This window comes from Ornithodoros turicata, chromosome 7 (assembly GCF_037126465.1).
Source record: "Ornithodoros turicata isolate Travis chromosome 7, ASM3712646v1, whole genome shotgun sequence".
Taxonomy (NCBI): domain Eukaryota; kingdom Metazoa; phylum Arthropoda; class Arachnida; order Ixodida; family Argasidae; genus Ornithodoros; species Ornithodoros turicata.
In genome coordinates, this window is record NC_088207.1 from 34,601,282 (window position 1) to 34,855,155 (window position 253,874).

At 46.6% G+C, this 253,874-nt stretch overlaps 5 protein-coding genes, 2 long non-coding RNA genes and 1 other non-coding gene across 9 annotated transcripts in view; 3 read left to right on the forward strand and 5 right to left on the reverse strand.

The window, feature by feature from the left end:
• The first annotated feature begins 67,683 nt into the window (after positions 1–67,683).
• LOC135400906 (U8-agatoxin-Ao1a-like) lies at positions 67,684–174,835 on the forward strand. 2 transcript variants are annotated; one of them, XM_064632911.1, is made up of 5 exons: positions 67,684–67,824; positions 159,395–159,535; positions 160,782–160,859; positions 171,522–171,582; positions 173,481–174,835. In XM_064632911.1, the coding sequence occupies exons 2-5, from the start codon at positions 159,454–159,456 to the stop codon at positions 173,620–173,622; spliced, it is 363 nt and encodes a 120-aa protein (XP_064488981.1). In that variant the 5' UTR covers positions 67,684–67,824; positions 159,395–159,453; the 3' UTR covers positions 173,623–174,835. The 2 variants fall into 2 exon arrangements, with proteins under 2 accessions (XP_064488981.1, XP_064488982.1); XM_064632912.1 differs by lacking the exon at positions 160,782–160,859.
• Positions 108,335–108,407, reverse strand: Trnaa-ggc (transfer RNA alanine (anticodon GGC)). The gene has a single exon. It is a non-coding gene; the product is annotated as a tRNA-Ala (tRNA).
• LOC135399821 (uncharacterized) lies at positions 129,258–134,604 on the reverse strand. The gene is made up of 3 exons (XR_010424418.1): positions 134,564–134,604; positions 129,387–129,526; positions 129,258–129,319 (listed from the first exon to the last, which is right to left on the reverse strand). It is a non-coding gene; the product is annotated as an uncharacterized LOC135399821 (long non-coding RNA).
• A 9,278-nt stretch (positions 174,836–184,113) lies between the features above and the next one.
• Positions 184,114–209,816, forward strand: LOC135400907 (uncharacterized). Its single transcript, XM_064632913.1, has 9 exons — positions 184,114–184,260; positions 195,835–195,874; positions 197,680–197,979; positions 201,555–201,875; positions 203,587–203,883; positions 205,386–205,688; positions 207,687–207,932; positions 208,036–208,159; positions 209,685–209,816. The coding sequence occupies exons 1-9, from the start codon at positions 184,180–184,182 to the stop codon at positions 209,782–209,784; spliced, it is 1,812 nt and encodes a 603-aa protein (XP_064488983.1). The 5' UTR covers positions 184,114–184,179; the 3' UTR covers positions 209,785–209,816.
• On the reverse strand, positions 190,911–197,345 carry LOC135400910 (uncharacterized). Its single transcript, XR_010424676.1, has 4 exons — positions 197,232–197,345; positions 194,194–194,736; positions 191,244–191,362; positions 190,911–191,156 (listed from the first exon to the last, which is right to left on the reverse strand). It is a non-coding gene; the product is annotated as an uncharacterized LOC135400910 (long non-coding RNA).
• A 2,743-nt stretch (positions 209,817–212,559) lies between the features above and the next one.
• LOC135400909 (uncharacterized) lies at positions 212,560–239,714 on the reverse strand. Its single transcript, XM_064632914.1, has 9 exons — positions 239,684–239,714; positions 234,064–234,234; positions 232,765–232,865; positions 232,600–232,687; positions 231,398–231,556; positions 230,353–230,491; positions 214,365–214,579; positions 212,875–213,161; positions 212,560–212,810 (listed from the first exon to the last, which is right to left on the reverse strand). Exons 2-9 carry the CDS (start codon positions 234,130–234,132, stop codon positions 212,591–212,593), a joined length of 1,278 nt encoding a protein of 425 aa, XP_064488984.1. The 5' UTR covers positions 234,133–234,234; positions 239,684–239,714; the 3' UTR covers positions 212,560–212,590.
• On the forward strand, positions 236,794–238,635 carry LOC135400582 (uncharacterized). Its single transcript, XM_064632417.1, has one exon. It carries the CDS (start codon positions 236,794–236,796, stop codon positions 238,633–238,635), a length of 1,842 nt encoding a protein of 613 aa, XP_064488487.1.
• Positions 239,715–246,366: 6,652 nt separating the features above from the next.
• The window catches only part of LOC135400583 (probable glutamate receptor), an 8,705-nt gene continuing 1,197 nt past the window's right edge, over positions 246,367–253,874 (reverse strand). The window contains exons 2-7 of the mRNA XM_064632418.1: positions 253,403–253,490; positions 252,165–252,323; positions 251,937–252,087; positions 249,497–249,714; positions 248,677–248,960; positions 246,367–246,869 (exon numbers count right to left, since the gene is read on the reverse strand). Of these exons, the coding sequence (XP_064488488.1) occupies positions 246,584–246,869; positions 248,677–248,960; positions 249,497–249,714; positions 251,937–252,087; positions 252,165–252,323; positions 253,403–253,490 (1,186 nt within the window). The 3' untranslated portion in view covers positions 246,367–246,583. The remainder of the gene's footprint in view (positions 246,870–248,676; positions 248,961–249,496; positions 249,715–251,936; positions 252,088–252,164; positions 252,324–253,402; positions 253,491–253,874) is intronic.

Here is a 253,874-nt window from a genome sequence, read left to right on the forward strand (position 1 = left end):
AGTCGTTAACGTCGTTAAGACGCAACGTCATAAAAGAACTACATTGTGGAGTCATCAGAACTAAGCAGAAAAAGAAAAAGAAAAGGAATGTTGGGGTAGGCAACCCCCATACCTGAAGAAATTCATTGGAACAGGACATAGTACTGCAGCACATTTAATCGTCCATTTCGGTAGCATTGTAAGATAGGCATGCTTCCATTTCCTTACTTCTTCGCGACGATGTTGTACATTTTTTTCTTATCGCCTAATGATTAGGGTTCGGGGTTTCGATTTATCCGAAAAAATCCGGAACCGATACATCCGTACAATTTAAATGAATTCCGTTCCATCTGAAAACCTCTGTCATTAGGTTACGAGTAACGTAGACCTCAGCAAGAAAAGCCATGCCTTGACGAATAGCTGACGAGGTTCGTTTTCTTCTTATGTCGGGAGAGGCTTCGCATCGCGGGTTATTATAGCCCTCGCGACAAGGAAGATGTTGATGTTGATGTTGATGAAGAAAAAATAATAGGGACCGATTGAATTCGTTACACGACAAATTCGGCTACTCCCATGAACAGACCCCCCCCCCAAAAAAAAGGGGAAAAAATAGACAAGAGAAACCCCCCTCCTTTGCGATAACGATCGGCCAAATCACTGGTTAACGTAGCGCACAATTAATCACACTGTCCTAATAGACTGACTCAAACGCACCACCTCTGAATAAATGGCACAAGAGCTGACAAGGCAGCATCCCTCTTGTCAGGTGGCCAAGGACCCAGCACTTTTACGAGGTCAAAGGTGCGGTTGTCCAGTCGGTCGAGAGCAGATCTCGTGGTAGCCCTTTGAGGTGCGTATCTAGAACAGTGCACGAGAACGTGCTCAGTGTCCTCCACGGTTCCACGAAGTGTACAGTCCGCTGAGTTAGCCTTCCCAATTTTATGGAGGAATTGGCGCCCGTATGGCACGTTCAGACGGAACGGAAGAGCGTCTGAATAGACCGAGGTAACGTGGACGGAACTCTAAATTTCAAATCCGGGTCAACTGGATGGAGCAACCAGGAGTTCCCGTCGCCTTGTAGCCATTGCTGTCTAGTCATAGTCTGTGTAAGAGACCTCAATATGTCTTGCACATCGGCTTTGGCGCACGGCACTAGATGTTTTGGTCAGGACAGATGTGTTAGATCCGCTACTTCATCAGCCGCTTCATTCCCCCATATGCCTGCATGTCCAGGAATCCATTGAAATATGATGTCATGGCCTGTGGTGAATGAGCCCGTTCACCTCGCGGTGAGCTGGCCTACACCTGGTGTGGGGAGCATAGTGGGAAACATCGAGACACAGGCACAACAGAGGGTTTCAAACGTGATTTTACTCCCTTGGAGGTATTGGCTGCCAGGGATGTCGTCGGACCTGCCCGGGATGATGGAGAACCCTCGTACGACGTGACGGTGAGGCGGCAGCTGGGATAGAGTGGGAAGTGCAGTGTAGGTTGTAGTCCACCAAGGGCCGGTGTCTGCCAGGTCTGCGGTTCGAGCCAGAAGTTTCGGTCCAGTTCTTTTCCAGCGAAGCCAGTCTGCACCCTCTCTCGAGCTGCACCTGCAAGGAACTGGACCGAAACTTCTGGCCAGCATCCCTGTATTGCATGTACACTATCAGCATGTCGAGGACTATGGGTACCATACACCCATTACGCAGGAACGATATTATAGCTTGTAGCGCAGCCTTCGAATCGCTATATATGATCCATTGCGCTGCAGACGGGCATGCAACCAGGTATTGAAGAGCGAGTAGTATGGCGACTAGTTCTGCTGTTGTTGAGGATGATCTGTGGGATAGACGTGTCATTTCTTCCCTGTTGTGCTCGGGGACAACAAAGCCAGACGCAGACCAAGCCATCGGTGAAAATAGCTGTCCTGTTGTGGTTATTTTCTATCATGGATAGACAGTACTGTCTCAGCCCAGCGGATGGCAGAGCTGACCTTCTGTGCACACCGGGCACAGTTACACATATTTCAGGTACCATAATTCTCCAAGGGGGATGCTGGGTCGATTGTGGAGGGATTGCTTTTGGCAAAGCTCTATTATGTGGAGCAATCGCTATGAGAAAACGGGAGTTTCGACGCATAACTTTGCGTGCTAATGGATGTCTGTGATGCCGCGTGCAGAGAACGAGAGAACGGATGTAGTGTCGCACTGTTTCTTGCGCACGCAAAATGCCTATTGGAAGTTCTCTGGCCTCTACAATTACTAGTACATTAGCGGTGGCAGGAGGCACGCCTAGGCATACCTTGAGGCTTTTGGCTAAGGTGCTTTGCAGCATCGTCTCAGATGAGTCGCATATCCCATGTAAGACGGGTAGAAGTAAGGCCACGGAAGAGTGCCTCCTCATGAGCCAAATACGCTCTACAACACGCTTTTACTTAACAATTCGCAGGGCATCCGGGTGATGACGGCGAACCCTATCCTTGTCTATAGGGGCACCTCGTTTAGTGACTATATTTAGTGACACCTATTTAGTGGTTCTACTTGACATGAGGGCATTTTCAGTTCGTTTCCACCATTTTCCAGGTCTACCTGGAAAACATCCAACGCCCAAGGTTATTTCTTCTTTTTCTCTGAACCGTGCATATCCCTCAACAACTCGTACTCCTTGCATCTGATGTGAGGGGTCCGACCATGGCCGCTTTTCAAGCTGCAGCGTGGACATATAATAACAGATAATTATCATAAGTTAGCGGTCTATTGCTTGGTATCGTCTGCAACATAGTAGCAAAAACTGAGGGCAAGTGGGACAGAATCCATGTCTATCCGAACAAACGCAAGCTAAAAACAGCTAAGAAAGAAAAACGACCTTTCAATACTCCAAAAAATTTTCAGCCCCATAAAAAATAATTTTTACACAGTTTCCGGAGTGTCTTGGGTTGCGGCCCACTCCAGGGCGTCCTTACGTCATGCAGTTTTTTTTTATATATATACGTCTGGCCTAAATGTCTCATTGTGACCCCAACAGCGCTCTCGGACATTCCCACCATCACGATCAGGATCGCCACCGCCGTTCCGATCATCACCGTCATCCCTCAGTCATCATCCTCGTCGCTCATCATCGTCATCACTCATCATTGTCACCGCTCATCATTGTCACCACTCATCTTAGACCCCCTAGTACGGGCTAGCGTTCCATTCATAGAGTGGAAAACCTCCCCACTTCATATTCAGAATATCTATTGTTGTTGGTGATGGAACTGTGTAAGAGGTGTGAAACAGTTGGGTTTGCCCTCAAGCCTACTCAGTGAAACTCTAGAAATGTGCTCGTGGAAAGACTTTGCAAAGAACTTCAACCTGGAAGAATACACGACGTCTGCGTATAGTCAAAAATACCGCCAATAAAACGGCTTCCAATTCGAAAACCAGGAAGATAGAGAGGAAGCAGGTTGACGCGGGGTAGGTGTCGCCATCACGAAGAAGCTTTCGGAAGCACGCTGCTGTGGCGGTCGATATCAAACGCGACATAATGCCTGGTCCCCAAATCTACGTCACTCTTACGTGGATCCGACACATTTGACACGCCGTGATCAAGAAAGACGAAAAACAAAAGAAAAGACACGCAAGTCGTGCCGTATCAAAGTCGATATGCATGACGACGTCGTATTATATGTCATGCTTGTTTGTTGAGCTTTCGTTTCTAGTGTACTCTCTGTCCTGCTCACACCATACTTTCTCTAACGCTCGTCACCAATGGCGTCCATAGCGTTGGTTGTCGCTTCTTAATGCCGCCAGTTCTGCTGCTGCTGCTGCTGGTGTCACTGTTGAGATCGCGTGCTGAAGTGGGGCTCACGCTTATGGGCGACGTCACCACTTGCGCGAAGATGATGTTTGTAAAGAATGAAGATGATGTAACTGAGAATCGCTGTGACGTAGTTGTGACGGATGTAGGACGGGTGTAGACATCAAGTTCTTTGTCTAGTACGCACACCAAAGCGTGGTAAAACTTGCGAACTGCGCTTTTCATTCATCATGGTTTCATTACCAATGCTGGTACATTATCTCGGAATTTTGTGTAAATTTTGTATTGTTCAGTATTCCGGGCTCTGCTCATCACATTGGCAAGCATTTTTGTGGGATCACGAACTATAAGGAACATTTTGGCAGACGTAAGGCGGGTCATGACGTCACAAAGAACGTCACATGACGTCGCTGTTGCACACAAGCCGACGAACACAACCAGATGCCGTTGCCTCATCTGGGGTTGTATGTGCGTGTGCATGAGGAAAACATGGAGGAGAGAACGTGGAGAGAGTGAGTGTGTGTTGCTTTCGTTGAAGGAGGCCCGTTGGCAAGTCCTTGGAAAGCCGATGCCAGCGAGCGCGTAGTGAATCGACCGGCACTCGACCGGCAATCAAGAGGTGCCTGGTTCGATTCCCACAGCTGTCTGGCTTTTTCATCGACTCCCACATTTCACGCAACGTAACCCATAAAGGCACATAGCCTTTTCTGGAGCCAAGAAGCATGATCCTGAATGTGCCTTCAAAACTGTCATATCGGCTTCTGTAAGAAACGTTAGCATAACAAACAGTTACCCTTTCCCCATACCACGTAACCATGGAACTGTTGCGATAAAGCTCGGATAGCTTATAAAGCGAACACTTATGCCGTCTCCCTCCGGCACAATAGTTTTCCTAGCGAACCACACGTAATGATGAAAAGGAGGCCGGAAGCCGCTACCATCTCTTCTCCTGGAACTTCCACTTAATATCGTACGTGTTCGCAGAGTGATGTGTCGCAGCTATTTCCGGAAGACCCAACTTTACTGTTTTGGTACAGGGGACATATAACGAAACAGGCAAGTTAGGATATCGCAAAGCGTCTCTTTATCTGCGAGGCACGTTTAGTAACGACATCCTCCGAGCCATCAAGCGCAGCAGGTAGCATGGCTCTTTCCACGGTGCCGGTGACTAGACTGGGAAATGTCTTTCCGCAAGGAAGGACATTCTCTTAGCCGATTAAAGCGGTACTGCAATGCACTGCAATGAAATGTGTGTGACGTACAGAGTACATCTTACATCTTGTATTGTCTTTGTGATGGCAATGCTGTGGCTCTGTTATCTTAACCTTCCAAGGCAGGACCATGAAACGTTCAAAGCATTTTTGTTTCAGACACATCTGAGGCGGGACCCACATGGACGTTTTTCTTGTCTGTGTGCTACCTGTCCCTGCTCTTTCAGTGGCCAGCATACGGACCTAGTAAAGTCTACGGGGATGTTCACACATTCGTTTTTTGTTGTTGTTGTTGTTTTTGTACGGACCGTATGTCTGCCCCCGAGAAACTGAGCGCTTGACCCCTTTCTGAGGAAAAGACATGCTGTTGGACTGGTGCAAACGAATTGTAAACGGACGCTCATGCACATGAATGTGACGGTCTTCACGTCCGTATATCACGGACGCAAAACACGTCACGTTCGTGTGAGTCCAGACTTAGGCCGGATTCACACGACCGTTCGCTGTCCGTGTGCTTCAAAAACACAACGTAATGGCATTCGAGCCCCGATAGGTTCCAATGGGCCCGTTTTGCCTCCGTTAAAAACACGGACGCGTTGGAACCTATGGGGATCGACTGCCCAGAGGTTCTGTTTTTGAAGCACACGGACGACGAACGGTCGTGTGAAACGGTCGTGTGAAACAGGCCTAAGGCTGGTTTCACATAAACGTTTTTCTCGGCCGTGTTTTTAACGGAGCCAAAATGACTCATTGGTAACTACGGAGATCGATTGCCTTTAGGTTCTATTTTTGAAGCATACTGTCGAGACAAACGTTCGTGTGAAACCGGCCTTCGCCTGTATTGACGACGATAAGGTCGAGCATCTGCCATCTGAAGTTCTTACAAGTATTTTGTTTGTAATGCACATTTGAAATCGATTGGTCGAAACTGATTGCGCCTTGAAAGCAGCGCTGTATGTGAAATAGGTGCCTATGTCTGAGCTTTGACCTGAGGCATACTGTCTGACTATAGCGTGGCTGCTAGACGAGTGATCTGTCTGTCTTTCTCAGAGCGCTGGAAGATATACAAGGTGTTTCACCTAACGTGATAAAAAATTCTAACTGGCGATGTACACGCCGGAGGACTGTAGGACTTTCGGCAATTCTGGAAACTTTTGGTACCATTGAAGAAGGCTTTGGACAATTTTTAATTGCGTGAAATTTATTTTTCTCGATTGAACTTTGAAAATTACCAAGCGAACCTCACATTTTTTACAGAAATATGAAGTCCTTCACGGATAACAACAGATCCAACAAAAACTATGCCAGTAATGCGACAGACGTAGTCGAAAAAAAATAGTAAAACCTACGCTTTAGCCCCGCCTGCTCGATTGTCGCAAAGAAGAGCGCACGGAAGATGCGGGGAGAGGAGGAGGTGTTCCCGCCTCTTGTTTTACATATTTTTCCCCCGCTTCGACCTTGATGCTGGTGACAACCGTCTTTCACAAAGTAGGCAAAACAAGTGAAGGTGGGGACACTTCCTCCTCTAGACGCACATTTCGTGCGCGTTTCCTTGCGAAAATCAAGCAGGCAGGGCTAAAGCGTAATTTTTACTTTTTCTTTCGACTATTTCTGTTGCGATACTGTGCATAGTTTTTGTTGGGCCTGCGGTTATCCGTGGACGACTTCATATTTCTGTAAAAAAACAAAACAAAAAAAAAACGTGAGGAACTTTCCCGCAATTAATAATTGTCTAAAGCCTTCCTAAATGGTGGCAAAAGTTTCCAGAAGGTAATTGCTGAAAGTCTCACAATCCTCCGGCGAGTATGTCGCTAGTTAGAATTTTTTATCACTTTAGGTGAAACACCCAGTATAGGTGAAAGTCACTGAAAAGGTTAGCCAGCTGTAGGGATCGAACCCACATCTTCTGGATTACAGGTCCAGGGCTGTACCAATTGAGTACACCCAGTACACCCAGTATAGGCCCCAGGTATAGGAACAGGTATCGCCCCTTTATGAATCAAAAATTATTCATATATAGTCCCGCTTCTTGCTGGAGCGTATCCTTATCTCTGTTCTACAGAAATCTGCCCGGCATGAGCGCTCCTTACTCCGCAGATGCTTTTGTGCAACCCGTCTCTCCCACATCGTCACCTCGTTGTCATTTTACATCTCACGCAGTCCCGTCGGCGTTGGGCTGTATAGTGGTCCACAACTCAGGCGGCGAATTTCCTCATTCATCACCATCATCAGTGTATTTGTAGTTATTATTTACATGTGGTCCGAGGTTCCGAACTAGGTTATCGACGTCATTTTTATGTTCATTCAGAGAGGTGTTGACACACCCCCGGACTGGCCAACGTAAGATTTTCCGCAGCAGAGATGGGGGTGGGGTGGGGGGGATATATTGGCAGAAAAAAAGGAAAAGGAAAGATAAAAGGGAAAGGTCAGGCATGCAGCACGCAGGCTTGCTATTCCTTTAAAAATAAAAATAAATAAAATCAAAAATAAAATAAATGAACAATAAATAAATGAAAATGCTGAGAGGGATTTCATAAAGAATTCCTGTTTTAGCATGCGGCGGCCACGTCCTCATGATTAATACTACACTAACCTTAGCTGATTCTGTCTTATTAACCTTTTGTAGCATGGACGATAATTTCCTATTTTCGCTGCAGACGTTCTGACTTGGAACTTTCTTACCATCTTCACGAGATGGTAGGTGATGCCGTGAACATACTGAACAGCCAATGATGTCAACAAAGAAGGAACCGTGGCTTTCTTGTATGTATAAATACCCGAGGTCCTGTCATTAAAGGTGTTGTGCAAAGTAGCGTTTTATGTCTCTCGTCTCTTCAGTGTTCGACCGTGTCTTTTAGCGCCTTCCAATGGTCAATTAATTCATATCAGATCCGACAGGAAGGGCGAGAGGGAAGCCCCCATCGACGCGTTAGACTTCTATTGTTGTTATGTATGCGGAAGCATCACTATTCGAAATATCGGCGCAAGTGTATAGCGAAATATAGACCTTTAGTCCTTTGCTTCAATATGCTTCATCACAACGCTCGATTTTTCACTTTTCTTCTATGAACTAGTACGCAACCCTATTGTAAGCTTCAATTGTAGGATGGCATATTTGAAGAAAAGGCACTAGCCTTAATTCAGTTGAAGTTCGCAAGTGGCCGTTGTGCGGCTTGTTTTGTGTTTGTCCGTCTGTGCTTAACTGCCTCAACCACTACAACGTCCTACTCATACATACTTGATGAAACACATCACAGGTAAGCTACCTGTGATGTGACATACACCATCATCTCGAGATTCTCTCGTAGTCCTGGCGCATTAGGGTGATGGTGGTAGGTGGTGGTGCTGAAAGGGCTCGCCGTTGTCGGCCTCACATAGGTGGGCAACGTCACGACTGACGCCCTGGGGGAATGTGCGTCCTTGGCCGACTTCTATGGGAACTGTGCCGACATATGTCTGAAAGCGTCTGAGGAAAACCCAGGAAAAACCCCAAACAGCACAGCCGGCACCGGGATTCGAACCCGGGTACCTCCCAGTCTCGACGTAAGATGGCCAGCACGGTAACCGCTGAGCCACGGGAGCTCTAGGCGCAATAGGACCTCCGATGCGCCATTAAACACAAAACACCAACTACAACGTCCTATTGTAAGGCTTGGTACAACAGCAACAACAACTTTATTGCGCGATGATGAATGGGGAGTTTCATCGCCAGGGGCGATACTCTACCCCATTGCAGGGGGTGATGCGGGGAATGAAATAATGAGCCCCTTCACAACAAGGATCGAAGTCCTATGGTATCCACCGAAGAGTGCACCGGTAACATACTAAATCAGGAAAAAACTTGCGTCCACGTTCAGTGTTGTTTCAAATGCAACGGTTTGCTATGATTGGATCTGGTCCATTTTGCTGAAATTAGCATCACCTGAAAAGGCTTTGGGAGTTTTTAATTTCGTAAATATTTGATGCGTGTACGGGAGCCGCAAAATTTAAGTGGAACACTGTTTTGTTGGGGGTCATGTACACTTGCATAAATATTTACTACCTGGAAGCATGCACAGCGCCTGGGAGCACGCCAAAATCTCGCTGAATGTCGCATGTCGAATGCTCGCAAAAATGTGTGGTGTTTATTACACAACAACAACAATGTTTGAGTTAACAACAAACACATGAAATTACGACCAATTAGTAAATTTCCCACCTAATTTGTGGCTCGGTAACGCGGTGCTCACTGATCAGCCTGTGGATGAGATGATGCGTGAATAATGTTGCAAGCCAAGCCAAGAATGATAAAGTTTCGTACACCGCATATAGCACCTCACTAACTCAACAGTCAAGAGCATGATCCCCTCATGACCGCGAACTGTCATTGCGCGAGGCATAAATGTTACAAACCAAGCAGCAAAATATCTTGGCGCAATATTGGCAGGACATTCGCTATAGTGGTTCAATGTTCGTCCAGTATTGGATCAGTATTGCCGATATTTAGCCAACATTGGGTCAGGATATTGTGCTGCCCGGTTTGGGAATATTAATTCACTTCAGCTAAAGCGTGTACAGAAGAACGGTGTCCAGAAACTCCAGTGTTTGATATAGAAGCAGTATGGGTGGTTTTCAAGTCGAGAAATGGCGCTACGCATGCTGGGTCTTCGAACTTCCGGTCCGAAATTGCGCTCAATTGGTCCAACGAGAAACTTTATAAGATCTGGCTTAAAGGACAACCAAGATGAGTTCGCCTGTGAACGCCTGCCCCCAAAGAAGTATATAAGGCACTTTATCAAATACTTCGCACGTACTTTTCTTCTGACAAAGATAAGATTTCGTGACACACCGTGCATGTTTCGGTTTCGTTTGGCGTACGCTTTAAAATCGCGATCTTTTGCCGTGGGAAATGTTCTGTTACAACGCGGTCAATTTGACGCTTCAAATAACAAAGGCAACGAGCAACATTTCAGATGTGGCACAACAAAGTGTACAGGTAGTATTTTACGCAGCAATCTTCGGCACTCTGACGATGTACGCATGTAATCCTTTCCTTTTAGTTTGGGACGAAGCTGTGCCTTTAGTGATATTCTATTAACATTATGAGTTGATAATGTTATCACAGCCATGCACAATGCAACATGATAAGTACACATCACGGAATTTGCTGCCAAGTGCCTACACAGTTCAATTTGCGTTTTTCGTGCAATTTCGTTACCAGGGTTATGATGACACTACACATAAAGTGACCAAAAGATTGCACAGGTATTCTGTAATCAAATGTCTATAGAAAGTTGAGGGCCATAAGTCAACAAGAAGTAAACACATGATGTCAACATGAAGCAACGCAAACTTTGATGAATGTTTGTTTTCCAGGTTGACCTTGGTCTGTAGAAAGTAAACAAACTAAACCCCTATTTTCATAAGGGCTATTCATGTGAGGAGTGTTCCCAAGCAGCACAATGTACTGAAAGTCGAGTGCAATAGGGGTGGACGGTATGTGTCTTATCATTGTTCTTTAGTTTCACGAGTCTGTTCAAGGCCTTCCACCTACCCGTCCACCCCTATTGCACTCGACTTTCAGTACATTTTGCTGCTTGGGTTGGCAGATGCAATATCTTTTCTACACCGGTTCGTGATCGGGAGAAAATGAACCGGCACGAAAGGAACACGAATGGACACGAAAATGAACAAAAACACACACGGGCAATTCAGGAACTCAGCAAAGTTCCACGTGCACAGTTCCTGTGACCACCACGTGGTGGCAGCACTAATGGCGTCGCCCATAGTTTGAATCGCGTATTTATTTATACGACTCCAGCAGAACTTCGGACCGGAAGCGTAAGTCCACGTGACATTGCAATTTCCCTTACGTCGTTTTGACAGAAAGTTGCAAACCACCCACTGAGACATTAAAAGACCTGTACGCGAAAAAAAAAAAAACAAGAAAATTGATAAAACAGAGCACGTGTATTGGTCTGCGCGTCATTCCCGCGTGTGGTAGGAAGCATCTGCCTTTATCACGTTCTGGCGCTCAAAATTTTCCACCAGAAACATATTCGTGGCAGTCAACCAGCCTGCCATAGCTTATCAGAAACCATGCCTGGGGACTGTAGGAACTCGAGGTGTTTGGCTTTTTATTTGGGCCATACGCGCAGCGTCGTTTTCCGCCCGGTTACTCCGACTGCCGATAGCGGTGAAAAACAATGCACGGGAAACTCTTCCTTTGTGATAGTGCCATATTCCTCCTGAGCATGTTATTGAACGAGAAACAAAACTCAGCTATCAGGCGGGGGTTGTGGATCATCATAAGGGAAATAAATTAACTAAAGAAATCCTTCACCGATATAACGAATGTAAAGCCGTTCTTGTTCGGTCCAGCTTCTCTTGCAAACTAGGATGTTTTGATTACCTGCTAAACCAGAACGTCAGAAACATTATCGCGTGTGCAACAAATAATTCATATTGTTGATGGTAGCGACAAGGTTAAAATAATAAGGAAAAAAAAAACATGATTATGTTAAACCCAATGCGGTCAAAACAAAAAAGATCTAAATATGGAACATGGAATATCCCAAGCAGCAATATGTACTGAAAGTCGAGTGCAATAGGGGAGGACGGGTAGGCGGAAGGCCTTGAACAGACTCCTGAAACTAAAGAACATTGATAATACACATACCGTCCACCCCTGTTGCACTCGACTTTCAGTACATTGTGCTGCTTGGGATGGCGCTCGGGAACCTGCCTAACGCGCCCATTGGGCGCGTTATGCAGGTTCCCGAGCGCAGTATCCCGGGTTCTCAGGGGAACGTACCATTGGTGTCTCCACTTAATGGCGCTTGTGAGCCTGTCCGGAAGCCGAGCGCCAGAGCCGCTGAGCGCGCGCCGCCTATCGAGCTTTCTTTTGTCGTCTGCTTTTAAGTAAACATAGCAGTAGACCATAGCAGTCCTCTACAATCGTATAATTATTTACCGCCAACATCCGATGATTCCGGAAACACAAAGAGCATGGGCGGTTCCAACGTGTTCCAACGGTTGCACCATTTCGAAAGGCAGTACACCGGAACATGCGTCACGCTCCGGAACTAGGCTCGCTCTTCCCCAGCGTTCTCCGGCTCCCCGGCTCCGAAGAAGGGGTGCGCAGGATGCCCCGGGAACGTGCACCGTCACTTTTGAGGTGTTAAAGGGACTCTGACCAGAAGTTCAACAAATCTTTCGTTTGCATCTATTACGAAGGTATAATATGCCTCCAAGCCACACGCGAAATACTTTGGCTGTGCGCGGCGGCAAAGTTTGCCAAACCGGGAGCTGAAAACCAACTTGGCTTTTCCTCCTCAACTCGCGCAATCGGCGCCGAAATCTAGCCTCTTTGTAGTGGATATCCGCCAATTTCCGTGTGCGTGACGAAGACATGAGGTTCATGTTTCATTGGGCATCCGGACCGGAAGTTCTGTTGTTAGTGAGTTTGTGAGAGCGGCGGCATCCGGAAAGCGATCCTCAATGTGGACGTCGAAGCAAGAAATGCGGTGACTTCGAGCCCGGAACTTTTTTCTGACCTTTCTACGATCAAGAAGGAAAGCCTGCGTACCTGTGCTGTGTGTGTGTGCTTGTGTATTGTGTTTTTGCCTAGCGCGTTCTATTGATGTTGTCTCACTGACTCCACTGACTATCGACCTCTATTCAGCTTCGTTCATCATCGCATCATCAGGTCACATCTCATCCTGCCCATTTTGCCTTGGGGGTAGTGAGCCGCACGTCATGTGGCGAATTTCTCCATTCATCATCATGAATTTGTCTGTTGTTGTTGGGTGGAACCAAAGTGACTGCGGTGGAAACCTACGGATTTAGTGCCCCACTGCCGTGCCAACAATGTCTGATCATTCCTACGATAGGAGTACTCCGATTGCACTCTCATGCAGAAAATACAGAATGCGCATGGCTAGATGCCACGCGCTGATCTGGTCAACATTCCGGGGGGGGGGGGGGGGTAATGGCAGGACCACTCGCAGTTGTTGGCCACACAGAAGTGGGCGTCGTCACGACTACAGCCAAAATGAAAAAACAAAACAAAAAAAAAGAAGAAGAAGAAGACGGATTGAGGATGAAGGGCCAATACGATGGTGGTGGTTGTGGTGATCATGAAAGGGCTCGCCGACGATTTGCCTACCTGACAAAGGCTCCACCGTTTGTAGCGTGAACTGATGACGATGTTGCACTGTTCGACGGACAGAGTTACAGTTTCGCTTTTCTAAGGGTCCCGAATGAGGCAGATATCGGCAATGTAACACTCTGCCCCATGCCTCCCTGTGCCTCACATTTCCCCAACTACCACCACCATCCTAGTAAAATACGCATTAATTGCAAAACCCAATATTATTGCATGCCACTACTTGCGACGCAATTGTCTCAGCTCTTCATTCGAAGGTACAGCCGTCCGTATTAGTTTGGCCGCCCCCGAAGGAGCTGTACGAAGATTGTGTTTGGGTATGCCGTACCATTATTGTGTACCGTTATTGGGTGGTGGGTTATTGTGTTTGAGTATGCCGTACGAGTCTATTACTACGAAGAAACAATGTTGCAACACCTGGAGATTTAAGACAGGACAAACGGCGAGCTGTCGATTTCAGACAAGTGTGGGACAAGCAGTATACATAAAATGTGAGCATACATACGTTTCTCAACATTATTCATACATCCACCCATCCGTACTCTAATTCCCACAAAAACAATGGAAACAATGTCCGCGTATACGTGTGTGGGGGTGGGGGTGGGGGGATATTTGTCAGCGCGTACACGTGTGATTTGTGGAACATGCTGGGTCAGTTTATGGCGGGCTAGACCGCCATAGTTAGTTGTCAGGTGGTTATGCTGTATACAATAATAATCATCACTGCCATCATCATCCTCTTCATCGTCGTCGGGAAAAGCCAACAAAAATCATCAGCAGCAGCACCAGCACCAGCATCATCATTCCAGGTGTTTTCCAGCAATGTATCTGCTGCAAGTGATGTGGAGTTGCGGGTCTCACACTAGTGAAGCCAAAATCTCCATTTTATTTTTTCTTTAAATCAATCAATCAATCTCCATGCAATATATCGTAGCGCTGTTGTAGGAAGGCGCTAGTTTCCGCTTACGGCTTAAGACAATGTTTTATGTAACTTTCTGCATTCGGAAAATCTTACTTTAAAATCGCAATGGGAAAATTTGCAAACGGGGATACTCTGGAGACTACCTCCCAACTAACCAACAATAGGGATTTTCGCAAACAAAGGCTCGACACACAAGATACGGAAATAGCGCAATAGTGAAAATGCAGACACAAAAAGGTCAGTGCAAGTTAACACGCATTATTTACATCTTGTTTTCATCCCACGCCATTTCTCCCAAATAACCCACACAGTACTTGCAGAACACATTTTCGAGTACAGTGATTTGAGTCGTTAGTGGGTTGCATAACATCCTGTTGCGGACCAATTCTTCTTTGTTTTTCTGTCTTATCTATGCACAAGACAATCTGTTTCACGAAACAATCGATTTGACCAGCCGACACTTCAGATTAGCGTTCCCTCGCGAATGCCCAGGCGGAGCAAGTCCCGTTTGGAACGAATCCGCATACAGTAATGCGAGAGCGAGAATTAACACGAGTAATACGCGGCACTTTTTATGGTGGCAATTATGTAAATGGTCAAAGTAGAAGTTCTACTTGATCCGGAGACCCTAACTCATCCAAATGACCCCCTCTCGGAAGCCGTAATGACGGTCCTCAAAGAACCCGTCATTTATGGTGTGCAGTTCTGCCATCATGGCGTTATGTTTAACCTCAAACGCGGGCAAACGCTCATGAGATGATTTATTAGAGGCAATGAATCGTCACCCCTGAACGGGAAGTACGCTTGAAGAACGGAACTCCGGCACCACATGACACGTTCAGAGCAAGAACGATGTCGGTCACTGGACTGATTTGTTGAGAAAGGGCGGCGTACGCCTTTTTGTGGCGATTTGTACAGCGTTAATAAAAAAAAACAACAACAACAAAGGCGTATGCAGCGCTCTCTTCTAAAATTGATTGGCTCCGAATGTGTTATGTGAGTGAAGTCGCATTCACCCCGTTCAGCAGGAGAAAAGCAGGCGACATTACTTCTTGTCCCTCTGGTGAATCTTTTGCGAATGTATTGCACGCCATTTTAGCTCACTGGATGAATCTCGCTTGCTGACAGTTACCTGAGGTAACAAGATAAAGTTGTTTCACACGATATGCCATAAAATTGCAGATTTCACTATGCTACGACAACACGAGGTGCTTATTCTTTCACTAGAGAGTTCGTCGCTTTAGTTTATATGTATTATATTTACCTTTGTCTCTCAAATACGCGTTCCGTATAACTTAATTCATTAGTTGATCTCGCTTATGATTCGTCAACTTTTTTTTTTTTTTTTTTCACGCGCAACGGCTTTGTGTCTGATTCTTACAAAAAGAATTAGGAAAAAAGAGATAGATCTTATCAGACACGCCATCAGCGACGAAAGGAGACTGGAACAATAGAGCGAACTGTTCCTAACCGCTATCGGCTTAAATATTTTCGTTCAAACTGCTTTTGTCTTTCGACTTCTGGGCTCTCGAAGTTCCAGAAAGTTTTGCGTGAACGCTTGCCGCTGCCTATGACGAAGTCTCTTAGTTAGAGAAAGCTTCTTTTAGGCACTTACGCACGCTCAGGCATACAAGGCCTGGAACGAATGTTGATGTTGACGAAAAATAATAATAATGGGGAGAGATTGAATTCGTCGCACAACAAATTCGGCTATTCCCAAAAGCAGCCCCCCCCCCCTCCCACGCACACCAAAGGTTTAAAGAAACACACAAAAGGATACAGCGAATGAAACCGGTTACCTATAACCGGTTGCCGTCTTGCGCTTCTATCTAATTAATTAACAGATATTAATTTCAGAGGCGTATTTTCGAAATAGCAGTTTTACAGAGCCACACTGACAATTGCACGAAGAGCACCTGATTCCGTTACATAGTAATCAAGTGGAACTCCTTACTTGGCAACCCCTTTTTTGTAGACTCCACATAAAGTCCGCTAACTTGGAGAACAAGAGACAGAGAGTGAGAGAGAAAGCGATGTTACTCTTCGCCTGCGTACCTGGATTGTATCGCTCTCAAACGTGTCCTGAATTGAGCGAGGTCTGCTCCTTCATTCCACTTTCAGGAAGATGCCGAGTCAGCCTAATAGGGGGCCTTCTTCGTTCGGTATACGCCTTGAAAGCTCTACAATTCAGGCACGCAGGTGGGTATCTATGCGAGAAATGTTTTTCCTTTCTTTTTTCTTTTTTCTGGGGGTTTGTTTAGAGCTTGAAACACGAAAAAGGGAACACGTAAGATGTGCTTCTTTAGTCTATTTTGTCCTATATAGTTTGGGAAGTACAGGTTCCATTTTCTGTAACCTCTCTGTGAACAGAGTAGAAGCCTCCCAAATAACAAATTAATCACAAGCCACGATTCACAGTGCCTTGACTGTAAACAAATGAATCCTTAGTTTCTGTAGACGCTCTACAACTTCCTGTTTGACAGTCGAGCTTTGGATGCTCGAAAAGTTTATAAGTTTATTTATTTATTTATTTTAACAATACAGTTGGTCCACGTCATTGTGGGTCGTTACAGGAAGGGGCCAGCATCAAATATAAGTAACCTCTTTTTAACGAAAGTATTGATATTTTGTTCTGCTACGATGGCGACTGGGAGACCATTCCAGTCCTCAACTGTACGTGGAAGGATTGAGGATTTAAAAATGTCTGTGCGAGCTAAAAAGAGTTTGAACGTGATATTTATGTCTTTACTTCAAGGCATCATCAACCAAGAAAGGATAATGAGAATGAAATAAGTGAAACAGCTGTTTTAGACGGAGGACCTTAAAATGTTCTTCGATTGGGAGCAACTTGATACTGTGACACAAACTGGTTGCAGATGTTGTTGTACGAAAGACTTTGCATATGAATCGAGCTGCTTTTCTCCGCATGCTCTGGAATCGTTTTTTTTTTTATGACAAATGATGCACGGGTCCCAAACTATACAACCGTAATCCAGCATGGGTAGGATAAGTGTTTTATATGCTGCGAACCTAACATCATATGTGGAGTCCCAGAATTTTCGCTTCAGCTGGAATAGTCTCCGCATCGCTTTCTGACAAACACAGTCAACATGCATATTCCATGAAAGGTTTGCCTGAAAGTACACACCTAGGCATTTAAAAGAACTGACTCCGGTTAATGCATTGTCATTACTGAAATAATTATGCAATAGGACATTCTCTTTGTGACGTGCATAAATACAGTTTTCGTTACATTCGTCCTTAACTGCGAAGTATCGCACCAGCGCCTTCGACAAAGCAAGTTGGTCATGAACGCAAGGTATTCTACGATAAAGCACAGTGTTGTCTGCATAAGGACGTAAAGAGACACCAAGATCACAAACGTCAGGAATGCGTCATTAATATATAAATTAAATAATAAAGGTCCTAAGACAGATTCCTGAGGCACTCCCGACGTTACATCAAGTAAGCCGGAATAAGAGCCCCCTATTTCTACAAACTGTTTTCTACATAATAAGCATGACTGCAACCACTTTAGAATCTTCTAGTTTTTGAGGATGGCGCACTTAGTTTGATCAACGGTTTCTTGTGTGGAATTGTATCAAAACCCTTTGCGAAGTCTATAAAAATGACATCTATCTGAACACCTTCATCCATTCCTTTGGCTATAAATCATAGTGAAAAAAGACGACGACGACGTTGATCTGTACAGACGTTCGCTCATTCTGCTCCTGCTGCTATACTAAGCCTAACTTCGCTTGCCTGGGGTTTGACTTCTCGTAGTCCACCCCAGGGTTCTTCACGATGTCCGCCGCACTGTCCTGCGCGCTAAGCACCGTAAGGCCCCCAAAGGACCATGCTTTCAACTTCACCGTGCCCGACGAGGCTTCCGTAGATGGCGTCATGGATGCCGTCTGTGACCTGGTAGGTCACGACAATGTACACTCCATTCAACACCAGGGTGGTCTGTCTTTCCAAGTTCTTGCCAAAAATAGGCGAGCCCGTGATACACTTCTCGAAGCCGCAAAGGTGGTGTATGAAGACAAGGAAGTCTCTCATGACCCAGTTTCAAGCTCAAGGATCACGTATTTGACAGTCAAAAGGTTACCAGAATACGTGTCGGATGACGCACTTGTGCGGGCCCTTGCACCGTATGGAATAGTGAAGGATCTTTCGTTCCCGGTCTACAAAGACCGCCCAACTATACGCAACGGAATCCGAGTAGTCAAGTTCGATATGAGGAAGCCGGTCCCAAACTTCCTTCTGGTTGGGTTGGACCGTGCTATGGTAGACTACAAAGGGTTAAAGAAAGTGTGCGGTAGGTGTGGCTCGGAAGGCCACTTCCGAGGCGACTGTAAGGTATCACGCTGTGAGAGATGCGGAGTCTTTGGTCATCCAACTGTGGGCTGCCGAGCCCCCTGTCTTCGATGTGGTCAGAGCCATGCCACAGTCGACTGCGTTCTGCGTCGGTCCTATTCCTCAGCAGCGAAAGGGGAACACTCAAGGCCCAAGACCCCGTCTCCCGATAATAGAGGTCGTGCCCGTGCTCTTGTGGACAGTGTTGCTGGCTTCCCAGTTTTGGAACCGGCAGTGCCTGATACCGGAGATCATGCCCACGATACTGCTGCTACAGCTACCCCTACTTTTGTGGATAGCGTTTCCGACTTCCCGGCTTTGGCATCGGCGGCTGGGGTGACGGACAATGCTGTTTCTCCTAAGTCGGTACCTGATTCTGTGGGCTTGGACACGTCATGCACTCACAAGCTGCCCGACATCACAGTGCCAGTAATTGCGGCTGGCGGTCTTCCCCAGCTCAGTGGCTCTGAAGCAGGCACGGAAGAAAACTGCAATCTGTTGGGCCCAGAGGCCTGGCCAGTGCTTGATGATGACGGGATGGATGATTCTTCAACGTCCCTCTACTCCATCGCGAGTTCGGACGTCGATGAGAACTCCTCTGAGCCTCGAGCCGCAAAACATCAGCATTTGTCTTCGTCTGGGGACGCGGCTGCTGCTCCCATGCCGAAGCGTAAGAAGTGTGGTCGGATGAAGTCACGTACGGGCTCCCCGCCTAGCGTCCACATGCCGCCTGCGTCTGACGGCGAATCATGATGAGTGTATCCAGCTCTTTCATCCTCACTGTTATGGCTCTCCGCGTCATGTCCTTAAATGTCCAAGGGTTCCGGTCGCCCGCCAAACAGGTCTCCGTTATTCAGTTCGCTCGCAGCCTGAGCTGCGATCTACTTTTCTTGCAAGAAACGCACTTCACAAGGTATGCTGACGTCTTTGGCTTTACTGCGAGGTGCAACGTCCGCGCGTTTTTCAGCTTCGGGACTGTACATCGGAGTGGTGTGGGCGTTGTGGTTCTCAACCCGAGCCTAGAATCTCATTGCTTTGCGAGGCATGATGCGGAAGGTCGCGCCCTGCGCTTCGACTTCATTATCCAGGGGAAGAAGCTATCGTTCATCACCGTGTATGCTCCATCCCGCACAAGTGACACCAACACCTTCTTTTATCACCTCCGTACGAGTTTCATACCACCTAGTGGTGCCGTCCTGTGTGGTGACTTTAACTGTGTGGTGGATTCTGACTGTGACGTTCGTGGCCCCGGGCGCGGACGCCCAACTTGGAACGCGCGTGAGCTCCGTCGGTTGCTGCAAGAGCACCGTCTGCGCGACGCCTGGACGATGGTGCATGGGGATACATTCGTGGCAACGTGGTCACGTGCAGGCTCTGCGTCCCGTCTGGACCGTTTCTACATACCTGGGGACCTTCAGCCGTACGTTACTGGCTGCAGCGTAATCAGCACTGCCCAGCTCGGCGCTCATGTTAGTGATCATCATGCTGTGATCTTGATTCTAGATGTTTCACAGCTTCCCGGTAGCACTGGGCATGCAGTGCGTTGGCGTCTCGACTCTTCGCTTCTCCATGACGACTATGTTGTTTCGGAGATCAAGGGTAAAATCGCAGAGTACCTAGCAAGTCGGTCGCCAACTCCAGCAGAGTGGGATGAGTTCAAAGTCTGGGTGCGCGACCTCTTTCAGACGTGGGGACGCCGGAAAGCGCGGGCGCGAACAGCCGTGCTTGCGCGTTTAGCTGCCAAAATACGTATTGTGAGCAGAGGAGCGCCGTTGACACCCATGATGGAGGAGTATCTCGCGGCGCTGCAGCACCGCTACCGTCTACTGCTTCAAGATTCTTCTGGACGGGCGCGACAAAATTACTTCAGGTCTCAGGCGCTTGCTGGCCCTGGCGTGGTCCGGTACCTGGATTCCGTGCGCCGCACCGAACAGCGTGAGCTTCCTCGTTTCCGAAGACCAGACGGCAGTGTGACTGAAGACCCCGGGGAGGTGCTCGCCGGCTTTGAAAACTTTTTTCGGAACTTGTACACTGACGAGTCTGTCAGCAGTTCGCGAAGCTCATTCTTCGAGGGCCTTCCGGTCCTTCCCCGGATCGACCACGACGCTTTAGAACATCCTCTGCGTTTGGAAGAGCTGGACATGGCGGTCCGATGTGCGGCAGTTGGCAAGAGTCCAGGACCTGATGGGCTTTCTTCCGAATTCTATGCTACGTTTTGGCCTTGCATTCGGGAGTTCCTCTTCGACGTTGTTCGAAGGGCTTTCGAAGGTGCCGACTTCCCGGAGTCGTTTGGTTATGGACATATAGTCTTGCTCCCGAAGACAAGCGGCGACCTTGGTAGTCCCGAACACTGGAGGCCAATAACGCTGCTGAACAGCGATTACAAGATAGTGACTCCCGTATTGACCAATAGAATCCAAAATGCTCTCCCGGCAGTAATCCACCATTCTCAGACTTGTTCAGTGCCAGGCCGCACGATGTACACCGCGCTGTCAGGGCTGAGAGACGCACTGAGCTACGCCACTCCACGTGTACCGGATGGTTGCTTACTTTCACTTGACCAGAAGAAAGCATTCGACCGTGTGGTGCATAGTTACATGTTCGCTGTCCTCAGAGAGTACGGGTTCCCTGGATGGCTCATCAGTGCCATCGCCAAGCTGTACCGCAATCATCGCAGCAGCCTGTACATGATGCAGCAGTTGTCTAGGGAGTTCCCAGTCTCCAGGGGCGTACGGCAAGGCTGCCCACTCTCTCCAGCTCTGTTCACCTTGGCAATTGATCCCCTGTTATGGAACATTGAGACCAACCCGTGCATTCGCGGTTTTCCGCTTCCCAGATCCGGGGAATGGAAGGTCAGTGCGTACGCTGATGACATCACGGTTCTTCTGCGGGATGCAAGCTCTGCGTCTGAGGTCCTTCGAGTCTACGAGTCCTATGCTGCACTTTCCGGTGGGATGCTCAACTTCACCAAGACCAAGTTGATGCCACTCGGGAGCTTTTCTCCGTATTCATCACTGCCTTTCCAGTTCAGCGCGTCACTAAAAATACTGGGCATTGTGTTCGACTGCCGCGGCCCAAAGGTCGATAACTGGTTCAGGGCGCTGGAGGAGCTCCAGACGAAGTGTGATGCGACACAGGCATTTGACCTGTCGTACTGTGAAAGATAGTTCCTCGCACGTACTGTCTTACCGGGACGCTTGTGGCATCTTAGTCACGTTTCTATTGCCCCACGTGCAGTCGTCGTTCGGGTGCACTCTTGCCTCTTGTCATTGTTCTGGAGAAAGCGGAGAGGCCCTGTCCTACGGACCATGCTGGCATTTACGAATTCTAAGGGCGGGATGAGCCTTCCAGATATCGGGCTTATGAATCGGGGCATCGCTCTCAGCACCACGTTGCGAATTGTGCACGCTGAGGAAGACTCGCCGGCGAAAGTGCTGCTCACCTACTGGGTGGAACTCCTCGGGCCAAACCCTGTCAGTGGTTCACGGGCGGTAGCACCATTGGGGTTTCACGCCGCGGTTCATACGTACTACCAACAGCTCTCGCCCCTTGTTCCTGATGGCAGCCTCGTTGCGGCTTCCCCCTCTTCGATGGCTGGTGCGCTGTTGCTGGACTCCGTGTCAGCGAGCGAGAGCCTTCGAGTGCGTGTTGAGCAGGCGTCAAACATAGCATGGACGGTGTTTACATGGCTCCCTGGATTTCTGCGGGACACCATGTGGTCTTTCGCGTGGGGCGTGCAACCCACACGGGACCGCCTGTACTCGTGGCATGTAACAGCGACAGATTTGTGCCCTTACTGCAGTGAACGTGAGACAAACATGCACGTGTTGTTTGCCTGCCGCATTGCTCGCGTCTTTTGGAACCTTGTCCGACGAAGCACGAACATAGTATGCCCAGTGCGCTTTAACCAACGTCACCCACACCGCCTTAGTGTACTTCTCACAGCTTGCGGCGCGGTTGTGCTTTGGGAGGCTCGTTGTAAGGCAGTCGCGCAACGTCGTCGAGATGTGCCCATTTTTTGCTTGGTGCGGAGAGCGCGCATACTGCTCACTACTGAGTTGCAGCGGGAACTGTTCGCTATTGGAGATGACAGGTTTCTTCGTCGATGGCGCTTCCATCCGTCGCTTTCAGCCCGAGGTGGCTGCGTTACGATCAAGGGCACGCCGCCGTGAACTATATCATATTTCATCGATCACCATGTTGTAAATAACCATTTTACATAATCGTTGCGTCATCCTGCAGCCCCTGAACATGTGACCATACCTGTCTCATACCTGTCTCATTAAATTTTCCTATAACAATCATAGTGAAACTCCATGAGCTGCGTGACTGTTGAAAAACCTGGCCTGAAACCATGCTGTCGTGTGCTAAGTAATGTTATGTTCCTTTATGTATGACATAATGTGTTTATAGAAAGAATATGCTCCATTATTTTACAACTAATGCACGTTAAAGCTATAGCCCTATAATTAGAGGGCAAAAGAGAATCTCCTGCTTTGTATATTGGGACTACCATACTTAGCTTCCACTCAGCGGGAAGGGCTCCTGCTTCAAATGACCTTACAAATATCAGTCACAAAAACAATGCACAAATAAAAATAATAAAAAGCGTAATAAAAATTCATTCGGAATGCTATCAGGTCCACAGCTCTTTTTCGTCTCAATGTTTACCAAAAGGTTCCAAATGCCCTCGAGGGAGAACACGGGATCATCAATGGCACTTTGCAAACGACATGAAGGAACGCATTCTTGGCTTTCTTTAGTGAAGCCACTGCGAAAACAATTGTTAAACATACAAGCAACAATATGTGGGTCCTCAGTTATAGCGCCGTTGATACGGAGCTTAATCTCCTTTTTATTTTTCGACGCCAAATATCGCCAAAACTGAGCTGGGTCGTTTTTCATAAAATTTGACAGAGTAGTATTGAAGAAAAACAATCTCGACTTTCTAACTTCAGTTTTTAATCTCTCCTTTAAATTACGTAGCCGTGAGTTCAGGTTAACCCAGGGATCCGATTTCACGTACGACAGCGAGCAATTTGTCGTTTTATGTGAGCGATAGTTCTATAGTTACCCACACGGACTGTGTTTAGCAATACCCTCGCGACGTTAATTAAGTTTGGGCGTAAGGGAAAATGCCTTCAATTGCGCAAGACCACCAATGATATACAGGTGGATTCATTTGCATGTGATGTAATTTTCTTTCGTTGAGGCTACCAGGTGCACCCCGCATGAAGATACAGATGTGCTAAAGTTGGCGTCGCAGGGAAAATCGTTTATCCGAGAAAAGCTCGCGTGGAATCCTCCCGTGTTCCGCGTGACTGCAAAGAAGTCGCGCCAACGTCGCGCAGGATGGAATATAATTCGCCGCAGTGCCTCTAGGACAGGCTGCTTCGTATATCTTGGTGCTTCAGCGTGAACGTTGTAGAACAAGAGCGGAAAAGAAATATGTCGTTTTTGCGATATTCGTGTTGGCTCTGTAAAGCAGCGAAGCGAGATGAAAAAAAGGGGGAAAAAATGAGAAAATGAAATAAAATATTTGTTTGTTATTGGTGAAACATCATTCGACTGCTCAACAGCGTGATGGATGTTTGTGGTGTCGCTATTGTTCTTGTCGATAAAGGTTCGCAATATTAAGCTTGCGTACGGCGCTGTGACGCAATTCGCGAAGACGACGGTGTAAAATGTTTTGGCGCTAAATAAATATAATATTGACAACCAGGCCAGGGGAACGTGGGAAGCGAAGATGATGTTTTGTTCGGTCAGGGTACGGAAGTCCAGCAGCTTGTAACACACCCACACGGGCAGCCTTCAATGATAATTGGAAGCAATGGCCATTGAGTACTGTGTGACGTCACAAAGCGTGTAACGTGTCAACTTGTCAGAGAGCATTTGATACAAGAGAAGTTGAGAAATTGACGCGTCACACGCTTGGTGGCACTAGGCTCATGTTCAATGGCCATTGATTTCAATGATCATTGAAGACTGCTTGTGTGACAGGGGGTGTAACATGGCGCCTCTTCTTGCCGACGCTGAGTTATTCCTTTGTCACACTCTTAAAACATATCTAACATATCTCTCTTGCACGGGCAGTCTTTAATGATCATTATAAAGCCAACTGACATTGAACGTGCAGCGCCACCAAGCGTTTGACGTGTCAACCTGTCAGAGGCGCTCGTGATCACAGTTGTCTCGCGACGTAAAGCCCCGAATTATTTATTCAAATATATTATCTATGCATTTAGCTTCAAACAGTTCTGCTAAGTCGTAAAGAGCACAAACAAACGGTCATCGTGCCCGTACTCAACACAACATATTCTTTTCCTAATGTTGCCTTCGCTGCTCTTCCTCTGAAAAATATATAAATTAGTTTACTTTTCTTTTTTTTTCGAACAGTGTTGCTTATAATCGTAAAAGTTTTCACTAGTTGAGATGTTGACATCGGAATGATGTTCGGGAATACGTTTATCAGACAGAGCCCATGTTTCATACTTTGCCAACTCACTTCTAAATCAAATGTAATAAACAGAGTAGTGCGGGTAGCGTAATGTATAAGAGATGTCTGTTCGCTTCCCAATTACACCAAGCTGCATACACCGAGTAATTTATTGCAAAGCGGTGTTTCGACACGCACGTTACGATGTCTTTAGCAGAGATGGAGTACGGACTGCGATACATTTAGGAAAATATTGTATTTGATCTGGATTTGCTACGTTCAACATCCCAAAGTGCTCGATCTATAGAAAATACTGTAGACGTCAAACTTTCAATAAATTTAGAAGTATATATCCAAGTGAAAGACGTGCCGTGTGCTTCCTGCTAATTTTGCCCCCCTCTCGTGCGGCTTCATGCGTGGGATTACATAGGTACATCAGGGGCTCCATACGTAGAAAGAGCCAGGGAAGAGGATTACACTAACAATGGACAATCACTGGCGAGTTTCGGTATGCCGACTATAGATGCTGGCATATGCTGTCCGTTAGTAGGTTGCGACCCGCTGTCCTGTCATGACTCACGCGTACGTAGTTTTAGTAATTGCGGAGCGCATACTCACGCAGACCATCGTGGCACAGACCTGCCACGCTAAAAAGAAACAAAGGAAGAAAGAAAATTATGTAATGCTCCTGCTACTTTGTAAATGACGCACTGGGATGAGAGTGATTAAGACTTCAGACTGATGAAATGCTGTGAGTATGCTGAAGCATTCGCCGAAAGACGAATATACGTCATATATACAACATGCAGATATGCCTTTCCATCGTTCCTTGACATCGTGAATGTGTAGAACTCTGGAACGATAACATTCTCGCAGTCGGTTTGAATGGCAATTCTTTGTCCATAGCTGCCTCTCCAGCACCCTATAGAGTAGCGTGCCAATATTTCCATCCTTATATATAGTTCGGGCGTATATATTGTTGACGCCTGTGACACACGCGCCGGAGCCCCATGCATTGCTTTGCTCTTTTAAGGGTAGAGTCACTAAGTAATACCTCTGTCACACGGGACGATTTAGTGTCATTTTCGTGTAGTACACTCCAACCAGCGAATGTCACTTTCACTACGTGCTTGCTACACGGCTTAAGTAAGTGTCACTTATGGCAGCGATGGCAATTGCGATAGACAAGAATAAACGGCGGCGAAATATTTAGGCGCGCTCCACAATACCTTCCTCAAAATGTTTTTTTCTTTCATTTAGAAACACCTCCTGTTAATCTTCTTCCAACATTAAACAAATTGGCCTCAAACATATTCCACAACAAAAATGGCCGCCGCCGGATCGCGAAGACCGCGAAGTTGTCATAGGCTGTTAACGAGAGTAATGACATGTTTTTTGGCACTTTGGCACCATCTCGTACTGTACTTAAATAAAATAAACACGCTGTTCAAAATACTCGTTTAAAAATATTGTGGTGTCGGGACCCCTCACTTTTTCTCAATATTTTTACCTATGCCACAAAACCTACCGTCGAGGCTACACACTTTGTCAGCCGAAGGGAAGTGAAGTGTGTTTGGGGAACCCACTAAATCGTTAGTGCACTTTCTGCCGAGTGTCACTAAAAGATGTCGTGCGACAGCACACAAATGACACTAAGTGCAAGTGTCACTCACTGAAAGTGACACTAAATTAGTCCGTCTGACAGGGGTATTAGCTTCGCTTCAGAGTAGCGACACTGAGCTCCAAGAACGAGCAGGAGACAAGGAGAGGTCATTTTGTGTACGCGCCACACTAGAGTCACCTAACGGCGCTCACGATGCCATCTATCGAGCACGCTGCGAAATGCTGTTCTTGCTGTGAGCAGCTTACTGCAGTAGATACCTTGACAGTTGTTAGCTCACCTTGAGCTCCTCTGCAAGCTTCTTTTGGACAATACATACGCACGACAATCACGCTTGCTTCCGAATCCCATGGCATCCAAGAAGAGCATTGTTATGTTAGCTGCCTCTGCTTGGCACTTGGCGGAGCGGAAACAAGATGGCTTCTCTGCTTGCCTGTGGAACTCATTGTCGCTACTCTGAATCGAAGCTTATTGAGTCATTCTATTTAAGGGGGATATGTTTATTGAAAAAAGAAGATTGAAAAAAGGTTAGTCAGGCTACCAGCTTAGTCGAGCTGCTTGTACAGAGGCGTGCACGTGACCAACAGTAGAAAGGAGAAGAAACAAGTGACCGGAGGTGTCGGTGTCTTAGTACATCTTGCCCAGCGGCACCGTGGCGATATCATCAACACGTGAATTCCTGGCTACCGTGGATTCACCTTTAACGAGACGGCTGACACGCTCGCTAAAATGTCCCTCTCTGGCGATATATTTGATCTTCTCTCTGCTCTTGGGCGTAATTTCATTGCCAGGTATAGATGGCTCACAAGCCTGTCCCGAGCTTCCCCCCACGACCCTCTTATGAACATCTTCTCTTCTCGTGGAACCCTAGCCACTGCAGCTCAAGACAGACCACCTCCACCATGCTGAGCACTCTTTGCCTCCTGTATGTTTCCACTGTGGCCAGGATGGCCCAACGGCCGAACACTTCCTGCTCATCTGCCCTCATTACGACCAACTCCGGCAGAGGTATATACGTACGCCATTGTATTTATTGGGAGCCCCCGTCTGCTCAGCTTCACTGCTATCCCTCCTATCCCTCGGCAAATTACTGGAAACTTCCTCTACGGAAATATCCCACAAACATCTCCTTGAAAATAACGTGAACCAGCCGATAAACTGGAGTTACGAAAGCCAGTTTTGCTTCAGCATTAAGCAGCCGGGCGCATTCTCTTCTTATTGCTTAGCAGGTCATGCAGTTTTGGAAGTCGAGGCTTGGTATCATCTTTGGTGCCAGTCTGCAATAAATCGATGGGCGCTTTCTGAACAAACTGCCAATTATAAAATGAAGCCCCCTAGTGGAGAACGTAAAATGCAAAGTTTTTCGACAAAAAGCGTCGCATATTAGAAAAGAATGGAAACCAATTAAGCCACGAGGAATCCTTCGATGACATTTAGAGTCGGGGCACCGAGGAGGGACGCGCAAAACGCACCCAAAAATAATCAGAGTTATTACTGAAAAACTGCATATGAGCGCTGTGTCGGTTCTATATCTAAATCCTGGAACCGCGTCCCGGGAATCGTCCGGAAGAACCCTTAAATCCCGAACTGTAATGATGGCCCAAGACGGCCCGGTAAAGCTGGCCAACGCTACTGACATCACGAGAACGAAAGCGCTGGCTCTAAGATACAGTTATCAATCATTGGCTGCGAAGTTCATTTAAATATTTCGCACAGTGACTCTGCGAGCCAATATGCTATGCAAGTAGGTCAGTCGTTCGCGCAACCCCTCAGCTTTTCCCTTTCCCCTCGTGAACGTAGAACGGTCCCTGGCCCAATGGCTTGTTCCCTGGCCCACTCCAGCCCAGCAACGCTCTGCGCACAAAGCTCTTCTGACATTTCTGGACACCATCGGACTTCGATCGTTATTGTGAAGGGGCTCGTTATTTTATTCCCCCCATTCCATCCAGCAATGGGGTAGAGTATCGCCTGTGGCGATGAAACTCCCCACTCTCCAAGGTCGAAAATAAAGTTGTTGTTGTTAGAACGGTCTGATTGGATCACTCTCAAATGAGGTACCACAACAACTGCACTTTAGATCGAGACTGGGAGGTATCCGGGTTCGAATCCCGGTGCAGGCTGTGCTGTCTGTGGTTTTTCCTGGGTTTTTCTCAGACGCTTTCAGACATATGTCGGCACAGTTCCCTTAGAAGTCGGCCCAGGACACGCATTCTCCCCAGGACGCCAGTCACGACCTTGCCCACCTCTGTGTGGCCGGCAGCGGCGAGCCCTTTCACAACCACCACCACCACCACGTTGCTTCATCCTTGTCACCATAGTGTTGTGGCCCATCTGCGAACGCCCCCTTATTGCTGCTTTCTGAGTGGACAGACGCTAGACGTCTATATGCTGCCTTCGAAATATTCTGTCTGTTCCTTTTCTTTGTTCTACCCGTCCAACAGCGTACCTAGAGGGAGGTAGAAGATATTGCAGGGTGTGTACCATTGAAATCTGCTACTGAATAAAGAGCAAATAACAAGCAAGAACAGATAGCACGTACTGGCGTCTATGCAATGGCGTCCTCACTGCATAATTCGTCCGCTAAGAAAGCGTCCAAAACTCAGCGCGTCATACTAGACCACACGTTCGCTCCCCGTGGGAAGCCAATATCCCTTCTGACAACGTCGCGTTGTATACCGCTATTACGATGGATCACCGCTTTGTTGACGCGCATGCAACATTGCTGGAGCTTAAGGCGTCTTCATATCTCAGCTACTTATTAAGAGGCAGCTAGCCAACACTGTGCGCCATCTATTCGGGCAACGTCCCTGCCGTAATCCTGGAGTGTCGACGGTAACATCCGGGAGCTAACGGATATTTGTTTCGCGATGCTTCCTGGCAAAGCGAGTGCTCAGCGGAGACTCCGTATTCTCTGATCGCTGCGTTGTAGTCACTCGTGGAAAATGTTGCTTTGAAAAGTGGTTAAACGGGCGCTAAAGTGCAAAATTTTCACCTCGCAGGATGAAAGACGCTGTTCCTTTGACACCAACACCAACGTAACAGAGTTAGTTCGTTGTGTCATTCGTGATTTTATAGACCTCTCCATGTTTGTGAACAAATGACGTCATAGTGTTGGACAGCGCCACCGATTTGGTAGAGTTGAACTACGCCCGAAGCTAGGGACGAACAAGGCCGCGCTCGAAAGCCACGGTCTTCAGGGGATTACGGTGGTCCCTGAGAGGGACGCGACCTTCGGTCCTACTTTTCTTTCAATACGAGGCAGCGAACAAGTGCTCATTCGTGGAACCTAGCCCTCGCCTTCCGATTTGTTTCGGTTTCAGTCTGTCTACCAATGTCATGATGACGTTTCTCGGACAGAGGTCAATAGGCGAAAGAAACCGCAATTTACCGCTTTCCCTCTCGGCCCTTTAGTTCTGGAAAAGGCTGGCAATGCGGAAGGGGCTCTCATTGGTCTCCTCAAACGATTTGTCCAATCATCGCGGGAGATCGTTCGAGAGGACCAATCGAAGGCCTCTCCGCATTGGCGCGCTTCTTGAGGAGGTGAGGGAGAGGGTGAAGCGCAACTTGCGGTTTCTGTCGCGTGTACATCACGAACGATGCTACAGATGGCTCCTGCTCCTTTTGTGTGTCAAGGTAACGGCAGCTTTCACTCCGCAAGAAGAAAAATAATTTGGTGTCCTTTTAAGTTACAGCTGTGATTACTATACATGTACACGAACAAGCATCTAGGTTACAGGCAAGGTTACTCTGCGCAGATAGTAAATAATTCAGTCACAATTATTACAAGTAGCCCAATTACTTCACAAAATAAGTGGAAAGGGCCAACGGTCTGGTGAAGGTAGATGGAAACAAAAGGTTTAGGTCGGGAGAGGGTGATATTTCGAATCGACCCCAGTAGCACGTCATATGACACTGGTCCAGCAGAGGACAGCTCAGCCGTAACGTAAACGGCTTGTACATAGCTCATTTAGCTTATATGGCTATATTTTTCCTTACATCAAACCAACCAACTTCGTCCTCATATATCCGATCTGATGTTACGCATGTAATGGGCAGAGTACTGCTCTCCAGCAGTGATTCATCCCATATCATATAGCTAAGACTTATCTGTTGCCGTTGTTGGTCCAATTGGACTACTCCTGACATGTCTAGCAATTATTGGGCTGGTCCAGCATTGAGCAATATACTATTCCAATATTGGGCCAGTATTGCCAATATCTAGACAATGGTGGACCGGGATGTTGTACGGATTCGGGAGACTGTCCTCCCGCTGAGCAGTAGACTGAGAGTCTCTGAACTCAACAGTCTCAGTTCGAAATGTCGGCGTCTCCCAACATTTAAAGCTTCCTCAAACTCAATGAATATTCCGCTCCTCCTTGCAGCTGATCTCATCCCTTCCGCTACCCAGGTCGAGGCCCAACATTGAGTACCACGTGGAATGCCCGTATTATGTCCGGACATGTCAAGCTGTCGAAAAAAAGTCTCTTGCATCTGCACCGCAAGTGAACGAGAAATAAAATTCTGTCTAGTTAATGCTTACCAAAGATTTTAGGTATCACAGTAAAATGTAGAGCATGTACTATACTGCGGCATTGAGAGTAAAAGAAATGAAATGGGTACTTTGCTTCGACTACTTTCCTTACACCTTTCAAATTCTTCGCTCGCTACGTCAAGGTTTTCGAAAGCAAAATAGTTATTGTCGCATCACGCCCACAGGCGGTTGTTTCTGCGAACAGTCGTGATAACTCCATCATTTCAAATCTGTTCTTGCAGGACTACAGTTACCGGTCGGCAACATAGGTGAGAGAAGAAAAAATCGATACTGGGACAAGCCGAGAGGCACGGAACAGTGCAGACAGTCTCGCAAACAGTTCATCAGCGAAGAAGAATAACGGGGGAATATCACTAAGGGAGCCCATAGAAAAAAGCAAGTCACAGGGAACTGTGTATGCAAACACTCCCCTAGGATATATTTGGACATGTAGTTATAGTTGTTGGGCATGAAGTTGTTTTTACTATGATGTAGGTGTAGGTTTTGCAAAGTAAACGTTGCTGTGTCTGTGAAATTGTTTAGTTTGGTGTCTTCACTGTTCAGTGTGATGTGACGTGACATAGAAAGAAAAACAATTTGGATTGAAGTCTCAACAAAGTCAGACTGGCTACCCCAGACCATTTAGCCGCAGTGGGGGGGGGGGGGGGGACAAGCTTTGCGTACTTTCCCATGTGAAGGTATAAAGGGTTTCCGAAATTGCAAGCTATATAAATAGAATCTGAGACAGCAGAACGTTGTCTGACTCAATAGGCGGCTAGCCCGAGTAGAGCAGACACAGTCTGGAGCAGATGACGCCTCACACGCTGCTGAACGTCCCTCACAGTCACAACACCACCACCACCAACAACAGATAATTTGATGATGATGAATGGGGAAATTCGCCACATGAGGTGCGCGGCCCACTACCCCAAGGCACGATGGACGGAATGAGATTCGACATGATGACGAGACGATGAACGACGCTGAAGTGAGTGGTCAACTGTCATCGGAGTCGGTAGGTCGACAAGTATAACAGTCACAAGACGCAACGAGCCCACACGCAAAGTACAGCCCCTCATAGCCAAAGACATGTCATACTATAAAAGAAATTTGGTTAGTTACTATAAATAGTTACCGCCGAGACAAGTTAACAGTAGCCCTCTGAGGAATAGTTAAAGCTACTACTTATGTGTACTTTCTCAATAACTAGTTAGTATATCTAGTTACTTGTCGTTAAGTTAACCCCAAGTCTGGTGATAGTGTTGTGCGCCTTAATCTTTCAAGGCCGAAAAAAGAAGAAAAAATCTAAACGAAGAACAAAGCACAGGAATTAACATTGGAACCTGGCAACGTGCGGCAGCTCTAACTAGCCTGACGGCAATTACCAAGGAAAGAGAACTTCGTACTCGCGAACATCCACTCGAAGTGAAGAAATGACTGTTCGCAATACGACTGGTCGCTCACGTTCGTGGCTGCATCCGTCGACCAGCCGGTTGTCACTTAACCCTTCAACGGACGACAACGACTTGCTCTGCATTTGTTTGCCTTTAGGCGTTGGCTAAAACCAAAAGACGGACTGTCACTCTGTCACACACGTTGACGAATGTTCTCCACGAAGACCTGCCATAAGCTCTGAAATGTGTCATAAGTGCAGGTCCGAAAGTATATATATATAAACCATTCAGTGTAATGAGGTCGAGGGCAGGGGAAGGATAAAAAATGAAGCTCTTTTTTTTTATCTGCATCTATTGGATGTGGGTAGCAGGAAGTACCTAGTCATGTAGATTGGTAGAAGTGTGCAAGTAATGTAATGTGAATGTAGTACATATATGCTTCCAGCTCTGCATAGCCGTACTCTACAGCTGTGAACACTTTGATTTCATTCAGTTTCTTCATTTCCCTGTGTGTGTGCGTGTGTGTGTGTGTGTGTGTGCGTGTGCGTGTGTGTGTGTGTGGTTTGTTCTTTTTTTTGGTCCGGGTGAACTTTTTCTTTTTTTTTTCAAGAGTTGCAAGCCAAATATTGGCTGACCTCTCTCAACACTTAAAAACAACAACAGTTTGGAAGTAAGAGAAACTTCATGTAATGAAAAAAGAAGGGGGAAGGGGGATTTGTCCTTCACATGTTTTTCTTCTTCTTTTCCATTCGAATCAAGCGAGCTTTGTGTGGGGGTGACGCAATATGAAAAACTTATCCTGGCCCAGGACAACTCGTTTCAAATGAATGAGAGGGGATGCGAGAGCAATTTGTGGCATAAAGGGCCGTAAGCCACGGTGTGAATCGTACCTCCTGCGTGGTTGCGCTCATGGATGCGGGGCAAAGCAAAACAGCATTATAAAATGCTATTTTTGCGACGTGTCATATACGCACTAATTCATAACGATTCACATAGTAATGAAACGTGCATTGTAGTTTATCTCCTCACAGTAGTTCAGATGAACCGTAGCTTAATTTCGATGGTGCACGGTTAATTCAAATGACTCCTGAATTAAATTATATGGCCGGCCCTTGGGACACCGCGGCCGACTCCAGGACGGGTTTACGTCACGTGGTTGACTTCTTTGAGGCGACAGGCCTAAAGGACTCACTATGACCCCAGCAGCGCCCTCGGACACTCCCACCACCACGATCACGTCAAGCATCGTCATCGCCACTTCGATCATTCCCGTCATCTCTCATCGTCATCACTGATCATTGTCACCACTCATATTAGACCCCTAGCTATGGGGTAGCATTCCACTCCTAGAGTGGAAAACCTCCCCACTTCATCATCACAATATATATGTTGTTGTTGTTATATGGCACGGGAATTACGTCTGCTGGAACATGAGGGGGAAAATACGTAACCGACCTAGGAATATCCAACAACAGAAAACAAGGAGCGCTTCCGTGAGCAACCTTCTGCAAACATGAAGTTACCGTATGTATATAGTTCTCTGAAGTGGGGTAGGGTCCTGTGGTTACCACGGCGAAACATCCTGCGTCATGGTCACTTTTCCATCATTTATTATTGTTGTTGTTGTTGTTGTCGGCCGTAATTTTGATGAAAGATGTACGTTATATTTTGGCGACACCGGCTCAAGTTTGGTATCGCTAGAGCGAATAGCCTATATTATCGGCAAAGTCAAAAACATAAACACGTATAAACCATTTAAAACTGAAGGCAAATACAACAAGTATCACAGTTACAAAATTGCGGCAGCAAACGTATAATACGATTTATAAACCTAATTCATAACGTTGCTATGAGTAGTATATTCCGTACTTTCGTATTTACCCGAAAAATCCGAAAACATACATCGGTAAAATTTGAAACAATTTGGATTTATCCGAAAAATCCTCTTTTGGAAGTTGCAATTACCGAGAGCTTATAGGAAGAAAGGCCATACCCTGACGGGGTCCACTTGCTTGTGTGTCGAGGTTGCCTCGAATCGTTTACTCTACACGGCAAGGTTATTCCGGCCGTTTTCTAGGTCTACATGAAAAACATTTAGGGTCTGGGCCAGACGTATACGTAATTTCATACCCTGCCGAAATTACTATATTTTAAATACATTTTGATAACTTGGTATGTATAGCAAATACTTAAATCAGTATTTAGTATAACTTAAATACTTCTATACTTATATTAAATACGTTTTATAAGTAAGTTGTACTCATGAAAAGCTTCTTGAAGATGACAAACTCCACGAAACATCCTTTCGAATATGTAAAAAAAAAAAAAAAAAAATAAGCTCCGAAAAGCCGAAACCCCACCGACGACATGTACTCAGCATGGAATTCACGGAAACACGAAGCTCAGGCACTTCAGAAACGCATGCAGGCGCGGGAATTGGGGATGTCCTGTCGGACTCCTGCGGCTGAACGTCATCGTATATTGTAAGTACCCTAACACACGTCATGCATTCAAGTAGGCGTCACAAATAACACAACTGTATACAACAAAATATACCTACGCCGAATCGCCAGGATGACTATTCGTAGAACAACCTCGCACAGAGTAATCGACGTCCAAGTTAATTAAAACCCATTGTTTTGCTTCTAGCTAACGCTTGTACGCAACGAAAGAAGTGTTATCGCACGGACCTTATCTCAAAATGAAGAGAAAATATTTCATGCCAACCTATTAAGTCTGGATGAGAGCTTTTATCGCAACAAGTAAATTGGATGGCGCTGCTATGAAAAAAAAAAAAAAAAGAAAGGCAGCAAAAATTACGCGTAGCCCGAACACGATATTACGCTGTTGCCGCATCTGCGCGCCCCATATTTTCTCTTACTTTTCCCTTCGCACCTAAAAAGTATATTACAAACAAAAAAGAAGGAACAGTTTCACGAGAAAGCAGGAACAACGTAAGATTGTAGGTCACCGAGTTGGGTTAGTTAATTATTGCTCTCGCTACAAAAAGGTGAACTATACAGGGTGTTCAAAATTAAGCTTTCACTAGCACTTTATAAATAGGCGAACAAAAGAAAACTGGTGCAACTTTTTCGGTTCCTTGAGTAAGAAACAGGTGCACATAATTAGCAGCACCTGTTTCTTACACAAGTAGCGTAAAGTTATCATCCGGTTTCCTGTCATCGCTGTGTTTGCGTAGCGCTCCTGAAAGCTTAATTTTGAACACCCTGTATATATATATATATATATTTTTTTTTTCGCACACTCTCGAAGGGCGATCGGTTATGAGAGAAGCGACAGAGCTGTCGAACGTACGTGCACAGTGAAGACTTCCGTATTTCTTAAGTATACTAACGTATTTCTTAAGTATACTAACGTATTTCTTAAGTATACTTACAAATGTAAGCTGTACAAGTTTGAACTCGCCTTCATCGGGTACATCGTCCAACTATGTTATTGCATTCGGAAGTTTCTTGGATAATTGAGTATGGGGAAAGATTTGAGAATATAAACGAACTCCCTTTCATCTGTGAGAGTATACACGCATTGTAAAAAAAATAAAAAATCAAGTATTATATATCATCGTTCCGTTTGTGGATCGTAATCGACAGCCGAGATATACCCGACAGATATTTGCGCTCGGTATCTACAAGTTTGCATAGACTAATTGAACTTCATGAAACACAGCTTGCAGATGGTATTTCGCTTGCTGTGTCTCGCTTCTTTTTAAGGCGATAACTTTGTAGGGTCCGCAAGGTCCACAGCCAATTTCCTATTTAATTATTTTCGCGATAAGACACAATGGAAACAGCGGGAATGCCGTTACATCCACAGACCCTCAACACAGCACTACTTTTTTTTTTTTCATGCTCATTGTAACCCTGTGCATCCGACAACACATTAAAATGTCCCCACAATTTGCCAATTTCCTGACCGATTCTAGGAGGAGACTTAATATACGTGGTAGGCTCAACTAGAACCGCCACTAAATTATATTATATATGGATTACGTTACATAAGCGCTGGAAATACTGATTGGTTGGTTGGTTTTAAGGAAAAAATAAAGTGGAGATTTTGGCTAAACTAATGTGAGGCCCGCAACTCCACTGGAAATACACTGTGCAGGGTCCAAATGGAATTATAGCATTTCGAGTAATTTTCTATAATAGAGGCAAAGCATTTGAAAGAAGGTGTTGGTAAACTTGTTGGTAAACGACCCTGACTTGATTTGATTGTCTACCAGATACTGTACGCGTAATCACATTAAAACTCGTACTCTGTCTGTATCGTCTGCAGCGCAGTGCAGCGGGGTAATAAGTGAGTGGAAAGGCTTTGCAAAGTGGGCATGCATGAAAGTAAATACGTGCTGCATTTCAGCTGAAGTTAAGTAGCAAGATTTCCTTTATCCCTTTCGTCAACATAACAGGGATCATAGGCGCAGCCAGGCAAACAATGTAGCGTCTCTTACAGCTCAAAAAAGTGCCGTACCAACATATATGCACGAAGAGGTCTTAAGGCAAGAACCCCAAGTTGCTGAAACGATTTAGACGGTATTAGCACCCCCAAAGAAAGACCCTCGTGCTCATTGTGGTCTCTTGTCTGCCGTGGCATGCACAATGCATAAGCTAACTCTCGTTCCAATTTGGACGCCAGATATCCCTCGAGCTTGCACATTTGTATTGATGATGATGATGATGATGATGGTGGTGGTGGTGGTGGGAGAAAAACTATGGAGATGTAGTATTATATCCCCTTGCGTACGTACAGTTGTGCACTGCTGTAATCTCTGTATTTATATAAGCATTTATGCATATCGGCATGACTGCATTTTGTGCGTTTCGTGTGCACGTAACGTACGGGCCAGCGTTTTGCCGCGAATGTATTTGGGTGAACGGCGTTTACCGCCATTCTTGAAATGAAACAAAAGAAGGAAGAGACAACGAACACGGGGGCAATAGGGGTGGGGAATGTATTTATTAGGAAAGCAAATGAAAGCGAAAGAAAAGCGGAAAGGTCAGTCTAACGGTGTGTCGACCCGCTATTCCGCAAGATTATAAGTAGAAAATAAAGTAACCAAAACTAACTAAATAGGGGCAACAAAGATCTGTGAGCTTTGAGGTTCTGGAGTGAGGATAATTTACGTTCCAGAACAAAACTGCGCCTAATAAACTCCAAAGTTCCAAATTATAGCCATTCAAGGGTACCGAAGTGTAACGATGAATTATATTAAGGAAGTACTGAGTATCAGCGACAAGGACTCTGGATGGTTCGACGCAGGAATTTTCGTAGTCTGCGGACCACGTCTTTTGACCTCTACACTTCAGAAAAGGGGAGATATTTCACACCATGGAAGAGCGATCTCTGCAAAGAAGACTTAACACTGAATTATCATGGCATGCGTCGGTCCCCGTTCTTAGTTTTCTTCGATACTTAGACGACTGTGGTCGAGTGATTGTCGAAAAATGTGACGTACGGTTCTCTCTCCGCACGTCAGCAGAGTAATTTTCGGCGGTGGAAGAATCGTGTGATCAACAAAGACTTTACGCTGCCACAATGATTGAACGAGTTATTTTTCTTTCTAGCTGCATGATACAAAAGTATAGTATACAAAAACACACGCTCTACTTTCTCGCGGAGAAGACATTCCAGTTTAAAGAAGAAGCTCCATTTCAATTCTCCTATTCCCTCGGGGCATACCAGTTCGTGTGGGCCGACGTCAAACGTCCTTTGAACAAATGAGGCGCAGGCGGGATTTTCGGCCAACATTCCAAAAAGAGCACTATTTTTCGCAGATATTTTGCGAGCACAAGGGACTCACTCACCGGAGAGTTGGCAAGGAAAGGGTCCGTGCGAAACCGAGCGTGGCGCTAGAAATGTAACGCTAAATAGAAGGACACAGATTGATCGGCATCTTCACGGTTCCTCACACTGTAAAGAAATGATGAACGTTGGCTGGGAAATTCCTCCTTCTTCTATTAATATGAAGTCGCCACATGTTTGCTTTCAGAATCGATATCATATACGTCTAGCGTGGCTGTCAGATTTTGCGATACTACAATCAGCAGCGTACGTGGACGGACACCGTATCTGCTCTTACGTACGGATGTGTCATTGCTGTGACGAGTTTGGCTGTTGACAAACACGTGGTTCTTTATACGGGGATTCTTTCGCGTTTGCAGAACAACAACAACAATAAATGACGGAGAAGTGACGATGACATGAGATGTTTCTCCGTGGTAGCCACAGGACCCTGCCCCACTTCACAGCGGTTAATATGAGAGGATGAATTTTGGTGAACACGAAGCGACAACAGGTCGGAGTTCTGTTTAGAGCTCTTCGAGGAGTCCAGTGGCTCGCATGAAAGCAAAAAGGGAGCGAAGAGCCCGGCACTGATGGGCAGGGGAGCTCCATGGACCAAGTACTTTGGACAAGTTGAATGGTCTATGGCCAAGGAGCTCAAGTTGGCGTCGAAACACGCGGCGTTCACACGTGTACCGGTCACAGTCCTCGATGATATGGAGGATCGTAGCTGGGGTGTGGCAAGCGGGGCACAGCGCCGTGTTGCTGTAACCCAGCTTAACCCGAAACACAGGGTGAAGGCGACGTTCAGTCGTAGTCACCGCAGAAGTGACGTAAAGCTGCGAGAGAAGCCATCTGGCGTCTGCAGGGATGATGACAGTGACTGCAGTAAACAGACTGTACGACGCGTCCATGAAATATTTCAGAAAGGGTCACGTCCACGTTTTAGAGCGGTGCCTTTTGTGTGTTTCACGTAACTAAGACAGTGTGCTACATTGTGTAAGCTGATTAAAGGGGCACTAAACTGATGATCGTACCTTGTCTAAAAAACTGCACAGAGTGAAAGCAGGCGTTTCACCTTACCTGATTATGTGGAAGACTTTGTGTAACTCAAGCGCTTTCACTATTTAAAAATCAGATAAAAGAGCGAGATCAGCGCAACTAACGTCACTCGGCTGCAGTAAACGGGGCAGACTCATCCCCGAATGACATTTTGCGTCGTCAACCAATCCCGAATTCCCACAAGATCAGCCGCGGGGGAGAACCTGCCGAACCTGTTTGCTGTCGCATTGTTGCGGCTCCACGGCTGCGGAGTGGTTTCTCTACCAAGAATAAGTCCGACTTATAAAGTAATCTCGTTTTCGTTAGTGAAGGCAACAGGATAGGATGTACAAATAATACGTTGTGGAAGGAGATTCCTAGTGAATGTAGTCTAGTTGACCACAAAAAAAAAAAGAGAAAGGAAACAAGGAACAATTATTTAAAAATGCAGCAACATAAGTGGTGACCCGCACGAAACGTCAAAATGACGTCGCTGCTATAGTTCTGAAAACTTGGAGGGCGGAGAAAGTTCAAGATATACCGCGCGACACGTGTTGTAATTACTGCGCTACTGTGTCGTTGCCGACCTTCGCAGTTTAAGCAAATAATTTTCAGAGTAAACTGAACATACTCCAACTGACACATCATTGCTCTTATATCGGTTTAGTGCCCCTTTAATGCATCCGCATGCAGGAACGGATCACTAGAGGCCACCAAATATTCGTATAATTTTGCGTTAATGTTATGCTGTCTCGAATAGTAAAATGATAATGAAAGAAAATTAAGGAAGCGCTCATACCCGGGGATTGAGCGAATGCAGCGACACGCGTTGTACATATGCGTGTCAGGAATTAATGTATGTGTATGTATGGCTTTTTTTATATTCCGTGTTAGCGCCGCGAAGCAACTGTGGCTATGAGCGGCGTACAGACGTGGAGAGATATAGAGGAGGACAGCAGGAAGGAGTCGAGGACACGGGGGTTAGTATGCGTCCTGGGCCGACTTCAGGGGGAACTGTGCCGACATTCGTCTGGAAAGTCATCGGAAAACCTCAGACAGCACAGCCGGTGACAGGATTCGAACCCGTGTCACCTCCCAATCTCGGCGTGGAAAGCGATCACCCTAACCACTATGCCACGGGAGCTGGCATGTATGTATGAGTATGTATGTATGTATGTATGTATGTGCGTGCGTGCGTAACATTTGCTTGCATTCTAAGTTGACAGACTGCAAGCGATGCTTCTGTAATCATAGTTCATCGCAGCGTGCTCAGCTCGTCGTTTTTCGGCAGGCGGCTACTGGTGAGATACACCAGTAACACCAGGAGTGAGGCCTTAACAGCTGTCGCTGTAAAACTTTTCACTATGCCAACAGTAATTTTGAAACTGAAGAGAATACGAAGCTGATTTTCAGAAAACAACGACATAAAACAACGACATACGACAACGTAAATACAGCAACACACAACATAAATGCGTGACATCTGCACACACATTTTCGTATGAACCAAAAGTCCAAAGAAGATGAAGAATCCCGTCAACATCCACGGAAGGCACAAACAGTGCAAAAAATGCAACACTGAAGCTTTCAACTTATTTGGTGACAAGCTTTTCTCTACAGCTCACTACATTTCTGAATCAGCCACTTTGCTTCACACCCACTCTTCCGGCCCCCGTTTTGGGGCTTACGATAGGTAAATACGGGCTTAATATGGCATTCCATATTCAATTCGGAATTCGAGTCGAATACGTATAAAATCCTTCGCTTCAGTGTTCGAAAAATTCTCATGTCCATACAACACAGGAGCCTATGCCATGGAAGCTGATCTTAAATGATGTGTTTGTCAAAGCAGTTTGTTCGGCTTCCGCAATTCACGTTACGTCGCTGACGTCAACCACGCTTAAGGATTACATGCGTCGGCTTACGATGAGTATTGTGAAAGAATTACTGTAATGAGTGCAGGAGATTTCACAGTGCGGAACAGATCAGAGACGTCTCTCTCTCTCTCCCTCGCGCGCGCGCGCGCTCTGCGACACGAGTACGATAATTGTTCTTGTGCAAGAAAGCACAGAGGTGGCGTTCACTGCTTCTTTAGGTCCTCTGAGCGTGTGAGCTTTTGAAGGACCCGTTCATACCCTTGGAATTTACAGTTTATTGGATTACCGTGTGCAATAGAGAATGCGTGCCATGCTTTCTCAACAGACAACAGCATGATTGACAGATACGTGCACACCGTATTGTAGTGTGCACGCGTGGTGATATGTTTCTTCTTTTTCTTCTTCATTTTTTTTTTTACAACGTTCGCCCCTACCCCCTTCCCCCACCCCCTTTCATGCCTTCGCCGAGCAACGTGCCGCCAATCTAGGCAGGCAGACCGCTCGAATACCCACGTCAATCCCCTCCACACCCACACACACACCCACACACACCTTGTGTATTACGTCCGTAGTAAATTTTCCCATAACAACAGGAGGCGACATGACTTAACATGAGTTAACGTTCGCTTTTGAAAATGATTAACGCTCCGTCCTATTGTCCCTCGAAGAAGTGACGCGATATTAACCGGGTCGACGTTGAAGCACCAGTTGTGTAAGACACCCACACTCGCACACGTGTCCACGAACAGAACGGCTCAAGGCGGCCTCCTATACTATTTCGGTCGCCTTTCCCCGATCTCTTCTCGTAACTATAAGAGCGCCTACGACTTGTACTAAAACGGACTGAGATTATTGATGAAAGGTTGGATGCAGCTTCCAAAGGAATCTATTAGCGGCTGAAAGGAAAACAGGAAATTCAAGTGTCAGGTGGCAATACCAAGTGGAAGGAAAGTGCCAGGTGGTAATACCATCACAAAACCTCTCACAGAATAAGCAAAGTGACCAGGAGTTCAACATTGCAGTGTTCACTTGCTGAATAATGGAAAGTGCACATAGTGAAGGACGACTGCCTCAAAAATATCCCATCCGATGTCTCGTTTGCGACCATAATATCGTCTATGGGTTGTCCCTCGCTTCCAATAAGAGATAGGAGAAATAGGACACTGTGCCGAGATAAAGCCTGTGAACGTCATCACTCTTATATCATTGTACAATCGACACGCACCACAACAGAAGGGACAGAGACATTCAAGAAGCGCTGCACCGAAGAATGTCGCGAGATAAATGCCGTCCGTCCTCTGATCACTTCCGCTGATCCACAAATAACTTCGCTTTCTACCGCAGAAATAAACTAGTTGTGAGATTCGTATGTCCTGTCACATGTTCTATTCCTTTAGCGTCTTTTTACGTGTTTTACTACTTCTTGAATGTGTGGTTCTTTGCACGTTGGGATGTCCATTGGTCTCATAGCGTCATACTGCGGAATTTGTAGGTTCTTCTTAACAGCATGGTGCAATCACAATATACGGGGTCTGTACGAGGTTGCCAATATTCTGTTTTATGTGATGCATGTTGGATGTGGACAGATTGGCCATCCCGGGTATGCATTGTTTGTAGACGGCTTCATCTGGCGACCACTAAAATGGAGCGTTATGGGTGCAAGGATATCAATGCCTCGCTATAAGTGCGGAACATTTGGAATGTACAGTCGTCGTTAGACATAACCAGAACGGAAGACCGCTACCTCGTGTTATGTCACTTGCCACTGTTTTCGGCTGCGCACTTACGTTTGCCGCAGTCAGTGCAGCGTGCGCGCTGGGACCTCATCCAGAATCCCGCGGCCATCGTTCCGCCATGTTGGTGACTCCGTCGAGGCCACGCGCTAGCGCGTTACGGTGAAGTCTGTCGGTGGCTGTACCCAGTGTACTTACGTTTGCACCTACGTTCGCCGTAGGCAGTGCAGCGTGCGCGCTGGGACCTTATCCCGAATCCGCGGCCAACGTTCCGTAATGCTGGTGACTCCGCCGCGGCCACGTGCTAGCGCGTTACGGTGAAGTCTGTCGGTGGCTGTACCCAGTGTACTTACGTTTGCACCTACGTTCGCCGCAGGCAGTGCAGCGTGCGCGCTGGGACCTTATCCCGAATCCGCGGCCAACGTTCCGTAATGCTGGTGACTCCGCCGCGGCCACGTGCTAGCGCGTTACGGTGAAGTCTGTCGGTGGCTGTACCCAGTGTACTTACGTTTGCACCTACGTTCGCCGCAGGCAGTGCAGCGTGCGCGCTGGGACCTTATCCCGAATCCGCGGCCAACGTTCCGTAATGCTGGTGACTCCGCCGCGGCCACGTGCTAGCGCGTTACGGTGAAGTCTGTCGGTGGCTGTACCCAGTGTACTTACGTTTGCACCTACGTTCGCCGCAGGCAGTGCAGCGTGCGCGCTGGGACCTTATCCCGAATCCCGCGGCCAACGTTCCGTAATGCTGGTGACTCCGCCGCGGCCACGTGCTAGCGCGTTACGGTGAAGTCTGAGGGTGGCTGTACCCAGTGTACTTACGTTTGCACCTACGTTCGCCGCAGGCAGTGCAGCGTGCGCGCTGGGACCTTATCCCGAATCCGCGGCCAACGTTCCGTAATGCTGGTGACTCCGCCGCGGCCACGTGCTAGCGCGTTACGGTGAAGTCTGTCGGTGGCTGTACCCAGTGTACTTACGTTTGCACCTACGTTCGCCGCAGGCAGTGCAGCGTGCGCGCTGGGACCTTATCCCGAATCCCGCGGCCAACGTTCCGTAATGCTGCTGACTCCGCCGCGGCCACGCGCTAGCGCGTTACGGTTAAGTCTGTAGGTGGCTCTACCCAGTACACTCTGTAGCTTGGCTTGCCATGTGGGCTGTTGTTTTTCCGATGACCAGATTCACTCGTCGTCAGCGCAGTGGCTAATGCAAGAAGGCTGGTGTTTCTCAGCTTGTGGAAATGAAAGCCCCCCTGGCAGCGATGAAGCACTTTATCACTGAGTAAGGATGAGTACGGCGAGACAATGACCGCTTTTACACGATGTCGTGCTGCATACATCGCCATTCCACGTTTCTCATTTTATCTCATCTTATATATATATATATATATATATATATATATGTATGTATATATATACAGGGTGTCCCAGCTGGGTGCGAACAGATTTCTTAAATATATATATATACATAATGAGGGGAAAAAAGCCATTAAAGAAACAAGTAAATGACACTAGACGTGTTTGAAATTCAAAATTACAGATTAAGATGGCTTCTATGGCTGCACGCAGAGAAACAGATACTCATGGAACGATGCGACAGCACCAGAGGAAACGTGTTTCGCCGTGTTTGCGGCTAGTCTGCTCTGGGTAGCTGCGCATCGTTCGGAATTGGCAAACCAGGGGTCGCTCAGCGAGCGATCTTCCAAATACGTCTAGTGTCATTTACTTGTTTCTTTAATGGCTTTTTGTCCCTCATTATAATTCACTGGCTTGCACTCTGGCATTGAGGAGTGCTCAGTTACCCTCACAGGCGTATACCACTCGCTGAGCGGTCCCCTGCGACTCGCTGAGCGGTCGCAGGGGACCGCTCAGCGAGTGGTATACGCCTGTGAGGGTAACTGAGCACTCCTCAATGCCAGAGTGCAAGCCAGTGAATTATAATGAGGGACAAAAAGCCATTAAAGAAACAAGTAAATGACACTAGACGTATTTGAAAGATCGCTCGCTGAGCGACCCCTGGTTTGCCAATTCCGAACGATGCGCAGCTACCCAGAGCAGACTAGCCGCAAACACGGCGAAACACGTTTCCTCTGGTGCTGTCGCATCGTTCCATGAGTATCTGTTTCTCTGCGTGCAGCCATAGAAGCCATCTTAATCTGTAATTTTGAATTTCAAACACGTCTAGTGTCATTTACTTGTTTCTTTAATGGCTTTTTTCCCCTCATTATGTATATATATATATTTAAGAAATCTGTTCGCACCCAGCTGGGACACCCTGTATATATATATATATATATATATATATATATATATATAAGATGAGATAAAATGAGAAGCGTGGAATGGCGATGTATGCAGCACGACATCGTGTAAAAGCGGTCATTGTCTCGCCGTACTCATCCTTACTCAGTGATAAAGTGTTTCATCGCTGCCAGGGGGGGCTTTCATTTCCACAAGCTGAGAACACCAGTCTTCTTGCATTAGCCACTGCGCTGACTACGAGTGAATCTGGTCATCGGAAAAACAACAGCCCACATGGCAAGCCAAGCTACAGAGTGTACTGGGTAGAGCCACCTACAGACTTAACCGTAACGCGCTAGCGCGTGGCCGCGGCGGAGTCACCAGCATTACGGAACGTTGGCCGCGGGATTCGGGATAAGGTCCCAGCGCGCACGCTGCACTGCCTGCGGCGAACGTAGGTGCAAACGTAAGTACACTGGGTACAGCCACCGACAGACTTAACCGTAACGCGCTAGCGCGTGGCCTCGACGGAGTCACCAACATGACGGAACGATGGCCGCGGGATTCGGGATAAGGTCCCAACGCGTACGCTATTCCGAACGCAATTCCGAACGATGCGCAGCTACCCAGAGCTGACGAGCCGCAAACACGGCGAAACACGTGTCCTCTGGTGCTGTCGCATCGTTCCATGAGTATCTGTTTCTCTGCGTGCAGCCATAGAAGCCATCTTAATCTGTAATTTTGAATTTCAAACACGTCTAGTGTCATTTACTTGTCTCTCTAATGCCTTTTTTGTCGCTGGTTATATATATCGACCCCGTTTCTCATTCAACTTTTAATTTCTGCCCATTAAATGAACTAGTGTTTCTAACTTCCCTAAAATCTGTTGTCCGCGTCTTTTTCCTTCCACAACTGTAAAACTTCGTGGCCCTTTGACTTTTGTAATTCCGTCGACCTATATATATATATATATATATATATACATCTTATCCCTTATGTTGTCTTGTTTGCGTTGCGTTAGAGGTTTGTATGTGATTCCTGCAAAAATTTAGTAGTACTGTACTTCAATACATATTTGAAGAACGCCACTAGGCACATTAATTGCCAATCACGGAGACAGCGCGTACCCTGCTACCTTCGTTAAATATGTATGTCTATTATCAACATGTCCTCCTAGTAGTATTATGATCGCAAAGCTTAATTTTGTTCAATTCCTTCGCTCCATTTGTTTATTAATACATGACATGCAGAATTCAACGTTTGCACTTTTCATATTGATGCTTCTTTTTTTCGCGTTTTTTCGTCTCCGCTCCGCCAACTATATATTGTAAACGTACGTTGCCCATATGAGATGCCCTCGGGGTCTTTAGGAATATTGAATAGTCTAGTGCGCGATGATGCATTAACGTCCGGAGAATGGTTAGCACTGGGCCTACTATGAGAAATGATTTCCTCTCGTCTGTGTACCCAGCGTGCTGTACGGTTCCAAGCACATGTAATATAATACGTTCAAAGCAATTGGCTGCTTCGGTGAAATGTTCGTAGAATGTTTCGACAGCGGTGTGTCGAGACGTTGACCAAGGCAGGCGATTTAAGAGAATTTCTAGACAGACGAATCTGATCAGTACGCGAGAGTTTACGGTCATTTAACTTATGATTTGTTGTAGTCGTCGTATGCGTAGGTGCAACATACGTAGGACCACTCTACAGGAGCACGAGTGCGCGTGCGCTTCTGGTGGAGTTATTATAGCCTTCTCCCCTGCTAGTCGCATGTGTGCGCCGGCAGTGACACAGACGCAACATATCAGCGGCAGAGAATCGGAGAAATAACTATATAGTTCCGGGTTTTCAGTGTCTGCTTTACGGCATAGTATTAGGTGTTTTTTTTTTCCCTCGGAGTTCAATATGTTTCGAAAATGCTGAGTTTTTCGTCGTTTATTTGTACAACTGAGTTATTATCTGAAATTCGGAGAGAAAGCGATGGCTGTGAAACGACGTACTCACAAAAACGATGAGAAGCTGATTTGCGAAAACTCTTGCTGTTATGCCACAGAACTTGGTGACAACGAAATCCGTATCACGACCGCCTGGCGACGTGAACATCTCGAAGTCCGGATATTCCGTGACGTAATCGGAACGTTCGTTTGCGTCCCATCTCGCTGTCCGCGTTGCAACATAATGTCTGGTTCACACTGCAACTTCTCTTTGTTGCGGCTACGGTACGGTTCCAGTGCGGAGGCAGTTGCCGTACGACACGCTGTTCAGACACACGTCTTCTTGATGCGAAAAACGCCATGTTTGACCAACCACGCCACCACTCCACCACGCCTCCATTCCACAGACAGCCATGAACCAACACCAGGCAACACTGATGTGGTCGGCGAAACTTCGAGTTGTATTGAAGTGTATCTGCGGCATACGGAGCAGCTAGAGCTTCTTGTTTCGCCAACGTGCTTTCAACGGAGGCAGCCATGTCGGAAAAGCAACGGCGACAGGAGAACAGGGATGCGCTTGCGCGATGCGCCTTCGCTCAACTGGTAAGCCGCATAGCCGGAGATAACCCGCACCGCATGGAGTTCGGTCGAGCTGAACTCTTGCTACAGTTACTAGAAGGGGAATAGAAACTAATGTGGCCAGATTATAAATATATCATCCTTGTAGCGTTTGTAAAGTGCCGGCTTTTTCGTTCGTGGAGGGACGTGAGAAAAAGCCAGCAGTCTTTTTTTTTTTTTTTTTGGAATAGCACGCCGACACCCTGTCTGGCTGACCTTTCCCTCGTTCCTCTTCTTTGTTATCATTAAACATATCCCCCCCCCCAGCACTTTGCACACGCTACCTGGATGATATATTTATAATTTGGCCGCATTCAGAAAGAGGCCTCATTGAATTCATCAACGATCTCCACCACTTTCATCCCACTATTAAGTTCATCCACACTTGAACACACATCCACACACTTCAGTGGCGATGATGATCAGCCACAACTGTCATCTTCCTGGATGTTCCATTACGCGATTACGCGACGGTGTTCTACGCACCGACCTGTTCCGCAAGCCCACTGACTCCCAGCAGTATTTCTCTTTTTAATATCTGCCACCCACGGCATACAAAACTTGCCATCCCTTACAGGCAAACCCTTCGGTATAGCAAAATCTGCTCGAACGATGATGACCTTGACAGGAATCTAAATCAGTTACGACAGACATTCGTTGACCGCTATTTTCCACCGGACCTTGTGAAAGACGCTCTAAACAGGGCCTGAAAAATAGAGCGCCAGTCCCTATTCGGTACACGAAAAAAATGCGTCAAAGAGTCTAATTAGTCTAATCGCCGTTAGTCTAATCGTTACTTTTGCTGGAAATGTTCCAATCAATAAGGGTATACCGAATCGACACCATAGCATGCTTCAGCAATCCAAGCGCACAAAGGAAATTTTCCCGCAGCCTCCTGGTGTCACCTACAGGCGCGCACGCAGTCTGCATGATAGCTTGGTTTATTCTAAAGTCAACCAACCAAATGATTCACCAGCGGGTTGGCGCCTATGTGAAGGTCACAGATGTCAAATATGCAAATGAATGCAAAGTACCACCATAGCCGAAAGTACTAGTTTTCACTTCAGAGTGACAATTAGAGCAAACCTAGACTGTAGCTCGTCCAGCGTTATCTTCAATCACCGATCGGACGTGACGAGAAAAGTGAATCTCCCAGTTTCACGCCCTTTTAGCCAGTCAAGTCATTCAATTAACAATGTTTAAATTTTCCTTCTTCAAACAGTTCAAACTTCAGTTCGGACCTGTGCGGAGAACAGGGCGAATCTTACCTTATCTACAAATTCCAACTGTCAACTGGTGTACTGCCAACACTGAGAGACTTATCTACTTAGTGTACTGCTTCTTGTTCCTTTTTTCTTTACAGGTCGACAGTTCACAGCCCTTGAATTCCATCCTACCTCCAGGACGATGACCCCACCACCGGGAATGACTAAACCACTTCCTTGTACATGACCTACCGACGACCGCCAGGTGGCGGGACCTCCCGATTCTGGCGTCATTGTAACATTGTATAAAACTCCAAGCGTCATTTATTATTCTTCAGCCCTGACGGAGGCGGAGCCTCCGCCGCAACGTTGACGTGTCCCTTAACTTTCCACACGTAAATAAATAACTCCCCCCCCCCTTTTTTCTTATTTCCTATACCTTCGTTGTCTGCCTCTCGTTTTTTTCTAGTACCTATTTCACTGCGCGGTCGCCCGAACCCATTTCTATATATGTTTATAATTTGATCGTGCCCAGCCAAGGACAGCTATTTCACTCTACTTGGAGCTCGTCAGCACGGCGCAGGGAAGTGACACGATCTTGGGTCGGCGCCAACAGTGTGTCTCGGCGAGACATCAGTGTTCTACAGTGACGGCGCCACCTGTGGAGGCCGCTGTGCAAGCCAGCGAGTATACAAAGGAAAAATACCCGAAGCTCGGCTTTTTGAGCTTCGGCTATTTTTGATGGGAGTCATACTAAGGCGTGACAAGACATATCCGATTCGAACGGCGCAACTTGAGACCGCAGAATCTTACGATCTGCGAAAAACTCAGCTAAGTGAATAGACGAGCTACGAAAGCATGCAGCCGGGAAGGCTAATTATGACAAAGAAGTCTCCTGCTGTGTTTGCAATTAGCAGGAGTCGCCTTGCATCCACGACTTATTTGTATTCCCCCGCGCTCAGCGCTAAAGTCATCTGATCTTGTCTCGTCGTTCACGTGGAGATTACCGTGATGGATGCGATTATACAAGTTGCATTTGTTAAAGTAAAGCATCGTTAAAGTTGTTGCTGAAGTTAAGAAGTATTGTAATAGTTTAAGCTATAAAATACTAATACTAATCAAGGTGAAGTTCTCGAACCTACAGTTGATTGTTAACATTGATAAAATGGTTTTATGCAAGCTACTACTCGTGGAGCAGCTGCACACTAGGAAAAGGTTGCGCAGTGGCGCACGAAAAACTATAGTAAAACACACACACACAAACTGGAATCACTCACATAACATTCTTTTTTGTAAGGGAATATATGTGCAAAATTGGAAGAAGCACGCGTACCATTCTCTCGTCTCGAGTCTGATAACGAGACTTCCATAGCTCTCAGGCGGGAGGCTGTAAATAACTCAGTTTTCTTGAGTGTTTGAAGGGAGGTAGTGTAACACCGTCCGGAACGAAGCTAATGCCCGGATGTCTTTACGGTCATAACCTTCAAGGTCGTAAATGTAAGCGTTTCAGACGGGTATTAAGCCTCTCATGATGCCCTGTACTTTCCTGTAGCGATACATTGTTCGTGAAGATGATTGGTAAATGGACACATAAAAAAACTAAGAAGTTCAAACTACGACATATGAACACCCCGCTTTCGCGATAAATATCGGCCAAAGGCAAAATCACCTGTTACCGTAGCGCACCATGGATGACAGGGTCCTAATAGACTGACTTCAATGCACACCTCTGAATAAATGTCACAAGCGCTGACAAGGCAGCATTCCTCTTTTCAGGTGACCAAGGACACAGCACTTTTACGAGGTATGATTGCGGTTGTCCAGTCGGTCGAGAGCAGATTTCATGGTAACCCTTTGACGTGCGTATCTAGAACAGTGCACGAGAACGTGCTTAGTGTCCTCCATGGTTGCACAAAGTGTACAGTTCGCTCAATCAGCCTTCCCAATTTTATGGAGGAATTGGCGCCCGTATGGCACGTTCAGACGGAACTGTGCAAGAGCGTCTGGATAGACCAAGGTAACGTGGATGGAACTCTAAATTTCAAATCCGGGCCAACTTAGATGGAGCAAGGAGGAGTTCCCGTCGTCTTGTAGCCATTGCTGTCTAGTCATAGTCTGTAAGAGACCTTGTCTTGCACATCGGCTTTGGCGTACGGCACTAGATGTTTTGATGAGGACAGATGTGTTAGATCCGCTACTTCATCCGCCGCTTCATTCCCCCATATGCCTGAGTGTCCAGGAATCAATTGAAGTATGATGTAATGGCCAGCATCCCTGGATTGCATGTACACTGTCAGAATGTCGCCCATTACGCAGGAATTATATTATAGCTTGTAGTGCAGCCTTTGAAACGCTATATATGATCCATTGCGCTGCAGACGGGTATGCAACCACATATTGAAGAAGGAGTAGTATGGCGACTAGTTCTGCTGTTGTTGAGAATGATCAATGGGATAGACGTGTCATTCCTTCCCTGTTGTGTTCGGGGACAACAGCGCCCGACGCAGACCCAGCTGCAGTCGTCGATCCAGCGGTGAAAATAGCTGTCCAGTTGAGGTTATTTTCCATCACGGATATATACTATAGATAGTCTCAACGCAGCGGATGGTAAAGCTGACCTTCGGTGTACACCGGACACAGTTACACATACAGGGTGTTACCCTATAAAAGTCTACCCGCGTCGGCATGCCGTGCTCGCCAATTACTCAATGCAGGCGGTACAATGTGTTATCTACGTATAAACCTCATAAGGACATTCATCCACGGCAAATATCGAAGTGATTGAGCACTGTTATGCAAAGTTATAGCGCAAAACGTGAGGTTCCCGTAGTCAAAACAGCCAAGATGGCGGTGTTGTGAATCACAGTTGTGACACAGCTCCCCAGACGGCAACGTGTCGCTCTGGCGATCAATCCATCCGTCCATCCAGGCAGAGACGTCCCCGCGTTATGTTATTTCACTGCCTTTCAGTAAGCAGACGCCATACCTTTTGGGTGTCGTCTGCTGAGTACGGCGGCATTTTTCGTACCTCACGTTGCTTACTTCTGAGCAAAATACGACAGTTACACGAAAGCGAAATGAAAACTGCAGTTCCATCCGGCTGGAAGGATATGCGACACGTCGTCGTCTGGGGAGCAGCATGGCAAGTGCTCTTCTCAGCGCTGCCATCTTGATTGTTTTGACAACGGGAATTTCACGTTTCGAGTTGTAACTTCGTGTTGCGGCGCTTAATCACTTCGAAATTCACCAAGATTAAATGTTCTTATGAGCTTTATATGAAGATCGCACAATGTGCCACCTGCATTGAATAATTGGTGAGTACGGCATGGCGGCACGGGTAGACTTTTATAGGGTAACACCCTGTATTTTAGGTATCATAAATGTCCAAGGGGGATACTGGGTCGATTGTGGAGGGATTGCTTTTGGCAAAGCTCTATGATGTGGGGCAATTGTGAGGAAACAAGACTTTCAACGCATAACTTTGGGTGCTAGGTGATGTCTGATGCTGCGTACAAAGGAGACGGATATAATGCCGCACTCTTTCTTGCGTTCGCACGATATCTATTGGGAGTGCTCTGACCTCAGCAGTAATTATTACATTGGAGGCGGCACGAGGTACCCCTAGGCATACTTTGAGGCTTTTGGCTAAGATGCAAACTTCGCGTTGATATTCTAAGGTGCCTCAATTGTGCAGTTTGCGTGATTTTTTTTTTAAATTACGTGTTAGCGCCGCTAAGCAACTGTGGCTATGAGCGGCGTACAGATGTGTACGGATGGAGAGAGGACAGTAAGAAGGAGTGTGTACAGCGGGTTTAGTATGCGTCCTGGGTCTACTTCAGAGGGTACTGTGCCGACATTCGTCTGGAAAGCCTTCGGAAAACCCAGGGAAAAACCTCAGACAGCACAGCCGGTGGCAGGATTGGAACCCACCACCTCCCAGTCTTCAGCACGAGCTTGGCTACCACGTGACGCCGCGTGATGTCATGTGATAGAAGGCAGTGAGTGAGTGGCAGTTTGCGTGAGTTCACATTTCTTAGAACAATTCATTAGAATATCCCGAAACTATTCCTGAGTGGATTCACAAGTACGCCACACACTTCAGTTCAAGACCGCTCTATCGCAGAAGCGTGTGCTAGAGGACATACTCCCAGGCCGCAAGCTACTGTCGTGACGCTACCCGCGCGTTATGGCCGATTGTCCGCAACAAAGGCAAACTCGCCGAACTGCCACCATCACCGTCACGGCAACCACCACAAGTTGTAAGGAGCTAACCGCCACATGAGGACAAATCGAGGCGCTCGATATGAATAATCAAACCGTTCTGATAGGATTGGTAAAAAGCAGAGGTGAAAAGAATTAGTTGATTTCTCAAGAGAAAGGGGTCGAGAATTGTTAGTCAATTCGTGGGCTACGCGCACTGCCACAGCGCTAAATCTCTTTCGTGACCAAATGTACGGCACTTTATGCGAAGTTTAGAGACTATACCTGAAGCGTTTGAGGAGGAAATCTCATGCTCGGGGATTAAAATAGGGAGTAACTGCAATCTGGGGGACTAGAAGCTGCAAAATATTTACTGCTTCCCAATATGCAAAATTACTTTCACGTCGGGCAACACTGGTTAGGACCTTTTGGTCGGTCATCTTGGCGGAGTCGGGATTCGGGAGCCGTTGTGAATGGGAAGCCGTTCGGTTCAGCTGGCGGTCGAAATGACTGAACTGCGACATTTTCCTACGTATGATGGCAACATGTGGAAAAACCACTTAGGCGCTCTATCACACCTGCCAGACGATACGTTAGAGTTTTTGTGCTCTTTTGGCACCGTCATCACGGCAGCAAAAGAAGTCCTACGCCTTCGCCGTGGGAGCGTACACACTGCCTTCTTTACTGCTCACAAACAACTGTGACTCGAGGTACGTGAACTGCTGTTTTGTAGTGGGACACCACGGCCACAATATTGACTAGCACGCGCAATCGAGCTCGAGCAGCCGCACGGCGTTCGGTCGTTTTAGTGCATGCGCCGTTGACGTGCATTCGAAGTGACGGCAGTTTTCCTTCTTCACCACTACAGTAAAACGTGCGTCCGCTGAAGTTTCTGGTCACATTTTTGCGTACGTACGCTATACGTAAGTGCTCTTTCTATGACGTTCCGAGTTAAAATGAAGAGAAAAGCAAAATAAACACACTGCTATCAGCGCAAGGATGTGAAGAGTGTACGTGTTGGTTGAAGTTACACATGGCTATTAACGAAAAAGACAGAGGTGGGCACGGATAGCCCGTGTCCGTCTGTCTTTTTCTGTCATCGCCACATGTATGCTATGAAATTCATGTGACTAAGTTACGTCTCGCTTGATGGCAATAATCGACTTCTTGTGTAATGTCTCATCATCTGGAAAACGGTGAAAGGACATCTACAAAAGACAGAACACTGTTAGCATGTAACATGTTTTCCGTGCCAACAGGGCTCGAGGAGAACAACAATTTTATTTATTATTTCATTCTGAATAAGCTGCCCTTGTGGAAGCCATGTTTGCTCAGGTCATGCGGGATCCATCCACAACGAGGTCCGCACATGAATGGCTTAGCTAACATAGCATCGCAACATTGCGCGATCGCAAAATTCCCCTCCTATGCAACACCTATCTTTTCATTCGCGTGCGTCACGCGATACGTCACCATAGGTGAAACACCCTGTATATTGTGTGGTGGTTACAACAACTTTGCTGTTGTATCTTCTTTATTTTTTTGTATATTCCATTGCTAAACATTGCAAAATATTTCGCTGGAAGAAATATGTGTACACTTTCTCTAGGCAACTACTGAAACTATACATCCTTTATACTGCTATACTATACTATACTATACTGAAACTATACTGAAACAAACTATACATCCATTATATCGGATGTGTGACCTCGTCAAGTCACACGCAGTGGCTTTTTGTCACTGGCCCAAATCACTTTTGTGGTTAAATAAATTATTATTATCATGTCATGCTTTGTTTAGTCGCCACACAACAACAGCAATAACAATTGAATAATTAATGGTGATGCGCATTCCAGGAAGCAGTGGAGCACAAAAAAGGCAGCAAAGAAAAAAGTAGAGGAAACCAAGTGTTTCGAAAAAGGGGCGAAGATCTCCTGTTCTTTTTCCTTCCTTTTCTTTTCTTTCGAAACGTTCTTCCACTCTGAACCTCAGGTCAAGAAATCGTCCCTAGTGAGACCGTCTCAGAAGTGTTTTCGGCGATTAATTTATTTTCTCTTCCAGGGCGGTTGAACTACACCTCTGGGCGCAATTACGAGCTCCGCGGCTCCGCAAAGACAATGCCAAGGGCACAGACATGTGTGTCTTGCGGAACGATTTTGTTACAAATGCTTTGCCCGTAGTACGCTACTGAGACGAGAGTCCGCCCTTAGAAAAGGGTGGAAGCGCCCTAATTACACATTATGAAGACACGGCCAGTTACTCCAGGGATAATTGCCCGGTTTTATACGTAGTCTGCGTAGTTCTTGCTTTATATATATATATATATATATATACACGTATATATATTAATTTTGGTCATTCGCCCGGGCCATCTGTACTCCTACTATTATGCATAGCCTTGTAGTAGAAATTATGAGAAAGTAGCACAGATTGAAGATCTCCCTCTCTACAAGTTAAAAAGTTCGATGGGTTCGGCTGAAAACTCGAAAAAAGAAGGCGACGAGGCAGTCAGTTCGAGAACAAAAATGTAACTAAGTTTATTTACAGAGAAACCGGGAAAAAGCGGGAAAGCGTCGCCGTAGCTCACAGTGGGGTTCCTTGAAAGGGATCGTCCACTCAACATGCATGGCTTTTTGGCCATCTGCACTTGTTTTCTCAATATCCTGAGTTGCTTATGCGCCATTAAAATTGAATCATCATCACCTACCGTTATGCGAAAAGCGGAAGTAGCATGGCGAAGTACTCTGGAAAATACATTCCTACCACTATGTACCACGCTGAAACTACTTTCAATTCCAATCGACGAAGAGATAGGCTAGTATACAGAGTAATAGTGAGTGACAAAGAACAACTTTGCGCGTGGTTCTAAGAGCTGTCCGAGCTTTTCAAATTATGTCAGCATATAGCGGACCCTTTCGTGAACTAAATGGAACGAGTTTGAGTAGGCGTAGAACTCGAATAGTTCGGCCAAAGTGCAATTGAAGATTTCAGTTAAGATCTTTGTCTGAAGGCAGTATCTATCCGGACGCCAATCGGCGCAAATAGAGCACGACGGACGCACATGAAGAGTTACTGCGAAACAGGCGTCATTAGTCCGCGGAAATGAATGTGCTACTTGTTCTTTTTTTGGCTGAGTGGTTAGAGTGCTGGCTATGTCACGCCGAGACTGGGAGGTACCCCGTTTCGAATCCCGGTGTCGGCTGTGCTGCCTGGTGTTTTTCCCGGGTTTTCCTCAGACGCCTGTCAGACATATGTCGGCAGAGTTCGCTTAGAAGTCGGCCCAGGACGCACATTCTCCCAGAACGTAGATGGGTAGAAATCCAGCGAACCGGTAGAGATGTAGGAAGGGAGTTGCCTCAGGACAGAAGCCGCCGATATTTCGAACAGAGACTGTTCTTCTTCTGGGCCCAGACGTTAGTCGTGACGTTAACCACTTCTGTGATGCCGACAGCGCGGCGAGCTCTTCTATTAGCACCACCACCACCTCCGTTCCATTTCCAATGCATTTGGTACACAGGACCTTTGTTACGTGTGTCATACAAACATCTACAGGTACACCTACATCATCTACGTCGAGCACCGTCGAAAACAATACAAGTTGTGGTGGTGATGCTGGTGAAAGGGCTCGCCGTTGTCGGCCTCACAGAGATGGGCAACGTCACGACTGACGCCCTGGGGGAATGTGCGTCCTGGGCCGACTTCTAATGGAACTGTGCCGACATATGTCAGAAAGCGTCTGAGGAAAACCCAGGAAAAACCCCAGACAGCACCCGGTCAGCACAGCAGTCGGCACCGAGATTTGAACCCGGGGACCTCCCAGTCTCGACGTGACATGGCCAGCACGCTAAAAGTGAATGGAGGAAGACTGTTTGAAATCCCATCCTGTCGCTGCCTGCCGAAGACGCCAGTGACACGAAAGGAAGGTCGCCAAGTAAAAGACACAGATTTCGTACACGGTAGGGATACGGCTTGTTATACGGTATGTTGTTTACGTGTTTCAGTGTACGTTTTACTAAGACTGACGGGAAGTTGGCTGATGGAATGCTTATGAATGATGGAATAATGCCCTGTACGGAGGGATGTGCAGGACGTCTTACCCTAGGTCCCAGGCGAAATATCCCGAGCTTTTGCATTGGGCGCGACAGAAGTGACACCTCCCCACGGGCCTCAAATATCTCCTTTGGGATTCAAACGTCTCCTGAAATGTCTCCTTGTCCTCCCCTCAAATGGGGCGGTAGTGATGTTTAATGTCCGCACCAACACCAGAAAGATAACGGATGTGGTACCGCCGATCACACGGCATGTCTGGCAGCGCGCGGTGGCGCCAGCCGTCAGCAAGACAAACTAGGCCGGTCGAAGCGTGGCAAGCATGTTTCAAGAATGAACTGGAACAGCGCCTCGTTACGATCGTCAGCACCATCGTCATCCGGCACGAAATGGTCTGAAGGGACAAAACAACTCCACGACAACACTATGGCGGGCTAGCCCGCCATAACAACACGACAGCTCCACGTGTCCATTACCGTTTCCATTAGCTCCGCGTGGCATCGATTCTTTTGTATGCTGGCGCTGACGTTCCCCGCCGTCACGTTCATCCATCGTCATCGCGTCATTTATCAGTATTAAAAGTCCAGAGGACCGTTTCTGTTAAACAAAACCGAGATGAGAACTATCTTGTGGCGAGCTCGTGCTCCGATGAGTAAAGTCTCAGTCTTGAGGCAGAGACGATTGCCTAAACAACCTTGAGACCGTTTTCGTCTCATACTCAAGTGAGACCGAACTTGAGATCGGCAGCACGGCAACTGGCGAGCGGAAATTACGTCATGCGCTCAATCGTACAATGCCACGAAGGATAGAGGTGCTCCGTACAACTCGGATGTCGGAGCGGGCTGCTTCTACGACACTCGAAGATTGTTTGCTTCTCGTGGTCGTCGTCTTGTGCCTCTTGTCAGTCGCGTCAAACTATAGGAGGTAGGGCCAAATATTACTGTATCGCGAGTCTGTGCAGTGCAATATGTTCGCGTAGCATCATTTGATCAGGGAAAGCATATATACAGCTCTGCTTTTCAAAAGGTGACATATTCTGTCGTCTGCGTTTTATTCAGTGCGCAAGTTGATACAACAGGGTGAAGGCTTGCACACAGATATTTCAGTAACTTCACCAGATTGTATAGTACTTCTGTTCAATAAAATGGACACCAAGCTTCGTGTGCTCTGTTGTTTTGCATGCTGGAGACGACCCCATGTCGTCTGTGTTTCGTCGCTGTCTCTCAGCGGTTGAACGGCGGTGAAATGGAACCCAAATTAGACAGAAGGGAGGTTACAACTGGCACGTGAAGTTGAAAAACGAATGGATGTCATTGGGTGAAATATTTCCAGTTTGACAACAAACGCAGCGAAACACAATGCACCAGTCCATTACAAAGCAACTAGCTACATGCGAGTGCCAGATCAAGAAGCTATACCGTCTGTATCCAAAGCAGAGCAGCCATTCTCAAGTTGAGAACGCATTTGAGCGTGGTAGCTACCTGTCTCAAAATCTGAGAACGCCACACGAGAAAGTGCTCAGGCGCGATCTCAACTTTGCTCTCAAATTTGCTCTACGCAACCGGCTCTGACGCTGAGTACGAGCTTGAGATCGAACTCAGGTGCGAGATCGACCTCAAACCGCTTTATGAAAAAGGTCCCTGGTATTCAGCCATCGCCTCGTCGTTACTCTACGAGGGAATTGCAACAACGTGCTCCTGGGCGGCGCGCTAGAGAGTTTGTCTCAATATACAAGTGCCGGAGAAGGCTTTCACGTACGGCAGAAAGTGAGTGCGAGATCTATGTTTGATCCTCCAGCGTACCCTTGGCGGAATAGAGCTGCCGTTGGCACGACATGCACACCCTGTAAGTCAATGCCAATTAGGATGTAAGTAATAAGGAAAAGTCAATGTCAATGTCTGCCTAGGAGATACTGTTGTTCCACATCGTCACTGCTTAACAAGCTCTGGAGGGCCAAACGACAGCTTCTCAACAGTGGCATCAGTTCCGAGAGCAGATATAAGCCCTGAATGCTAGCCCTAGCGCGTGGTACTAGTGGCCCGCCTTCGTCCTTGTTCACGGGCCACGACAATACAAACGCGAATGACTCTTCTTTAGAAGGCATGCTTGTCAAGTGGATGATCATGACTGCATATGCCTTTGGATAGCATGTGTTTGTTAGCATATGTCCTGGCTGCACCTCCTGGCCGGATAAAGTTGTAGCTGGCTACATGTCTGCTCGCGGTGTGCCCACAGTGCGTGCTCATAATATCTCCCAAACCCAATATCACCCAAATGTATGTTCACAATATGAATCGGGACTGAATATTCACACACGAGGGCTGAGAGCTATTGGCGCCGAGAAGTTTGGGAGTCGCCCCCTGGTGTTCACTGAACGAACCGTGTCGTGCGGGTGTTCCCGGGCAGTATCCGCACATTGCATTGTGTATCAAGGCATTGTACGTGTAACAGGATGTCCAGCGTTGATATTTCCTGGTAATGCATGGATGGCGAAAACACAATATGTGTTCCAAGTAAGTCGAATATGATAGTTTTTACTGCATGTAAGAGAAACGAAACCGAAACAAGGATCCCCACTGGCGGCACAGTGGCGCCTCTAGTGACGGGTCTCACTGCCATGTGCCTTCTGCGTTCAAACACTTTCAATCTGCAACACTTTACATTTTAACCACGAAAGCATGGTAGCGATGAGTCTATGAGCTGTAAGGATGACATCCAGATTGCGAGCAGTCGACCGGCACATCTACAAATCGAGTTTGAAGAACTGGAGTTGCCTGTCCCGACTCTGTCGTGTCTCACATCCAGGGTGTCGAACCGGAACGTTTTCGTTCCGGTTTTTGCTTTGCTTCAAAGGAAACGGTTCAGTTCCGGTTCAGCTCCACGGTGTTAGAAAATAACGGTTCGAAACCGGTTCAGTTTCACATGATGTAAGGAGAACTGACTGCAGCGAAAATAGTTCCGTTTATTGTCTCCAAGATGTCAAACAGAGGGACAAAAAAAGAGAGCGAGGTTACAAGGTCCCACCAAGTGGCTAAAAAAAACGAACCCGTTTGTTCGTTTGTTTGTGTGTGTGTGTAAGGGAAAAAAAAATAGGAGAAATTGAACTCGTCTCCCGACACTATCCTACTCCTAACATAAATTCCCGCCCCCACCCCCTAAAAAAATCTGTTCAGGAGCCCGTCTTGCGCCCTCGCACATTGTCCTGATGTGTGGTTCGTGCACAGATAACCACAATGTAGAGTTAAGTAACAGCAAGTCAATAAATTTCAGAGATTCCTACCTAAACACCGGTGGATGCCATAAATTGTGCACTCAGCTATTGCGGCATGTGCTCTTGATTTCAATTTCCCACTTGAACCGAAAACAAGTTTTTTCGGTTTCCCTGCGGAGCCAACTTTTAAAAATATATATTTTTTTATGGTTTTCGTTCCGTTCCGGTTCGCCCAAAATAACACTTTTTATCAGTTTTCGGTTGCGGTTTCCGTTTAACTCCGGAACCCTGATCTCATCTCCATATTTTTCTGTTTCAATCAATCATAGGCTAATGGACGGCATCCGTTATCGGCATGGTTATACTAAAGCTTCTATGTTAAACACTATGTTGAACAAGAGAACGAGATGTAAGAAGATGATGATGTAAGGAGGACAAAGCTGAACTGCCGTTTCAGAATGGAAGAGAGGGAAGAAGAGATGCGAAGCGCGTTGCAAAAAAATGTGGCTCCTTTGTGGCTAATGGCAAGTCTACATGGGGCAGAAGAAGAAGAAGAGGAAGAATTGTGGCAACTATGCGCCCGGTTTCCCAGTGAGGTACGCTGACAAGTTCGGCATGGAAATTTCCTTTGTGTAAGGCTCAATCAGCGTCTGTTGGTGCACCTCCACTTTTTCTTTTCCCCCTTGTACCTGAAAATATTACTTTTCCGCAAGAAGCGTGACATAACGTGGCAGTAAAGTGTTAACAACTTACCCTGATATCCCCCATTTAAATTTCTATTCCCGAGAGCCACAGGCTGTGTATGCCATGATATGGATCCTTCTCATTCAAATTTCCTCGCGAAATTTCGAGGTAAAAGACGGCTAAAACCTTTTCATCCCAAAAAACAATAGAAAGCAGGCCTGTATTGAGCTCTTTTGAACTTCAATGACGAGTTGCCGAGACAATACCTCTGCTGAGGCTGAAATGATGACGGCATGCAATAAAACGAAAATGGATTATGTAAATATACCGAAGGGTTCATTCGAAGAGAAAGTAGCTTTCATTCATCCTTTTTCACGGATCGCTGCACCGGGTAGTGGGGCAATATCCACCGCTGATCGACCATGCAACCCCAAAGCAACGGTGTGGGACCTGTCGAGTGGGGAGGATGACAAATTGTGGCCAATAAGGATAGGAGCCTCGCGGACTATGGTGCCTGGAATGAAGGCGATCCTTGTGGCTTACACTCTTCCCTTTTGTTCCTTTTTGTCAAGCTACTTTATTGTATGTATACTTAGGTCATCCGTTTCAGTAAAGTAATTACTAACTTGTGCGGTCCATCGAACTACGAGGGTGGATCAAATATAAACGAGACTTTCATTTTATTATTTTTTTATTTGTAGTAAGAAATAAATAGTGTGCATTATTATTCTGCATTGTCTCCCGGTGTGGAGATCGTTAGCTTGATCCCCTCTGTATAAGAAGAAGAAGCAAGTTGCGCACAAACTCCTCCACTGCGTCATCGTTGTCGAATCGTTGGCCTCCTAGAGCTTCCTTGAGTGGACCAAACGGGTGGAAGTCACAAGGCTATAAGTCGGGGTTAAAGGGAGGGTGTTCCAGTGGCGTGCAGCCCATTTCCCTTAATTTTGCACATGTGACGGCTGCAGTGTGGGGTCTGGCGTTGTCATGTAGGAGAATCACTTTACGTGTTGGTTGGTAACACTGTTTACTGCGATAAGCAAGTTTAACCTTATTCAAAGTTCACAGTAATATGCAGCGTTGATGGTACCACGATCGTGAAGGAAATCAATGTGCAAACTGCCGCGCTCGTCCCAAAAAACAGTTGCAAGCACCTTGACATCTGACAGCCGACTCTTGGCTTTGACAAGGGCTTTCGTTTTCAACCTCGTCACGTCCTTCCACTAATTCCTTATGATAGGCAAACACACGTGGCCCCGACAGTGTTTGACCCCGTGCCGTCAAGCTGCGCAGAAATTCGGTCGGTTTACAGTACACCCTCACGAGCAAGAAACTTTATAATAATACGTTGCGCAATCGACGGGTGTACCTCTTTTTCAGATATCGTATGACAGGCTACTGAAGAAACGTAACGAGACCGGCCGGCTTCTCACGTGACTAAAGACCCACCTACCGAGCTCGCGCACAAGCGGCAGCTGACAGAACGCGCTCTACAACAAAAGTCTCGTTTATATTTGACCCACCCCCGTATCTTACTGCATGTGCTCAGTTTGTCCTTCTTCCGAATTTGCGCCTCTTCTATCGCTTACGTGGCTGACATTTAGGAAGTTTCATGTAACCTTCTGACGTTACGGAACCTAGCGTGTCCGAGAGCATAGAGCCAGAAAGTCGGCAGAGGAGCCTTCCACCACGTCTACCACCAATTTTGATACTACGCTCGCAAACACGCTCGATTATCGAGCAACTCGCCGTTAACGCCGGGATGTCCTTCAGTTGTTTCAGAACTGTAGACTATAGTGGTACAAACTTACCAGTCAATGCTCCAAACCCATTAACAAAATTAACATCACGAAAGTCACCGAAGTAAATTTTTCGTAAGAAAACACCGCCAACCTCTTCATCCGAGCGAGGCCTGTCCAATTTTCATCATGGAGTGTGCTCTGCAGGTCGACTTCGTTTTTCTTTCTCTTTTTTCTTTTTTGTCTACAAAGTTATGTAACTCCCTTTAGACAAAAGGGTATACTGCGATAACTTTTATTTTATTCTCTTCTGCCAGACTATGCATTTCAGCCTGGGGCCGTCTCATGGAGACCATAGTGGAGCGGCAACGCAGGTGTCACCCGCACGGGTCTTTTACGCATTGTCGCGCCTCTTTGTCGCGTTGCGTCATGCTGATATGTCGCCCTTTCGACACTTCAGCGGTTCTGCGACACGATGGTGATGTTGTCAGAGTTTCACAGTCATGCTTCTTTTCATCAGTGCTTAGGCCTCTTACTTGCTGCAAGTATACGCTGTTGCTGTTATAGTAGTATTAGGACGAAAACAACTAAGATCTCGTGTTGTCTTGGTTCCTATGTTCGCTGCATCGACGGACAATGAAGATAAGCCGATCGTTAGGCTGTCTCGGAACGCTCAAAATAACGTTGTTCATTCGTAAGCTATAATGCCAGTGATTTCAGGAAGCATTTTATGGTTGCACCATATGGGTAAGTGACACCGATGCAGGCGGCCAATACCGGACACCTTTGTCGTGTTGAAAGGCGTGCCTTCAGAGTGCCCTGAGGATGCCGACAAGATTTGCGTATCGTGTGCTATGTCTTCGGCACTTCCTCTCGCGAAGCAGCTGGCTACGTCTATAGCACAAGCAACTTCACTAGAAACGTATGGCATTAGGGCAGATGGCATGCCCATATGCCCATGTTGGCATAAGGACAGTTGGCATAAGGCACGTTTAGTCACATACCCCTGCCGCCCTGGGGCTCTCAGCCATATTTGAGAAAACTGTAGCTGAGTAATTTCAACTATACTGTTAAAATCATTTACGCAGAACAAACCCATGTCATTTGATAGCAGTCTACCTAATGAGTAAAAAAGACATACTGGTAAACGAATGTCAGCTGTATAGATGTAGTGAAATTGAGAAAAAAATTCCAAATAGACAGCCTATAAATAGGTTTTCTTTAACTACCTTGTATTCGGTTGCAGTCGGATCGGTGTCTCCGCACGCGTTATAATTGCGGTGTTCGATTTCAGAGAAATTGCGGACAAATACGTCCGTAGCACTGGCAGAATCAGAAACAACGTATTTCGTTTACGCAACTCCCTGCGCCGTCGTACGCCCTGTCGCATATGGGAAATTGAATGTCAATGTCATTTTCAGATAATGAGATGTACTGCTTGCGACAATGTTGCCTGAATTCAGCACCAGCTGGTTTATCCCATCTCAAATCTCGAGGTGTTGCAAGATCATTTGTTTTGACTACGAACCACGTTTAGCATACGGCTCACCTTTAAGTACAATATTGAAACATCGCATTCAAGGAAATATGGGCTGTAACTAAATAATAATAATAATAGAAATAAAGTAATAAAGAAAGTAATAAAACTATAACTAAGACGCTATGACAGTAGGCCAGCCTTTCGCGCAGGCCCTCAGCTTTTGCCTTTCCCCTCGTGCACTGCGATCGGTCTCATTGGATTGCTGTGAAATAAGGTACCATAACTGCACGTGAGGCCGGCGTGGTGCTGGCCATGTGACGTTGAGACTAGGAGGTAGCCGGGTTCGAATCCCGGTGCCGCCTGTGCTGTCTTGGGTTTCCTCAGACGCTTTCAGATATATGTCGGCACATATACAACGGCAAGCCCTTTCACCACCACCGCCACCACCACCACCACGTTGCCTCATGTTTTTCACCATAGTGTTGTGGCCCGTTCGCGAGTTCCCCCTCATTGCTGCTTTGGACAGACGCTTTGTCACCGTGCTTTCTCCAACCTTTTCTTTCTCTCATGCGCAGAGACGTACTGTCGTAACGTATAATAGTAAGGTGTCGCAACCCCCCATTATATTTGCGAATAATGCGCGCCCCAGGAAGAAGGCCTGCAGGTAGGCTGTGTACCGAACAAGCGCATTTGGGGTTATGCAGGCGGCGTTCGGAAACCTGCGTCAGAAACCGTGATACAGTGCTGGACAAAAGTTTACGGTACACGCGCTTCGGCGCATTCCTTCCTTAGAATGACACGGCTGGCTCAACAAGCTCAAACGCTCAAAGTATATGCATGAACAACTGGGTTGTCTACCGGAAGCCGCTCGTCCTGGATGGCGGAACAAGTCAGTTCGAAATTAAACCCCGACTACTGCAGAGGTTAAAAAAAAAAAAACTCTTTCGAGTAGTAACATGCACGTGTAATGCCAGAAAAGTGTGCGTACCCGTGCATGCAAAAAAGTTTGCGTACTTTTTCAGAATATAATGTGTACTTGCACTTTGGAAATGTAAAATAGACGCATCGTACAATAGCGGAGATAAGTAAGCCGGTTGGAAGTGAGAATAGTTACAGGTCAAGTGACTTGCTTTTTACAGTGTGCGGCGTAGTATGTTGTAGCGCCATAACGGCGGAGAATGACCCACAACATCATCATCCCATGTGTGTGTGTATGTGTTTGTGTCTACGAAGTAAAGAAGAGAGTAAGCTAATACTTAGATAATTTATGTACCTGAGTATCATTCTTAATCTGAGGACGAGGATGACTAAACGAGTCCTCTCTCGAATGTCGCTGTCGCTTACAGATTATATCCCTAATGCCGATTCAACCCCGATGTGGATTTTAGACTTACAGGAACGAGAGCACGAACTGGAATGAATGAGGGCAGTTATATAGTCTGTTTACAGAGCCGGCTCCTTTTTGTGTTTGTGGTAGACGGATGCACAGTATGTACATTTTGTACTACTGTAGTGTACTTTGTTAGTATTTATAATAATTAAAGATTGGATTTTTAGGCACTATAACAGGGAGCGCTCTTCAACGCATAAAACGCTCAATAGGCCACGCAACGTTCAGAATAATATCATTTTATCTTCCGATTGGAAGGAAAGTTGATACGCAAGCGGTTGTCGGCCTCTTCCTCAAGTGGGAGCGGTATCACACGGGATGCTGATTGTCATACAGTGTGCTTTGCGGTCAAGAGCGCCCCCCCCCCCTTGTTAGTGCCTAAAAATACGGTCTCTAGTAATAATAGAGAGTTTTAGTACATCGTACGCTATCGCCTTTGCGCACGTAAGGGATAGCGTTGGTGGTTCTGCGCGAAGCTCTCTTTCTGTACTAAGCTGTCTTTCTGTTATGTGTGTGCGCAGAAGCATCAACGCTATCCCTTACGTGCGCAAAGGCGATAGCGTACGATTTACTAAAACTCACTACTGCATAAAAGTTCGCGATCCTTTAACGCTTTGAACTTCGGTAGAAACATACAAAGTGTGCGTGGAGACAGCTCTGCACAGCTTCTGGAATACCATATCCATCCGTTGTCCAAATTACGAGTAGATCCACTTGCTCTCCCTGAGATGTTGCATGGCGTAGGCAACATGGCTTGGGCGTTTGGAGAGAATGGGGTACACACGCTCTTCACCTCCTTCTCAAGGAGGCCGACAGTGCGGAGCAAGCTCTGATTGTTCTCCTCCCGAGGTTTGTCCAATCGGTGGTGGTGGTGGTGGTGCTGGTGGAAGGGCTCGTCGTTGTCGGCCCCACAGAGGTGGGCAACGTGACGACTGACGCCCCGGGGGAATGTGCGTCCTGGGCCGACTTCTACGCGAATATATGTGCCGACATATGTCTTAAAGCGTCTGAGGAGAACCCAGGAAAAACCCCAGACAGCACAGCCGGCACCGCGATTCGAACCCTGGTACCTCCCAGTTCATCATTGCGGGGGATCGTTTGAGGAAACCAATCAGAGGCCTCTCCGCATGGCCGCACGTTTTGAGAAGGAGAGGGGGAGAGAGAAAGCTTAAACTGCGCCTTGTTTCGCGATAGATCACTCACACCTATCCCGCACTCCTTCCTGAGCACTGTCCTCTCTCCATCTGTCCACGCCGGTACGCCACTCATAGCCCACAGTTGCTTCGCGGCGCTAACATGGAGTAAGAAAAATAAGAAATCACAAACGATGCAACCGACGAAGCCGTTATTTATGTGCTTGTGTCAAGATAACTGCATACTATTTCATAGACCTGTTCCAGAGGGCCAGGTGGCGCGACTGAGCAGTAACATCAGGGCCCCAAAATATGTAACGCGCGGCACTTTCGAATACATGGCGTCAAGTTGCTCGCACTTGGCAAGATGCACCGCTTTTTCTGTTAATTTTCTACAGGTTTTGTAGCACCACACCGCTTGAAACACCATGCAGGACCCGCTGATGAAACTACCCACTGTTGTATCCGTGGCCGCTTGGGCCTGAGATGGCACTGCGCTTGACTTGGCAAACTTCGCTGCAACGGCACTATTCCGCAAGAAGAAATTTTGGCACTTTAGTGTCCTTTTAAGAAAGAAGTGTAAAAGGGGAGTAAAAGTCGAGGCTCCGCTGTATTTGCTCTGTTGCCCTCGGCGTCTAAAAACCGCTCTACAACACCGAAAATTCTCCAGGAAGAACGTATTCTCAAACGGGACGTACTGTTCCCAAATATCCTCGCACCGCCTCCCCCTTTTTTTTTCCTTCTTTTTCTGAGCAGCTCTTAACACTTCCCTTACTCACTACGCGCGTGCTCCGTGGGACTTGTCCTTTCCTACCCCGAGAAGTGGCCTCTGTTGCTCCCTACCACCCACGCCAACATCGATTGCCTCCTTCACTCCCGTCGTTCCCCATTCTCTGCTTTCCTCAACGAATGCGTCTGCGCGCGCCCTTTTCTCCTTCCCGCACTGGAGAGCGGTATATAAAGCGGAGTGGTCGGCTCGGGGCTTTCCCACCTTACGCTGCCTGCAGCTCCGAGATCACTTCTTCGCGTCCAAGTTCGAAAGAGCACACGTGATCAGCATCCAGACTTGCCGGCCGCTGTTGGTGACCTTTACGCTGTCGTCTTGCAGCTCAAAGTTGTGAGTACGGCACGTTGGCAGATATATGTTCAAGTGAACAAGTGTCATCCCATTGTGTAAATTGTCTATATGTGGGTTATGGGATTCCTAATGTAGCGTGCAACTAACAAAAAAAAAAAAACTTCAAACTGAACAGAAGTTTCAAAACCAGGCCGCTATTCGCGCTGGTCTTCCTGCTGAGCAGCATTCAGCCAGCCCTGGAAGGGAAACCGCTCTATTACTCGGCGTTCATCACACCCATCTCATTACTACTTATGCATAAACGAATTGTTTTGAGCAGCAAACGTGTACGTACTTTTCACGGCGCAGCGTTTCTCGTTTGTCCTGCACATTGCCCTGCTCGACATGTTAGATCACTGATAAACATGAGTGTCCGTTATGCGGAACCTGCGATTGCCACATCGATAGTCATCCGGAAAGAAAGACATGACAATGGTAATTCCATAATGGTAACAAAGACGGGCGTTCGCACAGATGAGGTCTTGATGAACAGGCAGCCGTAGTTCTGCTCTAATAGTTTTGTGTGAGCACGAAACGAAGACAGAGCGCAGAACGAACGGACCACATCTAGTGGCCGATAGAGATGCACTGCATAACTGGGAAAGAAGAAAACAGAGAAGAAAAACCGTTTCTTTAGCACGGGGGCTCACCCGGTTTGTGGTGACAGCCTTGCCACTTCTTATTACGGCCATCTCAATCTCAATGCGCTTACTCTTGCTGAGGCTATATCCGCGCGACATGCCCCAGAATACTGCAGTGGAAGATGCGACAAACGTCATGACTTTCTGCTGTCATGCTCAACGTCGTGTCTTCACGTACACTGCTGACCGTGGGGAATATCCTGCTACACAGCCACAAGATATTCCGTAAAAGATGACAGGGCGCTGACAGTGTTATCTGCTAAGTGTCGTCTGCCAAGTGCGCACTACGCCACTTCCGATATGCACCGGCACCGCATGAACGCTGAACATGACTCGGTACGGAACTTCCGTGAGCACTGTTTTCGCTTTTTCTTCAACTAGAATATTCCGTGAGGATGTCGCTCGTGTGTGTTTCATGTTCACATCATTGGTTCGCGTTATTTGCGCGGGCCGTGTCGAAAGTCATAAGCAAGATACTAGGAAAAGTTTTGAAAATGCAATCTGCTTTCATGCACCACGTTTTTTGTGATAAGATGGTCGACATTTGAGGTACTGACTAGTAATACATTGATTTAACGGCTTGTTCTATATTGCCTGTGTATCGATCGAACATGCAAGTTAATTTTTGTACGATACTATTTGTGCAGAAAATTGTTCTGTGCCATGCGAAATGCCTCTGATCCGATATTATTAAAATTGTACTAGGGTGCCCCTTCTGTATTTTTTCCCTGTCTGTCATTCTGTCTCCCCCGACTGCTGCCGAAGACAGAAAAGCACAAGCTAAGCGCAGCTTCTTGCAACTTTAAGTCTAAAGGAAATAAATTCGTGTTGTTGCCGATGAGACCCTCCCCATCCCAACGAGCGATGCAGTGGCGTATCCGGAGAGTTGGGTTCGGGGATTCAAGCTAAAGCTAGGATTTAGCTTTTTGCTCTAGGCTCCACTACTTGTATGGAAATAAATACACAAACCCCCTCTCCTCGAACACGTACATTTCGTAGTGCATTTGGGAGAGGAAAAACGGGCGTGAAATTCTCATCCCCATGTAAAGTCGCCATGGAACCCCCTCCCAAAACATTATTCAGGCTACGATACTGCGTGCAGGGAAGCACATTCGTCGTCGTAAGCGTTTCAGAGCGCTTCAGATCGCTTAAAGACGGTTTTGTGGGCAACATGTCCATTTCCTTCGCCGGGGATTTCGAAGAAACTCGTCACATCGCCGCGGGATCAGGCAGCCGCCTAACAAAGACATCCCCGACACAGATATACCTCTTGTCAATCTTGTTAGCAGCACGATTGCCGGGGCCATACGAGGCCAAACGCACGTACTTTCGTACGCACATAATCAAAACATGCGTTGCTATCCCGATAGATTTGTGTTGGCATGCCGTCCTCATAGCGTCATCCCTTGAGACTTCCATGGTTGTACAGGTGAAGAGGTTTTCGACATACGCCGAGTCATGGCACTTGGATGCTATAGTATACGGGCCTTCAGAATGTTATGTAATTTCTGAGGAAACTCGGACGTGAGTGATGACGGTAATCTACATGGACCTCCGAGATTGCTAGCTCTACCATTGTTGAAATTTTACAGAGTTCCGTCCGGTGGAGCGGATGGATAGCAGACACTCGCATAAACATCACAAAAAAAACGCAACGTAATTATCTCCCTTGGATACCAAATGCAATATGAAGGCTGTAGTCTTAAGAAAAATACAAAGCGGTGCTCAACTGTATTACCCCAGTAACTTGGAATTTCAACATGATATTGCGCTATTGAAACGTACGTTCCGACGATTTTGCGCATACACATACTGTACAGTTTCTTTACAGTACTGCTAAGTCCTGCGTTAAAAGGTTGCCTTCTCAGGTCCTTGTATAGCGCAGTCAATATATTGGCAATCAAATCATTTCGCGGGTGACCAAGAGCTCACCAGCTCCCGTGGCTACGATGGAAGGCATAATTAAAGCCGATAAAAACCCCGCAGTGCGGGAATAAATACGAATGACGTACACAAATAAGATTACGACAACAGCACTGACCCCCTTTTTCCTTCACTGACCCAAAGCACACTTCGTAAGAGACTGTTCGTAGCGCAGGTTAACCTTTCCCTCCTTTTTTTTTTTCTTCAAATAAACATATATCCTCCCCCCGCTTTTTTTTTTTTTTTTCACTTGATGATAGCATTCTACGCCCGGACTGGACGCTGACCCGGGTTGGAATCTGGGCGCCCGCTGTGCTGTCTGGCTGTTTTTTGCCTAGGTTTTCCTCATACGCTTTCAGACAAATGTCGGCTGTGAGGTCGGCCAGGGCGCATTATCCCCTGAGCAACATGACGTCACCCCGGCAGGCAGAGTGCTCGGAAATAGCAGGCCACCACCACTAAGAGCTCTATGTTCTTAAACAAAAACGGAACAAGGAGAGGATAAGAGGTTGAGCGTTTGTCTCTTCTGTCTTTCGCCCATTGCTCAGGCACCTTCAGTACGGAGAACAGGAGTGAAACTTTCCACCTACGCTGACCAGGCAAACCTCACCCCTTTTCTTATTGAACGTCGTTCCCCTTACCCCTTTATTTCCTCGCTGTAGCGATCTGAACGATGTCGGAAGCAGCTTGTAAACGTGGGACGGTGCTCGATGCGTTAGCAGCGTTAACCCAAAACATTTTTCTCGGTGCCAGACATGATGGATAACGTTGCGCTAATATGCGAAACCTGCCGTACCGACTGCCTCATATCACACTTCTTTCACATAACTTCATAGGCTTGCTGTGACTGCTTCTCAACGTTATTACGCTGCAGCTCAGCTTTGTTCTTTTGAATGCTTTTGGCAGCTGACGGAGCAATTGCCGACGTGCTGACAGGAACACTTATTGACAGTTTCGAGATGTGATGGCGTCTCTCTTGGAAGCTCTTTTGAAAACTGAGCTATGGAACATGTGCAAGGGCACGTGCGCGATAACTGACTGGGCATTCATTGGTGCATATTCAACATGCTGTAACATGATTGACTACCAGGAAGCCTTCTGGACTCATATTGAAGAGATGTCACAATGTCAGTGTCTGTTTTTCCTTTTCGGAATGAGGCAGCTCAACCAGTGTGCCTGGAACGTACAGCTCGCGTCAAATTTAACTTGAACAACCTGCGAAGTAGGAAGAGAGCCACCCTGGCAGCGCCTAGCAGAGAACAACGCCTTCATAGCGTTGGTCACTCTCTCAAACTGGAATGAGATCGCCCAAACACCGCCTTCCGCCGTTATTTCTTCTAAGCACCAGCAGGGACCACATGGAAGTAATGGCGTTCAAGTTAACTCTGATACAAGCTGTACATACATGCATGCATGCAACGTCATCGTCTCGCCTATGGTTCGGCAACCTTCACGCGAAGGCCTGTTGTGTCGTTCAACGCTTATTCGGCACATTCTCGCGAATGCGCATTAGGGTGGAACAACAACGGGTAATGCGTCCAACCTTTTCTGTCGTGCCATCTAACGCTCTTATCACTAAAATTGGTTGGCGTGGCGTGCTTCCTTCTCAAAACTATTGTCATATTTATGAGTCACTTCTCAGGCATGGATACGGTAGTTCCAGGAAACCTTGTATCTGAGTCTGCTAGAAATGAGTCGGGTCGCATGAAACAATGCGAAAAGTTGAGTGGCCGACCTTATATTTTATTTATGAGTAAAGCGAACGTATAGAGGCAACAGCCATTCGAGAAGTAACAGCCTGCGAGTCTGATTCAAAGTCCTCAATGTTTCATGCCGCAATAATCGGCTTCCTTTAGAGTCGGCGCATAGATATACGTCTCGTCTTGCCATTTTGTCGTTCTATGCTGGCAGCGCGACTTTTCTTGGTGACTCGGAGAGGCTCGGTGACTTTTTGATGGCGCATTTGTTTCGAGAGAGTTATGCTGACGCCATCGTAACACAGATGAGTATGCTCCTTGAAGCCCACGGAGAAATAAACAGAGATACGTTTGAATATTCTAAGCGCCTATTCGAGCGCGGTGTTCTAACCGCTACTCCTCCCGAATGCATCTACGCATCTGCACCATTCACCCACCTTCCTCCATCCGTTTCTTTCTGTCTTTTTCTTTTTTTCCTATAGTCGTGACGATGCCCACTTCTGTGTGGCCAGCAACGGCGAGCCGATTACGACGTTACCCCCCTTGCCCCCCCCCCCCCCCCCAATCTCGAATGCAGCGTAATACCAGCGCCGACACAAATTTCGGAAAGTAACGTGATACCGTAGGCTCCACGGAATAAAAGTAGCGCGATACATTTCGGTTAGTTTTCTGCTTCCGACTGACTATATCTGTTAACTTCTTTCATATATCCGACTTCAATTTGCATTTATAGTTAGCATGTTCCCTCAACTTACCAGCATCCAGTTCAAGATAGAAGTTTTGTATTATTATTCCGTGTTAGAGCCGCGAAGCAACTGTGGCAGTGAGCGGAGTATAGATGTGGACAGACGGAGAGAGGACAGTAGGAAGGAGTGGGGGACAGGGGGGGGGTGTATGCGTCCTGGGCCGACTTCAGGGTGAACCGTGCAGACATTCGTCTAGAAAGTCTTCGGAAAACCCAGGGAAAACCTCAGACAGCGCAGCCGGTGTAGAACTCACCAGCTCCCAGTCTTCAGCAAGTTGGGAGCCGGTGCTGTTTCAAAGGGAATCAGTTATTCTACGGGCACAGTTCGAAACATCGTCTGCTCGCAACCCGGGGCTTTTCCCTCTGCTTTCTGTCACCCGATGGCTCAGGCTTTGTATTCCTTAACCATTCCCTCTAAAATATCGATGAACCTCGCCTTACGAGGTTTTTCTTTCGCATCACGACTTCAAGGACTGGCCGCGTTAGATTGTTCACTGTGCTGGAACGGTAGCAGACTACGTGACCTTTTGTGGATACCCAGCGCTCTCGCAGCAGGCGCCGTCTAATGCCCAGTTCGAATTACGTCACGTCCTAGGCGACGTCGCTGGCGGGAAAGCAGAAGTAGGCACTCATGCCTAGCGTTCTTACCAAGAGGGCAAAATAATACACAGTCCAGCTTGTTGAAATGTCGTCAAGAAAAATAACAACGAAAGCACGAAGTATAGTAACTATTTAATACGTGAACTTTCGGGCAGAGCCTGCCCTTCGTTACAAGAGAAACGTGGGGGGAAAAATATAATATGCCAAATATTCCTTCACGGCCGTCGCGAGGGTTGTGGTGGAGATACCGGCTTGCCGACAAGGGCTTGCGGCGCCGGCGTTCTCTGGACCATTGAGCCATTGAGGTGACAGTACCCAAAACACGCCTTCATATTTTCCCTCTGGTACTGTTTGCCTTTGTCGCTGCTGCTTCTCAGAGATTTCTTGATTCCATGGCGCCGGGGATATTAAAGGGACCGTGAAATTTCCCTGGCATCCCACAAAATGCTTGCTCAAAACGGTTCTTCCTGTCGAAAATCTGGTACACCTTTTCCCTATTAAAGGAGCACTGACCAGGCGTACAGGGCACATGTTTGTTTCTTGCACTGTGCGTTGCTGACGATGAACGTTTTCCAAAAATTACTGGCGCACTGAAGTACATGGTGCTACCAAAGCGATACAATATTCACTGCACCCTTTCGTGCCCATGCCCAACGCTGTGACGCCCTGCTGACAATAGCCGCATTTTGACGTAGCGCCCAATGAGCCAGTCAAAGTACAGGACACTTATGAATGAGCTTATTGCAGTATTGTGCAATGATGTGATGTGATGAAAACCCTCATGATTGCAAGTGTAAATCGCACCAAAAGTCCGAAATGGTTTACTTCATGTGCGCACTATGTTTGCAGAGCTGTATTGCTCAGCGATGTTCCCACAACTGGTGTACCTCACCCTCTGCAACTTTTCTCAACGGGGCCTAACAGTGACTAGGAGCAGTAGAGGATCGGGGAGAGGGGGGTGATCGTCCCCTCCCTCAAAGCATTAGTCTTCCCTCCCCAACTGTGCGCTTCGTCAAAGAATCCGCACCCTGTCAACTAGGGTCTTTCCAGGTCACTCAAGCAACCTTACTTCTAGTCCTTCCAGGGGCAGGTCTCGAGTCCTTACACAACCAGTAGTCGAACGTCATATCACATCTGGGTCATCCTGTTCGAAACCCCCCCCCCCCCAAACGGACCTTCGTAATTAAATCTTCATCCGCCATTGAAAACTCGCTTTGTATACAGGCGAACCAAGATCGCCTCCCCATCGAATGATTCAGCAGCGTCAAATCAAATCTGGCGCCGCACCGTAAACAAGCTCGACAGGGCCAAGTGGTCTGGATCCGATTGCAAACGAATATGAAAGTCGCTTCCTTCGAAAGAAGGCCGTGCGTAAGAGGACCGAGCATGGCATGGCTTCTTTGAAGTCTGAAGTGGCCACTCTCTGAAGTCTCCTACATGCAGCCCGACCTATAAAACGCCGTTGGACGTCATGAGCCTGATATTCCATGAAAATTATTCTTCCGTCTGGGTATGAAAAAAATTCCGCCCCAACAAACTTTGTGTGTTGCATACTGGCGCGGTATTAATCTCACTGTAACATAATTATCTCAGGCTATGAACAAACGTATGACGACGCATATTTTCTGCCTTCTTCTCCAACGCTTTCGTCGTCGTTGTTATACCCCTAGGGCACTTATTGGTTTGTTTGTTTGCTTGTTTTACGTCACGTTTGCTTGTTGTTACGTACGTTTGCTTGTTGTTACGTACGTTTGCTTGGTACGTCACGGCAACTTCAGGCACATAATTTAATTCAGTCACTTTTTTTTTCAACGCTGAAAAACACCCACTGCCTCCGACATGTTTTGAGAGGCGCACATGACTTCAGTTGGCAATCGCACTTATACAGGATCCTCTAACTCGCGTGCGGCATGGCACACCTTGCGTTCCGGCAACTGGAGAGATTCGGTGGAGCATGTCGATATATATCCTAAAATACATTATAAGTATTTCTGTTCGTGCAACTGCGGCGACGATATTCCTCACATCAACAAGACGAGCGAATACCTAAACACTTACACTGGCCAATTTCTTACTACAAGGCGTCCACCGATGCTGTCAATGAGTTCTGAAGCCGCTGTCCTCCATGTATTGATCTCCTCCACCCGTGAACGTGCAAGTTTCGCCTTATCCAAATATTTGCTCTTGGCAGCTAGCCGATATCGTACCTCCTTGGACATGTCAGCCCGAAGATCGAGGCCCCAAGCATTCGTCTCGCGAGGAGGCGGCGGCATGCATAATGAATTTGTTTTTCTGATTAGACATGGGCCCGCTATACTATCGGGCTCTGGAGCACTTCATCACGAACAGGTGGCGAGGGTCATTACTGGGTTGTTGTAATGTAATATAATATAATATAACGGTAAGAGAGAAAGGTTAGGGCGTGAAAACTAGGGAAAAGAAGAAACTCGAGAACACTCCGCCTAAGGACACTGGGAGCCCTGGGTGACAATTACCGTCAATGAACTTCTTGGCTGAACTGGGCCCGCTTGCACGAACGTTGCAAGAAATTTTACAATGGTGTCCTCAGTAGCTTCGGTAGCGCTTCGGGCACGTGGTACTGTCCTTAACGTTGCTCATGCGTAGATCAGTGGCAAAGCTACTGAGGAAGGCACCGAGGGGCTTCCTCAACGTTCGTGCTTTGTAGGCCTTGAACTGCTGTGTCTAGGTGGTCATTAAGCATTCATAGCGCCGTTTATAACTGCTCGGTGATGTGTACCTACAGTTCATGCCTAACCCGTCATGTGTGTGTGTGTGTGTGTGTGTGTGTGGGCGCGCGCGCGCGTGCGTCCATACACTTCACTCTAATCTTACACAATACGGAACGGTACGGTATGTATGGTATGGTAAGGTAAGGTATAGGGTAAGAAAACTATTGCGTAGAGTAACACAAGTCCAGTGGCGAAATACCTGATGTTACCATTATCCCGCAACTTTTGCTGATAGTGCAAGTACAGAACCTCATTTCGTTACGAAATGTAAATTCTTGATGCGATGATGTAATTGCAGATTGCTGAATCTGCAATTACGCCATCGTTCCTTGGTGACATGACAACGTCATTTGAGTACATGAACCGAATGACTTGGAAGTACATTCGTACTCGTGAGCCTCTAGGGCCCGACCAGGGAGGCGAAAAAGAAGGATGTTACAAAACAATCTTGCAATTCGGATATGATCTGATGTCCTTCCGTTTGTTCCCCCGGATTCGAGCCTCGACAGGCTGGTTGTGTCCAGTTACCGACCGTTTGCAAATATAGCATTACTGTTGTGCACTGCGATTTCTTTCGACTAATTCGTATACTGTTAGAAAGAAAGTTAGTATGGTATCGTTTAATGGAGACGGACGACAGAAAGGACGGCAGAATATGAATAGCGCGCGGTCAAGAAAACGATGATCAAGCCGACGAGGATGAATGCGGCCCGCGATCTTTTTCACAATATCTATTTGTAAGCTTTGACCGGTGTCCCAGGTTTATTAAATGACGATTCCCAGACTTTCTCACATGGCAGTTAATAGGGCTTCGTGATGTGAGACCGTGAAGAGCGGGCGCACTTACAAGTGCGTCTCTCTTGGCGTAAGTGAGTACTTTCCTCGTAAGTAGAATTTTATTACCCATAAAGCGAATTCCATCAGATGGCCACTCGGTGAGTTTGACGGTAACATGGCTGCTGTACCGACAAGAGACTCGCATTTAGTAGGACCCTTCTGTGAAATGTTTGCGTAAATCGTCGGGAAAGTCGGGAAAGACGAATCTTCAACGATGCGGTGAATGCAAACGAAAGGGAAGCCACAGATGGGTAGTTGCCAATATTTCGCAGACACCGTCCCTTTATATTAGAAGCCACTTCTGGATTGGATAAGAAATAAAAATATGGAGAGGTTAGTCCCGACCCAGTCAGGACTGGCTACTCCAAAACGCGTTTGTGGGTGAAACAATAGAGCCAGAAAAACGAAAAAACGAACAAGCAAAACAAACAAACAAACACTTCTCTGCATAAGCCTTGTGGCTTTTGTCTTTGCTTTTGGGGATAGCAAAGCCTCCATCGTGGCTTTAAACATATCCCCACCCCCTTTGTGGCTTATGCTGGCTTAAAAAAAAGAGTCACCTCCAGTAATATGTGTACCAAACAGGTATCACATTGTTTGACAACATTCGACAGTCTATTTGGCCAATTTTTACTCCCGAAAAGCGCTTAGAAATTAGATAAACTAAACTAGTTTTATAAATTAGCATGGCTGCCTCTGCAGCTGAGGAAGCTCTAGAGACAAAAACGTCACGGTGGCGCACGTTTGAAGGGCGAATCAGAGGGCAGCGCGCAGGCGATCGGCGACGATAACCGCTCAAGCAGCTCAGGGTCGTCAAGGACGTTTCCTCATTGGTCGGTTTTATTCTGACGTTTTCTTATATTTCCAGGGAGGGACTTCCGCCATGCTCCCAACACCCGGCGTCTATTTCTGCTATGTTTTTCGTCAGATTGAACAAAAAGTACGCCGGTAATTCGCGTAAGGCGTAAGGGTAATTCGCGTACAAGGCTACAGCCATGTGTTCGAAAAATCGGCTGCTCCAGTTCAGAGACTTCCCCCTCATTTTGCGTAAACGTAGGTGAGAAAAGTTGTCTGTGAAGTCATGTGTCAGTCAAAAACCTAGTGTACGACACAAAAGCACACATACATGCATACAGAAATGACGATGATGTGGGATTTTAGTTATCATTTTCAATGGCCAGCGAGAAAAAAAAATGCCGCCATAGTTTCGAAATTGATGTGTACGAAGGCTAATAAAATAAAATATAAGCAGGCATGTGGGGTGGAAACCATCGAAGAAAAAGTCTGAGCTTGGGCGACACGGAGGACTAGAACTGGAAACACAAACACCGAGAGATCAAGTCTGTTTGTGTTTCTAGTCTTCTGTGTCGCTCCAGCTCAGGTCGATGGACATGCATGAAGGTGGCGGTTCCTTTTCGTTACTGGCTACCTGCTCTGGCTACCTAGTGGCTTTGTGTTCGAAAAATCGTCTGCTCCAGTTCTGAGACTTCCCCCTCATTTTGCGTCGTAACGTGAGAAAAGTTGTCTGTGAAGTTATGTGTCAGTCAAAAACTTATTTCGTTAGCGTACGACACATAGGCACACATACATACATACATACATACCGAAATGATGATGTGGGATTTTCGCGCGCCATCATGGCTGCCATGGCTGATTAATTCGATTATATGATTAGGTTACGTTGTCCGATTGCATTACACAAACTTGGGTGAGTGACTGTATTTCCCACTGCAGAGAACTACAGACAAGGCACAGATGATATGAAGGTGTAGCTAGGTCGGTTCAACAGTGGGCCCGGGAACCAGAGACTGGATATTTTTCCTCTCCGTCTCACTTCACCGCAAGATTAAGTATGGCGGTCATATTCGGCAGGCAGCGTCTCGCAGATTCACTGTCACAGGTCGTTATAGAATATTCGCAAAAATTGAAGAAGAAAAAAAGCTTCCCCATTCCAACTTCCCCTACAAGAATAATGGAGGAGCTCAGCAACGAACGCGACCAAGCTATTTGAGAGGAATAACATCTAAATGTTTCGCAGTCTTTACCATATGCTTCACACGTATATGCTTGGTACGCAACCTTGCAAAATGTCCGGTTTCGTAATGCTATATGATAGTGCAGCCGTGTGCAGCATATATGCTCGTCTTGTGGTGCTGCGGAACACAGATACTACTAGCTCTACACTTGCAACCGTACACTTTTTGCTTGTTATCATAGCCCCGAGCACGTGCAAGGGGGGGGGGGGGGAATTATTTATTAGAACAAAGGAAAGAAAATGGAAAAGGAGAAGAAGGGAAGAAAGGTCAGCCAAACGGGATGTCGGCTTGCTATTCCGCAAAGAAGAAAGAGAAATAAATGAAAGAAGAATAAAATGAATTAAAAGAAACGAAAAGAATGAGGAAATAAAGGACAAACTAAGAAACGGTGAAATACGGATGAGATCAATTAAAAACAAAGATGACATTAAAAATATATGACTAACAAACAGTGAAAGAAGGATGAGATGAATTAAAGGAAAAGAAGACATTAAAAAAAAGATGAGGTTAATGTGTTGAGGGTGAGGGGTGAGGCACTGAAGAATGAGATGGTACGACTTGAGTTCACAGACTGTTCATAAGGCTCACAGGCTCATGCCTCACAGGCCTTATGTTCACAGGCCTTATGTTTACAGGAACGTCAAAACTGCTTTGGTCACAGACCGCTGTGTGGGATGTCGTACTGGGCCGAGCAGAGTGGCCAGAGAGAAGTCTGTGCACCGCAGCTCGAGTAGGCGTCGCCTGAACGTGGCTGGGGGAGGGGGGGGGGGGTCGAATCTGTGACAGTCGAGGAGAAGATGTGGAATATCGTGCAACGAATCGTAGCACTGCACTTCCTTTATGTTTCTACTTTCTGTCGGTTTCGAATTTTCAACAACCACAGTACAACCACGTACCTGAGGAAGCGTGGACCTCCACGCGAAAGCTTGTACAAATTAAACTTAAACAAAAATCTTCAGTGTCGGTGTCTGTATTTTGTTTATGTGATCTACAGGACTTGACTCCCCTCCTCGTATACGCTTCAACCACAGGAACGTAGCAAACACAACAGCTTTGCACTAATTTGCCCATATATAAGAAGGCGAGTACGTTTATGCTGAATCACAATATTCTGCACAAGTAGATCAGCAATTATGTGAAACAGCGATGTCACAACCGAGACACTGACATAGACAGAAGCTTCATATCTGCTCTCAGTTCTGGCAGCAAATAAAAAGCGGTTCCAGGCATGGAAAAGGATATGTCGTGTTCTGGCTTCCTTATGGTGGTTTTACGGCTTCTGATCACGTGAAAGGGCATCTCGATCCCCTTTTTATTGCCATCGATCACGGCAATTGTTAGAGCACAATTTTATTGAAAGATCAATGGATCTTCAATGTGACCATTCAGTGCTCAGATACAAAACAAAAGGACCTTATAGCTATTTCTTTAACTATAGCTGAAAAGTAAACTTGTGTCTTCGAATATGTACTTCAGTCACAATAAAGTTGTTGTTGTTGTACTTCAGTCGTTATAGGGTTCGACGTGTCTAATAAGAGGACGTTGTACGATGCAGTGTTTCCCGCGGCCTGTCAGACCAGGGACCTCAAATTTAGATCGAATCGCGGGTCGCATTAGCTGTAGAGTAGGTGGTGGTGGTGGTGGTGGTGTGCTATGCCTGAGTAGTCTGTCCGTCGGCGTGGCGGCATGTTACTGGTGGAGGTCGTGAAGGGTAGAGAACAAATAGCCGTAACAACAATAAAATATCCGCGAGAATAAGAGCGCGAGCGGTGTTTTATTGTGGTGCAGGACACACTAAAAGACTCCACTTGATATACCAAGAAAAATAGTAAGCTGCCATGTGAGTAACACAGCACAGACACGGAACACAGGCGACATCAACAACTGGGAACTCTTGAATCTCGTGGCTCGACGGATGCGTCAGCATGTCTTTTGCCATGCTGAAAGAAAAGGTCCTGTTCTTGTTAACGGAAACACATCATGGTAAGGTCACTGAGGTGTGCCCTGCTGTGCTAGTTGTTGACGTCAGCTGCTGTTATTGTATCCGTTTAAATGTGCGCAGTAAATAAACTACGCCAGTGAAGAGTTCGCAGTTGTTGCGGTACCTATTCCGGGTCCGATCATGCACTATCTCGTTTCCACACGTCAGTCTAGCAAGTCTCCATCCCAAATAAGTAAAAACGAGTAGAAAAATACACGTTATTCTTCACATACGTCTATGTATATGTTCAGATGCCTGACTGCAATATAATGATATAGGAATCTGGTTTGATGGCTAATTTATTAAAAAATAATAATAATGCGGAAGTGTTTCTTGTCTTTGGTGGTCAAAGAGCCTCGCCGCGCAGAACTGCTGATGCGAGCCGCATGCGGTACGTTTGATACCTCAGAAACACGAAAGAAAATTATCAGGAAAAGCTGATGAATATGAAATTTGCGTCAATCTCATTTATGTATTCCTTCGCTGTCTTGTTATGTGTGCGTGTGTGTCTCACACGTTGACTGACCGTCCAGCTCGGTCCCTTTGTTTGTACCAAGAAGGTGCCGTTTGCATTGTTTCGCTGCGGACGTCGTTTGTAAGTACCACGGAGCCGCATTCCGAAACCTTACCACGGAATGCGTGCAATCAGCTCTGCTTAATTTTCTTGATGGCTTCTGCTAGCGGACAACATCACATCCAACGAGATGCTGCCCGCGTCGGGCTTCCCGCCTCAATAAGTGATTGGACTCGATGTTTTTGTTTGTTTGTTTGTCTGTTCTTTCCTTCGCTAGCGTTAGGAAGTTCAGAGTGAACATAGAATTGGATGAAAGGTATCCTTAACTCCCCAGCACACACAAAAGAATTATAGGGAAAGAACGGAAGGAATGTGAAAGCTTTTGTTATGATATAGCAGGTGCGCTTAGGAAACATTGAAAAACGATGCAATCGCCCGGAACAACAACAACAACAAATACACTGATGATGATGAAACAGTAAACTTACAAAAATACATTTAGCGGTTTGTCTCCAGCTGCCTCCAGTAGTGTGCGCTTCCTGCAAAATTCATAGTTGTCTGGCCGGCACATCAGTTTCAGTTAGTGATTCCAATGGCGTATGTGAAAGAAAAAGAGTATATGGCGTGATGGCCTCAGTCGCGCGGAAACACATTACGCAGACTGGCAGCTCAGCGCGAGAGTGCTGATGCAACAAGATGTTGAAATAGTGCCTTTGCGGGAGTCCATGGTGTCGTAATCTTAGTTCACACCCATAAGATTGGACCGTAACATAAATCTACTTCATGTGCACCTGAAAACACTGGCTCGAAGCGTATCCGCTCATCTGTGAAAGCAAAAACATTAGCCTGTCCCTTGACTCAGTAGTTTATATACAGAATCCCAAACATGGGGGGGAGAGGTAGCAAAAAATTGGGAGATGTCATCATCACAGAGATACGTCGCAAAGAAAAAAGTTGGGGGTGTTGGCGTTGGGGAGTCCGGATATAATCATTGCCTGAACTACAAGAGCGTATATGTGTGAGACTAGCCATTCAACAGGCGGCAATCTGTTGCCAAGAAGGAATAACGACCACATTAAACCAAGTGAATGAAACAAACTCAGTCAAGAAACAACCTGGAAGAAAAGAGAAACAAACCTATTTCAAGAGTGCTGTGTGCCCTGGGCCATAAAAGGACTGCGTGGGTGTTGTAACGGACATCAGTAAAGTGCTAGAAACGATCTTACAGCACTCTTTTGCAAACGTAGGCACAGAGATATGTAAATGTGGGGATGTGACTTGGTCTGGTTATGGTTTCCCAACATCAACGTGCTCAATAGCGCAAGCGTTCTTCGTAGCAGACGACACAGAAACGAAAGGACACATTCTTTGCTTTGTAATAGGGATACACTATTCAAAAAATACACTGATGATGATGAATGGGGAAATTCGCCACCTGGCGGGTTGTGGCCGAATCATGGGGGAATCCAAGGCAAAGCGCGAACGGTACAGCATGCGTGCGACAAAACGGGGACACGCGCGGTTTCGAAGTGTCTGCGAGCAGTCGGGGTATTTGATGACTTTGCGGGCTAATGAGCCGGCAGTAAAGCAGACATCCAGTCTGTGCTAACTTTGGCAAAGACAATCGCCTGCTGGAGCTGCTCGAAACGACTGATGGTGACGGCTGTGTATGACCTGCATTATAGTTCGTCCTGGGGAGGGCACGCGGCATTTCCTTTAGTATAGCTTCTTTACCCGGTGTCTTCACCGTGTCACATGAAGTTAGGTATGTAGCATATTTTCACCATCCTCATGCACGCAAACGAACCGCTATGCAAGTTATGATTGAAAACACAGCCAATCCTGTCAGGTTAACATTTTCCAGATAACTTTTGCTGGTTACTATATGCAGGTGATGAGTTAAAGGGGATTTTGGTGAGACTGGTGTAGGACGTTCAGCGCAGCCATGTATTATTGGATGCCACCGCATAGGTATCAAATACTATGCCTATAATTTAGTGGGAAAAGGAAGAACAGTCTCTGTTCGAAATATCGGCGGCTTCCGACCAGATGCCTCTGTTTCAATGGGTGTAACTTAGTCACATATTAGATGCCTATACGCCATTATATAACGTGATGATGAATTATGACAATGAGTGTTACTAGTAAAGTAACAACATTTCTTCAGGAGACCTGCGCTGGTTACGTGCTGGCTACGCGACTGCAAGGTCATCGTGTCCTTAAAGCACAGAACAATTGAGTAGTGCAATAGATCCTTCTGCAGTCGTGTATCGAGCAAGATAATTTAGAGGAGCGCGCAACGACGAAATCGATTCACGTAATGCTGGGTTCCGAGAACGGGATCGATATTGCCTATGTCATTCGCTGACGACGCACACATTCACAGAATCATGATACTGACGAAACGCACGGCCTCATCACGATGTTTCCTCGTGCATCGGCACTTGCTAATGATCATGGTGCAGGAATGTGCCATGATCACAGAATGGCATTGTGACGCCACTATAGCTTCATACACGGTAATACGTGCTTCAAGACACCTCATCTTTCGGCTCCGCTGTGCCAGTTCACGTATCGTCTGCTGAACTATTCACGGGACAACGAAGACGGTTGACGAATGCTTCGGCATGTGGCTTTAATGCGGTGTTAGAAACGTGTGTGTTAGTAGACCGCTGACAACAACAAGAAATAAATCGTGACTATGACATGGGGTGATTCACCGCTGGAGAACAGTACACTACCCCGCTGACAACATGGCCTTCGAAGTACTGTATCAACCGCCCCCAATCAACTAATGAGATTCTGAGTCACGCGCGCCGCCGCTGGTCTCGGTAGGTGCGATAACTTCCCGGCGACGTTACCGACGGTCCACTAAAGCTGCCCATTTTCTACAGAGCGGAAGAAATACCGCACTTTACTTTGGGCTACCCTGTAAGATTCCTCTGGAAACACGTATACCACATCATGTCAGCGAGACTCACACATACTTCCACCGTATTCGCTCTGTTACGTAAGACAGACTACAGGAGAATGAAGGTACAAAATGCGAGGTACAGAATCAGGGAACAAAATCAATTACCCAGAGTACCCACTGTTCGAGTACGACATTTAGGGCAGAATGCTCGCACCGAGTTTGCGAAATTGAGCGGAGCTCTCTTCGAAAACTTGGCAACACTTTGCTGGCTTCAGAGAATTTCCCATTTACAAAAGATCCCCGGAGTTATGGAAGCCCCAGTGAAAGCTTGCGTAATTCAGTTCAGCCGTTCCGTTCAGACTTCTTTGTCGTTTGAATGCTTCGGAATTTGGGGATTCGAGTGATTTTGAGCGGAAAGTGGAAGAGTGGATTTTTCGGAACAGTATTCAGCTTTGAGAAGGATATTAGGGCGGCAGCATTTCTTAAGTTTGTGCGCCGCCTTCCAGTCGTAGATGTACGGCACAATTGTTTGTTGAGCGGCGCGGCATGGAAAGTTGGAAGACTGTTTAATGGAATTTGTTTAGTCAACGTAATCTTTTTAGCATATGTTCCGCACTCGGAGCTTTATTTGCACACATATATTAACAATGTCCATTTTCATCAAGCCCAATGTAAGCTCTGCGCTCTTAAAAATTGGCCGGTGGTGGAGGTGGTGCTGATGAAGGAGCTCGCCGTTGTCGGCCTCATAGAGGTGCGCAACGTCACGACTAACGCTCTGGGGGAATGCGCGTCCTGGGCCGACTTCTAAGGGAACTGTGCCGACATATGTCTAGCAGCGTCTGAGGAAAACCAATGAGAAACAGCCGGCCCCGGACAGCACAGCCGGCCCCGGGATTCGAACCCTAGTACCTCCCAGTCTCGACGTGACACGACCAGCACGTTACCCAAGCAGCACAACATCTTGGCCCAATCTTGAGCCAATATTGGGCCGACATTGCCAATATCAGTTCAATATTGGGCCAAGATGTTATGCTGCTTGAGTAACCACTCGGCCACGCGAGCTGGTCTCTTAAAAATGAACTTCACCACATAGCACGCTCCTAGCCGTCCCGAATGACATCGATCTCTCCTCTGATTTGTTGAGAACGGGATGCTTACGCCTTTTTGTGACACCTATGCGGAAATGGTAATTGTCACAAAAAGGCGTACGCCCCGCGCTTTCCACAAATCAATAGTGATATATAGAGGTATCACTCTGTACAGTGGCTGGCCTTCAGCGTGCTATGTGGTGGAGCTTCGTTTTAAGAGTGCGTAACCGTTGTAAGCCCATCTCGAGCGTAAAATAACTGGACATACGGTACGAAGTTTCGTAGTCATCGTAGGGTACTTATGTCATAGTCACGCGATCTATCCGTTGTTCTCACATCCTGATCTCACTTTGGCAGAGCGACGCAGAGTAGAGACAGCACGACTGCGCACTTTGAGCCTCTAGAACAGACTCCTTTATTCCACATTGTGTACAGTGATTGACTGATTGAAAAATAAAATCGATAATTTTCGAATAAAGTCGAATTTTCCGCAGCAATTGAGAGCTCATGTTTCTTTCACACCAGGGCAGCCAGCGCCTCCTATAGTCAGTTACAACTGAAGTCCTACAATTGGGACCTACAATTGGGAAGGCTCCTGCGATTGGCTACCAGCCTTTGCACGATGCCCCCGCTTCGCGATGTAGTGCCGGCTATCCCCCCCCCCCCCCTCCCCAGTCCCCAGTCCCCACTTGGCCGCGCCGCACTGCATTCGCGTGCTTATGTTGTCACTGACTTCTCGCCACTTCGTACATTCCCGATGTTTCGAGGCACTTTTGTGAAATGAATTGCGCATTTGCTAAGACACCGTTCAACGAAAATTATTTTTCGTGGTCGCGACTGCTACATAAATTGCTACATAGACTGCTACATAAATTGCGTAACGTTTCGAGCAAAAAAAGGCCATTTCATTGCTGCTTTAATGAATGTCCGAAAGTGTCTACCAAAACAGAAAAACAAAGCGCGACATCCGAATGCGAGGCGTCATGACTGCGTCGATCCATTTACTTGCTCCATGCCCCCGGCTTCACAAGTCAAACGCAGGAAACTTGATGCATAATGTAAAACCCCGAGACTAGGGAACACGAAGGGACAGACACAACACGAAGTCTCAAAAATACTACTACTGAGACTAGAGAGACTACTACTACTTTTGTGACTTCGTGTTGTGTTTGTCCCTTCGTGTTCCCTAGTCTCAGTGTTTTACATTATGCATCAACTTCACCAGCTCGCTTGCTTTTTAGCCGTCATTTGACAGGAAACTTATTTATCCAAATGTAGCCTACTCTGAAAATGCGACTGTCATATCACGCGTTATGGTTCTCTTGCGTAATCCACTCTCATTCTAAGCTTTGTAGCTAGTGATCAAGCAAAAATTTCAAGAGTGCATCCGTCCTGGCGAACGCACAAGCACTATAGAGCATGACGAGCGCGTAGTCTGAGTACGCCATTGACTAGGGTTTCAAAATCAACGATCCAATACTTCATGCATTTCCGGAGGGTAATGTAATGCACTTTTAACGGAGTAAATGTTGTCTTTCCCTGCAGCCCTTTTGTAGAAAAGCAGTAATGCCGATAGTACCTCTATAGCGACGTTATGGCGCTTTCATATCCAGATCTTTACGCTTCCCAGACATTGAACAGAAATGATGAGCACAGCAAACAAACTTGTGTACGACTTTGGGTTTCCAACTGTACAAAAGCATGTCAGGTCCTTCCTACAGTAAACACAAGTTTCAGGAACACACTTCATGGTATCGTGAATTGGTTGTGACATATTTCAGATCGTGTTTATTTGCACTTTGCTCATAATCGATTCCACGCGCTGCTTTTACGGTTCTTCCGCCACGGATATCTTTCACACCCGCTGCTCAAGAAAAATACCTCGCACGAACGAGGCAGCGCAATGGCTTCTTTTTGTTTCTTTCACATTTCACGTTCCATATTCAGATATTTGTCGTACGAACTGGAATACAAGTCGAACATCCTTTTTATATACTCTTGTCAATAATGCGCTGGGAAAAGTCGACTGCCGTTCGTTACACCTGTCATTGGCAGAAACGAATGCGAGTCTCGCAACAACGGGTGGCGGACGTCACCATCTTCTCTTTGCTTTTTACTCTTTCTAATTGTGGTTTTCGCTCGCGCTGTGTTGACGATGTTAGTTTGGATTAAAGTTAAAAAGAAAAATGTGCAGTGTTTAGTTTAGTGTGTATAGAGTTAGCTTTGCTGTCCTATATATTTGCCGTTATTCTCGATCAAATACATGATCGAGGTAAGCTTGCTCCCTCTTTGTTTATGAGAAAGCTTTCTTTTTCCCCTTGTTTACAAAATTAGCAAATTAAAGGGTCGAAATTATAAACACACGTTCTATACTCCGGATACAGAAACGTGAGACCTACGAACACACAGGTAAAGGTGCCATCGTATAACATTATTTAACACGTTGTAGCGTCTACAAACGTCGCTCTGATTAAAAATGCTTGTTAGTGGGCCCCTTATTAGCCTACGCTTCTCCGGGAAAGCGAATAAGACCTCGTTAAAGCTTCTGGAATTCATTATGGGCCACACTAGGAATGCGTCGTACGACACATTTAATTTCGACCCTAACAACCTGGTTTTAATTGCCTCCCATTGAAATGGTATACTGCACGTGCCTGAATGCAACTGCTAATCAACTTCTCTCGTTGGTGAAAGTCGCTTAAGGAACCGGATACGAAAACGGCACTGAACAGCGCGGCGTCCTGTAGCAGCGTTTAAATTAGATTCTAAAGGGGACATCAAAGTGCAAAAACTTCTTGTGAAACGAAAGATGGCGTTCCCTTGACACCAACATGAAGAAACGCGATTTCATCCGTGCCGTCATTTGGAATTTATGATCAATATTCGCGATTCCAATGAACTATAGGTGGCGCCGCGAACTTCCAAGATGGCGGACGAAAGGAGGTCTCCCGAGCGAAGCAAGCGTATTCGGCAAGGTGTCGGCCTAATTATGTTCATCTGTTTCAGTCTTTAATACCCACAAATGGTCATGTTTCATGAAAAAGGAATGAACTTTATCATCTGGTCATCTCATACTGTGCAGTTCAACTCAGAGAAGTAGGCAAAAAGTTCCCGTCCTCGAAGTTTGTTTACAAACGTCGGGAGTCGAGTGAACAAAGGAGGCATTTTAGAATTTAAGAAGGCAAAGCAGGGATATGTTTCCAAGAAGAGTGACATTTCATGTGTTTTCGAATGTGGATTACTAGTCTACAAGCAATACAATGTTTGAGTTTCTCCTCCGATAGTCGGTCGTATTTACGTGTGAGTGTTGCAATCAAGGGAACAGCAGCTCCGTTGGAAGTGTAGTGTCTCTATTAATTGATACTTTTTGTCGGAACATAGAGAAGTAATCAAAATTGTAATGCACAAGTTAACGTTCACATGGGCATTTGCAACAGCTCAAGATAACACTTATTTTCTTTGTTTCTTGTGGTGACGATAGCGTGCTCATATGACGTTAGCTTTGACCCTGATGTTTTCAGAACTCTGTGACTGTATGTCAAAGGTATACGTGAACAATACATATTTTGATAATCCTTTGCGTACATGCGTATATCTGACACCTTGTCTTCAGTTTACACCATACATGTGCAGCTATTTAACATGCATTATGCTGTGCGGTGAACATTAAGCGCTGCAAGAGACGCTCTGGCAAAGTGAAGTATTTGTTTTCTCTACCGCTCTTTGTATTTACGTAGAACCCGGTGTGATATTTTTATCTTTGCGAGTCATTCGTTGATACGTGTGCGGCACTAGACAGAAGCTTTCAATCCCAGAGAACATCTATAGTGGATGCTTGTCTACGCCGCATTAGTGCTGTGATATTGTTTACTTTGCCTGAGGTCTGAAAATGCATATATATAAACACGACAAAGAAATGCGGGTTCCTCGTTTGGGATTACTAAGATTAATATTAAGATAGTATCGTGGTAACAGAGTTGGTCCGGAAACTCTGTCGACAAATGGGACCTCTGTTCCGTTCTTCTTGATTAGGGAAACAATTAAAAGAAAGCGTGGGGCATTTTCAACAGGCTGAGAATAAATAGTAGTGCAACATTCCTCTTTTCGATGTCGATACATTCTTTGCTGTCGCATTCTGCCCATAAGCAAGAGAAACGTGTGTAGCGGGCCGTGGCCATCTTCGTCATTGTCACCAAATGTAGAGGACGATGGTCTTCCTCTACATGAGCCCCGATCGGCAATGATGGTATGCCACGGAGAGGCGATGACGGTGGCCTATCTCCATGGCCGCGCCGGTGGAACTGAGGCAGGTGCTTCAGGCGCGTGGCCATCTTCGTCATTGTCCACGGCCCGCTACAGTGCTCCCCCCTCAGACGCGGAGCGGCGATAAGAAAGAAGAAGAATGGTGAACTGCGTCTACACCGGAGGGAGAGAGCGAGAGCGGCCGTGGGTGACGTGCACTACTGGACGAATTCGTGGGACAGCAGAATACCCGTTGCGTGAAGCTCTCGATGAGCGAGGCAGATGGAGGACGAATCGTTGGGCGTCAGAGTCGTGGCCTGGGGTGCCGCAACCGGCACGGGAGCGTGAGCTCATAGGGTCCCAGGAAGTGATGCTGCGTACCCGTGAGGACTGCCGTGAAAACGGCCGAGACGCCGGCTAATGCGGGCCGTGGCGTCGGCGGCCGCGACTGCCGAAAAGGGCAGGCGAGCACTTTGCTCTGTTGTCGCGGCCGGCTGCGAATGAGCGTCGAGAGGCGGAAGGGAAGTGGCGGGTAGTGAGTGTGCCGGGGTCCGTGCACAGCGCAGGGCGGTCCCCGGGATCCGTCAAGCGATGGTCGGTTTGAGGATCGTATGACCAGTGACCGGTCGGAGCGTTGCACGGTCGTCCGAATGGGTACCGTGGAGGGGGGCGATACGTGAGCGTCGGCGCGTCAGTTGACAGGAGAAGGGCAGTCGTGATGCTGTCGTCGTGAGCCGGACGGTGAAATGCTGCAGGCTGCAGAGGTGGGCCGGGCCGTGCTGGACGGTGAGGCAGCAGACGGAAAGGCGCGGGGTACGATAACGGCGGGGTTTGCAGGCGGTGGATCCAAGTGCTCGTCGAAGGCGTCATCAGGAATTTGGGATGGTAAAGAGCCAAATTGCTCCGAACATGGTGTTCGTTGTTCGGGTCACCAAATGTAGAGGACGATGGTCTTCCTCTACATGAGCCCCGACCGGCAATGATGGTATGCCACGGAGAGGCGATGACGGTGGCCTATCTCCATGGCCGCGCCGGTGGAACTGAGGCAGGTGCTTCAGGCGCGTGGCCATCTTCGTCATTGTCCACGGCCCGCTACACGTGTATCGCCGTACCGCTTCCCTGTCCGGACCCGCTCCCGGACCTCCACTCGCAGCTTTCTGAAATCGTCGCCAGGCGGCCACGGCTTCGCTGGAATCGCGAATACGAGGGTGGTTCCATAAGTTTCCGGCCCGAGGTAGAAAATGCGCGCGAACTTGAAAATGCGATTACGGACGCGTGGCGCCATCTGTTGGAGGGCCGGAGCACCACCCTCAACCCCCTCCATGCTTTTGTCGGTTGGAGAGCGGCATTTCAAACAGCCAGTGTGCACTCTTCAGTTAAAATGGAAAAAATCGAGTACCGCGCTGTGATAAAATTCTTGACAAAAGAGGGACTTTCGCCTAAGGAAATTAAAGCGCGACTGGACAACGTGTACAGGGAAGCCTCTCCGTCGTACACAACGGTAAAAGACTGAGCCAAGCAGTTTCGACTGGGGCGAGAGTCCATTGAAGATGATCCACGCGATGGTCGTCCAGTGGAAGTGGTGACACAAGAAAATTTGTCTCTTGTCGAGGAGGAAGTGCTGAGCGACAGGCATCTGAAGGTGAAGGAAATCTCAGAAATGCTGGGGCTTTCCAAAACAACCGCTTTTCGCATCATCGGCGATGGCCTTCACATGAAAAAGCTCAGTGCGAGATGGGTGTCACGACTTCTCTCGTCAGTTCAAAAGCAACAGCGCGTCGTCTGTGCCAGAGTTTTTGGAGCTCTGTCAAGAGAACGAAGAAGAAATATTGAAGTCAATTGTCACAGGGGATGAGACTATGGTGCTCTACTATGATACCCTTTCCAAAAAGGAGTCGATGGAATGGCGCAAACTAGGAGAAGCACCCCCAAGAAAAGCCAAGGACACACAATCCACAAAGATGATCATGGCAACAATATTTTGGGATTGTCACGGGACCCTCCTCATCGACTTCAAAGAGAGGAACACCACAGTGAAGGCGACTTATTATGCTTCACTCCTCCACCGACTGCGAGACGCCATCAAGGAAAAGAGGCGCGGCAGGTTGAGTCGAGGTGCCCGGTTGCTCCAGGACAATGCCCCTGTCCACACGGCTTCTGTTGCCAAGGCTGCACTGAAGGAGTGCGGCTTCGAAGAGATCCACCACCCACCCTACAGTCCAGACTTGGCACCGAATCACTACTTCCTGTTCTAACTTGAAGAGGGATCTCAGAGGACGGAGATTTCAAAACGATAGTGAGGTGCACGAGGCAGTTTTCCAGCATTTTGCGGACAAAACTTCGAACTATTTTTTCAAGGGTATAAGAATGCTGGTTGAAAGGTGTCAAAAGTGCATCGAAGTTAAAGGTGACTATGTCGAAAAGTGATACACTTGTTTCGTCTCTATGACTATTAAAAGTTGGTCGGGCCGGAAACTTATGGAACCACCCTCGTATATATATGTATATAAAAATAACACAATCCACGCTTTCCCTCTCCTTCTCGTGAAGCCCGACAATGCGAACAATCCTCGGGTTGGTATCCTGAAACGACCTCCCGGGATGATTCGACAAATCGTTTGCGGAGACCAATGACGGCACATCGGCAGCAAATGACATCCATTCCTTTTCTATTGGTATCAAGGTAACGGCATCTTTGATTCCGTGCGGAGACATTTTTGCATTTTAGTGATCCTTTAAGGGCGACTGTGAAAGTCGCGCAGGACAACGGGCGTTCTGGAGGTGGTGGTGGCTTGATGTTATAAGGAAGAGGAGAGAGGTCTGCCTGCTCAGACAAGGCGGCAAGTTTCACTCCTTTGTGAAAGGGGAAGGGGAGAAGGGGGAGTAAAAGAGAAGCTATAGAGGGTCAGAAATTAAAAGAAATGAGAAATTTGAAACATAGAGATAAAGAAATTAGTAAGAAGGAAGGGAGAGAGAAGGAAAGCGTTCACGTGTTCACCTGTTCTGCCCGCTGTCCTGCTCGGCATACGTGCCGCACTTAAGCCAGACATCGCGCGCAGTCCTGCTGAGTTGATCTACGGCACAACTCTGAGGCTCCCAGAAGATTTCTTTGCGCCGTCTACCCATCCGACCACCGATCCCAGATGTTTCCTGCATGACCTCTATCAAACATTCCTTGAGCTACGGCCTACTCCAACACGGGCTACCTCCTCCAGAATGCCATACGTTCCGCAGCACCTGGCCACCGCCACGCATGTTTTCCTCCGCCGCGACGCAGTCCGAAAGTCGCTGCAGCAGCTTTATTCTGGCCCTCATGCCGTGTTGCGCCGCGGTGATAAGTTCTACATCATCTCTATCAACGGCAAGTCCGACAACGTCAGCATTGACAGGCTTAAGCCCGCCTTTACAGAGCCCTCTCGCCTTCAAGCTGCGTTGCCCTTCATCCCACATCCGGAGCCACCCCTTCAGCATTCCCAAGCCGTACCCGGAGACGCTATCAGTATCATGGAGTATCATGGGCCGATCGCTCCTCACGGAGTCTGGCAGGGGGCTCTGTGGTGGCCACGCCGCAGAGTCGACGAGGAAATCTGGTCCCCCTCGAGACACGCTTTTTTAATTAGTTTTCGTGGCCAGCTGCCGACAGAATATAAATCAGTTCGATCCTGAGTCATGAGGCACTCGTTTCGTGCTGCTCAAGTGGATCCCAGGACATGTCGGCATCAGCGGTAATGAAGAATCAGAGAGAGTCGCCTTGAGCCCCGTCAGCACGCAGCTCTTTCACCGATAATGATGTCTCAGGGCGACCGCAGACACTTCCTTTCGACACTCACCAATCCTAAGATGCAGGATCAATGGCAAAGTGACGTAGCCCACTCCCTTTTCTCTGCTGTAGACCGCACACTTTCCCTTGAAATTCCTCCGCGACTTCCGCGTCCTTTTACAGCTCTCTTCCGCCGCATGAGGCTGAACGTTGCCCTCACACCTGCCTTTAAACATCCGTCTTCGGCTTCACCAAGTCTTCCTTCTGCCCCACTTGTGGAGTGCAGGGCGACCTCTGCCATGTCATCCTGATTTGTGGGCAATATCATCAAGGGCGTGCACTCATGGAAGTTGCTATGCAACGTATTGACAAACGGCCGTTCAACCTCACGAAGATTCTTGGACCGTGGTCGAACGCTACCCGCCAGATGCAAGACATTCGTCTTCTTGCGGTGTACTTGCGCTCGACCGGTCTGGTGACGTATCTCTGAAAGTGCTCCCCCATCATCATCCCCTCATCCGTTCCCAATGAGCTATATAGAGCAGTGTACCGCCACAGCTGCGGTGAATCGTCCACCTCATCATCATCCAATGTATGTGCGGGTGTGTGCGTGTCTACTCATTATATGTCTATACCCGCTTGTAATCAGGAGTAACTCCCAGAAAAAGATGCTTCACTGAAAGAAACCGATTGCACCCTTTTAACCGTTGGTAACGTCACTTCTAGCGAAATAATAACCACTGTAGGATGCTATTCTTTAAATAAAAAAAAATAGCACAGGGTGGCAAGCACTGAAGAAGCATACAGTGCAGCAAACAATGTAACCGCTCTGGCCAGCAAGTCAGTCGTGGTGCTCACCAACTTCCTTGGCAAACTGGCAGGAACGTCCAGCTTGTCTGGAATGAGAAACCCACTGGACATTGCTAGCCACTCTATGCAGCGTAACAGTCATAAGAATTCAAAAGTTGTCTCGCTTTGAACAATCATGTAAGGAAGAAAATAAAAACTCCAAAAACAAGGATGTAGTCCTGAACCTTTGGTCATAAAAGTGGTGGAAGCGTATACTTCACTAGATACGTTAGCTAAGTACTAATGGTCTTCTTGTTGCAGCTCTTCCTGATGCACTGTCCTCTTTCCTTTTCCTTGCCAGCTTTCAACAATGTTTAGCACACAGCAAAAAACAATGGTTACCAAATATCCACTGTCATCCCGCATAAACGTTTCGCATGCATGAAACGTTCGTTGTCAGGCTAAATAGCGCATGTCTGCACATGGAAACTGACACTCAAGCTTTGTGCAACGTGCCACTAAAATTACAGCCTTCAATTTTCCCCTTCAAGACGTTCGTTAGCTTATTTGCTGTCCTTGAAGGCCCTACGCGTGTAGTTATTTTTACAGCACTCGAGCTGCTTTAAGGCTTCAATTAGAAAGGATCACAAGTAGCTTATCTTCGTTACGAGATATATTGATGTCTCGTCCGCGTGCAACTTACACACAAGCAGAGACGTTTGATGACGCAGAAGTAAGCAGTAGTAAAGCTTCTTGCCCTTAGCAAAGATCACTTAATTGCGTACGTTGCCCTTGACGTCGTACCATTGATGTTCTGCACTGCACTCTTTCATTGTATACACCACTGTTATTCACTGGTTTCATTGTACGTACCATCAGATCAATGTAGTGAATTTTCTTTATATATACTGATGTCTCTGTTGATATCACTATATGCGGTATTTGTATTTATAACATGTATTCTGGGAAATCCTGTAGAATGATTCTGTTTTCGCTCGCTTGTTTGAAGCTGCTGCAGCACTGCAGTACGCTCCAAACTATACGTTTAAAATAATTAGCGAAAGGCATTGAACACCTGTGCCTTATATAACTGCGACTTTCTGTACCTCTATATTTGCTGCAACATCCCTCCGAAATGAGACATGTTGCAGTTAATGAGAAAGTTACACTGCCGTCGGTACACAAGTAGGCTGATTCCTATTAACATTACGCTTGCAATTAAAGTTGTGCTCGGCAGCCAAAAATTACGCGTACATTATTTCCTTGGCATCGTAGAATTCGTTGCACATGTATAATAAATGACAGTAACATTGATGCGATAGAATAACAGGTTACAAACAGCTGCATACTAAAGTTCCACGCACACTAGGAATATAACAATTCACTTCTTGTCTCATACACCTACACTAACATAACTTCACCATAACCATTGCGCTGAATGACACAGCAGCACGTACGCCTTTTGTGGCAATTTAGTGCATATATATGCATGTTGTCACAAAAAGGCGTAAGTCTTCCATTTTCAACAAATCAGCAATGAGAATGATATCATTCTGAATGGCGGTTGGTCCTGAGCTTCCTATATGCGATGAAGTTCTATTTAAAGTTCACTAGCACCACGACCACCACCATCTATTTTTAGGGTTTCTGCTTTGACGGCCTCGGTCGGTAAAGTGTCGGCTTGCTGAACTCAAGATGGCGGGTTCGATCCGAGCCGAGGGCGAGCAATGTGGGGAGGAGGTAAAAATGGCTTCCAGGATAGTTATTTTTTCTTTTTTTGTTGCACACCTCTTTTTTGTGGCATTATGCAGTTCATAACTGCCAGGGTGCCACTTAAAACGCGTACGCGCCCGAATTTCATGAAATCAAGGAAGAGAACATTGTCATTCGGATGATGGTTGGTTAGGACCGTGCTACACTCTAAGAAAAAAAGGAGTACTTTTACTCCATTTGGGGACTAAAAGGAGTACTTTTACTCCATTTGGGGACTAAATGCAGTGCCCAAAAAATAGTCCCTTTCGGGAGTAAATGCACGGGAGTAAATGAATGTCACAGAGTGGAGACTGCATTTCACGCGCTGTTGTAAGAGTCCCAAGTACATAATTCGTGTGCATGCATGGAAATACTTTGAAGCAAACCGTCAGCCGTGATATATCGAGTGATATAAAATCTTGCGCCATACATGGGGTACAATTTGCGAAGAAAGATGCGCAAACTGTTTCTTACTCTGTGACTGGAAAATTGCTACTTTGGCTGAGTTATATAGCCTTATGCCCTTCAAATTGACCAAGGGAACATATTTACGTAGACTGTTGCATTCAGGAGACCATTCGCGAAGTTCTGTGACAATTTGCCGTCCGGGGGAGTAAATGTCGGGACTAAATGTCGTGTTAGGGGACTAAAATGGGGAGTAATTGCAGACTAGGGGAGTAGAAGCTGCAATTACTCCCCGTTTTACTCCTTTTTTTCTTAGAGTGTATACGGTGAAGCTCTGCTTCTAGAGTGCTCGTCAAAAGAACCCCAGGTGGTCAAAATTATCCGCAGTCCTATACGGTGCGGCACGTGCAGCATGTAGCCTCACTAGGCTGACACACCTTACGTGTAAGTCGACTCCAAATTACGTTACCTTTCATTTTTCTGTTCTTAGAGTGCGTATGTCCTACAGGACACAGTGTTGTGACATCGACGTAAAAACTGACCATCAGGGAAACGGGGCTTCTCAACAAGATGAACAGTTACGAGAACAGCGAAGTGTAAGTGAAGAGTGACCAACGACTTTTAATTTGGTGTCACAAGTTTTGATGTTTTGATGACAAGGTTTTGACAACAAGTGTGATGTCACAAGGTTTGATGACAAGGTTTGATGTCACGAGTTTGATGTCACGAGTTTGATGTCACGAGTTTGATGTCACGAGTTTGATGTCAAAAGTTTTTCTTTCTTTTTTTCAAACTGATATTATACTGATCTTTATTTCGCATTTTATATATTTGTTGAATCATTGTTGAATTTGTTGAATCTTGAATCTGAAATTTTGCATATGAAATGTTGAATCTACTTTTCTAGGTATGATTAACTTTCTCATCAGAAGGTGGGGTCAAACAAATATGGCAAGATACTAGTACTGAGATTATTGATATAATTGAACGTTCAGCCAGTCCATTATATCAAGATAAATTGGTTTATTTTATTTCATATTTGTTGAATCTATTGTTGAAAATAGCAAGCCCATGCACCTTCTGCATCTTTCTTGCAGAAAAGAAAAAGGAAAGAAAGAAAAAGAACAAATACACCTGATTGCCACACAAGCCCTGCCTCCGGGCTCCGAAACGCAAGTCTTCAGATTTAAACGGGAGGAAATTTCATTTGAGCACGTGTAATCTTCCCCGCGCGTCTTCGCAAACTCACTGCCGCTGATCCACCCTGTAATTTAATTTCGAAAATCTCCGACGACGGAATGCAAAACGGTTTTTTTGTCAACTTCGACGTAGAAATTGAAGACAGTGCCTGGAAGGCGGCACCTCTCCCATGTACCGTGTAGAATAGCTAGGCGAGAACGCATCCCTCGCGAAAGGCAGCGAGAATATGTAATTGCGGGATTCTGAACGATTGCATTGCAAACTGGCTCACGTTCGAACGTTATCTGAGCGGAGAGGCCTTACCGGCTCTCTTCACAACACGAACAACAATGCGCGCGAATTGATGCCACTTTAATGATTTCCACTCTATATGCAAAGTCGTTTCGGTGGTTCACGTTTTCTTTCGCGATACAAACGTTCGAATGTGTGTGTGTGTATGTGTGTGTGTATGTGTGTGTGTATGTGTATGTGTATGTGTATGTGTGTATGTGTGTGTGTATGTGTGTGTGTGTGTGTGTGTGTGTGTGTGTGTGTGTGTGTGTGTGTGTGTGTGTGTGTGTGTATGTGTGTGTGTGTGTATGTGTGTGTGTGTGTGTGTGTGTGTATGTGTGTGTGTGTGTGTGTGTGTGTGTGTGTGTGTGTATGTGTGTGTGTATGTGTGTGTGTGTGTGTGTGTGTATGTGTGTGTGTGTGTGTGTGTGTGTGTGTGTGTGTGTGTGTGTGTGTGTGTGTATGTGTGTGTGTGTTGGCGTGCGTGCGTGCGTGCGTGCGTGCGTGCGTGCGTGCGTGCGCGTGTGTGTGTGTGTGTGTGCGTGCGTTTTTCTCTCTCTCTCTTTGCTTGTATTTTCTCCAAGAAGGTTTGCTCTCGTGCTTAAAGGACCTTATGAAGCGCGCACATGCTAATTTTAGGACTAGTGGTGGCATTTATGCTGTACAGGATTGAAAGGATATATTTTTCTTTCTTTTCCAATCCAATCCAATCCAGGGTCGAAACAAATGATCGTGCACGTGAGGTTCATATTGCAAAAACTATTACGTGAATGGACTGCTTTGATTTATGTGTGGTTCACTTCTGCGACATTAATTCGACGGCGAAAGGTGCGGAACGAATATGTGACTGATTGGTTGATGGATTGATTGATTTGAAATTCACTGGCTCAAGGATAGCAACCATCAAGCTGCACCGGACTAGGAACGAACACGAAGCAAAAGCCCCATTCTTGCGAAGTCAGCAGCGAAAGTGTATCTGAATATTTCATGAGACCATACACCGTATAGAGGCATACGCATCGTGCGCTTGATGTAAAGGTGACGCGGCAGTGATACCAGTAGATCAGCTTGCCGTTGCTGCCGCCTCTCGGTATAAAACTTCGCAACATCACGAGCACGTTGTACAGTGAAGCTGTTATAACATAGAACTGGGCTTGCAGTACGGGTTTCCAGCGTCCATTCTTGAAACAGATCGAACTTCACCACATAACACGTTTAGGGCCAGCCATGGCCCGAAATCATTCCATTATCACTCCTGATTTTGAGAAAGCGCTGTGCGTACCCCTTTTAGAACGCAGCTCTTTAGGCGCCCGTTCCTGCGTTCAGCGTCGTCGGCGTTGTAACCGGCAGAGCGAACGAGGAGCGAGGCGAAGGTTGAAAGTACGGGAGAGCGAGAGGAGGAAAGGAGCGAGGAAGCAAACGGTGAGAGTGAACAGGGCGCGAGGAGGAAAGCGAAGAAGGAGGGCATGCTTGGGAAGCCGGAACGCACCTGGTTGCAGCTCGGTGAGCATGGCTCCAAACTTGCGACTGGAACCCTGGCGGCCGCAAAATGGCGGCAGTTACGGGCGCTCTGTAGAGACATTGAGCAAAACTGGATACCTGTCGAAAGGCGCACAGTCACATGCGTTATCGATAAGAACACGAAGATATCGGTGAGGAGATGCCAGCTACCCGTTGTGCAGGCGAGTGCCATCACCATTCACAAATCGCAGGGAGGCACTTATGAAAAAGTCGTGTACTCCTATGCCAAGAGTCATCCGCAAATTGCATCCGCAAGTTGGTATACGTGGAACCGAGTCGTGCTACAGACATAACCGGACTGTACCTCACCAAACGTGGATAACGACTTCACGAACTGGGATAGGAGCGCTACCTGAAGAAAGTACTATGTGTGGAAAGTAAAAACAGTAGTGTATATTATATATTATTATATAGTATATAATTTCGCATTGCCGACTATCGTAGTTGTCCAGTGAATTTATGTGACAATTATCATAATTGCATAAGCGTCAAAAAACGGCTTACGACTCCAGTTTTCAACGAATCAGGGGAGGGAACGATGTCATTCGTGAAGATACTAGGCTGGGAGCGTCTTATGATGCCTAAAACATAAAGCGTCTCCGGGGTATAGAAAAGTATATACGGAGTGTCCGCCCTAACTACTGACAGAATTTTACAAAAGAATGAAACGCGTTCTCTTTGTTCAGCCTCGTTTTTGAGGGCAAGGGAGAAAGCGCGTTTCAGGAGGGACATCAATAATGAGACTTAAATCTGCAGCTTTTTCGTGGGCCATTTTCTCGCGATATATTGTCTCGATCATTGTAGTGGCAACGCCGTCAGCGGACAAAAAGGGAACAGATGTTGTCATTGCACCGATCTGAGGTCTTTCATAATTAAACAGTTAATTAGCCAAAATTAATGAGGACAACGCCCCAAGAGGTTGCTGTACCGCGGCCATAAGGTGGCCCATTACATCTCCCTATTTTATAAAATTAAGTCCATAGCGCGGACACCATGTGCATAGTGCACTCAGTTCCGCTTCCATTTCCAGGACCTTTGCCGCTCCTTGAATAAAGGCTTCAAGATAATAAAAAAAAAAGTCACGTTGGGTGTTACCGGATCACTAGTGTGTGGCGGTATAGGACGTAAAAGAATTGTGATCCAGCTGTGCCCTGTTCCGGGGCACAAACACTAGTTTCACCCTTGCTATTATTACTACTGATAGGCTGTTTTAGTAGCAGTTCAGTAAGCACCATCTCCATATTTTTCTTTCCTAACTCCAATCCAATCCAATGCAATCCCTTCTCTAACTTGACCCGCAGGTCTTCGTTATCAGTTCTCTAGAGAAAAAAACAGAAACATGCTAAGCCATAACGAAAAGTGTAATACTAACAATTTCCATAGGCTAAGAACAACCTATAGTCTGTTATCTTCGCGTTCGGCCAATGGCTAGCAAGAGTGCGGCTTTCATTTTTCACGCCCTCTGGGAGAACCACAAATTTGTTACTTGCGTGAATAGGCTTCGCTGGGTATACGAACGCTCTTCGAGGAAACGACTGAACACGATGTGGGGCTTAGCGGAGCTGGTTTTGGCGATTGTGCCATCACGAGTCTTCCCCGCAAATCCTTTCCGTAAGCAATGAGGTTCGTAACGGTCTGGAGGTTTATCTTCTTTCGGATAAGCTAACGCTGACGTACACTTTGTCAGCACAGCTCTATTTCCTCAGCAGCTATAGTCGTCTTCAACGGCATCTCGAGTGCTGAGAGAAAGGTTTATAATAGGTTCTTGTTACATTTAACTATGAGGGTAAGCTTTGACAAACGTAAGTGTGATCCGTAGAATATATGTGTGGTATCGGGTCTCTCGTATGTGCATCATGACACGTGAAAAGATAATAAAGTTGGAACGAATGACACTGGGTGGCTCTTCAATGCTCTATAATACTTGGGCGTCGTCTGCTGGCATTCTTTCCTTCTAGCAGACGATGCCCAACTATCACAGATGATCTCTCCCGATTGGTGGCGTTGTGTGAAACACGGCTTCCCCTCGGAGGCGATAATGGTACAGCTCCTTCGCGCACGACACCGCCAATAGGGGACGGCTGAGCCACGGGCTGTAGAGTTCAGACGAGTATGTCGTTAGCAGTACGTACTGCAGGTCTTCGGTTTGTAGGCGTGAAATCCTTCTGCAACTCTGAAACAACGATAACTTTCATCGCCACAGGCGATTAAGTTCTGAACTGATGATAGTTGTATGAAACTTAGTGCAGCTACTAGCTTTTTCTGGACAATGTAGGACCTCGGCCCTCACTGTGACACTACTTTCCGTTCTCACCAAACTCCCGCGGGCAATGTATCAGAGTATCTATCGCCAGTAGCGACGGAACTCCCAAAAACAAAAATTTTGACACCAATGTTATGTAGCAGTGCAAAGTAGAAATAAGAGAGCAGTACGCTAATTAATGTCTGCCTACAACTGGTCTGCTCAGGGACGAGGGCGCTCTGCTCAACCGAGTCATGCCGAAATAATTCAGGGAGGTCGCATGACCTTGTTACCGTCACCGGCTGTCTTTTATATTGGCAGGGATAGACTAAGGTGGCAATAAAGCCACAGGGCTTCTTTGATATGGAAAGTTATAGGGCTGTACCGATGATGCTCTTTGGGATACAGAAATGGCACTGCCCCTTGACCTTCGCTGTTGACGTCTGGTAGGTACAGTTATATCTGGAAACGCGGCAGCCATCGCTGCATTGCAAACTCACGACCAATGCAACACAAAAACTCGCAATAGTGCTAATGAATATGCACTGCAATAAAGCAATGTTTCAGACGCCCTAAACCAAATGGGCTGATAACAAAGCGCCCTTATGAAGAACGCAGTAGAGAATGGGACGCAGCACCTTTCGGACATCTCGCAGTATGTCCAATATGTATTTCTTCTCTCCAGTAAGTTGCAAGATATGACAGATAGGACGGTACTATTCTACGTCGCAGTTAGCATACTTGGAACGGAGCTTATTATGCTTCAATTAAATAATGACAGTTGCAGAAAACACGCCAGCAGTAGGATTCGAACCCACACCCTCTGACTTCAAGAGAGATGCTACCAATTGCACCATGCTAGCTACACTGTTAGAAGAAAAGGTATTTAAAAGGTATAAAAAAGGTATAAATAAGGTCTAGAGTACGACATTTATACCTCATCACCATTGTCTATACCCTATTTAAACCATGTGTAAGGTACAGATCACCGATTCTATACCTTCCACGGCAGCTGAGGGTATAAAAAGGTACTTCTATGTTACGTTTATACTTTCAGCGTTTTGTATACCTTTTCTCCCGCAACATCTGGGATCACATTGATTTGTGACGGCGACTATATCATCTCAGTTAAACAATAACTTAATTTAAAAACATAGTCAGTAATACAGTAGCATTCTAATTATATTGGATAGTGACACCTGGAAGCCAATTATTTGATCCCAAAATAAATAAATTTACACGCCCTCACTTCTTAAGTTGCTTCCCGCGCGAAGAATGGTCTCCACCATGTGTAGCCGCGGTGTACTGTATATGTATCTGTTCTCCAGCAAATGCCAACTGCTCCTGGAAATATTGTTCCTAATATTTGTTGGTGTTGCTCCTTGGTTTCCAATTTAATGCTAATTATTACTTAATTCCTTCCCTCTCCGATTCACATCCATGCTTTGTGAGTTTGTGCGCGAGTGTCTCCAGGTATTTTCTTTTTTGTTATCGTTCCTTTGGTCCTTTTTTTCCCGATATTTGTGGAAAGCTGCGCTGGGACTGGGAAGCCGCCACTCGGATATGACGCTGAAACAAATCGAATATTACCGTTTTCTTCAATTATACCACAAAGCCCTTAAAAATATACCCTCTAGGAGGTATATGTTTATACCTTGAGGTGCAAATAATATGCCTTCAGGAAGGTATAAAGATAGTATACCTTGAAGAAGGTATAGAGTTTATACCTCAAAAGGTACACGCCCTGGGACAAGCCGTTTATACCCCAAAAGGTATAAATTTTTCTAACAGTGTACACTCTCTTCAACGTACCAAGACACATGCACTCACCCTCGTCAACACATTCTCTCATACATTGTTGCCAGTCATTCACACAGAAAAACACACTCCTGGCGGGCAGAATCTTTCTCATGTAACGTAGTGGTAGATGAGCCAATTAAATAGGACGAATACAACACAAGCCTCACAAGCCCAGTCGCGGACTTCAATTAAAGAATGGCTGTTGATGCCACTGCTGGTGCCTTTTCTTCGACTGCCATTGTTTAACTGAACGGGGGGGGGGGGGGGGAGAGAGAGACTTGTGTTGTGTTCGTCCTCTTATGTTTCATCTATCACTCCGTACTATGCTATTGAGCTATGTTTTAAGCTCGCACGGGGCGCGACTACTCACGATGAAAATAAAGGAATAGATCACGCAACCTCTTTAGGAGGCTTATGTAAACAGTCATACAATCTTACTGCACGTAGTTCACCTTTACTGCAGATATTCTGCCGTCTCAAACACAACGGAATTCCTTTATGCAAGTTGCAGGTCATTATTATACTCATGCGTCTGCGGGCATTCTGGTTTCTCAAAACAGAGGGACAGGGGAGAAAAACTCGGGATTTATTTCAAATGCAAAACAGGGTAAAACCCGGAGATATCGTTTCGAAATTTTCGGGCGGAAAATAGGGACAAGAAAAGACACTTCTCGCATTTTATAACTCGAGGTGCCAAACCGCTGAGCCGAATGCGCTGTGCTTAGCGTTCTCCAGCGCCGGTATTAGTGGCTGAATTTGCATTTTGACAAGTTCCACTTCGGGATTTTTCATGTTTTACCTTAAGTGACGATGATGTACATCGAGGGTGAAAACCTGGCTTCACCCGGCACATAAAACACAAGGCTACTGTCTTCCCAGGAACAAGCGCGTGCCGAGGAAACCAATTACTGGATGTCCAACGTCGCCTGGAAACCACATACTGCCAGAACGGGCACGGAATGCAAGCGGGCACAATCAAGCTCACAGCGGTTTAATCAGCTCGTTCACTTCCCGCACCGTCTTAGAACGGCGCCGCAGCACGGACGACAAACAATACCAAGGCTGACTTCTAATGGCGCCAGCGCAGCTTCCTCGCATGATCGAGACTTATATAAGCAATATACAGCAGTCGCTTTTCGCGGGGAACCACGACGTGTCTCGCTTTTATTTGATGCTCACGAATGTGTCCCAGTGAATCAGCGCTGACGCACGGCACGCGGGTGGTTAACGGGCCTTTGTCGTGCAGAATAGCAATAATGTAGCAATGATGAGCGACGCGGGCAGCCACGCGTACGTATATATGTGCTTGGGATGGTAAAGCATTTAGAACACGTAAGCTAAGCATTCCGTACAAATTTACGGACCAGGCAGCAAGGAGCTACGCGTTCATCAGTGTGGCATAACGTATGCGCGATGTCACAATTTAACCAGCTGGAGAAACCATGAGTCTCTTGAGGCTTAATTCTTTTCCGCCTTCAGGAAAGGTAATGACGGCGTTGTACTGACAGCTTACTGCAGCTGCTGTCTGATGGCAAACCGTGAAATACGGTCCCCACCCTATGGTGACGTTAATTTAGTCTAAACGGTTCAGGTTTTTTTTGCCACGTATGTAGCGTTATCGCTTCTGATTCGAAGAGGGAGGGTGGCGTACGCCTTTTTGTGTCAATTTGGATGTATGATAATTGACACAAAAAGGCGTACCCCCCCCCCCCATCTCTTCGAATCAGAAGCTATATCCCTATCATTCCGTGCAATGGTTCGCGCACAGCTTGCTATGCGGTGAAGTTCTGTTTTTAGAGTGTGGGAGACTGTGATAATGAGGCAAGTACGAGGCAAGTAACAACGATCGTACAAGAGCTATTCGCTTCGACATCGCCCTATAGGAGGGCGACACCGTCACCTTTCTAGTGTGGATAACATGTCGGCTGATGTTCGTAGTTGATGGTTCTTTTCCGTAATTCTGGCGTATATTCACCGGAAGATCACTTGTGCCGCGATGGTACGATACTCTTCGGTTCCGCAATGCTCCACCTGCTGCACTGAACGCGGAATAAACGTGTAAAAGCAGACGACGCGAGGAAGCTATCCACACTACGGTAGTTCATCATATTTCCGCGGCGCACCGACACCGTTCGATCTCGGAGCGAACAGCCGCAACGCAAAAAGATAGAGATACCATACCAGGAGGACTGCACAGATGATGATCACGAGCTACATGTCCGGCACGCGGTTGCCAATCCCCCCAGGACGTGAAGTAACCCGAGGCTGATATCGACAAGACGGAAAGGCAGTAACGGTCGGTGGACGACAGTAATGACATGAAAATATCTCTCGGTCCCTTGAAGCGGATCCAATCACTGTATAGTCTTGTTGCACGCTGACGAAATACTATTTGAGGCAGTTTACTTATCGCCATCGAGCAACCAGGTATACGTCTGATGATGTACGCCCTGTAGCATTCATAGCCTTGTCGCAACAACGTCGTGATGTCAAATTTCTGCGCAGTATAACAGACCATCACACTGCGAGTTGAAAAGAAATATATACTGCGATTTACGCGGCGTTAATCTTTGAGAGAGGAGTTTTAATACTTTAGATTGTAAAACGTGGGCACTCACTGAGCACCCTTGTAGCGCACATAATGCAACAAGTCTACCTTTGTATCCGAAAGTCAGTGTCCTCGTTAAGCTTTTCAAACAATTAATCCCAAACAATTAATAGGGGTTGGTGCGTCCTAGGCCGGCTTCAAAGGGAACTGTGCCGTTCATTTGTGTTAAAGCGTCTGAGGAAAACATCCAGACAGCAGAGCCGGCGCCCGATTCTGACCCGCATGGCTTTTTCTCCTGTTGTTATGCACTGCAGGTAAGCGGTCTTGTCCTCCTGTGTTCATTGTTTTCATTCTCTTTTTCCTGCTTGTTTACTATAATATAATACTAATAATTTTATTTTTGCATTGGTGCCCAAAAACAACCCGTATGCTCTTCTTCCATATGTGTAGCCAATTTTTTGCAGTACTGGCTAAGTGCATATTCTGCACGAAAGCTCGTCAGTAAAACTAGATGCTCCTAACCGTTTGAACGCTATTCGAAACAGAAAAGAAATGCATCTCTAGATGCGTCACCCGTTCGTTGCATGTATGTACACTTATTCAGCGTATGTATATAGGCGTCCTGGGGTAGGCCGCGTCCAACTTTGTCGTGACTCACATCCCCATTTTTTCCCCTTTATCACATCACCATCACCAACATGAAAGGCTATCAAATCGAGGAAGACTTCCATTTCTATCGAAATTGAAATCTCACATTAAAAAAAAATAGAAAAAGACAGCGAAAATGAAAGGCTTAGATCATACTGATTGCATGGTATGTACGCACACAGTAAATCGTTCCCCGTTTTCAAGACGATGCAATGATGACCCCCCTATTGGGACGAATCCCTTTTCCTTTTCTGCATATCTTCCCTGCTTTTTTGTTATATATATATTTAAGCGTCGGCTCTGACTCGCTTTCGCCTTTTCGTTCGTCATCTCCATACGTGTTTTGTAAATGTCTATTCTTGCAGTTTCATTTCGACGGCAATTTGTCGCAAATAAAACCACAGGGAAAACGAGGCGGAGTGGAGAAAAAAAGAAAAAAGCACGAGATAAAAGATACTTTTTGCCAACATCTGCGCTTCCTCCCACGACGGAACAACTCTGCTGCGCGATAACGTGTCGTTCTGATGGAATCTCGGGTAGGCGAGAGAACGTTCATAACGGCACTTAATGGGAAAGGACGTTCGAAAATTTGAACGACGTGCTCCCGAGATATAGGTAGAACGCGCAAACGTTTAATGGACCATAAAATGTTTCCCACTGTTTCATGCGTTGGTTGCGGAATTACGCGCAATGCGTTCCTACATTTTCACCTTCTAAAACGTTCGTGGTATAGGGATAGAAAAATGCAACAGGTCCAAGTTATGTTTGCGTAATAACAATAATTGTACGAAGAGGCATTAATGAAAATGGTCATTTCTAGTTTTCACATTTAGCATCGTCCATTTGCGCAATGATTAGAACAGGTTTTTCGCTGGCACTGAGGCACCGTTCTCTGCATCGTTGTGGTTGTAAACATTAAATGAACTGCTGCGCGTAGGATGCTTCCGAAGTCTTCCAGGACCATCACTGATCACCATGGCGGCGCAGCGAAAGCGTGCTAAGCCGATAACCCAGAGGACCGTTGACGTAAATCACGCTCTGATAAAACGATGTGTCGGACGCCAAGCACCGTAAGGTCGTTAACGGGCGTTAGCGTAAACCGAGCTTTGCGACCTCGGTTTAGACTCGCTGTAACTGGCAAAATGGCAGCTCCATTGCCTGGAGTGTGTATATAGCGAGAATCCACTGAAAAAATAGAGCAAGGACAAGATAGCTACAAGTCTGAAAATGCTCCAACGCCCCAGGACGAACCCGTCGTCCTCGTTCGACGATCGAGAACCAGGATCGAGAACCTGAATTGACCACGATGGTAAAAAACGGAAGAAGAACTGTAATTGGAATAGACCTACACGTACGACCACAGGGGGAGGGGGGGGGGGGGGTAATGGCAGGATCGGCTCGCCGTATACGACCACGGTGGTGGTGGTGGTGAAAGAGCTCGCCGTTGTCGACCTCACAGAGGTGGGCAACGTCACGACTGACGCCCTGGGGAATGTGCGTCCTGGGCCGACTTCTAAGGTAACCGTGCCAGCCGTACGACCAATGCGGTGGTCGTACGACAAATGTGGTCAACGACACGGTGAAAGATGAAGGTCACTGAAAAGGTTAGCTAGCTGTAGGACTCGAACCCACGTCTTCTGGATTGCCGATCCAGGGCTCTACCAATTGAGCTAAGCTAACACGCCTTCTCAGCGACTTCCAGGGCGCGTCATCTGAAGGGACAAACCAGCCACTCTCTCTCACTCATCCTCCTTTCACTCTTACATTTTTGCTCACTCATACACACATTCATACGACGGGATCGACGCAGGCGGCAACTGTTGAACATGAAAGAACTGATGTTCTTTTGCTAAATAATAATAAATAATTTTGCTAAATAAGCCGAAACGGAAACTACGCGCACCAGGAGTGCGGTGGGGAGATGCCCTTCGCCGTCGGCGGCTTATCGAGGCCGCAAAGCGGGGCTCCTATCACCTCCTCCGTCGCGCGAAAACACGTGGTACCCCGACGCGTAATGAGCGCTGCCTTCCCTGCGGTTCTGATGTACGCGGTCGCCGTTTCGGCCCATTTCGATTTTTAATGGCGCACAAGCAACCAAGGCGATCGACGACTTTCCGTTTACAAGCGTTTGGCGTCCCGAGAAGACGGTTCGACGTTATATTTTGCTGTGGTTGGCAAGAAGCGCGAAAAACGCCGTCGGCTGATGAAGCTGATAGTGCCCACCAGCATGCCTTGCGCGGTGGGGTTACGTAATCAATGACGTAAGGGTGCAAGTCGTCTGTAGTGCTTCGGCTCATTTGCAGAGCAAACTTCGGTTATGCAATATTTCAACGTACGTGCTGGTTTCAGAATTTTAAAAAAAGAATCGCTTTCGTCGAAGATTGTATTCTCCTATCACACATTTCCTCTAACACATCTAATTAAAACGTTAATTAATGAATTTAGGTAATTAGTGATCTAGTATTTACATACTCTCCTCGAATGTCCGCCTTGCCGTATAATCAACCTCCAAAAACGATATCTATGCTGCTTTTATAGCCTTTTTTTTTTAAAGAATTTGTAACGAATAAAAGAAAAGCACCCTGCACAGCATCGAGCAATGATATCACACGCGCCAGCGATATTCGGCCATCCCTGTTTATTCTCCGATGCTAGTGACCTTTTTCTGCAGAAAAGCTCTTTCTAAGCGCCGTTTGTGACGTCACACAAAACAAGAATGGAGGAGCAACCCGAAATCCCCAACACGTCTCGAAAAAAATCTTTGCGTACACGTTTGTAAGGGTGAATTTGGATATATAGCTTCGCGACTGCGCCTGATATTCCATTAGAAGAATACGGAGAAACAAGGGCTCCCTTCGCATAATTATTTCCCTTAATCGACTGCACATGGTGGCTTCATTGATTTTGCAATTTTGCTGAAGCTAGCCTCGCTAGCACTGCCTGTCATTTCCAAGCCGTGCGGGGGTCGAAGGAATCGGCGACACAGGAAAGAATTAAAGCTCCTGAGCACGCTAAGTGGACGGACACCACCCACGCCTTAGCGATGGGCCGGTGTGCGCGGTTCGTTCGCATTTCGCAGAACACACTTTTGGGCTGCGTGAGACAAGTGATCGATTTCTTGTCGCCGTCCGGGATTTCCTGAGCCCTTTCCTTCAGCACTGCCTACTTGTACTCTTCAAAAAGGCAGGTGATTCAGGAGCATACAACGCGGACGGAAACGTAGCTAAGACAGACACCAGGATTCAATAATGCTTAGTATTTATGGCAATGTGTAGCGACACATCAGCTACGTAGAATACGTCAGCGGCGTTTGTGTGCGCCGACGTTGACGCCGCAGCCTGGCAACGCTCTCTCCAGCGCAGTGCTCGCTCGGTTCCGCTCAATGCCCCTTCATTGTGTTCAACATTTTTGTCTCCTTTCTTCCAAGGCACCCGATTCGTATATCGCTTTCCATATTTTCGTTGCAAATGTTGCGGCATTTCGAAGTTAGGTCCCAATTTGTGCCGCTTTTCTAACACCTGCACTGTATTATGTTTATTACGTCACTGTTTTTTGTTTTTTCACATTAGCATCGTAAAACTCATTATTACGAATCGTTTAAGCGGTTCAAACGGTACTGAACTGAGTCATTTTTGCCTCGCGCGCTTACACGTGCAGCCGCCGTATCAACGGCAATGTCGCGATAAGTCGCAGCACGTATATAATCCGCACATCTATGATCTATCAGCTTACTTGCTTACTTATCAACTTATCTATCACGTGATATATTGCTGCCATGTGCCTCCTACTATTGTACACAGTAATCCTCTGAAATATATCATAATTTCGTTATGCCCGATCTCCCGAAAAGGCCCCTCGTACTGGCTGCGGACAAAGACGAAACTGCTGTACTCACCAACATAAAACCCACTCATACAGTCCAGTCCGTACAGTGCACTCATACAGTCATTATTAGTCGCTTGCTGTAACAGCTCTCGATTTGATTATGTTGCCAGCATTCAAATCTGTAACAGCACTTCGGCATCTCTCAGTTTCTTCGGAAATGCACATTGAAACACGCTCACACGCACACAGAACACGTCATGGGACTCGAACCTCACACCACAAAACATAGCACCGTAAGGATAGCTGTAAGCCCCCATTTAGTTCGACATCGGACCCTGCGTACCACGCCAATTGACGCAGCTTGGGGCAAAATCAGACGATCGTCTTTCGATGTTGGCTGCCCTCTGTGATCATGTGCCGTTCTTGCCGATTGCTCAGATACGAAAGTCACGCATCGCTGCACTGAGCAGGCGTGCACACTTATCAGCGAGCATCAAAGTCATGTACTGCGTCATAACAGCGGAAGCTCGTGCTTTGGCGGGAATCTTTTGTTTGATAACGTAACAGAATTTCGGAGGCGTTTCTCCTCAGCATGATGATGAAACAGGAGAAAAGTATGCCGATGTGTCTTTTCTGTATAAATTATTTCATTCAGGTTCTCCGTGTATACACTCTTCCAATCGTCTTGAAGGCGGACTCACTTCTTAAGAAAGTCTATGGGGAATATTTGTTCACAGGGTTCTCGTAAAACCTCGCAAAATTTTTACACGAAACATGTACAGGCGTGTTCTTCTCGAGCTTATCTAGGGAATGACATATTTTTCAAAGCGTGAGGCGATCCACTGATTTTTGGCGAATTAAAGATGTTAAATACATGTGAGTCTATAGGAGGTGCAACAAAATCGCTCCTCTCGGCACTCAAAGCCGCGATATCTGGGCCAAAAGGATGTCATTCCCTACAGCCTGCATGCCTGTCATTGCCTGCTTGAACTTCTCTGACCTCAGAGCTTTCGCCATGAATGCGGAGATGTTATCTTCACAGCACTACATCTCCGGTGGCCTGCCGGATGAACCCATTAGATACGACTAGGGTTGCCACCTTTCGTAGTGAAAAATACCGCCTGAGGGAGAGGAGGTGGAATACAGGGAAAGGAGGAAAGGCTCCTGGAAAATGAAAAGTGGGTGAGGGGTGGACGAGCACACACACATAGAGAGAGAGAGAGAGCGTGCTCGTTCAAGATAATACGAGGAAACATATGTTCCTGTGTGTGGTTGTATCATTGTGCTAGAAATAACAATGATAATAATAATAACAATGAATAATAATAACAATGAATAACTAAGAAAACGACTGGTGACCGCGAAGCTGGGTCTGTGTTCCAGATTTATCCAGGCTGTACTGGAATGATGAAAGGAAAATCCCGTAAAAGCCCTTATGAAAGGTCTTGAGCCCACAAATACCGGCAAAACGCTGCCGGTTTCACCTTCCTACCGGCAACAGGCAGAGCGCCCAAATAACCGGCCCTGCCGGTATAATACCGGCCTGGTGGCAACCCTAGATACGACGCACCTGCGTGTGGGATATCTCATTTGTGTGTGTCATGTGTGTGTGCGAGTGTGTATGCCTCATCTATTTCATCGTCATCCCACTCATATGCTCGTATTAACCCACATACACTGAGGTGTGGTACCGCAATTGTTTCGGTGAATCACCTCATCCCATCGTCATTGATGTAGTAGTTATTGTTCCCTACCGTAACTGTCTAGGTATTGATTGCAATCAACAAATTCGACAAACTTACTGCAGTTTTCCAGAACCCTGCGCATGTAATGGTTTTGCCGTTTGCTAACGTATTCTGCACGCTGCCGCCGATTACGTCACTTCCTTAGAACACGGGAGGTAAGCAGAACAAAGAAAACAATTTTCGGACGGTGTCGTCATCCCTCGCCGGACGCTAACATAACTATATCGCATGAGTCCGCTTCAACCTGAATTTAGTTCAACTCACCATTGTTACCATTCGCATTTGCAAACCGTCATCCAAGAATGGAATTCCCTTTCTGAGCATATTGTACGTTCGCAAACATATGACGACTTCGTATGGAATTGTAAAACCCAGTACTTATTTTAACTCCCCTTATGAAATGCCCTGGCACTGAAGGTGAGACTCCGGGACAATTCGAAATTGTTATAGTGACTGCGTAAATAGGCTCCTACATTCTTCAGAAATGAGAAACAAAGTTTGTTTGGCCGTCGGGGACTTGTTAGTTGCCAAATGTGCTGGGAAGCTTATACCGTAACCGAAACTCCTGAAGGCGCCACTCTCCAGCCTCCTGGACCCTGCGTGAAGTCACACAGATAGTCTCGCACGGGCCGTCGGCTGTTTAGTTTGGTTTCCGCCACGCGTTTGGTAACTTCCTCGTGCGACATGGATGACGAGTCATCTGCTTTCTCGATTTCGTTGTAAAGTTTACTCTCCACTGGTAGAACAGAACCTACAGGAAGGCGCAGGCGAAGAATGTCGGTGAGGTGAAGCGCAGTGTTGCTGGACTGCTCTTCCATTGGAGGAGCCCCGAATCACTCCAAGGAAAATTTTCGTTTTCTAATGGTATCTTCGACTGGCAGCCGCCGACTGCTTCAGCAGTTGTTTCTTCCTTCCATCTTCTTTCTGCCTCGCGCTCGGAGCGCTCTGGCTTAGAGCATTGCTACCGCCAGTCGAAGCCACCACTGTTAGGGTCAATTCTCACTTGGCGACTCCCGACGCGACGTCGTGAGCGGGTGGCGGAAGTGGAGGCGCATTTCCGCCGTCAGAGCGCACGATTTTCATGTTCCCACCATAGTGGCTTAACCAGCAGACGTGGCCCTTCTGTGTCACCTTATTGGTCGCCAGTATATCGTTCTCGGCAGCTCTCGCCAACGTCGTCAAAGAAGTTCGACATGGCAATTTTTTGGCTCGACGTCTCTCCTCTCCCAACGCCGGAAATGCGCGTCTATTGCCACCGCCCGCTCACGACGTCGCGTCGGGCGTCGCCAAGTGAGAATAGGCCCTGATTTCAACACGTTTTTGGTGCGGGATCTCCCTTGAAGGTATTTGAATTTTTTTTAAAAAGAACAAGATAGCGTCCGAAAAAAATCATGGTCGATCCTTTGGTGGATCCGACGGAAGTGCCTTTGCATTAAAACTTGAAAACCCTTTGGGAACTCCCCTTCACAACGCTACACAACTCTTCAAGACCCTTCACAAACGCTATACAACCCTTCACACGACCCTACACAACGCTAATGCAAGACAATATTCGCAGCCAAAACGAGCCTTTCAGGCTTCCTCCAATTCAGCTTGACGGCGCCGTCTCGCAGCCTGAGCTCTCTTTCGCCGCCGCTCCTCTACACAGCTTTCATAACCCATGGCGCGCACACGGAGACACGTCTGAACCGGTCGACCACCGCAGCTGCCGCGATTCTTTCGTAGCGACGACTTTAATGCTAACGCATTAAAAAGAAAAACAGTAATACTTGTGAAACAAGCAAATGGCCCTGCGTCCCTAAGAACCAGTGAGGGCGCGACCTTGAGAAAAGGAATGCCGCGGCCGTGCGTGCGTAACGCATGGTTCACACTAGTGCGTTTTGCTGCGTGCGGGCGCCTGCGTGTGTATGCGTTGTAAGCAACCCATTCCTCTGTTCACATACCTGCGTCCGAATGCGTGCGTCACCAAACCGTAAGCCAATGAGCGCCGGGCGGGATTTTCAAAGCCTTCCACTCCGGTGGCCGCCGTGTTGAAAACAGTCTCGCAGAGACAAACCTACTGCGAACGCTCGGAAGGCGGCCTCGCGATTCGTTCTCCGCTTGTGGGCTGCTGCTGCGTGCGTCGTAAAAAGTTTAGCCCGGGTGAACTCCTTGCGTTCTGCTGCGGGAGATCGCGCACGTATCTGTTGCCACGGTAACCAGCGCCCGCACGCAGCAGAACGCACTAGTGTGAACCATGCTTTACGGGGCGTGCGGACGATGCCTTTCCCCACTGAGCGCCGCCCTCTCACTTTTCCGCTTATGGAGTGACGTCACGTCGCCGGAGCTTTGCGGCCGCGGAAACAGCGCTGATCACAAAAATCATTTATTTAATATCTAAGCACTATTCAGGGGAACAAATTGTGAAGTACGAGGGGCGTTCAAGTCAAACCGGGACCTTCTGTCGCCTGTGTGTACAAATGGCTCGCGCTACTTCTTTTTCGTCATTTTCAGAGGCGACAGGCATCCGCGTTCACTACGTGGTGGTCCAAAGCTTGTGCAAAACAGAAGACACGTGCTGGACAAGATAGCCGACAACGAGGTGAGCGCACACATCGAACAGCGAATTGTCATGAAGTTTCTCGTGAATGAAGGCGTAAAGTCATGTGAAATTCAAAGATTACTTCAGGCTCAGTATGGCCACGATACAATTAGCCGCAGCAAACCGTTTGAGTGGTGCAAACGGTTCTGAGACAGCCGTACATCAGTGCAGGACGATCCCGGCCGGGACGGCTCAGAGCCCAGTGTCAGAGTTCCTGAGAACATCCAACTTGTGGAGCGCCTGATCCTCAAGAACCGACGGATAACATGTTTCGAACTGGCTCGAAAGACGGACCTTTCTGTGGGAACGTTGAACACTATCATTCATGAACACTTCCAGCTTCGGAAAGCCGGGCCTCATCACCAAAGGAGTCCTCCTCGTACAAGACAATGTACGCCCGCATACCGCACATCTCACGACAGGCACCTTACAGGAACTTGGCTGGGAGTTGCTGCCACATCCCCCTTACAGTCCAGACATCGCCCCCCGCGATTTCCATCTCTTCGGTCCACTGAAGGCGTTCCTCGGGGGCTGCCACTTCAGCTGCGACGACGAGGTCAAGAATGCGGTCCGATCAAGGCTGCTACGCGCCGGTAAGGATTTCTGAGGTGCTGGCATCCAGGCCCTCGTGAAACGCTGGGACAAGTGCATTAGTGCAGCTGGAGATTAGGTTGCAAAATAAAACTAATTTCTCGCCTCTCAGTTCATTTTACTTTTGCGAAAAATGAAAAGTCCTGGTTTGACTTGAACACCCCTCGTATATTGTCGGCCTTTCCCGAACGTTGTAGCATCTGTTTCATATATGAGTATTCCGGATCCTACTGTCCCTTTGAGGTTGTTGTTGAAACCTCTGTGTCCAGCTACCAGAACCTCGATGGAAGACTGAAAAGCATACTAATCCTTCACGTACTGTCGGTAATGACATCCGTGTGGACAACGTACATTGTACTCTCACAAAACCCTAATGTAAAGAAGGAAAAAAAAACACGTGTGTAAGGAGAGCGCATATCCCGAAAATACCTGTCACATTTCAACCAGGTTTACCAGGGCCGCGCGACCTATAACTTAATTCACTTTTTACGCCTAAGCTTACTTACTGCTCCATAAAAAAGTGACATTCACTAAAACGTGCAAGGCATGTCTTTTGTGTCGGACCTTGAAAAACGCCCGAAGGACAGAATCGTTGAGGTAGGGAATAAAAAGACGCAAAACGTTTTACTGCTTCGCCACGCGTTATTGTCGAACGAATCGAACAACAACAGCAATGCCGACTGTATAGGGGCCTTTCCATTGACGAGTGCACCATATCAAGGGATGGCAGCCGATCCTAACCGAGTCGTAAAAGTTTGTTGCAGAATCTGCGTTTTATTCCTCCAACGAGATACGTTCGGTCTTCTATTTGTCGAGGCGTCTGTCCTTAATAGGCCCCGTCTCCCAATGTCCTCTCAGAGATCAGTGAACATGATAGGAGAAACGCGTCGCGTGCATGCGTTTCATGAGTTTCGGGCGAGAGGAGCATGGCGACGACGGTGCCTTTCAGCGGCGCGTGCTGGTAGAAGAGCTAGTCATGTTTCTTCAGAAAATCCTTAGTTCATTTAGGCAGCGTTCACACGGGGCAACTTTTTGTAGCAACTATGAGCAACTTTGGAGTTGCTGTCAGCCGGCAACCCCCAGCAACTCGAGTTGCTCCGAGTTGCTGCGAATCGCTCCCGGACCGAAAACTTGGGAAGTTGCTCGTGCATCGGCCAATCAGAGAGGGAAGCATTGCCACGTGACTCCCAATGGCGTTGTGGATTTCGTTCGTGGGTTCATAGGTTCAAATCCTGCAGGTGCAGCTGAAAAATAACTTTTTCTTTTTTTGCGAACTTCACGGAAACAAATCAGTTGCCACTTCTGGAAGGCAATAATCATCTATTGGGGCAATAAAAATGACTGAAATTTGATAAACAGCAGCTAAAGAAAAGATTCCACCAGTTCGATTCGAACCCACATTGTCCGGTCGCCATAAGGTTGCTTGTGGGTGGAGCTACCGAGTTGCTGCGTGCGAACGCGGACTCGAAATTGCTCAAAAGACGTCGGTTTGAGTTGCCTCGAGTTGCTGGGAAAAGTTGCCCCGTGTGAACGCCGGCTTAGTGTCCAATTTGTTATCCTCAGTGTGCTCGCTTCCGCTAGGGACAGAGATTACACTGTGAAAACAAGGGGGGTCTGACTCGCTCAAAAAAGCGTGACCACACGGGAGCTGCCATCCGTTGGTCATGGAAGGCGTTGCCTTCCGTTGGCTGCTTCATTCCGCTAAACTTGACGTGCTCGTTTTCCTAAATTCGTCACTTGCTATCTAAATTCGGCGTACTATGTGCGTATCTCATATGTATTTGTAAAACAAATAAGCAGTGAATATTTTCCCGCTACATCCCGTGCTTGTGTGCTGTCGTTCGTTCGTCACTTTATGATCACGAAACTGGACAGACCAGAGCATGGAACGGCGGGTGGTTTCGTTTTTGCCATTCCCGGTTCCTGTTGGTTCATAGAGCAGCATGAAGATGTCGGTTTACTGTGTGTATTCATCTCTCCATTACTGTTGTCTTCGGAAATACATTCGTTACGATTCGTTACGATTCGTTACGATGGGTAACGATTTATTGATTTCGCTCGCAAAGCATAGAAACGCCACTTCAACACGTCATAGGCGGTAAACACCTTCATCTGCGTCGGTGGAAAGTAAAGGGTTGGCGGTGTCGCAGGTAATCTCATAGATAAGATATGACAACGTTTACCTTGTGATTCCGATAGCACTACTCCATTCTGCACGCATCCCGAAGATTCGTACGTACTCAACACAATTACACGGCTTGCCTCACTTACTACTCTGGACGCCGTTCCCTAGCTCCATCGGCTCGTTTCCCCGTTTGTTACTCTACGTGACTGCCCAGGGTTGGCAACAAACGGAGCAGCTCCTCTGTAGTTAGAGGGCAGAAATTCGTCCACTAACACTGTCCATGACCAACTGATGGCTGCGCCCGGGCGGTCACGCTCGGGGATAGGAGAATCCCACTGACGGCGCGCCAAGTACGTTCTCTAGAGTCCTCGTATATTAACTCTATGCTGAAAGCAGAACTTGCTCTGAGCCAGCTTCCGAACGATATCTTCCTAGAGATTTGTTACAAATGGTAGGGGGCGCATACGCCTTTCTGTAACGCTTTGCATTTTACACTAATACCCACAGGTACAGTGGATCGCAGACTTGCCTCGAACAGCGGAGCACGTGTCATCGGGCGCTGATAGACAGCTGGAAACGATATTCGGATGATCCACTATCCCCTTGAAGGGAAGGTCGGTACGCACAACGGATGCGTTCGCCGGGCCGCATCGTTTATCTGACGCATCCTTGTGCGTACCGACCCTCCCTTCAACGGGATAGTGGATCATCTCAATTTCGTTTCCGCTGTCTATCAGCGCCCGATGACAAGCGCTCCGCTGTTCGAGGCAAGTCTGCGCGCCACTGTAGCGGTACTGGTGATGTAGTGCTCGCTTACCGAAGTTGACCCCAAGCTGGTGGGCAAAGTCAGGACTTGCGCGAAGGCGAAGGCGACGATGATGGTAATAAATCACGTGCTGTATTACGGGCGGAGGAAATGGTACATGAAGAGTACATCTCGCGACAGAGCATGCATAGACGTGAATAATAGCCTACACATAATTTCTACGGCATCATGCAGAGGCGTGGCCTGGGCATTATTTGGTAACACAAAGCAAAACACCAGCTGTGAGCGAATACCGCACCTGTACATTTCGAAACACGCCACTGCTCACAGCGTCAAGGCAATTTTACACCTGACGCTGTTGAACATGAGCGAACTGATGTTCTGAGACTGGGACAACATAGAAAGGAAAAATACATACAAAGCCTCAAATTGCCTAAGAAATTAACGATGAAAGATGGAAGTCAATGAAAGGGTTAGCAAGCTGTAGAGCACTCTACTGGTAATCCAGAAGATGTGTGTCCGAGTCCTACAGCTGGCTAACCTTTTCAGTGACTTCAATCTTTCATCGGTAATTTCTTAGGCAATTTGAGGCTTTTATTGTATTTGTCCTTTCTATGTTGACCCAGCCTCACAAGGTCAGTTCTCTCATACTGGAAGAGTGACGAAATATATATAGTTCTCTCATGTTCAACAGACACATTGTAATGATGGCATGAGGTGATTCACTGCTGCTGTTGCGGCACCGTACACGCTATTGAAGATCAATCGATGTTTCTGTCGCATGGATTTTTACTGTTGGAAATTTTACTCTCTCTGTCATGTGACCTCAATGGATCTTCTTTCTCGTTGGATCTATTTTCGCGATCGATTTTTCTTCCACAAGCGTACCTCATTACATAATGGATAATATAGCGTTGACAAGAATACTGCCATGAACTCGGGGAGAAAAGTGGGACAGATTTTCAGATGTTCGGAAAAGAAGGAAACATGCCATGGTTTTAGGGTCACTTGCATTATTGTTCATTGTATTCAGGGGACGCAAAAGTGTATTGCATTGGTGTTGACATGGACGGGACACGAAACGGGAACGAAAGCAACGAGCACAGGGTTCCCAACTTCACTTCTATCTGTTCCTCCTCTCTGTTCCAACGTTTCCTCCTTTCCTGAATTCAATGGACAAACTCATAGTATTAAAAAATAGCTCTGACAAAAGAAGTTGTGCATTCGCCGCTACAATTGCCAAGGCCTCTTTAGGAGAAGACGTGTTCACAGATCAAATTGTCACGTGCTGTCCTACACAGAGGAAATGAGCTCCAATATAGGGAGTATTACCATAAACTGTGTGTCTCGCTACGTTTATTTATTTACGCGGTATTTATTCAGGTAAGCCACGTTCGGAAGCACAATCATTATATATAAGCTATTACATTTTAATGACACCTTCAAGAATGACGACGACATAAATTTCCTTCTGTGTGTTCGACCGTGTACTTTTCGCGTTGACTTTACAGTTACGCATAGGCCCCTGAGTCTAAGAATCCTTGGCGATCTCCCTGTCCGTTTTTTTTTTTCTTTTTCTTTTACACGCTCTGAGGCGAATGCTTTCCAAAGTTTCATGTAAAGTCTGCCCAGGACGAACGACTCCCCCACCACCCGGCAGCATCCCGCCATATCAGTCAAGCTAACAGTTCGGTCCACTCTTTCTGGTTTAGTTTGAGAGTGGTCGAAATACATTCGTAATCTGGAAGAAACAAACAAAACAAACAACAAAGCACAGTAACCGCCATTTACATAGTACACTATACTTCACTGTGACGGAGAAACTTCTAACCATCGTATATATAGAACGTGCGGCGATTTAGGAATGGTCTGATAAAACAACAATCTCCATTCCGTGGGTTTTCTTCTCTCCATTGCCTCCTCTCTGCAAGTAGAAGACTTGTGCAGACTTGTTTACGCAAGACGGAAAGAATTCACCAGAGAACCAGTTGCTATTCAGCTATACTCTAGCAATGGCTGTGATGCCTGCTCTCCGATAGCATCACATCCGCCCACGTCGATGTTTCACTTTACTTTCAACGATTTGTACCGGCCAATCCGCAAAGCGCATCTCATTGTCTTCTGTTTTTGTTTTGTTTTGTTTTTTCGTAAAGGCTGTATTTGTTGAACGATCTATTCCCAGGAGAATGCACAAGCGTACCTATTTTCTTGATCGACATATTCGCCTACTTCTGAAGTCGGCTGGGGTCCGCTGTTTATTCGTAATATAACGGATTTTTATCAGTATATATACTCGCTGCGTTGAAATATAGTGCGCGCTCACGATTATGTACAGTGCTCGCAACTTCCAATCAATCTCCCGTTACCGTGATGTCGCTCCGATAAGCGCCCGGCTGGCGGCGAACATAGCAATCAGTACTAGTCTGGCCCATGTTCTTTCGATGGGTGGTAGGATGTTGACATGCTGTCGCTTGTTGTCAACACGTGTGGAAACAGACTCGACAAAACAAAAAAGCTCGCGAACGGACTCGCAAACGCACTGTACGCATCTTAGTTCAAAAACGTTTTTTTCAATGTTGTTCGTTTGTTCAATAATGTCTTTGCGCTGATGTTGTTCAGTAGCGGTAGCAGGGTTGCACTTTGGAAGAAGGTTAAAGTCAGCGAGGTTCAGTTATCTAACTTTGACACCGCGAACACGGCATAAGCGGTGCCAAAGTGTATAGACCCTGTCGCGTTACTCTCAAAACACTAGTCTCCGTGCGCTCCTTAGCCTCGTTCGCAGCGACGACACAACAGGGGTGGACTGCCAAAATCGCTCTTCCCATTGGGATGAATACTGGTGGCCGCCGTATTTAATGAGTAAGACTGACGATAACGTGACGTTCCATATAACTAGTCATCCGCTAAACATTTGAGCAGCGTATTAACTATCGAAAATCACGGGAAAAGAAGATCGCATGCTTCCGCGTGCGATATGCACAGTTCACGTGAGGACCGCTGGCCGATGCGATATCTGTTCTACACCGGTTCCAGAGCTGAAGAAAATAAACCGGCATAAAATGAACACGATCCCATACGAAAATGAACGGAAACACGCCCGGGAAAATGAAGGAACTCGGCAAATGGCAGTCCACACGCGCACAGTTCCTGTGACTACCACGGGGTGGCAGCACTAATGGCGGCACCTATTCCTTGAATCGCGCTTTTGTGCCAATATATGCAACGGATAAACGACCATACTAATTTTGACCATAAACAAACATGGTCGAAAGGATATTGCACGGGTACATTCACATGACTTGAGCTCAATGGTTTCATATCCTGTTATGTACGCGCGTCTGCTCCCTTCTCCCTGCTGTTTCACACGAATCGATTACGCAGGTTTCTAGCCACACCAAATTGGTCGCAACATTTGGTGATCCGTTGGTTAGTGATGACTTGAGGTTACATACTCTTCGCTTCTACAATGTCGTTAATTAGCTCTGTTCGGTATCTGGCATATTCCCTCTAAAGGAAAACAGGTCTGCGTGTGAATCGGCTTCTGCGTGCACTCTGGTTATCTCGAAAGTGCAGGCGTACAGTTCCCCTGTCTGGTGCATGTCACAGATTAGTTCCCTGGAGGCTGCGTATTTTCCTCACTCATGTCGTTTGTGCGGTTTTTGTGTATACAAAATAATTCGCCGGAAGAGCCGCTCTCTCGTGTTTGTCGCGAGGCCTGACATCTAGAAACGGCTGCGTGGGCCCTGATATCTTCTTCCTCGTTCCACTGCCTCCGTGATACTCTGCGCGAAACTTTCCGGGTAATCCCTGCAGGTCCTTTGATGGATGGTAAAGCTTGCGAATCACGATTCTGATGTGAGTCCCGAAGAAAAAAGAAAACAGTGAAAGTAGTCTTCTGGATGACGGAGCCGCTGGCAGTTCGTACCTCGTGTCTTCGCGGTAGCGAAACGCAATGCGATTGCCAACGGGTTGCCGTCAAGAAAGAAAGAAAAAAGAAGAAGAAAAACGAAACAATACAGAGAAGTTGTATGTGTTTTCGTGTGCCTGGTGCTCATACTTTTTTTTTTCTTTTTCTTTACTGGAGATTCTCTCCATTATGTGGCTTGGATTTCAACCGTAAAAGATTAGCGCTTTACGGCATAATCCATGATCGTGCGACTCGAGAAAGCATTCCTGGTATTATTCCATCGTCAAATGTGGAGGTTCCATCGACTCTTCGTCGGCCTGTCCGTTATAATGTTAATCTACGTTAATGTTAATCTTACGTGTAAATCTACTCCAATTGTTATATTATTAATTGATGGCGGTGCTGATGAAACTCTTTGCGTGGCTCGTTAATCGAGCTGACTCGAATGACACATTTATACACAAGAACCGGTCACGTACATCTACGCTTTCAGTACGCATTGAGCCGTCGTGCTACGTTCGACACATCGTAGTACGCTTTCTTACAGCCTTACTCTTCAATGTCATCCTGCGTCATCTCGAACACATTGTCCATTTCATTTCAATGCAGGAACTATGCCAGCTATGCGCATAACGTCCTCCGCTTTCGCGAAAATATAACGGTATTTTCTTACTGAGATGAAGGGCGTCAAGCCAAATCGCTTCCAAGGCTTTCTAAGTTCCTAAGTTCGTAAAGGAAGCGAGATGCTATATCATTTCTTGTTCTCGAAGAAAAATACTAACGAAATGTCAGCACCTTAGACTTAATTCCTGAAAAACAGTCATGATAATTTTGCTGTACTTTTCGTGCCGTGCGAAAGAACAAACTTTATAAACATATATACGTACTATTGTTACAATTAGTTGTAATTGAGGAGTCAACATATCCTTACCAGTCGAAACCAGCTGTGGTGATAATGTGACGAGTTGCTTCTGATGATAATCGAGTCTTGTAAACAAGTATTGATGATACTGAAATATAAGAGACGCCCAACACTCTAGGGATATAACCTCTTCAAGAAGAAGACGAAAAAAGCTTCAAGCAATCTTGACAATGTGTAACAGTATGAGCGGTTTGACATCCAAAACTTGTGTGTCTACGTCTTGTGCCAAAGCCAAGAAAGAAGAAATGACTTTCAAAGTCGAAAAGTGGGTCGAACATAATCACTCACTGTAATTTCTCCACAAAAGCGACGTCTGTGACCTTTCGGAAATCTGTACAACTACATACATACAGCATCTTTGCCCTCTGGATTAGGCTCCTAGTTGCTGCAGCGTCCTCGCGTAATGCCATTTCCAGAAGGCGTTTCCTATTTCTCGACATCCAATTTCCTCCATAGACGCTCAAGACTCTCTCCCGACCCTTTGTATTGTATTGCGCGACGGCATTTTTTTAGTTTGAGAATGGCTCACTGTTGCTTTCCCAGGGACTGCTATTTCCGGCCTGTTACTGAACACAGCGCTCACTTGTGCTCGAGTACGTTCTTCAGCATCAATTGAGGAACAGAGCAGCCGTGCTGTCAAAACGAAATTAAGTTCGATAAATAAATTATCCCATGGCAGTGTTACTGCATATAGTCACGAATTCTCATTTGTTTACATATTTCACAGCGCCGCTGTGTAGTGACTAAGACGCCTTAGAATCTATTCTAGGGATGTAAAGGGGGGGGGGAGGGGGCAATATGATCCAAAGTAAAAGAAAACTCACTGACTGGCAACAAAAGTGGAAAGAAAAGCTGATGGCAGTCTGCTTGCCATATGCCTGCCATAATTTGTAATGGTAAAAGGGGCACTAAAATACCCACCTCCAAGTTCATTTCAAATTACGTTTAAGACTGTGTTCATTTCGAAGTAGGAGTTTTTTTCATTCAGTTACGAAGTTACAATCGAAATCGTACCGAACTCTTTCTTCTCTCGGTACCAACCCGTGACCATCGCTTCATTTTGTCTATCGGGAAGTTGCACTACCGGATATGCGTGCCCCATCACTGCGGAGTGGGTTCGTTTTAAAGAAATAGTGCGACAGGTAAAACCAAATAATGTCGGTCTCTGGCAAATTGTAGGTGAGATTTACGGATAGCTCCGTCATTCAGAACATGTCTCGTTAATGTACCTTATGGCAGTTAAGCAAGTCATTTTTAAAACGCAGCAACGCGCATGATGCAGCGTAAGTGTACAAGACCACAGACGGACTATGGCTGCGTTCCAATATCCCGGTTAGTCGACTGCCTAGCGGTCTAACCGGAAGTGCCGCCATGTTAAGTCTCGTTCCAAATCTCGCCAAGTCCTCTATTCAGTCGGCTACCGCCTAGTGCGCGTCGATGCAGTCTAGTTATACGCCTGACCATCTCACAGCCGCGATGGCTGACAGCGGGAGACGCTAGTACCTGCTGCGCTTGCGCCGTATGCATTTCTTGCGTGAGCAACGAGATGGCGCCACAGGCGCCTCGGCTAGGCAAGCCTGTTCCAATAGTGACAAGCAAAGGGGTCTACTCAGCTGCCTAGTCAGGCGGCTTCGCGGCCGCGAGGTATTCGAACGCAGCCTATGTTCGAAACGCACGGATACACAACACGATTGCGAGCACATGTTCTGTTGTGCGATTGACCGCCGCCAAGGACGGCATTTTTGTTGACGTTTCCACAGTGTTTTTGTGACAAACGGCAGCGCCAAGTAAAATAATGCCGGTTCCATAGTGATTGCTGAAATTAAAACTTTCACCTGAGAACAAGTAGTTCTTTTTTTCATTTTAGTGTTCCTTTAATGAAAGATAAATCCGACTCAGAGATAGGATAAAGTAACAATACGGCGATGAGGCTATCAGAACATCGCAGTTTCGAGGCTGATTTCGGTTATTCAAGAAAAGTAGATGTAAAAAGACATTTGTGGTGTCAAAATATGCTATGCCATTGCAATGTTCCCCACATAACGCCAAAAGGCCGTTAGCCGTGTTTTTTTTTTTTTAACGCACTTTATACGTCGCATCCAGATGTATTTCTTACAGCGCATAGCTTACTTTAATGGAGCAGTGACAACAAGCTGCCCACTTTAGCCGACGGCGAAAGTTTTCCTAACATTGTTGGTGCTCAAAGGTACAGATCGCCTGCAAACGGGCAAAATATCCACTGTACTCTTTCGTGCTTTCAGGGGTAGCAAGCCAGGGTTCGGTGACATTTCATCGAATGCCGTTTCATCGAATCGGTTATCGCCGCTTTTTCTTGCGACAATGTGTGAAATACGTAAAAGGCCCTCGTGACCTAACCTTGGTCAGGCGTCTTTGAAACGGCGTTCAATGAAATGGACGGACACCGCAAACCAGCTTCACTCACGATCTCATGATTCGCCGTGCGTACGACCCTGCTACGAGGGTGGTTCCATAAGTTTCCGGCCCGACCAACTTTTAATAGTCATAGAGTCGAAACAAGTGTATCACTTTTCGACATAGTCACCTTTAACTTCGATGCACTTTTGACACCTTTCAACCAGCATTCTTATACCCTTGAAAAAATAGTCCGAAGTTTTGTCCGCAAAATGCTGGAAAACTGCCTCTTGCACCTCACTATCGTTTTGAAATCTCCGTCCTCTGAGATCCCTCTTCAAGTTTGAGAACAGGAAGTAGTCACTCGCTGCCAAGTCTGGGCTGTAGGGTGGGTGGATTTCTTCGAAGCCGCACTCCTTCAGTGCAGCCTTTGCAACAGAAGCCGTGTGGACAGGGGTATTGTCCTGGAGCAACCGGGCACCTCGACTCAACCTGCCGCGCCTCTTTTCCTTGATGGCGTCTCGCAGTCGGTGCAGTAGTGAAGCATAATAAGTCGCATTCACTGTGGTGTTTTCTCTCTTTGAAGTCGTTGAGGATGATCCCGTGACAATCTCAAAATATTGTTGCCATGATCATCTTTGTGGATTGTGTGACCTTGGCTTTTCTTGGGGGTGCTTCTCCTGGTTTGCGCCATTCCATCGACTCCTTTTTCGAAAGAGGATCATAGCAGAGCACCTATAGTCTCATCCCCTATGACAATTGACTTCAATCTTTCTTCTTCGTTCTCTTGACAGAGCTCCAAAAACTCTTTGGCACAGACGACGCGCTGTTGGTTTTGAATTGACGAGAGAAGTCGTGGCACCCATCTCGCACTGACCTTTTTCATGTGAAGGCCCTCGCCGATGATGCGAAAAACGTTTGTTTCGGAAAGCCCCAGCCTTTCTGAGATTTCCTTCACCTTCAGACGCCTGTCGCTCAGCACTTCCTCCTCGACAAGAGACAAATTTTCTTGTGTCACCACTTCCACTGGACGACCATCGCGTGGATCATCTTCAATGGACTCTCGCCCCAGTCGAAACTGCTTAGCTCAGTCTTTTACCGTTGTATACGACGGGGAGGCTTCCCTGTACACGTTGTCCAGTCGCGCTTTAATTTCCTTAGGCGAAACTCCCTCTTTTGTCAAGAATTTTATCACAGCGCGGTACTCGATTTTTTCCATTTTAACTGAAGATTGCACCCTGGCTGTTTGAAATGCCGCTCTCCAACCGACAAAAGCATGGAGGGGGTTGAGGGTGATGCTCCGGCCCTCCAACAGATGGTGCCACGCGTCCTTAATCGCATTTTCAAATTCGCGCTCATTTTCTACCTCGGGCCGGAAGCTTATGGAACCCCCTCGTATGCCTCTATAGCCACACATCATTTTTACGTTGCGCCACATGAAGCAGTCACGATATTCTACAGGGCGTCCATAGACTTTGATTTATACAGTATCAATCCCGTATGTGATAATTCTCGCAAGAACTATAGCGACTCCACACTTTTAGTTTCTCTTCCAATCTCATCTAATCTCTCTGCAGAAAGTTCCATGAAGAAGTCTTGAGCTTGGGCACAACAATGGACCTTTTTCACCGTGGCCTATGCGCATGCGTATGACCTTGAGGCGCCGGAGAGGATTGTCTCCGTCTTCACTAGATGGCGCACTATGGGGACGACAGAAGTGGGGACCAGTGGGAAGACCGCACGAATTGCGCGACCTTGTCAGCCCTACTCCGGAACGATTTTGGTCCTTTGTGCTATCCACGTGGATTTGTTTCGACGCGCGCCGAGCATGGTTCGTGGGAAAGACGCTAGGATACGACGCGTATGTGAAATAGGTCCATTGTAATGACGTAACGTAGCAACACACGCGAGTTCGTGCAGAAAGTTCGCAGCTACACTCTGAGCGAAGTAACCTCTAGTAAAGGTAAGAAAATTACTATTTTTTACCCATCTATCAGAGATGGGCACAGCGTAACCTTTATCGTGGAAACCTCTATAGAGGTTACAATGCTGCTCTCTATTCATAGGTTACAGCCTGTTTATGCTCCTCTGCTTTTAGAAGTTACATTCTTCCAACTTTTTTGTGTTTAGCATGTTGATGTTTATGAACCACAAATCTACATTGTGCAAGGTTGATACACATTTATTTCAGCGAAATGCAATACAGTGCACTGTATATGGCTCCAGTAACAAATATAACTTAGTACTTTACCTATGAAATGTGTTACAATGAATTACCACGTGTAGGATACCTCTCCTTGCACTGAATTAGACACACAAAAAATTACGACTTCAAGAAAACTGACTGACACCGCAAAAATAATACGATCAATAGTGAATCTATACAGCTACGGCAGTTTTCCTTTTGTAATGGGCAACATCTTTTTCAGAGCACCATTCATAAGACCCCTTGGAATAGTATCTTTTGGAAGCACAAGACGCTGCACAAGAACCAGTAGTTGTGCAATTGCCAAAGGATAGCTTATGTTTTTTTATGTAGTAAATACATAGACACAAAGCCAGAGCCTTTTCCAAACTGCTTGATTCCTGCAGTGTAATAACCTCCCCTACAGTGCCTCCAAAGATGACCTTCTTGTCACCTCCTAAGTAAATGTGGGGGGCGGGAAGGGCGACCTCATGTGGGATGACTTGCTGAAAATAAACGTGCACAGTAAAGTACTGTACTAACGTATCGTTACTGCACATACCTCGTTGAGTAGGAAAAATTCGGCAGTGTCAGGCTGAAGCATACGCTCAATGTCCACGAAAGACTGTACCTTTCCTTCAATTTTTGCTATCTCGTTCAGAGCGTCTCTCAGCTGTTTTTCAAGCATAGGCATTGCGGTCCCAAAGCGTAGCTCCGCCTCCACTATCAGCTGTTCACAACGCAATAAACAGACATTATCACGGGAATTGCTTTTTGTATGATATATTCCTATCATGGTGAGAAATTTATTGCCTTTATTGCACTTGTTGCGGAAAACGGTGGTTGGATGTAAAAATTCGCGATATTTTTTCTAGTAGTACAATAGAGGGGGATATAGCTGTATCTGAATATACCAATGTGCCCAATAAATTATAAGTGGCGAGAACATAAGTTTTGGCAGTGAGGCATATATATGTTACTGCTTACCAGCTTTTCATTCAGGAAAAACTTCGGGAGGGGGTCCAGGTCTGCGCGCTCAGAGATGGTTACCTCCAAAAGTAGTGTCATTCTGGCTATGTCATAATCTAGATTATGTGTGGAGGATGACAGTGCCTGCATTGCAAGAAGCAGAGTAGAAGGGTAGCCAAATTAACAATTAGCAATTAAATACATACATTCAGTTCTGCCATGGCGGACTCGTTTGACACGGTCTCCTCAGTAGGCGCAGGTGAAGGTGGACTTATTGCTGCAGCGTTCCTCTTTCTGTGTCGCCTTACTTTTCGTGCATTAGATAATCTCTTGATGAAAACGCTCTAAAGGCAATAGTCTTGCATGAGATATGTGCAGACCATATACGTGGGAAAATATCCAATTGCCCCTCTGAGCAAGGCAATCAGTATTAATTTAGCGTGGGTACTCACATGAACTTCAGTGCTCTTGCTATACATCTTCGAGCGTGGTGGTGCGTTTTCCCATTGCAAATAAGGGTATTTTTCGGCGAGAGCGTCACGTAAACGTTTGTATGTCCACCTTGCCTCTCCTTTTGAACACCCCTCTATGAGGTGATTCTCACTGCAGTTGTAAAATATGTTCACTGCTGCACTGTGTTAAAGGCTAGTAGAGATTGGCCAATGCTTACTCCAAAAACATGGCGACTTCGTCCCTCTGTTGCCTGGATAGTCTTTTATGTTTGTCCTCAGGCATTTTGTTCCCATTCAATATCGGTTGCACCACGTGTGAAAATTCTGGAAGCTTGTCCAGTGGCCATTTCTTTAAAGTCTAGAAGAAAAGGAACAGCAAGTGCCAAACATGGTACTGGGACACAGCACACATTGCTTTTATTGAAGAGGATAGCTGAAACGACAATTTTGTTTGCAGACATTTTTCACACATGTTAATTTTCAAACTGAGGCTTGCCTCAAAGCCTGGTGTCTAAGTTTCTCTGAGCGCAAATTAGAAGGGAATTAATTTTATTTAGTGATTTTGGAATTCGCAGGCAACAGATTTTGGAATTCTGTCGCAGACAACTTTTACCTCAACTCTTTGTACAGATTCCAAGAGCAATGCACATATCACTCTCACAGGTTTTATTGACAACAATATCGAAGAGAAAACATGACCTTTCAATAAAATAAGATTTAACACGTAAGCACACATATCGGGAATGCCCCTCTACGTTCGTAATGTTATGAAGCTGGTAATGTATGCCAGCACCTCGGAATGCAGTAGTACTTGTCATTTATCTTGTATGACCACAGGGACCATGGAAACAGCAAAGACGTGGCCTCAAAGATAAATTTGTGCGGTGTAGCAGACAGCACAAATGCGCCTTCGAACAGAAGCTTTCCTTCACAAGGACGTTGGAAACTATGATGCACAAGTTCTTCCAATAGACAAACTTTTCAATCATAACAAATGTGATGATACCTGTTGCGTTACCAACCGTTACAATGTCTTTAACACGCAATACAACGTTGGAAACTACAGCCCTACTAAATGCATTTGCAGTTTTCCCAATGTCACTTGTCTGCACGCCAGCGCCAGCAAAATCTGCAGTGAGTACAAATGGAGCACTTCTGATGCTCTTGTCATCAATTGTGGCATCATGCTGAAGGTTGGGCACTCCTTCTGAGTGCCAGATCTCAAAGGACATACGTGATTGAAAGAACTGTGCAACGGAGTAAGGAAGGTTCTGGTAATTCCAGAATTTCTTAGATTTTGGTAGAGCATTTTTACCTTCGAATCGCATTGCCCAATGATGACGTGCAGGTCCAAAGTTTCTGATCTGTTGTACTAAGTGCACTAACATATGATGCTTTGGGGTAAACTTCTCATTCCCGTACAGTTCCAAAAACAGTTTGTTATGCTTCGCTATTAGCGATTCCAAGCAACACAGATCATCTACAGTGAGAGTGGGGGACAGAATTATTTCTGTTATTGTACACAACAGAAGGTAGCATTTCACATGTGGCTCCTCATCACTGGGTATTTTGTTTAGCAGCATGAAGGGGAGGTGTAAGAGAAGCACAAGGGAAGCACTGGATGAAGATACAAGCGCAAAGTCCGAGTCAAACACTCTTGGATATTCACTCTTACTTATAGCCCAGACAACCATCAACGTCCCCAGGACATCCCAGTTTGGTCATAACGTCCAGGTCCATGATGGATGTCCACTGGATATCCCCTGGATGTCCCAAAATATCCATAAATATCCTGGATTTATCCAGTGCTGACGTTGCAAGCTGTGGGTGTATAATATCAGACGTGTTGTGATACAGCCAATTAGGCTAACAGCTTTCATAACAACGAAGGTGTAGTGCACTCTGGTCGCAACCAATAACTACATGCGTAAAATAACATAGCGCAAGGTTTTGATGCGGGACCTTAGCAGCTATATTTTGATTGGCATCCTGCGAGTAATATTACACCAGTTTCATTTACTCAATAGCTCCATAAAATAACGTGCATAGAACTACGACAGTACAAACCGTATGCGAGCTAGATTCCCTGGGATCAAAATCAAAGAAACGTCCCCCGCCGTTCACTGCTGAGCGTCGTCTGCTGCATTAACTTGCACCGCCGCGCAAAAGCAGAAAGCGCCATGAGCATCGACAATAACGCACGTCATCATCATCATCATCATCCGCTCGCCACTGCAAACGTTCACATTCCGTTGTGCAGTTTTAAGTTTCAAGGTGAGCCTATAATATGTGCAGTGACGCCGAAAGTTAAGGGTAAAAATATGTGTGCATGAAGGACCGTCGGGCTACAGAAAAAACTCGGAAAAGCGTGCAACGAAGAAGGCCGCCACTAGATACCCCACTGTTGCCGTTCCGGATCCCTTCAGCGCGCTAAGTTTTGCGGCAAAATGTTTTTGTTGTTTCTGCGAACGAATCTAGCCTTTATACGTCCAAATAAAACGCGTACAACAACTTTCTGTGTCGTGTTTCACTTTTCTATCCCGTTTTTAAACGTGTTGAGCGATCGGAAGGATCTAGTGCACGGCTGCGTGCATCACACAGCGTACCTGTCGTACCAGGCGCCGCCACTGGCGCCGCAGGCGCAGTCGTCCATTTCTCCTTCGGTGACTTGGCCTGGCTTGGACTGTGCTTCAACTGGATCTTTAGCGCGCTACAATCAAACGCAAGCCAACGTCTGGTAACAATGGGGTATCTAAGGGCGGCCTCCGGCATTGCACGCATCGGGATAGGAACAAATACATGGGAAAATGGCGACCTTGGGGGACCTGGTGGAAGTGATGATAATTGTGAGTCCTCAGTAGTTCTCCAATCATCCGTCGCAGGGGAGGTTGTGGAAACTTATTGTTCAACGTCAGAGAGTGCTGAACAGTTTGAAACAAAAAGTACTCAACGTGATTTCCAACACAGAAGAGAACCGAGCACAGTTGTACATGGTCCGTTCATGAGCGATGTAATGAAGTAAGTAATGATGTAAGTGATATAAAGCATACTCCTACCAATGCCGGCATCTCGAATGACATCGTTCACGCCCGTGCGATGTTGAACAAGGGAGGCTACGCCTTTTTTGTACCACTTATGAATTTCATAATGGGTACAAAAAGGCATATTACTATGTTACTTACTATATTATACTTACTATGTTACTACGAGGTAGTGTACGTTTGTGTCACGGTTAAACCAGAAATGCTTAGTACTTGTAGTGTATTGAAGTATATATGTTCATGCTCTCCGAATGCTAGTCTGTGAAGCTACAGTGTTTTCTATGCTGCATTTTTAAGTGCCAACCTGCGTTGAAGTGAAAATTTAAGTGTGTTCTGGAGCACAAATTTCCTGAAACCTTTGTATTGAGCATTGTCGTTTTCATGCTATATTTTTTTACGGAATGACCAGAAAAAATTTTACACTGGTATCAGCGCCAAAGTGCTTCCCAAGGAGAGGGCTCTCACATATCTCAGTTTGAAAAAAATCGGAGAGGTCGACGGGACCAACCTGCCTGATCTGACGTGGAATCACCCAATTATGCATGCAAATGCATGTTCCATGAAACAAACGTGCATCACATATAGTTTTCTACCCTTGATGTGTATAATTGTCTGTTTGATTTGGCAGTGTTCTGAAATAAATTTTGAACCATAGCAACGTAGGTATGTCACTCCTTCTGGATGGTGGAACAAACCACATGATGTGGCTTGTCCCCCAATTACACCCAGAGCACACTGGGCCAAAAGGGGAGGGGTACGACCCCAAAGATACGTCCTGTAATTGTCCGGAAAATGTCATGTCGGACGTTCTCGGGATTAAAAATAGAACGTCCGATGATGTTGCAATGAACGACCTAGGGACAGCCGAATGATGGTCTCTTGGACAAAACAGGATGTCACTGGGATATCCTGAAGTCCAGGGCATGATGTTATGTGGATGTCACAGGGATGTCTTTGTGTTGTCTGGGAGAGTTGTGGAAGCGAAACTTGCTAATTATGCCGTTAAGACCCTGAGTAGTAGTCCATTTTGCTTCTCTTACGATGAAACGGGCAAAGAGAGTGATTTCTCTTGGTACAACGCCTTCTAATAGCACATGCATTGGGTCATAAAGCAGATCATGTACCAACGAGAAGTTAGCTATCTCGGACAGCACAGAACCTCCATTGAGGCCAAACTGCTTGGAAAGTTGCTTACGATGTTCTCCTTCAACAGCGCAGAGCTGCCGAACTTGTTCCTGTATTTGTTCATCTCTGCGCAAGGGACACTGAATGCCGAAGTGGTACTTATGGAAGTCCTTCGTTTCAACCAAACAGGAACGGCAGGAGAGACGAACATTAGGACTGAAAGATTCCTTAAACCCTCCCATGTTGTGAGCCGCAAGGGAATCCCCAACGTAAGCGAGCAAACACCCGTTAAATAGTTTTGGGCCCCCTCTCGTTTGGAGCAGGCAACCAGAAGCCAACTCGTTTAAGCATGACACGAAATCGTGTAGCAAAACACTTTTTGCGGCCTGTGATTTTAGACTTTTTGCTTTCCCTACAGCTAGCAAAAAGATACTGCTCAGCTTGGACCTGTGCGAAGCCGGAATGTTGACAAATGTTACGTAGAATACAGAAAGCTTTCCGCGAGAGCCCCTCTTCATTCCTAGTGCGTTTGCTACCTCAATGTCATCGGAGTACAATAGGCATACGATCGAATTAGGTTTGTTGACGCAATTTACATGGTGAGACAGGAAACGAGTGCCATCAGTAAAGTCGTAAAGCACGCCTTCCTCCTTCGAGACAAGTAGTGCCTGAAAATATTTTTCGAATGATGGGTGACTCAGCAGGTTCTCCAGTAAGGCTTTCATGGGAATATAATACGCTTTGTCACCACAAGGCAACTGCACTTCTTCCTGGGGAACGTAGATCCCCTGACGCTCGTAAAGAGCTCGTCGCGAATCGTCGTCTCTGAAGTCAGAGACATTTATGTTCATTCCCTCTGCAGAAAACATGTCATTTATGGCAGTAACCACGGTATCTATAGCAACTTTTGAGCATCGGTGCTGTGCCTCCAGTTTCCTGCACAAAGCGGATAGCAGCATGTTTGCATTTGGTGGTACATTAAAAGTCTCAATTGGTTCATCCATTGCTGCATCTGCAAATGGAGCTTCTGTGCCGCCTTCGATTTCCACCTCCTCATAGGTAACACACTCAAGAATATGCTCCTTGTACCGGGCCAAAAAGCGGAACTGGGTACCACATTCCTGACATACAGGGGTGAACCCTTTAGGATGGAAAGCCCGTATATGGGCACAGAACCGTGCTAAGTATGGCGTAGCAAACCTGCACAGTGAGCATTTGTGAACACGGACCTTGTTCTTCGGCGTAGCAGACCCCGCCGCGGCTTCATTGGCAGAAGAATCTACTGAAAAATAAATCACTGCTCATTAAAGGGAAACCACGAGCTTTGGATACCCATCAGAATTCCTAACTGACTGAAGAGCTACATCCACAGATCCAGGGTCAGATGCTGTTACATCATCTTTGTTTGCATCAGCATTCCAATTGCTACATGTTGCCATATCTGGTGGTGTATCTGGCGCTGAACAAAGTATGCAGTAACAGCAAAAACGTCATGTCAAGAAAAGCAGTAGAAGTCCTAAAATACATGCATCGTGCTTTGAATCTAGTTATATATAGTGCTGCAACAAACTGTCTCACCATTTGACTTTATAAGTGACACCACTACAACTGACCTTAAGTCCTTTTTGTCAACAAACGTTTTTTTATATATACACAGAAATGGCCGACTGTATTATCAGCACTGTAATGTGTGAGTACTATATGGCCTCACCTTGTGTTGCTGACTGCACAGCCAGTGGCGGGGGCCCAGCAGAACAGGGCAGAGGAAGCTCTGCTGGGGATCCCGGTACCATGCATGTTTCTAGAGCAGGAGAAAGGTAAATGCGTATCTGTGCCTAATTCAGTTCCCTTTACCAGCACAAAACACTCACTGTGGTGTGGCAGGTACGGCAAAAAGCCAGTCTCCTCCCAGCCTAACTCACCTATCAAAGACGAAAAAAAGGGAAACACATATATGATGACTAAAATGTTCATGGTGTGTACCTTATGAATTCTATTCTGAAATGGTTGCTTGGACGTGATAAAGCAAATACCTCGGCATGCTGAGGGAGTGGGTGGAGGAGCTGGTTCTGAGCAAGCTTCTGCTCGAGCTTCTGAGCAAATGTCAAGCTTCGTCTGCTCTAGCTGCATCTCATCACCTGAGTTAAATTTATTGCGAGGCTTACATCAAATCACATTCACGGTCCCACGAGAGAAAATCAAAAGGAGAACAAAATTGAAGACCGAAAAGGCCACGCGATAATGTTGACGTACAAGGAACGTTGCAGCGCAGCGACATTCATCCCCTGATAATTTTTTGGCCACAATGCGGCACTGACGCGGGACACACGTTCTTGATGGAAAGCAAATGTTCTGAGGCTGGCACATTAAAAGGACAAACACGACGCAAGCGTCATGTTAAGCTAAGATACATGATAGAGGATGGCTGCCATTATCTTATCGTTCACGTTTTTCACATTTATACGAATTGCCAATGTCACGGGGGAACAACTGCGGAAGATCAACCGTTGCTCGTCTTGAAGAATCGCGGTGGAGGTCGCTCCCACTTAAATATGTGGCACGTGGTCAGCAAATATGACAATGATATGACAAAGGGGTGCACGAAATTGGCCGCGAGTTACCAGAAGAACGTGGGTGATCAAGCTCGCAATCCGCTCATTTTACATACTGCATTTTGCATCGCTGTCGTTGCGATGTGTGCGCTGCAACAAACCCGTAGTTCGAGCTACAGCAGCGAGCTTTCTCATAGCACAAAATCGAAATCACTTGAAGAAAGCGTGTAGTGAATCACTTACCAATTTCACTTAATTTGTTGTGGCAACCGGGAGCGTGATTGCAGTATTCGCACTTTAGTTGACGGGCGGACGCATCCACGATGTACTGCTTGCATTCGTCGCATTCCTTGCATCTTCCTCTTGGTATGCCCCAAATATCTTTGTTTGATAAAGCCATGGACAAGGGAACGCGTAAGACAGTGCCAGTGCAAACCCGCGGTTGCCGAAGCCTGCAGCCCGCAGCGTCTAAGACAAACGCGTCTGGCCTTGACCGCGCGTGCCAGGCGAGGATATGGGAGAGAGGTGAAGAGTGTACTGTAGAAGTTACACCTCTACTGAAGAGGTAACATTATAGAAGTTACGAGAGTCCAACCTTGTGTCTCGCGCTGGGTTACTTCTAAGAACGAATCTGTAACCACCACAATTCGTTCTTTACCTCTAAATTCGGTGTTACCTCTTCAATCTCTTCAGTTTAACTTCTAAATAGAGGTAACATGGCACTAAAAGTTACCATAAAGGTAACCAGGTTAAGAGTGTACAGTAAATTCCGCCTGATTTTTCGCTCGTTGAACGTCTCGCAACTTCTTCACAAACATTAACGACTGATACTTCAGGCCTAAGCTCGTGAGCTCCCACAGGCATGTCTCTATATCTACCGCGGTTTTCAAATCCGCCCCCCCCCCCCCCGATATATTCGATATATTCAAAGGTGTTGCAAACGGCTCCCGGACCCTCCACCGTCTGTGTGCCTGTGGCTTTGCAGGTTGTCGAAGTTAATTTGGGAACGGCCTGACGAGCAGAGTTCAGCCAACGTCTGGCGTGAATTCCCGTCGTGGCCATAGGATTATCACCGTGAATCCTAGCAATTACCGCAGGCTCCTAATGGGAACGAGCACTGGAGTGGCGAAACGGGCTTAGTTCGCCCATCCATGGTGTCATTTATACGGACTTTTTGGCTATTCCTCCGTCGTTGGCGGCTCTTACCTCGACGATTGGGACAGTCATTTAGATGGTGGTTCCTGCCGGTGATGACGAAACGGCTGCAACAAATCACGTCGCCGCCACCCAAAAATAGTTGATATTTCGGTCTAAAGGGGCACTGAGGTGCAAAAATTTATTGTCGCGGAATTGAAGATGTTGTTACCTTGGCAGTAATGCAAAAGGAACGGGATTCATTCGTTGCGTCGTTTGTGAATCTATGTACAAACGAAACCTCAATTTAGGCTTTCCCTCTCCTCCATTTCTCAGGAAGGGCGGCAATGCGGAGCGTGCTCCCATTGGTCTCCTCAGACGATTTGTCCAACCATCGCGGGAGATCGTTTGAGGAGATCATTAACAAGCCGCTCTCTATTGCCGGGCTTCCTGAGAATGACAGAACAGTCGCAAGTGTAAGTTGCAGGGTTTGTTTCGCGCATAAATCATGAATTACGAAACAGATAGACACCGTTCCTTTTGTATTACTGTCAAGGTAACGGCACCTTTCATTCTACGACGGAAAATTTTAACACTTTCATGCCCCTTTAAGGGTTTGTTTCTTTAGTAAGAAGATCTGTTTTTGCGATCTTCATTCTTCCCCTAGTATATGTTCCAGTAGTAATGTAAATCTAACGCACGTGCTAAGCCGACGGCACTAGCAATGGTCCAATCTCACGGTGGTGGTGGTGGTGATGTTGAAAGGGCTTGCCGTTGTCGGCCTCACGTATGTGGGCGCCCTGGGGAAATGTGCGTCCTGGGCCGACTTCTAGGGGAACTGTGCCGACATGTGTCTGAAAGCGTCTGAGGAAAACCCAGGAAAAACCCCAGACAGCACAGCCGGCACCGGGATTCGAACCCGGGTACCTCCCAGTCTCGGGTCCAATCTCACACTCGCGTCGTATCCTAGCGGCTGTCCAACGAAACACTTTCGGCGCGTGCCGGAACGCAGCCGGCGCCATTGTGGCGCCATATATTGAATATGTAGGGAACCCTCTCTGGCGCCGTCAGGGTCACAGAGCATGCGCAGAAGCGTTGTGAAAAAGGTACATTTCACAAAGGAATAATTCCCCCACATTAGAAGGGGAGTACCATTTACCGAAAGAAATAAAAAAATAAGAAACAGATGGCGGTCTGCCTGCCGAGAGGGGTGGCAAGGTAGAAGGAAAAGTCGCAGGACGAGAGGCGCCGATATTTGGAAGAGAGAGTGCTTTCCTTCTGAGCGTAGAAGAATCGTCTCAGAACTGGCCCCGCAGAACAAGAAGAGCCTCAGGACGAGACCCGCCGATTTTGCAACAGAGACTTTTCTCCTTCTGGGCGAAGAAGAAGGAGAACAGTCTCAGAACTGCCCCAGAAGAACTGTTTTTGATCAAAATATTGGCGGCTCCTGTCCTGAGTCTAATTCGTTAACAATTCCCTCATATTCTGTCGGACGTCTGTCGGTAGCAGCAGTAGGACAGAGGAAACCCTGATGCTTTCACTCTTCTGACAGAATTCATCTCGTCAATGCAATTCTGTTTCTTATTGCGATATTCTTCGTCCTAGTCAGACGTCAGTTCGTCGTTTGAAGTACGAGTTTTGGCAGATCGGAAGGTGTTCACTTTGACGTTCCGAAAACAGCGATAAGCCAATCGCCCGATTCCTTCAAAGTGGCTGACATCGCGCTGTTGACCTTTGATTTGACAACTTTTTTTATCGCATAGTTTTCGTAGAGTGCTTCCCATCTGTAAAAACAAAACTCCACGGCAAATGTGAACGTACAACTATATGTCTTTAGAACGTCTACTGAAACTCTGGGGCCATCTACGGAAACTCTACTGAAGCCATCCGTTGGTCATGGACAGTGTTAGTGGACGAATTTCTGCTCCCTAACTACAGCGCAGCTGCTCGGTTTGTTACCAACCCTGTGCAGTCACGTGGGATAACAAACGGGGAAACGGGCCGATGGAGGGAACAACGTTCAGCAAAGGAAGCAAGGCAAGCCGTGTAATTGCGTTAAGTACGTACGACCCTTTTGGGTGCGTGTAGAATTGAGTAATGCTATCGGTATCACAAGACACACGTTGTCGTATCAAACGTGAATCACGTCTTTTCTGTGAGATCGTCTGCGACACCGCCAAGCCTTTGCTTTCCAGTGACACGGATGAACATGTTTACCGCTTATGACGTGTTGAAGTGGCATTTGTATGCTTTGCGAGCGAAATCAATAAATCGTAACGAATGTAGGCATGCATTTCCGAAAGCAACAGTAATCCAAAGGTGAATACACACAGTCGTTAAACGTCATCTTCATGCTGTTCTATGAACCAACGGGAACCGGAAATTGCAAAACCGAAACCATTCCACCGTCTGTTCTGTCGAGTTTCGTGACGAACGAACGACAGCACACAAGCAAGTGATGTAGTGGGAAAATGTTCACTGCTTATTTGTTTAACAAATATATGTGAGATACGCACATAGTATACCGAATTTCGATAGCAGGTGACAGAGCCGTAGCGATGGGGGGCGAGAAGGGCAGCCGCCCCGGGTGACCTCGTCAGAGAGGGCGCCGAACGGCTGGCCCTGGCAGGTAGGTCGGACAGTAAAAAGCGATAATGAAGAGAATTTGAATTAACGATCTCGGCAGTGCGAATAAGCGTTTTCTGTTCTTTATTTACAGAGCTTCTGACGGCAGTGAGAGAAGGGGGTAGGGGGGGGGGGGGGGCGCTTCACGTTTACCCTGTCCTGCATGGGCCAACTCGCCTGGCGACGGCTCTGGCAAGTGATGAATTTAGGAAAATGAGCACGTCAAGTTTAGCGGAACGAAGCAGCCAACGGATGGCAGCTCCCTTGTGGTAACGCTCCCTCAAGATCGTGGGTTCACACCCGGCCGAGGATGGTAGCAATGTGTGTGTGGGGGGGGGGGGGGGGGGGGGGGAAGGTAAACATTGCATCCAGCACCGTGTGGCGGAGAGTCCCTGCGCAGATCAAAAGAACCCCAGGTGGTCGAAATTATCCACAGTCCTACGCAGCGGCACCATGTCGTCATATTCTAGGCAGACAACGGTACCACCACCACCACCCCTGGCCTTGGACACTTGGACATGGAAAGCTTTCATTTGATCCTGACAGATGGCGCCACAGGCGCTACCATCCCGTTTTCTTTATACAGCGTAAACATTTAAAGGCGGCCGCCTGCCGGTGGCCTGCACAACTTGCTGGAAAGGCGTGTAGGTCTTGAAATATTTGGCCACAACTATTATATGAGGTAAGAGCAAACCCCTAAAACAATCTGCCAGCATTAGAGGGAGCTCTCCGGAACAATATTAGTAATAATAATTCCAGTCATCGCAAATCTCCTGCAGTGCGTGTAAACACTTTTCTGTCGTTGTCCGTCATGCACACGAACAACATAGACCCCCATGTTGTTCCTGCAGTGGATGGGCGTGTTCTGTTCTAGCCGGCCTTTCGCCTGCTGGCTTTTAGTCTGGGAACGTTAGGAAATGGTGCACTCTGTTTGGTGTACTGTTGGAAATGGCGTACTCCGACAGCTTCGCTCACTTTCCACGCCAGGCACCTTAGACACTCAAATATGGAAAGTTGTTGTGTTATGGAATATGTAAGGGCTGGTCGACTCCCATCTACTAGCGGAGGAAGATGTGCTAATGCATTCCCAATGCGAAAGATTCTATGTTTTCAAGTTTATTATACACCTTGAATGACTGGCATCAACATATTGTATTTTAAAAAAAAATGCCTTTGAAGGCCTTCGGTGATTCTCGCTGCCAATACAGGAAAGTGGGCCACCAAGAGATCCTCCATGGACGTGTTGCATTCAGCAAACGAAGACATGCGAGGCTCTAGTTTTTTGCCATGAGTTTATACTGATACGATACTAATACTAATACTGATAGAAAACGTGAAAAACAGAAAATTTCACTGCCCGCATAAAAAGTCTTAGTTTATGCAACAAGGTTTATAGCAAGGTAAATTGCAGAGGCTCAGTTTTTCTCTCTTACAAGCAAACAAACAAACAAGCACACCATTTCGGCCTTAACGACGCCCATTTTCAATTCCCATTGGGTTCGAATCCCTCCACTGGCACTCGTGCAGACTGTTCGTCAAGTGCTGTTTTTTCGCACAATAATTGTTTATGAAACAAATCAGAAACGCGTACGTGTCTTTTCACAACGTTCTATAGTATATTTTTATACGAGCTGGACACAGATCCTGAGATTCGCATTTCGGGTTCTCTGTGCAACAGCCGCCTGCGAGAATTCCCGGCAAAAAGACTAGCTATACGAGAACATACGGCAGTACAGCAATCAATCATTCGCTCTTGCGTGTGGTAAATTTTGTTCTGACATTCGCCGGTATATGGATTATGATTAGATTGCTAACCTTACGTCACTCTGACCATATATATATAGATATATATAGCATTGGCAAAATGTAGTAGTTATGGGCGTCACACGAAGTGCGTGGCAAAACTTTGCAATCGATCTTACGTTTTGGCGACATGGCTCTTGATTGCAGCACTGCCGTGGATATGCATCAAGGAATTTCCATTAAGTTACCTGCATCTTACATAAGATCTACAGGGTGAATGATTATACGAACTTTGCTCATTCTCACAAAAATGTACACATGTTCAGATTTTGACAGGCCACTCCATCGGTGTCACACTTTCAGAATAATGCAGCGCTTATTCAACGTGCTGGTTTGGAAAATGAGGACAAACGGTAATACTATAGGAAAAGTTTTTAGTTTCCGCTCCATGCAATAGAAATCAGGGGAAACTTTAATACAGCGTGCATATTTTTCTGTTCACAAGCAGTGGAGAGCCAACCTGGGATGGGATTGGATTGGATTTGAGTTCGGAATACTGCGGTGATTGTGGCTCCAGGTTTGGTTAAGGCTTGGAATTCGTGCAAGTAACACACGGCCTTTGAATACGAGGAAAGAATGACAACACAAGGGCACTGGAATTCGAATTGGATTGGATTGGATTTGAGTTCGGAATACTGTGGAGATTGTGATTCCCGAAGTTTGGTTAGGCTTGGATTTCGTGCAAGTAACACAGTCACAGGGCCCTTGAATACGAGGAAAGCATGACAACACAAAGGCACTGGAATTTGAATTGGATTAGATTGACTCGCTTGCCCCCTACGGCACTCTTCATTGCTATGCATAATCGCACAGTTGTCTCGCGACATAAAGCAAAAGAAAACAAACATTAATTGCATTTAGCGGATGGTATGCATACGATTATTATTACGCTGAATTTAAAAGGGTGTATGTAAAAGGTGGATTTGAAAAGGTGCATAACGGGATGCATGCCTTTTTTGCAGCAGTTAACATAACTCCATGGGTATCACAATAAGACGTACGTCGCCCGTTTTCAACCAATTGGGGTTTGGGGGGGGGGGGGGGGCGATGACATTCGGGATGATATGGTTGGTGGGAGCGTGTTATATGCAGTGAAGTTCCGTTTTGAGAGTGTAGCTACGATACTGGGTCAGCGATAAAAAAAAATTCCGAGTGGGAAATGATTTGCGCTCGCCCATTTTGCCATAAGTCTTCTATGGTTCATTGTATTATCTCGTCGACAGTCTTCGACACAAGAACGACGTATAATCTTACTGTGTAGCACTTCTCGTTTTTCTCTTAATCCTCGACCCATATACTGTTACGCGATCTTAGAATCACCACTGTGTGAACGTAGCGACACGAAATAGGAATACATGTTCCCGCTAAACAATACAAGATACGGCATCCCTTCGATCTGTGTTCGGAAAGTCGGAAACGAAAAGGACGAGTAAAACGGCAGGCTCTACGATGTCCTCGTGATTGCGGTATTCGTTTTCGTTGTGTCGTAAAGTCTGGTTGGTGACAGAAAACGGATAGAACACGGCCTTCGTGCCACTGGTCCCTGAGGTGTTGTTCGTTTTCCTTTGTCACTGGCATAGTACAGACGGACCCAGAAGGTTGCTCTTTTGCCATCGGATGTCCTTCGCACCCCTGATTTTCGCACCATCTCTTTCGTTTCTTTGTTTTGTACTATGAACTTGTTGTTCGCGCAAGTCTTTTCTTTTTTCTTTCTTTCCTTTTTTTGTGAGGTATCGGCGTCGAGAAGAGGTTCCCCGTTTTGTATTCGAGGTTTTTATCAGTGAAGCCGTATTGGCGTGATCGGCGCCCTTGGGTGTGCTTCGGAATAGCGTTTTTCGTTTACTTTCTGCTTTGTATTCTGCGGCCACATAAATTGCCTGAAGAAACTTTTCGTCAATTTCTCTTTTACATGGAGCTATGTATGAAAGCATTTCTCTGCGTTCGAGGGTCATTAAAGCGCAAAAATTTCTCGTCGCGCGCTCTTAAAACAGTAAAAAAAAGGGGAAGGGGAACGGGGAAATAGGCTTGTAGAGGGCTCGCCGTTGTCGGTCTCACATAGGTGGGCAACGTCACGACTGCGCCTATATGGGGAATGTGCGTCCTGGGCCGACTTCTCAGGGAACTGTGCCGACAGTCTGAACGCGTCTGAGTGAAACCCAGGAAAACAGGCTTGTACAGAGGGGAGGGGGGGGGTTATGGAAGATAGGCTCGCCGTTGTTGGCCACACAGAAGTGAGCGTCGTCACGACTATATAGTAAAAAAACACACACACGCTCTTAGCCAACCACCATCCCGAATGATACGCGTTCTGCACCCTAATTCGTTAAAAACGGGAAGGTATACGCCCTTTTGTGACACTTATGCGGTTGTGTTAATTGTCACAAAAAAAGCGTACACCCCGCGCTTTCTACAAATCAAGAGTGATAGCGGTATCACCCTGTGCAATGCATGGTTGGCCTTCACCGTGCTATGTGGTGAAATTCCCTCGTTTTAACAGTGCCGAATGAAAAATACCGTTACCTTGAGACCAACAAAAAGGGAATAGAAGTGATCCGTTGCGTGAAATGAAATACATATGATAATATGAAATATGAGCGAAAGGACCTCCAATTCACGCTTTTCTTCTCCCTCTTGTTCTCAAGAACAACGCGGAGAGGCCACCCACTGGTTTGCTCGAACAATATCATGCGATGATTGGACGAATCATCTGCGGATGAGAGAGTGGGGCCTTCTTGAGAAGGAGAGAGAGAAGGAGAGAGAGAAGGAAAGCGTGAACTGGAGGTACGTTTTGCTGATAAACCAGGAACGACGCAATGGATGACTCTCGCTCCTTTGGTGCTGGTGACGACAACGGCGAGCTCTTTGAACAGTACCACCACTACCACCACCACCTTGATTACCTCTCGTCATCAACCGTGTCGTGTGATCATGTCAATGCTGGCGCGGCGCATTTGGGTGCCTTTCCAAAAACGTCACGTCGCCCAAACTGGACAGCTCCGCTGCTATCATTCGATAACAGCTAGTAGCCCATGAACGCGGAGCAGGTCGTCGTAACTTTGTTGTGACCAACCTCCTTTGCATAATCTTTTTGGCATATTTCCCCTTCTCCTGAAGTTCGTCCTGTAAGCCCAACTCCTGTTCATCTGAATTGCAAATAAGTACTACACGCGGGGCAGACAGGACAGTACAGTGTTCATAGCAGCTGCTTCCAAATGGATGCATCCTTGCCCGGGATGGATGCATTGAAAATGTTGAACATATCATACAAGGGAACTCGTATAAGAGAACAAAGGAGTGGCCACACTACATGAAACTACAACTCAATCAATAGTGCTCAATACTTTAAATGTTTTCCCATTCTCTGACCCTACATCGCCTTACTCTTAACTTCCCCCAGGAACACGAACTAAGGAATTATTTAATAAGGAATAGCAAGCCGTCCTTTCTGGCTGACTTTTCCTCTGAAAATAAATAGATCCCCCCCCCCCCGTTCTCTTTTTTTGCCGGTTTTCGGTGCTTAATTTTTCAGAGATTCAGTGTGAGTAATCGGTGGCTATTTCGCTCACCAGGAATCGGTGTCTTTCGGTGGTAATATTTTGAAACGTGAAAACACCCGGTGGAAACCGGCGAGGAACGTGACGGGAGTTTCCCATGCACACAGTAAACCAGCACTTGATGTCCTTGTTTTTTTTTTTTTTTTTTTTTTCATTACAATGCCAACTGTTACAATCAGGGGTTGGTAAGCTTGTGAGGTACATGTTAGCGACGTTAGGTGACATCGCACACCGCTCTTTCCACTGTAAGGAATTAGCAACGGAGCTTTCTTGCGGAAGGCAAATCTTTCAGTCGGTCCATGTCCTATTCAGTGTTCGCGGAATAGGCGAATGGTTCGCACTGGTACACTCCATGGTCTCTAGCTGGGGCACTTCATGACCGAACAGACCTATTCTCATTATGCAGATCTATTTGTAACTGGCCTGGATGCTGACTATCGGCAACATTAAGACGCCATGAGAAGCTAAAGACGAAACGTCTGTTCTTTCAAGAACGACCTCATGTCCACTGTCCGCTGCCAACCAGTTCAGAGCGAAGGGACATGAAATGAAATCAGGATATTTGAAGTCGACATTTGGACGACAATCGGTGAATAATTATTTCCGCGGAAAAAAATTTAGCGGCGTACGTTTATTGGTGCTTTTCGGTAAATACCGAAGACCGGGAACCCTTCATAATTTAACCAAATGGTCCACCCAGAATGACAGTGAGGAAGCTCCAGATATTACTGTTTTCCGTACGAAATAAGAACTTGAAAATTCTGGCTCAGTGACACGAGGGCTGTCCTTATGGTAGATTAAGAACTGACGTTATTGAAATATGAATCCGCTGTGCAATATTACAGGTGAAATATTTTTTTAAATTACGCATTCCTGCACCCTATATGAAACGTTACCTGCCGCATTGCTGAAAAACGTTGCAAATATATACGTCGGGCAAATTCAGTTCCAAATTAAAGTCTGCCTCATTTCAGTATTTTGCAATATTACCGGAGGCAATCGTTAAATGGTTTCCGAAACTCGATAAATACGAGGGGCACCTGTTGGAATGAAAGAATATAACTGCAATACGCGCTTGGCGAACAGCGAAAATGTTTCCACGAATGAAAACATGAAGAGCAGCAAGCGGGTGAACCTCGAAAGAAATTGATCGAAATCCCCATTCCAAAATGAACTGAACTGTACATAAATGGTATCTGACTATAAAATGCACAGCCACACGCGGGAAACTTAAGAGTAACCTGGACATGGAAATGCAAACACCTAACTTCGTCGTGTCCGCCCAGCTAAGCTTAACGGCCGCTAAAATGTGGCTTTCGTTGGCTGAAATGACTTGGACAGATATCGAAAACCCGTGAATTTGAGTGGTTAAATACTTAGTGATGTCGTGTTTTTAAGCACGGCATATATATCATCTTACGAAGAAATCGAGCATTCTCCTTGATTTTCCTTGTTTCGAAAACGTGAGTTTCGAAATCGGGAATTTCGCGACCGGGAATATCGAGGTCCTCCCGAGCAAGCCATCTCCTAACAAAGACACCTATCTTCCCCACGGCTGTCACCTACTTCAGACAGTGGAGGACAACAGGCATGCGCCTATATCAAGCTGACATATCGATGTACCCAGCGCGTATATCGTTCGGTAATCAAGTGCGGCAGCGAAGGGCGCGCAATACTTCAATTTATACAGTGTGAGCTTTATCCTTCGAACCCGGACGACGCAGAATGACTGAGCAACCCATCGTGGCACCTATAGTAATGCAAGAATGTAGTGACATCTCCTTGGGCCTATCGGTACTGTATGACTAAAGTAAAAGCGCTGAACAACAGAGGACGAAACTGACCAACTGACGTGTTGTGTGTTTCGTCAGTTCGTCAGTTTCGTCCTGTCTTGTTTAGCGCTTTTACTTCAGTCATAACGCACCGGATACGGGAATGTTATGTGCTATCCAGCTAGAATATCGCGAACATCTTTCCTGTGTATAGCATTTCTCGAAAGGCATGGTCGTTGTGTTGTATGCAAAGTGCGTCTCCAAATTATGAAGATATTTGTCATAACCCATTTTCAATACATTTGGATCCTTGCGCTTCCTGCTTATAGCGTTTGCTCGGGACCACTTCCTCCGTCAAAGGACTCACGTTCTCCTTTTCCTCCAGCTGCGAACCCGAATCCGCCCTTGCCATGTAGTCGTCCGTCGCAGCACTGCGGCGATTTACGCGGCATTAATTAGGATAAGTCTATATGAGCCAATTTCACGCAATGCCTCCAGATGTGACCGCTAGGACTTACGCGGTATGCTCTGAACGAGCGTCGTCGTTTTACCCTACTTACCGTATTGGCGCAGGATTAGATATCTCTCTCTAGCGGCTTTGTTGAGTATTTTATGATCGTCCGACATTATTGGGGAGGCACAACTAAAAAGACTACATTCCTTCTACAACAGAAATAGAAGAAATATTATACCGCTGTCTCGATCGTCACAGCTAATTATCTACCCGTACCTGGCTTTCATCGTAGGCTGGTAATAACTGTCAGTCTGACGTGATCACAGAGATGGAAAATGAAACATTACGTGTCACCACCGACTGCTTTTATCCTTATCGTAAAATCACCACCGTATTGCATGTAAAATACGCGTGACAAGGGCCCTGGACGGCTTATTCAATTCCCTGCACGTGCGTGTGACAGGTCCTATATTGTATGCAGCCGGAATTGATTTCTGTACACGATATGTATATTTTCCAAGGAGCAAGTCTGACAGGAAGGTCATATTCAGATGCTTGATGCAGTTGATAATCGCATGAACTGGAGCAGCAGATTTGTTTTACCTGCACTATTATGTCATTTACACCAACGTTGACTATGAACGTTGATTTACACAGCGATCTGCATTATCCGCCCACACAACTACGTGTGTAAGACACAAAGCACAACACACTATTGCATTGCTAATCATTTCGAGCTAAGATATGTTTAGAGGCACTTTTATATATATATTTTTTGATATATACATAGTTCTCTGTGCGTGACATGGAGGTCGAGCGAAAGATTCTCTTTCGACTCGGCAATGCGCTTTGTGCTGTACATACAGGGTGTTTCACCTAAAGTGATAAAAAATTCTTACTGGCGACGCACTCGCCGGATGATTGTGGGACTTTCGGGAATTACCTTCTAGAAGTTTTTGCCACCATTTAGGTAGGCCTTGGACAATTTTTAATTGAGGGAAATTTATTTTTTTCAATTGAACTTTGAAAATTGCCAATGGCTCCGCATTGTCTTTGTTGTTCTGACTTCATCGCACAAGCATGGGTCGCCTCTTGGACACCCTGTTCTGACCTCTTCAACACTTGCTCAAACCCGAGGGCATCTGCACAACTGGCTTAGTGGCTAAGATTGTCTCCGTTCATAACAAGCCTCGCGAAAGACGATTAGTCTATAAGCAACCTGTAACCTGCCACAAAGTTCCTGCTACATCCAGAGTTCGAGGTAACTCGTTACTGTAACTAAGTTCCTTTTTTTGGTAACTTGTAACTTAACTCGGTACTTTTGCGCTGTAGTAACTTTCAGGGGAACTCGTTCCTTTTCCAGGTAACTTTGCCAAAGTAACTTAAGTGAAGTTCCAAGTTACTTTTAACTCGCTTTTCGCTCACATATACATATTTTCTTGCTTTCTCTCCGGTTCCTCCATGGCATTTTGTGCCATAAAACAGTATTGTAATGTCAGTCAGTCAATGACAGTATTTTATTCAGGAAATAAGAACCGCTGCCATTGAAATGAAGCTGAACCATTGTGCGCCCACAGGGAGTAAAGATGCAAAGCGTTCGACTAGACATCTACCAGAAAACGTCATCATGACATTGGTAAACTGCCTGAAACCGAAACAAATCGGAGGGAGAGGGCTTGGTTCCACGAACGGGCGCTTGTTTGCTGCCTCCCATTGAAAGAAAAGTAGGACCGAGGGTCGCGTCCCTTTAAGGGACCATATCGTAATCCCCTCAAGACCGTGGCTTTCGGGCGTGACCTTGTTCACCTCTAGCTTCGAGCGTAGTTCAATTCTACCAAATTTTGGCGCTGTCGAACACTATGACATCATTTGTTTACAAACAGGGATAGGTCTATTGTTGGACATAAACGAAAACGATCTAAGCGTGTTGCACTCCTCCGCAGGTAACTCAAGGTCTAACTCAACTGCTGACGCGCGCTGCACCTGCGTAATGCTATTTTGTGTCCTAAGTAACTTGGAGTAACTCGTTCTTTTTTTAAGTAACTCAGTAACTGCGAGTTACATTTCAGACTGAAGAACTTAGTTATTAACTTAGTTACATTTTGCACACGGTAACTTAACTTGTAACGAGTTCTTTTTGACGGGTAACTTCTCAATCTATGGCTACATCCTGCCCCATTGTGCCTTGGGGTAGTGGGCCGCACCTTAAGTGGCGAATTTCCCCATTCATTATCATTAACTTATTTGTTGTTGTTGTTGTTGCCACAAAGTTGCTGGCGTCCTTCGCAGGGTTCGAACCTCCAACCTGATCCATCGAATGAGGTTAATTTATGGAATGAATAGCATAATCCATGCATCAGAGTATCAAACGCTTACAGCCAATTGAACTGCGTTCCATTCTCGAAAATATGAGCTCATTGTTATATTAAATTCTGGGGATGAAACGACTGTTGCGCAACATCTTGCACAACATCTTGGGAGCCTCGCAAGGGATTAGCCGAATCACTGATGAATAACGTTATTATATTAAACCGCCGAAGCGGTTCCACGACTTCAATAGGCTCCGTATTTGAACGCTCGAAAGTGGCAGCTCACCAACGTGTATTATGCAAGATCCGGAACTCTAAGTCCCAAAGCTTGATCCAATTACAGTCTTCCAATCCGCTCTCAAGACGACTTGATGTCTCCGCCAGAAGCCCTACAGATATCGTCCTTTTCGGGGAACGATAGAGAACTTGCTCCTTGGCCAGATTACTGTCACTGCTCGTGTGACTTGACATCTGAAAGGCGGTCTGCATGTCAGATATAGGGCGCGGAGGTGCCAAAAAGACGAAAGAAACCAAGAACGAGCGCAGAAGAAAACACGCCCCTCTCCGAGATTCAGACGGACAATTGTAGTATTGCCGTTCACAATTGAGCCCTTTCCAGAGACTACCTTTATATCGAACTCCCCCAGCGACCCATGATGTCGATTTATATGGACAACGTGGTAAGATATCAATCACTATTCGGCGATAAAAGTCCGGTGATGATTATAGAGCGACTACCTTGGAATGGCTGGCGCCTGTCTGTGTTCAGAACACATTTACGTTTTACACAGGGAAAGAACCCGCTTCGGCGTGTGTGTCGATTATTTGGGGAGCTCACCAAGTCGCGTGCACGGCTACGAGGGCTACTGTGTTGTAGAGTCACAAAATAAGCTTCGTTTCTTCAGAGTATCGACACTAAGGTCCAAGGGAGAGCAGAAGCGCCATCTTGTTTCCGCACCACACAGGTACCATTCTCAATAAACCTTTACCCGACAAACGTCATCATGACGTTGGTAGACAGACCGAAACCAAAACAGATCGGAAGGGGAGAGCTGGGTTCCACGAATGGGTAATTGTTCGCTGAAAGAAAAGTAGGACCGAAGGTCGCGTCCCTTTCGGAGACCATCGTAATCCCCTCAGGACCGTGGCTTTCGGACGCGACCTTGTTCGCCACTAGCTTTGAACGTAGTTCAACTCTACCAAACTCGTGGCGCTGTCGAACATTATGCCGTCATTTGTTTACAAACAGGTAGAGGTCTATTGGGGATCAAAGACAGCTAACATAACGCTCGCTGTGGAATAGAGAAGCGTGTATGATTGTTGGGCGATAATCCATGTATTGTCCACCAGAGCGTTCCCGAGGACGTCAAAGTGAGCTCAAGGATGTCAACCTTGATTAGCTGCTTGCAAGAGAAAGGAACATTTCACCCGCGCACGATAGATGGCATCGTGCGCTAAAGTGCGCGTGCGCGTGGATACCGTGGCGCGGAAAGAAGATGGCGCATGCTCCCTCTTGAAACTCAGTGTCAATACTCTACTACTAACAATACTAATAACTATGTGCTTCGGTTGTATATCTCGCATTTTTTTAGCACCCAGACTGTACCGTACATAGTACACGGTTGTATTCTCGAGCAAAAGATGTTCGAACGTTATTTGCAGTCGAACGTTATTTCGCAGCAGGTTTCGTGCGCAATGTACTGGGCCCAGTACACGGGCCCGGTACTCGCAAATGAATGGAGTGCACGCACGCACGCACGCACGCAACAACACCAAAACGTCTGAGTTCAGGATGACCAATATCTCCTCCACTTTCGAAGTACGCTTTGAGCGCACGACGGTATTTCATTTAACGCACATGTTACAAAAGTGAGCCACAAGCAATGCCTCCACCTACAGAAAGGACAGTGATGGACTGTGACGAGTCCAAGTATTTCCTAAGACTGCAACGCCTTATTGAATCAAGCATGCAGATGTCTGCATTACGGATGCACGCAATATATATTCCTTTGACTGACGACCCGAGCATGTATGACGACGACATCACAAGCGTGGTGACTTTCAATGAGGAGACCTTATTATCGATCACATTTCCGGTCATGCTACGATACAAAAAGACCGTGATGTCCTGTTCCCTTATCGACCACGTAACTGAATTCCATGACTTTTTCCCGTCCTTAGCCTATTTTGCACTTGTGTTTAAACAGAAGGGAGAAAAAAAAAGAGAGTGAGAGAAAGAGGATAAAAGTAAACAGAGCAAGTAATGAAATTAAGGTGCCGGTATGTTTGCATGGTACGCAGGGGAGACGTTTTCGTCGCTTCGACGAGCGAATATGGAAGGTCTGAATTTCCAGCATATCTTGTGGTAGTATAGTGGGACGTCGGCGAAGAGCGCGGACATTCAAGGAAATGGGCATTCGGTACGATCACTTAAAGTTCACTGATGTCTGTGGAAGAAACCCACGACGACAACGGTCCTCTGATAACAGTGGGACATTACTTTTGTGTGTGTGCTTGTATCTGTGTGCGTCGCACTTTATGCACCGGTTGAAGCTGCCTATACATGCACGACATCAACGCAATGTATCAATGACATCACCAATGACAATGCATCAATGACAATGTACACGCAGCTGCTGCGGTTCAAGTCACCGGAATAACTAAGGCCGTTTTGCTTACGGGCTTCAGAAGTGCCCTCAACAACGTGATGAACCCCATGTGTGGTAGCATCCTAGCCCGATGTATAAGGAGGTCGTGTGCCCAGCATAGGCTAACCGGAGGTGAGCTTACGCTCCAATGGATCCCGTCTCATGTCGGCATCAGAGGCAACGAACGAGCGGACCAGCTAGCTTCCTCAGCATACCACAGCTGCAGCCCATCCTTACCAGTCCCGGCCGACACTGACAGGCACATGGTCGTCACACAGCTAGTTGAGGTCCGTCATCCTGGCATACAGGAGATCATGCAGAATCACCGACCCTCTCTTCCCACGAAAGATCTTCCCCGTGGTATGCAGACAATGCTCCATCGATTACGCACGGGATCTGCGTTCACGAACTCGCAACTGTTCAAGATCGGCTCCAGGGAGGACTCCAGTTGTGGGCACTGTCATCATCCGCAGACTATCGCGGATATCCTGACAGAATGCCGTGCATACCACACTATGCGGGAAACTCATCTTCCTCACGCCAGGCCTGGCATACTGACGGACGTCCTCTTCCCCGAAGGTTCTTGTGCGGAACGACTTTCAAAAACTCGCGGCCCCGTGCGCTTTCTTCAAGAAACGGGCCTCGCGGAAAGACCACTGTAGTGCACCTCTCACATACAGTGTGCCTCCGTCCCCTCAGTATCGGTCATCCTGCCTATCCATCACTTTGAAGTCCTCAACTCCCCTCTCCCACTTTCCTTTTTTTTTTTTTGGCTATAGTCGTGACGATGCCCACTTCTGTGCGGCCAACAACGGCTAGCTACCTCGACCCCCCCCCCCCCGGGTTTTAAGAGAATAAACTCTTTTGGGCTTGTTGGAACTGCGTCATATCCAACGGCAAAGCTCGAGGGGGACAAAGATTGACAGAAAGACTGCGCTACTCCCAACAGATTTATCCGAAGGAAACACAAGCATATACATATAGTGGGTCTTCGCTGATGGCGTTGACAAAAAATGCAAGTTTTTTATCAGAAAGAGACACAGAAGGGGTGTTGGCACATTCGGTTCGTGATGCAGCAATCTTCCCAGACTCAATTATCTCCCTCGTGATTCTACTCGAACTTTTCTCGGAATGGCCACAATCATGCAACAATAGCTTACAACGTCAGAAATACGTTGATGCTCGAAGGGCATTAGAGACGAGCCTTTCTCGTGTAGACTCCCGAGCCTTCGACATCGCGAAACTGTTAGGTCCTCCGTCGTCCGACAAGGCTCTAAGGGCACTTGAAGCTTTCTGCATACAATCGGGCTTATGGAAATTCTATGACTCACTTGAATGTGTGGTGTGTGTGCCCCCAACGACTCGGACATTTTACTCTCGTTTGGTCGAACCTTTTGAACTACATGTTGAACTACATTATCATCTCTGTTCTTCTCTGGGCATCATCTCTTTGTTTTTTTATGATTTCATAATCTGTTTGTACTTTCTATGTATAAGTGTACCGGGGTAGCCAGTACCCTTATTATGATGACGTTTATAGTACATAAATTACAATATGGTCTGCTGGTAGCCTTCTTGAGTGAGACTTGTCTCACTACCGTATTGTGGAAGACTAAGTGCGAACACCGTTTTAGTGTGAACTGCTGACACCGTATTTTGTAGATCTGAAGTGTGCGATATTGTTTTCCCGTTCTATTGATTGTGTGCTTGTGAGTATGTGAGGGATCCCGCTGTGATTTGTTTTGATTGCTGTATTTTGATTCATAGTGTGTAATAGCTGTACAGCTCTTGCAATGGAGCAGGTAGCACCCATGGTGGGTTGCTGAAAGCTCCAATGTTTACTTTATTATACTAATTTACTAACTAACTAACTACAATATGTAATTTAATACATAATAATATTATTACGTATTATTATTATCTCTGCTATAATTATGTCTCGCATTATTTACACAAGGTCTCGCACAACCTCAAAAAGATAGTATAGGTCGGACAAATGTTGACGCTGTGAAGTTAGTGAACTTGTTCATGCACTCTAAAAACAGAACTTCACCGCATAGCACGTAGTGCGCCAATCATTGTCGCGAACGATAGGGTTATCGCTTTTGATTCGAGGAGAGGGGGAGGCGTACGCCTTTTTGTGGCAATTACAATATATCCAAATTGCCACAAAAAGGCGCACGCCCCCTCTCTCCTCGAATCAGAAGCGAGAACCCTATCATTCGTGGCAATGGTTGGCGCACTACGTGCTATGCGGTGAAGTTCTGTTTTTAGAGTGATGCAATGTCGTGTATTCTGTACCTTTGTCCTGCACTCTCAAAATGAACTTCACCGCATAGCACGCTCCTACCCAGCCATCAACTCGAATAATATCGCTATATTGCCCTGATTTGTTCCAAACGGTAGGCGTACGCCTTTTTTGTTATAATTATGCTGTTCATAATTGTCACAAAAATGGTGTACGCCTCCCGTTTTCAGCAAATCACAGCAGATAACGATATCATTCGAGATGACGGTTGTCTAGGATCGTGCTATGCTGTGAAGTTCATTTCTAAGAGGGTGGGGTATGAAATATGTTGACCTAACTGGCCGCCGTATTAATAACGGCCTCAGGGAGCATTTCAATACTGCGAAGCACGGCAAGGAAGCCGGTTGTAAGCCATTGTTGCATGATTGTTGCATTATTGCAGCCTGATCGCGAAAAGCGGGAATAGAATCACGAGGGAGATAATTGAGGCTGGGAAGACTGCCGCATTAGGAACAGAATGTGTCATCACGCCTTGTGTGTCACGTTGTGATAAAGGACTTGCTCTTTTGTCAACGCTATCAACGTAGACCCACTACATACGCCTGTGTTGCCTTCGAATAAAACTCTTGGAAATATGGCGCGCGTCTCGCCTTTCTGTCAGTCTCTGTCCTCCCCTTGCACTTTGCCGTTGTATGATTTTATTGTTAGAGTGTAGTTTATCATGCCCCAGCAATGCCGTCCATAGTTTGCTTCACATAAAAAACGAAAATGTGCATCCAGTCTTGCATCCTACCCTCTAACGGCTGAGTGTTCTTAATGTCGTTCTTAAATTACTGATGGCCACGCAGAAGCGATATTAGAAATACTTACCGTATTTTCCGGTGTATAACGGCACTCGTGTATAACGCGCACCCCTAAAAACGGGTCGAATTTGAAAAATGTTCGATGTATAACGCGCACCGCAATGGTGCTACAAGCTTCTCTACTGCCATCAGTATCACACAGTAAACCAAAGCGGTGTATCATATATGCATATGCTATATTTGAAACACATTTAGTCAAATCCGTTAATCTCCGATGCAACAGCGTCGCTGTCACAGTATACTTCAGTGTCCTCTCTGCTATCCGCTTCGCGTCCCTTCTCAATCACGCCATTCTTCTGAAATGAATTCAAGATTACTGACTTCTGAATAGCATCCTTAAGCACCATCATTAACCGTTTATGAAGACCAGTGTCCTTTCGCAGATTTTGTCAACTGACCCTAAGATATATGGGAGAAAGACACAGCACACCCTGGAAGTGGCTATATAAAATTTGTACGTCACCGACCCGAAAAGGGGCTCTGCAGGAAAATATTTCCGTGTATAACGCGCACCGTTAGATAACGCGCAGGACCTCTTCAGAGCCCTTGTTTATTGTATAATGCGCGCGTTATTCAGCGGAAAATACGGTAACTGTAATCAAGGTAAACAACATCTCACTGACGCATAACGCACGACGTCTGACGTCGGTGCAAACGCACTCACAAAGCAGAAAGTGCTAACGTCTTCCTTATTTTCCTCGGAAACAGGGCGCATCCAGTCTGTTATCATATATTGATCGGCCCTTTTCAAAGTTAAACGAACGAATATCTGGGCGCCACTGACGAACCCCTCTGTTTATGCACCAGGAAGGCAAGCGCTTCGCTCCAGATTGGATGAGGGGCGAATTCCCCTTGGTAAATATCTGATTAGCGACGCAGCTACCGAATGGCCGAGAAAAAGACGAAGTGCGAGAAAAATAAGCGCGTGATCGACTGAGCAGCTAATTTTCTGCTGACACGGAACCGCTTACAGCACCCCGGGGAACTGTGCGCAACGACCGCCCGGGTAGCGCGCGGCGGGTCCTACGGAAGTCCCGGGGGAAAATCATTAGCGACTTCTTCCCTCATCGCCTAGGCTCCAACTGGTGTTTGTTCTTTCGTCTCTGTATTTTCAACGACCACTGTGACCTTTCGTCTTTGTTTCTGCCGAGCGTATCCGCACCACAAACACGCAGGATATCCGGACATGGAGGTTCTGCTGTGTAGTAGAAGTCAAGGCTCTTGCAGGTCGTTCGGTAACCCTTGCTAAGGTCGCGTCGTGTCCTGTCAACTGTGTATTTTGTTGCTTTAGGTGCTGAATTTATAGTACTTTATATATATTTATAGACACCTATGCAGTTATGTTAAAGGGGCCGTAAACAGGTACACGAGGGGCCCATTTCTTTGTGTTATATTATTCAAACTTAGGCAGTGAAAACTTCTTGCAATTACTAACGCTCAAAAACAAAAGGCGCTTGCCCATACGGATGAAATATTCACTGCACTCTTTCGCATTTTAGCTCCGCCCCGCGCTCTAACATTACGTCATTGTGACGTAGCGCTTTCCTCACCAATTACGATCGAGTGTTCCACGTATGATTTTATTTCAAATGCGGAATTGGACTAGATGAACGTGAATCGTCTTCTGTTCAAAATCTAAACAGTTACAGCCTCTAAGTGAAAAAGAAATGCGTTTAATTTAGGTATCATACGCGCACTACGTTTTCTGGGCAGTAGCACGCAGCACACCACGAGCGCGAATGAATATCCGGGACTACAGTTCCGGAATCTTAGGTAGGTGCGCGATGGGACATCTTCGTCATCTTCGAATGGTTCCAACAACTGGCCTGCCGTACTTTGGCTTGAGCCACGCGGCACCAGCTCGCGTGGAACAGTAGGTGCATTCTTTTCGCTTGCACCTCCTGCACCAGATCTGAACTGGATTATTTGCGTGCTGCACTTTCCTGTTGAAAAGAAAGGTATTACTAATAAACTTCCTTTCAGCTGGAAAGTGCAGCTCCCGAAAACCCGTCTTGCGTGGAGTCCAAGGTAGTGCAGTCCAGTGCAAGTGAAAAGAATGCGCTTAGTGGTTAGCGTGCTGGCCATGTCATGTCGTGACTGGGAGGAACCCGGGTTCGAATCGCGTCATGTGATAGCAGCCCAACTGTTGACGTTCGCGACAGCCGGAGATGTTGAAGATGTCATGACGATGAATTTCGGAACCACGGAGCACAAAATGTAGTTTCACACAAACAAACTGAGCGCTCTGACTCACAGCTGATAATGAAGCATGTTTATTGGCTGGTAATTTGAAACGTCATGTGCGCAGCTCGGCCCCCCGGTTGGACGGCAAAACGTTACGCAGCCATGTGACGTATGCGTGGTGGAGAGAAGCTCGCTGGTTACTCATCTTTGAAAGCAGTTATATGGGTCACCGCGCTGGCACGGGCAGGACCAAATGTATATTTGGGTATTATGATCTGCGTTCTTTCATGGGGTATCATTATTTCTGAAATGTTTGGTGGCCTGTTTACGGCCCCTTTAATTGTCACAAAAGGGCGTGCGCTCCGAGCTTTCCACGCATCAGGAGTGATTACGGTACCACTCTGTGCAGTTGTTGGCCTTCAGTATGTTACATGCTGTCTTAAGAATGTATGTCATAAACGGAAAACCGCCGTCATCCGCTTCGAGTAGCTTGCATGTTATCTACATTCTAAAAACTCAAACTTCACCGCATAACAAGCTCAGAGCAACCGTTATTTAGAATGATATCGTTCTCCAGTTTCCTGATTTGTTGAAAATCGGAAGTGTACGCGATTTTGTGTCAATCAACATGCGTTCAGATTGATACAAAATGGCGTACACTCCCTATTTTCAACAACGATAACGTTCTAAATGACAGTTCCGAAAGACGCTCTGGTTATGAGCATGCCGTGAAGTTCTGCTTGTGGGGCGTACGTCTTCCTCGAGCAGAAGTTGACTCATTTCGCTGACAATCCGCCTCCATGCCTCCGCCGCCATCTTTCCCTTCCTCTTTTTTTTATCATCATTAAACATGCCCCCCCCCCCCCCCCTCGCGTTCATCAACGGCAGCATACGGTTGAGGTGCCTGCTGAAAAGTTTGCGGAAGAGGACGAGGAAGCCAAAGAAGGAACGATACGCGGTGCCTCGTGCCTTGCCATTGCATTGGTGGCAATTGATCATAAGTATACGCTATGAAAGTAGGTCAGCCTTTCGCGCAGTCCCTCAGCGTTTCCCTTTCCCCTCGTGCACGTAAAACAGTCTCATTGGATCGCTCACAAATAAGGTACCACAACAACTGCACGTGAAGTCCATGTCTCCATCTTTTTCACCATAGTGTTGGGGCCCGTCTACAAGTACCCCCTTATTGCTACTTTCTGAGTGGACAGACGTTCGGTCACGTGCTTTCTCCAATCTTTTCTTTCTCTCATGCGTACTGTCGTAACGTATTATCGTCACTCTAAGGAAGTTTGTGGGTCTTTGTGAGCATTTGGCACGCTTTGAGAGTCACGTGTACGGCACACGCACAGGCGATATTTTTCATAATACGATCAGCGCCTTTGCCGTCGGCTCAACGGCGTGCGTAATCAGCTCAGCTCTCGTTCTGATTGAAAGTGATACCTAAGTCCGTTTAACGTAATCCTCATCGATTATGCAAATTATTTCTGCAGGCGTCTGGACGCTTTATTTCTGAACGATTCTTTACGGCTCTTTTGTCTTGACACGTAGCCCGTTAGTGCTGCCAGGCGCGAAGTCGTTAAGCTTTCCAGGTGCGTCTTTAATCTTATTAACTGTTCATCGTTTTGTCTGTTCGCTTTGCAGACGTCATATAGGTAATAACTGCTGTCGGCTATGGTTCTGGGTTGAATATGGGCTTCGTCAGCCTTCATGATCTAGTGATCAAGCGCAAATAACATTGCTTTAAAAAAGTGAAGTGCGAAATGGAGAAAGAAAACAGCAAGGCGCGACGTGGTGTGGAGGTCTGACGACAAACACAGGGATGAAATTATGTCTTGGGAGCGGCGTTAACTTCCTCTGAGTGTACTCAAATATTTCATTTCTGTATCATTAATTTTATGTATTTTGCTTGTGTTACAGATAGCTTCGCCGAGCACAGACATACTTCAGTGGTATCTGCACAACGAACACTTCTCAGCATGAACTCACAGGCGGTTGCTCTGGCTCTTCTCGTCGTATTCCTTGTGAACGCTGTGCTCGCTGTTCCGTACAACAACTATGGTAGGAACTGTATATCACTCTCTTTCAGCAAACCTCTCTAAAGGGGCGCTAAAGTGCAAAAAATTTATCCTCCAGGAATGAACGATGTCGTTCCCTTGACGGCAATACAAAAGGAACGAGATTCATCCGTTCCGTCGATCACGATTTAAGGCCTAACCGCGTGGGGCGTTTTTCGAGCGGCAGAACGCCGAGCTTTTGTCAGCGGCGAGCGACGTTGTCGACAAAGGCCCAAAGTTAACCGCATGCAGCGGCGGGAGGACGGCGTCTCATGCGAGCGTTTCTGTACTCTCTCGAGGAAAGACAAACTGCATGCGACTTGATAAACACTTTTATTGTAAATGAAAAAGTCTCAAACATAGGTGCTTTTCAGCGATAACGTATAAAACAAGATACCTGCAGCCATATGTTGTGAATGCCGGTCCCGCTATTCACAAAGCAGCCAAATACACGAAGCGAACGCAGCATTCCAGTTGACATCTTCATCGATCTGTTGCACACTTCATTTTGTGTTTCACATCCGCAACAACCTTCTGATCTGCCGAACGCGACCGACCCGACAATCTGATCCGCGTGTCGCCATCTGTGGGGTCTCCTGCAAACTCGCGCGACCGGATGGATCTAGCCTGAGCCTACTCTCTCATTGGCCACTTGTGCACACCGCTTCCGTCGCTGGCCGTCGAGATATGCTCACATCGGACTTCAAGGACGGCGATGCACAGCCGCTGTGGCTTGCCGCTCGACAATCGCGACGGCCCAGCGCCGAGAGAACGCCTCATGCAGTTGGGCCTCTATGAGCGAAAGAAACCGCAAAGGACGCTTTCGCTCCCCCTCTCTTTCTCAAGACGCGCGACCATGCGGAGAGACCTCTGATTGGTCTCCTCAAATAATCTCCCGCGATGACTGGACATATCGTTTGCGGAGACCAATGAGAGCGCGCTTCGCACTGTAGCCATTCTTGAGACGCTGAAAGAGGGGGGAAATGTAAATTGCAGCTTCTGTCGCTCATATAACGACCGCAAGGGAAGAATCTCGTTTCCATGTAAGATTCCCGTGTCGGTGACAAGGTAGCGGTATCCTTCGTTTCGCGATCAGAGGTTTTCGCACTTTCGTGCCCCTCTTTACCCTGTCGTGCCAACCCCAGGACATACTGTAGCGAGGCCATTGCCATGAAACGCATTCGCGAAGTTATCTGAGTCGTCCGATAATTTATGTCTTTACGGCTCACGTTCGAAACGTTTCCGTGTAGAGGTACAGCAGCAGGAGGCGGAGCCGAACACTAATGCACCAATGCGTGACGCCGGGGAGTCTCAACGTCAGGATCAGTGTAAGAGGCAACTGTCAATCAAACTATGGAATTTCTCACACGTAGACTATGCAATGTAGTTTACAAAAGTGCACATAGTAGAAGTGATTTAAGGTTTGGAATGACCTTTCTTCCGGCTTATGATACGCTATACATTAAAGTGCCTTTTAGAATGAGTAGCATTTTACCTGCTTTAGAAGCAGGAAAATCAGTTTCTTTTAATTCAACAAAGAAATCACACGTTTAGAGACAAGCTACGGCAGTCACGCGTAAGGAGTTAGGCTTCAGGAGTCACACATCAGGGGAAGCGTTGTAACAACAAACAAGGTTCCTTCAGACTCGTTTCTTTCAGGAAGACAGGCTTTCGCAGTGGCGCTTTGAGGGGAAGTTGCCTCCAGAAATGTGTGTGCGAAACAAGTACCACAATGATTGACATCGTTAGACAGACTATCTGTCCAATTTTCTCTTCCGGAAACTGTTTAAATATCAAACAAACGAGTTTTATAACTTAGCACTGCCTCTGCAGCTTAGGAAGCTCAAACGTCAAAAACACCATAATGACGTTCGTTTGAAGGGCGAATCAGAGAGGGTAGCGCGCAGACGATTGGCATTGTTGCCGAGTTCGTCTGCTTCGCTTACTCGGTGCCTTGCAGCGCTTACCGCTCAAGTGGCTCAAGGTCGTCAAGATTGTTCCCTGATTGACCAGTTTCATTCTGACGTTTCCTAATATCTCTAGATAGGGACTTCCGCCATACTATCAGCCTCCGGCGTCTGCTCTTGCGGTGCATGTTGTATTATGTTGCGGTGTATGTTGTATTGCACAAAAACTACGCCGCTACTTCGTGTGGGATTTTCGGTACCATCATGAGTGATCAGCGAGGAACAAAATGCGCCATAGTTTCGGAATCGATGGGTATGAAGCCGACCGTTCCTTTAAAGTGCCACGACGGACCTTATACAGGGCGCCCCAGCTAAATGTGAACATATTTTTTAAAAAATATATACAGTATATCACTTTTTCCGAGATGAAATCAATTGCAATATAGCATATAGCATATGCTGAAGGGCACTCCTTAGGGGGGATTAGCAAACTCCTAACGCAATGTCTTAATTGACTTTCAATAAGTAACTTTTCTAATTATAAAAGCTACGAAGTTGTCCCAATAAGAACATCTGGTCCCTTCTGTCACCTGATACCGGACAGTTTTCAGAACAAAAATCCATTCGATAGATCGTCCGCAAAAAAATCGTGAAGGAACACCATTTTTTCTTTTATTTTTGTTCGTTGCGCATCTTCGGAGACGCGTGTTTCCTTCACCCCCAATGTGAGAGGGTGAAGGAGCACACTATCGCCTCTTGCGTCCCAGAAAAAGCTTAAAAGAAAACACAAAATGTAACCCAAGATAAGGGCAGTTCCGATAGAGTCACTCGAAACATTTGTTTTTGTTTTGTTTCTGCAAGTTAAAGCTCATCATGGACGCATGAGGCGGCACTGTGCTCCTTCACCCTCTCACATTGGGCGTGAAGGAAAGACGCGTCTCCGAAGATGCACAATGAACAAAATAAAGGAAAAAATGGTGTTCCTTCACAGATTTTTTTGCGGACGATCTATCGAACGGATTTTTGTTCTGAAAACTCTTCCGGTATCAGGTGACCGAAGGGACCAGATGTTCTCATTGGGACAACTTCGTAGCTTTCATAATTAAAATGTTAATTATTGAAAGTTAATTAAGACATTGCCTTACGAGTTTGCTAATGCCCCCCTAAGGAGAGTTGTCAAAAGCTCTCGATTGAGAGCCCATATAAAATCCCATGAATACAGACAGTAGCGGTCTTTGATTGGATGCTTTCTGCTGCGGTTCGCAGTCTTCTCGTCCAGAAATCTCGAAAGCGTTCACTGTAGCTTTTCCTTCCCATTCCAACTACTTCAAGCTAGTCATGAACTGGACTGGTATTACGTGTGTGTAAAAAAAAAATATTTCAGAAAATCATAGCCCCACGAAGCAGAGTACGCCATCAACTGTGAGCTTTGCGCAGTCTTCTAGACGTCTCATTGGCCCCCATTTTTATGGTGTGTTCTGAAAGTGGTAAAACGATCCCATTTTCGTTCTTTTTATTTTTCTTTTCTCATTTTCGTTTTCGTTTTTCGCATTTCTCACTCGCAGACGCGGCAGGAACATGCGTAATGACGGTCGCGTTGAGGTCCGTAAGATATTCTAAGGTCCTACGATTTGTGCCGCGTGTAAATGCAAAAACCACAAATGCCCATATCACAGGAACCCGTTTCAAGGTTGCAAGGAAGGAGTGGTACGAGACGTCTCGTTGTCGCGTAATGCAAAGACGAACGGGACAATGGGAAAAGATGTGTAAAAGATGGGAAAAGGTGCAGGCAGGGCATAGAAGGACAGGAAGGTCTCAGGAAGGAGATCACAGCAGTTACTATAGAGGGACTATTGTTGGTGATTTAATAAGATTTCGTGTCCCAAGACCGTGGGTGTCACCCGATTACATTATCATCTGGGGCGCGTTCGGGAAAGGAGCGGAAGCAAAAATCTGAAGGTGTTCCTGCGACAAGGACCTATATACACTCTAAAAACAGAGCTTCACCGCATAGCGCGTTCTTAGCCAACTATCATCCCGAATGACAACGTTCTTTCCCCCGATTTGATGAAAACAGGGATGGGGGAGCGTACGCCATTTTTGTGGCCATTATGAACTGTAGAATGCCACAAAAAGGGCGTACGCCACCTGTTTTCAAGGAATCAGGGGAAAGAAGGACGTTACACGAGATGATGGCTGGCTAGGAGCATGGTACGGGATGAAGTTGTATGATCCCCCCCCCCCCCCGTCCGTTCTTCTTTCTTCCGTTTTCTTCTTCTTTTTTTTTTTTTTTTTTGCTATAGTCGTGACGACGCCCGCTTCTGTGTGTCCAACAACGGAGAGCCGATCCTGCCGCTACCCCCCCCCCCCCTCTTTCCTGGATGTTGGAATTGTAGTGATTGGAATGATCGTTTTCATGCAAAGTGGGCACGCCGCAAAGCCGTATATCCTTCGGGTACATAACTCGATGGGGAAAGGGTGGCGAAGTCACTTTTCATCAGTTTCCGCGCAACGCAGAACGAAGAAATCGTTGGTTGTGAATAGTTCTTGTGTGTTGGAATCGTTTTGATCAGTTAAAGGGAAAGATTGCCTGACATCGCCTTTGTGAGATTCCTCACGATACCTGTGTACACATAAACGGTGCGAATATGAATCTGTGCATGGTAGCAAATCAGCGCTGGTTTCAGAAACGCACCGATCAAACAGCTAGCTGAAGGTGAAGTAGGGTAAGGTGGGGCAAGATGAGACAGAAATTTGCAATTGAATGCGAAATTTTTATTTTTCGTGTTTTTTTTTTTGTATCAAAAACTAGCCGTAGGCACATTCTCAGAGGTCTAAAGCTTTTAACCTGTAAATGCAGAACGGACGTAGCCGCTCTAAAATAAACACAGAACAATAAATTCAAAAATGCAGTTTGTCTCATCTTGCCCCAACCCTCGGGGCAAGATGAGACACGCCGTGGTAATGAACTATACAAAATTAGTTTTTGCAATCCAAGCAGGCAAAGTGTAGCCCGCAGGCCCTTACACAACCCCCTTGAGCCCACCGCCCTCATGATGTGCTATAAAACCACACAGAACCCGGCACTTTTGCTCCACAGTCCTTTGCAAACAAGGCACAGCCAGTCTGATGTGTCGCTGGTCGCTCGCTTTTGCGCGCGCTTCTGCTCTGCTGGAAATATTCTAGGAACCAGAAAAATTTGCTGGAAAATCCTAGGCAATATGCAAAAAGAAATCTCTGAGAAACAAGCATAAAGCCATCTAATAGTTGACATATCAGTTTCTAAATTACATTAAATTTAAATTACATTAAATCGTCGCGTCTTGCCCCGTGCATGTAATCGGACGCACTTCTATTCAACACCGGATAACCAAGAGTGCCCATATTTTGCACATGTCTAGATGAATGAATATAGAAATAGAATGTGGACTTTCATTGACAAGATAAGCCTGCGAAACGCTGCTGCACAGTTGACAAGAAAAAGGACTACAGAAAATCGCGCCTTTTTTGCGGGTCTTTACATTCTAGGCAGAAGACACCGATTTTTTTTATCTCTCTCTCTTGAACGCATAAACCAATCCGGACAACTCTAACGTGTAATAAAGCGGACATGCAGAGCCACCTATGAGTAAAGTTTCGAGCACGTGGAGCAACGCGTCTCTGAGACTGGTGGCGTCGAGCAAAAAAAATGTCGCGTCTTGCCCCTTGTCTCATCTTGCCCCACCTTACCCTAGTTGTGTGCATCCAGTGACTTGTACGCTTGCACAGTATCAGCAGTGAACTGGCTCGGCGAAATTAAGAGATAAACTATAATGCGGTTGTGATCGGCGGCATGTTTTGCGGCTGGGCTGTCCAGTTGTCGATGTGCAGCGCAATAGGATCGTCATGTTGTATACCGTTCATAAACAACTTCGTCTTGTAGCAACATTTGTCTCATCCTTCAGGGCTCTAAATTATTTCGGGTATTGCGGAAAGAGACAGTTGAGAGCGGTGTAGCAGTGCAACACAGCCGATGTCGCACTTGCGGAAATCATTCGGCGCGGCTGCGTTCAGTGTGTTTTTCCCACACCAACCTCACGCATGCGCAGATGGTGCTCTTGTTTGTAAACAGTAAAGTGGTCTATACTGGGAAAGGTGGTTGCAGCTAGCAGGAACAAAGAACAGATAATTCGGGAATGGGTTTTAGATAGATGCGATCTCAAGCTGCATAGTGTTCTTCATTAAAGAAAGAAATTAAGCATGCAGGAAAAAAGAGAAGACTTGATCATGGTAGCAGATCAGTTGATGGATGCCCAAAGGAGTGTAATTCTAAGGAAGAAATATAGTGTCAGAAGTTCGGACACGCAAGTTGGCAAAAGCGGAACTGTCGGAAAAGGCGTAGCGCAGCGGCAGAGGAGCCTTGGTCTCTCAGAGGTGCGAGCACAAAACCCCTAATACTCGTACAAACGTACCTTGGAAAAATCTCGAACATAAGTTGCTACAAGTGCGAACGCCGGGGACATGCATATTGGCCTTGCATCGACTTGCTTCCAGGGAGGATAATTGTAGTACAAGAGCAGAGAGAAAGTTCGCGCGATAAATGATCGTCCAAGGAGAAACGTCTGCCACAGGAGTAGAAGTTGCCGGGTTACGGAAGACAATTAGAGACACAGATGGGGAACACGCGAAAGGACTCCGAGATGCAGGTTGTGTAACGCTATCATTGTAAACAAAGCACTGATTACGGCTGAGCAGCTTACGGCAAAGAGGATGACTGTATTTCTTCTAGATCGCAAGCTATATGATTAATATCCATAAAAATAGAAATAGAACAGGGAAATAGAACATCAAGGCGGTGAGGCGACTAATGTAGATAAGCAATGCCCCAAGTGGTGGTGGTGATGGTGTATGTGATGTGATGTGATAGAAGAAGAAAAAAATGGGGATTGAAGTCACGACAAAGTCAGACTGGCTACCCCAGACCATTTAACCGCAGTTAGTAGGGGAAAAAAAGGGAAAAAAACCCAGTAGTTTGGGTGCGGGTTGTGGTGGAACGCCTCGTCATCGCCAAGTACTTAGGGAGCAACGAGGCGTTGATCAATATTATGCACCGATTTTGCAATTTGGGCATTGCCATTCCTGTTTGACAATACCGCCGTAGTTCCCAGAAAACACAATAGGGTCTCGACGTGACAAAGGAAAACACTTACGACAGACCGAAATAGCCTACATTGTGCGCGGTGGCGAACGTTGCACATCCGTTCCAATATAGAAGTCACATTTTCTATAGCTGTTTTGTCCGATGCTGCGCATAGCGAAATAAACAGCTGTGCTGCAGCGCTTGTGCTTTGTGAGGAACGGCACATCGGCTGGAACGGACGTACCAGATGCATGAATTCGTCGCTAGCTGAATAAATGATGCATAATGTAAAACCCCGAGACTAGGAAACACGAAGGGACAGACACAACACGAAGTCTCAGTCATTGATCCATGACTTGAAAACCCGAGACGAGGTAGGGACGAAAACAGACACCCGTCCCTACCTCGTCTCGGGTATTCAAGTCGTGGATCGTCACCACCAGCTCGCTTGCTACCTAACTTTCCTTTCGTTATCAGTCATTGAGACTTCGTGTTGTGTCTGTCCCTCCGCGTTCCCTAGTCTCGGAGTTTTACACTATGCATCATCTTCACCAGCTCGCTTGCTTCACAGCCATTTTTTCATTGAATAAATGTATTAGCAACCAACCGAAAGGGCCAGTATAATGGAAGCCACGTGGAGAACACACTCTCAGAAATCGTCCTACTATAAGGCGGTGAACCACGGAAGCCTCCACGGATTGCTTCATAAAATAAAATATATAAATAAGATAAAATATATGTGAAAAAACCAGCGCATAGTAAACATAGATTGTTTTGAACCTGTTTATGGTATCGTTTTATGGTAGAAACTTCCCAGTTAAGACGGGCTCACTTCTTAAAAAGTCTATGGGGAATTTTTGTTCGCAGGGTTCTCGTAAACCTCGCTAAATTTCAACACGAAACAGTTACATACGTGTTCCGCTCGAGTTTATGTAGGGAATGACATGTTCTTGAAGGCCTGATGCGATCCACTGATTTTTGGCGAATTAACGTTTGTCATATTTTCAATACATGGAAGTCTATGGGAGATAATCGCTTCTCTCGGCATGCCTGCGATATTTGAGCCAAAATGATGTCATTCCCTACAGTAACAGTAGGGGAATTTAATGTAATCAACAAATGTGACAAGCTTACTGCAGTTTTCCGGATCTCTGCGAATGAAAATAATTGCTTTGTCATTTGCTATCATGTTCTGCAAGCTGGCGCCAATTACATCACTTCCTTAAAACACGGTAGGAAAGCAAAGAGAAGAAAACAATTTTGTGACGGTGCCAGACAACCCTCTCCAGAAGCAGACGTTAGCTAGACCGCATGAGTCCGCCTTAAAGTGGTCACTCTGGACACTGGAAAACATTCCTGGGGATGGCGTCGCGAAACTGACTGCTCCGATTTGTTAGTGATTGTACATCTAATTTGCCTTGCTTTCGCATTGCATATATCAATCAATTACACGTAGTCATTTACGATATCATTAAATGCAATTGATGCAACAGAACACGTACTAAAAATTTAATAGTGTAATGTAATGGAATTTAGTAGACACCAAACACTGCACTTCAGTGGCTTTGCGCGGTGCTTTCAGTTGGTGAGTCTCATGCTGACGATGGCCCAATAAGGTCGAAACGGCTATCCAGTGCATGTATGGCGACGTTTGACTCAAACTTGACGTTTCAGACGGCGACGATTAGAAACTCATATGTGCAGCAAAGGAGCTTTTGCTTCTTCTTCTTCTCTCTCATTTTTTTTTGTGTAGAATTTACTCATAGCGTACTTATGGGCCTTTTTAGAATTGTGTGATTTAGGAAGAACATTATATTGGTGCAAATATCGCGAAGTCAGAGTCCGCAGTTTTCTAATACCGAACCGAATACGAAAATATCATTCAAATAGTCAGAAGTCCCTCTATGTGGAGGCTAGTTTACAGTACGTGGATTTAATATCTCAGATCAGGTATCAGTTACGTTTCATATCCACATGAAAGTCACGAAAATTTGATTTAGATTTAATTGGTGGCCACTTAATGGGTAGGATATCGGTTTGGATTGAATGAGTTATTCTTTGTTCAGAACTTTGGAACAGAGGTTTACTCCTTGCCGAATGATACCATCCCGTCTCCTGATTTGTTGAAAATGGGAGGAGGCACCCGTTATTTTGGACACATTATGCATGTCCAATATAGTCACCTATCCTCCTGTTTTCAACAAATAGGAAGACATAATATCACTCGGAATGGTGCTCCACGAGGGGCGTCTTACACTGTTAAAATAGAACTTCACCACATAGCAGTCTCCTAGCCAACCACCATTCCGAATAATACCATTCTGTGTCATGATTCGTTCAAAACAGGAGGAGGAACCTATCAGGGACATGCATAATGTGTCCCAGATAGGCACCTCCTCCCATTTTCATAAAATAAGGACACAGAATGATATAATTCGGAATGATGGTTGGCTAGGAGCGTGTTATATGGTGAAGTTCTGTTTTTAGAGTGTGCATTTGACCATGTGCATGTAATGCCGTGAAGTTCTCTTTCTACACTCTTAAAAATAAACTTCACCGCATAGCACGCTCCTAACCAACCATAATCTCAAATGATATCGTTATCTGCCCTGATTTGTTGAAAGCGGGAGGCGTACGCCTTTTTTGTGGCACTTATGTTGTTCATAATTGTCACAAAAAAGGCGTACGCCTCCCGTTTTCGGGCTTTACCGCTTGCACGTCTAACGAGCTACCGAGTGGCGGGAAATTCAGAAAGACGGGCCAGGGGGGGGGGGGGGGGGGGGGGTGACACAAAGCGCGTGACTTATGCTACGCCCTTCACGTATCGCGCGAAGAACGCCATGCACGTGTTTTATCACGTGTCCTTCTCGACGAGTGCCCCGCCTGTCGTTAGCTCGTTCCGCATGCAAGTTCATTTCTCAGAGTGTAGAGTACAGTCTGAAAACAACAAGCTAACGGGCTATTTTTTATTTCTTTCATTAATCAATCAATCAACAGGCAGTTCGAAAAACGTGGCGCACAGGACACGATAGCAGCGCCTTTCCCTACACAACACATATTAACATTATTTCGCCGAGTATCTTCATTAAGATCTCACTGTCGTCAACCAGTCGCGTCTAACGTTACCCGTCTGTTACAACACACTTTGCGGAAAGTGCGGTAGTTCCTGGAAATGCATCTGAAAACCGTAGTACGGCATCGATATCGCTGCAATTACGTTTAATAGACCATTTCGATGTACGTGTCGCTGCTGGCGGTGGCGTACGGCATGATGAGAAGACGACGAAGCAATTACGACAAATGAACACCACGTGGGCGAAGCTGGCATTTTTTGAGGATATAGCACGATAACATTTGTTTTGAATGGTAGAACCTGCTCCTGTGGAAGCACACAGCACGTGATACCCCCCAAAAAAGGACACGAATGCTATTATAACATGCTATTATAACATATTCATAACATGCCATGTTTTCATCACAACTGTCACGATGGCGCTCATACCACTTCTGCATGCCGTGCGGAGAAGCAACAACAAGGCACGCACACAGCTTCGAAGCGCATGCACCTACACCGGCAAAGGGAAAAGAAGCTTGAATATTTCGTAGTTTCGGCAGTCGACGACGCAATACATTACAATGCATTGCGAAAAAAGGCTTCACGATGTCGCATCACAGCCTACACCGTACAAGCAGCCATGATGCTTTCATGCAAAAAAACATGGCGGCTGCCACCAGAGGTGGCTGGGCATGCGCATGCGCGCAACCACAAATGGTCCATTGGCACATTGGCATATCGCAAACTTGTACCTTGTAGTTAGGCAAGCATCCAACGAAATCTGCCCACGTTCAAAACCATTTCCATGGACGTTTTTTTTTTTTTTTTTTTTTTGCTCTAGCTGGCGCTCAATCACGATACGAGTTGTGCATTCACCGTTCGGAACTTTGTGCTCCTTGAGCGTGCATCGTGCCAAAGTCTTTATGCCCAACTCTTTAGGACAGAGTCCAACCAAAAAGACACTGTCTGTCCTAAACACGCGGCGTGCTACTAAAAGCTTCACGTGCTCACTAAAAGCTCACGTGCTGCTGAAAGCCTGCTCACGAGAGCTTCGACAGAGCCTTCTCCCTTTCCTTAGTTATGTAGGTACAAGATTTGGTTGAAGAGTTACACGTTAGAATTCACGCGCGGTGGTTTACACGTCTTCTTGCACCACTGAATCTTCTAGCATGCAGGAAGTCAGTTTTGCAGCATTTCGTCACAGTTATGGCGGGACATTATAGTTATGAAGCCGACATTATTTTGGATTGTTCAAAACTATATGGCAAAGCGCTGCTAATGGTTTTGTGTTCTCTGAAATTCACCAATTAGACGCGTTGACCGTTGCGTTTTTATGGGCTCGGTTTCAAGCTTAAGCTCTAATTTACAGGATGAACACCAGAAAGTCTTGTAGAACATCTGAAAGTGTTGTTGAGTGAGTCATAGGAATGTGAATTGCTGAAAATTGCTGAATCCGTCCTGCCCCTCGTGCATCACTGTGTTTTACTCGGGTGTAGGGTCCTGCGACCACCGTGGGGGAGCATATACTCCATGTCATCATTACTTTTCCTTCATCCGTTCATTGTTTGTTGAGTTTAGCATTGACCGAGCGCGGTTACGTGAATTATAACGTTACGTGACGCAAGACTTGATGTCGAAGATGCGTTTCCTTTTTTTTAAATGTGTTTTCTTGTTTCTCACTTATTTTGCGCGTAGAGCGATTTGCTTTCTTTTTCTTTTCTTTGTTTCCGTGTTCTGATTTCTGCGGTGAACAATGCACCGTAACATATGGTCAAGCTTCCGATCGTAGAAGTAGTCTAAACACTCATGCATGAGCCGTTTGAAAATAGTAACACTTATCCAGCCCATCCCTCGGAATGAATCATTCGAATGGAAACTCATTTATCTCTCTCTTATTGCTTCAACACAGATGACTCATTCTTAGACGAGTACAAGGAGCGACTTGAAAACTACCTGATGTCGGCAGACAAGTAAGTAATAGCATGCATGCCACACGGGTACTGCTCGCGACACGGCTGTCTGAAATCTCCAGCCCGTGGCTGAGCGGTGCGCTATCGACAGTGTCGCACACGAAGGAACTATACCAGTACAGTCTCCTAGGGGAGGTTGCTATCCCTCTTTCTCACTCTCTTGCTAGCAGACGACACCCGGGTATCCGAGGGTTACCTCTCCCGACAGGTGACGAGTGAGCACGGCCTCCCCTCGGAATCGGTATTGGTATAGTTCCTTCGAGCGCGACACCACCGACAGGGTACCGCTTCGCCACAGGCTAGATATTTCAGACAACGGTGTCGCGAGCAGTACATTTATTGGTGTTGAGCAGAAGATGGCCGTCGTGTACAGTTTCTCGCATCTGTCCTGATGGTTACGATGACGAGATGAAGAGATTGCTGATATTGGTGTCATGATATTAGTTGTACAATCGAAAAACAGAGCTTCACCGCATAGCACACTCCTAGGATGACAACGTTCTCTCCCTTGATTTGTTGAAAACGGGGGGCGTACGCCATTATTGTGGCAATTATGAACTGCATAATGCTCAAACATGGAGGACGCCCCTCGTTTTCAGCAAATCAGGGGATGAACGATGTCACGCGTCATGATGTGGCTAGGAGCGTGCATGCGGTGGAGTTCATTTTTAAGAGTGTGCTTGTATTGAACAGGGAAAGATAATCCTAGGACTGCGAAAGCTACACAAACACATGTGGCACGGTACGGAATTAACCATTTTATGTGGTTATGACGCGAAGTTTATCGTTAATGGGACACTGAAGTGCAAAAAATGTCTCCTCGTGGAGTAAAAGAGAGACCGTTACCTTTACGCCAACACAAAAGGAACGGGATTCATCCGTTGTATCGTTCGTGAGTTATAATCGCTCGACGAAAAAAAAAAAAAAACGCAATTCACGCTTTTCCTCTCCTTATCAAGAGGCGCGAGAATGCGGAGAGGCCCCTGGTTGGTCTCCTCCAACGATCTCCCACGATGATTGGACAAATATCGTTTGAGGAGACCAATGACGGGCCGGTGCGCTTTGTTGGCCTTCTTGTGAAGGAGAGTGTGAGGGAAAGCGAAAATTTCGGTTTCTTTGGCTTATAAGTCGCGACCTACGCAACGGATGAGTCCTGTTCCTCTTGTGTTGGTGCCAAGTTAGTGGTACCTTTCATTCTACGGGGACAGATGTTTTGTTGTCAATAGCGCACGTCAGAAAGTGGACCCCTATCCTCTTTTTTTTTTTATATATATAACTGGCAGAAAAATGCGTGCAGTCACGCATCGACAACGGGTGGCAAACGCCGGACGCCACCTTCTTTTTTTGTTGTTGTACTTTCTCTATGCTTGTTCAGATACTGCTCTTTGCACCTTGAACACAAAAGTGAGGGGGAGCCAAAGCCTGTAGAAGAAAGAAAAAACACTTTAATTTTATAATTCGGAAGTGGGTGATCCACCTACATTCCGGTTTGTACGGTTCAGCTAAATTTCCACAGAACTGACAGTACTTCAAATAGTGGCAGTCCTACGTCATCTTCATCATCTGTGTATAGCATTAAATAGGGGGCATATAAGTCCTCCAGAAGACTTATAGAATTCGACTAAGGCATGCAGGCGGGGTAGTTGGTGACGATTCACACGGAGTGAACAAGCAGCAAGAAGAGCAATGAAGGACATTGTTCTTCTTGCTGGTTGTTCACTCAGTAGACTGGTCTATTGACAAACGACTTGTTATCAGCCTATCACCAAGAAAAGTCCATTTCTCAAACGAAGCAACATGCATAGCAACTGAAAGCCCCCAAACACCCATAATAGATTAAATGTACATGGAACCCTTAAACGTAACACCCTCTTGATCCCACATGTCACTGTGTGCAGGAGGAGCTGTGTCCGACGTGGCGGAAGCTGTGATGGACGCCCTCACGACTGTTGTCACCAGTCTGCTTGCCGTTGCAATCTCTGGGGCACCAACTGTCGCTGCCAGAGGGCTGGGCTTTTCCAGACACTCGGAAAGAAATAGACACGGCCTGCTGACACTACTTTTCCATATGTGTAGTTGTTATTGCCAATGTGACGTTCTGGTTGTCGATGTTATTCCTGTTAAGCCTATTCTGTACTCCATTTGAGTTCGACAAGTGCGTTCGTGACAGGCAGATGGTGTAGCTCTCTCTCTCTCCTCAGACACATTGACGTTTCCTTCATTTTGACGGACGAAGGTTGACAAGTGAGGACTTCGGCTGTGTAATGTCACAATGAAATGTGGGATGGTTTGCAGAGTTTTGATCCGAAGATGCTTGCACCAAAAACAGAACTCTATTTCTCTTTTTACATAAACAGAAATATCTCCGTTGCCTACTAGTATCGTCGATCGGCGTTGTACATTGTTACAGTTCAGTTGCGCTGAGGTCTACTGGTATTGTACATTTAGTGCAGCAGTAAAAGGCGAGAAGTACGGTTTAGCTGATTTATGTCGCGCTACGCGGTCATTCCCTGACTATAGTCAATGTGATCTTTAGACAATGATCCTGTGAATTATTGCATGCATAAAAATACACCAGCTTGACGCAACTTGACAAAACAAAAATTACAAGATGGAAAGATGGACGTTTCGATGGCTATACGGGCATCATCATCAGTGCATTAAAAGAACCGCTGCCCAGGCAGGATCCGGACAACGTTCTGTTTCATGCCTCCAACAACCTCCGCAGCCTCCTCGCTGATGATGATGCTCGTATAGGCATCGAAACGTATACGTCGCTATCTTGTAATATTTGTCATGTCAAGTGATGTCAGGCCGCAGTGTATTTTATCAATACAAGAACATGTCGCCTGGATTTTACTTGGTCTGTCTTCAGATCCTGTGAATGTGAGGCCGTCTTTTAAACACACGGGGCTTCCGGCAGTATTACCTCCATGCTTGTTTTGACTCAGTAGGAGGCAGTTTCACATGGCCTGAACAAATTACGTACACGTATGTCAACTTTAAAACTTGTCGATTCTTGTGTATAACGAACCATACTACTTCATGTACCACACAGTGCACGTGTAGGACGCAGAGCCCGTTCTGCGCGTGCCAACGGACGTAGAGGCTACTGCAGAATGAACAAAAAGAAGGAAAGAGAAACACTTATTTTTATTGAAAGTTGGTATATGTGTTCATGAGATGTGTTGAGATGTTTTTCCTACTTTGTACCACCGTTGCCGTAAGTAAATAAAGTATGCATCTATTTTTAGAGTGCGTGACGTCACTAGTATAAGCGCCCGGAAGCGGCAATAGCAGATACCGATCTGGAATGTCCTCTGCTACAAGGTTTCCGATCGTGTGGTGGTTCTACAAGGTTCGCAAGCGCAAAGCATAGAATCCGGTATGTTGCCTCTGGAGAACAAATAAAGGGCACCCAGTAGTTAACAAGGAGGTTATCCTGGCTAAGCCCTTGGTGAAAGTCCACACGACCTGTCATACTTCAATGTACACAAAGTATCAGTATAGCGTGTCATGCTACGTGGTTTGTGGAAAATGTCATCGCAAGGTAGGGATCTCCATCTATGCATGCGTATGGACAACTGGGAAATCCAGGCCCGCGATTCAGCAGCGTTTCCAACAGTCGTTGTATGAGATCAGCAGCTACTTCTTGAATGCTGGCATGGACATCTCGGCTGAAAAGTCGTACGTGCACTTTCCTACTGTCAATTGGCAATGTCACCTTACGCCAGGTCAGGTGTCATAAATTCCTCGGGGTCACCTTGGACTGCAACTTGTCATGGGCAGCCCGTATCAGACATCTAGAGACGAAGGCGCTGCGCCTGCTTAACGTCCACCGCCACTTTGCTGGCGCTACATGGGGGAATTGACCAGAAGGCTGTCCTAACCATCCATTCTGCGTTGGTCCGCGGATCGTACCGGTGCTACACGGGATTTCACGAACATCTGAGCAGCGACCCCGTTCCCCGTTGGCCAGAAGGTTGCGTATCTGCCTTGGAGTGCCGCGCGCGGCGGAAGCCCGCATGGTATTGGCGGAGGCCCACGAGACTCCAGTGGAGGTTTTACGGCTCAAAGAAACTGTACGTCACTACTTACGCCTGGTTGCTCACCATCACTGTCACCCCTTGATCTCGAAGATCCGTCGACAGAAGCGGAGCAACATCTCTAAGTGCATCGATAGAGTGAAGCCCTCGCTTCCTGCCTTTGTTCCCAGCCCCATTGTGCCTGCGATGCCTCCGTGGACGTTCCCGACCCCCGCAGTCTCTTTTTCCATTCCTAGGCTGAAAGGCCGGAAGAATCAGACAGCAACTCCAGTTTTGAAACAACTAACGATATGCATGATGCAGAGCAGATATCCTGAGCACACAGCTGCGTTCACGGATGGATCTGCCAGGTCTCAATGCTCGACAGCTGCTTTTACCATTCCGGATGACTCGGTGACTCATGGGTACCGATTATCGCATCGCACATCCTCCACGTCTGTAGAACTACGTGCCATCTTACCATTCCTCGGATATGTCCCATTCACTTTTAGCCGTAGCTGGGTGGTGTACTGTAATTCCAAAGCTGGCCGGCAATGTATTTCTCATATAGGGTTTCGTGGAATAGTGACTACGGTTGTAACATTCATCCGCCAGGAAATGAGCCGTGTACAGACGAGTAGTGGCCACGAAATATGCCTGCAGTGGATTCCAGGACAGTGTGGCATCCACGGGAACGAAGAAGCGGACAGGGCTGCTGCAACGGCGTATGGATCTCGATCAACAATATCTATTATCCTTTCCAAAGGTATGGTAAAGCCTCTGTCTCATCTACAATGGTATCAAGATGTCCCTTCGAGGACCCTCATGAGAGAAGTGGATCCCGATTTATCGCTTAACTTGCTCGATCGGCTGCCTGGCAACTTTTCGTCCATTATGCACGGGCTCCGCCTCGGTGTAACCTTCACCCCACTCTTTAAATACAGGCTTGGTCGCTCTGACACCATATTATACTCCAGGTGTGCCATGCTAGCAGATATCCAGTACGTGATCGTGGATTGTGTCCTTTTCAGGTATCAGAAAGGTTGCGTAACCGACTGAAACCAATCCCTGCCGCTCCGTTCACTTTAGCGACAGTCCTTAGTCCCTGGACCGACATCCTGCAACACCGTCGTGCCCTGCAGATTTTTCCGGATTTTCTGGAAGACACCGGTCCCCTTTATGTTCTTTAATCCTGATGTGCGGCCTTGCTACCGTCTCTCCCCCTCGTCCCCCCATTGTCATTTTACATCTCATGCAGTCCCGTCGGCATATGGGTAGTGGGCCACAACCCAGGTGGCGAATTTCGTCATTCATCATCATCAGTGTATTTGTTGTTGTTGTTGTGGAAAATGTCGAAGACATCGTTTGGCTGTCTATGGAATTGGTCAGCAGACTACAGGAAAAAAGGACGCCCAAAGGAAGGTACACTTGGCTAGGTCCTTCTTGGCAGTCCACCAAACATGCACCACGCTGATGTCCTCGGAGTACCACCACAGTGCATCGTGCTACTTAGTTTCTAGATCGTTCACCGGTCTAGGATACTTGCGAAGCGCATGATGTTGAAACGAGTGCATGGCACTGTGCATAAAAAGCAATGTCCAAACACTGACACGGGTTCTTGGCAAAAGCCCTTGTAGACACCACCCCAACTTTGACAGATCGCAATGTGCATGGAGTTTGAGGATAGAGTATCAACTGTATCATGCTACAGAGGTTCTGATCGCTACGCGTATAAGGTCGATTTTCTTGTGAGATAATCTGCGAAATGAACCATCGCGCTGATAAAACAGCTGACAGTCATCCCCAGATACATGGACATTGAGTACATGGTTCTTCCCGGAATAGTCTGCGTGTCGCTCGCTAATACGGCGTCTCTGCGGCGACGGCACCCCTTTCTTGTAGACGCTATCCGACCTTATGCGTTCCTGCAGTCCATCGGCCACTCACTGGAGTTTGTCATCGCCTGCCGCTGTACCCGTGAAGAAGAGCCCCTCCTACATCGTCTTCGGCTGAACGTTGCCCTCACCTGTTCACTCCTGTTCAAAATGGGCCGCGTCCCACCTCACACTTGCCCCTGCTGCACCGGAGAAGACGATATCACCCATCAGCTCCTCCACTGTCGGCATCACCTTCATCGTCGGGCCGTGCTCTGGCAACGCCTCTCAGAGCTTGCGTGCACGGACACTCCTTGGCCCCGTGCAGCGATCTAGCCAGTGGAGTGTCACAAAGGCGGTGCTCCGCTTTCTGCGTGATACGGGCCTCTGGGCTCCTTTTTATTTATTTATTTATTTATTTATTGTTTAGGAAATAGCAAGCCAGCGTGCTGCATGGTTGACCTTTCGCCTTTTATCTATGCTTTTTCTTTTCTCTTTTTCTGCCAGTAAATTCCCCCCTTCCCCCTGAATAGTTCATGCAGTAGGCCAGTTGCCTTTAGGAAACCGGTAACTGACCGAAGAGCACCGCACGGGCATATCGGATTGCTGCAAGGTTCAATGACTTTAGGTATAGTGAACGGTCTAGTATCAATGGATTTCAGTCATCCGTTCATTCGTGTATCGCTGGCAAGCCATGAGCATCTGCACTATGGCTGTTGTAACAATGCAGGTTGGGCCCGACATCGTGTTTTTGTGGTCCAACATGTGTCCGAAACAAGGGTAAAGGCGACGTTCAGCGGTAGTCGGCGCATAAGTGACATGAAATGGCCAACAAGTATGCCTGCCCTGCAGAAGGACAATGTGCGATCCACTTCGTGGGGTGGTGACCTGTAGCAGTGTCCAGTGACGATGCCTGAAATGCACAACTTGGAGAAGAACGTTGCGTGTACCAGCTACAGGTGGATAGGCTATAGAGTGAAGTTACCAGACGTCCCGGCTTAGGCGGAACGGGGACGCTTTTACAGTAGTAGTCCCGTTGTCCCACCTCCCTGCTTGTGGGACCGCGTTTTGTCCCGCTTTTGGCTGCAACGAACGCTGCATGAAAAAAAAAAAAAAAAAAGGAAGATTAATCTAAACACAGGAACAGTTTTAATTTTCCAAGCGACCCTCTCCTGGCACACACGTTTCGCCAATCTAGCCCATGGAACTCTCCAAGCTGTTGGCTAACAAGCCATTTCCAGGGTCAAAACCTTATCGAAGCACGCTTTGCTCATCTGCTCATCGTGCTGTCTCGGTGTGAGCATGCTATTGGTATTATGATCATTCACCACGGCGCTGACGATAACGACCGAATAAAAGTGCAAGTCCAGCGAGTTAGAGATGAGATGTCCCCTACAAATCTGCATGAGGACACACTGTAGAGATCGCATTCTTGTATTTGATTCGCGGTTGGTAAAACGTGAAATAAAAAATCAGACAAATAACAAGATAAGAAAGAATGAAATAAGAAAGTAAATAAGGGGAACGGTGCTGGGTATAGGCGAAAAAAAAAGAGAGAGAGTCCGATGTATTGACTGACATCGCCCTCGCCCCTCAGCCCGGATATCCCGCCTTTGGGTCTGAGTAATAGCGTCCAATTGTAAAAATAAAATCAGTAGCTAGTTCAACGCTTCCGTGCGTGTGTCGTCTTTGTTCCCCCGCGTTCTCGGTCATGTTGAGTAATGGCGTCACTTTAGGCTAGAGATGAGATACCACAAGTCCTGAACCGGGTTATGTGAAACTAAGCTCGACTTTCACGTAGCTCCACTCTACTGCAAGCCTGAACTTGCGTGGTATCAATAAACCGTTACTCGTCTCTTACGCAAATGTCCAGCATAACGTCTTTTGCTATGACCATCATTATCATAATCGTCATCATCATCCAGTTATCAGTTTCATGATGTCTTGTCTTCGATGAGGCTGGGCATACGGACAAGGGACGGAACACAGGGCAGATTTACACTTACCGGTCTCGGTATAAAAGCTTTTAAAAAAGAAAGAAAACGCCTCGGTAGCTCGGCCGGTAACATGTTGGCTTGCTGAGCTCAAGATCGCCGGTTCAATCGCAGCCGAGGACGGTAGCAATGTGGGAGAGGTAAATATTGCTTCCTGCCGACGAGTCGAACAGTCGGAAAGGGAGGGTGGTCTGCCTGCCGAGACGGGCGGCAAGTTGCCACAGAGAGATAGAGAAAAAGACAAGAAAGAAAGAGAAACACGAAAAAACAACACAAAACAAACACAACTAGCACATAGCGATGATACGTTCAGTGCAAAGTTCGGTGGCTGTGCCATTTGGTGGTCACCTTCGGTTCACACCATATACAGTTCACCATAATAGCTTTCAGTTTCAGCTTTCAGTTTGTCACATTGGTTACAGCAGATCACATATTTGTTGGTCAGTCGAGCGTCGAGGTTTCCGGCGCATGTCAAAAGAACCCCAGGTGATCGAAATTATCCGCAGCCCTACCGTGCGGCCCGTGTCAGCATGTCACCACACAAATAGACTGGTACACCTTCCAGTTACCTTAATTATTACAGAGCAGACAGAACTGAAACACAGAATGCAGTGCCTCAAGGAAATATTTCCTATACGTCGAGTGTACGTACGTCAGCTCTCCTGTATTATATTTATCTGTTCAAGGCCTTTCGCTTCACCATGGCCGGAGCAGGACCGTGAAGTAAACCAGAAAGAAACTTCCCTTGGCCGTCCGCGACACAATTCTGAAAAGGCTGGAGCAGCACCAAAAACGTCTTCCACCCTTGGTATGATTCACGTGATAACTCCGTGCCCATTTTGCGTAACGCTAATGGGAGCATCTTTGCTTGACATGCGTGAGTTTTAGCGCATCGTACGCGTACTGCGCGAAGCTCGCGCGTGCGCGCAGTCACCAACGCTATCCCTTACGTACGCAAAGCCGATACCGTACGGTGCACTAAAACTCTTTATTTACATAACCTAACCCTGAAACAAGTGCATTGATCGTTGCTATCGGTTACAGACGTTTCCGTTTCGATGAGAGGCTGCCTGCCATGCGAGATAGTTTAGAAAGGGATTTTTATCAACGTCCACTGAGCGGTATCGCATTATGCAGATCTTAAACAATGAAGCGACGTGGCGTATCCGTGAATGCATGCAGCCTGGCGATACGGCACTCTCGATAAACTGGGACAATCTATCCTCTGTGCCAAAAGCTCTCACGTTAATTGCTTTTTTACATTTTTGTTTTGTTTGTGTAACTGAAGATGTGCAGTGGTTCATGCGATTATAGGCTTCACTACGAATAACAACGGGTGATGGTGATGTGAGAAAGCGAATAACAACGGACGTTTTATTACACAGCAGTTGCAACGCCGTGTACAGTCGCAGATCCAGACTGTGGGTTTTGGGGGGGGGGGGGGGCGCAGTTTCCTAGTCGAAGCGCGTAACTGGGGAGGGGAGGGGAGAAAACTAATGTGTAACCTGGCGTTTTTGGGGGCGATCCCCAACCACCCCTCCCCCCCTTCTCACTGGCTGTGTAATAATGTTTCAGTTGCAACGCAACTGAAAACCAGTTATCCAGCAAGAACGGAGAAAATGTATACAAACGTGTTATGTTGATCGCTGCAAAACTTTTAGCATCATATAATTACACGTGGGAACCGCAGCGTATTGTTTTGGCTAACTAAAGATATCTGCTAGCTATCCATTTGCGTACTACATGGAATCAATAGATGACAGCAAAGTGGATGTTAAACTGAGCGTGAAACTCGCATTTTTCATCGAATTTCTTTCCAGAGGAGGAATGAACGCCTAGGCGGTTCTCGAAAGGCCTGAAGCGCAGTTTGGCAAAGGGACATTGTCGATGGCAGGTTGAATAAGGCTCTCACAGACGGACGGCAACGCTTGCAGACAGAATCACTGTCAGGATCTGGTGGCGTTGGTGATCCGAACGTGAATGACTGAAGAGATGGACAAGAGATCGACGGGAAGACCCTCCGAAAGAATGCAATCGAAGAAAGAATGGGAGGACAGAAAGTTTGAGGAAGGAGAGGAAGTTGTGAATTGCTTGGTCAAACAAACTTTAAACTGGCTGGTCGCTCGCATCGTGGCCGTGGCGCCTATAGGCCCGGTCGTGGGCATCTGTCTGCTGAGGTTTTCGTGACACTTATGCAATTATGTGATGTCACTAAAAACCGCGTACTCTCCGATCTTCCCACAAGAGGTCATAAAAGCGTACCTGGACTTCGTCTGCTTCGACTACTTTACCTGGTCTTTGCCTGCTTCATATACTCCGCAATACTTGGGCTACTAGAGGCTTAGCCGTGAAGAAAAGGATGCGGATCACCGGGACATCCGCTGAGCCTCTTCCAGCTGCGCACATGCCAGCTTTCTCTGTGCAACAACAGCAACAATTATATTCTGACAATGAAGTGGGGATGTTTCCACTCTAGGAGTCGAACGCTAACCCCATAGCTAGGGGGTCTAATATGAGTGATGACGATGATGAGAGATGACGTTGATGATCGGAGTGGCGATGGCGATCCTGATTGTGATGGTGGGAATATCCGAGGGCACTGTCGGGGTCGTAAATGAGTCATTTGGACCAGACGCCTAAAAAAGCCAGCTACACGACGTAAGGCCGCCCTGGAGTGGGCCGCGGTGTCCCAAGGGCCGAGAGTGCACGACAAGTTCGAAAGGGCGGCTGCCGAGAGTGGCAAGCAGGGATTGCAGTGTACGCCTCTCGGTCTTTCCACTGTTAAAATTGTATTGGTAAGCGTTTCCCTCCCCCGCCTACATCTTAATGTTACCTCTTCATTACTGCCCACGAACGTGAGGGGCGGCCCACCGCAGGGTAGAGCAGCCCTCAACGCGCCCATCACAACCGGATGCCGAGGATGTCAACAAGGACACAAAATGTTCAATCTGATGCGCTTGTTCGACTTCAGCGGCTCGTTATGTAGAGACATTGTTTAACTCTTGAACATCAGCATTGACATCATAGACACTATCATAATCACCAACAAGAATAATACATGAACGAAGAATAAGTGATGATGACATCGGATGCTTCCCCGCACTATCATCAATGACCAGCCGCGACATCGGAAAGTGGGTGAATGCAGGACTCCATGGCTGCTAACCGAAGAGAAAGGGCAGACACGTCTACAGCTTCTTGTACGTCTTTCTTGGTGCGATATGAGGAAGAAGACTGCTTTTTCCAGCCTACTGTTACAACGGATGAGATCTGGGTGTCACTGAATCTGTTGGAGAGTGCGAACTATCTTTCTTTTTCTTTCTTTTTTTTTTCTTTTTTGCAGAATCGGGAACAGAGACCGGATGTACCGGCAAAGTGTGGAGACCCGGAGCCGGAACAAAAATGTCCCCGGAAAAAAAAATGTCCTCTGTGGAGAGGCTACCGGGAGTTGTCACAAAAACAAAACCAGTGTGTTGAGGTTACGATCGCATAGTATTTAGGCCGCAGTTTGTTGCAGCACGTTTACTGAGTATCCTGTCATTGTTGATGCTTATTCTGTGCTGACGGACAGAATAAGACATCGGACGAATAACTATTCCTAGGCCTGGAACCGACGCTTTGGAAGCCTTGTCGCCCATAGCCATCTCTCAGTGCACAGGCTCATTGATGCTGTGCGCCATGACTCCGCAGCCGTGTCGGCCGTACTTCATCAGAGGCAAAAGGAATACCGCCGAAAAAGCGTGTAAAAACTGACGACAGTGAATTTGCAAATGCGGCTTCGGAATCTTGGTGTGCAGTACAGAACGGGAGAGGAAAGCGTCGAGCAATCGCGGCATGGGACGGACAAAACGGTTTTAACGTCAACCGAACACGTGCGGATCAGGAGAGAGAGAGAGAGAAATACATGATGACAATGATATGGGGATGACTTCCGCTCATTGAGCAGAATGCTACCTGCCGGAAATACGTGAATAAATATGGAAAACCGCTACCCGCCGTTTCAGAGTGGTTTTGCGTTTGATTCTGTCAAAGGAGCAGACAAGTTTGTCGCCTACGCTTAATTAATTACGTCACCGGAATAAATACGTTGGACCACGGGAACACCGTGACCTAGAACTGTGTGACCTGAAAAGAACAGCCCCCTTGCAGCACCTGCATATTCTCTTCAAAAGACATCCGGAGAACCTGTGGCACCATATTTGGATTTGGAAAAATATTGTGTCCCCGCCGGCGACTCCAGTTCGCTTGTGCCGCCTGAGGTACCACACAATCAAAATGGCAACATTTGGCTCGCCTGACTCATCAATAGCGCTTCCGTCCAAAGAACGTTTATGTTTCTTTTACTTGCTTATTTGCTAGAGGAGGAGGAACACCTTCAGGGTAGCTGTCATCGCTGATGTGGAACCCCATATGATCGACCGGATGAAACTGAGCCTGGGGCACATGATAATACACCCATGAGGTGGGAGGAAAAGTCATACAACTCCTCACTTTTGTTGTGCATTATCTATTCATGTTCGTGCCAGGCATTACTTAGGAAGGGTAACACAAAGCAGTCTTATCTTCCGAGCTATCCTTGCGAGAAGAATGAAGTCTCTATCACGTGTGGCGTTACGTATGAGATACTAAAACGCGTCTCTCGTTCTCTGCTTGCCCCCCTCAATTACAACGCGTCGTACGTGGAAAGTTCTACGTCTTGTCGCGATGTCTACCGTAAGATTAATTTGCCCCTATGTTATTATTGCTTTCTGCTCTGGCTGTCTTGCCTCAGCGGGACATATCAAGGTAAGTGTATGGAGCATGAGTTCTTCTGTGCGATATGGTGTACGAACTCTCGCCTTTTTCTTGAACCGGAAAAGCACTTAGCGCTTTCCCCCGTTTATTAGGTCCCCTCCTCCTCGGACCAAACTTCCCCTCATTGCTTCATTTTTTTTTTCGTTGACGTATTTATATTTCAAAACAAGCTTCCTTTGCTGATGCATCCTTTGGTGTGAGGACGATACCTGTTGAATATTCTAGATAATGAAATTGAGGATATGATGTACGCTGAAATATGCGACCCAATAACAAAACAACGTTACATACTCCCCGCCACACACGGTGATGGCGATAACTTGCTTATACAGTTATGTCTCGCGTTATGCCTAACTTAGTTATCTGGAAACATCGTTATCCTGACTGTGTGATCGGGAACGCACTTGCTGACACCGGTTTTGTATCCGGTTATGTGGAATTCCGGTATTGTGGAATGCCGTATCAGGCATCGTCAAAAGGACAACAGGTGGTCGAAATTATCCGCAGTCCTACCCTGCGGCACGAGCAGTATGTCGCCACACTAAGCTGTTCAAAATATTTTATTAACATAATTATCTAATTACACAAGTACTGGCCAGATTACACTTTGCTTTTAACTAACACAATAACGATGTAAATGTTCCACGTGCAAACTATCGTTACAAGTATGTCAAACTGCTAAAAATATGTACAATCTACCATTCGTATGTACATATACCAGACACAATTCGACTGAAAAATCTGTTGTGATTATTTAGACTACCTACACAACACTGCACTACACTACTACACTAAGTTAACACACCTTCCGTGTAAATCTGCTTTAATTACCGTATCCGCTCGCGAAGCACTGGAAACGACGTTCCAGAGATTGTCATTCTGATTCGCTTATACGGAAACGTGTCAACGGTATCTGTACTTGGCATTTCCTTGCGTTGGCATCGTCTCCAAGAAACGTCGACTCCTGCATAAGCCTTCTGGTCTACTCTTTCACCTCTTTTTAGTCAGAGGTCAATCACAGGTGAATGCGTACACATGGTCGGATGACTCCTGAGAGGCGCTAGACGTCTCCAATTTCTACTGGGGACAAAACGTCGATATCCGGGCCTCGGTTATTCAAACGACGTGAAAGTATTTCTACCCTTCGTGTCAGGGCATTTTGCGTTGGTGTCGGGAAGTCCACGAGCGACGACGTTCTGCGGAAACTAAAAACTGCATGTATACCCGCACTTGACTGATCCATGAAATTCGGTATCCGGACGATAGAGGGCACGTATGCCGATGCGTCCGGATAACGGAGACATGACCGTATTCCAGAACCTGTTTCGTTTTCTTTCCTTCTACCACGTGTTCGCGGCGATGCATGTAAAGTAGACGATACTCCTGCCCGGTGGTTTCCCACATTGCGCCTTCATATGTAATAGCGAGATGATCGATTGATTCATGTGTATAGGCGGCGTCCGAAGCAGGCTTCCGGTGCGTCTGGAGGAAAGGGAATCGAAACAGTATATCACAAATATAGGACGTACGGAAGGTGTGAATAACGCACCCCATTAGGACAAAATCGACAAACTGACTCTATTTTTATGCATGTGTGCCCTGTGCTTCCTGTGAGTTCAGTGCACTCAAGTCCTCATAATGTCCTGTTCGCGACTCCAATGAACTACAGGTGCCGCACCGAACTTCCAAGATCCAGTGCCAAGATCGCGGGCGGTTTTAAAACCGGTCTCCCGGGGAAAGCGTCAAAGCGTGTCGGCCAGACCTGTGCCTGTTACCTTAAAAAAATGAACTAAATACCGTTACCCGTTACTTCAGAAAAAAGTAACTAAATACGTTACTCGTTACCAACATACAAAAGGAACGAGTTCTCGTTACTCACAGGTAACGAGTTACTTTTACGTGACCGCCGCATAGTTAAAGGAGCCAACAAACATGCCGTCACTCGCCTTCAACTCTTTATTACTGAGGAATTGCACTTCGAAGAAGCTGATCGCCACACGTGGCAACGTGATTAGTGACCCTTCGCTTCGTCTTGTTCGTCGTCCGTCCTTCGTGTTCCGTGTTTCTCGGCCCCTTACCATGAGTCTATATCAGCTTGCCTGGACCATCTCCCTTCTTTCCGAAGTGGGAGTGATCAGATATTATGAAAACACAAGAAAAGGCACCGGTTTTCATGCAACCCATCACCAACGGTTCCCGAAAACAGACGAGGGGCTGCGTCATAATTTAGGGTGCTCAAAAGCTTAACAAAGACAAGAAAAGGCTAGAAGTCGAAACGCGATTGGTGCCCATTCTTGGGAAGGAATGATGGTCGGAGATTACGAAAACAAGAGAAAAGGCAACAACATCCAGCGAGGGGCTGCAATAATACTTTGGGTCACACATGGTCGTGGGTCACGCAGGTCAAATCTGCACTCATCGCGCCTTACGGAGTGCCGAAATGTGCTCCCCCGTGCTGAAGAAACGGAACGAGTAAGGTCAGTAACAAGCTACCAATTTTTGTAACTTACTCCGTTACTATTACCATATTTGAAACAGTAACTGAATCGTTACTTCATTACCAAAAAAAGTAACTGTTACCAAGTAACGAGTTAGGCACAACTCTGGTGTGGGCTACATTATGTTGAGCCTGAAGACCCTGATTCAGTTTTTAGTTCGCGCAAATTGAGATGCTTCGTGAAAGCGGACCATCTGCGAATACCATTCGTCTGCGGATATCTCATATACTGTGCAGTTAAACTCAGAGAAGTAGGCAGAAAGTTTCCGTCGTCGGAGTTTCTTTACAAACGTCGACTGAACATAGGGGGCATGAGAACGAAAGAAAGGCATGGCTGGGATTAGTTGCTTCAGAAGGGTCACATTCACATAGCATGGAATATGGACAAGTAGTCTACAAGGCCAATGCCATTATTGGGTTGCTCCTCTTATTGTCCCGTAGTATTTACGTGCGAGTGTTACAAAGGAACAAAAGCTCCGTTAGTAGTATAGTGTCTACAGAAGAAAGAAAAAAAGTTATTTTCGGAACTTTGATACACAAGTAATTATTTAAAAAATTGTAGCGCACAAGCTAATGGTCATATGGGCATTTGCAAGAACTCAAGAGCAACCTTCTTTGTTTGGTGTGGTGGAACCCAGTGATCTTTGCAGAGCTCTGACTGTATGTAAGGGTATATGAAAAATACCCAGAACAACTCATAAAACATGGTGGATGATTTTCTACGCTGCGTTAGCACTGTGGCATTATATACTTTGCCTGAGATCTGAAGATGCATACGTGTCAGTACGACGAAGAAATGTCGGTTCCTTGATCTGTACTATCAAGTGTAAACAAGGACAATCTTCGTGTGATAGTCCTCACTGCGATATTATAATGTTTACCCACTCTGTGCCAAAGATGGAGCCCTTCCGCAGGGAACGCTAAATCCGTGTGCTGCGATTTCAGTGGGCGGTAAAGATCCCTTATGTGGCCATCATAATCCCATCATCCGTTCTCAATGTGCAATAGGGCAATGCAGCGCCTCAGCGGCGTTGAATCGCCCACATAATTATCATCCAATGTTTGTGTGTGTGTGTGTGTTATATGGGGAAAAAAAAATCCATAATCCGACCAGTGAGGCGTCGCCCCGTGGTCATGGTTGCCTCGCTACGTAAAGCCGGAAATGTTTTAAAGAAGATAGAGTGATTGGGTGACATGAGTTGACCCGGAAACGCGTGGTGGGCCAACAGGCGAGCATTCCGTTCCCTCCTTTTGATAACGAAATCGTTAGGCAAACCGTGTGGTATTTACACCAGCCTGAAACGCAGCTAGGCGTGCAACATAACTGTTTTCGATTTCGATATATTCTTTCGGCCTGCTGTCCAAAAACAAGAGAAGTGTGTACCGCTTCCTCTGCCCGGACGCGCTCTCGAACCTGCTCTCGCTGCTTTTCCAAATCGCCAATAGGTGGCCACGACTTCGCTGAAGTCGGGAATATAACCTAGAAGACTCTCTACAAAGGCAGGTCGTTGTGATGCTACATTATTTTACGTGTAACATGATGACAAGATTAACGTCATTTCCTGCGATGCTGATCCATTGTTGCTTAAACACAAGAAAGGTATGTCCTCGATGTGTGACGATTGTGTGCACACAACGCAATGTCAAACAAAGGGCCAGGGAGAACTGAACTACATACTAGGCAACCCCATTGTTATCGCTGCACCCCCAGGAACCGGCAATCATGCCTGGTAGATAAGGAATTACAGAATACCGCTGTCGCATCATCGACCTCGGTGGTTCAGTCCGCTTAGAGATTTCGAAGTCTGCGGATCCAGTCCCGGTGGCAGGGTGTAGGTTGCTTACACACGCCGCCTTACGTGCAAGGGACGTTAAACGCGGTCTGCCGTGACAATGTGAAGCGCGCTCTCATTGGTCTACGCAAACGGTTTGTCCAATCCATTGAAGATGAAGCGAGGACGGCAGCAATGTGGGGGAGGTAAACGTTGCTTCCAGCACCGTGTGTCGGAGATTTCCGGCGCACATCAAAAGGACCCCAGGTGGTCGAAACTATCCGCAGTTCTACCCTGCTCCACGCGCAACATGTCGCCACACTATAGGCAGACAGACATTACGTGTAGCGAACGCGCAGGGACAGAAAAATGGGTTTTTCCTGGGCTTTCCTCAGACGCTGTCAGACATATGTCGGCCCAGTTCCCTTAGAAGTCGGCCCAGGACGCACTTTCCCCTAGAGCGTTAGTCGTGACGTTGCCCACCTCTGTGAGGCCGGCAAAGGTGAGCTCCTTCATTGGCACCACCACCACCAGAAGACAGAACACCAAGGAGCGCGAGTGCTTAATTGTTCATTTCGTGGTGGTGCTTCTCAAAGAGCTTGCCGTTGTCGGCCCCACAGAGGCGAGCAATGTCACTGCTAACGCTTTGGGAGAATGTGCGTCCTGGGCCGACTTATAAGTAGGGAGTGACTTTTTCGGGTTAAATGCCTTTCTGAGATTCGGGGAGTAAAAATCTGGCGCTATTTTTAAAGCTGCAATTCGGGGAGAAATCGGGCGGTAATTGTGCCGTCGGGTGTTTTTCTCCTCTTGTCTATTAAGTCTTTTCCTAATCTCTCTTTTTTTTTTCTTTTTTTTGCGGGATCATGACCTTCCAGCGGTAATCCCCGAAGGCATAGACAGTGTTGACACACATGGGTGTATTGTTGGAAACGTAAGTGACCCATTCTTACATGTGGCGACCTTTGTTCGTCTTCAGTGTAAATGTCACTTGAGGATTTCATATGACTGGAATTCGGTCGGAGGTCAGTTCGGGGGGAATTACCGGGCGGAGTCGGGTTTAACCCGAAAAAGTCACTCGCTACTTATAAGTGAACTGTGCGGACATATGCCTGATAACGTCTGAGAAAAAACCCAGACCACACACCGGGATCTGAACCGGGGTACCACCAAATCTCGACGTGACATGACCAGCACGCTAACCACTGAGCCACGCGAGGTGATGGTTCATTTGTGTGTGTGTGCATTGCCTACATTTGTACCATTTTACCAGACTTGTCCAATCATGCACCGCCTCCAGACCTCAGCCTCAGCTGCGCCTTCAACAACACAAGCCTGAAAACACATCCGCGTTTCCGATAGTCTTCGGGCCTAAAGAATACAATAATATCTTTGTGTCAACACAGATTATCGATAAGAAATAGCACAAAGACTGTTGATGTGTGCTGTTATTGCGCCCATGGAAAACACGGGTCCGTTGATCAACTTAAAAAAAACAGACTGGTTGGCCTCGCTCGTTTGTTTCGCGTGATTGATATTTGTTTCATCTGCCCACGCACGTGTTTGACAACTGGAGACTAGATATGAGACACTTGCATATTCACTACAAACTCTGCTTTCACAATAGGCAACACAGAAAGCGATTGTTGCGATAATGAACGTGAAACTGTGACAGTGACATAAGAGAAAAATAGAGGACATTCCTAGTTAGTTTATACGCCTACGATTCATCGAAAAGAGCACAGGGCGGCTTAAAGGAGTGCAAATGAAAGAGAGGACAAGTGTTGCACAGTACGCTAAACTTCAATCGAATAGAAAAGTGTAGGCCTTAGTTCAGTTGCCACACACGGCTGCTCTGTGTCGCAAGTTTTCTGTGGCTGTTGACTTATTGGTTCACTCAATGAGCAAGAACTGGCTTATCTGGACACAGTTGATGGCTATAGCATATGCACTAGAACAACGATGAAACACGGTGAACAAGCACCATACCCCGCACCTACCATATTTACGTCGTCTCGTCCACAATGCACGAGCACGTCGGTGGCGCGGCGTGACGTTTATGGAAAGGTGGTCTGCATATCAGAAAACGTTGCAAGTCGAAAAAAAAAAAAAAAAAAAACGAGAGAAAGAAAAACTTAGCGCACACAGCACGCGGAAATGTCCCTTGCAGTGTCCCGAATGCAGAGGAGATGCAGCATTTTCATGCAGTCTCCCGCGGCACCTACAGGGGTTCCAATCGAATGGTCGAGTGTCCTGAAAACACAGGGCTGTTCTACGCCCGCCATTTCTGTAACATTCCTCAAGCGATCGGTTGTGGCAAAATCGCTATCTTGTCCTCGCAACACTTCGCAGGAAACGTCATTTTAAGCTTGAGGTCACGTGACTTTGTTTATTCCGTCTTAGCGCCAATACCGTCAACACAGAACCTGAAGATGAACGCATTTTGCAATTATGCGGTGTTTCTTGTACGACATGGTAGCATGTCCCTCTGAAGTATGAGTGCATTCGAGTGCATCGCATCGGTGAGGTGAGTCTCAGCGCAGGCATGGTTATCACTGTTATCACATATTCTTTGGGGTGGTCAGCAGCGCGAGTCTCCGTTAGCAGACCTACGTGTTTTACTGCGAGGATGTCTGATAAAATTAATTAACAACGTCGAAAGCAATTGCAAAAGGACGCACGGGACCAATAATAGTTTGTTTACAAACCTTTTGGCCGCTGATGAGGGGCGCAGCCATTTTCATGGTCACGTGAGCGTTGACGTTTGCTTGCATGTCATCTATGACGTGTGTCCAGAATGCATTGCGCTCGCCCGGCACGCTTTCATCTATGGAACAATGCATTGTACCACTGTGGTTAGAGGCTGCACATCCGCTGAATGAATGGAATGCGATAACTTGCACGGTTTGCACTAGTGACTCTAGTTTGCACTAGGTCGCAAAATACCCTCAGCCCAATCGGAGACACCTGTTATTTTCTTTCGTTGTACAGGCGTCGCCACCCTTAACCGTAGCGGGGGAACGCGTGGCCTGCTTGTATGCCAGCGCCGCCTTGTGTCGATGATGGGGCGTGCTGGGGTGGAGACTCTGGGGCCCTGGTGCACAAGCGCCCCCTCTCGACGTGGGCACGGCAAGCACGCACGGATCACCTACTCAGTTAGCTATCTGCAGACACTTCAACGATAAGAAAATCACTATGCGAGCAAAAATATCAGCGTTTCTCTGGCGTATTTGCATCCACACAAACACGTTACCAAACCTTTCCTCAGCACCATGAAAAAAGAGAAAAAAAAATCTGTGATAACACATATCATAGTGAACAGAACGCTCAGAGCAAACATGGGTGAGCCTACAGTGTTTGCATATGCCTCAAACTTATTTGAGAATGTTGTGCCCCTCAAGCTCGCCCTTCCGCAAACCGGCATTTCGATAAAGCGTGGTCGATAACGCAGACGCGCGGTTATTGTGCCTGTTTTGCGAGGGCGTAAGGTGATACTATACAGCAGGTGATCCATTCGTACCATGCCGATTACTCTGACCCGAACCGATCGAGAGGAGGCGCTCGTGTATCATGGTCATAGAGCCCCCACCCCAGCATCAGCGCAAGGCGGCGCTGGCATGCAAGCATGTACGCGCTCCCGCGCTACGGTCGGGTGGCGACGCCTGTACATGCGGGAAGCGCTTGTGTTGTGTTTGCAGAAATTTGCTAGTGCCGCTACTGGCATTTATTATACTTTCCGAGGAGATGCGTCCTTGTACCTTTAGTAACACGGTAACACCCTTATGAAAAATATTTGTCCATGCTATAGAAATTCTGTAGAAATAAGTCAAACGAGTCAATAGACACGATATTGAAATTCTATAGATTTTATATGAAAAATCCTTTGGAATTGCTTCAGACAACTAATGGTTATTTGGGACAGACTTCCTTTTGACATTTGTCGAAAAGATTTCACAAGGCATTTCCGCTCTGGACTTCCTTTAAACTTCCTTTTGAAAGTCAACACGCTTTTGTTTGAACATCTATTGAAAGTCATTGGCTTTTCTTTTGATTACTCCTCCCTCCCTGCACATACTACGTTGTCTCGGGTTGCCTTAGCCTCAAATTTAACTCAGTCTGCTGTGAAGTATTAAGGGAGAAGAACGCAAAATCACATGTGAACAGGTGCACTTTATTGAGTCACTTCATTTTTGAAATCATCGACGCGATGCTTTCCTTGGTCTCCCATAGGCTGGTGCTTGTTTACCTTCACAGTGTTCCTACAGGGAAAGCGCAATTTTCAGCTTTTGTCTGAAAACATAGAATAGCATCTCCTTTGTGGCATATAATGTATTGTGGCATCTACATTTAATATGAGTAATATCACACATCCTCTACGCCTACCCCCATATGGGGACAAAAGGTGGCCATTACAGTGTCGCATACTTCACATTCACACACGCTTCCATGGATACACGTGTAATGTTACTCCGTCATCGTGATTAATAGTGGAATAAAGAAGACCCCCCAACTGTATTATGCATCCCCTCTCAAAATACGACGGGTGTGAACCACGCAATTGAAGTCCTTTGTGCGTGCTCGGAAAATAAGTTGAGCTGAGCACAAACTCAGAACCACGTGCAGTACAGCTCACTATACACGAAGCAGCTACAAATACTTTTTATATCATTAAGCTTATTCCTCCCTCAATATGATGAAATAAATATAACATTAAAAGACTCACCTGTAGCAATAATATAAGCCTCGAAGCATCTGTGTCCGAAATCCATTTGGTGGCGAATTTCTTTCCTCACAAATTATCTACGCTTTGCACTATCCGTAAACCCGATCAATGTTCTAGATCTAGAGGATCTCGATCCGATGGACGTCTAGCATGCCCACATCGGGCCACTTCACACAAACAAAAATCCACTTGGAACGCGAAAAAAACTAAATTGTCAGATAACGTGTAAATGGCGCCACAACGCTCTCACGTAAACATGGCAAAGATCAAGCGGGGGAGGAATGGATTGGCTCGGCTTGAAAGCCAAACAATGTTGCCCGACGTGATTCACAGGTGCGCTAAAAATGACAATATTGAAGAAAAGAAGGAAGAAGTATCAGGTGTTACTATAATTATTTGTGGCAGAATCGAGAGTTTTTCCTTTTTTTAAGATGTAGCGCAAATAACTAAGTATTAAGTACCGGCCTTGCAGGCGTGCTCCTCGATCCGTCTTTGTTGTAGGGGCGGTGGGGAGGATGTGCTATCACGTAGAGCCCCCCGTCATTTTCTCTCCTTCCTACCCTAGGAATGTGCAACCCCCTACTGTATAAACTATTACCGCACACTAACCCACTTTATGCTTCCACCTCAGTTTTCGCGTTTCCTTTGGAATGCCCTTCTTTCTTTGGACTGCCTATTGACTTGTCTTTTGAAAATGAAGAAAAAGGAAGTCCAAAGGCAGTCAATAGATTTCCTTTGGCGCGACCTCTTTAGACTTTCAGGAAAAAGAAAGGCCAAAGTCAAAGAATGTCCAAAAGATGTCAATAGACAGGCAAATTTCATTTTCATAAGGGCAGGTAGTGGTATCACTTCAGTGCAAGATATATATATATATAAACAAGTACATGAATGACGATGGGATGAGGTGATTCACCGCAAATATTCCGGCACCTTACCTGAGTGCATGTGGGTTACTATATGGGTGGGCTGACGATGAAAAAGATCAGGCATACACACTCGCGCACACACATGACACACGCAAATGAGGTATTACACACGCGGCTGCGTCGTACTGATGGGGATAGTAGTTCATCCGGTCGGCCACCGGAGATGTAGTGCTGTGAAGATCACATCTCCACATTCATGGCAAAAGCTCTGAGGTCAGAGGAGTTCAAGCAGGCTAGTAGACGTCAAGAACAGATAGAATGAGTGCAGGCATTGACGGTGCTGCACAGGGTTAGAACAGGGACCCAAGATTGCGAGAAGGCTGAGCGACTTGTTCTTTATACGGGTCAGTTGGGACTGCAGCATTGCTCTCTCCGAGGTCCGAATTGTACAGAGGGCAGTCGATGAGAACGTGTTGAATGTTTGCCATCATGCCGCAGTTGGAACACGAGCTGGTTGAAGCATACGCTATAGTTTGTGTCTGAACTGTGGGGTGAAGGCCACATTGAGGCGAAGTCGATGCAGAAGGGAGGAGAGACAGCGAGGCAAACGACCTGGGAAGGAAAACGAGAAAGTTGGATCTACGGCGTGTAACAAGGACCTGTTTGTAATGTTCCGGCGATATTGTTGCGCCGCCATTGATGGACAACAACACGGAATGTACAATAGTGTGAAGTTTCAGTTCATCTATACAACTTCCGCTTTGTAAAGTGGTGCTTCTGGAGAAGCCCGTCGCGTACCTGCTTTCTTCTTCTGGCATTTTGGTCGAGTCGAGGGGCTTTCGTTTTAAAGTAAGCTTACGCCCAACGGGTAACGTCCATGCACACTATGAATCTAGTGGTTTGTAATGACGTATTGGCTGGTGCCCGTAGGCGACGAGACAGGGAAGAAGTAATATCTTCGATGTATTTCGACACATGGAAAACGGACGCATGCACATTCTGCACCACTCAGCACAACTATGTAAGCTAATCATTGCAGGTAGTTTGAACGATTTTACGATTTGCTTCCTTACGTTTAGCGTTATTGGGCTCCTTTTCCTCACGCTGTGAAACCTTAAAAGTGCATTAGTAAATGTTGCTGAGTAACTAGAAAAATTTCTTGTGGGATTGCTCTTCCTATGGGATCGCGTTTTGAACTCCTTTATTAAGATGCACGACGCAAGACACAGACCGTTGCACCAAGGTCACTTATTGCTGTTTTTTACCACTTTCCGCTGCCGGGTGTAGCGGGTGAAAACGTCACCCGGAGAAAATGTCCCCCGGAGAAAATGTCCCCGCAAGAAAAGTATGAAGAAAAGTACTTTTCGTCAAACGGCGCTATAGAGTAGCGTAGCGCGCGTTCCCAGCTGTGGGTAGCCCCCTCAACCACATGGTGAACTGTCAAAAACAAGCCTAAACTAACCTAGCCTCTGAAAACTAACCTAGGACACGGTTCTAACCTAGGTTCCCACTGGGTACGATTTCTCCAGTGACGTTGTTTCCGGGGGAGATTTTTTCCGGGGACGATTTTTCCGGATCCCTCCGCTACCATATCCCCAGACCCTGCCTGTTTTCAGAGATTCAAAATGACAGCCGGCTTGATGAGCCCATTATGTTTCAACGTATATATATGTATATATATATATATATATAAATATATTATTCTTTTAGCCTGCACCCGAAGCTGCACACGCTACAGCCATAGCGAAAGGTAAGCCAATCCAGTTGTTGATCTGTGTAGCAGACGCGGTTGATGATGTACGTGACTGATGTGTGATCGAAAGGAAGTAACAATATTGTCAGCGCAACACAACGTATATTCCTTACGAACCAATAGTTTTATTAATTATTTATTATTCATCTATGATGGTGCTCTCATACGTCCCCCTTACTGATATCGCTTGATTTGCTGCTCGAGTTACTACTGGGTGATATCACTTCACCTGACCCTTGAGTTTGCACGTTTTGAAAAATGGTGCCAAAGCGAACAGAGGATAAAGTCATTATGTTCATTTCTTGCGGATGTTGTACTACGAATTCTCTATTTTCTTGAATGTACGCATGAATTAAGGATGCTCCGTGTATTTCAGTAGAAACTGTCCTCAATTAGGATAGTTCCTTTGCCTAAGGCCTGCTTCACACGAACGTTTTTCTCGTCCGTGTTTTTGACGTAGTCAAAACAGACACATTGGAACCTCCGGGGCTCGAATGCCCTTAGGTTCTATTTTTGAAGCAAACGCACGGCAAACACGGTCGTGTGAAACAGGCCTAATGCAGAGTGCACTCTACACATAGGGAATGAAGTGAGACAAGGCGCATGCCCTCTTGTAGCGATATCACGCGATGCGCTCGTTTCGGTCCCTCTCTCCACCTCTCCGTTCGGAGTGGGTGGGAGTGACATACGGATGATGTCACGTGATGCGCTCGCTTCGGTCCCTTTTTGCGCTTCTCCTGTCGTGGCAAGTATGTATGATGTGATGACATCGCTTCTACGTATTCCTCTTTCCGGTGCTTCTGCGGGAGCAGGTGGAGAGTTACATCAGGGTGGTACAACGTGATGTGCTCGCTCCAGTCCCCATCCCCATTTCTCCTTTTCGGAACGTGTGGTGAGCGACATTAGTATGGTATCACGTGGTGGGATCTCTTCGGTTCTCCTTTCTAGCACTCCTATCGGTGCAGGCGGCGGGCGACATCAAGATAGTATCACGTGATACGCTCCAGTTCGGTCCGTCTTTTTTCTCCTCCTGCCGTGGCAGGTATAGTGAGCGGCATTGGTGTGTTATATAACGTGATGGGATCGCTTCTGTCCCCCTTTCTAGCACTCCTGTCGGAGTAGTTGGGGCGTCACATCAGGGTGGCATCACGACATGTGCTCCCTCCCAGGATAGGGTCCCCAATTGGATCCCGGGTTTGAGCACCATCGGATTATGATAGGGACGGAAAAGGAGTCTGACCCAGCTCGCTGCTGTTCTGCAACAGCTGACTGCTATTACTACTACTACTACTAATAATAATAATAATAATAATAATGGCGCCGTGATGTTACAGGTAAAGTTTGTCTAGCTCACCATAAGTTTGTCTGCCTGACTTCTTCCACAACTTCACCAGCTGGCACGTCTTCCACTTCTACCACAACTATGGCGGGCCCGCCATACCACAACGTGTAAAAACGTGCCAGAAGTTCGTGCCCTTCGCTCCTTCCTCTTTTTCCCTTACTCTGCTGCGTGGCGCCAAATTCAACAACATTGACGGGCGCACTTCCCGTCTCTCTCTTTCCCCCTCGCCTGTCGGAGCAGGAAGCGTGTGACACCGTCACCACGGTCCCTCTTTCCGGTAGTCCTGTCAGAGTAGGTGGTGGTGGGATCATCAGATATCAGATACGTGCGCGCTCGCTTCGGTCCCCCTCTCTATTTCTTTCGGCGGCGTGCAACGATCATGCGGTAAATACGAACATGATGAACGCAACCTGAAAACGAGTACTTGGGCGTCGCTGATTCTGGCGCATTTCTCTTTCAGAACAATTCCCCGTTACCATCGACGTGTCCCATGAAGTCCAGCTGGGTCGTCAACTCCCAGTGACGTCCGTAACATGGAAAACAAATAGCAGCATAAGCATGTCACTTGATCAGTTCTACATAATTGTCTGCAATCCTAATAAGGTTTGCCATATTTACAACACAACGAGAAATATCCTGCGTCCTACGGGTCTTCAATACTGGACGGCGTACACGATCGACGTTATCGGCATCTACAATGTGAACGGGTCTCTACGCATCGGTGGCGTGGGTAGAGACACCGTTTACACAGGAGAAGGTGGTAAGTAAATATATCACTTTAGCCTTCACAGGTGCATGCTGGACTTCGGTATGCCTGCAACCATGACCCACTAGGTTATAACGACCATGTCATATAGGCATCCATTCCCAGCGCTGCATTTGAAAGCTAGAGGTGGCGCTACTCATCGGCCCGGTTATTGTTTCCTCATTATCTGCAATACTTTGTACTTTAGCTTGCCTTGGTATTTTTGTACAAGCGGTGGATGTCCCACAGTAGATGCTTCTTTCTAAAGTTGATTATCATCATCATTCTACGCGTTTGCATAGGAGCTGTGGCTGTTGTCTGCTACGGTAGTTGTACGTCCGCTTCTGCGCGTTCAAAATTCAAATTTCCATTGTCCAATCGTGATGTAGATCTCAAGGGCCGATGAGTAGCGTCCCTAGCGGATCGTGCGGACGGGCTCCTCATAGGATTTGCCGATTATGACATGGCAGATATAATATAGTAGGTCGTGCCTGCAACTTACTTGATGCCCCAAGTTTCACAATGGATGAGGCTTGGATTAGGGCTTGTTCAGCAAACTGTCCAGTGTGTGTGCAACTGTGAAAAACACTGAGCACATCCTCATGCACTGCACAAGATATGCACCCCAAATACCTACATTGAAATCTGCTCTCGACCGCTCGGAATTTAGAACATTCGATATAGTCAAGGCAGGTCTAGTCTGGGTGTGTATAGGAACCAAGGAAGAGAGATGCAGCGTTGACAGCACTTGTTAACTTTAGAGTGAGCAGTGATATCGAAGCTGTATTTTAGGTCCGCGTGCTAGGCACGTGTCGTCGAGTTCTTTGTTCCAGTTTCAGTTTGTCGTGATTCCATTCCCTTCAGGGGATGCTGATATGCATGTGCGGTTCGGGGAGAGGTACACTCTTAGAAATGAACTTCATCGCATAGCACGCTCCTAGCCAACCATTATGTCGAATGATATCGTTATATGCCGTGATTTGTTGAAAACTGGAGGCGTACGCCATTTTTGTGACAATTATGAACAGAATAAGTGTCAAAGACTATTGTTAACTGTGTGAAGTTCAGGGAAGGACTGGTCAGCTCTACGGCAGATACCTTGATCGACTCTGTAAAGGCGTCCTTGGCTAATAGCTCAAAAGCAGTATCCTACCTGGCCAGTATGCTTGCCCCTGACCTCCGATACCTCAACCTCCGTGCTGCGCGGCGTCGAACACAGCGACGAGCTCTGAGAACCGGCCTTCAGGGCGACTGGGTCGCTTACAGGCGTGTCTGTGCTGCCCATAGAAGGTATACCTTGAAGTTAAGGCGGACTCAATGGAGACAGTTCAGCGAGTCCCTCAATGCCCATACTCCAACAACGCACGTTTGGCATACCCTGCGAGCGATCGAAAGCCTTCCCGAGCCTGTCGACCCGCTTGTCACGTTATCGGTAGCGTCTAACAGGGAGCCCAAGGACATAGCCGAAGACTATGCCAGTGATCTAGCTCGCGTCGCAAGTTGCAGTGCCCAACGCCTTTCTCTTAGCCACACTGTAGCAAACGGTCCCCCAGCAGACGACGACCTCACAATGTTCGAGCTGAAGTCCGCCATCCAAGGTTTAAAGCGGCGCAGTGCAGCTGGCCCGGACGGGATCCCTAACCAGGCCCGTTCGTGCCTGCAACAACGCTTCACACCCCGGGTCTACGGAAGAAGAGCGAGTCCAGCCCCCTGGTGTCCAGGATGGCGGCTGGGAACCTGATAAGCGACGTCTATCACACACATACTCTGGTGTCCACGGATGACTCCATTGACCACCGTTCCGAGAGCGCTACCAGCGCGTACTACATCCCGTCAATGAACATGGCCTGGCAAAGGAGATCAGTTCATTACCCAATCTCATCTACGACGGCCGAACTCCTGGCCTTGTTACACGCAGCTGCTGGAGTTCAAGTCACCGGAATAACTAAGGCCGTTTTGCTTACGGACGCCAGAAGTGCCCTCAACAACGTGATGAACCCCATGTGTGTTAGCATCCTAGCCCGATGTATAAGGAGGTCGTGTGCCCAGCATAGGCTAACCGGAGGTGGGCTTACGCTCCAATGGATCCCGTCTCATGTCGGCATCAGAGGCAACAAACGAGCGGACCAGCTAGCTTCCTCAGCACACCACGGCTGCAGCCCATCCTTACCAGTCCCGGCCGACACTGACAGGCACATGGTCGTCAAACAGCTAGTTGAGGTGCGTCATCCTGGCATACAGGACATCATGCAGAATCACCGACCCTATCTTCCCACGAAAGATCTTCCCCGTGGTATGCAGAGAATGCGTCATCGATTATGCACGGGATCTGCGTTCACGAACTCGCAACTGTTCAAGATCGGCTCCAGGGAGGACTCCAGTTGCGGACACTGTAATCATCCGGAAACTATCGCGCATATCATGACAGAATGCCGTGCATCCCATACTATGCGAGAAACTCATCTTCCCCAAGCCAGGCCTGGCATACTGACGGATGTCCTCTTCCGAAGGTTCTTGTGCGGAACGACTTTCAAAAACTCGCGGCCTCGTGCGCTTTCTTCAAGAAACGGGCCTAGCGGAAAGACCACTCTAGTGCACCTCTCACCTACAGTGTGCCTCCGTCCCCTCAGTATCGGTCATCCTGCCTCTGCATCACTTTGAAGTCCTCAACTCCCCTCTCCCACTTCCCTTTTTTTTTTGGCTTAGTCGTGACGATGCCCACTTGAGTGCGGCCAACAACGGCAAGCTACCTCGACACCCCCTCCCCCTCATTTTTAAGAGTGTAGGGTTGATGGTTTCTTTTTCTTTTTGATTCATTCTTGTTGTTTTCTGTTTCTTTTAGTTTCTGTGGGGTTCATTCATTTAGGGGTTCATTACGGGAGTAGTAATTTATCCCCCTCTTTTTACATTCAAACTCAAACTCATATTGGATAAGGTGTTAGAGGACGCCGATGAGATGATTCGGGATAAGACAGAAAGGAAGGTCGACATTCATGTGCCACTTGTTGAAACCACACGTCTTCTTATCAGCATGCTCTCCCCTATAGATTCGTCATACTGAAACGCAATTTGTAGAACTAGAGAACAGCTCTCAGACTAGAATAGGGGTGGAATGCTTCGGTCATCACATATTTTATGTGTGACACGGCACTATGCTGTTCTCAAGTGCAGCTATATTTTCAACACACAACTTAACATAAAATATTACAAATTAGAAATTAAAAGGAATTGAAATATTCCTTGTTAATTTTCTTATTGGAAGATGTCTTCTTGTTACGACAGTATTGCAAAGCAGTTTCAAATGATTGTAAGCTTCCGGTACTTACAAGAATCGCTTGCTAAAATAATGGGACGTTCATTCACAAAATAGATTAGGACAGAGAAAATTTTTTAGCAAACACGTGAATATTTCTTGGCTAGTATAATTACTAATTAGCAATTAGTAATTATGTGATTAGCAATTAATTAGCAATTAGTAATTATGTGATTATGTATTCCAAGGAGGCAACAATGACCTTTATGTAACGCTATTTTGGCCCATCACCTATGTACAGTCTGTAACAGGAAACATAAACGGCTCTGCTTTCCAGCTCCTTTTCCTCCAGCTTCAGTCCGTGCTGACTTCGCCTTCCCAGCAACCATCATTGTGTCGTGGGCCAACCCCAAAAGCACTTCTTCCCGAGACATAACGTCATACGACGTATGTGTGACATTACCAACAAACGGCAAATGTGCATATTCCCGGCTTGTACCGTTCGGGCGTAATGGCTACCAAATCAAGTTCGAAAACCTTCCGTTTGCAACCACGTACAAGATAAGTGTCAAGTCTGTCATAAGTGATACAAGACAGGGAGCTTCGAGCAACTTTACAAGCGAGCCAGAGACTACGTCGGTTACGATACCTGCTCAAGGTAAGATATATGTACTGTGCGATGTAGATGCGAAAAAAGTTATTGCTTTCTGGGGCCACAGAAGTGCTCGACGTGATGTCTTATCGTGCACTGCCAACTGAAGGGAATATCCAGCTGAACAGCAACAACACATTCCATAACAGACGACAGGAACAGACGCAAGCGCTGTCGTCTGCTAAGTACGCTTTATGCCATTTCCCATATACACTACAATGTGTTTGTCTCTGCGCGGGGGAGAGTGTGAGGTTTGAATAAACCATGTGACGAGGTGTCTGTCCACTGACAAGCCAGTAATAAGGGCCTATCCATAGACCGGCACGAGTCCACCCAAGAAACCATGTGCCCCTCACCTTCAGATGTTACCCCCTTATTTGAGACAGGCACCAATGAGGCCGCTCTACCGGCTTGTTGAACACAACAGTCACTGTGGATGAATAAAAGGCGAGACGAACAAACCGCATTATTCCATGTATTCACACAAGTGACATTCCCCATAATACTGCAACGGATGACGCGAAATACGTCATTGATATTAGCAGCTGCGTAAGCAGAATTGCTGTACGTCATAAGTATGTATCTTCTCGTACACTACTAGCTGCGGGAAATATATCCTGGGGCGCAGCCATAAGGTACTAGTATTCCGTGGCAGATGACAAGAAGAGACGCATTTCATTGCGGCATTTCAGGCGACTTCCGGCACGGTGCGAATGCTCAATATAATACGCAGGTTTTGTCCCGTGAGCAGATTTTTTTGCTCTTTCCTTGCGCAAATACAGCTTGCCATGGGCGCCGCCTTCTCTAGATACGCCACTGCTCGCTGCGACCGGTATTCCTAATGCACGACCGCGAACGTATTTGGATAACTGACAGCAGAAAGCATGTTAAATAACACGAACGCTAATTTTCCCATAAGAAGGGCCGGCGTCTAATTTTCGCCTTCGTGGGGGATACGTGGGAAATTTGCACCCCCCTCTCATATTCTTGATTTTCTGCCTGTCATCCAAAAGTGGCTTCCTCCTGCCCTAACGTCCTGGTGCCTCTAAAGTGACGGTCGCATCCGTTCCAGTAGATTTCCAAACTGCAGTGTCATTTTTTTCCTCGTGGACCATTGAGCACGGTACCGAAAGTCCCACGCGAAATAGTGACGTAGTTTGACTGGTTTTCGATGGAATACATGACAAGAGCAGACGCCGGATGTTGAGAGTGTCCCGGAATTTCCTCTCTGGGGAAAAGAGAAAACATCACTCGCTAATAACCGATGAGGGCGAGACATTGAACAAAGGAATGCCGTCTCATAGGGTTACGGGACGCCTGGACGGCGAGTTTCTCCTCTGTGCGCCGCCCTCTCACTCTTCCACTTAGGGAGTGACGTCACGTCGCCGGAGTCTCTGCGGCCGCGGAAGCAGCGCTGATCATAAAATTCGTTTATTTAATATCTAAGCACGTTTTCGAACGAAAAAAAAAAAATGCCAAGTACATCGTCGGCCCATGGCGATTATAGTGGTATCGCCGTCATAGATGGGTTTCCGGATGCACCGTCACATTAAGGCGCCCCTTCATGCGGGCTCAGGAGGTTAGCTGCCTCCCCTGCCCCTCCCCTCGTAGACGCCGTCATTGCCCGTAAGCCTAAACTCGCAGCCGTTGCACCATCACACACTCCAGTTGCGTTGTGTGCTTTATATCTGCTATCTGACAGAGCATGTACTTATAGGTTACCTCCCGACGAAGAACCTCGCGTACAGATTGGACCCGAGAAACGGCTCCGTGGATGTTACTCTGACGTGGGACGTGGAGCCCAGCGGCGGGGTCTCGCCGTCTCGCTTCCTTTTCAAAGTGTGCGACGGCGATGCCTGCTCATCTCACGAAGCAGCTGGAGCTCAAGAATTGACCCTGAAGGATATTGACCACTGGAAAACGCTGAAAGTATCTGGTTACGCTGTGTACGACCTGAACGGTGCCATCATTCTTAGTGAGGAGCAGAAGACTGTGGTCAAGACTGGACCTGGCAGTAAGTGACGGGGCATTTCGTTTATCAACGTAACGTAGCAAATGAGGCCATTACACATAGAAGGACAAACACAGCACAAGCCCAGGGGCGGATTTAAGGGTCTGTCATGGCACAGCGGCACACGGCACAGCATCATCTATGAGATAGGGTTTTTACATAGGGAACACAGCCGTATGGGGGGGAGGCGGTCGCCCCCCTTCTTAAATCCGCCCCTGCACAAGCCTCACACCGCCCAGTTGCATGCTTCAATTGACCTGCAATCAGATGGTGTGGGTTTCGAATTCCACTGCTGGTGCCTTTTCTTCCAATGCCATCATTCAGTTTCGTTATATTGTCCCAGAGCAAGGGAACATTGCAGATCGTGTGAAAGGGAATAATGTTCCGCTGAAGCATACGCTGCTGCCGTGGACAAAGCGTTGCGTGAGCATGTCAAAGACGCAATCAACCGCACACAATTACCGTTTGCGTATTTTGCAGCGTAATCGTCATACATACCAAAATTTGCTTCTTTTGTTATTAGCTGTCTCAACCTTACTAACAAACACCATTCCTCTTTCAACGCTTAGTCTTGCCACAAAGGTGCCTGCCAGAGTTGCCTAATGAATGAGACAGGACTGACAGTGGGCTGTGCACGTAACCTAGCATAGTAAGGGCGTTATTTCACCGTAAACACGTGTGTCTGAACGCTCTGTAAACTTTCGCATTATTAAAACTAGCAGACGTGGTGGTGGTGGTAGTGTGCTATTTCCGAGACGTGACGAACCAAGAGTGGCTTAAAAGTGAACTTCACCGCACAACGCGCACCTAGCCAGCTATCAAGGGATAGGCATGTCATTGTCATGGTATGGCATGGCAGGACATGGCATGTCATTCGATCCCGAATGACACTGCATGTTCTCACTGATCTGTTGAAGATCAGAGGCGCATGCCGTTTAGTGGTACATGAACCCAAGCAGCACAATGTACTGAAAGTCGAGTGCAACAGGGGTGGACGGGTAAGTGAAAGACCTTGAAGATACTCGTGAGTCTAAAGAACATTGATACGACACATACCGTCCACCCCTATTGCACTCGACTTTCAGTACATTGTGTTGCTTGGGAAGGTAAGTTAATTGTCAAAAAAGGCGTAAGCCAGTCAGGAATGATAAGGGTATGATTTTGTTCAACAGTTTGCCTTCAACGCGTGATGTGTTAAATTCTCGGAGTGTATGTGAACAGTTCGTCAGTTCGTCCATTGCGCATCCTGTATACGCAGGCGGCGCAGAAACGTGGCAAGTTGATATTGAATGTGCCAGTGAGAGTAAAAACTAAAAGGCTCAATGCGTCATCAATGCGTTTTCTGTGACCAGCTGCCTCACCCGCTCACCCTTTGTCGACTTACCCGTTAGACGCTTTACGCAAGAAACTGTCCTTTTCTACACATGACGAAAGCGTATTCCCGTATCCGATCGCTACGTAACCCCACTTATTACAATTGACTTAGCTTTACTGCTGTCTTCCAGAGCCACGTTCTCCAAGCGCCATCACTGCAGTAGCACTAGGTCCGACGTCTGTCTTGCTTTCATGGATGTATTCAGGCAGTGGAGAGAAGACGCCAACTGAATATGTCATAGAAGTCTGTAAAGACAAAGTGGAATGTACAAAAAATAGGCATGTACAGACAAAACGCACCGTCAACACCGCCGTGATACGGGACTTAACGGCCGAGACAAACTACATGTTACGCATCCACGCTGTCATCACTGACGGCTCAAAGACGTATTCGGGGATTGCAGACGAAGTGGCTGTCACTACACCCGGATATGGTAAGAGTTTTGGCCATTAAATTTAGGACGATTAAAAGGAACAAACTTTGATGCCCAATGATCAACTTCCCTTAATATACATATATATAATCAGTGGAAAAAAGCCATTAAAGAGACAAGTAAATGACACGTCGTTGAAATGACACGTCTAGTGTCATTTACTTGTCTCATTAATGGCGCTTATTATAATTCACTGGCTTGCACAGTGGCATTGAGGAGTGTTCAGTAACACTGCCAGGTGTATATCGCTCGCTGAGCGACCCCTGGTTTGCCAATTCCGAACGATGCGCAGCAACCCAGAGCTGACGAGCCGCAAGCACGGCGAAACACGTGTCCTCTGGTGCTGTCGCATCGTTCCATGAGTATATATACAGAAGTTCAAAATAAGACGCGGAAACAGATTTTAGGGAAGTTACAAACACTAGTTTATTACATAGGGATACGTTAAAAAGTAATATGGGCAAGGGGTCGACGTTTCGACAGTGGCACTGTCTTCGTCAAGACAAAAGATGCGTAGCTGGTTACACATTACTTAAATAGTTTTGGTACATGACGTAATTCATCTAACGTCATTTATGTCATTCAGTGCGGCATGTGCCAAGCAAAATACGTAGGTCAGACTAAAACATCATTTTGGATCAGGTTCAACAACCACCGATCTGACGTTACAAAAAAGCCAAACCTCCCGGTCTCTCGCCATTTCAAACAACCAGGTCATTCACTAAATAATGTGTCACTTTTTATTCTCCAATCAAATTTTAGCTCAGATCGTTGCAGGGAACAACGCGAATCTTATCTCATTTTCAAATTCCAATCAACCATTAACGAAGATCTGGGAGCACTTTCAACGGTAAGAAATCTGGCCGCCTAGATGAGCTATTTCTTCCTTTTCGTTTCCCTTCTGTTTTTTTTTTTTTTTCTTTTTTCCAGCAGAGTTTGAAGCAGCGCTGACCCTGCCCGGAATTTTCCCCAAAGCGGACAGTGACCTTCGGCGAATGACATCACCACCCGGATTTGACCTTATATTATAGAATATTCTATATTCTAGAATTATATTATAGAATATTCCAGAATCTGACTCACTGACAACCGCCTGTGGCGTGCCCGTACCGATTAATACGTCATGCACCAAACCTATTTAAGTAATATGTAACCAGCTACGCATCTTTTGTCCTGACGAAGGCAGTGCCACTGTCGAAACGTCGACCGCTTGCCCATTTTTAACGTCTCCCTATGTAATAAACTAGTGTTTGTAATTTCCCTAAAATATGTTTCCGCGTCTTTTTTTGAACTTCTGTAAAACTTCGTGGCCGTTTGATAATCCTTTTACCTCACCCTATATGTGTGCATTAAACATACCCCCCCCCCCCCCCCCCCCAATGCCCAAAGCTTCACTGAGACTGGAGAATCGTAAGCACTCTACGATTCCGACTCCATATTGCTAGTCGGGGTTATTTACTAGGTCCTTTGATGCTTTGGAAGCAAAAAAAAGAAAGAAGGTATTCGAGGAACAGCCCTCACGGCTGACGATACAGTGAGAGATCACAAAGATCACTCCGCATTGTCTTTAGCATTGGCATTCCACTTAATTCTATGTCTTGAAGAGAACATTTTTGTGAGTACCAGGAGCCTCTTTTCTTTCGCTCCTGATACTCAAGGAATATGTTACCTCCCGCTCCTATGCTCAATGTAATGTCTGTCTATGCATGCAGTTCACTCTATGCAATGCTACTCTATGTAATTAAAAATACAGTTTCATAGTATGGCTACCTGGCGGTATCGAGTGAGGGACCCGGATGATAGCAATGAGTTTTCTTGTTTCCATGTCACGATATTATAGCATTATAGCAAAGCCAAGTAGTTATCTTCCCGTGCCAAGGTCATAGCGGCGGGAGCGTTTTATTTCCTTTAGAGTTTAAAAGCCATTTGACATTTAAGGTAACCCAGCATCGATATTTATATGCCATTCGTTTTGAAATGTTGCGTCTCAAAACGCAGAGAACAAACCACCCATTTTCCACTGGAAAAATCCTGTTCACAACGACAGTGTCATAACTGGCTGTACCATATCAGTACTACGGAACCATAGCACGATCGTGTTCAACATCACCACCACATCTGAGAGCGGAGCTTTAGCTCGACTCATCCCCTGGACAAATTACGAAGAACAGAAACTGGGTTGTGAGGAGCGGCATGAAGACTTCGAGAAAACTGCAATAGCCGTAGGTGTGGCTGAGATGAACCGTAAGTGGTCCAAACACATTTCGTTATGCGTCCAGTTCGAAAGTACGTGGTCCGTACACGTGGTATATTGCTTCATATCACATGTTGTGGATTCTCTTTGCAGGCCAATCACCGCCGTTCAGCTTACCCAGTCCAACTGTGATCTTCATATGCGTCATCGCGATAGTCACCGGCATTTCCATTATTGGATACCTAACGTACAGAAAACTTCACAGCAACAAGAAAGTGTACGTCCTCTTCATTGATGTCTTCTCCATCAAGGTCTCCATGTTATGTTTAACTCAAATACAAGACAATCGAAATAGATTAATTACTGCACTCTTAAAAATAGGGTGTACTTTAACTCCTTTTTTTTTGCCACATATATAACACCCTTTTGGAGAGTACAACTACGCTCAAAAGGGTGTCTCCTCACTACCTCAAGGGAGTAGCATAACACCTTTCTACCTACTGGAGAGTAATATTACACCCCGGCAGGGAGAAGGTGTTATGCTACTCCCTTGATGGAGTGAGGAGACACCCTTTTGAGCGTAATTGTACTCTCCAAAAGGGTGTCATATATGTGGCAACGAAAGGAGTTAAAGTACACCCTTTTTTTAAGAGTGTGGAGTAGAGGGCTCCACACTTGTGGAGCAGCAACCTGCATATTGTTTTTCGCTCCCATCCAATTCAGTCCAAGTATACTGGATCGATGTGATAGCAAAAAATGAACGAGGTTAGTAAACATAGTCCCATCATTGCGAAGTTTCGCTATGGCTTGAACGTGAAGCACGAATACCCTTTGCACACGTGCAGCAATATGAATAGTGTACAGTCGGCGTTAAGTTCAAGGCGACATAAAATAGTACAATATCAATATGGTCAAATATCAAAATAGTACAATATATAGGACAATATCAATATGGTCAAATACCAAAAGGTGGTACCCTGCCAGACGACAAGCCAACCGCTTTTGTCTTGTAGTTTTCAATGTGGCTCCTGCATAGCCTACTTTCATCTGCGCACGATTGACATGGAACCGAAGCCCCCCCCCCTTACGTAATGTTCGCCTTCGCCAGCGCATCCTTCACTGCATGTAGCTACGAATTAGGCTGAGACATCATCACACTTATCCTTCATTTCATTCAGCTGACGCCTACCTTTATATTTTGTCGACTACGTAGGCTACAGGTGTCATCTTACATTCCGTAAACGCTAGCAGGCCAGTTTGACTATTTTGTTGCTCAGCAATATTAGATGTCCTTGACAGAATAGAATGGTGTATATATGTCGAAACACAAGCGTTTTTATTTATTTTTGTGAGACTGAGCGCTCAGATACGTTATCGGAGTTATGGCACGCGTGACTGATACGCCTAACTCTGAGAGTTTAGTGGAACAGCAAGCGGTCACTAGCGGTGTTTACATGAACCCCACAGGACATGTCGAGTTGACTAGCGGGTCGAGTCGGACCCGAACCGATGCTGTTTACATGAACTCGCTCAAACCGGAGGCGATCGCAGCGACACCTAGCGATTCGAGCGTCGAGCCGGGGTCAACACGACCGGACAGCGTTTACACGAGCGAGTTGAACCTGACAGCCCCACTCGACGACTCGACCCGCTTTTGTCGAGTTCAAACGCGTCTACTGAAGTCAGACCTGTCTTTTTTGTAGTAGATGTAGCGGTTACACACAGAAGGACGAACACAACACAAGTCTCACAGCGCCCGTGTCTCTTGCCATGTCTCACATACTTCTCTTCCTTGCTTCCAGATCCGTCCTCCAGGACGCCGAAGAAATGGACACCCGAAGCGACGAACATGACCCAACTCCGGTCGCGTGGAAGACTAATTTTCTTTTTCACGACAGATAAACATCACAGGGATAACTTATTTCACACACTAACATCGTAGTGTTTTGTTTTTTTTCCTATACTTAACGAAGCTTACTGCGAGACAGGACGGTCCGTCTAGCAGGGAACCATGGGAAAATTCAATGATGTGCTTAGTGAAGTTTCGTCCCTCTTTCCCCTTTTTGTTGCATTTCATTTTACACGCTGTAAGTACCGTAGAGATGGGGCAGAAATTTGAGTTGAGATCCTCGAGTCCGCGTGGTGAACCTAGAAGTGCCATGAAACGTAATCCGTCCAATAGACTTTCGCCGAAGAAAATATACTGCGGCATCACCGGGTGCCGCGGATAGGGCACCTGTAGTTGCAATGTCGGTGAACTACATGTCGTGGTGTGGGGTGTGCGGTGTACTTCTGTGGCGGTGCTGAGAGAGCTCGCCGTTGTCGGCCTCACAGATTTGGGCAACATCACGACTAAGGCTTTGGGGGCAATGTGGGTCCTGGGCCGACTTCTAATGGAAACTGTGCCGACATATGTCTGACAGCTGTCAGAGGAAACCCCAGACAGCACAGGTGGCAGCGGGATTCGAGCCCAGGTATCTCCCAGTCTCGACGTGACATGGCCAGCGCGCTAACCACTGAGCCACGTGAGCTATGTTGCCGCGGAATGGAGACACGCGAAGTATGGTGATGCGGCTACCTATTGTAGCCAATAGGAACAACCTTGGGGACGGGGCTTAAACGTGACGCTCTTAGGTTTAACATGACCGCAGCTGTGTAACAATTACGAAATTCTCACTACCGCCGAGTTCACGTTCGCCATCCATTACTCTAGTTTTGCAAATTATCATTGAAACAGTCCAAACGATCACAAGCCCATGCGCCTTCTTAAATATTTCTACGTCAAAAGCGAGAATTTTCAATGGATGTACGACGGAATTCGACTAGTGAGCAACGAAGTGAAGCCCACGAAAATGAAGAAATAGCCAGTTGAAATATATGTATACTCATGTTCACGAAATAGCCAGCACGGAACAGTGTCCCTCGTCAAGTGGAGCGACTTGAATTCGTGCCATGACCACATGCAAAAAAAAAAGAAAAAAAAGAAAGAAAGAAAAAGAAATAAAGTAGGCATTGTGACGCTTAAGTGAGAAAGATGACGCTTTTGATGAAAAAGGGGAGGGGTAAAAGAGTCCGAAGAGAGTGAATACGCGTTCTGTGAAACATCGCCGGCCTTTCCATCAACTACTATAACATATTCAACACTCTTCGTATTGCGTCTACAATTCGTACACATACGCCAATGAGACGAAGGGAAAGAAAGGAAAGAGAGAGAGAGAAATCTACGTTGAATTGCTTGGCGATAATAAAAAGGGGGATTCGGCAGGTCGTCGAGTAGTGGGCCCTCGGGATGTTTGCTTGCCGTCTGCATGCCAACATTATCGGAGGACATCGACCGACTGTTTACGTTTTAGGGTCTTATTTTATCTTTTTTTGCGGGGCTATTGCTGCGGACTATAACATCGCGAGGTTTTCAGTATAAATCCCATATTAGATTAAAATTGATGTTTTTGTGCACCGAAGTTGCGTAGTGCTGAGGACAGGTGCCACCAGCAGACCGTGTCAAGAATTTGCCCAGAATATGAAGGAAGAACAGGTTTTCTTTGAGTAATCCATTTCATCAAGATGGAGAAAAGACCATCGTCTATTTTGATCGCTGGATTTTTACTTGATTTGCACAGTCCAACTAAGAAACACGACAGGCAAAATCCCAAGCAGAACAGTTCACTGAAAGATTAAGGACCGTGGGGGAGGCTGATGCACATCTTATCCTGCGGTGATTCATCTCGCAGCGTCGCCCACGAAGGCAATAATCTTCTCGACCTGTCGACACCTACGCGTTCGCACTTTAAGTGTAGTACATTGTTCCGCTTGAGATATTGGCAGTGCAACTGAACCATCCTTATAAAACACAAAACTAACAACTGGGGTTTCGTCGTTTCGGCATTTATTTCTGTGGAAAGTGTCTGTCTGATGGCATGTTGAAAGTTAACCTATACAGGTAGGGTTTTACGGATACATTGTGCAAACTTTACGGAATGCCTTTTCGAACCAGTCGATCAAGCTGGCAAGCTTTGTACTATATTTCGGCACGTTTGAAATGATGATGCTTTGAAGCTCTTCTGTGCTTAGTGTAGCTACTTTAATACATACCATCGTACACCGTTGTGTTACTGCGTGTCATCTGTTACACTGTGCCATCATGAGAATGGCCAACCAAACTTTCCTTTAACACAAACGTTGTCATGAGGAAGGCTGATGAATTCCTCCACTTCTATTCTTCTGGCACGTGAGGGTAACAAAGCACATATGTCACTGCGCAGGTAAGGGTAACACAGACAGGTAACTACAGGTAACTAACAGATTACTACTGACGCAGCACTGTAAACTATGACTCTGCCATCTCTTAACAAGTCTATATAGTGAATGCATGACGTGCGGCTGTGTATGCTGTGTTCTTTCTTTTCTGTGTCAAATGAGCTTATTACACTTCTTCGCTTATAGTGGTTGTTGGGGCTGTTGACATGCTTCGTATAGTGTCAAGGTTAACACTTCGCAATTACTTAATGTCAAAATTCAGTGGCGATTTAGCGGTAAATGCGAGAGAAATGCGTTTGCATTTGTCGTATTTCTTTGTATTTCATCCTGTGCTCACGTTTATTGCTGCTTAGAATGAAACCTGAAGGCCAGTGTGCTGTTTTCGTCCTCTTGCAAGTTATAAGTGGGAAAGCCACCACATTTTCGTAGTGACGTTCAAGTGACATTTTATTCAGGAGATCCTTGAATGTCTTTTTGACATTGTCAGCTCACCAACGAAGACGATCAATGATAAATGTATGCCGATGGCCCACACGATGAATGATCCTTGAAGCTCCTCCAATTTGAATGCGTAAACAGATTCTTCAGCCTCTTGGAGGCATTTCGTAGCGTTAACGGTATAAGACTGCATTGGGCGATGGAACAGTTCCTGCTCTATTATTCCGGTTGCACTGCAGAAGAGAAAACATAATTACTCGAAGACCAATACTGCACTGTATAATGGTATACGCGCACATAAAATCGAGAGACCGCTTCAGTCCGGAGTCCAGCCCTTTCCTGTAGTACATTCCTGCCGGAATCTGTGCAACAATTTCTGACGCCCGTCGGTAGCCACAGTTTCCTTTTCTTTGAGCGAATCGCTTCGACAACACTGTCTGTTGGAAGAAGAGGTCGCACAGTATCACGTGCGTTCCTTTTTCGACCTGGTTCAGAATCTTCTCTTGTACAGGTGGGATTCTGAAGAGTCCGTGTGACGTTTCAATCTGTCTGAGCAACTTCCTGAAGGTTTCCAGTCTATTTTTCTGGGGAAGAAGCATAACGTTAGAGTCATCCGTCACAGGAAGTTTAATAAAACGACGAGAAAGGAAAAAAAAAACTGAACATCGTGCCATTTGTCCCAGGACCCTATACCATTGATGACTATATCTAATCGACCACATGTCCGTTTAGCCAGAGTGATCAACTGAACTGCGTGCACCTATACAAGCAAGGGGTTGTGACAGGCGTCCTCCCTCTAAAAACGTGCACTTTGACCAAATGTTCACTTTGTCCACGAGATGCGATTATTTTCGTAGTGGGCACCAGTACATTAGGCGACTTTGACCCGTGTAGTCAACAACGTGGACTGTAAGCGTAACAGCACCACTTTGCGTGCTTCCTCTGATGACATTGGCAGAAAGTACACGCTTGATTATGTCATGACTTGGTGCCAAAAGACAGTGCGGGTACGTGAGTCAGCGGCATCGACAAAGGCATCAAGGCTGCAGAGAACGCGACCGATCCACGGGAGGACATTCTGCGTCGGACGTGAGGGATCGTGGACTGCACCGGCTGCTACCACTACAGACATCTTTAAAACATCACCCTCTGCATACCTTTCCTGACACCTTCCATATATTTTTCCAACTTCCAGCACTTCAACCAGCCTCAACCACTCAGGTCTGGTGCACTGGTTCAAGGCTTGCCATTTCCATCTCTGTAAGGCTTGGAGTCTGCTTAGCCCAGGTTCACTACTCACTGGTATTAAAACCATTTTAGAAATGTTTCTGTGTCGCAATTCCTGGTCATGCCACGCTATTACCTCGTCCCAACCTTTAGTGATGGTCGCTTTCACCGTCCGCCCCAACTAACATCACACACCATAATGACTCTGTTGTCCACTTTGAGGAACTTATCAACGTCAGCGGTCGATAGAGATGAACGCTCCCAAAAGAAAGACGCGTAATTTACAACCCGCTGCTGAATTAGGCCAACGGATGCAGCGCCCCAATTGAATGTGCGGTATAAATGAGCAAGCGGTCTGAGTGGCACCGTACCCCTACCATAGTGCAGCACTCGTCTCCCTCGAAAGGTGTGCACTACTCAAGAAGAGGACACTGCCTCAGACAGCTGGAGGTGCATGGACCTTCTTGTGCAAAATATATACACTCACACACACTCACTTCACTATGTTTCGTACGTTAAAATCCTTACAGGAACAAACGTCACTGTGGTATACTGCGTACCGTAATGAATGTTTCGAAGATGGTGCCTTTCTCCACGACCACCTTGACTCTGGAAAACCGTGGAATGTCTCGAACACTGTCGATGTGGTCTTCGACGTTTTTAATAAGCATGGTGCTGACTAGTCGGCTGCTCAGTAGGGACATCATTACTAACATGCAGATGCTGAATGATCCCCAGACTATGCGGCGCCTCAAGCCCCGGTCATCGCTTACATCTGAAAATCAAGTAAGGGCGTTCGATTTAAGGTAACAGGGCAAGGGGGCGCACGAGAATTCAACATATCAGTATATATAGAGCACTGGCACTGGAGAAGATATGCTAATAAATAGGTTTTTTATATAGGCTCCGTATGCTCCCATAGGCGGCGGCCGCTACCTAGGTATTCACACAAAAATGGCGCAGGCCTTCCCTCTTAAAATCAACATTGCCCAAAAACGCAACTACAATGTATGTGATAATCATGCGACATGCGATAAGTATGGGACATGTGATAATCACGCGACATGTGATAAGCATGTGACATGTGATAATCACGCGACATGTGATAAGCATGTGACATGTGATAATCATGCGACAGTCTTCTGCGTACACACCTCTCGATTGCAGGTCGTGTACGCAAACCACAGCGCGACGCTGGCAATTCGACTTGCCAACGAGCATTGCGACCAACCTATCCTTATTCCTTGTTATGCTGTTGCTTCATTTCTTTCATTTACGCTAGAATGAGGAGTTTCAACCACCCCTTGGAGTGTTTTAGATACTCCCAGCTTTTAACTTCTCGAATTTTCTGTGAATTATGTGGAAACTTAACCACCCAATTCTTAACCTTAACCCTTTTAAAGGAGCATTAAAGTGGTATCTAACATGGCCAAAAACTGTAAAGCAGTATGTGAAAAGCATTCCCACAAAATATTTCTGTTCAAAGTTGCGTATCTTTAACACATAATAGACTCACAGAAGTATGTGTCAGCGTGCCATCCATATCACTTCTGCCCCCCCCCCAGAAATCAATACATCAAAAACTAGTTTCCCCTATATATTATATTCCTTGCAGTCGTTCGATGGCCCCCGAGCGGTGATGATATTGCTCTGAAAGCACTTAAAGGAGCATCAAAGTGGTATCTAACATGGTCAAAAACTGCTGTCATCTTGTAAAAAAGTATGTGAAAAGCAATTCCCACAAAAAATTTCTGTCTAAAGTTGTTTCACCACGGCGCAATTAATTTGGAAAATCGCTGCCGCGGCGACAGGCCGGAGCGCTCCAACTGCAGACCACTCCCACTCTACTGTGACATTTGTGGTAGAGAGTCCCTCATTCGTTCGTAGGAAAAACCGTCTGCTACGAACATTGCGAGCTGTTTCTTGTTGACTTCTATTCTCTATATGATTTATATCACGTTTTCTAACAAAAAACAAAGCATATATGCAGCCTGAGAAAATAAGATTACGATCACAAGAGTAATATATCCGTGGCTTCTGTGGAATCTCAGAAATCACAGTAGCAGAAAGCAAGCGATGGCGGCGGTATTGTGGCGCCACCTGTTAGCCGCTGAACTAACTGCGCGGTGAAAACGGTCGGACAGGCTGCACACTGTCGGGGAGCACGGGGTTTTCGCTGTACAAGCGCAATTAATTTCGGGCTGCACAACTCGTTCTTCCCGTGGTGTCTGCGGTCCCAAAAAATCGTGGTTGTGTCGTGGACAGCCTTCAAACCCTCCGTTTCGGACATCACGTAGCCGGAGAACGCATGGCGTCTCCGAAGCGGTAGCAGACGCTTCGGTCTGCGCGAAGTTGCTCACCTCGATCATGTGATCCCAGGTCCAATGAGGAGCGTCCTCACCACTTGCGTCACATAGTGACGCGCGTGGTGGCGCTCATCACGTGCCTATCGTGAAGGCGAAGGAGGGTGTTTCGCGCACGGGAGGTTAGAGGAGCTATTGCAGGTGTCCCAATTTCTCTACGGTTGCACTAATTGTGGGAAAACTGTTTTCGGCCGTCTAACATTCCATACTGACCAAAAACAGGAACAAAGTTGTGGGCCTCTAGACTGCTCCTTTAAGGTAACAAGACTTGCTACTAGAACGGTGTCCTCCTCGAAACCTTTCTTTCTACAAACTATAATTAATTGGAATTCCTTGCCTCAGTACATTGCAAAAAACAAAAAAAGAAACATGATCAGTTTCGATAAGTCGTTACACATCACTTCGTTTAATTAACAGTTTCACAGAATGGTACTTACCTGGTACGGAAGCTGGAATTATGCGAGGCATATGGAGACAATTACTATCATGGTTTACAACTGCTTTTTCCTTCGATTAGCGGAACTTAGCGGCAACCTTTCAAAGACAAATTTCCAATCCCTGTCTTTACATCGAGCTCAAAAACTGTACGATCCAGAGCCGTAAATTACGGGAGTCTGGTCATTAATGGGTAATGCCTATACCTCAAGCTCTAAACACTTTTTCAGCTTTCTGACCAATGATGTCTTGCAATATGGGGCACTATCGATCAACCTATACACACTATTTGTCCCCCTATCCAGCATAGGCAGCGTCATTTTGGGTGGCAAGTGGATTTGATAGGATTGATATGGATACCTCTCGCAATCTGGAAAACTAGTGGATTTCTTGTGCAAATTTGACGAAAGCCACCTAGGCTGCGCAAGGCACGTCGGGAATTGTCGTCTGCTTCCGTTGGTTTTCCGCCGCCGGCAGAACCTCCTGCTGGTACACATCCTGTCGTCGGTACAATTTTTTAAATTATCTACGTGAATACTTGAAATAAAAAAGGCAAGCATGTATATCCATAAGATTCAGTAATTAAATTCGAAATTGTATACTGCAGTGCCGGTTTTGTCAAGCCTCTTTTGGCACTCCTCCCAATGGCCAGAATCCCTTTTAATATCCGGCTCTGGTACAATCCGTCTCTGTGCAAGCCGGAACTTGCCGGGCTGACATCTCCTTTTGTGTGAATAAACATATACCCCCCCCCCCCCCCCCGTCTCTGTGCTCGTCCCGTGCCATTTCCTCTTCCCTCGTTTGCATGTTGTGCGCTAACGTTCTTTTGTCATCGTGCTGTGCACATCGATATTCGTAAACTTTTCTACCTTTGTAATCTCAGTACTTACTTTCGTGTTCTATTTCCCTTCCAGTATATTGTGTGTTCACTTATCAATTTTTGAAATGTACCTATCTTCATCGTACCACTAATTATTTTACGATTTCTGTATCGCAATTGCTAGTTTGTTTTCGTGTATATTAACCATGTAATGTATTTATCTACCTTGTATGTACTGCCATGTCCTTCACCCGCAGTGTACTGCCCTTCCCCAATGGCCCTTGGGGTGTATTTGAAATAAATAAATAAATGAACAAACTTTGAAGCGGATAGTGTTGTGAGATGCCATGAACAATCACCAAGACAAACGTTCTTTTTTTTTCACTCTCTCTCTTTCGAGCGTGCGCATATCGCAATGATTTTGCAATACCAGGTTATACTTATAATGAATCCGCTGCAGTTACCCTACAGATTGTTTAGGGCCCCATACGCAGGACAAATCTCAGTGCGGGTATGTCGCCGTTGGCAGAGGCAACACGCGATAATGAGTGGCGAATGAAAAAAACAAATGGCGCATAAAAAGTGAGATTTACATTTTTCTCAGAGCAAGATGCCTGCATAAGTAGAAGTGCGAGTAACGCAAACGACCCATGAGGAGGAACTTTAAAAGTGAGAAAGAAAGAAGAAAGTACGAAAGTAAGAAAGAAAGAAAAGTCGTTAGCTGCTGAAACTAGAAGGTACATACTCAGAGCTTCTTCCTCCTATATGCGATGCGAATTTGGTAATGTATTCGTGCAAAGCGACAAAGCAATGAAGCATAAGGTGTACAGAATAGTCCTCTCAATAATCAAAGAAAACACAGCTATGCTGCTGGCTGCGAATTTGTAGGTAGGTATCGATTGGAGCATCCACGTGGGACTTGTGCTCTGCAATAACCACCATCGTGAGACATAAGTGGCTACCTGTCCCTACGTTACACGTAGGCAACAGTTATTCAATGGCGTTATCTGCAGCAGCGAAACTGTGAGTCGCCTATGCTCTGCTTTTGATCGACACGGAACTCCTCCGGGCTCTGTGCGACAGGCAGAAGTACGTCAACATGTTAGGACTCTCATGATAGGTTTGTAACGTCTATGTCTGTGCAGAAATATTTTGATGGCGATGTAAACAAGGTCCGACACCCACCGCTGATGCAGTTTGTGAAATGCCCTAACTTTGCAAAACAAACCACGATAAAAACTTTGGACACATAAAAAGAATGAAGAAGAAAAAGATAAACGGAATAGGGTGGTGAGAGGGACATCCGGGACCACCGCACCTCCCAGCATGCAAGCCATAATGCAAGTATGTACCGTCGATTCGGCTGCACTCGCTGTCCTAGCTCTGGAACGTTCTATCATCATTCTGCTCCTTGTACGCATGATAAAAAGATATAGAAATATATAAAAGAATAATATATATACTCATGGAACGATGCGACAACACCAGAGGACACGTGTTTCGCCGTGTTTGCGGCTCGTCAGCTCTGGGTAGCTGCGCATCGTTCGGAATTGGCAAACCAGGGGTCGCTCAGCGAGCGATATACACCTGGGAGGGTGACTGAGCACTCCTCAATGCCACTGCTTGCACTGTGGCATTGAGGAGTACTCAGTCCTCCCAGGTGTATATCGCTCGCTGAGTGACCCCTGGTTTGCTAATTCCGAACAATGCGCAGCTACCCAGAGCTCACGAGCCGAAAACACGGCGAAACACGTGTCCTCTGGTGCTGTCGCATCGTTCCATGAGCATCTGTTTCTCTGCGTGCAGCCATAGAAGCCATCGTAATCTGTAATTTTGAATTTCAAACGCTTTTTTCCCTCATTATATACCGGGTGTTTCAGTTAAATCCCCGGGCTAAATAATTCGCGAACGGGTGCACCAATACACGAACTTTCTTTTTTACAAGTATCTGTCCGATACCACCCACAAGCTGCACACCGTGTGAATGAGTGGGAGGCGCTCATTATTAAAATAAAAATGCAAATGAGTTTCGTCAAAAAGCGTATCTTCTAAAGCAGGGCGCTGTCGGCATTAAAATGGGTACTACCCCTTTTGGGACCTTCAGTGGACACCTTTTAGAGAAAAACCTGCCACCGAAGCGGGTCATTTGTTGCAGTAATTAATTGGTTTCGGTTTACGTATTTTTGTCGCGGCTGGTCGCGGCGAAGCGCAAAAGGGCGTATTTCATTGGTGTAATTCATTAATGTAAGGACGTAATTTATTGATGGATAAGGGAGTGAAAGAGCGTCCTTTTGCGCTGCGCCGCGACAAAAATACGTAAACCGAAACCAATTAATTACTGCAACAAATGACCCGCTTCGGTGGCAGATTTTTCTCTAAAAGGTGTCCACTGAAGGTCCCAAAAGGGGTAGTACCCATTTTAATGCCGACAGCGCCCTGCTTTAGAAGATACGCTTTTTGACGAAACTCATTTGCATTTTTATTTTAATAATGAGCGCCTCCCACTCATTCACACGGTGTGCAGCTTGTAGGTGGTATCGGACAGATACTTGTAAAAAAGAAAGTTCGTGGATTGGTGCACCCGTTCGCGAATTATTTAGCCCGGGGATTTAACTGAAACACCCGGTATACATATATATATATATATATGCAAGATGGAAATAATAACACCGACTTAACATAACAAACTAACCAATTTATTCAGACGTTTCGTCTCCCATACGGGAGACATCATCAGTGCACCCTCGGGAGGGAATGAGTGACCGAAAACCAGTTAAGTCTTTGTATACATCGGGAAGTGGGCCACGGTTGGCGTTACATGCGGTCCCTCGTCGACCACCTTCGCAATTTCAAGAAAAAAGACTGCTTGGATGAAGAAACCTATCGCCGCTTGTTTTCCTCAGATGGCTCCATTCCTAGACTGTACGGCCTCCCTAAAGTGCACAAGCCCGAATGCCCGCTACGTCCGATTGTGTCATTCATTGGATCACCAACTTACAACCTTTCAAAGTACCTTGTTGAACTGATCTCACCTGTAACCGGCAATAACAACATGACCGTACGTAATTCCCGTGAGTTCATACAACTAGTACGTGATCAAGTTATCGATGAAGAAGACATCATGGTGTCTTTTGACGTCGTTTCGCTTTTTACTAACGTCCCTGTTGCGACCATGGTTGAAGTCGCTGAAACACGATTGCGTAATGACTCCTCCCTCCCATCACGTACATCATTGACGGTGGAGGACATCATCATCTTACTACGTTTTTGTCTGAAACAATCATACTTCACGTTCAAAGGACAGGTATACCAACAGATCGAAGGCTGCCCGATGGGCAGTCCAGTGTCAGTGACCATGGCCAACTTGATCATGGAACACGTGGAGGAACAAGCACTACAAAAGGCATCTTTCCCGGTCAAGTTCTACCGGCGGTACGTGGACGACACCTTTGTCATCTTAAACCGGAATCACGTACATGACCTCCACTCTATACTAAACAACGTGGAGCCTTCAATACGTTTCACGTATGAGGTGGAACAGAACAACGTGCTTCCTTTCCTGGACGTTAGTGTGCGCCGAGCCGAAGCTGGACACATAGAGACAACCGTACATCGCAAACCCTGCGACACAGGCAATTTCTTGCACTTCAGTTCCCACCATCCCCCCGAACATAAACGAAGCGTGGTAAACACGTTACTTGACCGTGCGAAGCACCTCGCTTCGACCCCTGAACTCCGCGCCTCAGAAGAAAAAACTGTCCAACGGTCACTCACAAAACGTGGTTATCCGCCACATTTCATTAAAAACACGCGGAAACGAATAGAAGAGAAAAAGCAACCGAGAGAAGGCACATCCAAACAAGGGGTTGTTACAATTCCCTATGTCAGCGGTGTGTCCGAAAGCATCCGCCGAGCTCTTCTTCCATTAGGAATTCGGACCACCTTTAAACCTCACATCAGATTGCATGACCTCCTCTCCAAACCCAAAGACAAGATTTCCCCGGAATCCCAAACCGGTGTTGTGTACAAGTTAGACTGCCGCGACTGTGACATAACATACATTGGGGAGACCGGCCGCAAACGCAGCACCCGGATTAAGGAACACCGGCGAGACGTCGAAAGAGCGACAAATGCAACAAGGCTAAAGACGGAACTCGTTGACCACTGCTGGAAAACGGGACACAGTTTCAACTATGAGAATGCTACAACCTTGGCACGGGAACAACGGTGGGGGCCACGAAAATACCTAGAATCGTGGCATATACAAAGAGAGCCTACCGCATGTAACGCCAACCGTGGCCCACTTCCCGATGTATACAAAGACTTAACTGGTTTTCGGTCACTCATTCCCTCCCGAGGGTAGGGTTGCCACCTTTCGGAGTGAAAAATACCGGCTGAGGGAGAGGAGGTGGAATAAAGGGAAAGGAGGAAAGGCTCGTGGGAAAGGGAAAGTGGGTGAGGAACGTTCTAGCTGGCTCGACACAGCCACCAACAGCTTTGCACAACCACTGCTCTTGTACCCTCCGAACACAAGACGTAATGAATAACAATGATAATAATAATAACAATGAATAATAATAATAATAATGAATAACTAAGAAAACGACTGGTGACTGCGGAGTGTGGTCTGTGCTCCAGATTTATTCAAGCTGTAATGGAATGTTGAAGGAAAAACCCCGTAAAAGCCCTTATGAAAGGTCTTGAGCCACAAATACCGGCAAAAGGCTGCCGGTATCACCTTCCTACCGGCAACCGGCAGAGGAAGCAAATAACCGGCCGTGCCGGTATAATACCGGCCTGGTGGCAACCCTACCCGAGGGTGCACTGATGATGTCTCCCGTATGGGAGACGAAACGTCTGAATAAATTGGTTAGTTTGTTATGTTAAGTCGGTGTTATTGTTTCCATGCATTATGATTCCCGGCTTTTGGAATATATTCGCATATATATATATATGACGGGAGGCATCACGTGCCACGTGACCTTCTGACGCCATCCGCTCAAACGTTGCCTGCCTGCGTACTGCTGATGATGGCCCAACAAGGCCGAAACAGCTGTCCAGTACTGGCATGGCGACGTTTGACTTACAAACATATGCTACACGTGCAGCCAAAGAGCTCTTGCTAATTTTCTTTTCCCTTATACACTTGACTGGCTTTGCACTGGGCTTTCAGAGGTGTCTTAGGACACCCTGACGGGAGGCATCACGTGCCACGTGACCTTCTGACGCCATCCGCTCAAACGTTGCCTGCCTGCGTACTGCTGATGATGGCCCAACAAGGCCGAAACAGCTGTCCAGTACTGGCATGGCGACGTTTGACTTACAAACATATGCTACACGTGCAGCCAAAGAGCTCTTGCTAATTTTCTTTTCCCTTATACACTTGACTGGCTTTGCACTGGGCTTTCAGAGGTGTCTTAGGACACCCTGACGGGAGGCATCACGTGCCACGTGACCTTCTGACGCCATCCGCTCAAACGTTGCCTGCCTGCGTACTGCTGATTAGGCCCAAGAAGGCCGAAAAAGCTTTTCAGGGGAGGGAATTGGTAAGAGATGTGGGGCGGTTTAAATGTGAAGCACAGTGGTGTTGGCACTCCTCGAGAGTATACGATGGGATGCTGCACTTCAGTGCGATAGCAATGTGGCAATGTTTTAGAACTTGTCTCAGTTGTTGACTCAAGGATAGAAATAGGCGAGATACGAACAATGGGGTAACAAGCTTAGGAAGATGAGTACACAATCTTCTGTGGCTCATCTCATAGAGTCAACAATACAACAGCTGTCCAGCCAATATGGCTGGTCTTCCGCGATGATGCCAATACATACGAAACAGCTGTCCAGTACTGACATGGCGACGTTTGAGTTACAAACATATATATATATATAGTTGAAATAAATGGGAGACAGAAGACGAAAGTAGGGGAAGTAACAAAAAAGGGGTTTATTAAAACTTAAAAATCATAAAAGTTAGGGAGGATGTCTACGTTACGGCGGAAGCTCCGCCTTCTTCGGGACAAAAGAGCTAAATGTGGCCACGAGGCTGATAAGGGGCTTGAGAATGACGTGGTCGGTTGGGGGAAATTCTCGTAGAGTAGATACGACAGATGGATCACAAGAAGAATCAGAGTACTCTGATTCTTCTTGTGATCCATCTGTCGTATCTACTCTACTAGAACTGATCCTAAAGAACAACAACTTTGAATTTAACGATGGCCACTATTTACAAGTCAACGGCACCGCTATGGGCACTAAAATGGCACCAAACTATGCAAATCTATTCATGGGTTCACTAGAAGAGGCATTCTTGAACACGCGTGAGGACAAACCCACTTTATACAAGCGCTACCTTGATGACATATTTATGATCTGGCCACATTCGGAAGACAGCCTATTGGAATTTATACGCGATTTCAATGAGTTCCATACTTCTATTAACTTCACTCACACCTATTCTGCCGTCACTGTTAGCTTTCTTGATGTTCAAATTAAGCTAACCAATGGAGTTTTAACGTCTGATCTGTTCCGTAAACCCACAGACTCTCAGCAGTATTTGTCATTCCATAGTTGTCATCCTCGCCACACGAAACTGGCCATTCCCTATAGTCAAGCCCTTCGGTATAGGAGAATCTGCTCGAATGACGACGATCTGGACAGAAATTTAGAACAGCTGCAACAAACCTTTGTCGGTCGTCAGTATCCACCCGATCTAGTTCAAGATGCTCTCAACAGAGCTCGCATGGCAAGCCTCTAAGCTTACTGGAGAAAAGACAAAACAAATCAGAAAGTAATGCCGTGAACTTAACTGTAACATTCGCCGGAAATATCCCAAACATTAACAACATACTTAGCCGCCACCACAGTATCCTTCTCCAGTCAGAACGCACGAAAAACATATTTCCTAATCCACCACGTGACGCTTACAGACGTACACGTAACTTACAAGATAGCTTGGTCCGCTCTAAAGTAGGCGAACCCACTAGCCATCCGGCGGGCTGTCATCCATGTAATGGCAGGAGATGCCAGATTTGCAAGTTAATGCAGACCGCACAAACGGTCAGAAGTACGAATTCCAACTTTACCGTCAAGATCAACGCGGACGTAGACTGTAACTCATGCAACGTTATCTATCTAATCCAATGCAACACATGCCGGGCCCAATACGTGGGTCAGACAAAAACTTCTTTCCGAATTAGATTCAACAATCACCGATCGGATGTTACCAAGAAACCTAATCTTCCAGTCTCACGCCATTTCAAACAACCAGAACATTCAATCAACGAAGCCTCAGTTTTTATTCTCCAGTCGAACTTTACCTCCGACCGCTCCCGGGAACAACGGGAATCTTACCTAATTTACAAATTCCGATGGGCCATTAACGAGGACCCTGGCATGCTGTCAACAATAAGAAGGCTAACAACCTAGATAAGACCCTGTTGCCTTTTCTCGTTTCAGGCAGATCAAAATCCCCACTGACCCACAAGGACGATGACCCCACTCCTGGACCTGACACAAAAACGCTCTGGAATTTCCCCAATTGACAACCGCCAGGTGGCGAGAATTTCCCCCAACCGACCACGTCATTCTCAAGCCCCTTAACAGCCTCGTGGCCACATTTAGCTCTTTTGTCCCGAAGAAGGCGGAGCTTCCGCCGTAACGTAGACATCCTCCCTAACTTTTATGATTTTTAAGTTTTAATAAACCCCTTTTTTGTTACTTCCCCTACTTTCGTCTTCTGTCTCCCATTTATTTCAACTATAATTACGTAGCCGTCCGATCCAACTCCAACTTCTCAAGATATATATATATATATATATATAAAGAGGGGGGAAAAGCCATTAAAAAAATAGGTAAATGATGCTAGACGTGTTTGAAATTCAAACTTACAGTTAAGATGGCTTCTATGGCTGCACGTAGAGAAACAGATACTCATTGAACGATGCGACAGCACCAGAGGACACGTGTTTCGCCGTGTTTGCGGCTCGTCGGCCCTGGGTAGCTGCGCATCGTTCCGAATTGGCAAACCAGGGGTCACTCAGCGAGCGATATACACCTGGGAGGGTGACCGAGCACTCCTCAATGCCACAGTGCAAGCCAGTGAATTACAAAGAGGGGGGAAAAGCCATTAAAAAAATAGGTAAATGATGCTAGACGTGTTTGAAATTCAAACTTACAGTTAAGATGGCTTCTATGGCTGCACGTAGAGAAACAGATACTCATTGAACGATGCGACAGCACCAGAGGACACGTGTTTCGCCGTGTTTGCGGCTCGTCGGCCCTGGGTAGCTGCGCATCGTTCCGAATTGGCAAACCAGGGGTCACTCAGCGAGCGATATACACCTGGGAGGGTGACCGAGCACTCCTCAATGCCACAGTGCAAGCCAGTGAATTACAAAGAGGGGGGAAAAGCCATTAAAAAAATAGGTAAATGATGCTAGACGTGTTTGAAATTCAAACTTACAGTTAAGATGGCTTCTATGGCTGCACGTAGAGAAACAGATACTCATTGAACGATGCGACAGCACCAGAGGACACGTGTTTCGCCGTGTTTGCGGCTCGTCGGCCCTGGGTAGCTGCGCATCGTTCCGAATTGGCAAACCAGGGGTCACTCAGCGAGCGATATACACCTGGGAGGGTGACCGAGCACTCCTCAATGCCACAGTGCAAGCCAGTGAATTACAAAGAGGGGGGAAAAGCCATTAAAAAAATAGGTAAATGATGCTAGACGTGTTTGAAATTCAAACTTACAGTTAAGATGGCTTCTATGGCTGCACGTAGAGAAACAGATACTCATTGAACGATGCGACAGCACCAGAGGACACGTGTTTCGCCGTGTTTGCGGCTCGTCGGCCCTGGGTAGCTGCGCATCGTTCCGAATTGGCAAACCAGGGGTCACTCAGCGAGCGATATACACCTGGGAGGGTGACCGAGCACTCCTCAATGCCACAGTGCAAGCCAGTGAATTACAAAGAGGGGGGAAAAGCCATTAAAAAAATAGGTAAATGATGCTAGACGTGTTTGAAATTCAAACTTACAGTTAAGATGGCTTCTATGGCTGCACGTAGAGAAACAGATACTCATTGAACGATGCGACAGCACCAGAGGACACGTGTTTCGCCGTGTTTGCGGCTCGTCGGCCCTGGGTAGCTGCGCATCGTTCCGAATTGGCAAACCAGGGGTCACTCAGCGAGCGATATACACCTGGGAGGGTGACCGAGCACTCCTCAATGCCACAGTGCAAGCCAGTGAATTACAAAGAGGGGGGAAAAGCCATTAAAAAAATAGGTAAATGATGCTAGACGTGTTTGAAATTCAAACTTACAGTTAAGATGGCTTCTATGGCTGCACGTAGAGAAACAGATACTCATTGAACGATGCGACAGCACCAGAGGACACGTGTTTCGCCGTGTTTGCGGCTCGTCGGCCCTGGGTAGCTGCGCATCGTTCCGAATTGGCAAACCAGGGGTCACTCAGCGAGCGATATACACCTGGGAGGGTGACCGAGCACTCCTCAATGCCACAGTGCAAGCCAGTGAATTACAAAGAGGGGGGAAAAGCCATTAAAAAAATAGGTAAATGATGCTAGACGTGTTTGAAATTCAAACTTACAGTTAAGATGGCTTCTATGGCTGCACGTAGAGAAACAGATACTCATTGAACGATGCGACAGCACCAGAGGACACGTGTTTCGCCGTGTTTGCGGCTCGTCGGCCCTGGGTAGCTGCGCATCGTTCCGAATTGGCAAACCAGGGGTCACTCAGCGAGCGATATACACCTGGGAGGGTGACCGAGCACTCCTCAATGCCACAGTGCAAGCCAGTGAATTACAAAGAGGGGGGAAAAGCCATTAAAAAAATAGGTAAATGATGCTAGACGTGTTTGAAATTCAAACTTACAGTTAAGATGGCTTCTATGGCTGCACGTAGAGAAACAGATACTCATTGAACGATGCGACAGCACCAGAGGACACGTGTTTCGCCGTGTTTGCGGCTCGTCGGCCCTGGGTAGCTGCGCATCGTTCCGAATTGGCAAACCAGGGGTCACTCAGCGAGCGATATACACCTGGGAGGGTGACCGAGCACTCCTCAATGCCACAGTGCAAGCCAGTGAATTACAAAGAGGGGGGAAAAGCCATTAAAAAAATAGGTAAATGATGCTAGACGTGTTTGAAATTCAAACTTACAGTTAAGATGGCTTCTATGGCTGCACGTAGAGAAACAGATACTCATTGAACGATGCGACAGCACCAGAGGACACGTGTTTCGCCGTGTTTGCGGCTCGTCGGCCCTGGGTAGCTGCGCATCGTTCCGAATTGGCAAACCAGGGGTCACTCAGCGAGCGATATACACCTGGGAGGGTGACCGAGCACTCCTCAATGCCACAGTGCAAGCCAGTGAATTACAAAGAGGGGGGAAAAGCCATTAAAAAAATAGGTAAATGATGCTAGACGTGTTTGAAATTCAAACTTACAGTTAAGATGGCTTCTATGGCTGCACGTAGAGAAACAGATACTCATTGAACGATGCGACAGCACCAGAGGACACGTGTTTCGCCGTGTTTGCGGCTCGTCGGCCCTGGGTAGCTGCGCATCGTTCCGAATTGGCAAACCAGGGGTCACTCAGCGAGCGATATACACCTGGGAGGGTGACCGAGCACTCCTCAATGCCACAGTGCAAGCCAGTGAATTACAAAGAGGGGGGAAAAGCCATTAAAAAAATAGGTAAATGATGCTAGACGTGTTTGAAATTCAAACTTACAGTTAAGATGGCTTCTATGGCTGCACGTAGAGAAACAGATACTCATTGAACGATGCGACAGCACCAGAGGACACGTGTTTCGCCGTGTTTGCGGCTCGTCGGCCCTGGGTAGCTGCGCATCGTTCCGAATTGGCAAACCAGGGGTCACTCAGCGAGCGATATACACCTGGGAGGGTGACCGAGCACGGTGCGGAACGATGCGCAGCTACCCAGGGCCGACGAGCCGCAAACACGGCGAAACACGTGTCCTCTGGTGCTGTCGCATCGTTCAATGAGTATCTGTTTCTCTACGTGCAGCCATAGAAGCCATCTTAACTGTAAGTTTGAATTTCAAACACGTCTAGCATCATTTACCTATTTTTTTAATGGCTTTTCCCCCCTCTTTGTAATTCACTGGCTTGCACTGTGGCATTGAGGAGTGCTCGGTCACCCTCCCAGGTGTATATCGCTCGCTGAGTGACCCCTGGTTTGCCAATTCGGAACGATGCGCAGCTACCCAGGGCCGACGAGCCGCAAACACGGCGAAACACGTGTCCTCTGGTGCTGTCGCATCGTTCAATGAGTATCTATATATATATATATATATATATATATATATATATATATATACTGATATATAAATTTTTATTTTTCAGTGCTTTTCTTTCCCTCAGTTTGCATTTGCACACCGTTCGCAAACAACGTGGCGTCCTTTTCTACGCCGCCGTCGCGGACCGCATTAGTCACACTCTTGCCGCACCTCCTATCCTGCACTTGCAGGCTGGCCCTGAAATCGCCCAGAACTGGGCGCGCACTTTTACAAAACGAACAGGAACATGCCCAGGGTGCGCGGCACTGGAAAGAACAATCGAATACGAAATTGCCGCACTGCCTGAACCGGTGGGGGGAATGCAGCCAAATGGCAGAGACCTAAAAAAGAGCGCACGTTTAATGACCTCTTTGTTGCATCCAGACGAGCAGCAAGCGCAGGCCGCAAATTAACATGCCGGCTGGTCATTCAACGCACGAGCTGGATTAGCATGCCAAATAAGACCCTGATTCGTTTGTGAAGCTTGTTTCCTTCCACCGTATTTCTTAATGTCAGGCATGCCTTGCAGATACAGCTCACGTGATTCCTAATGCAAGTGCACTGGTGTAAATACGCAGCCGGAAGCATTACAAAAGTCTTTGTCAATAAAAATTCCTACTTATAATGCCTACTTCTTAATGGTGTTGCTGATGATACAGTGAGCACCTCCCCCCCCCCCCACCTCTTATTGCCTTTGTGATGTACGTTCTCTTGCAACACAGTTGTATTAGGCATGCGCTGCCTTGCTGTGTGAATGCGCGAGGTGGCCAGAAAACATGCTAGCTATAACTTTGATATGGTGAATCCATTAACTTTTAAAGGTCCTATGTGTCTAAGTCAGTGGTAGCAACACGAAAGAGGAAGAGTGTTTTTACTGCGCGACAGTGTAAACAGAAAGTAATTTCCGCTAAGGCTCCCTCGCTTGCAAACGTAAATGTTTTGACGTGCCGTGTTCCACACGCACTCTAAGAAAAAAAAAGAAAAAAGAAAACGGAGTAATTTTACTGCTTTTGGGGACTAAATACATTACATTGCACGGGACTACACGAGACTGAATACATTGCACGGGACTAAATGATTGTCACAGAGTGCGAACTGCATTTCACGCTCTGTTCTAAGAGTCCCAGGTACATAATTCATACGCATGAATGAAGATACATAGAATTAAACCGTCAAGCCTGCTATGTCGAGTGATATAAAATCATGCGATACGCATAGGGTACAATTTCGACAGAAAGAACCTCTAGCTATTTCTTCCTCAGTGTGGGTGGAAAATTGCTAATTTAGCTATGTTATATATAGCCTTATTCCATCAAATTCACGAAGAGCTCATATTTAAGTAGACTGTTGCATTCAGGAGACCATTTGCGAAGTTCAGTGACTATTTGCAGTTCTGGGGAGTAAATTTTGGGGTTAGGAGACCAAAATGGGTAGTAATTGCAATCTATAGGGCACTAGAAGCTGCAATTACTACTCCATTTTCCTCCTTTGTGTCTTATAGAGTGCGACTTTCGAAATGTTGGGTTACTAGAGTCGTTCTTGATCCACAAGCAACCAATCCGTGAAGTCTGCAAGGTGCAGTACAACTAAAATTAACTATGGTCTCACCTGCGCCAATCATGTAGCAGAAGCATGTCCACAGGTTCGATGCAAGTATTGCTAGGTGTCTCGCAATACCCTCGTACTTCGTCCTTAGGCTTAGAAGTAGAGCCAGCACGAAGGCCACGAAGATCATGGTGAGCCATACCTAATGTAACAGGGTCAATTTATAACTCGCTCTTAGAGGAACATCCGGGACTGCTGTAACTAAATACAGATCTACTAGATGCAGTACAACAAATCAAAGTTTTAGGCGTTTGGTTCCAAAACTTGGTGCCTTTGCTTTCAGACGTTATAAGTTCCTGGAGATATCTGTTCGAACCAGTCCCATCAATTCACGTGAATAACGAGACCTTAATGGGACTATTACACACTACCGATTCACTCTGATATTGTTGTTTTCTTTTCTGTTTCTTGTCTATGTACGTTGTCCTGTTGTCGGTAACTTGTTTTCTGCACGTTGTTATTGTATTTACCGACTGGAATGTTGTACCGGGTCGGGCACATCGTCAGGGATTCTTCCTTTTTGTGCCCGACTTCCATTTCCGGGATAAATGAAAATAAATAAATACAATATAACACAATACAGATGCGTGTTTCAACCTCAGAATAGTGACTTTTCACATAAGTACAGATACCCGTATGCAAACACATTTCATTCGTGGACACTCTTTATGACATCTGAACTTTGATTGGTCGCGGCATTTTTTCATTTTCTATTTTCTGTACTGCGACTATACGTACAATGATATCTTTGTACATGATAAAATGACATAAATTCAGGCTAGCTGGCAGATAGACTCTGCACTACAAAAAGTTCGAACGTGGGCACGCAAAAGATACAACACAACACAGACTACTCAAACAGTTGTCTGAGTTGCCTCGTATATTTAGGAGTTCGGCTTCTTAGGGGTTACTGTGAAGTTTACTTTATATATGCACTTCACTCCTTTGATCAACATCCCTCCCGTTCCTTTTGTGTTGGTGTCAAGGTAACGCCATCTTTCGTCCCACGAGGGCAAACTTCCGTACTCTATAGTGCCCTTGAACTTACGTCTAAACCAAATGCCTTGGCGAAGTTAAACGGATGAACGAACTTCCCCGGCCTTCTTGTGAGCACGGAGACTTCTGTGAAAATTAAAGGAGGAGAATGGTGCCCGGCTTCCATTCGCTCGATCGTCGGGGTAACTGGACCAAGGAATACATCCGTCTCCTGCAGGGAACGTGGAAATGAATCTCGTTCTTGGAAATACGTGTCGTAAAAGGGTTGTCAAACACAGAAGGTGTACACCGGTACACCAAATAGCCCTGGGTATATGATGGAAGAGTTTATTAAAGAAGCTTGGAGGCTTCATTGCTCCTGTATTGAGCACACAAGGCTGTAGCAGTGCAGATGTTTACGCAGGTTCGGTAATGGCGTAGTTTGACGAAAATACTATGAAAAGGAAATTGGCGCTCATACTGATGTTACTTTTGCCAGGACAGCTTTCAGCTAAGTGGTTTTTAAGTGCAAAGTGCAATGGAAAAGAAACGAACAGCTAGAAGGTACATAGGAATAAAGAACTGCGCAGTCATTACATTGGCTGTTTACGCGTAGCTTTTGGGACAGGTTATAAAGTTTTGTTACGTTGGGTTAGGTTACAGATCACTTGCGAAGATTTTGCTACTTTATTCGATATTTTGGTGCTCCTCGCGTGGCTTAGGTGCAGCAACGGAATTATTGTAACAACATGAGGAAGCGCAACCGATATGACTGGAAACACGGCCGCAAGGCACAGAGAACATTTACGCAAAGACACGAAGTTTTACTGTTAGAGATACCGTCCATTCTGCCGATCCTTCAGAGAGCAACAAGTGCCACAAATGCTTCGAAAAGCAACTTTTGAGGTTCGGGACGTTTTATTGTCTGCTGCGTCGGAGCATAACTCTAGTCGGCGTCTAATAATTGGCTGAAAAACGACTCGCATGACTCGCATACTTATAGCTGTGGTTGTGAACATGTTAGTCACACCTTATTAACTGGGTCAAGCGTAGATCCACACCTGCACTGCAGCATGTGCACAGGGCTAAGATCTGGTCGCACATTTGGAGTCCAACGCCATGCTCTTGTGCGCGAGACGTTTATTGGGGACACACCCAGCGAACGCAATGAACTGCTGTGGAAAGGTGGCAACGTCTCGCGAACGGTGCACTCGCGGCTGTATAAGTGGTGAACCTGCTGGATGGAACGTAAAATATATTTATTGTTGGACTCACATTTCGGTGTACAAGACCCATGAATCCCGTGAAGGAACCGTTCAGCTTGTATCCCCATTGCCTCTCATTGCGAGTAACCACCAACAACCTATGGAACAACAGTGTACACTCCTTCGATATAGTATGTACATCATTTTGAGTCGAAAAGGCTACGAGTACACTAACCTCCGTTTAGTGGCCCGTACAATGGCGTCTAGAAACATCTCGAATACTCCACGCACATGAACTCCTCTTAGGCCTCTTTGCAGGTGACTGAATGGTGGTATCTGATTGCAGACAAAACGTACAAATTACTCTCTCTCTCTCTCTCTCTATATATATATATATATATATATATATATATATAGCCATATAAAGTCATATATAGCCATATATATATATATATATATATAAGCCACAAAAGGGGCCAGTTGGTACATCTCTATGACGAACTCAGCGACAAGGTACACAGACGAACAAGAGGCAGGTGAACGTCGAACTTTCAACCAACGTTTAGTGCTACTGCCTCGACATATCTCTCGTCAAGGTGCCGCATTAGTTCATCGAATGCGGCTCGATGTGGCTTTCACAGCACAGTGGCGTTACCGCCTGAGGAAAGTTGACTCTCCCCACTGCAGTCACTGCGGTGCTGTAGAAGATCTAGAACACATTCTTCTCCATTTCCCACGCTACCAACCTTCCCGAACCGTACTCTCCGTACTCTCCGTACGAGCTAGACTATCGCCCGCTCTCTCTCACAAAATTGCTTGGTCCCTGGCCACATCCAGCCCACCAACGCTCTGCCCTCAAACCTCTCTTCACCTTTCTGGGTACCATAGGACTTCGATCCTCATTGTGAAGGGGCTCATTATTTCATTCCCCGCATCACCACCAGCAATGGGGTAGTGTCGCCCCTGGCGATGAAACACCCCAGTCATCATCTTGTAATAAAGTTGTTGTTGTTTGCCATCAAACAACGCCCCCCGGCACCCCGTTGACAACACATCCTTCAAGCACACCACACACGCTTGTCGACAAGCATTTTTTTGTTGGTGCAAAAGCAACGCAGTGGGCGTGCTGACACATTTGTTACCCAACTTATCTATCTGATAAGACTCACCCGTTCAGTTAAGTTCATCTGTCTCTTGTTCGTCTGTGTATACCTCGTCGCTGAGTTCGTCTAAATTACTATATATATCCCAAGCAGCACAATGTACTGAAAGTCGAGTGCAATAGGGGTGGACGGTATGTGTCTTATCAATGTTCTGTAGTTTCATGAATCTGTTCAAGGCCTTTCACCTACCCGTCCACCCCTATTTCACTCGACTTTCAGTGCATTTTGCTGTTTGGGATATGTTCAACTGGGAAAATCGTATCTATAAGGAACACGGGTAATGATGAGGCACGCCATCGTAAGGATGATCTCGTGAAATCTGGGATGCTTTAATTCTCCAACTTTCCGTTATCCGTGACAAGAGAACTTACTTGACCCAAAGAAACTCGTAGTGTATCATTGGTGTACTGGGCAGAGTCTTCGGACTCGGGCAGAAACATCGTTGCTGTTTGACACACAACCACTGCGAAAAGCTCGACATTTGCCCGGGTTTATGTAGGGAAGATATCTACCGTGGTGGATCTGCTTTGCTATTTGATCACCTAGAAGTTCATGATTCTTTATTATACGACACAAAAGACACTCAGTGGTGGTGCATTTCAATAGATAGGCAACCCTATATACAGCTCAGTTGTGATACTTCAAAATTTAAATTTCAGTGTTTATTGATTGGTTGGCCAACCCCAATCGCGACTGTGATATTGCGATATTTCGCACATCGCATTCACAATGCGGTACCAGTGTTAGGAATTCTCCTGCAGATCATGTCGATGCCCAAGGACGCGCATTGAAGCTAGGACAACATAGTAGCGAAATCATTCGAATCGAAGCGGTGACGTTTCTAGCCGCATTATTTTATGCTATATCAAAGAAGGCTGTTTCATAATTTCGGCAGGGCATAAATAGGCAAGCACATTTTCTGTGGAAGAAGTCATACAAAATATAATATAACCATATTCAAGTAACTCTGCGTTGGATTTCATTGCGTGCAAAGCGCTACCCAAGTTGCAGTTAAGCATTTCCTTAGTCCTTTCTCGCTTTCTCAAAGCACAAACTCGGATACACGGCACCGGCACTGCTCCAGCTGCAGCGTCTTGGCGAATACTGATCACGTCTTCATGAACCCACGCATATCGGGGAGACAGATATTTTTCTCGCACAGTTGAAACAGTCAGCATTAAGCCATTCAGTCTAGTTGCAGTACTAGGCACTTGTCATGAGCTATCAAGTCTTCATCATCAAGACTTCTAGACCACCAAGTCTTCAATTATTTGAGTTCCTGACAGCCATCAGTTTACTCTCGACGTGTTAGTGCACGTCGCGGTCTCTGCTATACGATATTTTCTTTTGCTTGAGGCGTTAGCTTTATTGGGCCCTTGGTTGGGTCGTCCTTTTTTTTTTTTTTTTTTTTCACCTTAACCGAGCATTTGTAATACAATTTTGAAGTTGCATCTTTTGCCCCCGACTGGAAGCCGCACTTCGAACAGTCGTGACGTCAGGAGTTTTCTCTTCCGGCCTTTGCGGTGTCTGCTCGACTCCTGTCGGCGGGCTGTGTGTCCTACTTTGTGCGTCGCCGTACCTGGCTCCCGTATTTTCAATACGCATGGCATTCCTGCTTTTAACGCGTTAGCATTGGAACGGCCAAGTTGGAAAATCGTGACCGTCTAGTGTACGTGTATGCCTCGGAGAAGACCTCTCTCCTCCCTTCCTCCTCCCATGCCGGCGTGCTGCGCATGCGCACAGGCAGAGGGAAGACGCGGTGCGCGGCCGTCGCAGTGTTGCCACATCTACAGATTTGTACGGAGATCTACAGGGTGAATTTAGCAAAGGTTACACATTTTCATCCCGTCGTAAAAATAGAAAATGACGTTTCTAGCGCTTCAAACTTTGCAGACTGATAGTCATTCGCCTCAAGTTTTAATCTTTTTTTTTTTTTTTTCAAATGTATATGTATTGGCATCATCGTGGAAGACCAGCCATATTGGCTGGCTCCCTTTAACGCAACAAACGCACTAGTCTACAACCATCGCAACGCCAACACCCGAAGACGAGCTCACGGAATGTCTGGGATTGATGTACGTGCTAGATGCCACCTCGCAACAAACCAAAACTCACGGAGAGTTGCTCGTGGGACAGCAGCACGAAGGATATTAGAAGCGGATGATATACCTACCATTCCTTTCTTCGAAGAGGGTCGCTGATGTTAAATAAATGTATAAATAAATAAATTAAGAAAGTTAAGAAATAAGAAATAAATAAAAAGGAAAGAAAAGAAAAGATAGGATGAACTACTATCCCCGTGAGTTACGACGCGCCCGCGTGTGTGATATCTCATTTGCGCGTGTGTAATGTGTGTGTGTGCAAGTGTGTATGCCTTATCTTTTTCATCGTCATCCCACTCATATATTAACCCACATGCACTCAGGTATATGGTACCGCAACTGTTGCGGTGAATCACCTCATCCCATCGTCATTCATGTAGTTGTTGTTGTTGTTGACAAAAATGCTTGCGATCAACGTTTCATAACCTTTAACAACCTTAACAAGTCTCATTCATTCCTTTTGGAATACAGTACAGGGAGAGCAAGTAGGTGACGATGTTTATTGGATGGTGCTTAGGAGAAGAATGAATAAGCGTGAGCAATCGCGTGGGCGTGCAGGCGCTGAGTCGTCGTCTTCAACATAGTATTCAACAGCCTGCCACCCACAGATGAGAACGACGTAGTGTTTCAAGATTTCGTCTATTTTTCTTGTGACTCGAGCTTGTAGAGGTGCTGGACACAACGAAAGTACTTGGCATTCCTTGGAACCAGGAGCAGGACACGCTGTCTCTCCCACTTGACTTCCACCGCACATCAGGAGAGTACAACGGCATGACCACGAAACGACAGGTGCTGCGCTCTGTGGCACAAATATATGACCCATTGGGCTTCATCCTTCCGTACACCGTCACCGGAAAGATGCTCCTACAGGAAATCTGGAAGCACGGGTTGGAGTGGGATGCTCCGCTACCAGATGAGCTCGCTCGTAAATGGGGCGCTTGGCACAACGAGCTTCAGGATCTCAAAGACATTGAAATACCACGTTGTTAATTACCGGACATGAGCACTGAGATCCAGCCACCGCTACACTTTTTCTCTGATGCTAGCCCCGGCGCGTATGGTACCGTTGTTTATCTACGTCTCGGCGGCTGCGCGGACGGATACAAAACACAACTGATCGCAGCAAAATCAAGAATAGCACCAGTGAAGGAGGTTACTCTAGCTCGTATGGAACTACTTGGTGCGCTGATGTCAGCTCGTCTCGCCAGCTACTTGCGGGACAATTTCAAGCTCACCACCTCCGATTTCTTTTGGACAGATTCAATGATTGCTTTGCAATGGATACGAGGGGACGCAAACCGCTGGCCGCAGTTTGAGCGCAACAGGGTCACAGAAATTCAACAGAAGGTAGAGAAAGATCGATGGAGATACGTGGGAACAGAAGCAAATCCAGCCGACTTGTTGACGGGAGGAACAAGTCCCAAGAAATTGCTTCAGTCCAAGCTGTGGTGGAAAGGACCATCATGGCTGGCGGAATCTGATGACAAATGGCCATCTCCTGAAGTCAATGAGATGACACGCACTCACGTTCATAAAGAGCAGGTTGTGCTCCAGACCATCGCACCATCGTGCTCGGATCCAGTGATGGATCTGGGACGATTCAGCAATGTCAATAACCTCCATCGTGTAACAGCGTGGATAATTCGGTTCACCAAGAACTCCAGAGCAATAGGTCGGATCAACGGTCCCTTAAGCGCTAGTGAGATTCAACAGGCCGAACGCTACTGGGTAAGGCAAGAACAAGAATCTGCATTCGCGGACGAAATCAGCGCACTCGGAAGCAACAATGCATTTAAGCGAACATCGACGTTGAAAGATCTAAGGCCATTTATTGACGACGACCGCATCCTCAGCGTTGGAGGACGAATGGGTGGTAGTCGGCAAACATTTTCGGAATGTCATCCAATCATACTGCCAACTCACTCGCATTATGCGCGCCTTTTAATTTTACAGTCCCATCAACAAGTTTTCCACTGCGGAGTGCGTGACACTTTAGTGCAGCTACGCGAAATGTTCTGGATACTCCGAGCACGCCAACAAGTCAAGCGAATATTACGAGGTTGCGTGACATGCAGAAGAAACGACGCAAGGCATCTCACACAACCTGATGGCCAACTTCCACCTGACAGAGTGACGAAGAGTCATCCCTTCGAGGTCACCGGCATCGATTTTGCGGGACCAGTAATGTTGAAGCGAACGAGGAACTACCACAAGGGCTACATTGTCCTCTTCACTTGTGCCGTCACAAGGGCTGTGCACCTAGAGCTGTGCGAGGACATGTCGGCGGTCAAGTTCTTGCAAGCCTTCCGAAGATTTACAGCTCGTAGGGGAATCTGCCAAATCATCTACTCGGACAATGCCTTGACGTTCAAAAAGGTCGCAAGAGAAATTCGGGACATACAGAGGATCTTAACGGACCCACTGGTGCAGGACTATTCTTCACGTAACGGAATCCGCTGGAAATTCATACCGGAGCGCGCACCATGGTGGGGTGGCTTTTATGAAAGACTGATAAGATCCGTAAAATCAGCATTGAGGAAAACCCTGTCCAGGAACGTCGTAGACTTCATCGAAATGCAAACTCTGCTGGCTGAGGTGGAGGCGATGATGAACTCAAGACCTATAACCTTTGTTTACAACGAAAACTCCGAGCCGACACCACTCACTCCAGCAACCATGATAATGGGAAGACGTCTACTCGCACCACAATCGACGGAATCCACCACATCGCGGAACACAATCCATGACTCATCGTCCACGAAGATAAGGGAGACATGGAAAAGACAGCTGCACTACCTCAATGCAGTATGGAATAGGTGGCAGCAAGAATACCTCTCGTAACTACGTTCTGCATACCACTCCAAAGGGACAAACGACTGCGACGTTCGAACCGGAGATGTGGTTCTCGTCAAAGAGCCCAACTGGTCCAGGCTTCAATGGAAAATGGCCCTCGTTGATAAAGTTTTCACGGGTTCAGATGGACGAGTTAGGGTATGTCTGATCAGGACTCGTGGTAGAACGACACTCAGGAGACCCGTCCAGCACCTCTACAAGCTCGAGTCACAAGAGCTGTGCACCTAGAGCTGTGCGAGGACATGTCGGCGATCAAGTTCTTGCAAGCCTTCCGAAGATTTACAGCTCGTAGAGGAATCTGCCAAACCATCTACTCGGACAATGCCTTGACGTTCAAAAGCGTCGTATAGTGGTTAGTACTTTGCGTTGTGCCCGCAGTAACCCAGGTTCGAATCCTGGTCACGGCACCACTTTGGAATACAGTACAGGGAGAGCAAGTAGGTGACGATGTTTATTGGATTGTGCTTAGGAGAAGAATGAATAAGCGTGAGCAATCGCGTGGGCGTGCAGGCGCTGAGTCGTCGTCTTCAACATAGTATTCAACATTCCTTACACAAGAAAAAAGAAAAGTTAACGTATGATAAAACACGCATAGAACGCAAGAGAACGTGTAAAACGCAAAAAAAAAAAAAACGTAAGAGAATACGTCTAATGCTAACACATTGTTGTTAACAGTGACTCGTTACTGCATGTGTGACGGTGTTGTTGAGCGATGAGCCATAGGTGTTGCTTAGTGCGTCGTAAGAACAAGAAGGAAAACACAACGTGTGCGTCGTTTTTCTGGTTTGCGGAGACCGAACTCCTAAAACAGTTGCGGATAGTCAGTATTCACCGTCCTCGATAGAAGCTAGAAGTAAGTGTTATTAAGTGTCGACCTCGTTCTCATCACAGATTTGGCCTACGCAGCATAAACATTTGTCAGACGCGTCTCTCGGAGTTACAGCACCAACACATGCGTAACAAATGTCACACGCTACATAGTGCGGAGTAACACATAAGTTATTAAACCAAATCGCCAATGTGAGTCAAGTCTCACCTGGAAATCTCACTTTGCGCCTCAACCAAGCGCCGCTACGACGGGGAATGCCTTGTGTAGAGAAGTGCGCCAAGACATTTTTTCATGCATTTTTTGCACACGACGGAACACAGGTCAATTTGTCCTTTGCGGCGGCGGCGGCGGCCGCGGCGCGTATTTAGACACGGCGGCGGCACAGAGAACGATATATCTTGATTTTAGCACCACCTTTAATCTTGCGGGCGTCCAACAAGTGCATCTGCATGTTTGAAGTTCTTTCAGTGGCAGCACAGCGCTTGATCGTGCAATTGCATAATGAATGACAGTGAAAATGAAGGTTAACACCAGTCTTCCCTGTAACGATTATGACGCGGCATACGCAACACAGAAGTTACTTTTAGAGTTTTTAAGTAAACGAACATGCCTTTCAAACGTCTTCTACGTGCCAGCGTCCTTGCATTAATTACAAAAGTGCTCGCCCTCAACGAGTCTCCGTTTTCCGTGAACACATCTTCCCACAGTTCCAAAATACCGCCACACATTAGCTTAACTTGCTCTTCGAATGAGGTGTTACTTGAAAATTTATCACAGCCTCTATGAACACTTTGACTGTACAAGAAACAGCGGACTCCTCGTCGTCCGACTTTTCACAGCGGTCAAAACCATGTATCTGTACCATGGGCGGGTCGTGCCCCCCCCCCCCCCACTGGAGCTTCAAGGTCACTTGTGAAAATTGTGCACTTTTTATTCATAAGTCGTCACGATTTCTCTCAGATTTCATAATAATATGAACACCTAAACACCCGCAAAATGGTGCAAAGGTTTTCACGCTTTGTACCCCTCCTCCCTTCGGAGAAATCCTGGGAACCCCCATACAGACACACACGATCGCGGACACAAATGCACAGACATGAACATGAAGGCAGAAGATGCGGGTTTTGACGATTTTTGGCCCACGCGCCGACCGTTATGCCCGGCGCCGGCGGCGCGCCGATCATTTTGCGCGGGCGGCGGCGGTCCGCATAAAAGTGGTCGCGGCGGCTCTTCGGCGCCTCTTTTTGTGCGACGGGCCGGCAACGGGACGGTTGCAAAGGATCATACGTCCAGCAAGTAAACCGGTGTTGTACAACTTGTCGTCACTGCCAGAAGAAACGAATTCATTGTCCGTAAGGCTCATGGCGTTCGCCCTGAACGTGCCGTTTTGATGAATCTATGTCGTGTCGTCTTGCACAGTTGTGACGTTGGGAATAGAGTCACTAGTTGGGAACAAAGATGACGTCGCGGAGAAACCGAAACCGGAGATGGATTAACCGTACGATTTAATTTATTTTCTCTAAAGCGGGGAAGCTTTCCGTGGATGATGTACGTGTGGAGCACAATCGAATGCAGTCCCAATCCGAATGCCCTCCGGAGGACAGGACTGGCGCTTTAAGTGAGGTACGCTCAGAAATTGTACGTTATGGTAGACAAAATATGTTCAAGTGTCACTGAAAGGACATGTTCACTTCAGAAAATATCTTATATTAGGTTCCAGACAACAAGTGTTAAGTCGTCGTGGCCGCAACCATATTGAACTACCAAAATCGCACCAATTCGTTGTTTCGATAGTTTATCTGAGCATTGTTTTTATTGACACAACACTAAAAGCAGATTAGTGAGACCCAGAAGCGCGTGGTTGGATTATTTTAAAAGCGATAAAAACCCCCAGTGCGAGGGGACAACAACAACAACAAAAAAATGGCGAAGGAGAGACAAACACAGCACTCTTACAGTTTACACTGTTTACAGTGCCGTGTTTGTCTGTCCTTCGTCCTTTCTTTTTTTTTTTTTTGTCTTTCTTGGTTGTTTCCTCGCACTGTTTTTTTTTATCGTTTTTAATATGGATCACCAACCCTCCCGGATTTTAACTTTATTTCTGAATTATTTTGTTGGCCCAAGGGTGACACCTTATAGGATGTGAATGGCGAAAGACCGTCTGTCAGAGAAACGGTATATTTCACGGTAAAGGGTACAGGAACCAGTTACAGTGCGAAAAAATGCTGCGCTGTGGTCAGTAACGCCGCCTTAAGTACGACTTGTAAGGTGTTACCTCCAACCAAAGTATGGTTGGTTGGTTGGTTGCCAAAAAAAAAAAAAAAAGAAGAAAAAAAATATGGAGGTGTTGGCCAACTCTACATTGGGCCGGCTACTTCAGTATGCTTATGGTAGCGAGGTCTGGCTACCGAGGAGTCTAGAGAAGGATGTTTGTTCCACAAAAGTCATAACTCATAAGGAAGGAGATCACAGAGTGTGAAACATGTCGATGTGCTGCTGCCAAGTCACAGAGTACCTCCTTGTGGTCAAGAAGGCCGTTGTCGTGTCCGACCAAGGCATCCCGGAGAGCTTCTCGACTTGCCATGAATCGCTCGCAGCTGAGCAGTATGTGTTCAGCGTCCTCTGGCACTCCTCATTGGATGCAGTCTGGTGACGGAGCTATCCCTATACAGTGTATAAACGCGCGGCCGTGGGAAACATTCAGCCGAAATCGATGGAGTAAGGATTCCAGTGATCTGGGCGACCTTGACGGTATCCGATATGTGAGGTAAGGATCAATCCTGTGGAGCAGTGACGTTGGTATACCCTTACGTTCAGCCAATCACGTCGATGTTTTTATGAGCTCGTACAGAGGTCGTCGATGTTTTTATGGGCCGCGGGAGAGGCGAAGTTTGGGGACCCCTGCTTAACAGAATGTTTATTAAAAAAAGAGGTATGTAACTACAAGGTGGATTATTACCGACAATCCATTCGTTAACTATTTAATTATGCAATTTTGGGCAAAAGCGAGATAGCATAACGGGAGGCAGTCCTCGTTGAAAGCTATTCTATCTTTTAAAAATCAAGAAAAGATCGCGTGCCGTGAAATATCCATCGCTGATGTTCGGTATGCAAATGAGCCGAAACCGAAACAGCGCGCCTCAAGAGCGCATCATCTACTCCGGCTTATCTGGGCCGGAAAGCGGTTTACCTGGTCAGCAAATAGGCGCCTGCTCCAATCATCTCCATCGCTCCAAATCACGTGGCCCTCTGATGTGAAATGAGCGTTGTGCTCCCTGCGTTCCCGGTTGCCGCGGTTTCGGTTTCGGCTCAGTTGCATTTGAAAATTAGGGGATTGATACTTTAGGGCACGTGCGTGTTTCCGGATTTGTTACGCGTTGAATTGCTTCCAACCAGGATACTCTCTCATTCTGCTATCTCGATTTCGCCCGAAATCTCTTACTTAAAGAGTTAATTAACGAATTTTAGGTAATTATGATCGAAAGAAGTGAATTCGAGAAGTGAATTCGAGAATTCTTGTTGTGTCGTCCCTCTTCCTCCCCGTCTCGGGTACCGCCTCTCTCATTTAGGTAATTAGTCGTTTTGTAGTTGCATGCTTTCTTCGAAAGTTTGTCCGCCTGGCTGTATAACCCAATTGCAAAAACGACATCTGTGCTGCTCTCATAGCTTTTTTATAAAAGGTCTGTGAAGGATAAAAATAAATAGCCTGTATTCTAGTTACAGTTGAAGCGAACCGTGGATGGCTGTGCCTTATAAATGTTCGCTCCGAGTAAATGATTTAGGATCCTTCCGTGAGGCGATCTCGTCATCATTAGCTTTTAAATTACTTAGCGAAACGTAATTAGACTGCTAGCATTCCTCCACGTGAAAATTATGTTCTAAATGTCAATGTTCAGCTATAACACATCATACAACGCATTAAAACTTTCATTAAACTTGCCATTCCATGTAGGCAGATCCCAAATCCGATTTTTGTAACAAAGTTTTCATTCCGAGTGCAACCAATTGGATATGTTACTCCGAGATGCTTGCGTAATTACGAGTATTAATCAACATTAGTGCTTAGCGAATCCCGGTCTTGGGAAAGTTTTCTCATATTTTGTTCGACGAGCGATGTGTGCTTTCTGTTTTCTTTCGTGTACGAGGGGTGTTCAAGTCAAACCGGGACTTTTCATTTTTCGCAAATGTAATGAACATACAGACGAGAAATTAGTTTTATTTTGCAACGGAATCTCAAGCTGCACTAGTGCACTTGTCCAAGCGTTTCACGAGGGCTTGGATGCCAGCAGCGTAGAAATCCTTACCGGCGCGTAGCAGCCATGATCGGACCGCATTCTTGACCTCGTCGTCGCAGCTGAAGTGGCGGCCCTCAAGGAACGCCTTCAGTGGCCCGAAGAGATGGAAATCGCTGGGGGCGAGGTCTGTACTATAAGGGGTATGTGGCAGCAACTCCCAACCAAGTTTCTGCAAGGTGCGTGTCGTGAGATGCGCGGTATGCGGGCGGGCGTTGTCCTGTAGGAGGAGGACTCCTTTGGTGATGAGGCCCGGCCGCTTTTGCTTCAGTGCCTTATGCACATCCCTGAGAACCTGGCAGTAATATGCACTATTGATGGTGGTACGTACCACCGGGCAGAAAATCAACATGAACAACGCCAGCCATGTCGCAGAAAACCGTGGCCATCACCTTACCCGCAGACGGGGTGCTTCAGAACTTCTTGGTAGCTGCGAGCCCGGATGCTTCCACTGTTTTGATGTGCGTTTAGGCCCAGGAGTGAAATGGTGCACCCACGCTTCATCGCACGTGATGATCCGATCAAGGAACGGCTGTCCTTCAGTGTCGAAACAGTACCTTAGCTCTTGGGAGATTTCCAGTCTTCTCTGCCGGTCAAACAAGGAGAGCTGCTTCGGGACCAAGCGGGCACTGACTTTCCGAAACTGGAGGTGGTCATGAATGATAGTGTTCAACGCTCCCACAAAAAGGTCCGTCTTTCGAGACAGTTCGAGACATGTTATCCGTCGGTCCTTGAGGATCAGGCGCTCCGCAAGTTGGATGTTCTCAGCAACTCTGACACTAGGCTCTGAGCCGCCCCGTTCTGCACTGATGTACGGCCGTCTCGGAACCGTTTGCACCACTCAAACGATTCGCTGCGGCTACGTGTATCGTGGTCGTACTGAGCCTGAAGCCTTCTGTGAATTTCAGATGACTTTACGCCTTCATTCACGAGAAACTTCATGACACTTCGCTGTTCGATGTGTGCGCTCACCTCGTTGTCGGCCATCTTCTCCAGCACGTGTCTTCTGTTTTGCACAAACTTTGGACCACCACGTGGTGAACGAGGAGGCCTGTCACGTGTGAAAATGACGAAAAAGAAGTAGCACAAGCCATTTGTACACTCAGGGGACAGAAAGTCCCAGTTTGACTTGTACACCCCTCGTATTGTCTTTATGCGGCGCCTTTCACGACGGCAACGGCGTATTTGCTTTCGTCATGAAAATTTGGAGGCGACAATACTATTTTTATGGCTTCGATCCTTATCGTGAAGGGGCTCATTATCTCGTTCCCCACATCACCACCAGCAGTGGGGTAGCGAACGGCCTCTGGCGATGAAACTCCCCATTTAGCATTATAAAATAAAGTTGTTGTTGTTACGGTTGTAGGTTTTTATTTGGGTTCACGACGGACGCCAGAAATAATTCATACTCCAATATTTACTTAGTTGTCAAAAGTGTCTAAAAACAACAACAACAATAAAAAGTTTACAATCGTTTACGAATTGATTTTTATTACACTTTCTTGAGACATAATTGAAATCGACATAAGGGTCTAAAAATGAGTCTCATTAATAAGGGCTACACAACGCAACACCTCGTGTACACCCGTTTTCGAGTTGCTGCACTAATTATGACTATATTTGATTTTATTGAGAAAAAAGAAGAAGAAGAAAACACGGAGATGCGCCGGTGCCGGCCACTTCGGGCATGAGGCCGAACATTAGCAACAGCAGTAGATACAGCGACTTTCCTATCAGTCCCGGCGAGTTTTCCACTTTGCGGCATGTCAGCGCTGCGTACACCATTTATCATACCGAGAGACACGTGACGGTTCAGTGGTTACTAGTTTACCACTCAGTGCTCGCTCGTGCAGGAAAGCGCGCGAGTGACTGCGGAAAATGCTATTAATCTTGGAACTTTGGGAGAGAGTAACTGCAGACGCGGCGAAACGCGGAAGGCGACACGGAATATTTAGTGGAAGCTTCGTTTGTGGTAGTGGCCGTCATCGTTCCTCGAAACATTCACCCTTGAGTAGACTCAACATTATTTAGGTTTCTCCAGTTTCACTAGCTGTTTTGTGGCATACAACCTTCTGCAGTAGCAGGAGGACCAGGAGTAAAGTCTTTCCTACGGCATGTGATAATTCGCATTGCTTATAAACGCGTTATGCGCGCAAAAGCGTGTGTTTATGCCGGCGCTCAATAGTATATAACCGCTTTTCAGCACCGAGCAATCCGGCCGTGGCGCACCAACCCATATCGTGACATTATTATACGTTGTTCGCACTATCTTTTACGACACTTTTTGTGAGGCAGGTAGTGACAACGGCAAGGTGCTTGCTAAGCTACACTGCACATATTTAGTCCCGTATCTCGTTGTACCTAAGGGCCGTATTCTTAGACGATACTCGACCCGACCCCGAGCTGCTCCTCTAGACCAGGTTTGTGCTTCACTTCAAAAATCGACCTTGACTCGAAACGTGTCCAGAGCAGAAGAAATTCTTCGCGCTTTCCTCAGGTAGAATGCGGTAGTGTCGGTGTTTCCTCAAAGGCCAATAGCTCCTTAAGTGGAAGAGCACCTCTGCCCTCCACTTACTAGAGTGGAGGCGAGGTGTCGTGTCGAAGATCGTTTAATGACACGGCCGTAAGCTTCACACTCCCGAAACGAGAGGGGAACGCCACTTGTATAGTCACTTGGGTGCACTTTGAATAAGGAACGAGAGCAAATAATGACCTAAAACACACCACCGAGAGTCTTTTGTTGTACCTACCACGAACAGGAGGCGCTTATTTGAAATGAGGGTATATATAAGGGCCGCATAAGGGTATATATCTCTTACAGTCCACTGCTGTGCATGGCAGCACGTTTGCTCTCAAGGGTCTTTACATGTGAGGTTTTCCGAGACAGTATGGATTTTCTTGCAGCGTAAATAGACAACTCCGCGCATAAAACAAAAATTGCAGCTAGGCTTCCAAGGGTCCACAGGAGAAAGGCGCCTTGTAGCTCGTCCAGCCGGAACGCGTAGACGGACCCCGCATCTTCCTGGTAGCACTTGGATGCATTCACGATGAAGGGTTCCATAGGACGACGTTGTAACTGCATTTCAGCCATTCTGCGGCACCTGGATGTTGTGGAACAAAAATAAAATATATTTGGTTGTTGCATATAAGCACACTGTTGTAGTAACTGTCATCGCACAGAAATCATTGGGGTAATGTGAAAGCCTCATTGCAAACACGAATCCAACGCGGAGTGCCAGAGGACAGCGAACACACGCTGCTCAGCTGCGAGCGATTCGCAGCAAGTCGTGAAGTTCTTCGGAATGTCTTGGTCAGACACGACAACGGCCCTCTTGACCTCAAGAAGGTAGACTTTGTGACTGGCCGGTAGCACATCGACATATTTCACACTCTGTGATTTCCTACCTTAGGACTTTCGTGGAACAAACATCCTTTTAGAATCCTTAGTAGCCAGACATCGTTACCATAAGCGTACTGGAGAGGCCAGCCCAATGTAGAGTTGGGCCAAAAGCTCCATATTTTTCTTTTTATACCAACCAACCAACCAACCAACCAATCATACACACACACACTGGATACACACATTACATACATTGGATGATGATGAGGTGGGCGATTCCCCGCCGCTGAGACGGTACACTGCCCTATTACGCGTTGGGAACGGATGAGGGGATGATGAGGGGGCTCTCAGAGAGCGCCGTCACCAGACCGGTGGAGCACAAGTACTCCGCAAGAAGTCCGCAGATAGTCAAATGGACGTGTTTGGTCATAGGTCGTTGGTGTAACGTTTCATTGCGCTTTGACATAATTACATCCTCAAGGGGATTGCCAGCAAAGGTTTATAGGCCGCAATATAACGATGTACGACAACAACTTTACTTTTTAAGATGATGAATGGGGAGTTTCATCGCCAGGGGCGATACTCTACCCCATTGCCACTATCGTCAGTCACCATTCAGCACCATTTGTAAAGCATAGAAAGAGAGTATTCACAGGCGATACCTATCCTTAAGCAATCCTCGAACGTGGACAATTTCGTAGTCAGCGTACGTACGACAGCGGAAGCTATAGGACGCTTTACAAAGAATCTGTTAACATCTTTGATGTGGCTGGAACGAAAATTTAAAAAAAAATGAGTGACTAACGACTTATCACTATTGCAACAAATGTACACGAGTGGAAACTCTACAGTAAAGACAGTTCAGAAGCAGATGGATAAGGTCCTGGGAGTTGTTCGGGACCTTCAGCATGATGAACTGCGGTGCCCGGTCGTTCCTGTACATGAAGTCTTGGACAGAAAGGGCAGCTTTATGAGGCAGGTGCTTCAGGCGATATCTAGGATTTACGACCCGTACAATGTCTGTACGATGCACAGCACTGGTAACCATTTTAAACATATATTGCCACGAATCATCATCGCGAAACTTCCAGGGCAGGCACGAAACGGTACATCTCATCCCGGCGCATGCTGAAGAAGAAGCAATAAGCTCCAGACACATCGCCTGCGCTCTGGCAAACGCATGTGCTGTTTCTAAACTTTTCGGCGCGACGCTTAAATGCTTGTGCGCTCCAAGCTGGAGCATTCATTCTTTGAACTCAGTTGTGTTCAGAGAGCTATCACTCTTGTGTTTTGCTACCAAGTAGTCTAATAAACTGTTCGCTGTTTATTCGACGACTCGCCGACCCATTTCGCTTCGTGACAATATAACAACGACAACAATTAAACGATGAATGGTGATGTCATAGGGTGACGTTTCCCAGCTAATGCACAACACTCATCAACGCTGAGAAAGAAAACCCAGATATAGCATGCGTTCCTACGAAATGGCTACAGAATCAATGCGAGTTTAACGAAAGTAACATATTTCTATACAGTCTATCAATGAGTTATAGCAAAGCATACTCAGCTGCATTGCGATGGTTTTCTTGATGGATTCGTCCAGTGTTTTCCGCAGTAGCATGCCCACAGGCTGCAAGGCCAATACAGGCGGCGGTTTGCGAAAACTGCAGTGTCCTCTGCGGGAATACCGCTGTGCCAGAGCAGCATCTTGAAAGAAGGTTTCGTGTATAATAACGTGACTGCCTTGCTCTGCTTTGTCAAAGAAGGCATCTTGTTGGGGTCCAGGCCTGATAGAGTCTTCCATGGCTTCCAGTCGCTTTCGCAGTTCACGAAATAGCCGTGTTTGTGGCTTCTATAATGAAATGAAGCTAAGCGCAATCTTCTGTTTTGAAGTGGAACGAGATCGTGCAATTCTGCAAACTGTCATCACGTAAATGAATTCTCCGTTGAAAATACTGCAAGTAGGGCATCCACGGTTTTCAATGCACGATCCTGAAACTTGCAGTCATTCTCTCGGCTGTGGCTGTCATGATACGCATTTCACACGGAAATGACCAACATAGCATATTTGTAATAAATTGCTGATCAATGTGTAATAAAACACGTTCTACGTAACGATGCTTGAGCGCCGATACTGTTCCCTTCCTTCAGACGTCAGCTATAAAGCTCACCCCATTGCTCGCAGCCTCTTTCGCAACGAACATGTTGACTATGGGAAGAGAGCTAGTTCATTTGCTACTTTTAGTCCGTCCAACTACAACTCATTTGCTACTACGAAATCCTATAAGGTATCATATATATGGTGTCTTTTATGACACCACGCCAAACGTATCCTTGGAATCGCCTGTGAAGCTTCTCATTTGTCATGAATGCATACTGGTCCCTTACCGTGACAAATTCCTCGAACCTTGTGTTTTTCTGAACGAGTATCTTCAAATTGGGAAATCGCAAAACATCTTCGAGCTCCTCAACGTGATCTTCCGTATTCTTCACGAGCATCGTGCTCACTAGCCGGCTGCTCAGGGTACTTCCAACCACCACGACTGCCAGACTCCAGCTCCCTAACAAGAAACGTTCCCGGACCTTGAAATTCTGCGGTCGTCCACCTTACAAAAAAAGAGAGAGAGAGAGAAAGCACCGTGAATACCTGCACGTTGTACAGCCTACCTGAAAGCACCATGATGCGTAACGGACGTGTAGCTTTTGTGCAATGAAAGTTACACCAGCAATTGTGCAGGTTCAGCACGATAGTCGTTTTGTGAATGAGACCGAGTGGGGCGATAGGTTAACCCATTCCCAAAACAAGAATAAGCACAACTGAAGTTCTTGAGTCAACTGAAGAGCCTACAATACAAAGTTTTTCTTTTTGTTGGAAAAGCCACTACATGCACTATACATGTGAAATAAACTAGTAGGTTGTGTTCCTGCAACGACTAGCAGGTACAAGCCGCAATGCGGAATTTGCCGTCGAAATGTCCACAGATTGGAAAAGTCCTTTATTGGCGACGTTGTCTTACTTCTTTCTGCTTGGTGATGCGACCAATAGAGTAACTACGAGGGTGGTTCCATAAGTTTCCGGCCCGAGGTAGAAAATGCGATTAAGGACGCGTGGCGCCATCTGTTGGAGGGCCGGGGCACCACCCTAAACCCTCTCCATGCTTTTGTCGCTTGGAGAGCGGCATTTCAAATAGCCAGGGTGCACTCTTCAGTTGAAATGGAAAAAATCGGGTACCGCGCTGTGATAAAATTCTTGACAAAAGAGGTACTTTCGCCTAGAGAAATTAAAGCGCGACTGGACAACGTGTACAGGGAAGCCTCTCTGTCGTACACAACGGTAAAAGACTGGGCTAAGCAGTTTCGACTAGGGCGAGATTCCACTGAAGATGAACCACGCGATAGTCGTCCAGTGGAAGTGGTGACACAAAATTTGTCTCTTGTCGAGGAGGAAGTGCTGAGCGACAGGCGTCTGAAGGTGAAGGAAATCTCATAAAGGCTGGGGCTTTCCAAAACAACCATTTATCGCATCATCGGCGAGGGCTTTCACATGAAAAAGGTCAGTGCGAGATGGGTGCCACGACTTCTCTCGTCAGTTCAAAAGCAACAGCGCGTCGTCTGTGCCAAAGAGTTTTTGGAGCTCTGTCAAGAGAACGAAGAAGAAATATTGAAGTCAATTGTCACAGGGGATGAGACTATGGTGCTCTACTATGATCCCCTTTCGAAAGAGGAGTTGATGGTATGGCGCAAACCAGGAGAAGCACCCCCAAGAAATGCCAAGGTCACACAATCCACAAAGCAGATCATGGCAACAATATTTTGGGATTGTCACGGGATCCTCCTCATCGACTTCAAAGAGAGGAACACAACAGTGAATGCGACTTATTATGCTTCACTCGCGCACCGACTGCCAGATGCCATCAAGGAAAAGAGGCGCGGCAGGTTGAGTCGAGATGTCCGGTTGCTCCAGGACAATGCCCCTGTCCACACGGCTTCTGTTGCCAAGGCTCCACTGAAGGGGTGCGACTTCGAAGAAATCCACCACCCACCCTAGAGTCCAGACTTGGCACCGAGTGACTACTTCCTGTTCTCAAACTTGAAGAGGGATCTGAGAGGACGGAGACTTCAAAACGATAGTGAGGTGCAAGAGGCAGTTTTCCAGCATTTTGCGGACAAAACTTCGGACTATTTTTTCAATGGTATAAGAATGCTGGTTGAAAGGTGTGAAAAGTGCATCGAAGTTCAGGGTGACTATGTCGAAAAGTGATGCACTTGTTTCGTCTCTATGACTATTAAAAGTTGGTCGGGCCAGAAACTTATGGAACCCCCCTTGTATACTCTGAGACAACGTAAGAGTTACAGTCAGAGCGGTGTATCTCCGCTTGTGTAGCTCCGTTTTATTCACATTCACATGTTTTGTTAACGCGAATATTTTACGCATTTGATTTAAAAACACCCAAACACGTTCTTCGTGCGTTGCCGCCGGCAGGTGTTTTCGCAATGTGAACAGTGCACAAGGAGCAGTTTGAAGCATGCAGGCGCACTACTTTGTGACTCTGAGCTGTCATGCGTCCGCCTAACCCAATCGCTGACGTCTCTACGTTTGTGGGCGGAGATGGCCTGTAGAAGTCAACGTATCACGAAGAAAAGGCCAGGTAATGTTGTGACCGACGAAGTTGTTTTATTTTCTGTAATGGCTTCCCATTCAAACTAGTCCAGGCCACGCAAGTGCCCGAACGATCATTTCATAGCCATATGACCAGACCCTCGATGGTGTATACTGCTAACTATGCAGTTGTTGGGAGTGTAAAAAATGTCTAGAGGCTTAACTTACAGGATGCAAAGAAGCATGTGTAGCAGAGCCAAACGTTAGCACCGAACCTAGATCTCATGCGCAATCCTCCCTGTCTTTCGGTGATTGATACTTGCAGTATTGTCAAGAACGCTGCCACCAGTATCAGTGCTACTAACAGGATGACCCACACCTGCAATAAGAACTATTTTAAGCGTATTGCTGTCCACTTTGGACCGTAGTGCTGAATACAAAACTCCACCAGCTTACATCGACGTTGAGTGACCTTGCGAAGCTAAAAGGATCTACGTATTTCAAGGGTTTCTTCGTCATGAGACGTAGGTCTGTGTGCAAGTACGCGGGTGTCATGTCTCCGCCACTGATCCTCTCAAGCGTTGCTTGCACGGGTCCCACGAAAACATCAGCTTCCTAGCATAGAGCAAAAACAGGTACACTCTTAAAAATGAACTTCACCGCATAGCACGCTCTTAGCCAACCATTATCTCGAATGATATCGCTATGTGCCCTGATTTGTTCAAAGCGGTAGGCGTACGCCTTTTCTGTGACACTTATGCGGTTCATAATTGTCACAAAAATGGCGTACGCCCCCCGTTTTCAACAAATCAGGGCAGATAACGATATCAATCGAGATGATGGTTGGCCAGGAGCGTGCTATGCGGTGAAGTTCATTTTTAAGAGTGTACTTCAGGATGTTATATGAGAAGCCTGGAGTCGGAAGCCTCCGATGTTTTGACCAGAAGTCTATCCCACTATCGAGTGCGTCGTCCTCAACAGGGGCGCAGGGTTTGCACGGTCAGGAGGCAGCCCGTTACAGAGAAAGTATGTTCATGGAGAGTTCAAATTCCTCCCCAGATCACGTGAAAGTTTGCGGTACACACAAAAAAATAATAATAATAGTAACCTCTGTCCAACAAGTTAGTATGAATCCATGTATCAATCAATCAATCAAGGTAGTATCTTCAGATCCGGAGCAGAGCTCAAAAGAAATCTCAACAGAGACTGCTCTTAATTCTACTGGTCACAGCCCAATCTGCCAAATTGAACAAAAAAAAAATCATGTCATTTTACAGCTTACAGAAAGACGGCAAACCAACACGGCAATTCTAACGTTCGGTGTCCACAAGGAGCAGCTCGCAGCCAGCGTTCAAACACTTCAGGTACACGTACATTGACACAATTGTAGTATTTTGGTCGGTTAGAATAACAACATCAGCTATTCTAGCTTCCGCTTTCTTTCTTTTTTCTTTTTTTTCGGTACGCTTTAGTGCATATGTGCAGACTCCGATCTGCTGCATTGAATACCATATATATACTTTGTGTCGGCACCCGTTGGTCTGGACACGTATAGGGGATCTATATAAGCTCGTGTCCGTAACTTCCTTGGATTCCATTCAAGCTTGCTTGTAACGTTCTACTTCCCTGCTAACCACCCCCATGACTCAGTTGTCTCGTCCCTTACATAATAAAACAACTATATCGGTTCTCACCTCCCGCGTAATTATTCCAAGCAGTCCCGTGAAGCTACCGTTGACTTTGGTTCCCCAGGATCTTTCATGTTCGTGCACCAGTTTCAACCTTAAACAACAATAATCGACATACCGATAAATGCGCACGGCTCCTTGAAGTGCCCGTAAGGAATAACGAACGCCACAAGTACGAAGATGAAATTCGTATATATGAATACAGAGTGAAGGACGAACTCTGTGGACGAAATTTAACAGACGAAAAGTTCTCGTTCAGAAAAATAGTCTTGAACACATAAAAGCACTTCCGAAGCATTTGCTTTAAACCATTTTACATTTTTTTAGCCGTGCACGCGAGCACGTCCCTTCTAGCCTCGTAAGGTCAAAATAAACCTGCGAACTGCCGACACCGCGCTGACTGACAAGCTTGATTTTAGTATGCATAACTGTTGACCGGTCCTAGGCCACAGAATGCGTGTCCCGCATTGGTAATAGT

Coding starts and splice junctions, on each gene's coding strand:
- LOC135400907 (XM_064632913.1), top strand. CDS start 184,180: ATGTCTACCGTAAGATTAATTTGCCCCTATGTTATTATTGCTTTCTGC. Junction 195,875..197,679: donor CGCTACAGCCATAGCGAAAG/GTAAGCCAATCC, acceptor TTTCTCTTTCAG/AACAATTCCCCGTTACCATC. Junction 203,884..205,385: donor GGTCAAGACTGGACCTGGCA/GTAAGTGACGGG, acceptor GCTGTCTTCCAG/AGCCACGTTCTCCAAGCGCC.
- LOC135400906 (XM_064632911.1), top strand. CDS start 159,454: ATGAACTCACAGGCGGTTGCTCTGGCTCTTCTCGTCGTATTCCTTGTG. Junction 159,536..160,781: donor TGTTCCGTACAACAACTATG/GTAGGAACTGTA, acceptor GTTTCCGTGTAG/AGGTACAGCAGCAGGAGGCG. Junction 160,860..171,521: donor GTCTCAACGTCAGGATCAGT/GTAAGAGGCAAC, acceptor GCTTCAACACAG/ATGACTCATTCTTAGACGAG.
- LOC135400909 (XM_064632914.1), bottom strand. CDS start 234,132: ATGTTTCTGCCCGAGTCCGAAGACTCTGCCCAGTACACCAATGATACA. Junction 232,866..234,063: donor TACGAGTTTCTTTGGGTCAA/GTAAGTTCTCTT, acceptor GTCTGCAATCAG/ATACCACCATTCAGTCACCT. Junction 230,492..231,397: donor CCAAGGCATTTGGTTTAGAC/GTAAGTTCAAGG, acceptor CTGTTACATTAG/GTATGGCTCACCATGATCTT.
- LOC135400582 (XM_064632417.1), top strand. CDS start 236,794: ATGAGCACTGAGATCCAGCCACCGCTACACTTTTTCTCTGATGCTAGC.